At 44.1% G+C, this 288,358-nt stretch overlaps 1 protein-coding gene across 1 annotated transcript; it reads right to left on the bottom strand.

Moving 5' to 3' along the window:
* Positions 1–63,471: 63,471 nt before the first annotated feature.
* Positions 63,472–256,865, bottom strand: STXBP2 (syntaxin binding protein 2). The gene is made up of 19 exons (XM_069230358.1): positions 256,744–256,865; positions 195,812–195,861; positions 183,845–183,926; positions 182,219–182,295; positions 162,925–163,003; positions 154,157–154,260; positions 147,552–147,700; positions 142,048–142,132; positions 139,517–139,647; positions 119,995–120,102; positions 118,936–118,993; positions 116,406–116,471; positions 107,514–107,594; positions 106,392–106,530; positions 85,413–85,519; positions 83,695–83,796; positions 75,901–75,986; positions 70,631–70,788; positions 63,472–67,493 (listed from the first exon to the last, which is right to left on the bottom strand). The coding sequence occupies exons 1-19, from the start codon at positions 256,778–256,780 to the stop codon at positions 67,411–67,413; spliced, it is 1,782 nt and encodes a 593-aa protein (XP_069086459.1). The 5' UTR covers positions 256,781–256,865; the 3' UTR covers positions 63,472–67,410.
* Positions 256,866–288,358: the final 31,493 nt, after the last annotated feature.

Genomic DNA, 288,358 nt, shown 5'->3' with positions numbered 1-288,358 from the left:
CACCACCACACATGCTTGGCATAGTCTTATGACTTAACAGGCTCTCCCTCTTTTATAGTCACCTCACATAAAAGCAGAATGGTGAGCCTGGTGCCCCCTGAGTGGGGACAAGAGAGCGATATTGGCATCAGGGAAAATGGGGGTTGAGTCATTTGGGGATTTGTTTCAGGAAGGGGTGGTGCGACCCTGGGAATCCATTATGGAGCAAATGGAGGCACTTTTGCCATTTTTACGCTATCAGTACTATAGAGTGAAGCACGCACTCTAGACCTCTTGGGTGATGAGTTGCAAGAGCCACCAGACATGTAAGTGTTCACCATGCCCATAGAGGAGACCTCGCATAACAAGTTGGTATCCAGATTGTATGCTTGCGCTCAGGATGCACGCAGGCCAGGCCTAACGAAGGTCAGGTTGGATTGGCAAAGAAACATTGATGTAGCTCTCAGAGATGTGCAGTGGCAATATTACTGTTCTACAACTGGCTCTATTTCCCTTAAAGGGAGGCACAGATTAATCCACTTTAAATACATAAATTAGACAAACTATACACCTAGCAGACTACACAAATATGGGCTACGCCTTAAGGCTGTTTGTCTAGATGTGGTGAAGGGGAGGTGGACTTCCTACATATGGAATGGATTTGTCCTGGGATACAATGTTTTTCGGCACGTGTGTTTGGGGAGTTAAATGACATCACAGGGGTTAGTCTGTCTGCTACACCTCTACTGGCACTTCTTGGTTACGACAGAGATGTGGATGGGGAGGTTGGGAGATTGGTGGCAATGGGCCTTCTTGCTAAGCGCAGAGTAGCTATAAGATGGGGACATGGCCTGTTGCCCACCTTAAAAGAATGGCATGCTGATAGGATATACTGCAACACTCAAACAGATGCATATAATGACCTGACTCCACCACAGAATCGCACACGGAACTATTGGGGTCCATATCAAGCTTATTTCATCATCAAGGGAACGGGTGAGCCAGAAGGTATTGGCTATCATGGCTGTGTATGGCACTTGTGAGTAGACGGTGTTCCTTTGGTGGCTTGAGAGACAAGTTGTATTAATGTAACTAACAGTGTTGCATTTCATGGGTACATCTGGCAGGGTCTTGTACACACCAGCATGTAGGCGATGGCCGAGGAGTCTAAATGGTTGAGCACTAGCTCACGATTATGGAAATGTTGTGATGCCACATTGCAAGTATTCTGGATCATTGCATGTTGTAATATGCTAATTGACACATGTTTTTATTGTTGTATACTGCTGAAAATGTAAATATTTAAAAAAAATATGTTGGGGTTATGAATGGAGGCAGCACCGGGGGCCAACTAAGGACATTGGGAAAAAAAGAACTAAAGAGCCAAATAAAAAGGAAAGAAAACAAACAAAGCAAACACAGACAAACTAAAGAAAAAAGCAAGTAACTCCAGCAGGAATAGAGCAAAATGGAGAGAACCGTTTGTGCAGGACAGGGTGTAGTCTGGAAAAGTAGCACACAAGCTGAGAGGGGAAGGCATAAGCAACACACAGAGAGCATGAGTGAGGGTAGAAGAACAATGGTGAAGCAGCACACAAGGGAGAGAGCAAGAAAACACATAGGGGGTCATTACAACATTGGCGGTAAATGCCGCCTACCGCCGTGCAGAAGACCGCCAACACACCGCCGTGGCCGTGGAATTCCGCCACAGCTATTATGACCCATAGCTCGGAATCCGCCAAAATTTAGACACCCACACATGTCCGCCACACCAAAGGTCAGTGATAAACTGGCGATAACAAAACCTCCACCGTCACGCCAACAGGAATATGCCCACACTATCACGACCCACGAATCCACGCGGCGGTCTTTCAACCGCGGTATTCCATTGGTGGTACACACCGCCGCGCTCAAAATACACACACGTTTACAAAACACTACCACATTGGACAATTCCAAACACACACCTGATACACATACACACACCACTCCCACACATCCAATACAATATAAAACACACACCCACATCACCCAAAAACCCTTACGACCACAATTGCGACTGAAGGCCAGAGAGAGACACCACCACCTACAAACTAGCATCCACAGGCACTCAACACCATCACTCACACAACATCCACGCACAAAACACCGCACACCCCTAAACATCACCCCACACATCACAACACACACCACCCCACACATCACCCACACCACCCCATAGCACCGCAAAGACACCCCAGGTTCTCTGAGGAGGAGCTCAGGGTCATGGTGGAGGAAATCATCCGGGTAGAGCCACAGCTATTCGGATCACAGGTGCAGCACACCATCATAGCTAGGAAGATGGAGCTATGGCACAGAATCGTGGACAGGGTCAACCTTGTGGGACAGCACCCAAGAACACAGGATGACATCAGGAAGAGGTGGAACGACCTACGGGGGAAGGTGCTTTCCGTGGTCTCAAGACACCACATTGCGGTTTAGAGGACTGGCGGCGGACCCCCACCTCCTCCCCCACAACTAACAACATGGGAGGAGCAGGTCTTGGCTATACTGCATCCTGAGGGCCTCGCAGGAGTAGCTGGAGGAATCGACTCTGGTAAGTCAAATCTTAACTATTACATCCCCCACCCTACCTGCATGCTATCACATACCCCCACCCTCGCCCTCACCCCCATCACTCCAACTCCTCACATATGTCCCACTATCACAAACCACACATCCCAACACCAAGCCCTGCATGCAACACTAATGCATGGACACCCATCACCAATGCATGGCCACTGCACATACCCACACACACCCCTAAACAATTCTCACACAAGGTCCCACACAAGAATGCAAGCACTGGGGTACAGGGTCACCCACCCATTGCACACCATGCCACACACAGATGCAATAATCATGCCTTTACACCCCTGCAGGACCCCTACCCAACGTCACCGGACAGGAGGGTCCAGACATGTCCACTCCACCCACAGAAGAGGTCCACAGTGATGACAGCAGCTCTGTCCAACTGGATCTAGATGACCAGCCTGGCCCATCTGGGACCTCGGGACAGTCGGTTCCCCTCACACTGGCACAAGCCACAACAGAGCCTCCCCCCTCTGGAAGCACCAGCACAGCACCCACCCAGTGGGCCCATACCTCTGTCCCCAGGACACGTCAAGCAGCAGTGTGTCCACCACTACAGGGAACCCAGGCTAACCCACCACCCCAACAACACCAGGGACCTGGGGGCAGTGGGCACACGGTTCAGGGGACAGAGGCCCAGGAACACAGGGGAACTGGGAGGGCTGCTGTGCAACAGGTGGAGGACAGGCCCAGGGAACCCACTCTCCACGAGGCCCTCTCCAACATCATGGGAGCCTACCATTATTCCCAGGAGACGATGGCAACAGTACTGACCAAGTTTCAGGAGACCCAGTGGCTGCAGGAGGAACAGTATTTGGGGTTCAGGGAGGAACTCAAATACATCACACCACCCTGGGCACCATTGTAGGGGTGCTGAAGGAACTCGTCAACACCAGGAGGGACACTGTGGCACAACAAGGGGCCCCTGACATTAGCCTCAATGATGAACTGCCCACCACCTCCGCTGGCGCTAGTGGACAGGAGGCACCGCCACAGGACCACGACACCAGCATCCCACCCCCTGCAGATGGAGAACCACTCCGCAAGCGGCCCCTGAGATCCAGGACAAAGACAGAGAACAATGCCAAGACCCCCGCCAAGAAATTAGACCACCCTGATTGTCATCCTTCTGTCCCACTTTGTCACCCTGTCCATCCTTAAACTGCCCTAGCTCCACTTCCTATGCCCCTTTGGACAATGCACCTGTGAGACTAACAGACTGGACTCTGCCATGGACATTCCTCCACCATCACCCCTGACCATTTTACAACCCCCTCCAATATTGAGCACTTAAATAAACACCCTTAAAGCACAAAACAATCTGGAGTCAGTCTGTACTTTCGAAAATGTGTATTTGCAATAACTGTGTAAAAATGCTATATCCATTGTATTGTCAACATACCTATGTCACACAGCTCTAGTCCATAAGGAAACAAAGCAGATGTCACACAGTGAGACCCACATCTATGAAACTGAAAGGGAAAGTGACAACTCAGGGTCCATACACTTTGGTGAAAGAGATAGACAGATGAGAGGTACAACGATTATATCAGATGTAGCAGGCAGTGATGTCTTCTTACCTGTGTCTCACTGGAAATATTGATGAATCACAGTGTTTCTGTTGTCGATGTCCTCTTCTTCTGCTTCCTCTCTTTCACTGTCCACAGGCTACACAGCTGCCACAACACCTCCATCTGGACCATCCTCCTGCAGAAAAGGCACCTGTCGTCGCAAAGCCAAGTTGTGAAGCATACAGCAGGCCACGATGATCTGGCACACCTTCTTTGGTGAGTAGAATAGGGAACCACCTGTTAGATGGAGGTACCTGAACCTGGCCTTCAGGAGGCCGAAGGTCCTCTCTATAACCCTCCTAGTTCGCCCATGGGCCTCATTGTAGCGTTCCTCTGCCCTTGTCCTGGGATTCCTCACTGGGGTCAGTAGCCATGACAGGTTGGGGTAGCCAGAGTCGCCTGCAAATGTCGAGGGAAATCTGTTAGACACACACTAACTCTTAGGGACATCCCCAGACCCAGACACCTAGTCACACTGTATAGGCTCCATGTCCTCACCTAATAGCCACACACAGTGCCTCTGGAGTTGCCACATCACATAAGGGATGCTGCTATTCCTCAAAATGTAAGCGTCATGCAGTGAGCCAGTAAACTTGGCATTCACATGGGAGATGTACTGGTCGGCCAAACACACCATCTGCACATTCATTGAATGGTAACTCTTCCGGTTTCTGTACACCTGTTCACTCCTGCGGGGGGGACCAAGGCCACATGTGTCCCATCAATGGCACCTATGATGTTGGGGATATGTCCCAGGGCATAGAAGTCACCTTTCACCGTAGGCAAATCCACCACCTGAGGGAAAACGATGTAGCTGTGCATGTGTTTCAGCAGGGCAGACAACACTCTGGACAACACGTTGGAAAACATAGGCTGGGACATCCCTGATGCTATGGCCACTGTTGTTTGAAAAGACCCACTTGCCAGGAAATGGAGTACTGACAGCACCTGCACTAGAGGGGGGATTCCTGTGGGATGGCGGATTGCTGACATCAGGTCTGGCTCCAATTGGGCACACAGTTCCAGGATTGTGGCACGATCAAGTCTGTAGGTGACAATTACATGACGCTCCTCCATTGTCGACAGGTCCACCAGCGGTCTGTACACCGGAGGATGCCGCCACCTCCTCGCCTGCCCCAGCGGAGGAGAACAGCGAGCAGAGAGTCAACCAACACTGAGGTACGTTAACACAACTTTATTCCTCAATTTTTTTAAAGCGCTATGTGCCTGTATTAGTGTGTATGCAAGGCCTAGATATGTGTGACGCATTTAAAATTAATGCCATGTGGCCCCCTGAAATGGCGTCTGCCTGACCTGTAATGTGGGACAAGGGGATATGAGGTAACTGCGCTGGCGTTGTACACCGTCGCAGTAGGCGGTCGAAGACCGCGGCGCAATCCTGCATTGGTTCACATTGGACCCTATGGGTCCGAGGAGCCAATGACGATGTACGCCAGCGGTGACGGTACGCACCGCCGCGGACGTAACCGCCATTTTCTCTCTGTTCAATCACTTGATACCTGATCTTCGACAGGAGAGGACCTACACTGCAAGTGCTGCTGTGACCTCAGTCTGGAAGAGACAATGGCTCATGTGTCTGGGGAAAGGGCCCCTGCCTTCAGCACGCAGGAGTTGGAGAAACTAGTGGATGGGGTCCTCCCCCCGTACATCGCTAGTCTACGGTCCTCCAGACAAACAGGTAAGTACACTGTGAGCATGCCGAATGGACAATGCCTGTGTGGAGTGGTGTGGATGAAAGAAACGGGGGGGGAGAATGAGGCATGCATGAAACGACGGTGAGTGCATGTGCGTCATGGCAAGGGTAGGGATGCGGGCCAATGACTGTGACGGTGCGGATGGTTATATCTTCTCCTTTTCCCCTGTACTATTCCTGTAGGTCAGCGCCCACCAGAAGAAGGATATTTGGCGTGCCATCGCCAAGGAAGTCCGGGCCCTGGGGGTCCATCTCAGATGGAGCACCCACTGCCGTAAAAGATGGGAGGACATTCGCCGCTGGAGCAAGAAGACGGCGGAGGCCCAGCTGGGGATGGCCCCCCAATGTGGGAGAGGTGCCCGTCGCACCATGACCCCACTGATGTTCCGGATCCTGGCAGTGGCGTATCCGGAGTTGGATGGGCGCTTGAGGGCATCACAGCAGCCACAAGGGGGTGAGTACACTCTCATTCAGCTGATTCTGCGTGCAGTGGAAGTGTCTGGGTGGGGGAGGTGGGCTGTGAGTTCCCCTAGGCCAGGGCGAGTTTAGTAGGCAAGTTCCCGTCGTAAGGCAGGCCATGTGGCACCCCACCCCACCTGTGTTCAGAGCCAACTACACCTAGTCAGGCTCCTGTGACTTCCATGTGTGCAGCAATCGGGCATAGGCCTTGTAACCCATGTCCCTGTGATTAATTAGGGAACTGCACGGCGTAGTGCAGGGGGCTTCTGTGTCTGTAGTGTCTGCCAACTGTAGCGGTATTGCATGCACTCAACATGTCTTTCTTCTGTCTCCCCCCCCCCTTTTCTGTGGTCTCCCTGTTTTTGTGTGCATTAGCATCATCAGGCGGAGGAGCAGTGACACTGGAGCAGGAGGGAGCTGCATCCCACATGGCCCTGGAGGGCGAGACAACGGAGTCTGAAGCCACCAGTGGGACGGAGGGCGAGGGGAGCTCCATGGCGGGGACAGGAGCTGAGACCAGCGACACGGACTCCTCCTCTGATGGGAGCTCCCTTGCGGTGGAGGGCCCCTCTGTGCCCACCGCATCTACAGGTACAGCCGCCACCCCCCCTACCAGCACCGCCCTCCCAGCAGCCCCTCTGCGTGTGCCCCGTGACCGCTCACCCAGGAGGGTGGGCATCTCCTTCGCCCCAGTCAGCCCTGCTGCCCACAGTGAGGAGGCCATTGACCTCCTCAGGTCCCTCACTGTTGGGCAGTCTACCATTTTGAATGCCATCCAGGGTGTAGAGAGGCAGTTGCAACAGACCAATGCATAACTGGAGGGCATTCATTCTGGTCAGGAAGCCGAACAGCGAGCTTTTCAGACGCTGGCCTCAGCACTGATGGCAGCCATTGTCCCTGTGTCCAGCCTCCCCCCTCCAACTTCCTCTACCCAGCCCCAAACCCCTGTACCTCAGCCTATCCCAAGCACACCATCAGACCAGCATGCACACACCTCAACACAAAAGGGAAGCTCTGGCAAACATAAGCATCACACATCCCACAGGCACTCACACAAGCATCATACCCATGCACACATACCAGCATCCACTGCCTCCACTGTGTCCCCCTCCTCCACGTCGCCCTCCTCCCTCCCTGTCTCGTCTCCACTCACACCTGCATGCACTACATCTTCATTCACTACGTCCATCACCAGCACACCCATCACCACACCCGCTCACTTGCACTCACCACCCACACTACCATTCACACATCCCGTGTGTCCTCTCCCAGTGTGTCTGTGAGCCCACCTCCCAAGGTACACAAACGCAGCCACACACCCACCCAACAGCCATCCACCTCACGACAGCCTCCAGCCCATGCACCTTCACCCAAAAGTCAGCAAACGTACACCTCCTACAACCACTACCTCTTCCTCCACTTCCAAACCCCCTGCATCTACCTGTCTCAGTGAGTTCAAAAAACTTTTCCTGTCCAACCTTGACCTCTTCCCCTCACCTCCCCCACCCCTTCAGTCCCCTAGGGCCCGCCTTTCCAGGACCCAACCCAGCACCTCAGCCACCACATCACCGGGCACAGTGGTGCCAGCAGTAACCGGCTTCTGGAGTGCGCCAAGCAGCTGGGCAGCCAGTGTGCCAAGGAGCCAGACCACGGACAGAACCCCACCTCAAAAGCATAAAAAGTTGGCCAGTGCCCGGCGGGAGAAAGACAAAACATCTACCACCAAAGTCTCTCCCAGGAGTACAGTTGGGAGTGGGAAGACAGCTGCGCCACCATCCAAGGTGGGGAAGGGGCACAGAAAGACAGGCAAGTCGCCGAAACGGCGGACAAGACCGCCACCAGCACCGCTGCCAAGGACACCGCCGCCACAAGCACCGCTGCCAAGGACACCGCCGCCACCAGCACCACTTCACAGGACACCGCCGCCACCAGCACCGCAGGCCAATGAGCGCCAAAAGCTCTGACGCTACTGGGGTCGCCACGAGCAGGGTGAAGCACTCTGGGCACCAAGCCCCCTCCAAAACCAGTGGAGAAAGGCATCCACTACCTCAGTCCTTGGCAGGATGAAGCAACTCTGGGCACAAAGCCCCCTCCAGAACCAGTGGAGAAAGGCATCCACTACCTCAGTCCTTGGCAGGATGAAGCACTCTGGGCAGCAAGCCCCCTCCAGAACCAGTGGAGAAAGGCAACCTCTACCTCAGTCCTTGGCAGGATGAGGCACTCTGGGCACAAAGCCCCCTCCAGAACCAGTGGAGACTGTTATCCACTTGAGAGACTGTGGCTATGCACTCCCCAGGATAAAGCAGTGGGCAAACCACCCACTTGAGAGACTGTGGCTTTGCACTCCCCAGGATAAAGCAGTGGGCAAACCACCCACTGGAGAGACTTGTGAGACTGTGGCTTTGCACTCCCCAGGATAAAGCAGTGGGCAAACCACTCACTTGAGAGACTTGAGAGACTGTGGCTTTGTACTCCCCAGGATAAAGCAGTGGGCAAACCACCCACTTGAGAGACTTGAGAGACTGTGGCTTTGCACTCCCCAGGATAAAGCAGTGGGCAAACCACCCACTTGAGAGACTTGTGAGACTGTGGCTTTGCACTCCCCAGGATACATCAATGGGCATGGAGCCCCCTCGTGGATCTGGTGTTGTGCACTCATCCGGCTGAGGTGCCCACCCTTCCGTTCCCCCTGAGGTGCCTGTTGTATTTCGAACTGATGCCCCAGCAGTGTTCTCTCCGTTTTGATCGGGTATCTTGTGTGGGCCTCACCCATGCATTTTGGGCCCAGTGGTCCACGGACTTTAATGGTGGAATACCTTGGACTTGTATTCTTGGTGTATATATTTGTTAATAGTGTATATATATTTTTTTTGAGTACTGAATTTTAATAGATTACAATCGTTCACTTCATTTCCTTTTGTCTTTGCATTCTTCCGGGGGGTTAGGGGGTGTAACTGTAATGTATCATGGTGTATTAGTGTGTGTGTTGGCGTGGGTGAGGGTGGGGGTGGGGGTGTTGCGTGTGTGTGTGTCACTCTCTTTTCCCTCCCCCCCCGTGTCGTAGATGCAGTACTCACCGTGGTCTTAGCCGCCGGCTTCCGTGCTCCTGGTAGAGGAGCAGGAAGACAAAGGCAGGGAGTATCTGGAGTTCCGGTTCCATGGTGTCCTGGTTCCTCGTGGGGTGTGTAGAGGTGAACGTTTTCCCTTCCAGGTCCTGTTTGTGCCGTGGTTTTGTTCGCGGTGAATCCGCCCCGGAAAAGGTGGCGGATTGGACTGTTGTAATACTGTGGGTGGTACATTGTGTTCCGCCTGTCTGTTGGCGGTTACCACTGCGGTATTTGTTTGTACCGCTGTGGTGGTCGGAGTGTTAAAGTGGCTGTCTATGTTGGCGTTTTCCGCCACGGTCGTGATTTCATTTTTTCTACCGCCGGTCTGTTGGCGGTTTTACCGCCGCTTTAACACCGACCGCCAGGGTTGTAATGACCACCATAGTCACACAGAGCACTCAGTGCTGAAAGAAAACTAACAAGCATTGACAAAGTCAATGTGTCTCACCTATGCAAGATCTATAGGCTTTGTCAATGTTTTTAGACATTACACAGCAGCACAAGCTGCTTTGCAACATTGCAATATGACTCGAAGTCAAGAAAAAAAAGCACTATGAGGCAGGCAGTATTGACTGCCCTATATTGCTTTCTTTTCAAAGCCATGTTCCACGGCTGCCGGCGTTGCTGTGCAGCATGTTAAAAAAAATATGGGGCGAGGGGGAGGAAAGCAACATGAGGGAGGCGTGGAAGTCCCAAAAGTAGAACACAGGAAAAGCAACACAGAGAAGGGATTGGTGGGATGAGAAAGAAGAAACAGTACCTCAATCGCAGTGTGAGCAGCAGATGGGCACTAATTAAGCTGAATCAATATGTGCTTGGTCCAAGCTCCACAGAAAGAAAAGAATGGGACGCTTGACAGGCACTGGCCAATTAGGAGGCAGCAAAGAAAAGAGACAGGAAATCCAACAAATGGTAAAGAATGGGCAGGCTCCAAGCCCTTATTATAAGTAATACATCTCGCAAGCGAGAAGTCATGCTCCTCAGGAATGATAAACAGAAGAAAAGGATGGAAGGACGTTGAATAAGAAGAAAGCAAATGAAAGTGACAAGAAGGCCAACCAGTGGTAAGCAACGGGATGGCTCTAAGCCTACTGTAAGTTTTTAGTCTTGTCCACAAGAGGTTTTTTGACAACAGACAGATAGTTACTGTTTGTAGGCAAGACATAAAATGCACCTCTAGGTCTAGGGCAAAGAAGATGGGCAATGTGAAAGTGAGACTAACATAAATTAAACTGTCTATGTAAGTGAGCATGTAAGTTAGGAAGCCATCACTATATGAGAAGCTGATAAGTCAACGATGTAGATGCAGAGTAAGTACCAGAGCAGAAGGTGGCTGGTTGGGTGCTAGTGGTTGAGCCATACTCTTGTAGGGGATTTAGCAACAGAGAAGTATCAAGGAGAAGACAGCACAAAAGGATCAGAAGACTAGCGTGAATTCGGAGTGAGTCCAAAGCATTGAAGAGCAGTATTGTCAATGCCAGTAGGTATCACATTTTGGACCTGTTGTCTTTGTCAATCCCATTTGCTTATACTGTGCAGTATCAGCCAAAAGAAAGAAAAAAAGTGCAATGATGTGCCACTGATGAAGTACGTGCATGCATGTGTCATCACAGGAACGCACACATGCATCACCACACATGCCTACGAAATGACACTATTGCCATTTAATTACTTAGCAATACAAGATGATAAATAAAAAAAACTACATTTTGCTAGCACAAAAGCACTTTAAAGTGGAGGGGCCAGCAGCAGTTTGGAGCCTGGCCCTCCAAAAAATATAAAATATAAAAAAAAGAGAAAAGGACCTGGGGAATGAAGGGCAATGGAGGAGTGATTTGGGTAAAGGCAATGGGGAAAGGACGACAGGATAAAATAAAAATAAAGCTGGATGGTGGGGAAGGAGTGAAAAGGTAGCACGAGGAAGAGAGAAACACCGGAGGTGGCAAGAGAAGAAACCAAGGGAGTGAGCAACACAGAGAGCAGGGGAGTTGGTCAGGGAAGAAGCACACAGGAGAAGGCAAGCAGCACACAAGGAAAGAGTAGCATGGAGGGCAGGTACCTGCAGACACGTGCACTCCTCTCATGGAGTGCTAAACCAAAAAGAAAAAAAATAGTTCCCTAAAAGAGGAAGCATAAACGTCAGTCAGTAAAAAAGATGTTAAAGAGCATATGCTGTAGGTGAGGGACAAGCAGAACAGGAGGAAAGTAAGCAATGGACAGCCTGTAAGCTAACTTTAAGTTTTGGGTAAAGCCACAAAAAGTCTTCACACCCAGGCAGTTTATGCTGTCTGGTATGCAAGATCTAAAAAGCTTGCACCAAAAGCATCTGATGAAATATGTTGTTCATCATAGCAAAATGGGTCCTCGAAAGCATTATGCACTATATGTTATGATGCACATTATCATCCATTAGATAGAGAGGGCTCTTCGAGAAAGGTTCAGATCAGTGGGCAGCTTGGTCACTTACAACAATACTGGGAAGCCTACTGCCAGGAGAGGCAAAAGTGCACTGACAACTTTCCAGCTGTAGCATATACATGCAGAGTGGGGCAACATGCGTAATACTAGTGCAGAAAGACAATAACACTTAAACAGTTTACTACGCCTGAGAAGCTACTTTAAATAGCTACTAACTATTGCACTGCACAAAAAGCTGAGAAGATTTTGGCTGCTAAATTCCTTAGTCCACTCTCTACAATACGGACACTGTGGCAGCAGTAATTAAGCATTTGCAAAACCAATAGGTTTTGCCATAGGACCTATGGGCTTTGCCAATGCCTTTTGGCCATGCTCTACAGCTTTCCGCTTTTTCTCAACAGTGTGCGTTATCAAAAAATAAATGAAAAAAAAGTGCAGTTATGCAACCGCTATAGGCAGTCCAGCCCAGTGCCTAATTTGTCAAATAAGGAGTGCCAGTGCCCAAAGCACTGCTCACAAGCCTCCAGCCAGTGCTTTTAAATGTGGGTGTCGAAATAACAAGGCTGCGTAGTCCTGAATCCACTCCAGACCTCTTTAATCCACAACCAGACACTCCCTGCACTTTTATGTCACTCTTGCAGGTTCATGCTTTCGCATTTGCTGACTTTTTTTTTCCATCCTCCTCTTTCATTCCTGGCTCTGTGTTTTGCAACCAGGAAATGTATGATGAGGACAAATCAGTGCCAGTCCCCAAAAATGAATGCCTGTGGGCCCCATCGACAACCACTGGCTCAAATTAAGCACTAGTCCACTCATTCCACTTGTGTATGTGTTAGAAATAGGGATGGGTGGAGCTTGCAGAGTTCCACTACTTGGAATTCCACAAAGTGGTTAAAAAAGAACATGAGCTCTGCAGAATTCCGTGAGTGGGTGGAATTGCTTGGCCCGCCCGTTTGCACTATGTTTTTCACATTCAGGAGCATGATGCACGTTGAAAATATTGTGTAAACTGCACCACGTGGTTCGCATGGGCGCAGACATTTTGTTTTCTCTGTCTCTCTGTGCATGGTGCTGGGCCTAACGTTTAATCCTCTCTAAATCTAAGCAATCCTACCCTTTTCTGAATTATCCACCCCTCATTTTCCTTTGTTTCATCAGTGTGTGTCTGTGTATTTTATGTTTCTCTCATTGGTTGGTGTGTTTTTTGTGACTTTTGAATACTTTTTTTTTGTTTTTCCTTTTACTACTTTATTTTTTTTTTCTTTCTTCCTTCCTTCTATTTCTTCCCCTTTCTTTTCTCCTCCCACCGCCATGGCAGGGCAGGGAGACAGAGGGAGTGGCAGTGCTGGTGCAGCTGCTAGCCACTTACCTTGCAGGTGTTGGTGCCGCCAAGAGGTATAGACCACCCTATTTATGCTGAAGCAGTGGTAGCAGCACTTACGTTTTTGTGCTGGGCCACCTCCACTCCATGCTGGCAGCAGGCCTGGGAGCGTTTATGCACTTCTAGGACATCGACTGCTGTGTGGGACGGTTGTGCCACTTGGTGCGTCGGCACACAGGGGTCCAGCGCACCCAGCAGCAGTTGACACACTGTTGGGAGGACATATTGGACCATGAACAAAACCTGCTCAACCTGCTGGGCATCAAGGTGTCAGGGCTCAGTGAGTAAACAGTTATTTCTTTGTTGTGTATATTCCACAATGCTATTTTTTCTAATAGCAGTGTTGAGTTTCAGAGGTAAGTTAAGTGTTGCAACGGATATTATATGATCTAGTTTGAGCTATCCAGGTGGTCAGTCAGTGCTTCCTAATTTTACTCGTCAGCGCATGTTTGGGCTGATTATTTAGGAAGCCATGCAGACTGAGACTCCTCTGTCACCAAAAACAAGATAGTGGTAGTAGTAATAAGTAATATCAGTGAGTTAGCATTCCCTTCTTTGTGCCTTTCTTTATGTACCTTTTGCAGTCCCTCCCAATCGCAATCTCTCAGTAATGTGTAAAATCATAGTATACATCTATGTTTTGAAAAAAGATGGAGGTGGAGTTGCTCCATCAAAGGTGGTTGCGAAGCAAAGATCATTTGTTGCAATATGAATGCAGTGGTACATAGTTGTAAATGTAGTTTAGGTTTAGGAAATTTGGAGTAGGGTTTGGTGTGGGAATTAGGAAATGATGGTCAACTCGAGTCAAGTTGATGACGATCTGATTTAGAAAAGGACAATTTTACTGTGTTTTCTGCCTGTCAAAATATTTTTTGGGAGATTAAATTTACCACTATTTTTTTCCCTTTATTTCTTACCTCAGCACCCAAGGGGAAGAAAAGGGAAACATTCCAGATGTGTTCAGGAGACAAGGGTGTCAGTGCCAACACCAGTGCAGACGTTGGCAGATCTGCTGGCCCCAGTAAGTCTGCCTGTTATATTACTATTATTATTTCCCTAGCTTTCACCTCTCTTCATTTGAAATCATTTTTCTTGTTTTTTTACTGTGCCTGTCTACCTTTGTTGTACTTATTTTCGTTCTATCTAAACTTTGTTAAATTCTTGTTATTCCTATACTTATCTATTTTTCATGTTTCTGTACCTGACTTCCTCCTGTCTGTACTAGTATACAGCTTTCTTCTGCTTTGTTACTAAGCTTAGCTTCCTCTTCTCCCCTTATATATTGTGCGGACTGGTACTTTAATACTAAGAGGACAGATTTTTAGAACAGTTTCTCTACCAACAAGATTGCATGCTCAAGTCAGCTTTTCTACGCATGTTTGTGAAGGTTTTCTTTGCCTTGCTCATGCCCATTGCATTTGCCAACCAAGACCTCATCAAAGGTCCCCCTGGATTGACCAAAATATTCCATCCCTTTATTGCACTTCAGTTACTTAGCTCTACCCCTCCATTACGAAATGTTTGTGTTTGATTTGACTAGCTGGGTTTTCTAACATTATTAACCAACAAAATTCTTAAAGTGAATGAATGGAGAAGAACGAACTGAGGTGATCTATTGTGGTTGTATTTCACTGAAATCTAAAATGTGTAACGTTTTTTCCAGCTGTACTGACCACCAGCGCAGGGGCTGGCTGCAGCACCAGTACGCCAGATGCAGCAGCGGTCGGAGGGGCAGAACCGGTGGCAGCAGAGACAGCGTTGGTAAGTCATATTGCTCTTGCTTATTGACAATTACTAATATACACACTGCAAGGGCATTGCTTGTGAACCCCCCTCGTTTAGCAGCTACAGCGGTGGTTGAGTTCTTAATGGCCTCTTCACTTTGCAAATCAGAAGACAATAGCTCATATGAACAGACGCTACAAATGATGATTTGATGGAAAAGCAAACGAAGGATGGACGACTAAAAGAAGGAATGGTGAAATGGTCTAGCAGTGGAAGGATGTGTGGATGAGTGAAAGGAAAGGATGCATAGGTGAGTGATAGGAGATCTATGGCTGGGTGAAAGGATGGATGAAAGGGGTGAAACGATGCCTCAGTGGGTGAAGGGTAAATGGTAAAAGTTTTTGTTTAAAGTGGATGTATTTCCTGTCTACTCCTTTAACTCACTGTAATCCGGGCAGATATGTATCCTCCCACCCATCAACATACCTCCCTCCCCATTAGTCACCCATGCTACTATGATGTAACTGCAGAGTGATTCAACTCGGCATTACAATGGTGTAACCTGTGCAATGTGCATCTGCTTCAGTTAATGCAGCATTTACAAAGTTGTCAATGCATTGCAAACATAAAACAAGGTGTGTTTCCCTTCCCTCTCAATGTCCACTCTGTCTCCTCCCAGTACTTCAGTCCATTATTCTTTCCAAAGTTCTGTCCCAGCCACCCAAAAAAGATTTTTTAATTCATTTTAGCATGCACCACATTTATGTACAAGTAATTAATATTTCATGGCTTCCAAAGCAGACTCATGCCAGTTCAAATTTTAGCCTTTTGACATTCATCCACTACAGTGATGCATGTGTGCGTAACAAATGGCTATGTGACTCGTAATCACCCACATCAAATTCCAATGGCCCTAGGGGACCAGCAGTTTACTGCTACTGTACCATTCTACGTTAAAAAAAATGTTTGCACAGAACACTGTTTATAATTTGTAATTTTCAATTTTCTTTCTTGCTATAGCTACTCCTGTTGGACATCCTCCTACTCACCAGGAGATAGCAGCCTGGCTACAGTGGGAGAGGCTGGAAGCCATCCCCACTGAATATCAGCGTCCGCCAGCTCTTCAGGAGGAGGACGAGGCCTAGGCAACTGCCAACATGCCCGCAGGTCAGAGCTCCTCCAACTGTCCGCCAGCACCTCCAGCCTCCCAGCAGCACCATCAGTGCTGTTGCCAGCTGATATCCCCCCGTCTACATGCCACCACTGCTGCCCCCCACCCCATCCTCGGACCACAAGTTCCAGCACCGTGGTCTGCAACACTTTGCATGCCTAGACTGCCGGGTGGCACACATTGAGCCGACCCTTGATGATCTCCAGATTCGTATTGACAGTGCTTTGTTTTTAACCCTTTTTTCTAAATTTTTATTTTGGTGGGCGTGTCAGTTGTGGGTGGAAAGGGTGTGAAAGGAGGGAGTTGGGACTGGGTTTTTTTTTGCACTTTGGATGTTTTCTTTGGGCTTTAGGTGTGGATACTCGTTGTAGACTTTTGTTGGACTTTGGCTGGAGACAGGCCAATTTGTTTGGGGAGAAGGCTGGGCCTGTTGTGGCTGGAAAGGGTGGGACTTCTATTTGTAAATTATAAAAGGAAATCATTTATTTTACTTAATGTATGCCTCAAATCTATACTTGGTGTTTTAGCTTGCACTGCTGTCTTTTAGTATAGCCTGTTATTTTTAAATCTGCTAAAGGAAGTGTATGTCAGTTACTTATACCCCTGCTGAAATGCCCTTTGTAACTGTATTGACCACTAGGGGGTGGTCATTGCCTATTTTGCCTGCAAAAACCTAGAAACACACAAACAACATCTTCTTTAGTGGAAGTTAATTACTAACTAAACAAGTTCACATCAATCCATAGTTCTTCTCTTACCTGAATAGATGAAGCGAGGGCTGTTACCTCAGTCTTCTTACTGAAGGGTTTTCCCAATGTGGCATCTTATCTTAAGGTGGTCGCAGCAGTAGTACCAGGCTAACACGCTAACAGGTAAGACACACGGTGCCATTCCTACCTATACAAACTCCAACTGCAGGATTAATAAAAGGGTTATCCATTGCTGTCAACTAGATTTAAAGAAAACATAGAGTTAGTGGTGTATTTATAATATCATAACTTTAGAAAGAATGATACTAGACTACCAGGATCACAGTATGTGACCCACAATGAAAAAGACCTGATATGACAATAAAACCTAGCAATATCAACTTCTTCTGAGCAATAGAGAGCTAGTATTCAATGAAAACCAAACTTAGGAAATGGAATCCTCGAGTCAGGGGAAATGGGCTCAGAGGCAGGAGTGGTTGGACAAAGTTAAGCTTTTACGCAACACACAACACAAGGCCTGAATGATGATGTTGATGAGTGATGCATGGGTGGGTAAAAGGGGCTGATGTGTTAGATTGCTCAGATAATGGAAGGTCAAGGTCATGCAGTGAGTTGTTGTCACTTTCACCACATCAGCCATAGCAAGTGTGTGATATATATATGATGTAAAATTAAGTCACACCTCAGTAAAAAAAATGCACAGCCTGGGGGAAGAGGGTTAGGAGCACGACAAACGGATGGGAAAGGGGATTTGGGGAAAGGTGTGACAGAGACAAACACTATACAAAAGAAACAACAATATTCATTGGGGCACTGAGCAGCACACCAGCATCAAATTGTTGTGGAAGGAAATGAAGGGATGAGTATGGCATAGTTCAGTTAAATGCATTGCAAACAGTCCTTCAGCCCCTGAGAGACCTAAGATAGTATGGGGCATATTTATACTCTGTTTGCGCCGAAACTTTTTGGCGCACAATCGGCGCAAACCCTGCCCCATATTTATACTTTGACGTCCGACCCCGCGGGCGTCAAAATTCCACCATGTGCGTCATTTTTTGGAAGGGGGAACCAGCCTTGCGTTAATTATATGCAAGGTAGGCGTTCCCTTCCAAAAAATGACTTTAAGGCCTGTGCCTCTTATTTATACTCTGACGTCATTTTGACACACAGGAGGGGGTGGGCCTTAAAAAACGGCGCACAGCCTGATGTGCGCCGTTTTTTAATGCCTGGGTCAGGGCAGGCGTTAAGGGACCTGTGGGCTTGGAAGGAGCCCAGAGGTGCCCTCCCCTGCCCCCAGGGACACCCCCTGCCACCCTTGCCCACCCCAGGAGGACACCCAAGGATGGAGGGACCCATCCCAGAGAAGTAAAGGTAAGTTCAGGTAAGTATTTTTTCCGATTTTTTTTGTGGCATAGGGGGGCCTGATTTGGGCCCCCACATGCCACTATGCCCAATGACCATGCCCAGGGGACATAAGTCCCCTGGGCATGGCCACTGGGCAAGGGGGCATGACTCCTGTCTTTGCTAAGACAGGAGTCATGTCAATGGAGTTTGGGCGTAAAAATAAATGGCGCAAATCCGGTTTGAGGCCTGAATTTTGCCTCAGACGTGACGTGCACCATTTTTTGACGCACAACCCCCATTTTCCCATACGCCGGCGCTGCCTGGTGTGAGTCATTTTTTTTGACGCACACCAGTCCGCAGCGCCGGCTAACGTCATTCCATTAATAAGGCGCCCGCATGGCGCGTTGGAATGGCGTTAGCTGGCGGTAAACTTTTTAACGCACAACTGCGTTGGCGCAGTTGTGCGTCAAAAAGTATAAATATGGGCCTATATCTCTAAATGTTCTGTCTTCTAGGTTTGAGAAATACACATTAGGGAGGATTGAAGCTAACCCACCCAGTTCTAAAAATTATGATTGTTAAAAGGAAAATTATACTGTATTGCCAAATTGGGCAGTGCTTCTCCATTCTTCTCAGAATGTCTATCAGTCTTGGGTGCCTGGCTGAACCTGTCCGGTAGGTAAGCTGGAGTGTTAAGCAATCACCAAGTTGTGTTTGTACAGGAGAGATCTGGGAGAAGGCCTGCATATTGAAAAACAGTAACTGTATTATACAAGGAAGCAAGGTAAGCTTCATGGGGAATCAGGGGTATACCAAGAAGACTCAGAGGCAGAGTAAGAACATAAAAAGGAGTTTCATGTTTGAGCCAGCAATGCAGAAACACTTCCCAAATCAACGTCTCTCTCTCCAGTCCACAGAGCTGTGTGAGTACTAGGCCTCAGTGTCTTCATCATTACCCTGGGTTTTCTTTGATAACTTTCTCCTTCTAGCTGTTGAGGTATTCCCACCCTGAGTCCTTCCATCCTCCTTCTCCTGATTCTAAATAACTCCATCCCAGTCCCCCAAACTGAGTGAGGTAGGCCTGGGCAGTGCACTGCTGTTGAAGAAGAAATAAGGAACAGAATTGGAGTATTTTGTATAGATAGGGGTTTGGTAACTAAAGTTACTGCTCTGGTCTATGAAGAACCAGAAAAAAGGAGAGGATCCTGCAGGTAAATTTAGCTGAGTTTGAAAGGCCAATCACTTTCAGGAAAAAAAAGGTCACCCATCAGCCTCCAAACATTGCAAAAAATCGAAATCAAGTTAACCCCTTTACCGCCAGGGACGTAATGGTTACGTCCGTGGCTGCGCCTCCCAGGCTCCACGGACGTAACCATTAAGTCTGTGTACCGGCCCACGGGGGAAGCACTAGGGCTCCCCCCGAGGGCCGCCTACCCACCCCCCTGGGTCAGGGCTGGAAGGGGAATCGCTTCCCCTTCCACCCCGGCACCCTCCTGGCCTCCCCAGTGACATCTGATGACGTCAGCTCGCAAAATCATGCTGACCTCATCAGAGGTCCAGCGCGATTGCAGAAGAGAAATGCTCAGCATTTCTCTTCCGCTCGGGAGGAGGGGGCCAGCAGAGACATGAAAGGAAAGGAAAGGCCTTTCCTTTCCTTTCATGTCTCTGCAAGCATTTCTGCTGCCCGATCACGATGCGAAAATGAACGATGGGAAATTAACATAATGGGAGCGGCCCCTTGGGCAAGGGCCGCTCCCCAGGGGGGCAAATAATAATTAGGCCGATCTGCCCCCGGGGGGACAGAAAACCCCCTAGACACCAGGGATTTTTTTTTTAGATTTAGATTTTTTTTATTTTATGTTTAGGGAGCCACCCGTTCAGCAAGGGTCGCTCCCTGGGGGTCCAAATTGTTTCTAGGCCATTTCTGCCACCCCCTGGGGGCAGAAACCACTAGACACCATTGGGCAAGGGCCGCTCCCAAGGGGGGCAAATAATTTTAAGGCCATTTCTACCCCCCCCCCGGGGGCAGATCGGCCTAATATAATTAGGAAGATCTGCCCCCCGGGGGGGGACAGAAAACCCCCTAGACACCAGGGATTTTTTGTTGTTTTTCTTTTTCTTTTATGTTTATGGAGCGACCCCTTCACCAAGGGTCGCTCCCTGGGGGGCCAAATTGTTTCTAGGCCATTTCTGCCCCCCCGGGCCTAATATAAATAGGCCAATCTGCCCCCGGGGGCAGAAACCACTAGACACCAGGGATTTTGTTTTTTATCAGATACTTACGTAAACGGGGAGCAGCCCCTTGGGTAAGGGCCGCTCCCCAGGGGGCAAATAATTTGTAGGCCATTTCTGCCCCACCTGGGGGCAGATCGGCCTAATATAATTAGGACGATCTGCCCCCCGGGGGGGACAGAAAACCCCCTAGACACCAGGGATTTTTTTTTGTTTTTGTTTTTCTTTTATGTTTAGGGAGCGACCCCTTCACCAAGGGTCGCTCCCTGGGGGGCCAAATTGTTTCTAGGCCATTTCTGCCCCCCCTGGGCCTAATATAAATAGGCCAATCTGCCCCCGGGGGGCAGATACCACTAGACACCAGGGATTTTGTTTTTTATCAGATACTTACGTATACGGGGAGCAGCCCCTTGGGTAAGGGCCGCTCCCCAGGGGGCAAATAATTTGTAGGCCATTTCTGCCCCACCTGGGGGCAGATTGGCCTAATATAATTAGGCCGAACTGCCTCCGGGGGTGGGGCTGAAACCTCTAGACACCAGGGATATATATATATATTTATTGACTTATGTTTTTATGTATGGGGAGCGAACCCCTAGGCAAGGGTCGCTCCCCTGGGGGGGCAAATTGTATTTAGGCCATTTCTGCCCCCATTGGGTGCATGCTTACAGCGGGATTGCGGAATAGAAATGCTAAGCATTTCTCTTCCGCTCGGGAGGAGGGGGACAGCAGAGACATGAAAGGAAAGGAAAGGCCTTTCCTTTCATGTCTCTGCAAGCATTTCTGCTGCCCGATCGCGATGCGATTGGGCAGCAGAAATGCCCAATAGACACCAGGGATTTTTTTTTTGGGGGGGAAATGAACATAAGGGGAGCGGCCCCTTGGGCAAGGGCAGCTCCCCAGGGGGGCAAATAATAATTAGGCCGATCTGCCCCCGTGGGGACAGAAAACCCCCTAGACACCAGGGATTTTTTTTTTAATTATTTTTTCTTTTATGTTTAGGGAGCGACCCCTTCAGCAAGGGTTGCTCCCTGGGGGGCCAAATTGTTTCTAGGCCATTTCTGCCCCCCAGTGCCTAATATAATTAGGCCGATCTGCCCTCAGGGGCAGAAACCCCTAGACACCAGGGATTTTTTTTTTATCATATACTTACGTATATGGGGAGCGGCGCCTTGGATAAGGGCCGCTCCCCAGGGTGGCAAATAATTTTTAGGCCATTTCTGCCCCCCCGGGGGCAGATTGGCCTAATATAATTAGACCGATCTGCCTCTAGGGGGGCAGAAACCTTTAGACACCAGGTATATAGATATATTTTTATTTACTTTATGTTTTTATGTATGGGGAGCGAACCCCTAGGCAAGGGTCGCTCCCCTGGGGGGCCAAATTGTTTCTAGGCCATTTATGCCACCCCCAGGGGGGCAGAAACCACTAGACACCATTGGGCAAGGGCCGCTCCCAAGGGGGGCAAATAATTTTAAGGCCATTTCTGCCCCCCCCCCGGGGGCAGATCGGCCTAATATAATTAGGACGATCTGCCCCGGGGGGGACAGAAAACCCCCTAGACACCAGGGATTTTTTGTTGTTTTTGTTTTTCTTTTATGTTTAGGGAGCGACCCCTTCAGCAAGGGTCGCTCCCTGGTGGGTCAAATTGTTTCTAGGCCATTTCTGCCCCCCCTGGGCCTAATATAAGTAGGCCGATCTGCCCCCGGGGGGCAGAAACCACTAGACACCAGGGATTTTGTTTTTTATCAGATACTTACGTATACGGGGAGCAGCCCCTTGGGTAAGGGCCGATCCCCAGAGGGCAAATATTTTGTAGGCCATTTCTTCCCCCCCTGGGGGCAGATTGGCCTAATATAATTAGGCCGAACTGCCTCCGGGGGGGAGCTGAAACCTCTAGACACCAGGGATATATATATATTTTTATTTACTTATGTTTTTATGTATGGGGAGCGAACCCCTAGGAAAGGGTCGCTCCCCTGGGGGGGCAAATTGTATTTAGGCCATTTCTGCCCCCATTGGGTGCATGCTTACAGCGGGATTGCGGAAGAGAAATGCTAAGGATTTCTCTTCTGCTCAGGAGGAGGGGGCCAGCAGAGACATGAAAGGAAAGGAAAGGCCTTTCCTTTCATGTCTCTGCAAGCATTTCTGCTGCCCGATCGCAATGCGATTGGGCAGCAGAAATGCCCAATAGACACCAGGGAATTTGTTTTGGGGGGGGAAATGAACATAAGGGGAGCGGCCCCTTGGGCAAGGGCAGCTCCCCAGGGGGGCAAATAATAATTAGGCCGATCTGCCCCCGTGGGGACAGAAAACCCCCTAGACACCAGGGATTTTTTATTTTTTTTTATTTTTTTTTCTTTTATGTTTAGGGAGAGACCCCTTCAGCAAGGGTCGCTCCCTGGGGGGCCAAATTGTTTCTAGGCCATTTCTGCCCCCCCCCGGGCCTAATATAATTAGGCCGATCTGCCCTCAGGGGCAGAAACCCCTAGACACCAGGGATTTTTTTTTTATCATATACTTACGTATATGGGGAGCGGCGCCTTGGGTAAGGGCCGCTCCCCAGGGGGGCAAATAATTTTTAGGCCATTTCTGCCCCCCCAGGGGCAGATTGGCCTAATATAATTAGGCCGATCTGCCTCTAGGGGGGCAGAAACCTTTAGACACCAGGGATATATTTTTATGTATGGGGAGCGAACCCCTAGGCAAGGGTCGCTCCCCTGGGGGTCAAATTGCATTTAGGCCATTTCTGCCCCCCTTGGGTGCAGATCTGCCTATTTTTGTTAGGCCAATCTGCCCCCAAGGGGTGCAGAAATCACTAGACACCAGGGATTGGTGTGTGTGTATGTGTGTGTTTTGTTTGGGGGGGGCTGCCCCTTGGTCAAGGGTCGCTCCCCATGGGGGCACATTACTGTTGGCCATATCTGCATCAGCCTATTTTTGGAAGGCCCATCTGCCCCCAAGGGGGGGCAGAAAGCCCACCAGAGACCATGGAAGAATTTGTTTCAAAATAAGAGGTTGGGGGTATGGCCATACCCCCACCCCAAATAAATGGTGCCAAAGTTGTTCTGCCCACCAGTGGGCAGATGGGGCAATTACCCCTGATCCACACCCCGGGGGGGCAGAAAGTCTACTAGATGGCATGGAATAAAAAAATATATATATAGTGGGGTGGTGGCTACCAACCAGTATTGACCTGGTTATGCCCCCACCTCAACTGAAGGGGGTAGCAGTCTTTCAGCTCTCCCCTCGCACACTAAAACATTTTATCCCACGGCAAGAAAGAAGACATTTGATTATTTTGGGTTTTGGTTTTACATTTAGGCCATGAGAGCTTGGTAACTCTCAAAATCGTCCCACTTGGAATGGTGAGGGCTGCACTTTTTTAACTTTGGGACGCTGCCATGTAGAAAAATCCACAATCCCCAGACACATCTGAAAACTAAACATCTGGTTGATTCCAGGGTGGTGTGCTTCACAGGCACCCCTTACCATTTTCTGCCCTGCAAACCTCAAACTTTGCTGAAAATCACACATTTTTCCCACACTTTTGTGATGGAACCTTCCGGAATCTGCAGGAATCCACAAAATTCCTACCACCCAACATTGTCCCATCTATACCGATAAAAATTCTGCTGCACTTGTCAGCCTAAAAATGTTTTTTTTCATACTGCCCTTTTGGACCCGCTTTGGTTCCCCCTCAATTTCGACATGTTTTTGGCTCTTCCCTGTCACAGGCTCTTGGCCCACATACACAAGTGAGATATAATTTTTACTGGGAGACTGAGGGGAACGTTGGGTGGTAGGAAATTTGTCCCGGTGCAGTGATCCCACACAGAAATGTGGAAAAAAAGTGATTTTTTTTAGCTACATTTGAGGTTTGCTGAGAATTCTGGGTAAGAAATCATTGGGGGATCCACGCAAGTCACACCTCCCTGGACTCCCTCGGGTGTCTAGTTTTCAGAAATGTCTCGGTTTGGTAGGTTTCCCTAGATGGCTGCTGAGCCCAGGACCAAAAACGCAAGTTGCCCCCCCCCCCCCCAAAAAAAAACAGGTAGTTTTGTATTTGATAATTTTGATGTGTCCAGATAGTGTTTTGGGGCATTTCCTGTCGTGGGCACTGGGCCTACCGACAACAAGTAAGGTATCATTTTTCTCGGGAGACATGGGGGAACGCTGGGTGGAAGGAAATTTGTGGGTCCTCTCAGATTCCAGAACTTTCTGTCACCAAAATGTGAGGAGAAAGTGTTTTTTTTTAGCCAAATTTTGACGTTTGCAAAGGATTCTGGGTAACAGAACCTAGTGAGAGCCCCACAAGTCACCCCGTCTTGGATTCCCCTAAGTGTCTAGTTTTAAAAAATGCCCAGGTTTGGTAGGTTTCCCTATGTGCCGGCTGAGTTGGAGGCCAAAATCCACAGGTAGGCACTTCGCAAAAAAACACGTCTGTTTTCTTTGGGAAAATGTCATGTGTCCACGTTGTGTTTTGGGGCATTTCCTGTCGCGGGCACTAGGCCTACCCACACAAGTGAGGTATCATTTTTATCGGAAGACTTGGGGGAACGCTGGGTGGAAGGAAATTTGTGGCTCCTCTCAGATTCCAGAACTTTCTGTTACTGAAATGTGAGGAGAAAGTGTTTTTTTAGCCAAATTTTGAGGTTTGCAAAGGATTCTGGGTAACACAACCTGGTGAGAGCCCCACAAGTCACCCCATCTTGGATTCCCCTAGGTGTCTAGTTTTCAAAAATGTGCAGGTTTGCTAGGTTTCCCTAGGAGCCGGCTGAGCTAGAGGCCAAAATCTACAGCTAGGCAGTTTGCAAAAAACAATCAGATTATAATGTAAAAATGTGATGTCTCCATGTTGCGTTTCCTGTTGCGAGCATCAGGCCTACCCACGCAAGTGAGGTACCATTTTTATCAGGAGACTTGGGGGAACACAGAATAGCAAAACAAGTGTTATTGCCCCTTGTCTTTCTCTTCATTTTTTCCTTCCAAATGTAAGAGAGTGTGTAAAAAAGACGTGCAATTGAGAAATGCCCTGTAATTCACATGCTAGAATGGGCACCCCGGAATTGAAAGATGTGCAAAGAACCACTGCTTCTCAGCACCTTATCTTGTGCCCATTTTGGAAATACAGAGGTTTTCTTTATATCTATTTTTCACTCTTTATATTTCAGCAAATGAATTTCTGTATACCCGGTATAGAATGAAAACCCATTGCAAGGTACAGCTCATTTATTGGCTCTGGGTACCTAGGGTTCTTGATGAACCTACAAGCCCTATATATCCCCACAACCAGAAGAGTCCAGCAGACGTAACGGTAGCATGCTGAACATTCCGCAACTGCTTCCGGGCTTTAAAAGAGGGGCTGAAATGAGTTCAGATTTATCTGCAGGTGGTCAATATGTTGCTGACTATGCCTTCTTTTTTGAGAAACTCTTGAACAACCAGGTTGATGAAGTGCGCCAAACACAGGAATAGCCACTGTATGCTATGGCCTTGACTATGCTATTGCCATTGTCCGTCGTAGGAAAGTACCCTCTTTCTGGCAAGGTTATCCCCACTTTTTGCCTGTTGTCAGTGTGTTTGACTGTGTTCACTGGGATCCCACTAACCAGGACCCCAGTGACGTTGCTCTCTTCCTTTAAATTTGGTTGCTTGGACCACACACACTCCACATTTGGCATACTGCTGCCCCCTTGTAAGTCCCTAGTATATGGTACCCAGGGCTTCGGGGCACCAGGGGTTCTCGGGGAACCAATGCAAAGTGTACCTGCAGGCCTGCCATTGCAGCCTGCGTGAAAGGGTGCATGCACCCTTTTTCACTATAGGCCACTGTAAGTCACCCCTATGGTAGGCCCTCCTAGCCCAGAGCAGCATTCCCGCATCAACAGCACCACCCCAACATAAAGCCAGGACAATGTCTGTGAGTGAGGCAGCCACTGCAATCATGGCAACGCCGACGAGCAGTGAAGTTGAATTGGATTTGTCCCTTTCACAAAGAAGCACCCAATCGTTTCAGGATACAGAGCAAAGTGGACAGCAGCAGCAGCCAGCAATAGTAGATCTTCATGAAGTTTAAAGCAGAACAGGAGGTTGAGCTTCCTTCAGAGCAAGAACTTCCTCTTTTAGAATCAATGGCTCCCAGATCTCCAGCAAGAAAAAGGAAGGTCATTACTCCACCATCTTCTACAAGCTCCACTTCTGATGATGATAGGGACATGGAGTGGACCCTGGCAGAGTCGGGGAGACGCCAGGAGAGGCTAGGGAAAATAAAAGCTCCTGAAAGCCTTAGAATCATGGAGGGGGATGGTAAGGAGGATGACAACAACTATAAGGAGCAAGGATTCATGGGGAACAAAGAACACATGGAAGCCTATGGCAAAGGCACACTGGCTGGATGCACAAAATGGCCACCAGCCACATGGTTAAACAACAACAACAGTGAGCAAGTAGGCATGAGGAACAAAGAACACATGCAAGCCTATGGCGAAGGCACACAGGTTGGATGCACAAAATGGTTGCCAGCCACATGGTCAAATAACAACAATCATGAACAAGGAGACATGGAGAACAATGAACACATGCAAACCTATGGACATAGACTACACAAAATGGCCCCTGGCCCCACCACATGGAGAACAAAGACAAATGGTGGATGATGACAAACACACACACACACTTGCCAGAAAAAGAAGGCCTGGTGGTAACGCTGAAGAAAACACTAACATTCATTCAGCAATGCAAAACACAAAAATTACCTGAGCTATAAACATTTCACAACCACACAGACATCCCTATGCCATCAAATAGTATCCCACAACTTATATAATTTTTGCACAAAAACATGAAATGCAAACAATAGCCCACATTTTTAATTTAGTCCAGTGCCATCCCGGCCCTAATTGATGTTTTAAAAACATATACCACTAAAACATTTGTTTCATGCACTGATGACTACTAGTACTGGGACTACTGGCTAGATGGCCCTTTGGAAGTCTAGGCTACATAGTAAAATAAATTAATTTTGTAAATGTAACAAACATGGAGAAAAGGTACTGAGCTGGGCAACACTTTTCCTTTACAAAAGATGAAAAAATTATGAAATGCAAAATAAATACCTCCGACCCTACTTCAACTCCAGGCCACCCACCACAACAAATGTTTAAAATAAAATTAAAGTAAAAAGAAATACTGGTACATGCCCAAGCAAACAAACAACACCCTTATACAACAGTTCTTTTTTACTTACTTATGTGATATCACAAAAACAGAGTCCTCAAATCAAAAGGTATATCCAGCATACAAAGAGAGTGTTCCTTTCACCTCGAAACCCAAGTGAAAAGTGACCAGGATATGGACAAAGCACTTGGAGGAGCCTGCTGGACTGCAACAGGAAGTCAAAGTCTCAGGTGCACTTCCTTCTCGTTTAAAAGAAAAGGTGTCTCACACTAAAAAACAACTTGAAGGGTCTATAGGAGAAGAAAATCCGCTCAGAAGCCCCCTTTTTTACTAGATTTAGATGCATCTGGAGTAGAAAATCTACTTGAGGTGCGTTTGTGAGTGGCACTGTTTTGGCTGCTGTTGCAGCCGGAAGCCACGTGAGGGGGTGAAATCTTGTGCACGCTTGGTTGCAGCCAGAGTATTGTGGCACCCCGAGCGAGCGGCCAAAACAAATCTTACATGAGCGACCATAAAAAAAGCTCCACTTCAGATAGCACTTAATTTGGGATCTCCACACTACTCCATATAATGGGAAGTGCCAAAGTCCAAAAACTCCATGAGCGGAGGTTTCCGCCCAATACTAGTTAGAAAGCATGCACGTGCCAGGGGAATGACACAAGTGCCATTTATTTGATTTTTTTATTTACCAATCCAAGGTAAGGGCTGTCACTTGGATCAGTAAATAAAAAAATATTTGAATGTGAAACAGCATTTTTTTTAAGAAAAAGAGGCCTGCAGGTGGTGGAGGGTGACGGAGGATGGTACTGGTGTAGCTGGTTGAGGTGCAAGGGACAGCATCGTACGACAAAGAGAACATTGTCAACAAGGACACTGTCCTTTTACTGCGGTGCCAGCACTTCCTAGAAAGACTGCAATCCTTGTGATGGTACAGTACCAGAATTAACAGTTTACATATGATCTGTAAAAACATACACAAACGAAAATTAAGCAATTCTGAAATTCACCTTCCACCACACGGCTTGATTTAAAACATCAGTAGTTCCACAGTATTATACATTACAGTTAATTAGTTGTATTGTCACAGCAGGGCTTGTGTGTTAATATACTTTTAACAGGACGACTGCTATTTGCACATTTAGGCAAGGCTGCCGCACTTGTATGTGCTATGTATCGTAGCGCACAGTAAGTAGAGCTCGGCTGACGCCTCTATCCAGTGCTTAATTTGTAAATAAAAAGGTGCTGGTGCACAAAGCCCTCCTTTTAAACATGCGGCTGCTGCAATTAAATGTGTGAACACGGAATACTGAGGCAGAGTAATCCCGAAGCCATCTCAGACTTCTTCAATCCATTTAAAGCCACTCCCTGCCCCTTCAGCTCACTCTTGCAGCTTTCTGCTTTCTCCCTTTGTGACGCTTTTTCGTTGTTCTCTCCCTCCGTCTTTCCCAAACGTATCTGTTTCTAGCAGCAAATGCTTCAGGCAGAAGCCTAAGACCCGGCCCTCAAAAATAAGTGCCGGTGCTCAGCACCGGAAACAACAAGCACAAATTAAGCACTGCCTCTATCACAGCAACCCGCACAGGGCAGGGGCAGCATTCAATGGCAAGGAGAGTACCGAGAAGACACGGGACAATCCCAGAATGCTCGCCATCGGGCAGGAAGCTGAGGATAGTGCGAAGGGGAAAGGGCAGCGTGAACAATCGCTGTGCATGCAAACCCTAAACAGGTTAAGGAGAAACAGACTGTGTCATCACCATGTGGGACAATAAAGCAACTAAATAGTGAGCAAACAAAGTCAAGAAAGTATACGCTATACATGTACCAGAATAGCAACAACAACAAAAAAGTTCCTTTAATGGTAAAAAAAAGTCCCATTGAAAGCTAATAGAAACAAGAGCCTCATTAACTCCTACTTTACTAGCTTGAGCTGGTGGCGGATGTCACTGGACAGTTCTGAGCAATTTGAAACATTTAAGTTTTTGTTTATGACTCTGTTGACGTTGATCTGAGCCTCTTGTCTGCAAGCTCATAAATACGAGTTCTTGCAGTGGAAGGAAGAAAGGGAGGGACGGATGGTGGAAGGGGAGATGGTGAGAAGGATGGCGAGAGGAATGGATGCATGAATGCAAAGATGGATGAGAGGAAGATGAAAAGAAGGATGGATGCAGAGAGGGGTGAGAGGATGGTTGGGTGCAGAGATTCAGTAGAACAGAGAATGAAGGTATAGATGGTGAGAAGGATGGATGATAGATGGAGAGGTGTTAATGGAGAAAATGATAAATGAATGGAGAAAAGAGAGTAATGGGTGGAAGGAGAGACAGAACGCTGGGTGTATGGTGGATGGAATGAAGGATGGAGAGATTGAAAGAGGGACGTAATGAGTGATGGATGAAAAGGAAAGGAATGAAAAATACAAACAAATGATGAAAAGAAGGAGGGATGGATGGATGGAAAAAGCAGAAAGAAGGATGAATGGATGGACAGAAAAGATATAGAAAGACTAGAGGTAAGGGAAGACAAAGACTGGAAGAAGGATGGAGAAAATGAAGAAAAAACATTTAAGAATTCAGCATTCATGGCCCGTTTGATTCAGCCGTCCTCTCGCGGAGGCTCCAAATTGTTTCTAGTATTTGGGCATTTGTGTGACTCCCCACAGGGAGATGTGCTTGTCCAGGAATCTGGGATGGGTACTATTGACTTTCCAAGAAGAGGGGAAAAGCTGGCGAGGGCTGCCCCTGATGTTGCTTGGGAGGGCGGTCATCTTTAAAATGATCATGCTCGCCAAAGTTTTATATGTTCTGCAGAACACATATAATACCAGAGGCCACATTTGCTAAATTGGAGGTGAACCTGTGGACCTTCCTATGGAATGGGAGACACCCCTGGATTGCGCTCGCGAAGCTGTAGCACAATCCATATAATTGTAGGACCTCCCCCCCACGTTAGGGTCTACTACTGGGAATCATATACGGTGGGCATAAATGATTGGGTGTTTGCAACACAGGGAAACTCCACATAAAGTTGGAGTGGGCACAGTTTGACACACGGCCATGTTTACATTATATGTTCGGCGGTAAGGGCATTGGAAGGCTGCTGCAAGCAACGCAGGTGGCACTGGAGGCTTGGAAGAAGGCTACACTTTTAGAGGATGGGCGTGTAAAGTAACCCAGGTAACGCCCATATGGGAAGGAGCATTGATGTGGAATCCGGGAAAACTCAAGGGCTTCAGGGCATGGGATGTGCCTGAGATCTTCAGGATCAGGGATCTCTCAGAAGACGGATGTCTTGTACCATTTTCGTCCCTCCAGATGGATTACCAAATGAAGCAGAACCAATCTTTAAAATATGCTCAACTGAGACACACTTGGTGAGTAGAGGAGCTGGGAGAACTTGATATATCTGACTATGCTCCCTTGGAGGGTAGGTTACTGATGGATGAGTTTAAATCAAAGGTGATTTCCCTCACCTATAAAATCCTCAATAATAACATGACAGACAGACTGGATAAGCTGTAGGACAGGTGGATGAGAGATGTAGGAGAGATGGAGGGCGTGGGCGGGGAGGCAGCATTGATGCACCCAAGGGAGGTGGCCATTAAGTCCAGATTGCACCTGATTCAGCTCAAGATATTGCATCGACTCTAACATGATTGTAAACGGCTACATGAAATGCAGAGAACAACGCCTTCAGACCATGTGAGATATAATACTGTAAGGGGCTCGTTTTTACACACATTATGGAGTTGCCCTGCCATTCAGGTGTATTGGTCAAAGGTAGTAAGGGAACTTAGAAACATACTGGGAGAAGATATTCCTCTGAAACCTAAGTACATACTAATAGGCATCACAACTCACATTGATGTCCCATAGACCAAATTCCTATTTTATAATCTGGGACTGGTGGTAGCTAAACGAGACGTGGCACGTCACTGGGGGGTGCAGAGGGTCCCAAATCTGAGGGACAGGGAGGCAGGGTGGATCTCTACATGGTGGCTGAAAAAGTCACCTATAAAAGGGGATGCTCACGTAAATTCCACAAGGTTTGGGGGAGATGAATACATTGTTACGACCTAGACCTTGTCGATGTGGCAGTGGACCCTCCACTGTGACACCAATTCTAACAGGTACCGTGTTGTCTTTTGGGTTATCCATAAACGTTATCTCTCCAGGATGCTGTTACCTGATGCCATGCACTGCGCTTGTATATGCAGATGCTTGTGTTGTTCTGCTTCCCTAAGCAGTTGTAAAACTGTTCAGGGTGCAGGTTTGCGCGTAATACCATGAGCTTAAGAAGCATCAGTGTAGCTCAGTGATACACAAAGTACAGCCCGGGAGCTGCATACAGTCATCCTCACCTTTACATGGGTCTCCCCCCTGATCCCCCCCCCCCCCACACTCCTCACCCAAAGTCAACAGCAGCACTGAAGTGCGTGTTAACTCGATTCAGTACTAAAGTTAAAAGGTTGTTAACTAAACAGGCAAGCATTTATTTTAAGGTTAATTACAGTTCAAGAAAGGAAGTAACGGGTGTTCTGAACCCTCAACTTCAGGAACTCGTCCATTTTTAAAGACATATTGAAGAAAACATTAAAAAAGATGATGCCTTTCAAAATTCAAAAATTCATGCAGAACCGTTTCGCCCCAGTAAATTAGATGTGTCTGTGTATTGAGAAGATTATTTTTTTTAAGTGAGAGTTTTCAAACGTTAGTTTAGAAAGATTCATTATTTCCTGCACCCTGATATTACCGATTGTGAACTAAGAGGCAAGTCAGTTGTTATGTGAACTCTTTAGGAGGCAGGAGTTGCTATTATATACAAACAACACTGTAGTTTAATAAATCAAACACTGGAGGACATTTTGTACAGCGCACAACCTGAGCTCATGTATTTCACAGACCTCTTGTATGGGATAAAGACTGGGGGGAAAGTGAAACAAAACAAACGCCTACTATTACACAATCTGGTGTGTGTAAGCCAGGATTGATCCCAGGTTTCCCCATCTCTGGGTCCACGTTGTGCTGTTCAATTCAGACACTAGATGTACATGATTTGCTTACTCTACACCTACCTCACACCCTCCCTCCCCCCAATACTCCGCCTGCCCCCTTTTTACCACCACTCTACTGGCATCAATGCGGCCCTCGGTCACACCACAGACAATATTTTTTGGCCCTTGGGAAACTGTTTACGAGTCTACATGCGTAGGTGCTTACCCAACTCGCACTCCGTATACTTTCAACATTTTCGATATATTGTTTAATATATATTCCTTATAATGGCTCTAGGACACCCAGCTAAAGCTGTTTGTGGCGAGACTTAAAATTAGAAGCTTCTCCGGCTGGCCTCCAGCAATCACACAAATGGGTTTTAATTTGATGGCAAGGACGCTGAACTGAGATAATACGGAAGCACCCAGTGCCCGGCAGCTTGAACTCCCTCTGCTAGAGCGGTGAAGGCGCGGGTTTCTGATTGGAGGGGAAGGTGGGGTCGGCGCTGGGAGCAGGCGGGAATAAAACTGCATTCACTGCGTCACTATGTCATGCCACACCAGTTCTTAATGTTGGCTTGATTACATGCCTACACATTTCAATAAACAATGTCCCTGCAGTGCTAGTTCCAGAAAAACGTAAAACCATTCGAGGTAACCACGCTAACCCCTGGCATTTTTCCCCAGTTCACCCGAGACTCAATATTAGATTCTGACTAATTGAATTGTTATTTTAATTGGAAATGTATTGACAATTAACGTATTTAATGCGTTTTAAAAGTAGAAAGTGAATAAAATACGTTTAAGCGGATCTTAACTGAAAAAGTGCATCAAAAGACCTTTCCTTTTGTATCCTGGCTAATTTAATGATATTTTCACTATTATTCCCTTCTCCCTCTTGTAGGAGGCTGGCCTGGTTTGCAGTGGGTACCTTGGGTACTTACACCTCATACCAGGTCCAATTATCCCTGATTAGTGAAGTAGTAGTGTTCTAGCAGCTTAGGCTGGTAGAGGTAGCTATAGCAGGGCAGTTTAGGCTGAACTAGGAGACATGCAAAGCTCATGCAATACCACTTAAGGTTAGTTACACAGTACTTATACACAAGTACAGACAATACACTGAGTGTTACCAAAAATAAAGGTATTTATTTGGGTGACAGTGCCAAAAATATCTTAGAGACATTACTCCTTCTGGAGGTAAGTATTATACACAATATATACACTAGACACCAAAATGAGACAAGTAAATAGTCATAGAACAATGCAAACAGTAGGAAATCCTATAGAATGCAATGGGAAAAAATAGGTCTGGGGCAACACAAATTATACACTAAGAAAGTGGAATGCGAATCACAAATTCCCCCCTAGACAAGTGTAGTGTGTGCAGAATCACTGGGAGAGTAAGAATACAGTAAAGATAAGTAAATTACCCCACCCCAGAGCCCAGAAAAGCAAGAGTAAAATACTGCAAGTTTCCTTAGGACACACTACACCTCGTTTGTGGGATTTTGCAGCAGCCAACCAAGTCTGCAAAGAACAACTGCTGGATTATTGGACCTGAAAACCTGCAAAGGAAGGGGACCAAGTCCAGTAGTCAAAAGAAGCTCCAGGAAGGACAGGAGCCCCTGCCAACCCAGAAGAGGGTGCAAAAGAAGAGTCCCCGGTTAGTCGAAGACTGCAAGAATGCACCCTAGGAAGATGCCAGAGGTTTCCTGCATGATGCAAATGATGTCCCACGGCGTGAAGATCGTTGCAGACGAGATTTCGTGTTGGAAGGCACCACAAGCCTTGGCTACGACAAAAATGTGTTTTGCGTCAAAATGGCGCTGGATGTACCCAGGAGGCACCTGGGGGCCTCAACTCTGTGTGAAGAGGAAGAGGGGGCTCTCAGCACTTTAGAGAGTCCTCAGGATACCAGCCAGCACCCCAAGAAGCCGCAGGATCTGGGTTCAAAGGAGGTGCAAAACGTGGTTGATGCACCACAAAAGAATGTCCCATGCCACCGGAGAACAACTCAGCGAGTTGAGCGTCGCAGGATGGAGTGCTGGGTACCTGGGCCAGGCTGTGCAAGAAGGAATTTTGCAAAGAGTGCACAGAGGCCTTAGCAGGCGAAGAAAATGCAGTACACAGGGGTACCGTCTCTCTCAGGGAAGGCAAGGTCTTACCTCCTTCAAATTGTGTCAGCAGGACCTCAGGACAGTCTATGTCAATGATATCTACCCTCTGTGTCCGTAGGAGCACGCTCGTCGCTGTGAGTGGAGTCCCAGGGTACCGGTCGTCGTCTTGGAAGGTGCCTGCTTGGAACAGGGGAGTGACTCCTTCACTCCACTGGAGATTTCTTCAGTCCTTCTGGTGCAGGATGAAGACAGGGAGTTCCCAGAGCGTGCACACCATGGAAACTGTTGCAGTTGCTGACTTGGAGATGAGGTTGCTGAAGAACAGTGTCTCTTGTAGACACTTTGTTGCAGTTACAGAGCAGGCTGCGGTTGATCCGAGATCCGAGGTCAGAAAGAGTCTGAAGTTGTTGCAGAGGATTCCTGAAGGAAACTTGCAAGCAGAATCTGAAGAGAACCCACAGGAGAGACCCTAAATAGCCCTGAGAGGGGGATTGGCTACTTTATCAGGTATGGACCTATCAGGAGGGGTCTCTGATGTCACCTGCTGGCACTGGCCACTCAGAGTCCTCCAGAGTGCCCCCACACCTTGCAAAGCAAGATGGCTGAAGCCTGGGTCACTCTGGAGGAGCTCTGGGCACTATGCCTGGGATGGTGATGGACAGGGAAGTAGTCACTCCCCTTTCCTTTGTCCAGTTTCCCGCCAGAGCAGGGGAGGAGGGGTCCCTGAACCGGTGCAGACTGGTTTATGCGAGGGCACCATCTGTGCCCTTCAAAGCATTTCCAGAGGCTGGGGGAGGCTACCCCTCCCCAGCCTGTAACACCTATTTCCAAAGAGAGAGGGTGTAACACCCTGCTCTCAGAGGAAATGCTTTGTTCTGCCATCCTTGAACTTGGCTGCCCAGACCCCAGGAGGGCAGAACCCTGTCTGTGGGGTGGCAGCAGCTATAGCTGCAGTGCAAGCCTCAGAGAGCTGGTTTTCAGTACTGGGGGTCCATGGTGGAGCCCCCAGGATGCATGGAATTGGCCAGATTTGGAATGGGAGGACAATTCCAGGATCCTAGACATGTTACATGGCCATGTTCGGAGTTACCATTGTGAAGCTACATATAGGTATTGACCTATATGTAGTGCATGTGTGTAATGGTGTCCCCGCACTCACAAAGTCCGGGGAAATGGCCCTGAACTATGTGGGGGCACCTTTGCTAGTGCAAGGATGCCTTCACCTCACACTTAGTAACTTTGCACCTAACCTTCAGCAAGTGAAGGTTAGACATAAAGGTGACTTATAAGTTACTTAAGTGCAGTGAAAATGGCTGTGAAATAGTGTGTGCACTATTTCACGCAGGCTGAAATGGCAGACCTGTGTAAGGGTTTGTCTGAGCTCCCTATGGGTGGCAAAAGAAATACTGCAGCCCATATGGATCTCCTGGAACCCCAAAGCCCTGGCTACCTAGGTACCATATACTAGGGACTTATAAAGGGGGTCCAGTATGCCAATAGAAATTGGTAAATGGAGTCACTGGCCTACAGTGACAAATGTAAAAGCAGAGAGAGCATAAACACTGGGATTCTGGTTAGCAGAGCCTCACTGACACAGTTAGGCACTACACAGGCATACACATTAGGCCATACATTATGAGCACTGAGGTCCTGACCAGCAGGATCCCAGTGAGAAAGGCAAAAACATACTGACATACATGTGAAAAATGGGGGTAACATGCCAAGGAAGATGGTACTTTCCTACACCTCCAACTCGCGACTAGTGGGTTGATACACAGGACTTTCAGGTTGTGGTAGCCGGGCTTTGGAACTGTGGTGCTTGACGGTGGACATTGGGTATTTTTCTAACATAGGTCTAGTGATCAGAGTTAGCATCAGACCTTAAAGTTGAGCGGATCCTGGCAGGTCTCAGACCCAGCAGTAATTAAAAACCATATTTGAAACGGGTCTCTGTGGGCCTCTATTTCGTGCCCTTCATTTTCCTGGCAAAAACGCAGATCGATTTCTCAAAAATGACTGCAAAAACTCTTAAGATACCCCATGTCAGCGATGCTATCCCACTTCATGTTTTACACTTCATCTTGCATTCCCTAAGAGTATTTGCTTCTTGCAAGAGGTTGTGTTTCTGTAGTTTGTTTATTGCCACATATGACTCTTGTATAGTTCATATGGTGAATCAAGTCGCTTCCAGGTATGGGTGAGTTCAGGTTGAGGGTGGGCGTTTAGCATGGGAACCCTAGAGCTGAGGTTGAAGGCAGTGCAAACTTCTCAGAGCTGTTAGTAGGTCATAAAGCGCTGCTGACTTTATGCACATTCAATCCTTGACCTCTCTGCAAAGCGCACAGCGCAGTGGTTGCAAATCTACCATTTGTAATGGTGTGAAAGTAAGAGATATACATATGGAGGATTTCGGAAAGAGGTGGGGAGAAAAAGGGTGCAAGGATTTAACAGAGTGAGAGACTGCAGAGAAAACTTGGGTGAGTAGGCGTGATGAGTCACTCCGAAGACAAGTAGTATCCTTTCCACACCCAAGTTATGTTTAATTCACAGAATCTTATTCCCAGTCTAAAACATTTCCATCTCTAATTATTCATACTTGTTACCCATTTATCGGATACTAATAACAAGCATTGGCACAGTCAAATGGCCTGGCTTGCTTTAGGTATAGGTCCCTTGGTGTGTAATGTTTGGATGCTAGAAGAGAAGAATCACACAAGCACCTAACTACTGGTCAACTAGAAAGCTGAGTGAAGCACAGGATTTTGGTTTTCATGTCTTATGCCATACTCTTCATTATACAGACTATGCCTTTTGAAGAGGATTCCTCCTTACACTTCTTAGGCCATGTCCTGTTTAGTACCCACCCCCGAAATCCACCCAATTTTTATTATCCTATGAAAAGTACTGGTTTTGATACATACCAGTGCTTATATCATAAAAAAAAAGAGCAGAGTCAGTATATTTCTAGGGAGCTTGACGTGCCACAATGCTGCTGAAAGCAGTGGCAATCTTGTAATGATATGTCCTCATGCTTTCATCTTCAACTGCCCTACACTTGCTGTTCCCTTCTTTCTAACTCTGCAGGTTATTTTTCTTCTATGCCTTCTCCATTTGTCACTGCTTTTCTGTCTCTTTCTTTGTCTTTCTCTCTTGTATGGCTTTTTGTCTCTTTCTGAGTGAAAGTCTGATAATTAACGAATAGTTCTGGTTCGTTAAAATGAGTGCCAATAAGCGGAGCATAGCGGCCGTGGCAAATTGCGGACAACTGTGTGAGGGGGCCATCCACGTCGGCAGGGGCATCTTGGCCTCCTGGCCCCCGGCCCCTTTGGTCTTCTCTTCTGGTTCCTGGCCCCGGCCCTCGTTGGAGCAGACGCATCAGGGGCGGACGCTGCAGCTGTGCAACTGTGCAGCTGAGCTGAGTTTCTGTGGTGCTCCGGTGCTACTTGGCTGGGCGGGGGGAGCGAATCTCCTGCCTGCTCCCCCGCCTGTCCACTGGACCTCCGGCCCCTCGGCCCCTCAGCCATCCAGTGCCTGGCTTGCCTCTGGTTCTCCCTGGTCCCCAGGGCCCAGCTCTTATTTGGCCACCAAAGCCCCCTGGACGGTCACTGCTGTTGTTGGCCCCGGCACCAGGTGGCTCTCGGTAGGCCCTGGTGGGGCCACATTAGGATTGTTCCTGTTCTACTGTTATTACAGCTGCCCCTTCCCCACTGGCTGCCGATCCGCCCAATTCAACAACTTTGAAGTCTCAACTCTCCGTTGTTCATATGCCCTTATCCATGCTCCTTGAAACTCTGTGAGTCTTCTCTTCTGGCTTACTTTAAGAAAAAACCTAAGCTGGAACTTTTGGCGAACAGTGGGGAGATTGTTCCAACTCCAGGCTGGGGTCCACCCCTGGAGTCTTCAGTCACTGATGCTCTACCCATTGTTTGTAGTTATTCAACAACAGATGCACTAGTTCATCATCCAGCTTTATCTGCCCTTTCCCTGCTGGTATCTCAGGGTGAAGTGAGCCATTCTCCATCCTGCGAGGGCCAGCCGGCCGCACCCTTGTCAAAACACAAAGTTTCCCCAATTATCATTTCCAGTGACCATTCCTTCAATGTCAGAGAGTGGGTGACTTTTCTAGCTGCCTCTCCAGTTGCTCTCCACCGGAAGGATGGGCTTGCTGCAAGCTGCCACGATTCCCCACAGGGTCAGAGCATTCCCCTGCAATCCAGTCCCCCGGCAGCACAATGGACCCGTAGTCCAACCGGCAATATTCATCCAATGTTACCAACAAGGTTTTCCAGCGGGGCTGGTGACTCCAGCTCTCAAATTGAGTTTATCAAGGGCGAACTCAATGACCAATCACTCCTTGACCTTTCCTGTCATCAATCCGATTCCTTGGGAGGTGCTGACAGGGAATCCAACCCTGTGCCCTCCTCTTTGATCATAGTAACCAGCTCTATCTGGCCACAGCTTTTGCAAACTCTCTAATCCACTGTGCTGGCTCTGAACTATCACTCTGATAAGATGGATGTCCAAGTTGATTTGCTGAATAGACTGGCCTCTTATGTAGCTGGTATTGACCATAAAACAGAAAACCTTAACCAGCTAATCACTAGAGCTCAGACAAGTTCTAACTTTGTGCAACCAATATGCTGCTGCTCTCCAATTATTGAAAGCCTTTCATACCTTCCCACTTTTTTCAGTTTGGTATGTGAAATCAAAAGGCTATCTTCAGCTCCTGCGCCCCGGTGCTCTTGCTGAATTCAAGCTCCCACTCTGATTTTGCTCAGAAACTTATTAAATCAAAAAGATTGGATGAATACTTCTTTCCAGTCAAGAGTGCAACCTCTACCAACTCCTCTCGGCTAGTTGCCACTGGAGTCTCGAAGCATGTCATTTTGGCCAATTGTGTTCCCAAGACCTCCCCTCTACTTGAACTTGAGTCCATGGTGCCTGCCTCCTCCCAATTCCCCCTGCATCCCTGCACAATCTGTTTTAACACATCCAACCTATTTAGGAGCTGATTCCGTGGCTCAACATCCGCTGAGTAAGAGGGATTAAAAAAAAAGACTCTGCAAACAACGGAACAAAAGGCGGAGCCAACCCCCTCAAGGATCCCCAGCTAATGCTCAACTGTCAGTTCGTCCTGAGGCGCAGCAGCTCTTGCAGTTGCAGGTGGTCCCCAGGGCGACTTCACCACCCAATCCCTTGTTGACTTCATTGTCTGGCGTTCCCCCCCCCCCCCGACTGAGCTTGTTAAGGACCCTTCGGCTGGTATTACTGTGCAGGAAACTGAACCCCTCTCCAAGGACCCTCTGATCTCAGCTGCGGAAGGTAATTCAGGCAGTGTGTCGGACCCAGTTGCTTCACACTGGGGGGGTGGAGTGTCTGTCCGCACCCCCGCCACACTTTTCGAATCTAAAAATGCTCATGGAAAGACCGATGGTGATGTTCTGGTTCCTTGTTCTCCCAATTCCCTCAAGCTGCCTTCTGACAACAAAAGCAGCCTTCCTGTAATTCTGCCTTCACGTCTCCAGGACATTCCTGATGATATTCCGGCACTGGGGGGGGGCATTGTGAGCTCATTCAATGCAGCGGAACAGTTAAAGCCTTCATTCCCCCTGCGTCCCTCAATGGCCCCACCGGAGTGTATAACCTTCAAACTTGTGTTCATCCCAGAATATCGCTCCGGGCACCCTCACTATATACTGAATAGGGGGAACATTTTAAGACTTTTTAATGCCATCTCGGATCTTAATTACATCACTTCTAAGAACATTGTGCGAGGGAATCCACTCTGGATTTGCTATTTTCTGCCTCAATAGCTCAGTCTATTGTTTCTAGGAGAGAGACCTTTTTACTCGTGGGGTATTACAATTATTCCCTATAAGGAGTCTGGCTATCCCATACTACTATCAGAATCCCAATGTTCAATGGCTCCCACAGTACTGAAGCCCTTTTCAATTTTGAAAAGTGCTGTAGGTGACACTTCTACTTTCATTGGCACCCCTTGTACTGGTTCTAGATCCCAGGGGGCATCCAATTGAGATTGCTGCCCGCTACCCTTTTGCTTGGGCGTCCCTATTAACCCCTATGGGTGGAAGGTCCTGTGTCAACACCTGGCTGTCTGTCCCTATGCACATGTCAACGTGGTTGTGCACAAGTTCGCTTCGGCTGATCTCTTGTCATTTTTGAACAGTTACAATGTAATCACCCTTCAGGAAACTTGGGATGAGAACAGCTGTCTGCTGCCAGGGTATTCAGAAATATGGAAACCTGCCCATAGAATGAACAAGTATGTCCGTGCCAAGGGATGATTGGCCACCTATGTAACTGTCAAACTAAATGGGAGCATTCTGCCACTGGTCTGGGATGATAACTGGATCCAGGGGATTGTCATCAGAAACGGGACTGCGCAGTAAACTCTCATAGTAATTAACGTTTACATTGCTCCTGGAATAAAGGAAAAAAGGGGCAGGTTGACTCGATTGATGCAGATTGTGGGACCGATTTAGTCAGGGAATATCCATGTGCCAATTAACTCATAACTGGTGACTTTAATACAAACCTGTTTCAGGACACAATGGAGGTTCTTGACGGTCCCGATCTCTGTAATCGCTAGTTCATTCCTGAAAAATTGAGGCCCCAGGGTTGTCTGCATTGCCCACTGGGAAAGTACACAGTAATGCACCTCAACAGCATGGGCGTTAAAGTTCTGAACGGCCGTTTACGCGACGATAACCCCCCTCTGGTGGACAAGATCAGATGGTCGATACCACTCCTGTCTAGACTACCATTTGCAATATTGCACTGTTTCCTTTGATTGAAAAGTTTTTGATTTCTTCCCTAAGCAAGAGTGACCATTGTCCACAAATTGTATCCATCAAATCTAGATTTCCTTTGCATGATGTTATGCAGGCGGTGGGTTGTTGTGTCTGCTCCGAGTCACTAAAGCGCATAAAATGGAATTCTTCTATTGGCGGCATAGTATTGGCTGAATGTATTAACTTTTTTGACTCTGAGGGATCGGGTTGTGTCCCCCCAATTAAGTTATGGGTTAAACTTTCTTGCCTTCTATGGTCAAGGTTTCATCAACCTGTGCATAACTGCGCCCCATCCCGGTCTTTTGTCATCTCTAGGGAAACCAGAAACCTAAAGAAAGCGTGCAGCAGACTAGCAAGGGCAATTAGGAAAAGCCCGATTCTGGGCGTCAATTTATAAAATACAAAGAACTGAGGAAAGATTACAGGAAGGCTGTTTACGATGACCATCAGATCTATCTTTATCAGTTTTGGGCTAAACTTTTAAGTACAAGTAAAGATCCAAAGTCTAAGAAAGTTTGGTCCCTTATCAACAAACTAAATAGCAATCAAAGGGGCACTGGCGCTGTCAGTATTTCAGAAGGAGTTTGGACGTCTTACTTGACTACCCACTTTTCTGCAAGCGAGCAGGATGGGAAACTGTTGGATGAGGGGTCTTATAGCCCTTCTCCTGCTTTGTCTAAGTTGTGTCCCTTGCTTTTTGGGTCTTCAATTTCCTCACAGGGAGTGAAGAAGTCCTTTCAACTATGTCTCGCTTATATCATCTCTTTTATGCTAGTCTTTTGTTGCAAGATCATCGTGCCTGGGCTGATTCAAAGGCCTTAATTCCTATTGTCCAAACAGAGTTTTCTGCTGGCTCAGGCACTTCGACAAATTTATTAGCACTTTCTATTCTGATCGACAGGGCGATTCTGTCTGGCTTGACGCTGAATTGTTGTTTTGTTGACTTCAATATGGCATTCGACCGGATCGCCTGGAGTGCCCTATGGACTAAACTACAAAACTGGGACATCCCTCCAGTGCTCCTGGGTGCTATTATAGAACTTCATACAAATACATGGGTCTGTATTAAGCTTGGTGACGGGTGCTCTCTTTCTAGAAAAATTCCTACCACTCGTGGTGTGAAACAGGGCTGTGTGCTTGCTCCCCTTTTTAATCTGTTCATCACAGACATGTCAGCGCCTCTTGACTCTGTTAATTCTCATCCCCCTAAGATTGGTAGCCTTAGGCTCAGCCATCTGCTTTACGCCGATGATCTTGCATTATTCAGCTACACTAAGATTGGCCTTCAATGGCTGCTTAACCAACTTGCATCTTATACTTCCGTGAATCAACTGGAAGTTAATCTGCTTAAAACCAAAGTGGTCTCCTTGGGAAGGAAAAAAACGTTCAGGCTCTTGTTGGTATTATAAAAGCTGTAAACTTGATTCCGACCAGTCTTATAAATATTGAGGGGTGCACTTCGATTCCAGGGGCAGCTTTGTTAAACATAAGAGGGAGATTGAACTCAAAGCTGTGGCATTACAGGTGGCCTTCTATAAATTATCCAAACTTTTAAAGGGGCCGACCCTTCTTCCCCTAATGGAAGTTATGAGAGCAAAGATTATCCCCTCACTGGCCTACGGTCAAGAAATTTTGTTGGGCAAAGGCTCTTGCCTATCAAATAGGCTGGTCAATAAGATGTACAAGAGAGTCTTCCATGTCCCGCGCCTTGCTTCACCCACGCAGGTACGGTTGGAATTTTAGCTTCAGGATCTGGTGGCAGTTGGTGCGGGTGCTTTTTTGAAGCTCTGGCCCAAGCTGCGCCAGGCCACGGATGGTTGTTTGAAGGCAATTTTGAGGCAAGAAATCAGTGAGTCAAATTTGAAGGGATCTTACTCCCATTTTTTGGTTGAATGCAAATGGCGACTGGGTGCTGACGATCTTTTGGCAAGTAATCCCCCCATTCCCTGTTTAAACTAGATGTAAAAAGGTTCATTCAACTGTATTCGTATCACTCAGATTGCTCCCTCCTTGCTCAACAGAAGCATGCCTGGTCAGTAATTAAATCCTTTAAGCCAGGTATGCTTTCTAGCTATCTTTACTGTTCTTATGGGTGTCGGTTGAAAAAGGCCTTAATTGCCTTAAGGATGGGTCATTGGGGTTCTTTGAAACATCTACTCCAATGGCAGTTATCTCCCGGGGAAGGCGTGACATGCAGAGGCTGTAGCAATGCGGACAAAACTATTGATCATGTGGTTTGTCTGTTTCCAGCTTTACTAAAGGAGCGTAGATTTCTGCTTCGGAGCAAATGGAGCGAACTGGGAATTCGCTCCTGTTGACAGGCTATCATCCACTCTCTGGACCCAGCTAATTCAATGCTGAATGTGTTATTGACTACATTTATAAAAATTGCCCAATCTAAATTCAGTGGCACTGCGACCAATGGATAAGCATAACTGGAATTTTTTCCCACTTTTACCATACTGCCGGTTATTGGTTAGGTTGTGGATTTCCAACGGCATATGTTGGTATTTATTGTAACCAATATTTAATGCACTACACACTTTAGGGCCCGTGCCTTATGTATTTTGTTCTTTTTATGTATTATGTGGGGTTCTGGGCGTGGTGGTTTGTTCTATTTTTATATTTCAGGATTGTTTTATACTTTTATGCAGAAATGTCTCTTTTTTAATATGTTATGTGTGTCCAAATCATGGTGTGTTTTTAGCATGAATTCAGCTTTTGATTGTACTTGCATTTTTTGATTGTCTCTTCTCGTTTAGCTGTATTTGATTTTATTATCTGTACAATAAATTATTCATTTATGGAGTGCCAGTAAGCACTGATATAAATTAAGTAATGCATGCATATATATTCACCTCCCCCTTTACTAATTAACATAGTAAATGAAGTTGTTTTCGTGCCTGCCTAATACATACAGATGTGGCTACCTTCACGTGCACACATACAATTCTCAAGTCTTAGATTGTGACATTTGACTCTGAACTATTTCAAGACATGTTACTGGTAATTGATTAGCTCCTGGTCTGGCAATGAAGTGTCTTCACAGCACTTTTAATAGTCAAGGGGGACTTTCCAGAGGGTGCCATCACAGACCACAGCCTGGTCCTGCTTGTGAAGGAGTACTATCAATAGAGTATTTAGGTATGAACTGGGGGAGATGGGGGGTAAACAGCTTCTTCTTCCACCTCGATCCCCATCTAACTACATCAGTGCGCAATGGCGCACTGACATCCTCAGAGGTTGCCAGTCGCGCTGGAAGCCATTTGCTTCCAGTGCGTCAAGGGAGAAGGAGTTGAGTTTCTCCTCCGGCTGGGGGGGGCAGGGGGGGATTGCAAAGAAAAAGGCATCGGGGGAAAGAAAAGGGTTTTACTTTCCCTCAATGTCTCTTTCAGCATTCCTGCTGCCCGACTGCGATGCGATCAGGCAGCAGGAATGCCCACTAGACACCAGGGATTTATTTTTTTTGTAATTTTTAGTATGGGGGAGCGGCCCCTTAGGCAAGGGTCACTCCCCTTTGGGGGGGGGGGTCATATTGATTATCGTCGTTTCTGCCCCCCTTGGGGGCAGATTGGCCTATTATTTTTAGGCCGATCTGCCCCCAAGGGGAGCAGAAACCACGATGACACCAGGGATTTTTTACTTTTGTTTAGTTTTTTTTTGTATGGGGGCAGCGGCCCTTTGGGCTAGGGTCACCCCCCCTCACAAAGAAGTCACAGCACTTTAGGCCCTATTCTGCCCCCCTTGGGTGCAGATTGGCCTATTTGTTTTAGTCCCATATGCCCCAAAGGGGGGCAGAAGCCACTAAGGCACCAGGGGAAATTTCGAAATGTTTGGTGGCAGGTTGTTTGTCGACTAGCAAAGTATTTGCATCTGTGATTATAATGTTTTATTTCTCCTTTTTGTTCTAGTTCAAAGCTTTTTCTTCCTTTGCTGTGACTCCTTGCAGTTTTGGCAGTGGTTGACCAGCAGTTTGCATAGTTGTATGTTTTAGGTAAAAAAAAAAACAAATTTACTCCAAATGACTATTGTTGCATGCATGAATGACATTTTGTAAGTGGTGTACTAAATGGAGGATTGGGTGTGAAACTGTCCTTAGATTAGTGCACGATGATATTTGTGTTGTCTTATGTGTAATTTTCTCTTCTTTTTTCTTTTTAGTGGGATATCATTGGTGAGTGCTGTGGCTGTGCAGAGTAGTTGCTGGTGAGTCTAGCTTTTTCAGGCAAGTGAGTGGTATAGTTCTTGAGTTTATAACTCTTTGTGATAAAGCCACACTTTGTTTATTACTCATCTTACACAGTGCTGGTTGTGGTGGTGCATTTGTCCAGTTACTTTTCATAGGAGGGATCATGGCTAGCCGCAGGATGACCGCTCAGCAGGTGGTTGGTATGCTTTTTGAGTCGTCTTCTGACCATGATTATGAGACTGACTCTACATCTGAGGCAGAGGAGGAAGTGCAAGATTCTGGAAGTGAATTTTCTGTCAGAGAGCAATTGTCTGATGATTGAGCTACTCTCAGTGCTGATGAAGTGCCTGTTTTAGAGGAGGACACTGATGTGCCAATAGTGCAGCAGACAGCGGCTGAAAGGCTCCCCATTGGAAGACCTGACCTCTTCTGGGTTGCCCCAAACATGGAGCAGCCGGAGTTGCCTGCCTTTACTGGTCTCCCGTGGTGTAGAGTGAATACAGAAAACTTTTTGCCTGTGAATTTCTTTCAGTAGTTTATGGATGATGTATTTTTGAAAGAGATTGTTTAGCAGACTAATTTGTATGTAGAGCAGTAATTAAGTGACAACACTGCCAGACTTAGGCCACACTCTAGAGCTAGCCAGTGGATTCCTACAAAGATAGAAGAGCTGGAAAAGTTCTTGGGTTTAACTGTTTTGATGGGGCTGATAAGAAAGCCATCACTGTCTTCATATTGGTCTACTAGTCCCTTGATGGCACCTTCTATATTTCCTGCAACCATGAGTTGTAACCGGTAGGAGCTTTTTCTTCCGATGGTGCATTTTGTTGATAATGCTTTAGCCTTGTCACGAGATCACCCTGATTCCGACCGTCTTTTTAAGATTAGACCGGTTCTTGATCATTTTGTAGATCGGTTTTCAGAGGTCTATGTTCCAGGCAAAGAAATAGCTGTGGACCAGTCTTTGGTCCTGTTCAAGGGTCGTTTGGTTTTTAGGCAGTACATTCCTAGCAAGAGGGCACAGTATGGAATTAAATTGTATATGCTGTCTGAGAGTATTACAGGATATGTTTATAATTTTTAGGTCTACACTGGTAGGGATTCCAGTATTGACCCCCCTGGTTGTCAGCCTACTTTTGGAGTTAGCAAGACAATTGTGTGGGAACTTGGTAGACAACTCTTTAACAAAGGTCACCATTTGTACGTAGATAACTTCTACACTGGAGTGCAGTTCAAGAAATTGTTCAGAGTGGACACTGTTGCTTGTGGCACAATCCGTTCTAACTGGAAAGGCTATCCAAGGGAGCTTGTCTGTAAAACAGCTTGAGAGGGTACAGTGCACTGCCTTGCGGAGTGATGAGCTGCTTGCTCTGAAATTTGCAGACAGAAGGGATGTCTACATGCTAACTGCCATCCATGATGAGAGTATTTCCCCTGTGACTGTTTGGGGTCAGGTTGCCAAAGTGCGCAAACCTGTGTGCATTTTGGACTACAATAAGCACATGGGTGGTGTTGATAGAGTAGTTCAGAGGTTGCAACTTTACACTGCTGCTCGTAAGGCTTACATTTGGTATAAGAAATTCGCGGTTCACCTGTTCCATTTGGCAACTTTTAATGCTTTTGTTGTGTTAAAGAATAGTTTTCCACAGTCAAGGATAAAATTTGTGAAATTTCAGGAGTCTGTCATAGCGAGCCTTGTTGTGCTGGAACAGGCAAGAGTTCCTAGAGAAGCAGTGGTGGAGGATGTGGCTAGATTGAAAGATAGCCACTTTGCTCAGCATTCCTCCCACGGTCAAAAAATACTTTCCTACTAAGAGATGTAGAGTCTGTGCTTGAAGAGGGATCTGGAAGGAGACTCTGATGTACTGCCCCGATCGTCCTTCAAAGCCTGGGCTGTTTCAGGAGTCACCACTCAAAATAATTATTGGGAACTACCGTGAGCGTAAACTGCCTGTTTTATATTTTAATATGTTCAGTTTCATTACTGTCATGTATTTAGTTAGAGCTTTTGTGTTTGTAGTTTTGTAATTATTTCTAATTAGTTAGTGGTTTCTTTGTTGTCTTAAAAAATAGTGATGGTGGTGTGCACGGAGTGGCGCTTGGCTGGCGGTGTGCATGGAGGGGGCGCTTGGCTGGCGGTGTGTGTGGAGTGACACTTAGCTGGCAGTGTGCTTGAAGTGGAGCTTAGCTGGCAGTGTGCGTGGAGTGATGCTTAGCTGGCCGTGTAAATAGTGACTTGCTGTTGGCTACTGCAACACACTGCTAGCCAAACGCCAGTCCACACACTCCCATCAGCTGGCGTGATTGCTATGTCAGGCATGTGGGCATATGAAAGGCATGGGCCCTTAAATGGCGCTGTCCGCTGATACAAGTGTTGTAATGTGCTGGGCCCGAGGCTGGTGGCATGAATGGTCTTGTGCATGTCATGTATGAAAGGTGTGTGAATAGACTGTAAAGCAGTTGGTGTCTTGTTGCGGCTTTACAGCTCAAGAGCTGTGAGTCACTGGTTCAGTTTTTTGGCCTTTCAGTTATTAACAGTGCATTTCATTTTTGGGAAATCTCTTGTTAATAAAATTTGATCTATTGAACCATCACTTACCCTTGTGCCAAATCCAACCAGTATGTGTGGTAAAAGTGAAAAAAACCTGTTTCGCTGTAATCAGGCATCGAAGCACATCTGTGACATACTAGGTGTCTCGGGTGGGACCCCGATGATGAAGCATGCCACCAACTTGGTTGGTGGGTGAGGGGTCTTTTTAACATAACCTAAGTGTGTTTCTTTTCACAATTTTAGTGTTTGGAACATCACAGAAGGACCTGGACAAATCAAAATGATCTATTACAAACCTACCTGTTTTTGCAGAGGGGGTTGGGGGGGGGGGAGTGCTTGTGTTTTTGGTCCCGGGTGCAGTGGTCATCTAGGGAAACCTACCAAACCCAGACATTTTTGAAAACTAGACACCTGGTGGAGTCCAGGGAGGTGTGGCTTGCGTGGATCCCCAAAACATTTTCTTACCCATACTCCCTGCAAATCTCAAATATAGCTAAAACAAACACGTCAGAGTTCAATGTAAAAATGCAATGTGACCATGTTGCATTTCCTGTCGCGGGCATTAGGCCTACCCACACAAGTAAGGTACAATTTTTATCAGGAGACTTGGGGGAACACAGACTAGAAGAATTGCGCCTTGTCTTTCTCTACATTTTTTCCTTCCAAATATAAGACAGTGTGTAAAAAAAAATACATCTGTTGGAGAAATGCCCTGTAATATACATGCTAGTATGGGGACCCCGGAATTCAGAGATGTGCAAATAACGACCTTATCTTGTGCCCATTTTGGAAATACAAAGGTTTCCTTGATACCTATTTTTGACTCTATATTTTACCAAATAAATTGCTGTATACCCAGCATACAATGAAAACCCATTGCAAGGTGCACCTCTTTTATTGGCTCTGGGTACCTAGAGTTCTTGATGAACCTACAAGCCCTATATATCCCCCACACAACGAGAAGAGTCCAGCAGACGTAATGGTATATTGCTTCTGAAAATCTGACATCGCAGAAAAAAGTTACAGAGTAAAACATGGAGAGAAATGGCTGTTTTTCACCTCAATTTCAATATTTTTTATTTCAGCTGTTATTTTCTGTAGGAAAACCTTGTAGGATCTACACAAATGACCCCATGCTCAATTCAGAGTTTTGTCTACGTTTCAGAAATGTTTAGCTGTCCAGGATCCAGCATTGGTTTCACACCGATTTCTGTCACTAACTGGAAGGAGGCTAAAAGCACACAAATATTACAAATGGGTTATGTCCCAGTAAAATGCCAAAATTGTGTTGAAAAATGGGGTTTGCCTGTTTGTGAAAGCTGGGAAGATGGTGGTTGTAGCACAGCAAACCCTTTGTCGATGCCATTTTCAGGAGAAAAAAAAACCCCACATACTTTCTTCTGCAGCTTTTTTCCTGTTTTTTTAGCAAAAACAAAAACAAAAACAAAAAAACTTTTCGCTGTATTTTGGCTAATATCTTGGCCTCCTCCAGGGGAAAGCACAAACTCTGGGTTCCCCTAGAATCCCTAGGATGTTGGAAAAAAAAGGACACACATTTGGTGTGGGTAGCTTATGTGGACAAAACGTTATGAGGGCCTAAGCGCGAACTGCCCCAAATAGCCATAACAGGCCTGGCACCTGAGGGGGAAAAGGCCTGGTAGCTAAGGGGTTAAAGTATTTTGTTGTGTAACAGCTTTGTGATAGGGAGTGCTGGTGTGAGCATGGTGATGCCCAGTTATATCTGTGTTGTGCTTGATGTGCGTTCATGGCTTCATCAATCTTGTATTGTTGGATATTGTGTATATGGCATGTGATCACAGATGTGAGCCATGGTCAGCACGGTGATACTCAACTATATGCTATAGCGGACTATGCTGGATGTGTGTGTCAGGTTCTATATGACAGAATTGAAGGTTAAACTATGACAATTGTAATCCCACACTTATCAGTGCCAGTCTGTCCTGCCTCAATAAAAACGGCTCGACCACTCCATTCCACTGAGGACACCAAGGCACTGTCTAATCGATCACCAAAAATAGTAAGGAGACCAAAGAGCGGCCTAGGCCACCAGCATGTGTAGGGTGGTCAATGAAACAGGCTTGAGATGGAATTAAGGTTAGGCAGGATTGATCTTCAGCAATTGTGACATTCCATAGTACTGGAAGCATGCTCCCAAGCAAAAACAATTCTCCATAATAGGCAGCCAGGCTGCACTGTAATCACTATTTGTTCTCAGCATTCACCAGAAAGTCCCAGAGAAGGGAGTGGCTCTCGCCAACATTAAACAAATGGACCTAATTTGCAGTTGTTCAATGTCCTTGGTATTGTGCACTCCACAAACTGTGGTATAAATTACAGTTTTGTGTGTTTATATTGAAGATAACCTGTGTTGCTTAACCCACCATGATGTCATTTTTGCTAGTTTGCTGAAGTCTCCCACCTTTATTTGTAAGTTTTTGCCTCTGAGCTCTTTTGGTGCTTTGTCTTCTCGTTTGCAATATGTCACTATGCTACCATGAATAAAGAAAAGTTTTTTAAAAGGACTGTTGTATCAGCAAACGCCACACTATTCCTCAAGTGTATCCTGAGCACCAAGGTCAGTTACTACTCTGGAGCCATGTAAAATGAAGTCTTCAGGGTTTAGAAAGAAATAATTATTGCTTGCTTGAGGGAAAATAGCCTTGCACTTATCTTCCGCAACCATGTCCCTATTTGTTTTGCCATCCTGAATAATTAACTGCGCCAAATATCCCATTTGGTTTTTAGGTCTTAAATGTGGCAGTGCATGCACTCTCACTTGTGACGGATATTGTATACAACAAGAGGCTTGTCACTCCTATTTGTCGCCTTCTATTTGGAGAGTGTGTGCTGGCTTCACTTCCTCTTCTTTCGGCTGGAGAATGGACACAGTACGGATTGCTTCAATTTGATTGCTGTTCTTCCGCTAATCGCTTTGTGATTGAAGCACTACTTTTACCTGTCATTGTTGTTCAACCTCTTTCAATTTGTAGCTATGTTTTTCTATGCCACCCACTTTTCTCATTTGCAGTTGATATTTACTGTGACAACAGATGTTATCTGCTTCCATATATATATTTTCACTAAGAAATGGGCACAATTGCTTTCTTTATGTGATAGGAGTTTTTGTCATATTTCTTTTTTTCAAGCATGGGGAGATTAACTGATTTGCTCACAATCACAGATGAGTTGTGTTGTGTTGTGTTGAGACCCAACAAGCACTGACCGAGCCAATAGGTCTTGCCTTTGAACCTTTTGTCTCTGCCATTGCCTTTTGTTCATGCTGTACAGCATGGGCATTGCTGACTGGCAATAATTTGCAGCCATGCTGTATAGTAATGCAGCTGCTGTGCAGCATTGCTGAAATAATAAGAACAAAAGGAGCTTGAAAGCACAATAGCCTAGGCTTAGTCATAGTGCTTTTTTTAAATAGTTTTAGCGGCAAATCATCCACCTTACTGTATAGTACGACAACAAAACATTGCCTAAGCCAGTTGCTCTCATAGTCCTATTGGCTTTTTATTTATTGCGTTTTATTTTTATTTTTAAGCGTCACCATCACCCGAGGGCATCCTGATGGAAGAACAACCTCAAAACTAAGACAGAACAGGGAAAGAGAAGAAACCCTGTAGGTGACAAGAAACAAAACAGACACATTTTAGATTTTTTTTTCAAGAGCATCTAGTAAGACTGACGAAGATGAACAAGATCATCATTTCAAAGCATTCCAAATTTGCAGAACAAATTTGGATGGGGAAATCTTTAAAAAAGGAAGGACACCACGTATCTGATTAGACTGAACAGGCACCACCTGTCACCAGGGTGTTTGTATTTTTTCAATTAAGTTTCAGCAACCCTCTTGAACCGTGTCAAGGCAGACCCAGAGGTGCACAGAATTATCTGAGAACAAACAGTTGAATTTCCGAAGCAGTTGCAAGTCATGGGCAAATGATAGAGCTTGAAGTTGGATGCTAGAAACAGTATTCCTAGGGGCTATACATAACTGTTAAATTCCAGAATTGTGCCACCCAACACAACTCTTGCTAAAGGCTCAATCATGATGGAATGGTCCACCATATCCAAAGCCACAGAGAGCCCCACTAGAAGCAAGCAAGTCGTAATACTGAGGTCTCTGGTACTTCTCAGATTATCACCTGAGCTGCCTGTTTACAGTGATTGCCAAGACCCTATATTCTCAAGAGTGCAGGAAATACATTTAGCCAGATGTGGCTCTTTGATTTTAGGGAAGGCTGTCAGAAAGGTGATCGGCCCATAATTTTCAAGGACCCCTCGGGTCTAGACCACCTTTTCTTAAAACTAATCCTAAAACACTAAAAAAAAAAAATAATCAGACATCCAGCACCTTACCTACAGCAAGTGAGGTGCTGACCGACTTCACAGTTGTGGTATAATGGCTGAGGGAAGGATTGGAAAATGGTTACCTGACACAGGTCATAAATAATCCTTCATAAGCATAGAATACTTCAGAGGGGGTAATCGAAAATAGCTACTTTATATTGTGATGAATGTATATTTAGTTAATACTTTGGAGGGAAAAAAAAGGGAAAACGGTGGTTGATGCTATATAGTCCGCACATCAGTAGTTATGTTAAAAGGCTAGTTGGTCCAAAGTAACAATATTAGGGTGCTATGTACGGTATGACTTCCAACCACCCAGGTGTCCACTGCACTGATCATAACGGAGTTATGAGCTGTGCTGGAAAACTTGTTAAACAAAATACCAGAGCACTCCAAAAACAATAGTCCAAGCAATAAAGTAACAAAGTCAACACAGACATTTTTCTTCTTCTTTCAATGAATATTCTTTATTTCTGGTGAGTACAGCAATGGAAAAAACAGCCGTTGCTATCTCAAGCAGAAGTTTATCTCTTTTAATCTTAGCATCCCTGATCAGAATGTCCATCATGCCAAAAGATGATGTTATCAAACGTTTCTCCTATTCCTTGACCAAATCAAGGCTGAGATCTGTCTGTCATGTTGGTGCTTGTTAGGTTAGAAAAGGGGGTTCCTGGTTGGCTCAGGTATTCATCTCAGCCAAGCAGAAACTACCACTCTAGTCAGGGCAAGGGAGCTACACGCCCAAGATAACCCCTGCTCCCCCACCCCCATTGATAGCTTGGCACGAGCAGTCAGGCTTATCCCAAAGGCAATGTGTAAAGCGTTTGCACAACACACACAAGCCAGTAACACAAGTACACCACAAAAGAAACTCCACAAATTCTATAAAAATAAACTGTATTGCATAAAAATCATTAGACCAGAAATGACATACATCAGTAATGCTTTTGCCAACTGTCAAGCCATCAGCAGGTGTGCAAAGGGGAAGAAGTTCCCTATGGCATATGTCACATGAAACATTACCAACCCTCCCACTGTATACAAGGTAGATCCTGAAATATATATTTACACTTTATTATAATACATCAGGCCTGAAAATGCAGTAGAAGCACTGAGGAAAAGAACATAGTGGTGAACAACAGATCATATGGTAATCATCATCGCCCTCTAAAGGCCATTGCACATCTGTGCTTCTTGTATAAACGATACAGCATGTGAAATCTCCCAAAAGTGCAGACATTCCCCCCCAAATACATTCTATACGAAGGTCATGATGTGACTTTTATGGAGTGTGCATTAATCACACACCCAAGACCTGAAGGGCTGGAGCTCCTTTTGTAATTACCGAATTTACAGCAATAGCGTGCACGTTACAGGGAGGCAGCCCCGCTTCCTCCTCAGTGGCCGCTATGGCATAGAGTACCTCAGTGGATGGTGCCCCCGGATCCTTATCCCCAATACAAAAGAATGAGGCAACCACCCAGTAGGGGTTGGTGGGGAAACCCTCCTTGGGCTACCCCCAGGCAGGGATTAAAAAAGGGGCCGCCGCCCACAAGTGTGCAGCTCAGCGGCTCAGAGGAATACAGTCCCCTTCCTCCCCGCGCGACCAGACTCCAGCCCACGGATTCCTGCAGGGAGACCTCTCTCGGTCCCCCTCTCTTCCTCGACCAGCAGGATGGGAAAGATGAGTGGCTGCTCTAGATAGCGGGCAGCCTTTCCCCCAGGGACCGCAGTGTAGCTGCTAGGACGGCTCTCCTGATGCCTTCTTCCTCAGAAGAGTCAACCATGGCGCAGCACATCATCTACATGGAGAGGAACTCCTATGCTAGAGAGCGAGCATGGCCTTCTTCTGGGAAGCGCCTAACACGCCGGCAGCAGTCCAGAGAGAGGAAGGAGCGCTCAGTGTTCCCGTCACACGCAAGAGCAATCCCTGGGCTCAACACATACCAGCAGGTCAGGGGCAGTTCTTCATGCTATAAACTGGGGAAAGACCCTCCACCTCAACACTCCTCACAAGGGCGAGGGGGAGGCAAGTTCCTCGGAGAATACTGGGGCACCCAAGTAGGGTGCAGGCAGGCCAGCACATGCAGGTTACTATGGCGGTTCAACCTGGCAGTCCCACAGGATCTAGGGGCCCCACAGTCAGTAGAGCAGCTGACAGCAGGGCAACATACAGCAAAGCAATCCAGAGGAGTCCTTTGGTCCACCCACCAGACACCAGGAGCAGGGCAACAAAAAAAAGAGCAGTCCAGATCAGTCCTTTGTGAAGTCCAGCAATCCCTCTGGCAGAGGTTTGTTCCCAGTTCCAAAAGTGCTCTCTCCATCAGGGGGTTACAACCCTTCTACTTATACTCAGAAATGCCTTTGTTTAGGGGGTAATTTCAAAAGAGCCCTTTCAAATGAAGCACAACACCCTTTCAACCCAGTCCTGCCTACAGACATCAGTAAGGGGTAATCAATCCATTGTGAAGGCAGGACACAGCCTATTCACATGTAAGGTGTGAACAACTCTCCCTCTCCACAGCCCAGGAAGACTATCAATAGGCAGATGCCTCTTCTTTTACACCCTGTGTTAAGGCTGTCTGGAAAGTATACACCAAGTGGAGCTGTCACTCTTCCCCAGACGTGCAGTCAGGCTGCAAAGCACTAGAGTTATAAGCATAATTCTAAGAATTGCCTTTCTAAAATAGTAATAACAAATCCACACACACCGGTAAGCAGGATTTCTCACTACCATTCCAAACATGCTAAACATGCCCTCACTACTCCTTATAGATCAGAAGACACCACTTAGACATATGTATGGGCAGTTCCAAAGCAATACTATGACAGGAGCAGCACTTAGAGTGGTGAGAAACTAAATGGGCTGTTTGTTACTACTAGGACATGTAGTACATAAAGACATATGTCCTACCTTTTACATACACAGCACCCTGTCCAGAGGGCTATTTAGGGCCTACCTTAGGGGCGCCTTAGGTGTAACAAAATGGGAGTTTAGGCATTGGCAAGTAGTTTGACTTGCAAAGTCAGTTTGGCAGTAATGTGTGCATGTAAGCCCTGCAGTGGCAGGCCTGATACAGGTTTGAAAGGCTACTTCTGTGGGTGGCGCAACCTGCGCTGCAGGTCCATTAGTAGCATTTAATTTACAGGCCCTGGGTATATGGTATACCACTTTACAAGGGACTTGAAGATAAAATGAATATGCCAAACAGGTGTACGTCAATTAAATCAAGTTTCAGGGGAGAGAGCACATGCACTTTAACACTGATTAGCAGTGATAAAGTGCTCAGGGTCCTAAAGCCAACAAAAAAGGGCCAGAAAACTGGGAGAAAGTCAAAAGGTTTGGGGACACCCCTGCAGAATAGGGCCTTTTCCAACAGCCCATCAATCCCGATACAACATTTAAAGATGAAAGCTAAAACGAGGTATTTGGGTCAGAGGCCCTATGGATGAGTGAGATAGAGTGAAAACAGATATACAAAAGAGAAGACATTCGATGAGTCTGATCAAGAATAAATAGACATTTAAGTAGGTAATCCTGTTTATATAGTACTAACTATCTAAGGCATACTTCCATCAACTGGTTTCCCTTTCTAACTTTCCCTTTCATTCCTTATCTTTAGTGCTCCTGGTTTGATTGTATTTATTTTTTTAAACATTTCCATCTGTTTTTATCCATATTTATTTTTTGGTCATCTTATTTGTATTTATATATTTGGTTTTGTCTGAGAATTAAAAAGAGTTGTAAAATAGTATATTTCCACATTTATTTAGCTGACAAGCATGCACTCCTAATTTGATGCCTGTGGCATTTTAGCAAATTAAGCAGCCAAATTTAACAAAACACTACACCCACAGATAAATATGAGCATTATATACAAATATATGCTAGCAAATACATGCAATTAAGGAAATCTCACCCCTTTTTTTTAACTTCTCATGTTTGTATATGCTCAGCTGTGGGCCTGGAATTCTTGAACGATAGCATGGAGAGTCACTCATAAGAATCACAATCTTCTGCATTTTTCGCCTTTTAAAAACAAATACAGACAGAACACACATTGTTTTCTGTCTATATCTATCTGTTAAAAATGGAAAACTGGGAGCCTTACTTATCTTTCAGGGGATTTTTCTATGTCCAAGATGGACCACACTTTCACCCAACCATCAAATACTGTCAGGCAGTCTGATTTCCTCAACCAAAGCAGGGCCACTCTCACTTAACTGCTAAAAGGTGGATGATCAGTGTAAGGAAATAGCTTGTATTATGTGGTGTGGTTGTGCTACCTCACCGTGTAATACATTTACCAACCCTAGGTTCATTTGTCAAACCTTCAGCTCAACCCTGAGCAGCTGTGGCTCTGAATGGCATGGCTTACACAAAGGAACAAGTGTAAAGCATTTAAACAGTGCCAAAACAATTGAAGAAGAAATACACAAGACACCAAAGAAATCAGACACCAATTTATAAAATAATTAAACTGTATTTGTATGTATTTTTTGACACCACAATGAAAAAGATCCACTGAAGGGTTCCAGATTTAGAATTTACAAGGTATACTAAATCCAAGTGTTTCACTTAACCACAAAGCATTGGCAAATTCAACAATTGTGACATTTAGAAAGTTTTCACTAAAAAGTTTGGGCTTGGTGTAGTGCGGTCACTTGGAGTCACTTTATGCGATCAACTCCAGTGGGGAACCAGTCAGGGGGACCAACAAGGTCCTCAGAAACAGTTATGTCTGCAGGTGAAGCAGTCTTCACTCAGTTCCAGGAACCTTTTATCCTTTCCTGGGCTTTCCAATGGAAGTGGTCCTTCTGCAATGGATAAAGGGTGCTCAGAGGATGCTATGGATGCAATGCAGTCAATGGGGTGGAGGCCCACGAAGGGGGCGTGGGGGTCCTGGCTGCAGTGTCGACATCCCTTGCAGTCCTCTCTGTGCTGGCAGAATTCCAGTCACCACTGGACTACCAGTTGCCCATTATTGGGATGACGGGCCAATCCTTGCTGGGTCGACAACTCATCCTCTGGAGGTCCCAGCTGCACTCCAAAGACACTTCCGGTTCAGAGAACTCAGATGCAACTCTGTGCATCAGGTCCTGGTTCCTGGTGCCGCATGGCAGCTGAATGAAGGCACTGGGCTACCAACTTGCCCCAGCAGGCTTCTTTAACTGTTTTATCATTGTGCTGCAAACAAGAAGCCAGTCAGCTGGCCCGTGGAGTCTCTTCACATCAGCAGGGCTCTGGAGAGGACTACTCCTTGAGCAAGACAACAGGCACACTTCCTCTCTTAGCTTTCTAAAATGGTGCAGCCTCTCTTTGCCGGGTCCGTGGTGGAGCAGGGCAGTCCTTCTTCCAGTCCAGTCGAGATCTGAGATTGGGGTGCCACGGGTCCCCTACTTATGCTCAGAAAATGCCCTTAGGGCATGATGCAGCTGGTCCAATGGGATACCAGATTCCCTACCACCTGAGAACCACTTCCTGCAAACTGTGGCGTCTGGGCAATACAGGATCTACCATTCTACCTGCTTCCAATGTCAGGACCCTTCTCCCAGCATATGGAGCTTCCTAGTCCAACCCAGAGGTGTGGCTACCAAGGGGGTTACACACCCCTGGAAAACTACTTTGGCAAATGGTTTCCCCTCTCCTGTCCCAAGTGCCAGCAAGTCTGTCTAAAAGGCAGCTGGTCCTTTGAAGCTCATCTTTTGGGCTAACACCTGTGTGGCTTCCTGCAGGAGAGATGTGACATCACCTTCCAGAGTAGGCTCCTTTTGTAGCCTTTCCTGGAAGTCATTAGCACACCTTCTCAGGAGGTCAAAAAGCTACCTCGGCGACAGGACCCCTGGTGTAACAAGTATGGTTACAGAGGACTAAATGCAACACAGTGGCACCTTTGCTAAAGTTGCACACTCCTACTTGTTTCATTAATTTAGATTTGAGAATCATGTTGTGTTTAATGTAACAAGTTGTTTAATACCTTTCACAACCCACTTTGGTCGCACTGCTCCAGAGTTAGAACAGTTGAGGGTTAGCGTGTAACTCTGTACTCACCAACTGAGCAACCATGCTTTTCCAAAGTAAAAAAAAAACTATAGTTTTGCATTTGTTCTATGAGAACATGTAAAATGACATGTAATGCCTGTGGGATATGTTGCACCCTGCCTTAGGGCTTGATAGGCCTGACATATAAGTGACTTACACATATACGGGGGTGGTGGTGGTCAGGGGGAAGTCTGGCTTGCCATTACTTTAAGTGGCAAAGTCAGGCTAGCAGTTTTAACTGCTCTTACAGCCTGCAAATGGCGGGCTGGGAGTCTCGTTTTACTTGTGTCACATCCAGGGCTGCACAATTAGTGCTGAAATTCTTGGGGGAGGTGGGACTCTCTAATTTACATGCCATAGGTACTGTTTACTAGGGACCTACAGATACGTCAGCTTAGCCAACTGGGAAAGAGCCAATTTGGCATAGCAGTTTAAGGGTAAGGGCACAGGCCCTGAGGTCTGGTTAGCAGGCCTCAGTGCACTCACTCGAAAAACCAACAGCATAAGTTCACAAATGTGGAAGTGACCATACTAAAGAGGAATCTCCTTACAATCAGTTTGTTGTTTGATCCATATACCCTATATTTTCCAAAAGGTTGACACAATAGTTTCCATAGAGTCTGTTATTCCAATACCCTTGATACTTTAATCTGTGATAAAACAGCTTCACAATATGGGCCTATAGTCCTACAGTCCAACAGTAGGTGTGTTATTTTCCCTCCACATTTGTCGGATTCCTCCGGTGAGGGTGTTTGTAAATGAATCTGGGTTGTGTACCACCTAATGCTTATTTTATAAACCAGCACTTTAAGCTGGGTCTCAAATGAGTTATGTGGCCTCCCTGTAAGCAGGGAGCAGAGGAGGTCAGCCGCTCTTTGTTCCAGACCACTGTCATGTACCTGAACTCCTCCTTAGTCCTATTTAAAAGCCTGTAAGGGCTTAATACCAATGAGAAGGACCACTTAAGTGACTTTCAGTCCAGCTAGGGGCCACATTCCATTCTGGAGAGCTAATGCTATAGAAGTCCATATCAAAATATGTTTTAAGTAGTTCACAAATTTATTTGCATCTGTCAAAGGACATTGTACCCTGAATAGCATATAAGTTCCAATTTTGTGTCATCCTCTCTGCCACTACCTAGAAAATGTGACAGTCAAGTCCTAGTGAGAAGTGGCTTGTATGGGGTCGGGTATTAAGTTAATGAAGCAGGTGAGTAGTTTATGCATGTTTGATCCCATATTCATGTTGTGAAGCTGAGTATTTGCTCTCTCTACATTATAATGTGCCTTGATGCTTTGTTCACACATACAGCACCGCTCATGTTTTCCTAGACGAGTGATTGCCATACGGATACCCACTGCTCACTATGAACTAGAGTGTTCCAGCCGCATATGCCCCTCAACTGAATTCTGGATTCAGACAGCATCAGGTTATCGTTCTTAAACATACAACCCGCAATCAGTCCCTCCCGAGCATGGCATTCCTTCACACCCCCTGTTCCTTATGGTAGGGCTTGATAACTATTGCACATTTTAGAGGGGATATGGAGCAGCTCAGCTGCATTTCTTCGGCCACTGTTATGGAGTTTAGAGAATAGATGCTTCACACGTCCCGAACACTCAAAAGTACAATTCTCAGAGAATAAGTGCCGAGCACAAGCTTGATGAACCTTGACAATTTAAAGTCTATTTAAAGATAATTTAAATAAAAGGCCATTAAATGCAAACTACTAACTTTTGAGAACTTGTAGAGCATGTTAAGTTAGGAATATTCTTGGTGTCGGGTATATGAATTAGGTTAATGTCCTCGGTTTTGCTGGCCACCTCTTGTGTTTAATAAATCCACGCAGGTATGTGTGTAATACTTGCGGGAAACTGTCCTGGAATGTAGTATAAATTTTATGACGGACCATAAAGCTACGGGGTCTATATGATTTCAATAATGAGAAGTGTTTCTAGTACTTGGGACGCAAAGTCATTGATACATTTACCAATGTTTCTGTAGCTCTACCAAAGACTAAAAAAGAGCAATAGTTCGTAGTTTAAGTTTGAACATATTGATTGGGTTTGTTATTAGTACAAATTAGTTGTGAAAAAATCCAAACAGAAATCACCCAACACATCTTAAAAACATGCTTCCATGAGCCTGTACACTCACTGTTAAAAATGCAAACTACTATAATGACCCCATCAACCATTAAGATATTTTGAAACTTGCACATATGATCAAACCTCAAAACCCTGTACACGTTAAAACCTTTAATTCCACAATAACATTACACCTTGTAGTGCTTAATAAGTTCCATTTAAGTGACCCCTTGAAAATAGACGTTCAATTCAAGGGAACACCAAGGGAGAATAGAAAAAAACGATATCCCCAGTTCCTCGCTGTCGTACCTTCCGTACGCCAATAAGGTTTACATTGTGTAGCACTGAACTAGAGGTCCTACACTGCTTTGATATATGTTGTCCTATTGCATTTTAATGAAATTTGTCTAGTACTGTGGTCATAGTCATATTAACATTGTCACACACAACTGCAACAGAATCTTCAAAGTTCAAGATGTTGAGCACCAATAAAAATGGTCCCCGACCTACAAATACATTATGTTTTCTGCACCACCCAGCCCTGGTCTTCCATTTACTCTACCATTTTCTAATTTCAAACCTCGTTAGGGGTGGACAACTCAGACCCATCAACAGTTTCCCTGAATGCCGCTGGAGTAAGGTCAAGGGTTTCCATACTGCTCTGCTTTTTTAACCCGCAATGTTGATAGTCTTGCTCCCAGGACTGCCATGTGGTGCCTTCAGATGTCTTTGCTCTCATGGCTTCTAGGCTGAAAATGTGCACAGCGATTCTGGAGTAAATCTAGAATTAACAATATTTCAAAATGTATTAGAATATGTGGCCCCATTTGTACTATATTTGGTTCTTACACAAAATAAGTTTAGAGTCTTCAAACTGTGGCCTGTGACAAATCCTAGAAGAGTGACATTTCCAAGCCCTTCCACATATAGCTCTGCAGGTACTGTACATGCTTCAGATTTCCTCCTTTATCTGCAAAAAAACAGACACTATTGAGAATGGCGAGGTGTAGGATGTTTGAAGTCTGGAGCATAGACTGTAGTCTGGTCAAGAATGGACGCTTTTCCTCTGCTCCTGGATTTAGAGCTCAACTCTTAATTTTCTCAGCTGCCTCTGCTTGGTCACTGGGTAAGTCAACCAAGATCACCTCGACGTTGGGCACCAGCGATCCTAGAGCCACAGAACACTAGGATAAAACTGATAGACTGCACAATGTCAGCAGTGATAGTGCCACCATAAGCAATCATTCCCTTTAAGACATTTGTGAGGTCGTCTTTAGTGGGTAGTGTGTCAGCCCTTTAATTCATTGACGCTTGCTCATGTAGTTGCCAACTTTAGATGTGGTCTGTCAAGCTGTCTTGGAGTCTGCATGCTGGTTCTCTTTTGCATTGATTGTCCCTCGTGTTGCAGACATCTGTGGTCGATATCACCCATCCTTGGTGATATACGCCACATAAAGGCTGTAAAATGAGTAATGCATGGGACTGTTCTATATGCTTTAGTCCATCCATTTGGTCACTGCCCTCTCCCTAGTGAAGATGTCCACCATTTAATTTCCTGATGTTAGCTGGTCTCAAATCCTAAGTGTCACACTACCTTCAAAGCATATAGGTGGGACTCAGTCCTACAGAATAACTAATTGTTCCACTCCCATTCCAGGACCCATGTATACATCTCTTGTCAACGCAAGAGCACCGTAGTTGTGCCACAAACCACACTAGCTTTCAAAAGCTACAGAAATACTAAATATTGCAGTACTGCAAGTGTTCAAAATGTTGGCTAGTCCATTCTTGTTTCCAACAAGAATGTGGGAGTAGAGTTACTTTAGGATCGGTGATAAAAATTGACTCTCTAAAAAAGTATCGAAAAGCTTAGTTGTCCTTTGTTCTCACGGTTACTACTATTGACTTGTAAAGAATCTACAAGTAGCAGGGAGTTCATACCGACTGCGGCAGATATGTGTTGTTTACAGGACTGTCAGGCTGTAGTAGGTGTACAAGTGTTTCACTCCTGTGACAAACGTTTGGCAGGTTCGCTCTTGCAGATTCAAATGCTATGCATGACCCCCAGAATGTTCTGCAATATATCTTTGATCTCAGCCCAAGACCCTCCATGCTGTAGCACCACAGGTCCCATCTTCAGACTGTTTTAGCCTACTATAGTATTTGGAAGCCCCCTTGGTTTCAAGAATAACAGTGCACAGAAAACGTGAAGTGTTCGGGACTGTAGCATCTTTAGGCAGTTTCAACAGTACATGCCATTTAAGAATGATTCCAAAATAAGTTTCATTTGTGGCTTCTTCCTCCTGCCTTTCCAATGTCCAATAAAAACAAAACACCATTTATATTATAATCCAAAGTGTCAACAAAGGTTGCGTTCGCTGCAAGGTCACCTCTATATTGACGTTATAGTCTAATAATAGTTCTATGTTTCAAAGGGTTTTTACAGGCTACGGTTCTTGGCATTAACCAACAGTTGACTGAGATTCCTATGTTGCAAACACTCATGTCCAGCAATTACAGTGGCTCATTTTTAGCTCTTTTTGCAACTTCCCACACAGACCTCTGCCAAATAAAAATAAATGACTGACGGAGCTAGTGAAAGCTATTGCTTTGTCACTACCAGTGATACTGCAGTCCATAACCCACCGATAACGCGCCATACGTGACAGGAATTTAACACAAGTAATGAATCAAACGGAGAAACAGGCTTTATTTTCAACATGATTATATAATAATTATTTTCTGCTTTGTAATATTTATAACATTTAAATGGAGAGTGCAAATACATGCCATGAAGCCAAAAAAAATAAAAAATAACCACAACTCACTTCAGACCTTTCAATGTTCCTGGAACAATGTCTGTATCACTTTACTGGCTAAGGCACAAAGACAAAATTCTGGTTTGCACATATTACACAGATGAAAATGCATTCAACCTAGCACCACTTTCCCAGCAGGGCTATTTGGTAGACTTATGACCACGATAGTCTGGTGTGAAAAGTCTCTTACTGGACAAGAACAGCATGTGTTGGGAGAGGTTAAAAAAAAAAAACATGTATGTAATGGCGTGACTGATCTCCCAAGAAAGGCGTTTGAGAAGGAGGAAAGGTTTTCTCCCTCTTCCTGTCCTGCACCCACCACCTTATTACATCACCACCAGCCCCAAGGGCTTTTCACTCTTCGGTGCCATTCCAGAGCAGAAAGCTCTACTGAATGACCATTCAGAACTCAATGGTGCAAAGGGAGATCTCTCTACGTGCTCAGCCTGTAAATGTTATCGGTTTTGTGTTTGAAAACGATTTACATTTTTAAATCGTTTGATTCTTTGGCATTGCTATAATCTTCCAGAGAGGGTCTTGGCTGTGACAGCAACGTTTGTCATGTTACTCTGTGTCCAATGGACAGAAACAGAATCCACTCGTATACCTCACGGAATAACAGGCTGACTACTGGCCTAGACTGCGAACTAGAGAGGTGAAAAACTGACAAACTGGAAACCACTTAGGTGCTAGGCATGAGAGAAACAACCAAATTATTGGCCCATCGCATTTCTCGTACTCAGAAACTGATTGCATTTCTACCCAAATGACAATTACAGACCATTTGTTAACCAGTATGAGTAGTCTAAAATGAATAAATAATGCCTTGTAAGGGAGTCAGAAAATTCCAGTGAAAAGAGGAGTGTGTGGTGTGAATGAGGGATATGGCACTCGCTCAGTAACCTTGGCACCAAATGACCGATGTAAAGTGCTCAGTTTCAACAATCTTATACTACAGAGAAGAGGTACTGTTTCCTGTACAAGGGCACAGTCCTTAAAGGAAACTTTAACCCAGACCCAGAAGTGTGGAGTGTGTGTCTTTGCTATGGCCCGCCTGCCTAACTTCCTAGCATGCAATGATTACCGTTTTATTGCTCTAGAATGCCTGGAGCCAGAGGGATGGTATATTTGATTTGTTTTCAGTATGTGAATTGTTATATCAACTGCGGTTTACAGGAGCAGATGTGCTGGAAGAGTCATACCAAGCGGAAATAAAACATCAAAAATGCAATAAAAATGAAATAGGTGGAACAGAGAAAACGGAGGTAAATAATCAATGGTATGGTAAAAAAGTAACTTTTCTGGTGTCTGATTGGGATCCTTTGGGGCATCATAACCCTTCACAAACTTTAGCCTGGGATAGAAGTGCAATGGGCCTATACATGCAGGTCCACACATTTATGTGCACTAAAAAATGAAGAGCTGGGCAAAGGACAAACTTCACAGTGTGTAACTACTGTCATCCAACGACTGTTCATTGAAGCCCTCTTGCACAGAACAAAAGACCAGGCCTCGTCATACAAAGTCATTTTGAACATGTATTACAAATGTCTCCCCACTTAGCCATTTTGGGACACCCTCCAAGAATAAAAACTTAAAATTAGAAAACTGAGCCACTCATAGGCAAACACATACATGTAGTGATGTCAAATCACATACTGAGGTTTTCAAACAATCGTGTGTGTGCTGCAAGAGTGCCCCGCTACACAAATTTCACTTTTAAACAAGCACTAGGCACAGGAAGTGCCAGCAACCTGTTACAAGAAAAGCAAAGCGTTAAACAGATGTTCAAGATAAGAAAAGATTGGGTGCCGAGATGTATCTGGGAAAAGCCAGAGTGTAGAAAAAAAACAATTCTTAGAACACAAGATACCTTCTCTAACAAACAAAAATTCAAACCTGTAATCATTCCTTAAGCCTCGTGGGTTTGGGTGCCTCAAGGTAAGCACAGAAAAAATTGAGGTCTGCTGAATACTGAGCGACAACAGGAAGATGATGCCAGTGTAGCTACCAGTGGTGCCTCCTTTATAGCTTTACCCATTGCACAGTAGGACCTAACATTCCCACAGCAACAGGTTCCAACTCCTCCCTCAGGAACCACTAGTGATAGGCAGTAATGGTCTAATTGTGAACAAGTCCAGTACCCTTGGAACATGAAGTTTGAAAGGCTGAAAGGTCATTGTTATGTGGCCTTATGAAAATCACCTGGCCCCAGGTGACTTTAGGAAACTGTGCGAAAGCCTCTGCTTAGATCCACTCCTTCACTAGTAGTATTCGGCCCACTTCAGAAAAGAGGGCCAGAGACTTCATAACCCACTGTTTGTTTTCATGTTGCAGGGGCAAATGAAAATGCACAGGGGCAATGCAGATCTTGAGCTCTGTCATGAAAGACCCCTGGTCTTCCTTTTCACACCTTCTGTGCTGCAACTGGATTGACACATTGAGATGACAGGAAAAGCTTAATTTGAACAGAACGAGATCTGAAAATCAAGGAGAAGCGAGACACTAAATTAAAGCATACCCATTAGTCAAAATATGCATTTCAAATGTTTTCAAGGTGGAAACCCCATCTCATTATCGGGCACGGCTAGATTTGACCTCTCATGAACACTAGGATGTACTGCATTGATGCACTGCAACCAGCTGCATAGCTTTGGCGGAAAGCCCTCAAAAAGTAAATAATTTTAAGGAATCAACTCTACTGGGCGCACACTGTGGTTTCACACTTGTGTAGGATGATGGAAGTCCCAAGACAGGTCATTTCTCAACAGTAACTTGTTAGCATGGGTACCATGCAGAGCAGCAGCCAGAGCAGTATCTACTCACTACTCTATAAAGACTTCAGCTGCTGCAAAAACTGAAAAACTGAACAGATGGTATGTGGTGATACAGATAGTGGGAAAGCCTACACTGCCCAGTATCTAGCAATAGCTGCAATAACACCAGGTCTTTCATCTTTGCTACTCTAGTCTTGCAGTTGCCAATTCACCACTGCCTGAGACAGACTGCTCATCACATACAACTCAGCTACTGGTGGGAGCCATTTACACATGCAATTCTTTCCCTCCTCTCTTGATAGGAGGGACATTTTCTGTGTCCAGTGTTGTGACGAGATATCAGGACCCTCCCCAGCCTCTCTCCCTTTGAATGGCTGACAAAGGTAATACAAAAAGACATCCAAAAAGCTCTTTGTTGAGCAGTGGCTGGCTTGCCATGGCTATGTCTATGTCTATGTCTACATCCTCCTTTAAACAATCCTGTTCTCTGCCCTGCTGGCCTTCACTTTGCATGTTCCAGAGCTGGTCAAATCCCTCAACCCAGGGTTTCCTGCAGCAGCAAGGATCTAAATGCATTTTTACTGAAAAATAAAACAGCTGAAAGAAGATCTAACAATACATCGGTGCTCTTCATGCTTGATGCAACTCAATAGTCCAACCACGGATGGCAGCACCCTAAAGAGACCATCCTCATGGAATCTGAGACTGAATGGTAAGTACAGTAAGCACATGATGGCATTTGTGCTTCTGTCTAGGGCCTCCTTATCACCCCGTTCAACCCAGCAACTGCATGAAGTCCATCGTTGTTCACCAGGATGACTCAAATGCTGCTCCACAGAAGTACAACAGCATTCCATGTTCGAACAGTCTTTTACTGGACATTTACACAATGTGGGACCCAGATTGCTTGACATTCCCCTCTCACTTCAGGGGAGGAAAACAAAAGCCAAAGTAAGCCCGCAGGCAGGTAGCAGGGCAGCTGCAGCTCATTTGAGGTCTTCCTATGAAGCTTGAAAAGGTCTGAAATTGAGCTTCACTGGGAAGTGGGAACAGGTGGCTTGTCCAAGGTCTTAAGATCATCCAGGAATCTGGTGGGGGTCAAAATGTGACTTGAACCTGGAACAAGGAGAGAAAACAAAATATGATGAGAAGGCAGCCACTGCCTCTTTAGTTTCAATTTTCAATTTAAAATCTAAGCCATTGAAAATACATGGCTCCCATCTCTTCAAAATAAGAAAAGCTACAGGCCACAGGTAATAAATCAAAATAAAGTGGCAGAAAAACAACGTGATTGACCCATTTAGTACAAAACACACTTTTGGATAAATAAACAAAAGTCTAGAAGAACAAAAAAAATTTAAAACCCATGCTTCAAACCCGGCAAGAGATTGGAAAAATAGAAACCTCGGAAATTTTCAAAAAACATATCTAAAAAATATATTTTAAAAGTGATTTAGTGGGTTTAACAGCTGCAAAAAATACTTGCTTGGTACAACTATATTTTGACTATAATCCTTTTAGAGCAAATATTAAAGACTGTTAATTAACAAACAAATAAGTGAGACGTTACACTAAGAAGGCATACTTCCCCTAAAATCTGTTTGAGTGATTCATCAATAGTGCCTTCCCAGTCTAACACTGTTTCTGTAATCGTGTCCACCCAGACTGCCTGCTCGGAATGAAAGCAGACACACAAATTTTACAAGGAATTCATGGTGCATTGTTTTACACCCAAAAGAAGAGAAGCAAGGATGCGAACAAAGCGGGAGAGTTTTGCATGTGAGGTAGTGGAACAGGGGTACCCAGGGATGCACTAAGGAGCTTTCTCCCAGTTTTATGTGTGGATATAAGGCTGAGGGAAAGAAGTAGACCCATGATGACATATAACACGTGAAAGGTGGAGATGGTGCGGGAGTGTAAGGTTCTCTCGTCCAATCTCCATTTAAAACTATGGTTTATTACTTCAGAGGCAACCACCTCAAATAAAATTGAATTTTGATCCCATCTTGCTACATCAGTGATAGTGAAGGTCACGATCTACAAAGGAACTGAAAGGAATCGGGGCATAGGCCCTAAGATTTCTTGAATTATTGCTAATACAGTGCAGGTTTATTTAATCATCAGAAAATAGGAATACACAGTCAAATCTATGGCAGGAGACTGCAGTGCTGATAACTCAGCCAGAAAACATTAAACCCTCCCATCTGCGCTTAAAGGGATCAGTGCTTACACCTAAGCTGCTTCCAAAAGAGGATCGCCAGCCCTAAGTGTGTGCTTAAGCTAATGCGTCAAGAATATGGCAGGGTCTCAAAAAAGCAGAGAGCACATCACAATGTCAGCCCCTGGCAACTACCTATTCTGCTGTATGATAATGCACTTATTGTAAATGTGCTACTCAGCAGCACTGAGCATGTTATCGACTACTGAACCAGAAACAGGAGGGCATCTCGAACAAATGGACAGATGCCACAGCTGTTATGAGTGGCAGCACTTGAAAGGGATGTCCATCTCATCCCTTTATGTACACTTATGGGAGAACAAGGAACAAAGTAATCATTTGACTGATTTGCATTTATTTGGTTTCAACCTCCAATGGGGGATGGAAAAAAAAGTTGGAAACGAATAATTGAATGGAATGGAATACAGTGCAGAGTACATACAAATACGTGATATTAATTCACAATTTATGTAGAAAAATCAAGCTTCCCGATATGTACTGATAACTTAATAGCAACTGGTCTGGCAACATTGAAAGCATGCCCATGTCACCTCATTTCTTCTGAAGGATCTATATGGAAAAATATGTTTTGAGGGGCCATTCATCTACCACCATTTTGTTGCAGTGAACCACACTTGTAGAAACATATTACCTAAAGAGTGAGTCTACAACCAGCAACTACATGCACTCAAGAGAAACTAAGCACAGACTGAAATTCTGGTACTGGCAGCACAACATACAACAACGAACATTCAAACAAGCTATTTGTTTTAAGACAGGGCAGACATTTATTGTAAGCGGCCACAGCTCTGCTCTAATGCTATTGTAGGAAATTAAAAACTAAGTGGAAGAAACAATACTGATGGGACTCACAAAACACAAATCTAAATAATACTGAAATGCAACAGACAGACAAGCATTTGATACATTACATAAACATGGCTTAGGGTTTTTGCAAGAGAACAATCAGGACATAAAAACATTTATACATATTTTGCTACAGATGTTATGTGCTCTTTAGAACTGTCTCTGGGCAATGTTGATCCCTCCCACTTCCCGGTCGTCACCGTCCCAGCAGCGCTTAACATGATCTGTGCTTACAGCTAAGCTGCTTGTGAATTAGAATCTACAAACCTTTAAGTGTGAGTTTTGGCTTAAATACAACGACTAATGCTGCTTCTCAACAGGAAAAGCGGTCAGGGACACTGCATCACACAGGCCATTTGTGACGCTGCTGCTTTTTCTAGTTGTGCATTCACTATTTAAGAAGCTGGTGCATGGAACCTTGGGCCTGGTATAACAAGGCAGAGGACACTGCTTGAAATACTCTGCTAGCAATGTTTTCACAGGTTACACAGTACTATCCGAAAGCTGGACTACTACCTACAATATGGCTTTGAATATACAGGAGCGCTCCAGCTCTAGTTCTCAGTGTGCAGCTGGTCGGCCCTAGACTTATATATACTTAAAAGACAGAGATCTATGTCTCTGGCGAGGGCACAGGACTCTGCTCTTCTATGCTAGTGTCTCAACCAGCTTTCTGAGTGGCATTTTTGCCCAGTACTGCTCTCCAGCAGTTCACTTATCCTCCCCTCTTACGTCCATCTAACCTTGCCCACATGGCACCTAACCCTCTCCTACAGCGCCTCACCCGGTTTCCAACTCACTTAGCCTTTCAGTGAAATTTTACCTTTTCTTACCAGCCCTCCCCCACAGCGTCTTACTCAGCATCTCAGTCTGCCTTGTATTACCAAGGTGGTCCCCACAGGCTGTCACCCAGTTCTCCACAGCCCTCCCCTTAGCCATCTTAATCTGCCCTCTCCTGCGATGTCTCACCCAGGCCCTCACATTTTAAATCACCCTTCCCACTCCACCATTGGGGATAGAGCAAGCTTGATCTTGAATCCACATTTATCATCACATAAACAAACCAGCACACTGTCACTTTTATTGTTGCACACAGAATTTTAGGATGATTTATAGAAACCGTGAATTTCAGAAGAGTGACATAAAACCTGCAGGTTACATCACACACCTATTAGCATCTCCCACTTTCCATCCGTTGCCTTGGTCAGCTCGTAAGCACATCTCATCTCTGACAAGGTCATTCCACCCAGAACGTAGATGATCAAACGTGGCCCCATGCGGTACTCAGTCGCTGACTTGTTCTTGTGCCAGTGGCCAAAGCGAGCACTAGAAGAAAGTGTGGTGAGGAACATTAATTGGTTCAGTTCCAGCATGGACAAACGGCCAACATCTAATGAGCAGGTTAAACAGCAAAATGAATTTCCCCTTGCCCCCTCCCAGCCTAAAGGCATCTCACGGGTATAGCAGCAGTTATCGTAGATTAGTGTCATCAAAATACCTTTCATGAAGCAGGTTGATTAGAACATTAGTGATTCATGTGTTCATTTGAGAATCACAAAAGCATGACAAATACCACTATACATTTAAAAAGTATGGTGTTGGGGCCACCATAAGTGATAAGGAATAGGGTTTATTTTTATCACGTCTCTAATGGTGCCCTAGATTTATATATGCAGGAACTGTGCTTCTTTTTACAGGTTTTCACACTGGCACAGTTTCTGGGATGAAAATGATCTTCTGCAGAAAATGTTGTACTGTGCTCTAGTTATGCAGAGACTAGATAGTTTTTGGAATTTATTTTTATTTGAGTTTCAAACAGTGAAATAGAGTACTATTTTGTTAGCAGGCTATCAGCCAATTGGGAACATTGACATTAATAGCACCACGCACCAGTAGTCACATGGTTCAGTCTCCCATAGTTTCCCCATGCCTCCTCCCATCTATCTGCTCAACAAACTATCAATGCATTCAATCTCTTTCAAGGTGGCAGAGCCTCAAACTTAATGTAAATATGGATTAATAAATATGAAGCACTATCATGTTTTATTTAATCCATTTTTAGGTTGAGCCTAGACATCGCACACGCACTGTCTGCAAGACCTGTTGGATGGAGTATAGGACTTTGCTCCTGCTTGCCATTTACAATAGGTTGAAGACATGGTCACTCTTGTTTTGCCGCCTCCTAACTGGTTTGGCAGCCGATATGTCACTTACTGTACTTGGCTGAGGAGCAACCGCCAAGTACAGTTTAATTACACCTGGAATGTTTTTCTGCTGTTTTTCTTTGTTTCCTGCCTCTCATGTTTGTTAGTAAGCACTCTTTCACATGCGTGGTTCGTTTTCCGCATTTGCCCTTCACTTGGTCCTTACTTTACATAATCAGTAATTACAAGTAGTTGTGTCAGACATGTATTTTGTACGTTTTTTGTATGGCTTTATATAGCATGAAATAGACCTAGGAGTGAATCCTCAATGGCGGCTCTCCCTGCACAGTGGGAGACCTGATACTACAATATTCACTGTACTGGGGGAAGCTCAACCCATAATGCTTTGCAGGAATTCCTTTTACAGCACATGTTTGCCCAAAACTCAGCCTGTGGTGGTCCTAGGGCAATGGGACCACCACCAAAACATTCGGAACTATGTGTATCTTGTGGGTCACACTAGGTGTGGGGGGGGGGGCAAAAATCTTAACTTCTTCCACCATTTAATGCATATTTAAACTCTATTGTAGCTGGAATGTTTGTTTTTACAGCTGAGAGGAGTTTTTGTTATAAGGGCCTTGCTTGCTTGGCCTGCAAATGTGTAATGCACTTTGCTCTCCAAGGGCTGAAGGATGATAATTTCCCCCAAGGCACTCCTAACTCAGTAGGCTCTCCAGGGACATCTAGCTACAACCAGTGGTATTGCACCTTCTGCTAAAACACAAACACAGTTTATTTCTGATAAAGGTTTAATGTATGCAAGGAAACTCACCCCATAATGCTTTGCAGGCATTCCTTTTACAACACGTTTGCCCATAACTCAGCCTGTGGTGGTCCTAGGGCAATGGGACAACTACTAAAACATTCAAAACGATGTGCTCTTTTTGTCCAGGCCATCTTGTGGGTCACACTAGGTTAGAGGGGGCCCAAAAATCATAATTTCTTCCACCAATCAATGCATATTTAAACTCTCTTATAGTTGGAACTTTTGTTTTTACAGTTTGTGTTTTAAGGGCCTTCTTTGTAATAATATTCTGACAGCCTTGGCCTGCAAATGTGAAATGCACCATGCTCTCCATGGGCTGAAGGATGATAATTGTTCCAAGGCACTACTAACTCGGATGGTTCCACAGGAACATCAAAGCCATGACCAGTCGCAATACACAAACACAGTTTATTTCTGATAAAGGTTTAATATACAGCATGGTTAAATATTTCAGCCATTTTCAGGGCTTGGGGGACATTCTGAGCTTCTGACCTCAGAAGGCATTCTGGTAGAATTCTGTGACACTGTATTCTGAGTGCTTTGGCTCCACAGGGACATCTAGCGATGGACAGTGGTACTGCACCTTCTGCTGTTGACTCCACAGGGACATCTATTAACATCCTGCAGCACTGCACTCTTGTGCCCTGACTCCACAGTAAAATGATATTTGAAAGGCTTGCTAGACCTTAAAATGTGTAATACACTATGCCCTCAAGGGGCTGATTATATGGTTACACTGAAATTCTCTTTATCATGATCTTTTCTTTGATTATACCCTCTAAGGGCTGAATATATGGTTACATGACCATGTTTCTTCCAAAAGCTGTTTTTACTGTGGTGCTCAGTAGGGGCTGTTCAGACCATTACAGTCAAATGCCAAGTATATGAAGGAATGCACAAACACTGTTTAGTTCTGATAAAGGATTCATGTGCTGTATGGCTAAATATTTATAAGGTCCCAAATGCGCGGTTGTCATTATAATTTACAACGCCAACAGCTCTAACTCTCACTAATGCGAGACCTATTGCATTGCAAATGCTTTTTTTATTTATGTGTTTTTACACAGCAGCTATCAGGCTACTGCTAACAATACACAGAGTCGGCTTTGGCCTTGCCCATTTCACCCACTGGCTTTGTTTGACATGTCTCTTTCAGCCGCTGGGTAGAGACTTTGTCATCCACACATTCCTACAGCCCAGTGGAGTATTTATCTCTCCCCTAAGCTATTGGATGTTTAAGTCTACTCTTCCACCTCAACTCAGAACTGATTTCCATGAAGGGCTGCTTTACAGTGTTGGACGCTCTCTGTTCACTCCTGCTGGTTCCCCACCCATGTTTCTCATTCTAATGTGCTAACGTGGCATGTGTTAGCATATTAAACATAGACATACTGGTTTTGCCAATGTTTTCTTATCAGCTTTAAATCCTTTTTTATTTTTTTCGCACATGGTTTCACAGCCCTAACCAGTTCATTTTGTGAGAATCTTAAGTTTGCACCCAGTCCTCAGTACACAGGATTTCGTCTCATGGGGTTTAATTTTAAATGTGTCTGTGTCCCAGTTTGTCTCCTTCGGATGCTAGTGGTGATAGGTTACCCTTTGATGTACTAAGTCAAAAAACAGTTTTAAAAAGGCAAAAAACTGTAACAGATTATGAATTCACAAGTTCACATTGACATCCTTTTAATACTGTTCCCTCCACACATAGCCAGTTCGAGAAGTCCAACAAGCAGGTCCTTGCTTTACCTAAATCATGCTGTGTTATCGGGTAACTAACAGCCATAAATTGGCCAACACATATATGCTCTGAGTGCTCCAGTCAGCACATGCTTCTTTCAAGTCCAAGTCATACATGCCCATTCATGGGTTCGGAACACCACTGGCCTGCTCTGAATCTCACTTGTCTGGGGTCAGCGATGGGACATTTTAGCCATGTGCCAGGTCCCATAATTGTACTCTAATCACAATTTGGACAACTCTGTGTTAAAGCCACCAAGTACCAGCATTGGGCCTTATGCGCCATGTGCTAACATCATGTTCCTGGGTGCATTGGGCCAGCTGTTGGAATTGGGCCACTTTGGCATGGCTCCAGTATTGTTGGAGGCCAGATGCCTAGTTTCAGAGCAGCATGGGCTGCCATGAGGCAACCGTGCCCTTGTTGCCTCACTGCAGTTGCAGCGTCCTGTAGAATGAAGCTGGTTTGAATATTTTTGCGAAGGTTGCTTTTGGTTTCTAGGCAGGTCCAGTTCAGCTCTCACAAACATATTAGGCAACCCTGCATTCCAAGAGGAAACTTGAGTATATGAACAATGTTCCCTCATGATTCATTTAAACTGAAGAGAATTTCAACATTCCAGATTTGGGAAGTAACGTAATACCTTAATTGTCCCTTGGCCTTGAATAATTAAAAAAACATAAGATTTGAATATACTAGTGAATATACCATATAAGAATAGTAATATTAGTGTGTGTGCACAAACATTAAAAACAATGTGTTGAAAAATAATCAATTTTGAAGAAGCTTTTACAGCATGATAACTGCTATTTGGTACAATTCTTTAAAGATCTGTAAGAAGGTAAAGAGCCAAACCTGTCCCACATGCTGATTACTAAAGAACTTTACCAAACACATTGTGTTGAATGGTTTATCCCATTACTGTTCACTTGGATCACTGCTTCATCTTGCTGAGTAACACCACCTTTCTGCTGTAAATACATTTTTGATAGTCATACAACAGGGTATTTTGCCATTTTGTATTACGGAGGATCTATTCTTGAACTAATTTAAGTTTCATGCTACTTCACAAATCTTAAAGTGGGCTAAACCACTGTTCCATATTATTATCTTCAGGTCTCATACACTATGAGCGAGTTTTGTAAGCCAATCCACTAGCGGCTTTGGTTAGTTAATTTCATGTCTGCCACTTGACAAGTGAGTGACCCTTGCGGTTCTGGAGAGACTTGTTTGCTAAATGCCACAGATAATCACAGTTACCAACCTTTTGCTACTACGTTACAAACTTTGATGTCAACTCGTTAATACTCTGGTACAACTCTGGCGTCAGTCTTTTGCCACTCTGCTGAAAGCTCTGTCATCAACCTTTTTCCACTGCTCAGAAGCTCTGACATCAACCTTTTGCTACTTCGCTAAAAGCCTTAACACCAACCTTTTGCCACTCAGCCACAAGCTCTGGCATAAATCTTTTGCTTGCCAGTTAGAAACTCAGACATCCAAGCACAATCAATGGCTGAGAAACACAATGCTAAATGAGTGCAATTTAACATATATGGAGGTTGTCGCTAGCACCAGATACCATGATTGTAAAAGAATACGTAAAATAAAATTGAGCTATCATTGCTGAACCACGGGTTCTTGATCCTCTGCCCTGTGGGATATGTATGACTACAAACCATAATATTTAAATGAAAACCATTGTTTACCCTGCCTAGTACAGCAAAGACTCTCACCTCACCACTGTCTGGGAGTTACTCATGGGTGCTGGTTCAGACACATAGGGCCACAGCTTCTTGTCCAGCTTGTCTTCAATAATATCCTGAGTGAAATGATACAACTTGTGATTAAAAAACAGTTATAATAAACATTTGAGTAGAAGTAAAATGCAGATTGATTTCAGGATGGATTCAGACGGAGAAGATCCTCCACACCCACCACCTTCCATTTGTCTTAAAATACTAGTTTAATACGTGGGTGTTCCTTCACAAACAGATAACAGGCCGGGGAGTATACTCTCAGCGCTGCCTGTATAGAAGAGAGGAAGAGGAATGAAGGCTATAGATAACAAACGAGACAGAAAGATTTTTTTGTGGGCACAGGAATGGTGGTGTGGGTGCTCAGAGGATGATTCAAGGGAACAGGGACAGTATTGTACATAGGGCGTACTATGCCAGTTTGCACCACAGCGCACCATTCGGAAAGTGCCCCTGGAGCACACCTGGGTAATGTACCCTATTATCATGAATATGCTGCCCCCTAGGGTAGCTGTAATCTCATGTTTGCTCTGGGGCAGCACATTTACTGAAAGACAGAGCAGCTGCTTACAAACTTCTCTGTGTTTATTGTGTAGGTGGCAGCCTGTAAAGATGGGACAGGAATCACTGTCAGGCTGGTGCAGTGAGTGACTGCAGCCATCTGCAGTGGAAAGACCGGGGGGGAGGGGGCGAAGGGGGGTTTGGGACCCTCTTCACCTCCTCCAGAGGGCTGCATTAACAGTGTGCCACCCCTGTGGTTCACTTTCAATGCAGCTCCGAAGGGCCTGTCTCTCTACACCCATGTACGTAATAGGAGCTGGGCATAGAGTGATTCCTTCATTTGCACAGGGCTACACTCCCATGAAAATTAAGGAAGGCCCTCAGAAGATGGCACTGGCACTACATGTTTGCCAGCGCAATATTACACAAGGGGCCATGCAATCATCTTCGACCCCTTCTGTAATGCCACAGTGCTCCTGGGGCGCACAAAGCGAGTGTGTAAGCTTGTTGTTCTCCAAGGGTACAACGCTATTACAGCCCCAGGTACTGTGACCCTCCCCGCAAGTATGGAGAAACCAGTTTGATAAAGAGTATATGGGGTGCTTACTAGGTATTTGTTCAATGGAGATGTAGAAAGTTTGGTTGGGGGATAAAATATTTAGGTATAAGTGACACGCCAAGACCTTTTAGATTTGATTCTCTCTCTTTATTCGATCATATAAATAGATCATAAAAGAATCACACTATAATACAATCTATAAAAACATATTATATTTATAAAAACCAACCTAAAAATACCACTAAAAAACAGAGCATTTCATCTTGTTATCATAAAAAAACTAAAACAACAGCTTCTTATGCCAGGCCACTCCCCCTTTCAGGAAGTGACCCACTGAACTCCATACATCAAAATAATTCAACTTTTGAAGCAAAAGCAAAGCAGCCCTACATTAGTAAAGTTTTTTTGTCGAAGCAGCGGTACTAAGTGCAGTTTTTAAAAAGGCTCACAGAACTTACAAAAAAACCACAAAATGCAACAGCGTTTGTGGCGATTGTCCAACACAGGTGCAGATACAGATTTCGCCAAAGGAAAACTGCCCTTGGGAGAAGGACAGCATCCAGCGGAGAGACCTCAGCTTCAAACGGTTTAAGAGCTCATAAGCATTATGGGCATACAACAGATAGTGGGCCGGGCCCAGTGACATTTGCGCTATACACTACTCCCTGACTATCACCTTAGCTACTTCATTTGTCTCTCTGGCCGCCTATCTATGCTTGAGAAAGTGATCATGAACCCATGATTTATCCTTTTTGGATATTAAATGTGGATTCTCGAACAGATGCAGGCAACCCACATTGGCCATAGAGACTTTAATATATTTCAGCCACGGGATTGAACAGGCAAGATCGCTAGCGAGGCGCGCGTAAAGCGTTAGGCTCTATTTTTCAAACAGGGGAGCCAGCTACATGTCTCATCAAATTCTAACCCAAGTATGGAAAGGAGCTTACTTTTGCCAAGGCAGGTCCTCCTATGTGCACTGGGCGGGTTAGAGTATTTTTAGAGCCACAGACCATTACAAAAGTTTTAGCACAATTAGTTTTGAAATCCAAGCTTTTCATGAACACAGCAAAACTATCAACCAGGTGCTTAGGCCCATTAGCTGTCCTAACGAGTAGAACTTCATCATCTGTGTATAATAGGGCTAGGATGGCGTTATTGCAGATGTGAGGGAAATCAGCTCCTATGGAGACCAAAGTTTTCCTCAAGTCATTGATGTACAGAAGGAATAAAATAGGGGCAAGAACACTCCCTTGACGTACAGCCCGACTGACTAAATGTGGAGGTAGTCTCGCTATTTGGCTCATACCTCACTTTTGTCCTCTGTTCCTGGTCTAAAAGTCTCAGGAGATTCACCAGTCCACCACCAAGACCCATGGACAATAACATTCCCCAAAGTTTCTCCCTGTTGACACAGTTGAACACACTTGACAAGTCCATAAAGGCTAAGTGAATGGACCCACCCTTTACATACTTATACTTGGCCATGAAGAGGTGGAGGATAAGACACTGTTCAATGGTGCCCAAGCCTTTCCAGAATCCATATTAAACCTGAGATAGATTTTTTTTCTCCTGCACCCAAGAGTTCAGGCGTTCCAGCACCACCCGCCATATTAATTTAGAAGAGGAGTCTAGCAGCAAGATTGATCGATAGCACCTGGAGTCCAGGATATTGCCCTTTTTTTTTTTAAAAGGAACCAATACAGATGTTTGGCAAGACATAAGGGGTCCAGATCTACACACCATGTTAAAGATATTAGTTAGAAGGTTGGGGGAGGGAGGGCAAAATTCGGGATACTTTACAAATAAATCCATCCATTGAAATCCCATCCAGTCCAGGAGCCGTGTTGGGAAGGCTATCACGAATAGTCTTTGATACTTCTGTCTCTAAAAAGAGGGGACTGAGATTCAAAGGTAAAATCACCTGCACAAAATTGAACCTTACCTCATCAGACCCATAGGTACCAGAAAAGTGGCCAAGCCAAGCTTCAGGGGACATATGCGGTGTAACAACTTCTGAGAGTTTACCATTTGCAAGACCAGCCTGAACCACCCACCAGAAGGCCTGGGAATCTTTTTTCTGGCAGGCTACCACTATGTTTTCCTACTGCTATTCCTTGACTTCAGCCCTCCGCTACTTCAAGGAACAAGCTAATGCCTTTCTATAGGTAGAAACAGTAGCCTGGTCTCTAGGAGTTTGCCTAAGCGCATGGTGCAGAGAGCCATTTGCTATCCTACGATATTTATCAAACCATGAGCAGCCTGCTGTGGGACCATTTTTAATGGGTCTACTAATGAGGTCCCTAATACGGATCAAAAGCTCAACAAAGCCTAAAAAAGAGTTTGCAGGATCACCACTGTCTACTTGACATAATGTTAACAAAAATGGGCAGGCGTTTTGCACCTGGTTCATAATAAGCACCAGGGTTGCAGAACGCCAAACCACCCTCCTGTCGTTATCCTTAGTCCCTAATTTTTGACTGGGGCAAGACTCCCTCAATCCAGCCTGAGAAGGTGCTTTAAAAAGTAGGGCAAAGGGGTTACGATCACTAAGGACTGATGGTATCACCTCTATCCCATAAGTCAGAGCTAAGAGGTTCTGAGAAACAAATACATAGTCAATGGTCGAGCTACACCCCTACCCAATAAAAGTCGGGTCCACCATGACATCTGAGCTAAAAGTAGGTCTAACCACATCATGTGCCAGAAGGAAGGCATATAGGTGCCACCCCTTCCAATTCAAACCCGCTTGATCCACTTCGTAGCTGACAGGGTCAAAAGGAGAGTCAACATGGAAGGATATATCTCCCAGTTTGGCATTAAAATCCCCATGCCAGGAGTTAATTAAAAGGCCCACTTTTCGCCCGAACTATATCAGCCAAAAAGCTAAAAGGTAAAGAAAGATCTTGAAAGGTAGAGTTATTGTTAGATATAAATACTAAAAAATCATGATTATAGTAATTCACCATAAAGATTCTTAACCTGCCGCACTAGCTAAACTCAAACGCCTGAATCCCACCTGAATCTGTTACTACTGATAGGACTTTGTAACCAATTTTAACCTTAAACCATGGCACGGAGCCCCCTTTGGCACGACCTGAGGGTGAGGGGGTGGCAAAGTTGCTGATGCTTGTGTACGCATCAAGAACAAGTTCAGAGACAGCCCAGGTTTCCTGCATAAAAATAATATCAAAATTTGATATGAACAACTGCCAAACCTCGACCTCTAACTCTGAGGCCAAGCCAGCTACATTCCAGCTGAGGAGTTTCAGTAACAGTGTCTTACTAGTGGAAGGTTGGAAGTTAGTCGACAGAGTTGTCACCTCCCAGGGGGCATTTGCAGAGGGGCTAGTCTCAGACCCAGAGACACAGCAATGATATGACACCGCCTGCTCCCCCCCCCCCCCAAGCAACTCCACTAGGCACATTATTAGACGTTACAAGTGGTTGTTAATCAACATCTTTTAATTCATTCAAAGCAGAGTAACGATTACTAAGTGGGAAAGGAGTAAGGGGAAGACAGCTCCCTAAGCCTGGCGCAGGAACATGGTGAGGAGTTTGAGTGTTGTCAGCGACTCTTGCATGGGCTAAATGTTTATTAAAAAAAAAAAACAGTAGTAATATTCTAATCTGCTAAAGCCTCACCATGCAGTCTCCTGCAAGAGCTAGCACTTCCCTAGCAACATTAGGGTCACAAAAGTTGATAATCACAGTCGCCAAGAGACTGCGTCCTTAGTGGGCCTATGCCACCCACCTGACGAACAAACAAAATCTCTTTGAAAAGGTCCCACTTACAGCATGTATTTCTATTTAACCTACAAATGACGATTTTTGAGAGCTGAGGTAGATTTGATTGGGGGCCCTTGAGGCCTACGTGCAGAATGTACTGAAAAAAACAAATATTAAACGACTTCATTAAAATCATTTAAAAGGGTAACACATTGGGTGTTTCTACCTGAAGCAAGTTTGCGCTTTCTGCATGGCCACTCAAGATTTTTTTACCTTTTTCTGGTAACTATTTGTGCTAGCTTTATGATTCTGGGCACTTTACCACTGCAGTAGGAATGTGCCTGTGCTTCCCCTCTAAAACATAGGCAGCACACAAGCACTCCCTATAGGCATATTAACTTCCTTATAAGTTCATTGTAAATGATGCCTAAAGTACAACTATTGCATGGAAAGATCAAGGCCTTTGTGGACTGTAGTATATATTTACACCACTTGCATGTGACAAGAACATTTCTGCCAGAGGCACAATTGTGCTCTGACTAGGCTGCAGTTTAAATGTATTGCTGTGCCATATGGCAGGGCAAACTGCCTTTGTCATGCACAAAAGCCTATTTTTATATACTCATAAGTGACCTCCTAAAGTTTACTTAAAAACCCCATAAGGCAGGGTGCTAGCATACAAAAATAGGGTGCACTAAATATTGCGGTAGTATGCCCTCAAAGTGAAATAAAAGGCACAAGCTTTTTCATTCTGTAGGCCAAGCTAGAAATCTCTTCAATAGGCCCAGGTGGGATTAGAATCTGTTTCCCACCTCTGCTTGAGAAAGGGCTATAAAATGCTTCAAAACTATTTCCCTCTTTTGCCAGACTGGGAGCTCTTACTTATGGGCACAATTCATGTCAATGTATAGTTCATTGATGAAGTAGTCCAATTATCTCTGGATGAAATGTTTTGTTAGGTAATTTTAGCTTATTTTTTCATTCAACTGGATCCCCACTTTATCCAGAAAGAAATAATGTCAGCACTCCCCAAAAGTTCCTTTAACAACGAGGTTCAGTCCACCCAGGTGGTACTGTCCTACCTGGGTGGGGATAGGTGGTCAAATGATGAAGCATGACACTAATGTGTGTGAGACCACCTATTCCGTAAGGAGGAATCCTCCTCCCACGGTATACAGCTACCACTACCATACCTCAGACCTACATTAGACCACTACAGCAGTGATCTGATCATCAGTTGAATAGGCCAGTCCAGCCTGTCCACCAAGTGCCCCATATTTTTGTGTTGTTGATGCGTGTAGCAGGGAGGTAGTATGGTGAACTGACCCTCCCCTATCTCTCTATATGGGTTTGAGGCTCCCTTTCAAGCACCTTCAGACCAGTACTCTTTCCCAGGATCCCCAACGTGAATTAAACAAAACAGCATTCGGCCATACATTTCAATACCCCCATAAATTGACCGATATTAACTTGCAAAGATGGTGCAAGTAGACTTTAAAGTACAAATCATGAATTAACTATAAAAATCAGTGAATGTTTGAAAGCATTTTAGCAAAGTTGAAGCACATGTGCACTGAGTCCCCAGTGGTGTTAATCGACATGGTACAGTTCTGGAAATCAGCACCGTTTTTGAGAGGGCACGACTGATTTGAATCACCACTTCTGCATATGTTAGTAACCCTCGACTGATGTAAGCATTGACTAAACCGTGAGGAACTGGAAAGTGCAACTATTAGAGTGAAAGGATCAGACATAATCTACAGGAAGCAGAAATAAAACAACTTAAAGGCAATGTAAACCTCTTCTGTGCAAGGTCGTAAACGAGCAATTTATAGTGACCTTCCTGAAACAACCAATCCCTTTCCTCCATTTTACTAAAGGACAAGTGTCTTGTACATGTTATCACTATGAATACATGAAGGATAACTTGATACGATTTTGTGCTACATGTGTGCAAAGCAATTAAAACAAATACAAAGGCTCTGGCAAAGAGCCATATACTTTAAAATTGTATAAGGAATTGTAAAATATAGCAAAATTGTAAGAAAGTAGGAAAGGAATAGCCAAAAAATAAGCTTTCTAATATATGTCTGGGTTAGCAGGGTTACAGGCTATGTTAGACCATCAGTTGTTAAACTTTGGTTGTGGATCCTCGAGGGCCTGTGGTGCCTACTGAAGGGGTCCACAACTGTTTAGAAAAGTAAATAATACTAGTAGATAATAAAATATATATAAATAATGAATCAAAATGTAAAATTGAAAATTTTACAACGTTCTCTACTTGTTTCTATATTTTGGGTGTATTGTTTTGAGGGACAAGCGGTGACGCTCCCCTTAGACTGGATACCGGCCTTCCAGTAATGACTTAGTGGGATGTCGCCAGGCTCAGTAAAGATTCAGTAGGCATTCACAGAAATCAGAAGCTTACCAAACAGTTTTAATGCACAGTATGATGCACTCTAAGACACCCCCTCAGCTTCACATTGCTGTGGAGATGCATACCGTAGTGTCCACTTCCCTGACCAACCACTTTGTGGTTGTACAAAGTGGTGCTCGGTATGCCACGGTTACTGCTTTCTGCTCAGTTGCAGGACTGTGGTGATTTATACAGCTGTGTGCTCTTCTTTCTGGTTAGTTACACCTCTGTGGCATGCAAACCGCGGTGAGGTCCTTGCCACCAATTCTTCTTACTGTCACAACACGATCCTGCGTGGAGTGAATCAGTTGCGCTCTACGCCCTACTGCGACTTACTCTTTTGTTTTACAGCTTTGGAGAAGAATACATTGGTGTACTGTTACACATCCCTGTTTCCTGCTCCACCCTAGTGCTGTGGAGATGCATACTGTGGTACACTCTAGGCTGCAACCCTGGCTTACTGATGCATCCTGCTGTTGTGGGTGATACACAGGTATGCACTCTACGTTACTATCTCTGCATACCACTCTAGCAAAGTGCTGTGGGGATACAAACAGGGGTCTCATACCTCAATCACATCGCGTAGGATGGGTGTCCAGCGGGAAAGCTGGTATGTGGTAGCTTCTAGGCGAGGCCTCCGCTCAGGTTTGCTTTGGATGCTCGTGCTTGACTGAGGAGGAAACAAAAAGGCATGTGAGACTGGACAGACTAACTAGAGAAACAAGAACAGAAAGGTAAAGAGAAATGTGAGCCCCAGAGAGAGGCAAACCTACCTGGAGCTAACAAGTCTGAAAAGCAAGGAAAGGAAGAAAGGAAAGATAGAGTGAATATATTAAGATGTGGGAAGAAACACCGCTTGCCATGCTACACGCAGCTACTCGTGTGCAGTGGACTACATCAAAACATAAGGGCGTAAGCTAATGTAAACAGAAATAAGAAACGTCCACACCAACATCTGCTGAAATGTGTCACACATCTAACCCCTACAATTACCTCTACTCAGAAAATGAATAAGCTAATTTTGGTTTTGAGATGCTGATAGTGTGCGGAAGCACATTATGTATAATGACCCTGTGCATGAAGCATGAGTGCAAAAGGTGTGCACTGCATAGAAATTAAAAATTAAGTACACTGTGCCATAAAGACGCCAAGTGTGACTTTAATGAACTGTGTTACATAGTCTTATTGAGAGACAATGGTGCCCCCAAGGGAGCTGGCATTGGCAGGTTATGTTGAAATTTGTAATGCATCCCTTGTCAGAGAAATGTGAAATGGGACGGTGGATATTCTATAAATTCTCTAATAATATTTTATAAATGGTACCTGTATAGATCCATCCTTCCCTGTGTTCACAAACAACTCTAAATTGACACACAGGACAATATAAAAGGATCAAAAGCCCAAGAGCTTAATAGGCATGTGAGTAGACAAAGTCTGTCAAAGTGAAGCACATGGACAAAATATGCCTGTACAATTGATAGGGATTCGGTAATTCCCAGTGATTATTGTCTGGATCATCTAAGCAGCATTAACTTTTTACAACAACCCACAACCCTTAAATGTGTAAAAGTGCTTGATTTTCGCTTTTCAGTAATGCTCTTTTTCATGATGATCAGCTATGCAAGAACAACTCCTGAAGGCCTAATAATGACTGATTATATACGAACCCTTTTTATAGGCATGATATATGCTGGAGGGATAAATGTGACTTACTCTATAATCAGTCACAAGACGCCTGTCCTTTCCAGAGCTCCAAGTTGGGTAAAGGCTTAGGTCAGAGAATAATACTGTATGCCAAAGGTCACTTGGCTAAGCACATAACACACGCTCTCTGCAATCGCCTGATATGAATTTGCCTCAAACGTCAATTATTACATCAGAGAGGATATACAAATGTATCCTTCATTCAAAATCCAGGGATAAGACACTGAGTTACTGTAATCGTAATTCTTGCAGAAATCTTTCACCTAACATTCAATTACACCCTATTGTAAGTGCAGCTGCCACTATTCTTAAGTTGCCACTGCTGGAGGTTGGGAATATCCTTCTCCCAGTGACCATGTTGAAAATCATAGCCTAAACTGTACTGGGCCTTAATATCCTCGAGTGACAGCACATTTCGAAATACTGATAAGTCAGTGTGGAACAGACTAGCTACTAATGGGTATGCTGTGCATCAAAGGTCACACTTGGAACGCAAATAATGCTGAAGGGTGACAATGTGTGTGCTTAACAAGCTGGTTGTGACAAGTGTGAGTTAGATGAGGTTGTAAGAACACCTCATACCCCAGCGACAACAGGAACCCCTAGTAGTTGCATGTTGCGGATGATGTTGCTGTCTTGTTGAACATTGGCGTGCTGGATGAGCTTGGTAAGGTTTTCCTCGCTGATTCCTGCGAATGGAACACAAAGGGTATCAGGCTTAGATAGAAACAATATCAGTCGCCTAATGTATGTTGCCTTTTTAGGCAGACCCGCTGTGGACACGGGAAAAAGAAACATCAGATATTGGGTTTTCCTATATAAACAACAAACAGCATCACACTTGAGGTTGAACCAGTGAAGGGAGGACTCCAGGTCCCAGGACTGAATGGATCCCTCACCAATCCCACTTCCTGCCTGTCCCGCTTCCTTCTTAGCTGTGCCTTCCTCCCCAATCTTTATATTTCAAATGAATCTCTCCTCTTGTTCACCCCTAGCCCACTACTGCACACACTTGTACCGTTTCATCTCCCCACAACACTGTTCTTTATTCCTTACTCCCTCTTAGTGCATGCCCTTCCCTACTGGTTACCCTTAGCCTCACAAATTCCTCTCCTCAATCTTCAAAGACGAAACTGTAAGTAGCCCCTTTAAGGCCTCTGGGCTGCCCGGTCAACCCATCCCTTCATGAGCTCTATTGCAGGCCCACTACAGGATCAGCCATGAGATGCCTCTTCCTGTCTCTTACTCAGTCCAGCCAGGTTCATAGGCTGTGAATGGACCAGTTAACAATTGGAACTCGTTATGCAATTAATATTTCAGCTAGTCTTTCTATTGCCATAGTAGCCTATAAAGTGTATCTGTTTAACTGATTTTACATTTATGCTTCACAATATGTCTTTGTTCATTTACCTTCTTTTTTTTCTTTGAATATTAGTGCCATTTATGGACCACGTATACGTACAAACCTAGAACTGCTCTTTTTCCAATTCATTCTTGTTTTAATACATTGATTGGATTGCCATTTGAAATAAAAATACAGACGCATTCCAGTGCATTTCAAATAATATCCCATGACTCACATTTTAGTTTTAATAACATTCAATTCTGTTTTCAACAAAACCAGAAAGTTAAATAAATCAGACTATCTACCCAAATCTTACGAAGGGTCACAAAATGCAAGCCCATAAGCCTTATTTTATGAATACAAAAGCTCTAAATAAGCATTCAATTGCAGTGTTCACCATCTTTGACGCTTCAAATAATTCATTTTGGAGTGAGATTCATAGCAGAAATCTGGGTCTATCCAGCCACCTATCATTATCATGTATTTTTGCATCAATTATTTTTGTAGTGTCCACATTTTGCCACCACGGTTTCGAAGTATCCTTGCTAATTTACTGCAAACACACGATCTTGCTTTTCTTGTCCACCATCAAGCACCTCTCACCACAAGACACTACGTTTAACCTACATTTCCTTCCCAATACCACACAGCTACATTTAAATTGCATGTTAGTTCACAATTCATTGCTCCTTTGTCTGCCGCAGACTAGCTTTAACGGTAGACACCACCTGCTTCTACTTTGTTTGTGAAACATTCACCCATGGCTGTCTCTGGACTACAGGCAATCATGGTTTTATTATACCTCCTCTGTACTTTCTATTGGTCCAATGTAAGCCACACCAATTGAGTTATAGATGGTGCAATTTTGCAACCCACTGGTTATGCATAAACCACTTCTACCAAAGAAAGATGGCCACTACTCATTTCCTGTTTGCCATTTATCATAATAATTGTTCATCTCTTATCACCTTCTGCAGGAACAATCACGATCTCTATGAACATGACTGGTGGTTTCCTTTGGTTCAAGGTTTTCCTCTGAACTCTAGTCAGGATGTTGCTTTTTGTATCCTAACAATATACTTTGCCCCAATACATTCATTACTAATGAGCTCTTGTATGTTGCAAACGCATTCTTGATACCTGTCCTGATAGCCATAACTTATTTGAAATATTTCCCTGTTAGTTGTAGCATGCACTTTTGGTTTTTCCAGTGATGCCTAATAATGATAACGATGTATCAAAAATTCTTAGTTACTGTTTCAACTACTTTTGGAAATTTGTCCTTTCAGTAGGGTCGCCTCTAATTTTATTTTGCCTTTTCCTGAACCCTATTTTTGCGGTCTATTGAATTCTCTTCAATTTACCCCTGTGGTAAGGTGCTTGTGCCCCACCTTTCAATACAGCAAAATTAATACACTCCTGATTAGCACACTTAACATACCTGTCAAGTCCCTCGTATAAGGAACCAAAGTGTACCCAGGGTCTGTAAGTTAACTGTCACATGTGGACTGCAGCACACCCATTGCGCCATCCACTAGAGTGACAATGTAAACATCACTACAAGCATGTCACAGTAGCCTGTTTGTGCACGTTTTAACTACAAGTTCAACCTGTCAAAATAACCCCTTTTTGGGAGGCCTAAACCTTTATTCTAATTATTTATAAGTCACTTCTAAGAAGGCCTTCTTGGCTGAAAAGCATGATGCATGGTATTTAAAAGTAGGATAAGTAAATTATTATTGATAAACATGTCCTTACAGTGAATCTGCTCTATTTTCGCTGTAGGAGGTTTGGCTGTTCCATTGGAAAACATGTGGGTAATAAACTACATATTAATCCTGTATGTTGGGAATGGAACGAATGAAGTACAATAATTAAACAGCTATTTATAATAGTTGGTGAAATCCAATTCAATTGTGAAGTAGGATTTGTTCTAAATATTATGAAAAATAAAATTGGTTACTTACCTGTAACTGTAGTTTTCCAATATTTGTATCTTTCGTAGATTCCCATGCTTGAATATTGCCCGTCGTCGACGTTGGAGTCCCACGGTAACCTTATAAAGCAGTACGTTAGTATCATAGGCTATAAAGGCAATGCACATTCTGTTTAGTAGCCTATCTACTTCCTTTTTTTTTTTAAAGGACTAAGCTTGACCTCTGACCAATCAGATGCCAGAAAAGCAACCTTAGAACACTCCCAACAGAGGCCGTTTCCCTCAGATTTTAGAGTATTAGTATACCCTTAACTTGTAGCATGAGTGAGGGGAGCCTCTAAGGGGTGGAGGGTGGGTCGCATGTGAATCGATGAAAGATACCAATACTGGAGAACTACAGTTACAGGCAAGTAACTAATTTTCTTCTCCAGTATTGGATATTTCATAGATTCACATGTCTGAATCAGAATACAAGCAGTACAGTAAAAGTAAGATACAATAGTTCTTGGGAAACACAATTAGCGGATGGTGGGACAAAAAGAAAGAGGCTCACCTTAATGAAAGAGATGTCGAAGCACTGCCTGTCCAACAGCCGTATTTGTCTTATGGCTCTCATCCAGGCAATTATGTCTTGTAAATGTGTGCCTGCTGGACCAAGTCGCTGCTCTGCAGATGTGTTGAATTGGCACTCCTGCAAAGACAGCAGTAGATGTGGCCATGGCTCTAGTAGAATGGGCTGTTACGCTGCCTTGCAACCGTTTACCAGCCTGTCCATGACAATATTGAATAGTGGCAGCTATTCATCTCATGTTAGTTTGTATTGTTACTGAGAGACCTTTACTGATACTAACAGCTGGTCTGATCTCCTTATGTGATGAGTCCCTTGTAAATAGAATTTGAGACATCTTTTGACATCTAGTGAGTGGAGGGACGTCTCTGCTGGTGTCTGTGGAGTTAGGAAAAAAAATTCTGAGAACAACTGGTTCATTTATATGGAAATCCAATGGAACTTTTGGAATGAACTTAGTGTTATCCTCAGGACAAACCCTGTCTGCTGTGAACTGCAGGAAAGGTTGCTTGATGGTGAAAGCCTGTATATCGCTCCCCCTCTTGTAAGAGCCAAACGTATTGCAGTTTTCCAGGTAAGATACTTCAGTTCCTATCTGTGTATCGGTTCAAATGGTGGCTTCATTAGCTTAACTGGTTTCAAGGCCCTGAAGAGTCCCCTGATGAATTGTTTAATTATTCGAGAAGAACTCAAGGATGGTGCGTTATTTGTGCATCTAAAGCGCGCAGTTGCAGCCAGGTGTACTTTTATCAAAGAATGAGATAGTTTAGATTTTGCTAGATGGAGTAAGTATGGAAGACTCTGTTCTGGTGGTGCTTTGAGTGGGTGGATGTTCGAGGACTTGTACCAAAGACAGAAGCGCTTCCACTTGAGCCTATAGGTTTTGTTTGTTGCCACGGCTCTTGCTTTTGCCAGTATTTCTCTGCAGTCTGCTGGAATGACTAGCGATGCGAACTCATTGTATTCAGGATCGAGGCTGATAAGTGTAGCGATGCTGGGTCCAGATGCTGTATCTGGCACTTGTTCATGTTCAACAGATCCGCTGTTACCTTGAGTTGCCAGTGAGGCTGCTCTAAGAGGAGAAGGAGTTAGGTGAACAAGTACAGAAGGAGTCTGCAAGGTTCTCTCTTCATTTGGTTTATTACCCTTGGGATCAATGGAATCAGTGGAAAGGCGTACACATATACTCCTGACCATTGCATCGAAAATGCATTCCCCCATGATCCCTCTTGGGGAAGCCAGCTTGCAAAGTACAGGCATTTCTTGTTCTCTCTCGCTGCAAACAGGTCGAGCTTCGACCTTCCCCAGCACTGGAACAGCTCTTTTATCCTGTACTGATTTAGTTCCGATTCGTGGTATGGAATGGTGGTCCTGCTTAACGAATCGGCTAGGAGATTGTGCACTCCTGGTACATGTTCTGCTCTTATCGATATGCGATTTTGAAGCGCCTAGTTCCAGATGTCCTGAGCTTGAGCGGAGAGCATCTGAGAACGTGTTCCTCCTTGTTTGTTCAGATAAAAAATACTGGTTGTATTGTCTGTTCGAATGAGGACCGACCAGCCTGTGATGTTGGGGAGAAAGGCCTTCAATGCTAGGGCAATAGTCCTGAGTTTCAGCAGTTTGATATGGAGTTTTCTCTTCTCCGCAGACCATTTTCCACTTATCCTCAAGTCCTGAATGTGTGCTTCCCAACCTTCTGTTGTTACTATGAAATCTGGTAGCATCTGTAGGTATCAGAGCCCTGTCGCTAGGTTGAGAAATTGTGCCCACCATAATATCTCTGATTTCATTGCTGGGGTAATGCAAATAGGATCGACCGAGCCTTGTGTCTGGATCCACTGCCCGACTAGGAGTTGTTGAAGGGGCCTCATGCGTAAGCGACAGTTTGGGACTAAGGGAATGCATGAGGAAATCATCCCCATGAACAACTTATATATCTGGACAGAATCTGACATCCTTTTAGAATGTTTGATTGCAAGTCGGTGGATCTTTGCCTGTCTGTTCTCAGAAGGAAAGGCCTAATACTTCACTGTGTCCAGAATGGCTCCCAAGAAAGTCAACCTTGTTGTTGGTTTCAGCTGTGACTTTTGATATTTGTTGTGAGGCCTAGTCTGCTGATTAATGAAAGGCAGGTAGCTATTGCTTCCGCTGTTTGTCATGAAATAGGAGCTTTTATCAGCCAATCGTCCAAGTACAGGAATTCTTGGATCCCCTGTTGCTTGAGATAAGTAGCCACCGGGCCAACCTCTTTGTGAAAATTCTGGGGGCAGATTTTCGCCTGAATGGCAACACTCTGTACTGAAAATGTATTCTTGCTATCTGGAAACGTAGAAATCAGCAATGAGAAGGGTGTATTGGTACATGGAAATACGCGTCCTGAAGATCTAATGACGCCATGAATCTTTGTGGTTGAGCAGTTGTAATATGTCCTGCAGAGTAACCATAAGAAAAGTTTGCTTCTTTAGAAAACTGTTTAAGTTCCGAAGGTCGAATATTGGGCACCATTCTCCCGAGGGCTTCCTGACAAGAAAGAGGTGCGAGTAGAATCCTATTCATCTCTGATATTTTGGAACAGCCTCTACTGCTCCTTTCTTTATCAAGCTGGATAATTCTTTTAAAAGTTGCTTCAATCGCGGTAGTGGTGGGCTTAAAGGTGGGGTGTTTGGGGGTTTCTGGAGAAATTCTAGTGAGTGTTCTCTCAAAATGACATCGAGAACACACTGGTCGGAAGTTATACTGGACCATTTTCAGTAATGATGTATACTATGCGTTCTCCGATCCGAAATTGTGAGAAGGCAGTTGGTATATATTGGAGATCATAATTTTCTACTGTCTCTGCCCCTTGCAGGCAACTTTCCTCTGGGAGGCTGTTTATATGCCGCATCTGGAGGTTGTCTATACTGCTGCTGTCTGTATTGTTGACAGTACTGTAGAAACTGGACCTGCCTGCATTGTTGGTAGCCTGCTCGGAATGAGTAATTTCCCCTTCCTCTAGCTCCTCGAAAGGGCTGCTTATGAAACTGAAGGATGCCTAAGGGTCTGGCCATGTCATTGTCTGTTTTTATTGGTTGTAGGGCGTTCATCTGTATGTTTGCCAAACAATGACTCTCCATCACATGGCATATCCAGGATTCTTGTTTGTACTTCCGGGCGGAAGGATGTGGATTTTAACCATCCCTGCGCACGCAACACTGCAGGTCCTGCTAATTGTCTGAAACCTGTAGTGGAGATGTCTATGGCGCAGTCGATCATCTCTGCTAAGACTCGCCCTCCTGTAAGATCTTATGTGCTTCCGCCTTAACATCTTCAGGCAGTAAGTCGATGTCCGGTGCTATATCCGACCACATTTAAAGGTCATAGAAGCCTAGAATGGCCAGCGAATTTGCTGCCTTAACTGTAGTGGCTGCCATCGTGGAAAATCTCTTTCCGATGCTATCCAGTCTACGCCTATCTTTGTCCGGAGGAGATTAAATCGGCAGGGAAGGGTTTTTTGAGCGTTGCTGTGCAGCTTGCAACACTACTGAATCTGGTTTTGGGTGACCTACGAGGCAAGATGGTGAGTGTCTGAGGCCTTATATTTTTACACCACACGTGGAATGAGTGGAGACGCAGAGGCTGGGTTGTTCATGGCTTGTAGACCCTCCTGCAAGATAAAGTCCACTATAGGTATGGCCCTTACAGATTTCGTTGCCTGCTCTTTAAAGTAATAAAGAAAACTGTTTCTTTAGTTAACAATGGCAGTTCAAATCTTTTAGCTGCACCTTCCATTAAATTGTGGAATCCCCAATATCTCCGGGTGGAGACTCCACTGGTGCTGCCTGTGGTGGAGAGGGAGTGGGAACAAGATAGTCATCCCACTCGTCTTGATCAGATATTTTGCCTCTGATTTCACAGTCTTCTCTGTCATCATCTGATGAGGGCGCATCTTCTACTATGGGCTGCGTCAAGTTAGAAACAACATCTTGCGCCGAGGTAATCAGTGTAGAAACCAACAGAGTGGACCTTGGCAAAGGAACAAGTGTTTGAAAAAGTTGTGCCATTGGTGGAACTTGCATTATAGGTCTTGCAGAAAGTGAAGATGGAAACCTACGGTGATAGTCTTAAAGCATACTCTAAAGATTTGTTATTAGAAATGCTGGCATCTGAAGAGACTGTTCCTGGTGAAATTCTGTACGCTCCCATCTCATCTGTTGTCTTTGATCCGCTGAAACGTAATACTCATGGTACTGTTCATTGTCGTCGTCAAAGTCTTGGCATTTTACTCTTAGTTGCGATGGGCTACAAGCTGCGCCAAAAGGTCCGTCATTATCGGAGTCGCCATCATCGAGGAAGTGAATAAGCGGGTAAAGCAGGACTTTACTTGGTGACGTATGGATAGGCAGAATTACAGGATCTTATTATCTGCTTTTTAGCGGTTTGAGGAATAGCGGTGGAAATGATCTCTCATATTGTGAAATGGTAGAATGATGCAGTGTCCTCAACGATTTCGCTAACGAGAGCTCTTCCACCGATGATAAAGCTATTGTCGAGGATGGCGTCGCCGTAACTCTTGGATCTGGAATGGTCGTTGACGAGACCATCAACTGAGTCGTCGTCAAACAAGACAGCCACCGTTGACGGTGTGGTCATCGACAGAAGTTTAGATGAATAGGTCTTCTTTGTCAATGTTGCCCTCGTCGTCGAGCTCTTAGTCGATTACGTTGTCGATGAGGTTAAAGCATATTGTTCTCGTGCCGTTGATAGTGTGTGTGGCGATGAGGAACTGTAGTAGGTCGTCGTTGAAGGGACATCGACGAACCGCGTTTGATAGCCTTCACTGTTACAATTGTCGCCAAGGACAGTGGAGACGATGCCATAATCATGGGAGAACTTGGCGAAGTAAAGGTAGGAGTTACAGTCGTCGTCGTTACCGTCAGCAATGCCGTTGAAAGTGGCTTATTCATCACCGTTTTCGTCAACGCTGAATCTAGATTTCTTTTACTCAAAGTTGACTTGTAAATGCCCAAAGTTGGTAGAGTTGCCCCGGGAACCTTACCCCATTGGTTAGGTCATTGCCAGTGTCATTCCCACCAACAAGCTTGTGCCAGACATAAATGTGGCATCTTTAGGTACCCACTTCGGAACACTCCTGGACCTGTTGAAATTCATAAGAGGACTGAACATGCTCTCTGAGATCCGAGAAGAGTGCTAAAGGTCTGGGTCTGCTTTGCATCAAGGACAAAGAAGTAGACTTCATGGGTCATAAAGCTAACCTCCTGTTCAGGTTAAAGGGATACAACAAGCTACAAGAGACCTTACCTGCAACTGTGAAGCTGAATCAATGGCAACTGGACCTGTAATGGACTCTGCCGGCCACCCTGTGGGTCAGTGAGTGCCTCCCATGATGCCTTGGAGGGCTTCAGAAGTGTAATCATGTGGCAGATTGGGACTTGAGGGACTAAATTCAGAGAGTAAAAATCTCTGACCAGGTCAAACCTGGCTGGTGTATACAAGCCACACTCTATTGCAGTCCGCATCAAATTGCAACAAGGTCCTGGACTACCACGACCACTGACTACCATTGACACTTTATGCTTCTTGGCACTAGTTCTATCTAAAACTTTAAACATTTATAGCCCTAGTTTCACTTATTGGGTTGTTATTGTTTTGCTTACAAAATTTTACTCTATTTTTTAATTTGTTTTGGTATTTTTGTTCTGCATTTCAACTTCGGTACTGTTTTAGTAATGCATAAATACTTTACACATTGCCTCTAAATTATGCCTCTCTGCTCTGTGCCATAGCAACCTAGAAGCTGAGCTCAGATTTATTTAGTGACTTTAATGGTTCACCCGGACAAGGATTATCATTACTTGAGTAGGGTCCCCACCACTCAACTAATATTCTCATTTCTTACAACTACAATTCCTTTCACTCCTTTATGGCTGCACTCTGCCACTTTCTGGCTACTCATTCTTCAGCATCTATGAAAAGTATGATAGTATTTAGATGAGCAGTTTATTAGCTGGCACATCCTCTTTTCCAGATTGCAACTTTCCATTCTTTGCTGCCACAGCCAATCAATCTACAAAGATAAATCAACACTCCTGTTGACATAGAAAGGGAAGGGTGCATTGACAAAACGAGGACGTGTTATAAGCACAACCGGGAGAAACAGCTTTTTAAGGCTTGCAGCTCACTTACCCTTCCGGGAAGTGATTACAATGAGTAATGCCACTTTCTATGAAAACAACTGAAGTAGACAAGAGTTTAATGGTTCAAACGGAGGACCCATAAGTTATGTATCTTCAACTGACTGAAGTTTTTAAAGGCTATGTATGTACATTGCTACATTAGTAGGCAGATATTTCCATTTAGGTGTGTAACATGGCTGTGTAGCTGCTTTTAGCTCCTTTAAAAATGTACATGCACTCTTCACAAAGGTGTAGATGGCAAATTCTAAGAGCTCAGACTCCAAATTGTATGATTTAGTGCCCTTAGACTGGGGTGAAGCAGCTAACCTTGCTGCTCTGTGAGATGGTTTGGACATAGGAGTAGCTTTTAGAGGGAATGTATCAACCTCTTTAGATGTACCAAGCACCATGCTGGTCGATTAGAAGCTGTGAGGATTGACTCAATTGGTGCATGCCTCCTTTTCTTAATTAAATTTGGATTAAGCAATAGTCAGGGAAAAGAATAAACAGACATCCCTGACAACATGAACCATAGAGCATTGCCCATGGACTGTTGGTGTGGATACCCCTGGATGTGAAGCTTTGGCATTTCACATTCTTGCATTTGGTAAAGTTGTCTACTGCTTGTGCACCCCTGCGGTGGAAGTACTTTAGAACCTGGGTGTGAATTTCCCATTAGTTTGTCTGTTGAGGTGTTCTGCTGAGTAGGTCTGCAAATTTGGTGTTAACTCCTGGGACGTGTTTCAATATGAGGAAGACATGTAGATGGACAGCATAGTGCCAGTGCATGGACAACTGTGGTGACCGTATACCTGGTTGCATTTATAAGTATCATACAGTGGTATTGTCTTCTGTACGAAATATCACTATTTTGGATGAATAAGGCTAAGAAATGTAGTCAGTGACAGCTTGTGTAACATTAGTTAATGCATACGTATGTGCAGGCACTGTTGCTGTGGAGAACCCTGACCCTGATCTTTGATTTGGTCCATGTGTGCTCCCCGCCCTATGACAGACATCTACGTTGTTGGTCACTTATGGCCTTTGGGTGAATGGGTGGGGATGGGAGAGAAAAACAACCTGCCCAGTAACATGCTCTTGTTCCACCAGTGTATCTATTGTGCTGAACAAAAGGCTCCACCAACACTAGATCTTCCCACCACGCAGCTGCCTCGCAAGGCACTCTTGGAGAGCGATTGCGCCATTGTGCTTTTAGAACCTCTGCAATGCAAGACATCATTCACAACAGTTTCATTATCATTCTCAGTGTCTGAGAACGTGACATCTGGAAAGTCGAAAGCAGCCTCCTGTTGCTGGGATAGGCTTTGTATATCACTGTTTTGTATATACTTTTCAAGAAGTGTAGTGTTTTTTGGGTGTAAAAGTGAGATTTTTGGCATTTATAGTGCACCCCTATGCGTGAAGGTGTGAGATGGCTTACGGAGTATGAGTGAGGCACTGCATTGAGTGGCTGCTCTTTACCAGCCGGTTATCCAGGTATGGAAAGACTTGAATGCCATTGTGTTGAAGATGCATAGCTATAATTGGCAAATATGTGGCAAACACCTGAAAGGCTATTGTGACCCTAAAATGTAGGACAGATAGTGAACTCCACTGAGATAGTGGTGGCTGGTTGGGTGGAGGAGGATGTGGAAGTAGGTATCCTCGAGAACAAGTATCACCATGTAGACACAGAGCAGCAGAATGAAGTCTTGAAGAGAAGTTGTCTTGAAATGATCATATGAGTAATGTATCGATTGGACGTTTGCAGGTAGAGTATAAACTACAATGCTGCATCTTTCCTGGGGATGAGAAGATACAGGGCGTAGATGTCCTGTTTTACTGTGGTGTTGAAGAACAGGTTTGATAGTTCCCTTTTTAAGCAATGCCTGCAACTTCACTTCATGTTGAGGAATACTAAAAAGTGAAGGGGGAAAAAAACAGAATTCCCTTCGGGCTGCATCCAGTCCACCGGTTTGAGGTTGCTTGTGTTTATGTTCAGAGGGGACTTGGCCTGCAGTTTGGGCTGGACCAAGAGATTTGTGCATGGCTGACTTCTATCTTTGGTGCCACGGTGGGAAAAAGAATGATGGCCTGGACTACAGTCCAGAGTAGGTAGTAGTGGCTGAGATTGATTCAAGCAATTCAACCATCACATTTTTAGTTTACTCAGTGTGGCGCGTATGATCAAATCTGGTCCTCTAGCTCACTCTTACATGGGACTCAGGATGCACTCTACTGATGAGGGCCAAACAGGCTAAACCGGATCTGGGGTTGCTTGTATTCCCATTCTGGGGGAACCTAGCCTTCAGTTTGTGCTGGACTGTTCCTATGGGAGCAGGACAAATACTAATTTGCATATGACTGGACCTTATATGAGGCGGATAGTGGCCAAAACAATGATTGAACAGATTGAGGGCCAGAGTAATTAATAGTGGCTGAGATGATTGATGCAGTCCACTCATCACTTTTTTGTTTTCCTCTACACTGCCATCTTGCAGCACAGTAGCTGTTGATGGTCCCAGCAGATGTGCTGGCATGGTGGAATATTTGGTGGTATGAAATTCTAGGAAGCAGCCTTGGGCAATGATGGAAACCACCCACTGGTCCGAAGTTACAACCTTCCTCTGTAGAAGGTACTACTTGATATGTTGAGTGAGAAGTGTTATGTGATCGAAGTGGGTGGAATTATGGAAGGTCATTGGTTGGAGGACAGAGAAGCCCTTGTTTAGGGCACTTCTGGCTTTTCCAAGGCTGTTGCTCTAGTATGTGCGTCTAGAGTATGGTTAGGATGACCTTGAAAAAGCTGCTGCAACTGGTAAGGGGGGCATATAGTTGTGGTAGCTGATTTTGCTGCTCCCCACGTCTGCTGAATACAAATTCTCAACCTTGATTTTGAAGGGCATCCATGGCATTTGCTGTATCCGTTTCCTTTTTTTTTTATTTTATCCAACATGGAATCAACCCATATCCTGAAAAAGTGTTGCTATCAAAAGGCAAACAAATAGGGTGCTGATGTGCCTCTGCCAAAAAACCCAGTTGTAGCAGAATGCTGCGATCGTTTGCTCTTTATGTTGCATCAGCAACATCTAGGGGGCACCAAATGTTTGCATTAGCAATTATTTTTCCTTCCTGAAGACTTTCCTTTCCTTGCTTTATATGTTGTCAGGAAGGTGCTTTACTACTTTCACCATTTCTTTCCACTTCAATCTGTCATACCTTGAGAGCAGAACACAGTTCACAATAGGACACTGCATAGCAGCTTCCAGTCATCCTCTTCCCTACGGCATTAATTATCTTGCTTTCTTTGTTGGGTGGAAGCTGCAGCGGACCATTCAGGAAATCCTTCTTGCCTGCTGCATATGCAACCAGTGAATCTAGTGGCACATGATCTTTAGTATCAATTGGGTCGAGGTGCAGGCTAGCACTTTTTTCTTCTATAGGTGTGATCACCCCAGCTTTGACAGGCTTCTTAAAGTTTTCCCTTGGGTATCTGGGTATGGCCCTTAGTATTGGTAAAAACTGAACTGACCTCTCAGTGTCTCAATGAGAAAGCCCTCGTCCTCTTCCATTACATGAAGAAGCTGGACCTGGTGGTGGTCTGCAACACACTGGATAAGTGCATAGCATGGTCATCAGGTGGTAATGGCTTGACCACAAATGGTGTCAAAGATGGGCCTTCTAAGGGATCCCCATTCTCATCATGCCAAGGGTAGTCTCCCTCATTTGCTGGAATTGGGTACCTATATCGGTCTGGCTGGTCTACAGCAGGGTGCAGGCCTGACATTGTATGCATAGACTAAGCTAGGTTTGGATACGATGAAGGGGATGTTGCATATGGTGATGTGGGCTCTGCAGGTGGCTTCTAGTTCGGACTAGAAAAAGCCCTGAGCTCTTTAAAACGGTCTCCTAAGATGTTAAGTAGCACTTTCTTGCCTTCGGATAAACAGTTTCAAGTGGCTGTGCCAGAATGTGGTCGGAGAAAAAATCATTATAGAGGATTCTCTGCCGTACATCAGGATGCTTGCTACGACTCTTTTCTAGAGGTGGTTTGCTCTGGGTCAAAGCCAAGACTGGCTTCAAGGTCACCCTTGAAGTCAATTTCAGTTCTGAAGTGGGCTGTGTATGCCATCAGGTCGAGACTGGATGCATTGGCATAGAGTTTCAACCTCAGGGGTGCATAGATTTTCCAGTACCAAGGATACCTCATGATGCTGGGGCTTAGGTGCTTCAGAACCAGTGGGTGGCACAGACTGATGAGGCCTCTATGGAGGCATTCCTAGGCTGAAAGCTTGGCAATCAGGGTAGTTCACTGTCCTGGGTCTGAGGCTCATTTGGAAGTTGAACCGTAGAAGGAAGATCCTGAGTGTGTGGTGCATGTGAAAGTCTAGATGTGGTCTTTGTCCTCAGAGTGAGTTTTGTTGAAAACCCTGGAGAAAAAAGATCTCTGGACACAGAGATGTTAGAAGACATGTATTCTACACCCCACTATGGGTTCCCAGACTACAATTAGTAAGTTTCCTCAACTTCGTTGATGCCATGTATGGACAGTGGCTTGGGAGAGTCTGGACACTATCTTATGTGTCCCATGTCTACTCCTTCAGTGCTGTATGGTGTCTAGCACCTAAATGTTTTACAAGCCAAAAAAGCGGACTCGTTGTCATTCAGGAGACAGAGGTTATGGATCTGATGCTGGCCCAACAACAGGAACGTACCACTGCAGTTGGGGAGAAATTTAAATGGTGTTTTCTCCATACCCTTGATCCACACAAGTCATTCTCATACCATGGGCCCCCATTCTTCTTGATCAGACTCCCCTCCAGAGTGATTCACAATCATACGAGGCTCCTCAAGCAGCCAACAGTTGCACCAAGATCTCATATGTGGCAAATGTTTCCTGGTACCTTGGCACAGAATTCCTTTATTTCTAGGTGTGTGTAGTGCGGCAGACCAAAACCAATGGCGGAAAAAACAATCTAAGGTAAAGACTGTGTCCTGGTGTTCTTTGGGATTTTCAGGGACAATATCATGAGTCACCTAGCAATGGAAACCTCTTCTTCAACAAACCAAAAAAAATAACTTAAAATACCAGCACCCAACACTAGATGCATAGGTGTCCACATTGTGTGATCTACAGTAGCACATACTCCAAATCTGGATGTTTCTACATTAGCATTTGTTCCCAACAAGGTTACATAAAACGTGCATTGGTTAGTTTCTAAACTCCTTATTGTCAATGCTCCCAGCGTTTAAGTCCTTAAAAAATGATTAAAGAAGGAAACAATAGCAGGGGAACAGGGTCATATGGCTTGGTCCAAAATGGGGTGGCATGGTGAGCAAAAGAACAATAGATTAAACCCAGTCCTGTGACTGAGGGTGAGTGGACAGGGTATGCCCAGTGCTGGACCTTGCTTGCTGTGCCGCTGGATTCAAGCTAGTCTGGCTGATGAGGGGTTAAACAGGAGATAAAAACTGATTTTATGCAAATCAGCAGCCATTGAAACTATTGCCAACATCAAGACAACAACCTCATGCCACATGATTACTTTGATCACCGCTACCTCATCCCTCCCCTTACTTCATGCCAATTCATCTACTGTCATATTGCAAATTCTTAGGGTTTTACAGTGAATGGGTACAGTTATACACTGAAAACGTGTATGGTGGATGTCGCAAAAAACACATTACACCAGCGGAACACACCTGTATGCTTCTTGACCTGACACGCTTGGTACTTGAGAACAACGTCTTTCTACACAATGGTAACTGGTACCGCCAGTGCCAGGGTGTAGCTATGGGTGCAACATTTTCTCCATCATATGCCAATTTGTATATGGGACAGTTTGAATCAACACATCTGTGGTACAAATGCCCAAAACACATCACCCAGCACATTCTCTACTGGGGCAGATACATTGACGACATTTTAGTTATCTGGACGGGTAACGCCTCGGACCTCGACACACTAATCCAACATCTTAACACTAATGATTTCAACTTAAAATTCACACACAAGGTGGACCGCACCCAAATCGATTTCTTAGACCTTCTCCTCTATATCACTAATCATAGGATCACCTCTAGACTATACAGGAAACCAACTGCGTGTAACTCTATCCTACATGCGCAGAGCGCTCACCCACTGACACAAATCAGAGCCATTCCCTATGGGGAAATGATCAGAGTTCGACGCAACTGTACCGACCCCGACATCTTCAAACAAGAACTTAACATACTGACACATCGCTTCCAAGCCCGGGGGTATACCAAGGAATTAATTTCCACTGGAATTAAACGCATTTCTTCCAAAGATCAACACTCGCTTCTCATCAGGGGCTCCAAGAGACCACCCAGAATACCCAACAAACGTCCTATCTCCTTCATTACTCAATATAGTCCCGCCAGCAAAACCATACTCCGTGTCCTTAGGAAACATTGGCATCTACTACTACTGGACTCCTGTCTCAAGAGCTATATCAACAACTCTCCAACCATGACTCACAGCAGGGGACGCACACTCAGAAACATACTGTGCCCCAGCTTTCTTATGCCCCTCACACAGATACACTCCTCCACTTGGATGCCTAGCAAACCAAAGGGTTTCTTTAAATGTGGAAACTGCATTTCGTGCCAACTGGCTCTCAACAAGATCACTTTGTTCACATACAATACGAGCGTTACTCATAAAATCATGAGCTTCATTAACTGTAACACGAGATTTTCTGTCTACTGTTTGATTTGTGTGTGTGGACTGATTTACGTTAGCAGCACGATACGCCCTTTGAAGGAACGGATACAAGAACACGTGAGAGCTATTAGGAACTTCAACAGCACATACCCAAAGGCCGTCCATTTTAATACTATGCATGGCGAGAGGGATTTGATTAACATTAGGTTTCACGGTATCGCCCAGGTCACTGGTTCACCCAGACTGGGGGACAGAACCAGGGACTTACGTAGATGTGAGGCAGGTTGGATTCTTAAACTTCGTGCAGTAGAGCATGGGCTAAACACTGACCACGAACTGCATTTCTTCCTCACCTAGCTTCTTGACGCTTGCCTTTTAGCTCCACGCCTATTCAATGTATTTGAGCGTAACTACTCATTTTATATGTAACATGCATTTCAATGTGTATCAAACTACTGCTGTATGTACCTTGTACATGTAACCACATTTCTACATTCCTTATATGATTATGTGTGTTCAAGGTGGTTTTCAATTACGCCTACATTGTATTATGCATAATGTTATGACGTATATTTCTGCTAAAAAAATTCTTTCAGGTTAGCTGTCAACCCTCACTCCGGTGACGCTCTTGCCACATTATTTGAAGCATGATACTTTAGGTTACATAGACTGGTGTATCATAACTCACTTATATTCGGTGAGTTATCCTTTCTTCACTTTCTGGGTTTCTTTTCTCTGTTTACATAGGGATTTAGGGCTATCAAATCCCGTGAATTCTTGAGCTCTCCTGTGACACGGCCAAACTTTTTGCATTTCTTTGACTGCTCTCGACCCCACCATTACTTATGGCCGCCATCATTTTTCATACACCCGGCGCTTACTGAGGACGCTATGTCCGCTGAGTCCTCCCTGCACATTTTTTAACACGCTCTTCACATTCACTACGTGCGGAGCACGTACACCACAGACATATGCTTTTCGTACAGAATACGAATTTAGCATTCCGCTGAGTATACCGCTTGGGTTACTAGCGTTACATACCTTTGTTTTCAGTTTATTTACATCACTAATAGATGGCCGCTTCCGTTTTACCCAACATCGGCTCCACTTGCAGCGTAGTCCTCCCTCTATGTTAATGACACGCTCCCACATAAATATGCGGGGCGTTTAAGACGGCAGACGATTCACTCCGTACAACAGACGAACCGAGCCCTATTTGTGAGGTATGTTCGCCCTTTTCACTAGCTTCTCAGACTCGTATGGCTTTCTACTTGCCCCCCTCTATCCGCTTTCACCATTCCAGCGCGCTTACGAACTCGGTTGCCTAATATTTACTCGTTACTGGCACTACTTTGGATCTCCTATACGCACCTTAGATCTTCTTATCTCCGTCTCTTTCCTCTACATTTACCACCCGGCACCCTATACTTGAGAGTACACAGCTCAGTGCAGTTACTTGTAACATGTGGTGTGTTCATGCCTTCCCAATTTTTAAACTGAATACGGGTTTGAACTCACTATAGTTCGCACTATTGGTTCTCCGTTACTTTTTTCATTATCTCCGGACTTCCTGATTATCAACTAACGCATGCCTCATTTCTCCGCACCTCGTTTCCGTATTTACTCGTTACTGGCACTTCCTTGGATCTCCTATACGCACCTTAGATCTTCTTGTCTCCGTCTTTTTCCTCTACTTTTACCACTCGGCACCCTACACTTTAAAGTACACAGCTCAGTGCAGTTACTTGTAACGCACCTCCTATCCGTAATCACACACTTGGTTCTTACCACTGACCTACCCCTTCTTGGAGCTCTTTGGTCTATACCGCCCTGCGTCTTTCCTCATTTAACTTGTGTCACCTCTGACCTATGGTTAAATGCTTATCACTAACAACATCCCTCTACCAGGCCCCGTTTCCTTTCCCCAAACCCCCCCTTAGTGCTTTAGCGTTACTGACCTTGGCTCTCTGCAAAATTGTTACTGTTTATACCTTCTGTATATACCCCACCTCAGACTGCTTCTACTTTTTAGGGATTCGTTTGGAAGCTTATCAGGGCTTCCTTGCCCCCCTTCTTCGACGACTGGAGACATTACACTCAACTTACCTGATCCAGTTCTCTCTCACCTACTTATCTACATACCAACCATGTTCGTACTTTCCCTGGCCGTCCTGGCCCAGGTATGTTACCGAGTGCAGGAACTCACAGTGGTTTTCACCAACCACCGCCCTACACGGTATTTTCTCCTCCTACCAGCTCTAGTCACTTAGATGTCACGTCTCTTGCCGTCTTAACACCCGCGGTGTGGTGTTTTTTTCACTATACATCGCCGGGGTTATTTTACACTACAACTTAACACGCAACTGTCTGTACTTTTTATGCTTTCTATTTTTCACTGGGTAAGCTTGGATGTCCCATTCACTTCCTCTTCTTTCCCCTCTCACCTCGATTTTGTTAGAATACACACTTTGAACATTTAGTCTGCCATGCCAATCACTGTTTGTTCACTAGCGTGTGCAGTTTCACACATTTTTTTATTAGCGGAGCACGAGCACAACTTATCTCTCGTACTTGGTTATACGCTTAGCAGTATACGACACTTAGTATGTTTTATTGTTTTACAGCCTTGATAAAGTCACTTGTGTGACGAAACACGTGTTGGCTGTCTCTCTACACAAATGAAAAACTCATCTATGACAAACGCTAAGGATTAAAGACTTTGACCAACACCAACTTTGAATCAGTGTTTTCTTCTCCGCTTCTGGATCCATCCACATAGGGATACAATTTCCCACTGATCTAACCGGATTATACTCTTCTGAGTGCCTGGTCACTCTGCAGCAAACACCAGCGGTTATAATAAATGCGTATCTGAATCCTCCGACCCTCTGCTCACAATGTGATGCAAGATTTGATTTACAGCTTCTCTGTCCCCATGACTAAACAGAAATGTTTCATTGACTACCTTCCACTACAGGGAATGATCTGTTGCCCCCATCCGCACCTCAGTGGTTGTTTATGAGTTTCGATGTGCACTATAGATAATCTATTGCTGTGTACCCTTGTGAGGTAGGTGACACATTCCCCTGCAGGCCTTGAAAAAATATTTAAAATGTTACTAGACCTGCAGGTCAAATAACTTATATCATCTCCTCGACCTAACTGTAATACTTGACCCATAAACGGGTCTCAAATTGTGTGCTCCTAGGCATATAGTTCACAGAGTCACCTTTTTCTTTATTCTCACATGCGATTGCACCTTCAAATATGTGAGCTCAGCATTTCTGCAGTACAAAAAACCTCTTTTGTTTGATTAAGTAGACTAAAGCTTGCTGCATGTATCACAAGAATCTAGTCTACATATAGGGGACACATGACCCATGACTTGCTTTTAGTTTACTAAGAGCACTACCTTCAGGGCAGGGGCATTTCTCAGTTTGTTTAAACACTCCTTTTTAATAAATATATTTCTAAACCATGATGTGGTCGCATATTGTCATCTACATACAGTAAATTTCCAAGAAATGTCCAAACACCTTTCTACTAACTTGCAGTTTTACTGATAAAACTATAGTGTATTAATAATCTGTGAAAATTGGGTTTCAGAAAACATGTCCTTTGCACATCAACACGTAAATTACTCTGATTTGTTTTCATCCTAATAAAATGTTTTTCATCACACAGAAATACAAAAAACGGGCTTTCACAACTACTGAAATATATTTTGAAATGTTTGTACAGTTGACTTAGTCATTTAAATGGTGTGTGTTAGGAAAAACCTGACACCCTATAGCCTTTTATTTTACACTCTAAACAGCAGGCCACACAGTTCACCTTACAAAGTCCTGAAACACTGCAGTCACAAGGAAAATTAATTGTAACACAAACTGACTTTTGACCCCCGTCTGTGAACACAGAGCAAATGTGACATAAGTTTTAAAGGTATCTGTTATTGCCCTTCCACTTTCTGAATGAACAGAACATCTAGTCTTTGTCAACTCGCCAGAAGGGGAGAGTAAGTCATAAAAATAGCTTGACCTGATCAAACATGACTCGCCACAGCGAGTGGTCGAGTAGATTTTTCAAGCCCTGCCTACATTTCATCAATTGCCCCTCCCCCATCAACCCCCTGCCCCAACCCCCAAAAGCTCCAAGTAACTTTTTTTATGGTTTGCTGTTGCCCTTCATCTGGTTGACTCCTGCTGGGCAGGGATGTGTGGTAGACAGACTAGGAACCACCTCCACTAAGGTGGGCTACTCGGCAATGGAGCTGGTGCTCGACCCTGAAATTAAAACCGGATTAGCTCTGTGGCTTGTCAGAAATCTTTTTCCCATCTTTCCTACCAGAGTTCTGTTTTCAGGTTCCATGTAATCCCTCTCACTCAGTATCCTACAGGGAGTGCCCTCCTTCTCATAATGGGAACTCCTTTGTGTTCATGCTTCCTTCTTCTCTCTGGGGTACCCTTTTTATAAGAAAAAAACAAAAAAAAAAACATTCCACATATGGAGCTAACACACAGTATATGTTCTCAGATGTATGGTACTGATCAGGATTTAACTGGTTGAGAGGTTTGGAAGCATATAAGCCATATACCCTCGATAAGGTGCCTCATCTGTTTCACCATCTTCTCCACTGTAGGTGAGACATTCCACTGCTTGTTCTGCCTCTACACCTTTGCCCAATATAATCTTGTATTCCCTCAGGAACTGATTGGCTTTCCACTGCACCTCATTGCTCATTCTGCCACACTAGTCCCTCAGCCCCACTGCGCATTGAGGCATTCCACTGCCCACTCAATCCCCTAACACTTGCATTGTCTATGACTTTGCGACGGTGAAATGGCTCCGTACCATTCTTTAAGAAGATGTAGAGTAGAATGATGCGGATCTTGTCGTACGGCTTCACTTTCACATCCAAAAGGATGGGGACAATGATCTTCATGGGGTCCTTGATCTTCTCACCTTCAGAGTCCATCCCCATAGCCAGGTCCTGTAGGGAAATGATTTACTGTTTAATGTCATCCATCCAGCTTCAAACAGAAACCAATAGACTCTTTCAAACTACAATTAGTGGTGCTGGTGTCAGGAGGGCCACTGGGAATAATAAGGGAGAGTCAGAGTGGCAAGTGGTTAGATCAGAGTGGAGACCAACAGTGTGCATTTGTTCCTCATGCTGGTCATGACTGGGAGAAACAGAGTTAATAAATGTGTCTCAGACTGTCAGCCACACCTCTGCCCCACATGAGGAACTAGCATCGCCCAGGGGATGATTTTGAGTAAGAGATGACATTTGTGTTTCATCTCATCAAGGAAATAGAGAAAATGGGAGGATGTGGGCAGGAAGCTGGAAAACGTGTACAAGAGAATACATTAGGTAAATGCTGAAACATCCTAACATCAGGATAACAAATGCCCTGGGTAACCAAAAAAATATTCAAAGTCAGGAGCAAGTGACTACAGGTCTTTATAAGACGTACAGAAATTAACTGAGAAGTCTCTTGAGGAGCATGGCATTCTGGGACTGTGCTCAGGCAAGTACTAACATTTTAAATGGTACTCATTTTGACAGAGGGAGGTATTAAAGTTAAAATTCCATTTTCAAACAAGTTCAGGAATCTCTTTCATAGGGAGAATTTTTTCCCAACAGGTATAAATTCACACAAAAACAGTACAAGAGAAGCAGTAAGACTCAAGAAGAGGAGCAACCACAAAGGAGACCAAATGAATATGTGAATTTACAGATTCAGAACTGAATGGGAACCTTAACGGGTCATGGAAGATTGAGCAGTGAGTGGGTGAGAACAATTTATTAGCAGCATATCTCCAAGTATTTGCAAGGAATGCATACTAACAAATGACAATCTGCTTTAGGCTAAAACAACATTGGAGACATGTCCGCCATACTGCATTCTGTCATAGCTATAGTATTATTTCTAGTGTCACCAGTTACATTGGTTTAAAGTGTGAACATACCTGTTCCACCCCACACAGCTTCTCCACTGTCCCCTTAAAGTGCTTCATGCAATCTTCTGCAAGGTGCAAGTGTGTGGAGTACTGCAGGGAGAGAACAAAGGCAATTTGTCGCCGTTAAAGATACACTGTGGTGCTTCAGAAGAACAAAAAACATCAACAGGATTGGTAAAGTCAAGTTACTACTGTCACCAGACTTTCAGTAGCTGAGATAAGCTTCCCACGATTCCATCTGCTGAGATTCCATCCTTTATCTGTAATATCCATGTTACTTGAGCTTTGTAACTACACCACAGTTGTTGCTAACGGTCTGCTAAGTACTATCTTGGGATTTTTTAGGTGTTAAAAAAAAAATCCACTGAACAGAACGAGGAGGTGGTAGGGCAGTGAAGAATCTGCGAGTATCCACCTGAAAGAGGGTTACAAAAGGTCAGTAACTTCTTCCGACGGATGCTTCTAACCACAGATCCTTCACCTTAGAACAGATACCAAAGCAGTACCTCTGAAAGGAGGAAGGTCTGTAGATTGGATTCAAAAAGTGTTGTAGAACCGAGCAGGCAAAGTGTCTACCCTGCCAGACCTTGGTTTCAAGGCAATACTACTTTGTGAATGTAGGTGTTGATGCCCATGTCGCAGCCTGGCAGATATAAAGAACGTGCATCCCTCTTGTCAACACAGTGGAGGCAGCCTTGGCCGATGGGGCTGTCAGACCTTCCGGGGCTTGTTCTTGGCCAATGCATGGCAGACCTTAATGCAGAAGACTATCCACTTTGATAAGCCCTGCTCAGCACAGCTTTCCCTTTTTTCGCCTCCAATAACCCCATAAAAAGTTTATTGCCCACTCAATGAACTTTGGCATAATCTATGAAAAAGCTTTCAGGGGCGAGGGGTAGTAAAAATGCTCGCTGAGTGAAGGATTACCCACCATAGAATGAAGTAATGATTAGATGAAATGGAAGCCTGGGTGCTCAGCAACAACTGGTCTGTGAGAAACGTGTTGTAGGGTGGTTGCACTGAGTGTCTGTAGTCACTCACACGAACAGCTGATGTAATTTCAGGGAGGAAGACAGTCTGCAAGGTCAAAAGAGTAAATGGGAAGCTATCTACTGGCTCAAATGGCAAACATAAGGAATGTCAAGACCAAGTTAAGGTCCCACAGTGGCATCACCAATGGACTGAAAGATAATGTGTGGAAAACCTGTGATAAATCTCATCACAACAGGTGGTTTGAACAGGGATGGTTGGCCTGGAAAACACAGAAAGGTGAAAAGGGCAAACAAATAACCTTTTACAGTGCCTAATGCAAGGTCTGGGCTAACAACAAAACAAATAAAAGGACAATTGACAGCTTTGCCTGTAAATGGTCTCTGTTCCAGGTAACGCACCAGTTCTCAAATGTGTCCTAGCGCTGGGCAAAAAATGGATTTCGTGAAATCCCGAGAATAACATACACCACCTTAGTTGGCAAATCAGATGCAGTCAATTGCTGCCACTCAATCTCCAAGCACGGATGTCTAGGTTGCGTAGATTCACGTGACAGCCAATGTTGCTGAGACAGTAGGTCCTGCCAAAAATCTGATCAGAATACAGACGTTCACGTTGAGGAACTGCACTGACCTCCTGGTCAGCGTATGCTGCCCCCCTGCCTCCTCTGACTGCTGCTGCCTCTGCCTTTTGCAAGGGATGAACGGAGAGCCTCCTGACTCTCAGTTCAAGGCCCTCCTCCACCCACAGGCTCGTCCCTGCGTCTCATCCCTAGCTGTCTAGTGGCCACCACAAGTAAGTATTTTCTCTCTGTCGCTCTTTCTGCCTTTTTTCACTCGTTTTTTTCCCCCGCTCTTCCTTTCCTCTGCCCTCCTCCCGCGCCGCTCTGGCCTCACCCCCCTCCCCGGTGAAGCACCTTCCCCGCCCCCCTTCTTAATGGCAGACGCAGCGCTGTGAGAGGGCAACTGCACTGACCTCTTGGTCAGCACCTGCTGCCCTCCCCAGCTCCTCTGGCTGCTGCTGCCTCTGCCTTTTGCCTGGGACAAACTGAAAGCCTCCCTATTCTCAGTTCGAGGCCTTCTAACACCCGCAGGCTCATCCGCATGCATCATCCCTGGTGGTCTAGTGGCCATCACAAGTCAGTATTTTCTCTCTGTCGCTCCTTCCAACTTGCTTTTTCTGCCTTTTTCCACTTGTTTCCTTTTCTTTTCCATCTCTCTTCCTTTCCTCTGCCCCCCTCCAGCGATACTGCAGCCCCGCCACCCTCTTCCCGGCGAAGCTCCTTTCCCGCCCTCCCGCCTCCCAGCTGACCGCCAATCACTGGATCACCAAATGTGTCGCCACTCTAGCCCCCCTCCGGCTGACATCGGCCAAACACGTAACTAAAAAAAGCCAGCTGGTTCACCACCGAACTCCAAGAATCAAAGCATACCCGCAGATGTTTAGAGAAAAAATGGAGAAACAGCTAAGCCAGAGAAGACCTCGCCTCCTTCAGAGCCGCAACTGCCGCCCAACACTAAAACATCAAGAACGCAAGGAAGGACGCACTCTAGGATCGCATCAACTCCTCCACACACAACTCTAAAGAACTCTTCTCAGTCATCAATAAGTTCACAAATCCCCCCCTCCAAAGCCACCAGCATCCCTCCTTCACAGGACCTCTGTGAAAAACTCACCACCTTTTTCAACCACAAGATCCAGGACATCCACGACAGCTTCCTCCTGGAAAATCCTGGCACCAGAACCTGTGACCGACCCACCCACCCAGACCATCCACAGTTGCCCACGCTCACCACAGAGGAAACAGTCAGCATCATGGACAGCACCCACTCTGGAGCCCCCACGGACCCCTGCCCACACCACATATACATCAGAGCCAGCACATCCATCGCCCGAGCTCCGAAACACAATGAACTGCTCCATCAACACTGCACCTTCTCAGAGGGCTGAAATATGCCCGCTCCTGAAGAAACCTTCGGCCGACCAGTTAGAACTAAAGAATTTCCAGCCCATCTTGCTGCTACCCTACCCCGCTAAAATATTGGAGAATGCAATCATTGCACAACTATGGAATTTCATCGAGGCCAACAACTCCCTGGACAGATCCCAGCAGTCTGGCTTCCGCAGCAACCACAGCACGGAGACAGCCCTCCTGGGAGCCACCAACGACATTCGATTACTCCTAGAATGCGGCCACACCGCAGCGCTCATACTCCTCAGCCTCTCAGTAGCCTTTGAGACTGTCTCCTACAGCACCCAACACACCAGACTCCACATCATAGGAAATGGGAATCTTCCCTGGAATGGATCCACTCCTTCCTCTCCGGGAGGACTCAGAGGGTCAGACTCCTGCCCTACACATACAGACCAACAGGAGTCAACTGCGGAGTCCCCCAAGGATCCTGACTGAGTCCCACACTGTCCAACGTATACATGGCCCCTCTCGCAGCCATCGTCAGAAGCCATGGTATGGACATCAGGTCACATGCCGATGAGACAACTCATCATTTCCCTCACCGAAGACCCGGACATGGCCAAAAGGAACTTACATTCAGGAATGGAAGCCGTAGCCACCTGGATGAGAGAGATTGCTTCAAACTCCAGCAAGACTCAGCTCATCATCTTCGGAAACGCCACCTCAGCTTGGTATGACTCCTGGGGGCCCACATCCCTAAGCGCCCCACCTGCACTGACCCAGCACGCCCTCAACCTAGGCATCATCCTTGACTCCTCCCTATCCATGACCCGCCAGGTAAAGTCAGTCGCCTCCTCCTGCTGGCACACACTCTGCAAACTTCGGAAGATCTTGAGATGGATCCCAGCAGGCTGTCAGAGGACAGACACCCACGCCTTCGTCACAAGCAAACTCGACTATGGCAACACCCTCTACGCTGGCATCTCGACTAGAAACATAAAAAAACTACAACTCATCCAGATGGCCACTGCCAGACTCACCCTGGACCTCCCACGCCGAACACATCTCCCAGCACCTTCGGACCCTCCACTGGCTCCCAGTTGAGAAATGAATCGCCTTCAAGCTACTCACCCACACGTACAAGGCCATACTTAACACAGGACCAGCCTACCTGAACCACTGAGTCTCTTTCCACACCCCCGCCAGATACCTCCGCTCTGCCCAGATGGCCCTGGCCACCATCCCTTGCATTCGTAAAACCACTGGCGGAGGACGATCCTTCACCTACATCGCAGCAAAAAGCTGGACCAACCTCCCCCTGCACTTCAGACAAAGCCCATCGCTCACCATCTTCAGGAAGAACCTCAAGACGTGGCTCTTCAGATGAGGCCCCTCCCATCCCCCCCAGCGCCTTGAGACTCTCACAGGTGAGTAGCTGCACTTTACAAAAACTGATTGATTGATGAGTGCCGGGTACTGCATTCTCCTGGCCCAATTCAGGACTCCAGGATGACTTAGTTTTGGTCGCTTTTGATCTCCATCAGAACTCGGGGCAAGAGTGGAAGTGGCAGGAAGGCGTACAGTAGTCTCCTCTTGTGGAAACTCCCACTAGCAAAATTGTTGATATGCGTGTTCTCAACAGTGGCAAAAAGACCTAGCTAGGGTTGCTCAGACTGGTTGCAAGACCTGCATGACTTTGGGATCTAATTTCCATTTGTGATCTGGCTGACGACTCGTGTTCAGTTGATCTAGAAATAGTGGCTAGCTGTTGGAAAAGTTGCAGTCAGTGAACCATCACTGCAGATCTCGAGCTGCTTCTCCTGCGATCAGAATGGTGTGGAAAAGGCAGCCTTTTCATTCGGACTGCGAAGCTTCACTGAGCAGGGCTCGAAAAATCTACTCAACCACTCGCTATGGCGAGTCATTCTTTTTTCTTAGGTCGAGCTATTTTTAGGACCTTCTGGCGAGTTGACAAAGAACAGATGTTTTGTTCAGTCAGAAAGTGAAAAACAGGCCTTTAAATCATGTTCTTGTTGCATTAGCTCTGTGTTCAGAAACAGAAGTCAAAAGTCACTTTGTCTTTTTCCATTCTGACTGCAGAGTTTCAGGACAGTAAAGGGTGACCTGCTGTAAAAACTGTGAAATGAAAGGCTAGGTAGGTTTTTTCCTAACACACAACATTAAAATAACTAAGTCAACTGTGCATTCATTTTCAAAATACATGTCAGTAGCTATGAAAGACCATTTTTTGTTCTTCAGTGTGATGAAAAAAATATTTTAATAGGATGAAAACAAATAAGAACACTTTACTTGGTGTTGTGCAAATGAAAACCCAGTTTTCACAGATTATTAATACACTACATAGTTTTATCAGTAAAGTTGCAAGTTAGTGGGAAGGGTTGTGGACATTTCTTGGAAATTTACTGTCTGTAAATGAGTGTGCTACCACATCATGCTTTAGTAAAATGTTTACTGAAAGTGATGTTTAAACATAAACCGGGAAATCCTTCTGCCCTGAAGGTAATGCTATTAGTAAACTAAGGCAAGTCACAGATCATGTGTACCCTATATGTGGGCTAGATTCTTATTATACATGGGTCAAAGATTTAGGGCCAGATATACAATGTTTTGGAGCTGGGCAGCGCCGCAAGCTTTCTTGCTGCGCAACCCTGTGTCAAAACAAATGGGGAGGAATGTGCAGAATCTACGAGATGCAAAATGCAGCACACATAAAAAGATTAAAAACGGGGAGAAATAAAGATTTCTCCCCATTGTGTCACTTCTATGCCACCCCTGGCGTGGCGTAGGGTTTTGAGGCATTCCCAGTTTTACAAAACCCTGTAAATCTGGGAATACGACAAAATCCGTGGGTGTTGCGTGGAAATACCCACACAACATCCATGGAAATGCCTCATCAACACAAAGTAAAGTAATGTAGTGACTTGCGCTTCGTTGCCTTACTCCTTATCTACACAAGGCCATGTAAAGCCAGGCAAAGTGGCTTTGCGTGGCCTTGTAGAGATGGGACAGCAGCCTGCGGCCACTGCGTCAAAAAAAGTGACGCATAGGTGGGGCTCGCCACTTGTAAATCTGGGCCTTAGTCTATTTAACCAAACAAAAGAGGGTTTTTTGTACAGCAGAAATGCTGAACTCACATATTTTAGGGTGTACTCTTATGTGAGTCTGAAGGAAAAGGTGACTCTGCATAATAAAATATTTGCATAGGATCACACAATCTGAGATCCATTTATGGGTCAAGTACATTATAGTTAGGTCAAGGAGATTATTCAAGTTACTCGACCTGCAGGTCTAGTAACAATTTTATGATTTTTCAAGGCCTGTTGGGGGGCAAGCATGTGCCATCTGGCGTGCTTGACAAGGATGGAAAGAAGCCTCAGTGACACCCTCCCAGGATTCGTGAGAGAGTCTGAAATATCAAGATTATAGCTCAGATGCTCTGGACTCATTGTCGAAAGGGGGGAAACCTTGAACTGTACTGTATCCAGGACTGCCCCAGAGAATGAAAGTTTGAGAGGGAATCTGATCACTTCGGCTCATTTATGGTAAAACCCAACAATATCAAATATCCAGCATCGCCTAGAGGTGGTCCACACCTGACTGCAGCGAGCCTGCCTTCGGCAGTCAGTCATCAAGCTAAGGAAATACAGCAACTCTAGGGGGTACCTCTGTAGCAGAATGGACAGATAGTCTTCTAAAATCCATTCTACTGAGGGAGGGATATTGGGCAGGAATGAAAGAAAAGATAGGGCGCAACCTTTTTTGAATAATTTGTAAGACCCATTTGTCAGATGTGATAGATTGCCAACCCTTAAGGATGTGCCGGATCCTGCCTCTCATTGGGTGAGCATGCACCAATGAAGGAAAATGACAGTTTTGTTGACTGGTGTAGTAGGGGAGGAGGAGATGGAAGACCGGTACTCTTATTGTCCTGCACCTTGCCTGCCAGACCCACATCCACGGCCTGAAAGGACTGGGCTTTCTGTTGCATCACTGTCTAGGATGACTGCCTCAGTCTATATGCCAGCCCTCTGGCGTAGCTTCTAAATTTCCGCAACTAGTTCAGGAATTGTTTGGCAGGGGTCAAAAGCCCAAACAATGTGCTGTCACTCTATGTCTTTAAAGCATTCCAAAGCGGAGACCAACTTCTCACTGAAAAGGTGAGGTCCATCAAAGGGCATGTCTATCAGGCTTAGCCTACATATCGGGGAGCTCTAAGTGGACCTCACCCAGGACAAGTCGCTGAAGGCCCAGACTGGTACCAACCACCCTGCCAAGGCAATCTGTGATACCGAAACCTTATCAGATAACCTTTTTGGTTACATCTTGCCCTTCATGTATCATCTGGGCCAATGAGGCCCCATGAAAGGGAATGGGGTTAATGGCCCCACAGACAGACTATTTACAGACCACAATGACAGACTTGCTGCGGAAAACAAATGTTTGTCAAAGACTCCATTCTTTTAGAAACTCTATCCAGAGAGTTGGATTTCACTTTACTGCACATTAAGGCTCTCTGGAGCGGGTTGTTTGGTTGACAGAATGGAGGTCAACAGGCGCCTGTCTATGATGTCTGGCCACCAGCCTATTCACAGGTGGGCAAGAACATTGTTTTGACGAGGTAGCCATCAGGTTATCTGACAGGGCATCATTAAATGGAAGTAAGGGCTCAGATGTCACTGGCCGTGCCTTGGAGCAGGATCTACATGTAGGATGCAACTTCTTTTTGTGCTTAGCGACATACAGCTTTGCCTCCCAGTTTCAAATTGTTTTTAGGTGCATGAGGGCCCACTTTATCATAGTACTTAAGAATCACGTCCTGTGCCCCACACACACACACCGAGGATCCAGAACTGACATCTGCTTTCTGCAGTTGTGGGATGGTCAGAGTCCTGTCATTTTTGGTGATGATATAGTCCCCTAACACAATTTGAAATGCAAGGGAATTCCAAGAAAAGCTGACAAATTATGGGTGGTGTTCCAGACCTGCACCAGAAGGCGAGGAACGAAAGAAAGTTGGTGCATAAAGTTGGTGCTTTTATGCAGCTTCACACCATCACTTTTGGGGCTGTATGTGGAGCCAATATGGAGCACCACAATGCCAACCAGTGGCAGGGGAGCACTTCTACAAAAAAATCTCCAGATCCAGTCTAGCGCTTGGAGGTGATTCTAAAGTGAGGAATCTGTGGTTGGAATCCAGTAGAAAGATGTTCAGCCGTAAGACCAATAAGCTGAAGGACTCACATTCCAGTTCTGAGACAATTAGAGATTTCACTTGTAAGTTGCTGGGCCAGTCTCCCAGCAGGCATGTCTACAGTTGCAGGGTCCTGTTTCAGTACTGAGACAATCACAACTCCCTAACACAAATCTACAAATGATGATCAGCTTTAATCTCCAAGACCCCAGACTGATCTGTTAAAGAACTCTAGACCTGGATTCAAAGAACCTCCTACTACTCTAACCTGTGGGCGCAGCACAGCTCTGTAAACAAACCTGAACCCTGACAAGCGACAACACAAGTATGCACTGTTACACAGTTTATGAAAACAATAAATACATATTTAGGTGAACTGGAGCTATATTTCTAACCAACACAAATCCAGTATCATCTGTATCAGCATGCACTACTTGATCTCGCTATCCCAGTTTGTGCATGTCCCTTGGCATGCAATATGCTAAATAACTCTCACAAACAAGCTAACCTGGCTGCATAACAGTGGATGCAAGTAGCTTATTTCTATTAAATTATTTTGGATGATCATGAACACAGATATGTTGTGGTGGAGACACTATTGCTCTGAATTCTGTATATATTTTGGGGTGTTTTTCACTGAGCAGCTAGCATGAATTACTAGAGGTTAGGAACTTGTAACAAAGCCAATGCCATGAGATGCCTGTGCAACTGGGTTTAATTTAACTTTCCCACCATTTATTAAAAGCTCTGAATGCACAATACTAGCCACAGCACTATATTTCACCTTGTTCAGTTCCTTCTGGTACTGGGGCATCTTCTTTAGGATCTGAGACAGGTCTTTAATGTTGGCCTAGGAGCAAGAGAAGAGATGTTGAAGTAACAACAGCCAGATGTTATCCAAATTCTAAATTCAGACACCAAATAAGTCAAGAAGGCTACAATTATACAATATGGGCAGCATGCAAAACTATGAAAGGACACACAAAACGTGTAGCTGAGGGCAAGTCACACTAAGGATCAACTGTAAAGCTTACAAAAATGGAAATGTCCTTTCTAAAGGGATTATATTTTTGATGTGTGAACCACTCAGCAATCTCACAGATGGGAAATGAGATCACCTATGACATTATGAATGACATTAGTTATATGACATTAAACTCTCAACACGAAGAATAGCATTAGGCCATACATACAGCCTGCTACCCTGAATGGAATTCTCTCACTTTGTGCCACTTAAAGTAAGAACTATATAGATTTTCATATTTTCAGATTTCTCTACTCAAAAAACTATGCAAACATACTTTATGAAAAAGTCCAGGTTATTAAGTGTTGACTGAAGATCTGTTGCCAGTCTCTCTGTACATATCCTACAGGTCACAAACATCAATGTGAGTGAAACCTCTCTGTATATCTCACCAGGGTTACTCCAAAATTATTAAAAGTCCCTCACCAGCTATAATGAGTAGGAATTTGTCTGGGTATACAGGTAATTTTAAACTCACCTCCACCTTTACTGCATTTTTTTCATAGATCCCTACATGTCTCCATGACCAATGGTGACTGTCCCTCCAGGTTGGAGGTAAAATAAGACCCAATGATGATGCTATCAGCTATTAGTACATCAGAGGCAACAAAATACCACTAGTAGAAAATAACTTTAATTTATTTATTTGTGCAATTCATTGTAATATGGGAATTGAAAGAAAGCTGAAAAGCTTTATTTTTCCTTTTGGTCGAACCTGAGATTCAGTATCAGGTAGGTAGATGTTTTTAGCCAAATATTTATACTTTTTTTCTCAAAAAGAGTCAATCGCCATAATAGTTCCTGGATGACAAGTTTTGAGTCTTTTGGATCTGTCAGGAACAGATTCTTTAATTTTATTCTTTGTCTGTATGAAAAACTCTCTATTCAGATATCTCCATTTTAGGCAGCAGTATAAAAAACATAAATGAGAATGTACATAACAAACAGGAGACTAGAAACAAGCCAGAAAACTTTGACTGCTTGACTCGGAAGGGAGTCCTTCTTTCATGCCGTGGCAACAGTCTGGTGAGTATTATTTTACATGCCATGTTCACAGGGTGTTAGATGATGATTTATCATACAAAACGTTGATAGTCATGAGTGATGTTTTAGAGTATTCCTTTAATAATTGTGATATGTTGTAGAATATCACACTCTCTTAATTGTGTTGCTTAATGTAATAGGAGGAAGGTATCTAATATCATACATATCGTGGTCAAGGTGTGTTAGGTGATGATGTATCATATAGAATGTTGACAGAGTCATGAGTGATGTTTTAGAATATTAACTGGAGATGGGAGACAGAGGTTGAAGACACCTGGTAGGTGAGGAGTTATATTATCTGTAGCTTGAATAAAGGATCTACAGATGATTACTAAAACTCCCGTGGTCACTATTTAATTTCACGCTACTATAGACGAGGACGGAAGCAATTCAATCTTTTCCAGATTTTAGGTCATGAAAACACACAAGCACTAGGGTAATTGTTCACCCTCTGGTTTATCCGAGAGCTAAGTAAATTAGAAAATGCAAGCTGTACACACGACAAATATGAAATGAGAAAAAGAGGTCCCATGAAAAAAAAAAAACGCAAAATGCTTATATAAATGCTGCAAATGGACTGCCAACACACTGAAGGGCGCACACACAGTATAGTTTACATACACAGAAAATACATACAAAATTCAGAGAGCGCACTGAAAAAGCAAACCATGCATAAAAACAAAAAACAAAAAAATCACAGAACAGAATGCAAACACAGACTGGCACATAAGGCACACTGAATATAAACAAGCAGGACATGAAAATTGCAAACACAAAGGGCTTGCATGGGTGAAAAGCATTGAGAGAACACAATGCAAACACAAATGGATATATAATGGATGCAAACTGAGGGAACACAAAAGCAGATACAAAGAAACACATATAATGCAAACACAAACAGCATACATGAAATGCAAACACAAAAACAGAAAGAATGCAAATACAGACTATGCCATAGAATATTAAAAAGAGGGTGAATATGGAATGCATACTAAGCAGCCACACAATAAAATACAATAGGGAGAGCACTGCATTGAATTACAGCCAAAAGACGTCCACAAAAGGCAAATACAGGACTAGCATTCAATGCAACAAAGGGTGCACAAGGAATTCAGACTTGGAGGCCAAAGATAAAGACAAATGCACTGCAATCACAGAAGGCCACACAAAATGTAGATTTGGCTAGTGCTTGTGGAATACACAAGCTGCGAGTATCCGCAACAGTGCGAATAACCATGCTTCTCACCTTGTCTGTGGTCATTCTTTTGCTATCACAGAAACTCTTCAGAAGCTCTGTCACCTTCCTGCAACAACAAAACCACTCCAGTGAAAAAAAAGTGCCATATCATTATGAAAACGAAAATGTTTTGCTTGGTGATGGTTTGTGTGTTATTGATGGAATCTTCAACAGGTAAATCACACCTGAAACATTCCTCATAATCACACAAGATATAGAATCAATGTCTTGGTACTCATAGGGTGTTGCAACTATGCACTTGAACCACATTGTGCAGGTAAGCAAGCACTCATCAGAGCCACAATCAAAGAAAGTCTCAAGCCTAAATAAGGTACTGCCAAAGTAAACAAACACCAGCCAGCCATGTCACCTAGCATCCTACTGTAGCACTCAAAAGGAAAAAGATTTAGGTGGCTTACAGGGATCAATAATATTCCCGCAACCAGATCTTTTTTTTTTTTTTTAATGACACCAAGCGTAATCAGAAACTATGGTACAGGCAGAGATGCTAAAGAAACTAGCCATGAACCCCCTTCTAGAGACTCTGCATTGCTTCAACTTGTAAGAGGTTATGGCACCTCTACTGAACAGGTAAGGTCTTCTATCCAATAAACAGACGGTAGCTCCACTCCTATGGGACAGACAAGGACATCTATTTATGGAAGAGGCAGGTGTTCTTTAAAGAAAATGCATAGGAAGAGGAAACCCCTCCACTGCTACGAAAGACATGGAATCATAAATACTTCTCCTTTGAAAGAGGCATGGGCTCCCTCTGACGTAGTATCTTTCATCTATTTACAAGGTGCTCGCATAGGTGAGACGAGGACATAGCTGTACCTTGTAAATAGATGAAAGATATGATGTCAGAGGGAGCCTATGCCTCTTTCACTGGATTTGGTGCATGAGGAGGGAAAAGGGATCTGGTAGAAGCAATTTTTGTCCCTGTGAGTGATGCAGGAGTTTAACGTATGTAAGAGGGGTACAACAGATTGTGTTACAAGATGAGGTATGTTGAGGTTGTACCTGAAGCTGCAATAAATGCATGAGTTGCCCTCATGCAGTACTCACTTGGAGACATCTGCAATGTGCATATGACGCAGCTGAACCCACAAGTCATCATCTTCATCCAGAAGAACCTGCTTCTCCCGGTTGTCACTAATGCCAGTCGTCTCATAACTGTGAAACCAAAAGAAGATCATGTACAAAAGCAAGCATAACCAATTAGCAGTGGAGCTGTCTGTGACTAGGCCAGTTTTGAATGTTCGACCAAGATACTGATTCGCTGTTCAGGTAAGGACTAAAATCCATGAGACACATTCTTGGGTGGCAATTTTATTGCTTAGCCCCTCCACATCTGTGGTGCTTATTACCCATCCAACCCAATCTGTGTTGCATATTCCCCATACCCTCTGCTGTTAATGTTGCTTATTACCTTCCTCCTCCAAGTGCTATATGGAAAAAAAATGCTACGACACGGCCTGTGCTAGCCACTTAGTAGAACTTTGTTTATCATTCTATTCTGTTCAACCCGCCCTACAGCTGTCCACCCCCAAATCGGCAACACCAACAGCTCTTCCATAGGTGGGACCTATTAGCTTTGCAAATGCTTGTTCAAAAGTGGAATTGAAAACAACAGGTAAAGTCTTTAACTGTACAAAAAGATATAACTTTTGGACGTGTAATATTGCTAGACCTAGTAACCACTAACTATTTTAAAATGTTGCATTCATCTTGAATTTATGAAGCTTATCAAGCTTTAAAACAGTAAAATAAATTACTGAAAGCAGGATTGTACAAGGAACCCCCCCACCAAAAATTTATTTGAACACATATAAGTCTTTTGCACAAATTTCTTTCTCGCTCTTTCGTTTTTTTTTTTTTTTTTAATGAAATTTGGCCTGTCTGCAAAATCGTTCACAAACTTTTCAATTTCATGAAGTGAAAAATCTGTGAACTCTGCATAGCTCTGCAGGCAGGATATAAACTCTGCATCCTTTGATATAAGCAAATTATTACCCAAGAGGACCTGAATTAAGGAAAGAACAATGATAGCATGAACTTTAGTACAAGACAAGCCAATTCTGTGAACCAAAAATAAGCAATTAAGGCAAGGAAGAGAAACCCTTCAATAAGGGTTGGGCCAAATAGAACTCCGTATTTTTAGGTCAAAGCATACCAGACCGTGCAACTGCCTGATTTTCACATGACTTCTTGTGGGCTTTCTGAAAGTTTCCATGAGAATGCATTCTGTCCATTGCTGACCATTGGCTTTGTGGTTTGTAATTCATATTTTCTGGCTTTCTATTTGCTGGCATTATATGTTTTAGGCTGTCCAGACTGAGTTTGTCCCTCCTGTTGCCTAAACCTTGTGTACTGTATTTTTCCGCAAACTTGCTTTCTGTAAACAGGTCTTTAAAACTTATTCTTATCTTGTTACATCTGCTGTGCAGTAAAAGACAAGAGGTCAAAAGTGAGGCTCCGTTTTCCGAGGGAGCTTGGTTTTAACTTTTTCTTTTCCTCTGACTTCAAAGTGAGAGAATTAAGGTGACAATCCTGCTGAGTATTCATGTGAGAGGATGAAGGTGTAGGATGTATTTTTTTAGTAGCACACAACAACAAAAATGAACTGTGTTGATACTTCAGAATATATCAGAATTAGTACAAATGAATCACTTTTTTGTAATGTAGAAAAAATAAATATTTGAATACGATCAAAACACATCAATACACTAGGTAATGACATTTCCACACACTATCATTTGTGCGCAGTAAAACTGTAGTTCTGTGCAAATGTAATGGTCATTTCAATTGAAAATGTGTTGTCTGTGATGGCAGTGCGCTACCACACCGTGCGCACTCAATACTACGTCACTCGACTATGCCTTTCCATGGTATGACACGCCACTCCATTCTATGACACTCCACAACATATCACTTCACGCCCTTCCACTCTGACACTCTACGACATGCCACTCACTCCATGACACATGGCACTCCACTCTTACACTCCACACCACGTACCCCATTACAATCTATCCTGCTCCACTCCTAAAGCACTCCACCCCACTCCAATCCAGCACTATGATCCAATCTACTCCAATGCACCACAGCCTACCCCACTCCAATGCAATCTAACCACTCCACTACAATCTACCCCACTTCACAACAATCTATCCCACTCCAATAAAAAACACTCCAATCCAATCTACTCCACTCCACTACATACTGGCCCACTCCAGTCTACCCCAATCTACCCCACTCCTATGTACCACTTTTCACTCCACTATACTACTTTTATCCACCTCAGCTACCCCACTCCAAACTACCCCATGCCAATCTACTCCACTGCACTCCAATCTATCCTCCTACAATCCACTCTATCATACCCCACTCCACTCCACTCTTCCCTGATCTATACCACTCCACCCGATCTACCCTACTCCACCCCAATCTACTCCACTCTAATGTACTTTACACCAATCTACCACACACCCCAATCTACCCCACTTGATGCCACCGCAATCTATCCTACTCCACCCCATTTGCATCTAGCCCAATACATTCCAATCTACCCTATAATACACCCCCTCCACTCATATCTACCCCAATCCACGCCAATCTACCATACTCCACCCCAATCTATCCCACTCCACCCCACTTTACTCTACTCCACCCCAATGTACCACACTCCAATCTACCTAACTCCCCCACTCCAACCTACCCCACTTCAATCCAATCCACCCTACTCCAATCTACCCTATGCTATGCCACTTTTAGCCATGCTGAACAGAACCGACACTGGTGTACAACATTGCTAACACACACTGCCAAAGCCAATAGTTTTTGCATAGGCGTGACCCATTGGCTTCACCAATGCTTGTTTAAATTGGGTTACGGGGACTCTCGCGAGAGTCCCTGGAACCCAACTGCCCAGATATACAAATATTTTGCCCTTTAGCATCTCCAAAACTACTGAACAGATTTACATCAAACCATAACATAGATCTATCTTCTAGCCAAATTTGGTGTAATTCCTTTCAGCATTATTTGCGGTAGCACTGTTAAAAAAAAAAAAAAAAAAAAAAAAAAAGTCTATGGAAAATGCATAGAGATTTTGCGTTCTGGCCCTCTCTTGATAGATCATCCTGAAACTTTCCATGAAGAAACTAGTCAAAAGAGAATCTTCCTAGAAAGTTTTGTGAATATATGTCAAACAGTGCCAATGTTATTAACAAAAACAAAAAAAGGAATTTCTTTTGGAAACGCTGCCCTAACTATAACTACTCAGTAGCGACGAATGGAATGGAGAGATGTATATATCCCCTATGATAAATAAAATAAAAAAATAAAAAATATGGTCCCGGGAATGGGGTCCGAGACCTTCATAGATCAGGAGGGAAGCGCATGTCCCCCCCTCCCCCCACCTCCCTTTATAAAAATAAAATAGGGGTGTCTCGGGTGCCCACCTGGACACCCACATAACCTTTTTTTTTTTTAAGTGAATAAATGAGCGGCAGGAGCTGCTCATATATTATTTAGTGCACCTTTGAAGAGTGTCCCATTATGCCCTGCAAGGGCTTTATTTTTTTATATTATTTTGAGCTTGTTGGTGCCACAGAATAGAGAGGAGCACTACTAAGCTTTTTCTTAATGTCGTTGGGGGCTGCAGGGAGTCATTAAAAGAAAAGACAGTAAGTCTCTTGGGACATTAATTCTATTTCTCCACAACTTATCATATTTTTAAAACTCTTCAGCTGGAGTGCAAGTTGTTTTTGTGAAAGCATTTTCTGGGAGGTAAAAATTGAAAAGGGGCAGAAGCATGTTGGTTTTATTTTTAATAAAAACAAACAATCTGTCTCCAACTATTCATTTTAACATTTTTCAACCACAAAATGTAATAACTATAAAAAAAAACTTTAAAAAAGTCACAGACTTTTTATTAAAAAACTTTATTAAACATTTTTTTCTAAACAACGTTAATAAACACTGCATGAGCATGGCAGGAGCCGCTTATTTATTATTCACTGCTCCTTTTAGAGGGGTGCCCCATAATGCCCTGCAAGGACTTTACTAGGTTTTGCCTGTACAGCATTTGTGCTGGTCTTACAAAATATATTGTAATTAAAACAAAGCAAAAATTAAAAGGGGCTTACAGAACGCCCATTTCTTACCATTCGTGGCCACGCTCATTTTTAAACTTCTCATTGGGTAGCAGTATCAAGGTCATGTCACTAGGTTGTACTTCCTCTTTCCTCAACTGTTCCCTGGAGCTTCGACCAAGTACAGTTTTTTTGCTGCTGGCCAGTACCAGGCGGCTCAGATCATAACTCAGCCTGTGGTGGTCCTAGGACAATGAACACCCTCAACACATTCACCACAACGTAATCCTTCTGTGTACATCATCTCTGAGTCCTCACACTATGTTAGTGGGGACTACAAAATAATAACTCCTACCACCATTCATTATCTTTCTAAGCTCTCGCATGGCTGAAACTTTTGTTTTACAGCTGGGGGAAGTTATTTTTAATGGGCCTTGCTTGTAATAAAATTGTAAGAGTCCTGCTAGCCATGAAAATGTGTAATGCACTACTATTACTTTCTCCCATTCTTTTTTTATGTGGTTATGCTCTCCAAGGGCTGACTGTATTGTTACATAACCATGTTTCTTCCAAATGCTATTTTTATTGTGGTATCCTCAAGGGGCTGTTCCGAGCATTGCAGTCAACATACTATAATATTTGCGCCACAAACACTTGCCCCATAATGCTTTGCAGGGCATTACTTTTACAAAATATTTTTGCTCAAAACTCAGCATGTGGTAGTCCTAGGACAATGGGACCACCTTCAAAATGCTCTGTCTACATCATCTTTGGGTCCCCACACTAGGTTACAAGGGACCCAAAATAATGCCCACTTCCACCATTCAGTGTCTTTTATGCTTTCTCATGGCTAGAACGTGTTTTACGGCTGGAAGAAGTGTTGTTTTAAAGGCCTTGTTTGTACCATCATTGCAGTATGCCTGCTAGCCCTAAAATGCCCTCTAGGGGTTAAGTATATGGTTACACTGCATTACTTTCTCCTGTTATTTTCATAGAGTTATGCACTCTAGGGGCTAACAATATGGTTACACGACCATGTTTCTTACAAATTATGATTTTGTTATGGTGCCCTCTAGGGGTTGTTTTGAGCATTAGTCTATTGCCAAAAGTTTATTTCTGATAAGTTCTGATAAAGGTTTATATGATAATTGTTTATGTTTTAATAATCTCTCCTTATTACAATTATGACAATAATCTAGGCCAATTTAACATCCTTATTACACTATGACTATCCGAACACTCTATGTTTGGGTGACCATTCTAGTTTATTTCTACTCTGTGCCTGTCTGTTGTCTTTTTTTGGCTGGGAGCTCAGCCCTCCCTCCACCCCAGCCCCAGCCCTCCAGTTAGCAAAGGCTGAATCTATTGGTGTCCACAGCACTCTGAGCTCAATGGAGCAATATTATGAATATTGAGGGAGGCACAGTCTGCTTTGTTAATGTCAATAGATTGTCCTTGCGACGCTTCAATCTGCACCCTCTCAGTTCTAAGCGCTGTAATTAACAGCTGTAGTTTTAGGTTACAGAGTTTATTTTACATTGCAGTGCCAACCAACGAAACAAAATAAATTAGTGCACGCTGCAAAATCATTGGTGTGTTCCTTAAAAAAAACACGCCTGGGACGATGTGTAGCCTGCATGTGCGTTAATACACAGTCATGCATAGACCCTGTGCATTCTGGGCAGAACTCCTTAATATAATATTCCCAGCAGCGAAATATTGCAATATGGGCTTGCAGAGCCATTAAAGTGGTGGAGAGCCTGGAAGAAGAGGTGTGAAGGGAACGCTGCGTGATTTTAATCCAGCCAGTGCCCTGGCACACTGCGCTGCTGCTTTGGAGTTGTGCACCGGCTAGGCCCCTTGGCATTATTAACGCCAGCATGCATTGGTTCAGTTCATATGTTATCAAGCATTGGCAAAGCCAAAAGGTTTCACCTATGCGAATTCTTTTGGCTTTGTCAATTTTATTTTTCACATATCGCAGAGCAGATGGGCTGCTTTGCAATATGGCTTAGAATGAAAAATTAAAAGCGCTCTAGCATGGACAATGCTGGCCGCGTCATAGTGCAACGGCTGTGCGACATGTAGAGAAACATGGACAAAGCCAATAAATTTTGCATTGGTGAAACCTACTTGCTTTGCCAATGCATGTTTTTTGTAACATTTTGAGCATGGTGGTGTCCCTAGAAGGGGGAGGGGCACTACTAAGCCTTTTCTTAATGCTACTGGGTGCTGTAGGGAGTCATTAAAAAAAATAAAACAAACAGTAAGTCTCTTGAGTCATTACATCCAGGACTCTAGGAGAAAGTACAATATTTTTTTAAAGCTCTTCAGCTGGAGTGCAAGGTCATCTTGTACTGATGAATGCATTTTCTTCAATAAAATAATTTAAAAGGACGACTTAGAGGCATGTTTTTTTTTTTTTTTTTTTTTTTAACAGTATGTCGGATTATTTCAACATTTTCCATCCACAAAATGAAATATAAAAACTATATTAAAAAAAGTCACAGACATGTTTATTAAAATATTATTAATAATTTTTATCATGATCAAAATGACTAAACATTGCATTGTGTGTGTTACTGAAATATATACTTGATCAAACATATTGGTAAATTTTGGAGAAACATGATCGATCTGCTTTACATGTAACAATATGCGCACCTATTGATGAAGCCGCTAGGCTCACCTTTTACATTTTGGTATTGTAACTCTTTGACAAAGTCAGTAGGTCTGCCCAAGTACAGCGAGATCCTGCGAGACCAACCATGCGCTGCATGACTTAGGGATCCCTGCTTGCAGGTCAGACCCTGTGCCCAACCCCACGCCGTGCACCGGGGGTAGGCTGCTTGAAACATGCATGAAACCTGTAACATTCTTGAAACTTTGGGCTGTAAAGCAGTCAGCCACAGTCATGTTTTCCATAGTAGGTATGATCATAAGCATAGGCAATAAATCACGGCCCAAATAAAAAAAGAGCTAAATATAAATAAAAACAGTGTCAACTGAGTCATCACAGGTCAATATTGTGACATTGTTCCTATGGTAGCAATATTGGAAAAACAGGGTGGGGATACAAGTGGTGTGTGTTGAGCGACATGTTACCCATTGTTTCAGAACCACAAGCAATGGCAAAGTGTGCAGGTTTGAGTTGTCTTGCCATCATAAGTGTGCCATTGGGGTTGGTGAGATAGTGGACTAACGCGTGATGTGGAGCACACCTGTGGTTCATAAGACCCAGTCAGAGTGGCACCCACTTCAACAGTTCGGTCAGCCAGCCCTTAAACTCTGGGGCTGCAGGCGCCTTTAAATTCATTACAATGCTATGTGTGAACAGTATGAAGGCCAGATCAATGACCTTGTGTAGGTACTACTAACGTCTGCTCGGTGATTTCTGCTGTAACTCCTGTGACCTCATCCCAGGCCCTTCGTATCACTGTACATTCCCATACCATGTGGTAGATTTTGGCATTGGGTATGCAGCACCTAGGGCAGTCATGCCACACCATAGAGAACATGCAGTGGAGTCGGTGTGGTGTCAGTTATGTTTGGTGGAGGTACTTAAACTGGGTAAAATGAAATCGAGGGTTTTGGGACACCTCCTTAACCTGTCGCTTTGCCCAGACCCAATGTTTATCTTTCAATGGTTGTGGAAGGTCCATCGCCCATCATGTTATAGCTTTGTCAGGTTCTCCCATCTGAATGGAATTTAGGGCAGCACAAAATACTGTTATGGCATGAAGCATCCCTACACGTACCAGGAGTGTGCGGCAGTGCAGGTCTTGGTCAGGGTCCCAAAGGAAGAGGTCCTCCTGGGATGCGATGCAGAAGTTCTATAGAGAACAGTTTGGGGACTTTTTGTGCCAGCTCGGTGTTCATCAGCAAGTTTTCAATAAAGAGTTCCATGCTTGGTCCTTCTGAGCATTCAGGAAAACCCAGAAGCGGATGTTGTTGTGTTGCAAGTGGCCCTCCACATCTTCTTCTAGTCTATGGAGGGGGGCAACTTCCGACTGCATGTCCTTCACTTGTGTCTGGGTTTGGAGCAGCGTTGGACGCATGGAGGTCAGTGAAGATTCCGTGGTGTCCACCCGATCCGTCAGCTTCCCATGGTCTACTCGAAGCCAATTCATGTCTAATGCCACAGCAACTATCTTGGACTCCAGCGTCATCTTAGTGACTAGTATAGTGTGCAGCACTTTCTCAAACTGAGTTGAATGTTTTCACAGAGTGGATTTCAGGTGGGCAAGTGAGCCGAGGTCTGCTGCAACCACACAATGTGATCCACCATTGTCTCAGGGCAGAAGGAACAAAGTATCAGAGGAGCTCTGGCTGGGATAAAGGGGTCAGTGCATGGGCATTATATTCAGCTAGGGAGCGGGTATAATGGCATACAGCTTCGATGGGCAGAGGAGCCCTCTGCAGGTATTGTGGCAGACGTATCACCCACCAGGTCTGGCATTCTAGACCTCCCCTTTGCTGGGTCTCAGGTCACGAGAAGCAGGACAGCGGTGCGCCAAGTTCCCATGCTGCTATCCTTCTCCAATTTGGTTCTCACACACCACCTCACTGTTAATTTAGGTGTCCTCACCCTAGTCTGAGTCCATCAGTATGAGTTGGGAGGGGGGGAGGGGGGTGGCTTTAGTTCACAATGGACACCACCAGTGATCAGATGGGAGAAAAATGTATTTTTATACTACGCCTTCGGGGCGACAGGGTGTCAGATGGCCCGTTTGTGCACAAGGTGGAGCACAGTCAGGATCCAGGTAGACCACCGGCACCGTTTAAGGAGGGGAAAAAAGTCCTCCTCAGATCACTTTATCACTTACCAGCTACCAGCAATAGGGTCTCCATATAGCCACCAGGCCGCAGTTTCTCCCCGCTTTAGTCGGCAGAGTTCGTCTGCACCATTGTCACAGCAGTCTCACTGGCCATTTGCTGTAGGCTGTGCAGCATTTAAGGATCTCTGGGTGAGCTGGCCTGCAGCATGCATTTGTGCCTCACCCTGTTCCCCGCCGCTTTACAGGCCCCACAGCAAGCCTTGCATCTCATTTTCCCTTCATACACCCGGAGAGTTGCTGCACTGCATAGGCGGGGCCCTCTCATACGCCTGTCGCAACTCAGGGACATATGCATGCATTGCAGTGATACATGTTTTTCTGGCCCAGCACAGCGTCTCTTACCGCCGAGAGTCAATGCAGCCACTGTGTGCATGCGCAGTCGTTGTCGTATCGCAGTTCGGCTGCACGCTACTTGAGCACTGCAGTCAGGGGTCCTGTTGTTGCCTCTATCATTGACCAACTATACAATGCCCAGCGGTGAGTCTCAGGGTCCGCTATTGCGCAGTTGCTGCCATAGATTTGTAAGATAGAATCTGGCATCCCTGGCCTGCATCATTCATGACATGAATATATACATATTTTACCATCTGGCAGTAGCCAGTAGAAAGTCATAGTTAGGACCAACTTTCTCCATACATGAAGCATTTTGTTTTGTTTTGTTTTGTTTGCTAAAAACTTTGGTGCCATTTAACGAATCTTCACAAAATTTTACCACATAAGTGCCATACCATGCCTACTTCTGCATGAAGAGTTTCGGGGTGATCTGTCAAGCAAGGGTTGAGAAACAGATTGACACCAAATTTGGCAGAAAAGTACATTTGTGTAAATGTATTCAGTGGTTACTAAAGAAAAAAAAATACAGATATCTGGGGACGCGGCTCCACTTGCAAGAGATCCACAGATCCCGGGGAAAAGGAGACAAACACATAAGGGGTAATGATACAGTTATCCTGACCCCACAGGACATGAGAGGTCCACGGACCACTCATGGGGTAGAGAAGAAATATGACAAAGATCTATCTTCTTTTTTGCATAATTTATGCATCACTCTAAGCCTGAAAGGGTTTCGTTTTGACTTATACTCTGTGCTCCCTTGTGTATGGACAAAGCTAAACCTCTCTGATGAGCTATGATGATAGTGAAACACGGGTCAGGGGTTGCTTTTCCTCATTCTAAGTTTGTTCATCAGGACTCTGTTCCCAACGGGAAAAATTTAATTTATAAGTGATAGAAGGGGTCAGCATGGTAGAGGTACCTCATGGGCAAGAAATTGTCCAATTTGTATTTTTTTAATGAGCGTGCGAGAATCCACAGGTCCACCCAGTTGCTCATGGATTTTCAGATCCTCATGAATGTGTGTGGATCTGCGGATTTAGGCCCCAATTTTTAGAAATAAATCATCTTGAAATGCCTGAACATGAGGCATGTCTCCAAATAAGGCATCTATCATTTTATTTAAAGACATTTGCGGCACACGCCAGTCCAAATGGAAACCGCAACTATTTGAATTCCCCAAATGGGCTGACAAATGTAGTTAATGCCTGAGAATCTTCACTCAGGGGTATTTGACGATACGCTGAGTGAAGATCAATGGTGGGAAAAAAAAATTTATGCCCCACATTAGCAATTATTTCCTGAATGTGGTGAAGTGGATGACAATCCACCAAAATATTTTGATTCAAAGATTTCAGGTCGACACTACCTGTAGTCACCTGATTTTTTCTTTTGTAAATACTATCAGAGAAACCCACTCACAGGAATCTGTGGGAGCTAGAAGTCCCTGTGATGTCAGGTTCTTCAATAGATTTTAAAAGTTTTGTCTAATGCTCAATATTACCTGTCTAACGTTGTGCACCACAGTTATAGCATTCTTCCTTGGTTTTATGCTATGGTAAAATCCACTTACCATGCCCACCTGGTTTTTATACTCCTCAGAGAACAGCCCAATCGTGTGATCTAAGATACTGCCTGATAAATCAACTTTCAAAACAGGTTTTCTGACGTTCAAATCAGGTAGATCTCCCAACGCCACAGGAACATCATGACCAGGACCTAAAATAGTTCCTAGATTGGCCACCTCTTTCCATCCCACAATGTCCCTGCCTTTGAAAGCCACATACATTTGTGTCATAGTAGATCTACACAAACACTGTAAAGAGGACCAAAAGAACCTCCAAAAAATCAATATCTTGATCTCCAAAAGCTTTCAGGCTAATCTTAGGACAAGATAATGTAAAAGGTTTGGGACACAATCTGTAGTAAGTTTGATTAGCAAATATGATCACTGGTGCCGCGGAATCAGCAATCACAGTGACAAATTTGCCATCAATGATTGCTACACACATAGGTTCCTTAATGCGTTTACCCTACCTACCGAGAAGAGAATTAATCTACACAGTCAACAACATATTCGAAAATTGGTCAACACACTTCAAAGTCTCTTCCTGCAATTCATTGATATTCACATTACTAATCTTCATATTGCTGGGAGGACCATTCCCCAGCAAAACACCTCTACAGATTCCTTGAAAATACCCAATTTTGCGACAACGATTACATTTCTTACTAATGGTTGGACAAGGAGAGCTATTACCAATATGGTTCTTTAAACCACATCAATAGAACATTTTTTGATCATGGGCATCATGTCCTCCTTGTCCTTAAAAATCTCTCTTTGTTCTTGCATATTTATTGTTCGCTGTACCTACAACATCCTCTTCAAGCACACAATTTAAGGAAGATTGCACCCCATGATCAGTAAGGATGGATCTCTCTATACTTTTTGCTATATCAATAGTTCCCTCAAGGGTAGGATTGCGACACATCAAAAGACGTTACTGAATTTTTGTAGAGTAACAATAAAACACAAACTGGTTACGTATGTAAGTGTCTACTTTGTTCCCAAAGTCACATTTTGATGCCAATACCCTCAAACTGGCCACAGTCTCATCACGTTTGCTTGCACATGGCAAAATTGAATCTTTCCAAAAGCACACTTGAATCAGCAATCGCTGTTTCTTCATTCTTTACTTTGCTTCTATATAGATGTTCCATGGTATATCATCACCCTGCGGTGCTGGAATTAAGAGGTAAGTTGTCAAACACACATTGACAAGACACTCCCAAATGCTAAATCAACAGTGCCATCTTCCTGGCAGATTGATATTCGCAAGCGTCTATTGCTGCAAAATAGTTTTCAAAAATGAGCAACAACTCGCTCCATTTTACCTCGGGTTTCCCTACTTTTTAAGAAAATGTTAGGAGGTTGCGCAACCTCCTCCATTTTTACAAACAGCAGGGAAACCGGAGATAAAATGGAGCGACTAGTAGCCATGTCTAGGAAGTAAACGGTCACAAGTTTTTTTTAAATAAATGACAGGCAAAGCTAGCTGTTTATGTGGCTAATGACAATTAGAAAATTAAGTAAATAGCCTTAAAAACAACTTAAAGAAATTGCCACTGTTAAGTAAACTCCTAAATTACTAAAGCAGTACCTTAAGTTCAACAGGTAATTTGGTAGCTGAGAATCTGCAGATAAAAATTCTATAGGTTGAAACACTCAGGCAAAAATGAAGCTTAGTGACACAAGTTACTCGCAAATAGTGAGAAACACAGCCGTAATAAACCTGTCTGAGAATCCAATATGGCCTCTACGCACCGGGACATGGCATGACGACGCTCTATGATGCATGCCACCAAGACATATTCCGATCTTCAGAAATCATACAGAATGCCACAACGCACAGCACAGCAGAACATGCAAGAGCAGCAGCTTTGAGATCCAAGGTGATCCTCGAGGAAAGAATGGATTGTGGACCACAAGTTGAAAATAAATTAGCTACCAGGTGAGAAGAAAAATGTTACTTATCCAGTAGACATCTGTTTGTGGCATGTAGTGCTGTAGATTCACATGCTTTGCATAAGTCCACCAGCTAGTGTTGGGTTCGGAGTGTTGCAAGTTGTTTTTGTACTAAGAATATTTTCGAGTCAAGAGACCAAGTGACTCCTCCTCTCGGTAATACTGCATATGGGCATCGAGTCCTTTGTTAGATTGTTTTCCTGCAGGCGGGTGAGGTAAGGAGTATATATATAAATAGAGATAGATAGTATAGAAAAAAGGATGTCCATGCAATGCATATACATATGCACAATATTTTTAAGACCATTCTACTACAACAACGACCGGCTTCCGGGGAGGAGGGAGGGCACATGTGAATCTACAGCACTACATGCCACGAACAGATGTCCAATGGGTAAGTAACATTTTCTGTTTGATGGCATGTGTGGCTGTAGATCTACATGCTTTGTATAGAATATAAAACAGTCTTCTCCAGGTAAGCGATGGCTAGCCTGTAGGAGTTGAAGTAGCTTGAAAAAGTGTCCTGAGCACTGCTTGGTCAACATTTGCTTGTTGTCGTTCTAAAACATCTACACAATAGTGCTTCGTGAATGTGTGTGTTGTAGACCATGTAGCAGCTTTACAAATATCTGATATTGGAATATTTCCTAAAAAAGCTATGGAAGCACCATTTTCCCCTAGAAGAATGTGCTCTGGGACTTATAGGTAATTGTCTTTTGGCTTTAAGATAGCAAGTTTGAATACACTCGACTATCCATCTGGCTATACTAGTTTTTGAAATTGGATTGCCTTTGTGAGGCATTGAAAATGCCACAAAACAAGTAACTCAATTGATTGGTTAATGTGAAATGGTGAAACTACTTTTGAGGGAATTTAGGGTTTGTCCTAAGAACTACCCTATCTTTGTGTACCTGGAAAAAAGGTCCTTCTAAAGTTTGAGATTGTATTTCACTTACACATCTTACAGAAGTGATAGCTGCAAAAAGGCTACTTTCCATGAAAGAAATTGTAAAGAGCAGGAATGCACAGGTTCAAAAGGTGGATTCATGAGTCTAGCAATGACAACATTAAGGTTCCATATTGGGGCTGGAGGAACCCTTGGTGGAATTACTCTTTTAAGGCCTTCCATAAAGGCTCTGATTACTGGAATTCTGAATAAAGAAATATGTTTTCTATTTTGGAGGTAAGCGACTATAGCCACTAGATGAAGTCTAATAGATGAGTATGCTAAGTTTGCTCTTCGTAAATGTAGCAGGTAACAAACAATGTCTTGAACTGAGGCTTTGAGTGGATCAATGTGTTTAGGATGACAGTAGCGGACACAATGTTTTCATTTTGCAGCACAACACTGTCTAGTTGTAGGTTTATGTGCCTGCCTAAGAATGTCCATGCATTCAGAGGGGAGTTGTAAATAACCAAACTCTAGGACTTCAGAAGCCATATCATAAGACTGAGTGCTTTTGGGGATGGATGCCTGATTTTACCTCGCTTTTGAGTCAGAAGGTCTGGTCTGTTGGGGAGTTTCTAGTGGGGAACCACTGATAGATCCAACAGTGTTGTGAACCAAGGCTGAAGCACCCATGTGGGAGCTACAAGGATCATGGTGAGCGATGTTTATCTCAAATTGCGAAGCAGAAATGGAATGAGTGGGAGAGGCGAAAAAGAGTAAACAAATATCCCTGACCAATTCATCCATGGAGATTTGCCCTTGGACTGAGGGTGTGGGTATCTGGATGCAAAGTTTTGGCATTTGGAATTTTCTGCGGTGGCGAAGAGGTCTATTTCTGGTGTTGCCCATAGGTGAAGGCATTGGTGAAGTATTTGTGGGTGAAGTTACCATTCATGGACTTGTTGCTACATCCTGCTGAGAAGTTCTGCAAACTGATGGTAAATTACCCAATTCCAAATTCAGCAAGAATGGACAACTGAGACTAGTGCGACCCCCCCCCCGTTTCTGCAGATAATGCATGGCTGTCATGTTGTCTGTACGAACTAGAACCACTTTGTGAGAGAGTTGTGGCAAAAAGGCTTTGAGCTCTAGAAAGACTGCTTGTAAATCCAAGTAGTTGATGTGAGAAGTTTGTTGAATGGGATTCCATCTGCCTTGTATTGTGAGGTTGCTGAGCTGAGCTCCCCAACCTATCTGTAATGCATTGGTAGTGAAAGTGATCTGAGGCACAGGGTCTTGAAAGGGTTGGTGGGATTCCACTATTGCAGAAAGAGATGAGTGGCAGGCCAACAACACTAGATCCTGGAGATAACACTGTGACTAAGACCACTGACGAGATAGACATTGCTGTATGGGACGCATGTGTAGTCTGGCATGAGGAACAATGGCAGTACAAGAAGCCATCATCCTAAATAGCTGCATCACTATTCTTACTGTGTAAGAATGGTTTTCTTCTAAATGAGATAGAAGAGTTTGGAAAGCTTGAATCCGAGCTGGGCTTGGTTATGCCAGCCAGCCCTGAGTGAGGACTGAGAACTACTCCCAAATAAGGCTGTATCTGTGAGGGTTGCAGATAGGTTTTGAGAAAGTTGATTGTGAATCCCAGAGTGTGTAGGTCTACTGTGTACTGAGTATGGTTCTAACATTGTTTAATGGTATTGGCTTTGATTAGACAATCGTCCAAGTAGGGGAAGACATGAATGTGTTGTATTCTGGGTAATGCAGCAACCACAGGTAGACATTTTGTGAATACCGTGGGAGCAGTTATTACCCTGAATGGTTAAACCTTGAAGTGATAGTGTTTTCCCGCAATGACAAACCAGAGCTATTTGAAATGTGATGGATGTATGGGAATGTGAACCTAAGTGTCTTTGAGATCTAAAGCTGTCAAGAAGTTGCCTTGCTGTAATGGGGGAACAACCTTGAAGAGTGACCATATGGAAATGCCCCAAGAGAATGTATAGGTTGAGAGGTCGGAGATCCAGAACTGGTCTTAGTGACCCATCTTTCTTTGGTATAAGGAAGTATAGGGAATATACTCCTGATTCCTGCTGAGATAGGGGAACTCACTTCATAGCCCCTTTGAGAAGAAGATTGTACCTCTTCTTTTAAAAGAATGAGATGGTCGTATGCAAGTTTGAGTGCGAGGGGCAATATTTGGTAGAGTGGAGATGAGTTCTAGACAGTAAACACGTTGGATAATTGATATAACCCATTGATCTGTGGTGATGTTGGACCATTGGGGATAGAAATTTCCTAGTCTTCCCCCCTAATGGAGATGTGTGGGCTGGTGGTAGGTGTAAACAGTCACTGGCCTGTGTTTGAGGCAGAACCTCTAGAGGTGGACACCTTACCTGTGCCTTTATTATTTGTGCTCATGTAGGAGCCTCTGAAGGAACCTCTATTGTAGAAGTATGTTGCCTGTTTGGTCTGGGACGTGGAGGAATCAGTGGATGATGTTTTGAAACCTCCCCTAAATTGTGGCTGATGAAAATTACCCCTATTTGGTGTGGTTTAGTAGGGCCCCCATAGCTTTAGCTGTTTCTGAATCTTTTTTAAGCTTGTCTATGGTGGTGTCAACTTCTGGACCAAACAAGTGTTCTCTATTGAAAGGCATGTTGAGAACTACCTGATGTATTTCTGGCTTGAAGCCTGAGCATCCGAGTCAAGCATATCTTCTTATAATAACACTGGTATTTACTCCATGTGCTGCGGTATCCGCTACATTAATGGCACATCTAATGGAGTTGTTTTAGATGGCTTACCTTTCTGAAACTATCTCCTGTCCCCTTTTCCGACGTTTCTCAGGGAGGTATTGGTGCAGATCCTCCAACTCGTCCCAGTGGTCCCAGTCATGTCTTGTCAGAGGTGCCTACGAATTGGCAATCTGCCAATGATTAGCGGCCTGTGCTGCGACTCTTTTGCCTGATGCATCAAGTTGTTTTGCTCTCCTTATCAGGAGGAGGAGCATCTCCTGTGGATTGACTATTAGCACGTTCCTGTGCTGTGCTGGAAACTATAGAATCAGGAGGTATCTGTGAGCTGATCAGTATAGGGTCTGAAAGTGCTGCCTAATATTTTATATTGACCCTTGGGGTAATAACCCTTGCCCTGACAGGTTCTTTAAAGAGGTCTGTGGCATTTCTAAGCATACTTGGCAACATGTGAAGGAACTGACTTTCTTTGTGAGTGGTAGTCAGTGTATCAAAGAGGAAATCCTCTTCAATAGTGTCAGTGTGCATGTGTACATTATGGTATGCAGCTGCCCGTGCAATAACCTGTTGGTATGATGTTGCATCTTCAGGAGGTGAAGGGAGTGCTAGGTACAAATCAGTGTCATTAGGGAGGATGGGATCCGGATCATATAAACCCAATGGGTCTAAATCCGATGGAATTTCACCCAAATCATCTCCATGAGGTGGTGGTACCCTTCTGGAGAAAACTCTGGCTCTATAATAGATGTAGGAGATTGTGGAGGTGGTGGGGGAATAAGAGGAAGTATAGGAGAGTGAGGTGGAGAAGGCTGAGGTTGAACTGGAGCCTTGTCTTTGTCCTTGGAGACCTTTTTAGGAGGAGGAGCAGTGTCCAATGTCTCTTGAAAATTAAGTCTCCTCTTGATTGGGACAGAGAGCGAAGCAATTATTTTCCTTGTTCCCTTTTGTATGTGGAGCTGGCGCAGAAGAGTGTCCATTACTTCCAGAATTGGCTCTTCTGGTAAAGCTGCCTCAGGGGAAAGAGTGGAGACTTTAGAAGACAGGTTTCCTCGGTTCTGTAGATTTCGGAATGGAAGTCCTGTGTTGAGGGACGTGTCGGCTCCGAAGCTGATGTGGAAAGCTTTTGTCTCTGAGCTTAAATGCTCGGACCTAAAAGTCGACTCGATCTCTTGACTACGTGTGATGTTTTAGAGTCTGACGTCAATGTCGAAAGATGCCCCTGCAATTTTCAGTGTCGAGTCTGGGGAGGGAAGGGGGCAACCAAAATTTAACTTTCAAATCCGACCATGGCCCTAAGGCAGTAGTGGACTGATGACCAGTTTGGATGTTTTTTTTCAAAGTCTTTGTTTAGGAAGTTGGGGCTGGTGTAATCACATGTTGTGCTAAGATGAGCGGCTGACTTTTGATGTATGATTTGACGTCCGACTCAGAATCTCGAATAGAAAGGGCTGCCTGAAATCCGATTTCCTCCTGTGCATGCTCCTCTCCAAAAATATTGGGAGTGTCATCCGGTGTCTTCGACGCCATCTCAAACCGACGCCCTCTTTGGTCCTGGAAAGTCTTCTTAGATTGAAAAGACCGACAGGCATTGCAGTTCTCGTCTTTATGTTCCGGGGAGAAGCACAAGTTACACACCAGGTGTTGATCAGTGTGTGGAAATTTGGAATGGCATCGAGGACAGAACCTAAATGGAGTACGTTCAATCAGCTGTGCATATTCCGACAGGACGTGACGGAGTAGGCCCAAGAAGGGCATCGACATCCCGAAGGGTGGTATACAGACTCCTGATGCAGGATTTCAGTTCGAGTACGCTAGGTTTTGAAAACGTGATCGAAATACTATACTGTTGTGAAAAGAAAGATGAAGGGAAGAGTTTGGGAAAGATAGAGCACAGGAATACTGGAGGGAGAGAAACACGTTCAAAACAGACAGCAGAGAGAAAAACGAAGTACTCGAAAATATTCTTCAAACAAAAACAACTTGCAACACTCTGAGCCCAGCACTCGATGGTGGACTTGTGCAAAGAATGTGTATCTACAGCCACACATGCCATTGAACAGTTATTTCTTTCTTAAGTCGATGAGCTCCAAATTACAAAATACCAACTGGACCGGACAAAAGTAAAAGTGATATTCCCACAAATAACAGACACAAAAAATTATACCATTACCAAGTGACTTGGATCTCGGTCAGTAGGTCAGAACAGGCACTGCGTAACGAACAACCCCACTTCAGGTACCAAATATGTAATAACTAGATCTCCACCTAATGTGTTGATGATCCAAAGACGACCACAGGAAACACTAGGCTTTTAGAGTAAAATACACAGGTTTATTCATAAGAAAGACCCACAACAGCATCAGCCACTAGCCGGCTTCAAGTCCTCCAGGCACATGAAAACCCAGAGTTCCACAACCATGCTATGACAAATACGACTGCACTTCCAACTAAAACACTCACATACAAACAAGCACTGTAAAATCCAAGTGAAACATACATATACCTTGTAAAAAGTGGAATTAAACTAACACTACAGAAGGCACTCAAAATGGGGGAAAAAGCAAGGACAAGACAGGCACAAGAGCAATGCAGCAGCAAGGCTGCCACAGATTCGCGAACTCACTGAAAGTTGCAGTAATCATTATTTTTATTTATTTTTTTCAACATTTTTGGCACCCGGCGGGGTCCCATTGGAACCCCATCACCAGGCCTAGGGGTTCAGGGTATTCGTACTCTGTTCCGTTCTGTTTTTCTTTTGACTTTTTTCAGCTTGAGATCAGCCGGCTCTGCAGAGGATCTACGTCCCTAGAGTTACAAATGTATTTGTCCTTTAATAACTCCAAAAATACTGAACGGATTTACACCAAATCACAAAAATGACTCTGTCTGAACCAAGATCTAACTTTCTGCAAATATGGTGTAATTCCATCCAGTGGTTCAGGCTGTAGTTGCGCCTAAAATCCCTATGGGGAAAACATGTTTTGGGCCCCACCCCCAATACCTCACGTCCCTTTTTTTTTCCTCGGCTCTTGACGGACAAATCACCTCCAAACTTTCAAGACAACAGCTGAAGTGAATGGTGTAAAAGTTTTTATACCCCTCCTCCCCCACCCCCAATAAGCACTTCTTACCTGTAAATGTCCTGCTGGATATCCAAGAGGTCATAGGCCATAGCTTGAAGAGTCAGTTCATGGAGAAGTGGAGACACTGGATCAAAGCCACGATCGATGATCAGGAGCTGAGACCGCGCTTTGTCTGGGCCCTGAATAAAGAAAACCAAGGAGACTGAGCAAAGCAGAGCACAAACCACTGGGAAGCATGTAGCGTGGTGAGATGAATGCAATGGAAAGTGTCTACAAATAATTTTAAATATGTGAACCACCAGGGTGCCTACATAGACATTGCTCTGCCACAAATGTCAGTGGTATGTTATGGTTTGTTCCCAAACTTGTGTATCAGTGTTCGGTCCAAAGAAATCAAAGAGCTGACTTTAGGAAAGGCAGGAGGCAAGGAGTTGCCTGTAAAGGCACCCCCTCAAGTGATCATGTTGCTGGATTCTGACAACATATACATCAGGGACAGTTTGACACACAATGAAAACTACTTTTCCCAGAAAATCCCTCTTTGTTATCCTGTTAATCCTTCTGGAAACATCACCTCTACCAGCAGGATTATCAGCCCTCAAGCTACATCTGAGCCACTTGTACCCTTCTGAATGTAAGTCACTACTTGGTCCGTACTGCATTGGAGTCAATGATGGCTAATTATCATGAGTCATCTGCACCAATTACCTATTTTAATTACACATGACCTTTTGCTTATCTTGTATCAGTCTGAGTGACCTGTACTCATTTAGTTTTAGAGGGGACTATACCACTTTTGAATTTGTGTGACCACTATCCCTGTTTAGAATTTGAGTGACCTGTACCAGTTTAACAATTGAGTGGGCGTACACATTTGGCATATGAGTGACCTGTACACTTATATCATTTGAGTACCTTCAAATGTTCTACATTTGATTCATTGCCAAATGTTTTGGATTTTAGTCATTGGTCCCTCTTTTGCATTTGGGTCGCCTCTAATTTCTTGCATTTGAGTCACCTCGATCTGTTTTGCCTGTGAGCCAACCTCACCCAGTTTGCGTTCCAACCAGCGGCACCCCATTTGCGCTCCAACCAGCGGCACCCCATTTGCGTTCAAAGCAACTGCACCCCATTTGCGTTCAAAGCAACTGCACCCCGTTTGCGTTCAAAGCAACTGCACCCCGTTTGCGTTCAAAGCAACTGCACCCCGTTTGCGTTCAAAGCAACTGCACCCCGTTTGCGTTCAAAGCAACTGCACCCAACCTGCGTTCAAGTCAACCACCCTTCATTTGACTTGTTTGCAGGCTGCATCAGTTGTGCATGAAAGTCAACGAAACCGGCTTTCGTTTGAGCCAACTGCATGTTTTGCATTTGAGTCACCTGCACCCATTCTGCATTTGAATCAACCGCACCAATTGTGCATTCGCGTCAACCGCACCAGTTGTACATTTGTGTCAACCTCACCAGTTGACACGCACCAGTTGTGCATTCGTGTTAACCGCACCCATTTAGCATTTTGCATTCGCGTCAACCGCACCCGTTTTGCATTCGCGTCAACCGCACCCGTTGTGCATTCGCGTCAACCGCACCCGTTGTGCATTCGCGTCAACCGCACCCGTTGTGCATTCGCGTCAACCGCACCCGTTGTGCATTCGAGTCAACGCACCCGTTTTGCATTCGAGTCAACCGCACCCGTTTTGCATTCGAGTCAACCGCACCCGTTTTGCATTCGAGTCAACCGCACCCGTTTTGCATTCGAGTCAACCGCACCCGTTTTGCATTCGAGTCAACCTCATCCGTTTTGCACTCGAGTCAACCTCATCCGTTTTGCACTCGAGTCAACCTCATCCGTTTTACATTCCAGCCAACCACACCCGTTTTACATTCCAGCCAACCACACCCGTTTTACATTCCAGTCAACGCACCCGTTTTACATTCCAGTCAACGCACCCGTTTTACATTCAAGTCAACCGCACCCGTTTTACATTCAAGACAACCGCACCCGTTTTACATTCAAGTCAACCGCACCCGTTTTACATTCAAGTCAACCGCACCCGTTTTACATTCAAGTCAACCGCACTCGTTTTGTATTCGAGCCAGCCATACTCGTTTTGCATCCCAGCCAACCGTACTCATTTTGCATTTCAGTCAACTGCATCCATTTTGGATTCAAGACAAATGCACCTGTTTTTTTCTTATTCCTGCCGACCACACCCGTTTTGCTTTTGAGCAAACCATACCTGTTTTACATCTGAATCAGCCAAGCTACTTTTCCATTTGAGTCAACTGCATCAGCTCTGGATTCGAGTGAACGGCACCAGTTTGGCATTCACATCAGCTACACCCATATTCATATTTTTTTAATTGAGTCAACAGCAACATTTTTTTTTTTTTTTTGAGTGAACTTGACCCCTTTTTTTTTATTCAAGTCAGCTGAACATGTTTTCCTTTCAAGTCAACTGCAATCAGTTTTGCATCCGAGTCATGTAAACCAGTTTAGCTTTTGATTCACTTGTTCTGTGTGGTTGGGGGTAGGGGGAGGGATGTTAACGAATGGGTCTGACATTGATCCTACTCACCTCTCCCATTGTGGGGTTATCTGCTTTGAAGGCATTCAGGCGTTCCAGGACCATATGAGCCAGCACAGAGTTATCTTCATGTCCCCTGTAGCGCATTAACTGAAGCATTAGATACAATTACATGTAAACATTAGAACAAGTAATACAAAGGTGACCCGGTTGCACCCACGCAAATGTGTACATATTACACATACACAGTATTTGTACACAAAGCATAAAATACTCAAGATACAAAATCGTTCTTCACATGTGAAAACATACAGATTTGAACAACTAATATGCATACACAGTGTACATTAAACACTGAATAAACAGTGCATTTAGTATGCCTGTAAATGCACGTATACATAAATTAGTCATATATCGTAACAGACTCAGATTATGTCAAGTAGGCCTAATCACTGGCAATCAATCTGGGTAGCATTACAATTCATCCTTTTTTTTGTCAACTAAGGCATCGCAGATTAGATCCAGCCATATGCAAATCGGCTTTGGTCCTGCTGCAATAGAAGCAGTCCAGCCCGAACTGCCAAGCCAAGTCCTATCTCAACCGTAACACAAGCAACGTAAGATCAGTTTCAGCCTTGCTGGGGCCGCTTCAGTTGGGTACAGCTTGGTTTCAGTGGTACAGTGGGCACAGGACACACATCAGGGCCTACACTTGGCCACTTAGGGTGCTTCAACAAACAAGTAAAGGGTTATTGAAAGAATGCTTGTAAATAGTTTAACCACTGGCAATTTTTTTTTTTTTTTTTTTGCCCACTATGCTACATCAGATTAGACCAAGGAATATGCAAGTCTACCTTGGTCCTGCTCCAGTAGGAACAGTTCAGCCCAAACTGTCAAGTCTTCCGTGAACTGCAGTGGAAACACCCCAAGAACTTGCTTAGCAGTTCGGCTGTGCTGTTCAGATTGGTGCAAGGTCTAGACTAATTTGCTTATTGGTTGGTCCAAACTGAGGTGTCAGGGTGGGCAAAAGTATCCTTTTTCCCCATCACCTTTTTGTGCGTTACATTAACTTCATTCAGCAACTTGGCCGAATGCGCATGGAGTTACAGGATGGTGAACCACTTTTTGCCAGAACACTCTCAAACTATCTTTGTAGCATGTAGTTGCAGGTTGTGCAACTGAATTAAGATTATCAGGTAACTGTGCACCAACTGGGGTGGTTACAGCTGTTTGCCCTTGTTGTCTTAGGGGCCATCATACTATGGCTCTGCAAACTGGGCCAAGTACATACTTGACTGTCAGGCTAAGTCAAAGGCTTTTCACAGAGGAAGCATTGGAGGCAGAGGCACAGACCTTAAACATTCAAATAACAGACACAATACATGTCTGCTCAACCCAGTGCTTGCCTTAACAAAACTGCAGAAGTACTTTAATGTCACAAAAAAAATATTTCACACAGTAGTGGGGATTCAGCTACATTCCTCACATCTACAAAGGTCTAACTGCTCCTATGGTGCCCACAATGACTGCAGTGTCTTACCAGAGATAAAAGGTCATAGGGAAGAATCAGTCACAGGCTTGTCTTAACTTATGAGGCTGTGCACTGAACTACCATGTTTGGTCATCTGTAGGTCAGTGCGTTCAGATCTTGTGCAAGAGTTCACACTGGCAATCATTATTTTGCCTAATGATCAGTCTTAACTTTTTGAATGAAAGAAAGAGTCTCTCAGTCTTCAGTATCAGGCATTGAGTTAGCTGTTCATGGGGACGCTGCTTGACATGGAGGATGGTAATGAGCTCTTCACAACTACACTATCCGTGCCTTTATCATCGGGTATGGGATTGAGGGCAGTGGCTCTGCCTCTTGCAGTTCTGAACGAACAGTACGCCTTGGCAACCGTTGCTTGTCTTTGTCATCTGAAGCATCTGGGTTATTGTGTAATTCCTTCGCTTCAGTACTCATAGTGTCTGGCAGGTCACACAGCACGTCATGATAATGGTAGAACAAGTTCCTCTGATCAAGGGGCAGTGATTCATGCGGTCATTGAGAGATATCGATGTTTCACGCAGTTTGCCACATGACCCAACCATGAAGCCCATGTGTACCCTTAAAGCTCAGGTTGGTACTGGAAATGCTTCAGGAAAAGTTGGCTCTTCTGGGTACCCCACATGCTGGAACACGGCTGGGATTCTCCTCCAGGACAGTCTCTCCTTCTGCAGGGTCAGGCATTTTCCTACATGCTTTAAGCACAAAAGCAGGATACTAGGCATTAGGCTGACACACAACTTCTCTGGCAGGTTTTGCAGACTTCAGATAATGGCCCTCATCACTGGTAGACTGGCTTTCATGCAGACACCAGCCTTGGATAACAGCAGCTCTTCAAGTACTCTGAAGAACAACCCCTTCCTTGGTCAAGAAGGACCTATAACTGGAACAAAGTGGGATTATTTTGGGTCCAACATGCATACTCGTTTCCCAGACAGAGATGTAGATCCACTGTTTGAAGTCCACAAACTGGTCCTGAGTGGTTAATTTTAAATTTATTTTTCTGGGTTTAGTGTATACATATCATTTATGCCAGGTCGATGGCTCTCACAGCAGGAGTTTCAAACTATGGGAATAAAGATTGTGAAGATTCTGCATATATCATAACCCTTCCTAACAGAAACCAAGAAAAGAAAGGGCAAGCTCTGTATATAAATGTCTTCACCCTTAACAACAAAATCTGGTGACTCACACCCACTACTTCTGCCATTTGGTTGATGCTAGAACTCAGGAAGGACTAGGCAGCAATCCATCAAACCAAGCAGCAAAAGGACACCACAAAACGTCTAAGGGAAGCCCCGTCTACATTCTCCTACACTTTGATGGCTGTGGAATCTCTCTTCAGCTCCGTGAAAGCAGGCAATACACACCCAGTGTCTGAAGAAGTTGTTTTCCCATCCTCCATTGTGTGCCATTTCAAACCAGGAGCTATCCAAAATGGATCTCACTGATCCCAGCAATAACTTCTTACCACAACATGGAGTCTTGCTACCATCATTACTTCATTCACAGGAACACAGGATATCCGTGCAGGGGCCTGAAGATTACATTTAAGAGGAACTTTCCATGAGTGGTGACAGTAGGTGCCACACTCTCCCTGAATGAGGAAAAGGGTCTCTTCAGTATTATGAATCCACACAAATTGGAATACTGCCACCACCACTTCAAGTCAAACACCCAGCACGGAGGACATGCTGGATGTATTTTTCCAAGTCACAGAACAGGTTCATACTCTTGGAATGCACATGATAGATTAGTGTGCCAACTGGGCCAACAAAAAGTCAGGATAACAGTTTCTTATGCAGTCGGGTCACTCAAAGCAGGAGTACATGCCCATTTTTCAAGCTGGGCACATTTCCATGCCAACAACTATTGTAAGATGTGAATTTCAGTGTTAAGTCTAGGGCAGTCATACTGAACAGTATGGCCCTCTTGACATTTACATGCGGCCCCCGGGTGGACCGCTGCATTGGGCTGAAGCTTACTTGCCTTATTTCATTCTTAAAGATGTTAAATAAACCGCAGGCATTTATTTACAGGCCAACTGAAGTTAAAAAAAAGCACACAAAAAAACCAGAAGGTGTCCAACACAACTCAACTTCAACACTTTCATGTTTAAGGCGTCTTGCAACAAATGTGTTAAAATATAAAGTTCCATAAAAATTTAAAAAGGTGTATTTAAACATGCAGACGTGTTTCACCTTAGTACATCAGATTGCATAAGTGCATTGAGAAGTTTTTATGAAAGTGACAATTTTCAAACGTGAATTTAGAAATACCTGCCTCCCATCACCATGACAACAATGTCAATAGTGGACTAAAAGACAAGCCAGTTGTTGTGTGCACCCGCTCCCAAGCCTTGCTATTATACATGAAAAAAACTATTGTTTAGTAAATCAAACACAAGAGGTTTTGTACAGCACACATCCTGAAGTCATATTTTTCAAGGTACTCTTATATGTGATAATGACTAAAAAGGAAGCAAGGTGAAATCTAACAATAACATAGCCTCGCACAATTTGGTCAAGTGGGGAAGCCGGGCCCGATCCCAGGTTTTCTGCTTTCACACTGTGGAATTCAGCCACATGTGCCTCTTACCCTATGCTCAAATCAAACCAAGCTGCCCCACCTCTGCCACCGCCACCCTGCTGGCATCAATGCAGCCCTCAGTCAGACCACATGCCCAAACCATTTAGCCCCGGGGACAATGTTTGTGAGTACCCATGGTCTACAGGTTAGAAGGAAGGGCTAGAAAAATGGAGGAAGGGCAAGGTAGAGTGTTGTGTAGTTACATATTGCAAACACTGCTTTCTTTTACTTCATTTATGCAGGTTAACATATAGCAATATGCTGTATGCTTTTATGTATTATAATGTTGTGTTTTTAGGTCATATATTTATATAACATGGAGAGTTCTAGAAAAGGCCTACTGGTTTCCTAGAGGGATAATTATAGGTACAAATTTCAATTAGCTCGGAGACAATACACATTTAGGGCTCTTCAGCAGAAGGGCACATGTCTGATTCCAGGGAGCATATTACTCCACCACCAAGGGCACTTTCTGATAAGCTGGGTTCTTACAGATCAAGCTTAGCCTTGGAGACAAGTCATCTTACCCTTACCAAAGAGGTACGCAGCTATGATGTACTGCACTCCTCTCAAATGATACACTTTTAGTGCTAATACATGTAAGCAAAGCCTAGGTAGGAAAGGAAATGATCTAAAATAACAGGTTGCCTATTTTCAAATTGACATTTTGTTAATTTTTAACTGCCAGAATTCACGTGATATGTGCACCTATACTTTTATAAATAATCTGCACTAGTTTGCTTCTAATAGGGCCTTATAAAAAATGGTTAAGTTTTGGTATGTTTTCTACCTAGGGGGAGGGTGAGTGGAACCCAAGAAATTACATGCATTTCTGGCAGGTAAAGTCTGATTCTAATGTCAACTTCTTCCATGCAAGTTCGAAAGAAATTCATGGGACAGCACCGGTCTGGTTTCTCCAGCTACAGATAGTAAGTTGCTATACCTATACTGCACTAGTGCCAAGAAAAGTCTAGCATGAATTACAACATGATGCATGTGTGGTACAGACTACAAATAAGGTGTTTCTAAACAGTGGGTTTTCCAAAGTCTGACATTTGTTCAATTGCCAAAACTGAGCAACTCCCTTACCCTTTAGCATTGAAACTTTTGGTGTGCTCTACAGGCTTATAATTTTGTTTGATTCTCTAGTTAACTCAGAAAAAGCAATGTACCGAAATGCTTGAATGTACCCAACTACTAAAATAGGTTTGCGCTACTGCATGCCCAGCTGCTCATTTGCCACCCTACAAAATTATTCAAGTGGCTGAACTATAAATCGTGCTATTCAACAGATCTTGGCAATATTTAAAGCATGGTACAGGCCTAGTATGATGTCTACATATAGGAAGGATGCCAAAGAGGTAAGGCCTTAGGAATTATACACAAGCTTGATAGCGGTCTAGAAAGGAAGAGCACTCACACTCTGTAACGGACTGCAGGGTATTCCTTCAGCGTGTCGCAGAGAGTAGCAATCTGCTCCGCCAGACTCTCCATCTGCTTGTTCTTGTCCACAGCACGATATGGACTGAAGAAATTGTGGAATGTTTCTGGTGCATCAAGTGAGTACACCTGGAAGTATACACCTGAATGTTAATAATAAAGAAGGATGCGGGCTAGAAAAAAAGAAAGGAACTGAGGTTGTTGCATAACAGGAGATTCAAATAATATTGCCTCTCTTATGATGTTTAAGATGATTCCTTGTGCGTTGGGGCCCAAAATGTATTTAGCAAAACACAGCAATGCACAGATATGGGAGCAATATATCCATTGCAAAACACAATTAATATCAACTTCAGTCATGTGGTCAACACCACTACAACACATCTACCATAAAGCGCAATTAAATACCATCTTTAACCATGTAGTTAGTGTATGGTGGTTGCAGGAGCTCGAGTTCAATTTCCAGTGGACCATTCCATGAAAGCACCTTGAGGAAAAAGTCACAACAGCTGCAGACCTTGGAAATATATTAGATACATGGGGCCTGTTTGACAAAGAGCATTTTGGAGTACGTAAAGTAGTACTCCAGCAGTACTCCTTCACGTATTACAATATGCAAATCACAAACCTATCGCCCGAGATCTGCACCTCAGGCTGAGATGTCAGCCCTGCTGGTGGAGCTCCTCCAGCAGAAATATCAGATTTAGTAGTAACTGTGGGAGGGAAAAGGGGGACTGGTGGAAAAACAGCATGTGCAAAGAAAAAAAGGAAGGACTTATCAGCTTTGTCCATGCTTGTTCCCCATTGTGATGACATTTCACTATTTACTGGTAAATCTACTTTACTTATTATTCTGATTACATCTTTAATCACACCATCCAGAAGCAGGCAGGTCACATGTGATTCTAAAGAAGCTTCAAGCTGCAAATCTCCCAACACGAATAAGTAACCTGTTGCTTTTGCAGCATAAGTCTCGTCTAGATGTATGTGCTATGCATGCCTTTCAGAGGGAGGAGGTGAAGGGTGGGGGGGGGGGGGGTGAAAGGGGCGTGTGGGTGGTGGAAAAAACATGTTTTAGAGCCTTCCGGGTTACCTGTGCTTCCCTGTTTGCACAAACAACCATGTAATGTAATGTGTGAACTGATGACCTTTTTGCTAACAAAGCATTTAACATTGATGGACACATCTGCTAGGAAAGCTAATGTCACTTTTTCCTTGATGGATATGCCCTTGTGTTTTTTTTTTTTTGTTTGTTTATCTAGGACAGTGCTTCTTAACCTCTTTAGAACTCTGACCCGATTTTTAGAACGTCAAACTTTGGCAAACCACCTACCTCTATTGGACATGAGGCTGGTGATTTTTTTTAATGCAACTAAAGCTTCGTGTAGTAGGGCAGTCATTAACAGACAGCACATTTTACATTGAAATGGCCCCTTAATTTGAGCAGACATACAGTTTTACTGATAACACTATGTTGCACACAAATGACAATGTGCGGAAATCGAGTTTCAATAATTATCATTTATGCATCACCAAATAAATAGTCTTGATTAGTTTTAATCCTATTAAAATCTTTATTTCCATCATACTTCAGAATTACATAAAACGTGCTTAATTTTTTATTTCATAACTGCTGAATGTGAACAGATCATTTACAGGTATTTACATGTTGCTGTCAGTCACAAAAAAAAAATACACCTTACAGCCATTTCTTCCACACTCCCTATACCAGAGCAAGACTGCCACATAATCCATTTTTCTTCCTCAGACGGAAAAGTGAAAGGAGTTTGTAAACAAAAATCCCCATCTTAAAAAACATAAGCAGAAATTGGTCAGATGCCATAGCTTGACATTTGATCTCGGTCTTTGAAGCGCAGCAAATGTGATAAGATGAATACAGAATTAAAAGGTATCTTTATTTATTGCTTGGAGGTTCACGACCCACCAAAACCAGCTTGCGACTGACCCATTCTGTGTGCAACGTGTCTGAATGGTTTTCACTATCCATCTTGTCATGACTTCCTTTGACACAGGTGGCCCCTTTTCTGTGCCTTGTGTGTCACAAAGAACTATTTTATTCTTTTTAGCATTTTAGTCTTCTCTATGCAGTCCATAGAATAGTATATGGAACCTCTCGTTACAAGTGCTTGAAGAATTCTTTCCAATTGTATTTTTAGTTGTTAGAAAAGGAGGGTAGCTGGATAGATGAAAAATAAAAACTGAAAAATAAAACACCACCTTAGGAATACCTTGAGGGTCAGTCCTCATAGCCACCCTAAACCTGTGTAGTTCTAGGCAGGGATTCTGAACTGTTAAGGCCTGTACCTCACGGACTCTTGATAAAAAGTAGGCTACTATTAAAAAGGCTGCATTTAGTGTTAGCTATTTTAACTTCTGTGGACTCGTGGACCGGTGCAAAATGCTGTCTCATGGGCTGTAATATTACTAAATTCAGATTCCACATAGATGCTGGGGTGACCCCGGTGAATAAATGATTTTTTCTCATATAGAAATCTTTTAGATACTGGTGCAGCAAGAGTTTTTCACACATTTTCTCTTGAATTTGCAACTATGGCTGACTGGTACACACAGATGCATAAGGAAGTTTGGAGTCAAGCAAGTCTATCAAGCACTTGATGATTGTGGGGTCTCCAGTTTGGTGGCCCAGTTTGTTTTCCCTTGTGAACCAGTGCATAAACCGTGTCTATTTAGATGAGTAGCATCTCACGGTAGCATGGTAGGTTACCTTGCCTCTCTGATCACCTCCATGAACCTCATTGGGAGGCCATTTTGCTGAGCCAAGGCTGTCTGGTTTTGGGTGTTAGTCCTTCCTCAGTAATATGTTAAGAGGATTGGAAAGAATGGGATCTTTACCACCCTGCTGCCTACCATCGCAATGAGGTAGGAATACCAAGTCTGTCTAGCGCAGTGCAGGATCACTTAGATCACCCACGTCTATCTGCATCTGTTGATCACTAATAGAATCAGTGAGACTGGTGGCAATTCGTAGGCAAATATTCTAAACCAACTGATCAACAGTGCAGTCCCTTGGGACTGGTGGTGTGGAAACCTGGATGCAAAAGCTGTGACATCTATGTGTTGCAAAGAAGTCTTCTCCAAATTGAAAAGATTGTGTCCATCGTTCCCTGATCCAGGTTCCATTTTTGTGCTATTCTTTCTCGTCTGCTAAGCTTGTCCACTACTACATTTTCCTCTCCTGATAAATGTATTGCTCCCATCCTTGTGCACTTCTAAAGGCCCACCCTCCACATGGTATTTTGTATGTTTCCCTTTATTAGGCAGTCCTCAACACCATGGCAAATGTGCCTCATCACCTAAGACGAACATTTCGTAAACACTCTTGAGACAGACTTCATTTCAAAGGGAAAACTCTGAGCTGATACTGAATCTCCTTCTATTACAAATGAGACATTTCCTGAGGCTCTTGTTAATAGAATGATGGAAGAAGGTATCTTTAAGACACACCCTCTCCAAGTAATCTCCCAAGTCTAGCCCTGGGATCACTTCATGTAATATTATCATCTTGAAATTCTGTGGCCCTGCAAATTTGTTTAGAAATATCAGGTCCATTTTCGGCCTAATTTCTGAATTAGAAAATAAAATCTCTTTGTTGTTTTCTTTCCTTTGGATTTCATCTACCGCATCTCGGTCTTTTGGTGGAATGTTGGGAGACCCCTTCTCTAACCTTATGCAATGTCCGTGCTGTATAATAATCATCAGCTGTTTGTAAGAATATATATATTTTCCCATTCTTGTAGGAAACACCCCAGTCTGCTCCGTTGAGTTGTTGGAGGCAGCCTGTGCGCGAGTCATTTATTTATTTGAATGGAGCCCCTTAAGCTTTAGTCTTCTACTCCCAATCTTGCGCAAAAGGTCTGTCTCAGTTGTCAGCATTGTGGGGTCGTGCCTTGTGGACCTGAAGTTGGGCTGTTTTGAAATTGTTGGAAGGGTGGACCATCCTGTGACCCTTCTGTTATTTTTTGCAACCCTTCTGAAAAACCCCGTCAATTGTCACACATGGTACTACAACAGATCATCTGTAGCAATAGTTTGGATGGTTAAGAATCAATCTTCTCCTGATGGGAGTCTGTCTCCACATTCAGCCAAATTTCTTCCTCCTGTGTGCTCTAATGTAGTGGGACCGGGGAATCTTCCTCTAAAAAGTACTCCTACAGTTCCTCCTGAGTTTCAGCTGCTGGTGTCATTTATACCTATTCCAACTTTGGGCCTTCCGGGCTTTCATCAGATTCCTTCTTCTTTTGTAATAGGCCTGCCATTTCATTGTTAATAGGCTCAAGGTTGGCGCTCTTCTTTTTTGGGTGGAAGTAGTATTTCCTTCCCCTTTTATATTCTGTTTCTTTATCCTTCCTACAATATCAAATCTCTTTTGGAGTCGAGTTGGAGTGTGTAGACTTGTCACTACTGATGTCCTTTCTCTTTGACCCAGAGGGCTCTTTATTTTTCAGTGCCATATAGAATGTGGAATGTTTCAACTTTGACAGCTATTCGTCTACCTTAGTTTATTTTAGCTCACATGCTCCAAGTCTGAGGCTTTGGGGCATACAGTTTCTTGGTGCTGACATAAATGTCCCCGAACATTTTTCTGGTATGTGTTTGATGCCTAAATCAACCAAAGCTCAGCCCTTGATATCAGAAATTTGCTGTCCCCCCTCCCCCTCGGCCTCTCTAGTCTCCTCAATTATTTCCTCATCACGCAAAAGTCACAAAGATCCTTCAAGGATACTTGATTTGCATGTGGTATGGCACAATGTAACCCGTGCTATTTGTTCTGGACAGGATGGTCCCCCATGCTTTACAGCCTTATGACGTATGGTCGTAAGGATGGCAGAATTTGCTGACTTTGTGCATGTCTTTCCATCTTATGATGGAACTCGGGGAAAATATGTAAAGTGTGTATGTTCCATACCTCCAGACTCTGGGATTGCTACAAACTCCTGATGAAGCACTCACCCACAAGTGGTTAAAGCCCTATCAGAAAAGGGAGTCTCCTTTGATATTTTAGATGCAGGCATATCAGATTCTCAATATCCCTCAATTACCGGTTCAAATCTCAGATTTGATGTTTGCTTATGCTCTCTTATCGCTTGCAATGAACATTCCCCCAGAGCTCTCAAGATTGCTTTCTAACACAAAGGCAAAACAACTGAATCTGAAGGCAGTAACCATGTACTGTGGCGTATGTTCAACTTCATAGGGAGTTGGCATAATTCTGCCTTTGACATTAGAAATGAAAAAAAAGGAAACAGTGAGGTTTCTAAACCTAACCAATAGATGGTGTTATGATGCACAACTTGTGGCTATAGATGAAATTTACACTGCTGAACATGGTAAGTGCAGTACATTTGGTGTTAATAAATAGGACTGCTAGCTCTAGACACACTAAAAATGTTGTGCCCTCACCTGACTACCAGTCTGAACCCTGGTGCCATGAATTACTCCAGATGTCGGAATCGATATGCATAGCATGTGTATCTGCAGCTACACATGCCATCGAACATACATATATATATATATATATATATATATATATATACATATATATATATATACACACACACACACACACACACACACACACACACTTGTTATTTTTGTAAATTGGTGTGGATCTCCTTATTGAGTCGTATCTCTCATTTATTGACAATGTGTATTTGCAGATGTCCAACACTCCTTCTGATTAACCTAAAGCTACTCAACCACACTACCCAGTAAAAAGAGCACCTTGGAATTGCTAGAGCAAGCCCCTGTCCACTAATAAGGGAACCCCTGGACTCTTTGCATAGTATACCTCATTTTGGTGTACTACATAAAGAGCCAGCTTCCTACAGTCTCACACACTGGATTCAATATTTAGTGACGACAAGCTAAGGTAGGGGTATTCAATCTCAAAGTAGATTCAGAGGCAAGGTATCCTCAATAAACGCTGGGCAGTAGAAGTTGCACAGCAGTTGAATATACCCCGCAACTTTTCCTCCTGTTGGGAGGGAGGAGGAAAAGTATGATCAAGAGTTATTTGAAAGAAGATATAAAACACAAATGTAAGGTAACTAATAAACTCTGAACTGAAGCAACACTCACAACAACTGCTCATAACAAAATATATTTACAAAGCACATGCTGACAAGTGGTTCCTTTGTGGTAACTGAGGTTTATTATTCATCATCTCAATGGTATTCATTTTATCAACCGCAGGAGAACGGAAGGCTAAATGGACCCACAACAATTCGGAGCTGTGACCATGCTGTCAAACAAAGAGCCCTTCAGTGGGCACATTAGACTAATATACGATCTGTCCCTATACAAAATAAAACAGTAACAAATATGAAAGGAAGTAAAGAATACATTATAAATTATGACTACTTTCCAGACAAAACATGCCTTTAGCTTTTTGGTGGCTTACCTCCAAATAGTTATCAAAGGGGGCACTGTGCCATTGGACATTTAAGGTCATCAGAACCCAAAGAGTCTGCTACTCTATAGACTTTTAATTGAGTTTTTTTCCCCACAGTGCACAGTTCAACCTCCAAATTCCTGCAGGCTCACCTGAGATTCGTACGGAAGGAAGGCCACACTGATCTCCTTCAAAGTCTTAATAGCTTTGGTGACACGGCTCTTGCCTAGGAGTTTGAATAAAGGCTCCGGACAGGCTGCAAAAATCAAACATGAAACAAGAGTCAGGAAACAAAATGAACTGGGCGGGTTTAAGTAGAGGAACCAATCTGCAATGAACGTATGATGAGAAGAGGGTGATAGTTTGGAGCTGCCAGGGAAGAGAATCAAAATATTAGAAAATTAACAATAGTGGAGGGGGAATTCTGGGGACAGTAGGGATAAGGGCCAGCTGAATGAACAATTCTGGGTCGGGTTGGTGCAAGTACACAGTTTTATTGTCTGGTTTATTACTGTGAGCCACATTCAGGAAGAAGTTCATTAGAATATTTAGGGTAATCCCATAAAGATCATTTAAGCTGTTCCATGGTGGCACAGAGGGATTTCTGTCAGCAGTGTCAGATGATGAAGTGGTGCACAGCAGGAATTGTGGGCAGAAGATAGCAAAAGGAGGAACGCAAAGATATCCACCCAGTGTTTCTCTTTTCCATTCTGTACCCACTGAGAACTGCAGAGAAGGACTGTTTTTTGTTACAGCTCCCATGCTAGCTTCAACCTATATCATGTGACAGAATGACTGCTGTTATATGTGGCAAGTGACTGGCTCATGGCCTTGGACTAGGAGTGCATTTCTGCTGGTGTATTGTTGGACTTGTTGCTGGTACCCAAGAAACTATAAGGTCCTGTGCAACCTCTACAATGACTAGTGAGTATCCATGAAGTGTCACTGCTGTTAGACTGAATACAACAGATGTCAAGTGTCACCTGTAGGCGAATGTCCCTTTTGGAGATGTCGAGAGGTTGCTGCAAGTAACAGTGTTTCATGCATGGACAACACAGCTGGAATAGATCATTCTGAGACCTGGTGTGCTAAGCCAAATGAAAGCGGAGCACACCACATTTTAAGTTTTATTCCCAGACAGGTCAGAGAAATCTTTGTGAACCCAGATAGCGCACATAAAAAAATTTAGTCTGCTAATTGCAGAGCATTTTTTCGGATATTTAACAAAGCCAAGAATGAAACATGTTTAAATTTAATCTGCTAGAAGTTCTTGGGTGAATAAGGCCAGTGTGAGTGGAAAATGAGAGCAACATTTATAAACAAGTGTTCTTCTATAAGCGTACAGTGACACCAGTGCCCAAGTGGCAGTTAATGCTATGTTGGGCTTTCCTTATGATGCTCGTTAGCTCACTATCCGGAATTAATTCACACTTTTGTGTCTGCATAAATAAACTCCAGCACTGCCCTGCATTTGGATTATCTGGAAGGCTCCAACTGACGCAGAACATAGCTGTTGTAACATGTCCAGTCTTTCAATTACAACATAAACCTGGCGCTGCGTGTGATCAGCATGGTTTACCTTCAAACCTCCTGGTCATATTCAAGCTGAGTGTAATAGACTTTGAAGCTTAGGAGGGTCTCGGGTCACGTTATCCACAACCTTGGCAGTTACATAAATGGATTGGAACTACAGCTTAGAACACTCGGAGGGAGGGTGTATGTTTAATCAGGCCTCCAGCACTGCAGCGGAGACCAAGGCCCCAGGAGTGTGACATTTATCCCAGTCACACCCTATGAGCACTGAATCAGTCCACCTGCAAAACCCACTTGATTATATTTGTGATACTGCAACAGGCCAACATATCACATTTATCTATTTATACAAATCAGAAAAATGAAAAAGGTGGTTTGTCAGCTGTTGAAACAGTGACATTCCTGTTCAGATGCAAATTCCAGGCATGAAATCACGTGGTATGGGGAGGAATGTTGCTAGCTGAATAGGTGATTTCTAGTGAGCCACAAATAAGGTAACTGAGTCTGTGAATTAGATATTATGCATGATGATGTATACATGAAGTGGACAAACGTGCCCGAAATAACGTTTACATAATTTGAGTCTGGTCTTGGGGAGCAAAAGAAGGGATTGTTTTAATGGGATTTCAAATGGGAAGACGTAAAACAAACAGAATAGAAAATATTAAAGTGGTACATGTAGGAAGAGAAGTCTGTGATGACCCCCTCCACCCCCCAAGTAAAAATGTAGACTGCAATAACTTTCAAACTAATGTTTACGGTACAAAAGGTGGGGGGGGGGGGGGGATACTTCCAGGCTTCAACAAAGTTAACAAATTATCAGGTGCAGCAACATGTAATGATGGAACGCAGTCAAGGGAATGCTTCCTCAACAGGCAGGTTACCCTTTACATAGCCAACTAAGAAAGGTAACTGGTGACTCCTGGTTATACAAGCATAGCTGCAATAGGGTGCTGCGTACAAATGCCTTTTCTGTTGAGTCTAATGCTCAGCCAACGAGGTTGAACTTCTTACTTTGTTGGATGTCTAAGATACTATGCCATGAAGAACCACTCGATTCAACAGAAAAAAATAATTTGTTTCTCCCAGCACCAAAATATGTTATATACAGTGCATCTATCCATTCAAACGTCCACTTTCCATCCCTCAAATAATCGCTGACCACTAGCTCTAGATTTAAGAAGGACCACTGGGATTATACAGCAATGGGGGCACAATCTATGTTGCAGGTTTGCCTATATAACATGGCAAGGAAAGGCAAGTTATGTGGCATGATGCATCACATTCTGTAGCAGTATTCTTTTGATATTTGGTCATTTAACACCGTACCAATGGATGGGCAAATGCTTCACCTCATTACTATCAGTTCAACACCTGAATATAATCATCAGCTAAACTTTGCAAACGGCCTGAAGAGAGCCAAAACTGGTGTTTTCTTTTTTAAGTACCTTTTGACCCATCTGAGCTAGAAACAAACGTTTTGTAGAGTTTGGAAATGTTGCAGCAAAGGGTGGATAATGTGGCAAGTGACTTACATCCTAAATTATGTGGAAAAGGGTGTGGCTGCAGTATCTCAGAATTTTATTGGCCCAGATCATAACAAGCTGGGATTAACAAAAAGGTTTTGGTTGTTGCCTCTTGTTCTAATTTTGAGATTGAAAATGGCGGGAGCAGCGGTCTAGACGCTGGAGTATTAATTTCAGCATGAGGTGAGAATGTGAGATGCTTTAAGAAATATTCAGTCAGTAAGAATGAACTGTCTGGACAGCACCTATTGAAATTACAATTTATCTAAATCCTATTTGCTTAGCTTGTCTTGCCCAGAGAATAGTAATAGTGGCGTCAAATTTCACTCGCCTTCAGAGTGCAAAGCAAACTACAACCATTCCTATGTGCAAAGAAATATTACTGTTATTGAGTATTAATGCAGACAGAACAAACTAATTACTCATGTAGGCAAAACTAAAACATTGATTTTCTGCACAAACTCGACTAAATTCCAGGGGTACTTAAATATTCAAGCATTGGAACAGTCAATACCTTGAAAAGGCTGGATGCCATCTATAGGAGCCATTCTCTTAAACCACCCCAAGCGTAGCCCATGGTAAACTATTGGCCCAAGCCCCACATACAGCAGCATTGTTTGCACTTGACTAAACATGAGTGTGTGTGTGGCTTCCTGTAAGGGTGTGGTATAAAAAGGCTGTTGGGTCTCCCCGCAAACACAATTATTGAAACTATTGGCTAAGAGTGTTATCTTAATCCATGGAACACGCTCGCCGGGCGAGAGCAGCCTGCTATTTCTACCAATTGAAGTATACTGCAAATAAGGGTAAACTGTTGTTTAGACACAAAGTGGTTAAGCTACCTGTAATTTTGCACAAGGATTACGAACCTCAGCATGGGTACTCCTTTGTCAAATTTGTATCGGATTTAAGCTTATATAAACTAAAAATGCTACTAAAAGAAAAAGAATCAAGTAGCAAGTTCTAACCTCGATTTCTATTACTTTGTGACTAAGAGAACTGTAAAGGTTTTTGCCTAGTGGATAGATTCAAAAGACATATCACTATGTTGCAGCTGGCCAGGACAGACAGACAAGAGATGTGGTCTTTAGACTACAGGTTGGCATGGATTTTTATTGCAGTTTTAAGCACTACTTACTCACAATTGCATAAAAGGGATGTTTTCCCTTGCAATTTAAACACCAAGCATTCCATGACCCATATTTCGCTTGATTGACTTTTTTTCGGAAGAGAAAATGTTTCTTCTTCTCTTCTTCCAGAAAAACAGATACCAGGAAAGGGCTAATGCATAAAACTTGATATTTTTCACTTCCTTCAGCCAAAATATCCTTTGTTCCTGACCTGTTTCTAGAGGCGTCTTTAGAAATGATCTGTGCTGTGCACTGTTGCACCATATGATGTTTAGTACCATTTAATTTAATTCTAGGGTACTGGTTGTGAACAATGTTGATGCTATACCTCCCCGCCCGATGTATGAAGAAACAAAGTTGGATGGCTAGGTAAAACGGGCAATGACTTACATTGGCACGAATCAGCTTTCAAATTAGTCACTCTTGCGATAGCTTAATACTGTTTTTTTACTTGTGGGATTACTGGGAGAAAGGGGATTCGTTAAAAATTTACTACCAATCAACTCTGTTGTATCCATATTTGCTTTTTTATTGTTTATGCATTTTTTCAGGAAGCTTTTCTAGGTGAAAACAAGATTGTTTAATTTGCTATTATGCAACAGGAAAACAAACAGGAATCTTAACTAGTTATTTTACTGTACTTTATCAGTACTACGGTCAAACCATAATTGTTGATGGATTCTATGGTTCAGGTCTTGATTTTCTAGAGATACAAATGCTGAATATTTCAATGATGTTAAGATATGGTGGGACTTCTATTTCATTTGCAATAGGAAATTAGGATTTGTTTGTTATTACATACTTTTAAATAATCAGTTATGAAATTTGATTGTTAAACACAGTTCTTTGAGATTTTTATATTGGAAATAATACTTATTCACACTGAAAATGCTAATGGCCCAGATTATAATCAGCTTTGAATACCAGAAATGTATTGGTTATTGTCTCTTTTTCTAATTTAGAGAGTGAGCATGCTGGACACCAGAGGTCTAGAAACTGGACTATATATCTAAAAATGCAGAGAGACTGTTTAAGAAATCCAATGAGTAAGAGAGAACTGTTTTGATAGTACCTACTGAAATAATGATTTACCTAAATCTTATCTGCTTCAGTCCGTCTTACCCAGATGATCGTAATGGTGGTGTCAATCTCAAATTCCCTTCAGAGACTGCAAAGTAAACCACAACAGTTCTGTGGGTGCAGAGATCTGTGTTGTGTCACAGTGCTATTCGTACTTTAATGTGGCAAGTGCTTCTATTTCACACATCTGCTAGGACTGTCATCCCATCAGCTAACATTAGTCAACATCAACAATGAGATTTCTTTAACTGAGATCCTTTTTATCTGTCACAAGAGAGAGAAATGCAGTGGGAGGTTCTCTACATGGTTGAATAAGATCAGACGGAATTTGTTTTACTTCTCAGGGTTTTGGCACCAAATTAAAGTGATACTGATAGCTGAGGGGGGGAGGTATAAGACATGGACAATATCATAGCCCGACTTGGAACTGCAATGACTAGCGTGGCAGGACTTGATGACTCGCTGGTGGTCGGGTTTCAACTTTCTGGCCGCTCACTTTTAGGAACTAGGTTTCTTAAACTTTGCTAAGGCTAAGAGCACGTGTTGCTCTCTAATGAAATCTCACATGGGATTTTCATCACATGCTCACAGATGTTGCTATCTTCATATGTGACGGATTATTGTGGATGAAAAAGAGCTCTGAAACTCAGAATGGCTTTAAAGACTTTGGGAACTACTAGTTATGTGGAGAATTCTGCACAGCATTACCGGTAGAGTGCATGACTGACTGGATGCCGTTCTGAGAGCTTCTTTCTTCAGAATTTATAGAACTTGTGGCCTTGTTACCAGAGGGTCAGACATTTCTTTTGATACCTCAGTTGATTGCATTACTTTTTTCTCCTCTCTAGCCAATGAGTCTAAGCTTTTGGTTGAGTGTATGCATAATATCTTTCTTGAAACATATTTGGACCATGAAACATCATGGCCACTCCAGAGGCATATTCTGACTGTTAAACGGACAACCGTTCCCATGAAATGATTTCAGCAAAATATATTGAGCTTTTAGACATCCTTTATCTTCTGTTTACCTGGTGTGACAGAAAAATAACATTCTTGAGAATACTAGAAACCACATGAAAAAATGTACCCAAGTTAAGACACATTCATAGTCTGAGTGTGCACTCTTCTGTACTTGACAAAAAGAAGTTGAACGACTGGAGGGCTGAAGAACGGTAGTTAGTGAGCAGGTGGTGGCAGGTTCATGATTTCAGCTAGGCCCCCATCTTTGAAGCCCTCCTGAATTCTCGAAGTTGGTTTGCTGTGTGGTAATGTGAGATTGTAAATTTTAAGGGAACAATGGTCTAGTGACCCAAAGGAAGAATGGAAGAACGAAACTCTGAAGACAAGAAGCTGATGAAAATTCACTCCAGCATAAATATGAAACATCTCACTAGGCTACACAAGTTTCCCTGACGTTTTTAGCTTAAGACTGGAGATTTGTCTCTTCCAAAATGTTTACAATCTTAGACATCTCCTAGAAGTGTGACAAATTCAGCAATAAATAACAAACTTTGGCCCGCTTTTCACGTGAAGAGTAGAATGGTACCCCAAATTATCTTAGTCAAGTTGTCCATAAAAAATTTAAAATACAAACTTCCACATCCTTCTTCAGAGGGTAAGTGACATATTAACACACAAAATATCAAGTGAACGTCTCAAGACCGAGCGAACCAATGGAGCTTTGTTTACAGAAGTTGATCATTGTTTTGCTCCACAATAAGCTACATTCATATGCCAAAATCAGGGACCTGTTTACTTGATTTCTTCTATGTTTGGTGGCCAGAAGGAACTGATGCAAGCCTGTATGGGTGCAAGGCTTGATCCTTTGTAAATACGGTAACTAAAGGTAGAGTCAGCTGCTCACTGTGAACATTTTTATCTTTGTCACAAAATTCCTCGACAGGAATTGTACTCTTATCTGATTAAAAGAGAGCACTGTCAAATATTACAAAATATAAAAACAATGTTAGTGTCAGTTACTTGGGAACAAAAGTTAAAGCTTCACTGCTGTGACTTCGACCAGTAATTCTATTATTATCTGGTTTAATTTCTCATATAAACATTCACTCTTTTATAGAGGTGCCTGGCCCTTACAGAAGGGAGGACAGGTTTCACTCTCATGTTGGCTGCTTGCCAGTTGCTTACAACAGTCACCGCCCAAACTCTTGAATCATTTAACTAAAAAGTGGAAAGTCAAACATTTATTCTATTTTTATTCAGGGTTGAAAAAAAGTACGAGAGGGCTGCCTCACCACAAACATTTTTTAAATACCTATTATCCATGGGCTATACATATTAAAATGGAATACCCTCATTGAGCACTTCCGAGAAATATACTCATATACATAGCAATCTGAAATTCTAAAGATACTGATTCTACAATGCATCCATTTGTGGGGCACCTAAACCCAAAAGGAAATAGCAGCCACCAACATGGGGCACGAGATACAACAAGAAACAGCTGCCACACTACAGATCATTGAAGCAAAAAATAATCCTAATACTAAAACCGTGGCACTCAACATCGGCAAGAAACATCCTCCAGTATGTATAGCATGCATTAATGCAGTACGCAACTGTAACAAGAAAAAGCATTAGGCATGCTGCCAATAGTGTACCCAACGCCAAGAAGAGACAGCAACCTCCACATCCTATGCCTTCATCAGGCACTCAGACCCACCAGCAAACAGTGAAGACCCTTCATTATCCATGGGCGATAGACCTCCTCCTCCGCCAAGAAAGTGGCTCCACAATGCAGGCATGAATGTGGTACATCATTGCAACAGTTAACAGCAGCCACCACACTTCATCTATTAATAGTGAACACCACCTCAAAAGACATGCTTAATATATCTACAGAAAATACACTCCCAATACGAAACAGTCTCCATTCAACAATGAGTTACAACGTTTACTGGTACCTTCAACAGACGCAGAGAATGCACCAGTAGGAGATAGAGCCTAGCAAGAAACAGCTCCCTGTTTCCTCCTTTGAAAAAATCTCTGTTAAAACAGCAGCCTGGGTGGGCCAGGGAGTCTTTCATCCAGCAGTGCCCTGCAGCCTCCCATGGTCACTTGCACTGAAAACCTAGAGACTTCTTAGGTTCCTTCAGTTAGATGAGATCTGCCCCAGACATGCTACCTTTGCACGTTTCTTGGTAATATACATGGACATAACTGGAGTTCAGTTCAGGGAGATGTGGTCTGTTGGCAACAGAGCAGGGCTCTTAATTTCATCATTTAATTTGAATTGAATTGTCAAAGGGGGTAGATTTTGCTTACTTCCTCTTAAAAAAACTATACCGGTGGGTTCCTGAAGAAAAATAACTTGTCGACTTGTCCAACACATGAAGCATCATGAGTATCCGTTTAGGAGCATCCTCTCTATAATGTAAGCTTCATTAGCATTATCTCCAAGGGCTAATAACATGCGCAGACATATTCAGCATCCACTCAGAACACAGACTGTTGCATTACTTTATTTCTGAAAGTTAAGCAGAAGGTAATTTTAGTTAGGTGAACAGAAGCGGGGTAGCACCTGAGAGAAAGGGCCTCTTGCTTCGATCATAAAGATTTATTTATTAAAAGTTGTAAACTCAAGATGTGGGCAAAGGAACATTAAAAAAGCAGGTTTACTCAAACCATACTTACTGTCCAAGAAGAAGACGTGCGCTGCTTTGTATGCAAATGTCGGCGTTCCTTTAAAATCGTTGATCAGCGCATGGACCGACTTGGGGTTGATAGAGAAGAGAAAAAAAGAAAAAAAAAGAGTAAAGGACGTGGTTAGCACACAAAAAAACAGAAGTCTTGATTAAGTCAGCACATTTTTTAAACTACAAAGAGTACCAAAGGTTTCTAACTCGTGGTATACAGTAAAACTTGTAAACATTACATCCTGGGAAATACAACACACTTCTTGTAAGGGAAAAAACAATTTTATGAGGCTGAAGCATGACTAAGACCTCTAGGAGGACATGGACAGCCTCTTCCACGAAGAGTCACCTCGATAATCTGTGTATAAATGAAGCCCAAGATTTACAGAGACGCTCAGGTACTAGTACAATTCACCAACTGGACAATGCATTTATACTCACTTTTTTACTTTAGTGATGGATGTCAAAAAGAAATGCAAGCCAACCAATACATGATAACCAGTCAAGAAACATTGTGAAATTCTGTTCATAAATGGTCACAGCTGTAACAAACCAAACAGACAAAGTGGTCTTGAAAGATAACACTTTAGCTTATTTGACTCTTAGCAGAGTGTTGAGCGAGAGAAAGGGTCTATCTGACCTAATATCTGAGGACAAGTTCATCTGCACTCATTTTATGCCTTCTTTCTGGCACCCGCCACTTCCTATCCTAAAAGCAAATCTCACTTCAGGCTTTCCTGATCGTATCATATTATACTCAACAGCTACGCTTCTTGCATACCTGTTTAGCCCTTTGTGAATAGGGCAAATAAAAAATAAAGAAATCCAAAATGATGACATAGAAATGATACAAAGTTAATTAAAATGCTAAAAAGCAGCATCTCAAAACAAGCATTGGCAATACAAATAGGTCTCCCTGTTTGTGATCAACTGGCTTTTTCAAAGCTGTGCAGCATCAACAAAATAGTTTTTACCGATATTGTGCAGCACAGGCAAAAAAATGAAAAAAAATAAACAAGTACTGGAAAAGCAAGTAGGTGTCGTTTTGAGACCGACTGACTTTGCCCTATGCCTTTTGGTGATACTACACAGCTTTGCGGAAAAAAAATATTTTTCCAGATGCTGAGCAGCACTGGTTTAAAAAATAAATAAATAAATAAATAAATAAATAAATAAATAAAAAAAATAAACTCAACATAATTGCAACCACTGCTGATGGTCATGTAATTTCAATCGTGCATGCATGCTTCACAACGTATGCTTCGGAAATGACATGGGTGCCATTTGTTTTGCTTTTTTATTTACCAATCTAAGAAGGTAAGCACCATTTAGATCTGCAAATAAATGAAGTATATTTTACCACAAATAAAAAAATAAATCAATAGGCCAATGATGTTGTGGTGATAGGGAGCAACAGACGAGCAGGTTGGGGGGTGTGGCAGCAGCGGATCAGTGGCAGAGAGGAAATGCAGTGCATGAGGGAGAGTGCAACTCAGGGGAAAAGCACATGTTCAAGACAAGAACACAGTGCAGGGATAGTAGCACATGGGAGTGAGCAGTACACTAGGGTGAGATCAACAGGCGAGAAGCACACAGAAGACAGACAGAAGTCAACAAACATGTAACAATGTGTGTGAGGGGGCGGGGAAGCACACTGGGGAGAGAACTGGCAAACACAAACACTTTCATGGAATGCTTAACCAAAAATCAAAGTTCCCTAAAAGTGGGCAGTTGAAGGATACATTCAGCCAGCTACGGATGCAAAACATCCAAGCTTCCAAGGGTGGGACATACGCAAGACGAACAACATGGACAAGAAAAGTCATCAAATTAGAAGCAAGCACATGAGAGTGACAATAAAGCCAACCAACAGTAAGCAATAGGGGGGGGCTGCATGTTCTTGCTAAATCCACAATAAGTCTTTAACAACCAAACAGCTTGGCAGGGCAATCCTATGCCAAGCAGCAAGTCATTTAGTTATACAAGCAATATTTGTAGATGCCCCTGCTGTTGACCAAGGAAAGCACCTTTTCTAATTGGTGTAAGCATGGATGAGGGAATGTGGCTTCTTCCCTCTAGCAAGTACCCTTAATGGGACCTTCAATTTACTAAGTCCTACAAAGACACAACAAGGGACGCAACTGAGATCCACAGCACCCCTGTTCCCACAGAACCTGCATCTTCCAGTGTAGACTAACTTGTCTGGACTGCACCTTAGGAGTCAATTGTGATGCACTTAATCAGTCCCTAACCTCTTTTGGGGTTTTGGTTTGTAATAGGAATCCTCAAATGCAGTTTGGGTGCCAGTGTTATCCAAACAATGGTACCATTAGAAAAAAATGTTGTGCTGTCCTTTCTATGATGTGTGTGCTGCCTTCGTAGCACGGCACGAGCTGTGTTATCAAAGATCCTGCAACTGATTTTCGACTGACTCATGCCAAAAGTGGCCAGCTTATCTCAGATCAGCAGTGTAAGGAAATGCCTCCTTGGCATGGTTGCCCCCTGACTTTTTGCCTTTGCTGATGCTATGTTTACAATTGAAAGTGTGCTGAGGCCTGCTAACCAGGCCCCAGCACCAGTGTTCTTTCCCTAACCTGTACTTTTGTATCCACAATTGGCAGACCCTGGCATCCAGATAAGTCCCTTGTAACTGGTACTTCTAGTACCAAGGGCCCTGATGCCAAGGAAGGTCTCTAAGGGCTGCAGCATGTCTTATGCCACCCTGGAGACCTCTCACTCAGCACAGACATACTGCTTGCCAGCTTGTGTGTGCTAGTGAGGACAAAACGAGTAAGTCGACATGGCACTCCCCTCAGGGTGCCATGCCAGCCTCTCACTGCCTATGCAGTATAGGTAAGACACCCCTCTAGCAGGCCTTACAGCCCTAAGGCAGGGTGCACTATACCATAGGTGAGGGTACCAGTGCATGAGCATGGTACCCCTACAGTGTCTAAACAAAACCTTAGACATTGTAAGTGCAGGGTAGCCGTAAGAGTATATGGTCTGGGAGTTTGTCAAACACGAACTCCACAGCACCATAATGGCTACACTGAAAACTGGGAAGTTTGGTATCAAACTTCTCAGCACAATAAATGCACACTGATGCCAGTGTACATTTTATTGTAAAATACACCACAGAGGGCACCTTAGAGGTGCCCCCTGAAACTTAACCGACTATCTGTGTAGGCTGACTAGTTTTAGCAGCCTGCCACAAACCGAGACATGTTGCTGGCCCCATGGGGAGAGTGCCTTTGTCACTCTGAGGCCAGTAACAAAGCCTGCACTGGGTGGAGATGCTAACACCTCCCCCAGGCAGGAGTTGTCACACCTGGCGGTGAGCCTCAAAGGCTCCCCTCCTTTGTGCCAACCCAGCAGGACACTCCAGCTAGTGGAGTTGCCCGCCCCCTCCGGCCAGGCCCCACTTTTGGCGGCAAGGCCGGAGAAAATAATGAGAAAAACAAGGAGGAGTCACTGGCCAGTCAGGACAGCCCCTAAGGTGTCCTGAGCTGAGGTGACTCTAACTTTTAGAAATCCTCCATCTTGGTGATGGAGGATTCCCCCAATAGGGTTAGGATTGTGACCCCCTCCCCTTGGGAGGAGGCACAAAGAGGGTGTACCCACCCTCAGGGCTAGTAGCCATTGGCTACTAACCCCCCAGACCTAAACACGCCCTTAAATTTAGTATTTAAGGGCTACCCTGAACCCTAGAAAATTAGATTCCTGCAACTACAAGAAGAAGGACTGCCTAGCTGAAAAACCCCTGCAGAGGAAGACCAGAAGACGACAACTGCCTTGGCTCCAGAAACTCACCGGCCTGTCTCCTGCCTTCCAAATATCCTGCTCCAGCGACGCCTTCCGAAGGGACCAGCGACCTCGACATCCTCTGAGGACTGCCACTGCTTCGAAAAGACAAGAAACTCCCGAGGACAGCGGACCTGCTCCAAGAAAAGCTGCAACTTTGTTTCCAGCAGCTTTAAAGATCCCTGCAAGCTCCCCGCAAGAAGCGTGAGACTTGCAACACTGCACCCGGCGACCCCGACTCGGCTGGTGGCGATCCAACACCTCAGGAGGGACCCCAGGACTACTCTGATACTGTGAGTACCAAAACCTGTCCCCCCTGAGCCCCCACAGCGCCGCCTGCAGAGGGAATCCCGAGGCTTCCCCTGACCGCGACTCTTTGAACCTAAAGTCCCGACACCTGGGAGAGACCCTGCACCCGCAGCCCCCAGGACCTGAAGGACCGGAATTTCACTGGAGAAGTGACCCCCAGGAGTCCCTCTCCCTTGCCCAAGTGGAGGTTTCCCCGAGGAATCCCCCCCCTTGCCTGCCTGCAGCGCTGAAGAGATCCCGAGATCTCTCATAGACTAACATTGCGAACCCGACGCTTGTTTCTACACTGCACCCGGCCGCCCCCGCGCCGCTGAGGGTGAAATTTCTGTGTGGACTTGTGTCCCCCCCGGTGCCCTACAAAACCCCCCTGGTCTGCCCTCCGAAGACGCGGGTACTTACCTGCAAGCAGACCGGAACCGGGGCACCCCCTTCTCTCCATTCTAGCCTATGTGTTTTGGGCACCACTTTGAACTCTGCACCGGACCGGCCCTGAGCTGCTGGTGTGGTGACTTTGGGGTTGCTCTGAACCCCCAACGGTGGGCTACCTTGGACCAAGAACTGAACCCTGTAAGTGTCTTACTTACCTGGTAAAACTAACAAAAACTTACCTCCCCCAGGAACTGTGAAAATTGCACTAAGTGTCCACTTTTAAAACAGCTATTTGTCAATAACTTGAAAAGTATACATGCAATTTTGATGATTTAAAGTTCCTAAAGTACTTACCTGCAATACCTTTCAAATGAGATATTACATGTAGAATTTGAACCTGTGGTTCTTAAAATAAACTAAGAAAAGATATTTTTCTATACAAAACCTATTGGCTGGATTTGTCTCTGAGTGTGTGTACCTCATTTATTGTCTATGTGTATGTACAACAAATGCTTAACACTACTCCTTGGATAAGCCTACTGCTCGACCACACTACCACAAAATAGAGCATTAGTATTATCTATTTGTACCACTATTTTACCTCTAAGGGGAACCCTTGGACTCTGTGCATGCTATTCCTTACTTTGAAATAGCACATACAGAGCCAACTTCCTACATTGGTGGATCAGCGGTGGGGTACAAGACTTTGCATTTGCTGGACTACTCAGCCAATACCTGATCACACGACAAATTCCAAAATTGTCATTAGAAATTGATTTTTGCAATTTGAAATTTTTCTAAATTCTTAAAAGTCCTGCTAGGGCCTTGTGTGTTAAGATCCTGTTTAGCATTTCTTTTTAGAGTTTAAAAGTTTGTAAAAGTTTGAATTAGATTCTAGAACCAGTTGTAGATTCTTAAAAAGTATTCCAACTTTTAGAAGCAAAATGTCTAGCACAGATGTGACTGTGGTGGAACTCGACACCACACCTTACCTCCATCTTAAGATGAGGGAGCTAAGGTCACTCTGTAAAATAAAGAAAATAACAATGGGCCCCAAACCTACCAAAATACAGCTCCAGGAGCTTTTGGCAGAGTTTGAAAAGGCCAACCCCTCTGAGGGTGGCAACTCAGAGGAAGAGGATAGTGACTTGGAGGACCATTCCCCCCTACCAGTCCTATCTAGGGAGAACAGGGTCCCTCAAACCCTGACTCCAAAAATAATAGTCAGAGATGCTGGTTCCCTCACAGGAGAGACCAACACCTCTGAAATCACTGAGGATAGCCCCAGTGAAGAGGACATCCAGTTAGCCAGGATGGCCAAAAGATTGGCTTTGGAAAGACAGATCCTAGCCATAGAGAGGGAAAGACAAGAGATGGGCCTAGGACCCATCAATGGTGGCAGCAACATAAATAGGGTCAGAGATTCTCCTGACATGTTGAAAATCCCTAAAGGGATTGTAACTAAATATGAAGATGGTGATGACATCACCAAATGGTTCACAGCTTTTGAGAGGGCTTGTGTGACCAGAAAAGTGAACAGATCTCACTGGGGTGCTCTCCTTTGGGAAATGTTCACAGGAAAGTGTAGGGATAGACTCCTCACACTCTCTGGACAAGATGCAGAATCTTATGACCTCATGAAGGGTACCCTGATTGAGGGCTTTGGATTCTCCACTGAGGAGTACAGGATTAGGTTCAGGGGGGCTCAAAAATCCTCGAGCCAGACCTGGGTTGACTTTGTTGACTACTCAGTGAAAACACTAGATGGTTGGATTCAAGGCAGTGGTGTAAGTAATTATGATGGGCTGTACAATTTATTTGTGAAAGAACACCTGTTGAGTAATTGTTTCAATGATAAACTGCATCAGCATCTGGTAGACCTAGGACCAATTTCTCCCCAAGAATGGGGAAAGAAGGCGGACCATTGGGTCAAGACAAGGGTGTCCAAGACTTCAACAGGGGGTGACCAAAAGAAAGGGGTCACAAAGACTCCCCAGCAGAAGGGTGATGAGACAACCAAAACTAAAAATAGTAAAGAGTCTTCTACAGGCCCCCAAAAACCTGCACAGGAGGGTGGGCCCAGAGCCTCTTCACAAAACAATGGGTACAAGGGTAAAAACTTTGATCCCAAAAAGGCCTGGTGTCATAGCTGTAAACAGCATGGACACCAAACTGGAGACAAGGCCTGTCCCAAGAAAGGTTCCACTCCAAACTCCCATCCAGGTAACACTGGTATGGCTAGTCTCCAAGTGGGATCAACAGTGTGCCCAGAGCAAATCAGGGTCCACACTGAAGCTACTCTAGTTTCTGAGGGTGGGGTGGATTTAGCCACACTAGCTGTCTGGCCGCCTAACATGCAAAAATACAGACAGCAACTCTTAATTAATGGGACTAGAATAGAGGGCCTGAGGGATACAGGTGCCAGTGTCACCATGGTGACAGAGAAACTGGTTTCCCCTGGCCAATACCTGACTGGAAAAACTTACACAGTCACCAACGCTGACAATCAGAGAAAAGTACATCCCATGGCAATGGTTACTTTAGAATGGGGAGGGGTCAATGGCCTGAAACAGGTGGTGGTCTCCTCAAATATCCCAGTGGACTGTCTGCTTGGAAATGACCTGGAGTCCTCAGCATGGGCTGAGGTAGAACTAAAAACCCATGCAGCAATGCTGGGTATCCCTGAACTGGTGTGTGTGAAAACCAGAGCACAGTGCAAGGCACAGGGTGAACAAGTAGAGCTGGAGTCTGGAAGAATGGCCCAGCCTACCAAGAGAAAAGGAAAGTCAGTTGGGAAACCAACTGCAACACAGCCAAAGAAAGGGAACCTCTCTTCTCAGGAAGAAGTTCTGCCCTCTGAGGGAACTGAGCCTTTGGAGCTTGAACCTTATCAGGTTGAGCTCTTGGGCCCAGGGGGACCCTCAAGGGAAGAGCTGTGTAAGGGACAAGAAACCTGTCCCTCTCTTGAAGGCCTTAGGCAGCAAGCTGCTGAAGAGTCCAAAGGCAAGAAAAATGGAACACATAGGGTCTATTGGGAAGATGGGCTCCTGTACACTGAGGCCAGAGACCCCAAACCTGGTGCCACTAGGAGAGTGGTAGTGCCTCAGCTGTTCAGAGAGTTCATCCTAACATTGGCCCATGACATTCCCCTTGCTGGACATTTGGGACAAACCAAGACGTGGGAGAGGTTAGTCAACCACTTCTACTGGCCCAATATGTCCAACATGGTTAAGGAGTTTTGCCTCTCCTGCCCCACCTGTCAAGCCAGTGGTAAGACAGGTGGGCATCCAAAGGCCCCCCTCATGCCACTTCCTGTGGTGGGGGTGCCCTTTGAAAGAGTGGGTGTGGACATAGTTGGTCCACTAGAACCTCCCACAGCCTCAGGAAATATGTATATCCTGGTAGTAGTGGATCATGCTACCAGGTATCCTGAAGCTATTCCCCTTAGGTCGACTACTGCCCCTGCAGTAGCCAAGGCCCTCATTGGTATCTTTACCAGAGTGGGTTTCCCTAAGGAGGTGGTGTCTGACAGAGGTACCAACTTCATGTCAGCATACCTAAAGCACATGTGGAATGAGTGTGGAGTGACTTATAAATTCACTACACCCTACCATCCACAAACTAATGGCTTAGTTGAGAGATTCAACAAGACATTAAAAGGCATGATCATGGGGCTCCCAGAAAAACTCAAAAGGAGATGGGATGTCCTCCTGCCATGTCTGCTTTTCGCTTACAGGGAGGTACCACAGAAGGGAGTAGGATTCTCACCCTTTGAACTTCTGTTTGGTCATCCTGTAAGGGGACCACTGGCCCTTGTTAAAGAAGGCTGGGAGAGACCTCTCCATGAGCCTAAACAGGACATAGTGGACTATGTACTTGGCCTTCGCTCTAGAATGGCAGAGTACATGGAAAAGGCAACCAAAAACCTTGAGGCCAGCCAACAACTCCAGAAGTTTTGGTATGACCAAAAGGCTGCACTGGTTGAGTTCCAACCAGGGCAGAAAGTCTGGGTTCTGGAGCCTGTGGCTCCCAGGGCACTCCAGGACAAATGGAGTGGCCCTTACCCAGTGCTAGAGAGGAAGAGTCAGGTCACCTACCTGGTGGACCTGGGCACAAGCAGGAGCCCCAAGAGGGTGATCCATGTGAACCGCCTTAAGCTCTTCCATGACAGGGCTGATGTGAATCTGTTGATGGTAACAGATGAGGATCAGGAGGCAGAGAGTGAACCTCTCCCTGATCTTCTGTCATCAGACCCAAACGATGGCACAGTAGATGGAGTGATCTACTCAGACACCCTCTCTGGCCAACAGCAGGCTGATTGTAGGAGAGTCCTACAACAGTTTCCTGAGCTTTTCTCCCTAACCCCTGGTCAGACACACCTGTGTACCCATGATGTGGACACAGGAGACAGCATGCCTGTCAAGAACAAAATCTTCAGACAGTCTGACCATGTTAAGGAAAGCATCAAGGTGGAAGTCCACAAGATGCTGGAATTGGGAGTGATTGAGCGCTCTGACAGCCCCTGGGCTAGCCCAGTGGTCTTAGTCCCCAAACCTCACACCAAAGATGGAAAGAAAGAGATGAGGTTTTGTGTGGACTACAGAGGGCTCAATTCTGTCACCAAGACAGATGCCCATCCAATTCCAAGAGCTGATGAGCTCATTGATAAATTAGGTGCTGCCAAATTTCTAAGTACCTTTGACTTGACAGCAGGGTACTGGCAAATAAAAATGGCACCTGGAGCAAAAGAAAAGACAGCATTCTCCACACCTGATGGGCATTATCAGTTTACTGTTATGCCCTTTGGTTTAAAGAATGCCCCTGCCACCTTCCAAAGGTTGGTGAATCAAGTCCTTGCTGGCTTGGAGTCCTTTAGCACAGCTTATCTAGATGATATTGCTGTCTTTAGCTCCACCTGGCAGGATCACCTGGTCCACCTGAGGAAGGTTTTGAAGGCTCTGCAATCTGCAGGCCTCTCTATCAAGGCATCCAAATGCCAGATAGGGCAGGGAACTGTGGTTTACTTGGGACACCTTGTAGGTGGAGGCCAAGTTCAGCCACTCCAACCCAAGATCCAGACTATTCTGGACTGGGTAGCTCCAAAAACCCAGACTCAAGTCAGGGCATTCCTTGGCTTGACTGGGTATTACAGGAGGTTTGTGAAGGGATATGGATCCATTGTGACAGCCCTCACTGAACTCACCTCCAAGAAAATGCCCAAGAAAGTAAACTGGACTGTGGAATGCCAACAGGCCGTTGACACCCTGAAACAGGCAATGTGCTCAGCACCAGTTCTCAAAGCTCCAGATTATTCTAAGCAGTTCATTGTGCAGACTGATGCCTCTGAACATGGGATAGGGGCAGTTTTGTCCCAAACAAATGATGATGGCCTTGACCAGCCTGTTGCTTTCATTAGCAGGAGGTTACTCCCCAGGGAGCAGCGTTGGAGTGCCATTGAGAGGGAGGCCTTTGCTGTGGTTTGGTCCCTGAAGAAGCTGAGACCATACCTCTTTGGGACTCACTTCCTAGTTCAAACTGACCACAGACCTCTCAAATGGCTGATGCAAATGAAAGGTGAAAATCCTAAACTGTTGAGGTGGTCCATCTCCCTACAGGGAATGGACTTTATAGTGGAACACAGACCTGGGACTGCCCATGCCAATGCAGATGGCCTTTCCAGGTTCTTCCACTTAGAAAATGAAGACTCTCTTGGGAAAGGTTAGTCTCATCCTCTTTCGTTTGGGGGGGGGTTGTGTAAGGAAATGCCTCCTTGGCATGGTTGCCCCCTGACTTTTTGCCTTTGCTGATGCTATGTTTACAATTGAAAGTGTGCTGAGGCCTGCTAACCAGGCCCCAGCACCAGTGTTCTTTCCCTAACCTGTACTTTTGTATCCACAATTGGCAGACCCTGGCATCCAGATAAGTCCCTTGTAACTGGTACTTCTAGTACCAAGGGCCCTGATGCCAAGGAAGGTCTCTAAGGGCTGCAGCATGTCTTATGCCACCCTGGAGACCTCTCACTCAGCACAGACATACTGCTTGCCAGCTTGTGTGTGCTAGTGAGGACAAAACGAGTAAGTCGACATGGCACTCCCCTCAGGGTGCCATGCCAGCCTCTCACTGCCTATGCAGTATAGGTAAGACACCCCTCTAGCAGGCCTTACAGCCCTAAGGCAGGGTGCACTATACCATAGGTGAGGGTACCAGTGCATGAGCATGGTACCCCTACAGTGTCTAAACAAAACCTTAGACATTGTAAGTGCAGGGTAGCCGTAAGAGTATATGGTCTGGGAGTTTGTCAAACACGAACTCCACAGCACCATAATGGCTACACTGAAAACTGGGAAGTTTGGTATCAAACTTCTCAGCACAATAAATGCACACTGATGCCAGTGTACATTTTATTGTAAAATACACCACAGAGGGCACCTTAGAGGTGCCCCCTGAAACTTAACCGACTATCTGTGTAGGCTGACTAGTTTTAGCAGCCTGCCACAAACCGAGACATGTTGCTGGCCCCATGGGGAGAGTGCCTTTGTCACTCTGAGGCCAGTAACAAAGCCTGCACTGGGTGGAGATGCTAACACCTCCCCCAGGCAGGAGTTGTCACACCTGGCGGTGAGCCTCAAAGGCTCCCCTCCTTTGTGCCAACCCAGCAGGACACTCCAGCTAGTGGAGTTGCCCGCCCCCTCCGGCCAGGCCCCACTTTTGGCGGCAAGGCCGGAGAAAATAATGAGAAAAACAAGGAGGAGTCACTGGCCAGTCAGGACAGCCCCTAAGGTGTCCTGAGCTGAGGTGACTCTAACTTTTAGAAATCCTCCATCTTGCAGATGGAGGATTCCCCCAATAGGGTTAGGATTGTGACCCCCTCCCCTTGGGAGGAGGCACAAAGAGGGTGTACCCACCCTCAGGGCTAGTAGCCATTGGCTACTAACCCCCCAGACCTAAACACGCCCTTAAATTTAGTATTTAAGGGCTACCCTGAACCCTAGAAAATTAGATTCCTGCAACTACAAGAAGAAGGACTGCCTAGCTGAAAAACCCCTGCAGAGGAAGACCAGAAGACGACAACTGCCTTGGCTCCAGAAACTCACCGGCCTGTCTCCTGCCTTCCAAAGATCCTGCTCCAGCGACGCCTTCCGAAGGGACCAGCGACCTCGACATCCTCTGAGGACTGCCCCTGCTTCGAAAAGACAAGAAACTCCCGAGGACAGCGGACCTGCTCCAAGAAAAGCTGCAACTTTGTTTCCAGCAGCTTTAAAGATCCCTGCAAGCTCCCCGCAAGAAGCGTGAGACTTGCAACACTGCACCCGGCGACCCCGACTCGGCTGGTGGCGATCCAACACCTCAGGAGGGACCCCAGGACTACTCTGATACTGTGAGTACCAAAACCTGTCCCCCCTGAGCCCCCACAGCGCCGCCTGCAGAGGGAATCCCGAGGCTTCCCCTGACCGCGACTCTTTGAACCTAAAGTCCCGACACCTGGGAGAGACCCTGCACCCGCAGCCCCCAGGACCTGAAGGACCGGACTTTCACTGGAGAAGTGACCCCCAGGAGTCCCTCTCCCTTGCCCAAGTGGAGGTTTCCCCGAGGAATCCCCCCCCTTGCCTGCCTGCAGCGCTGAAGAGATCCCGAGATCTCTCATAGACTAACATTGCGAACCCGACGCTTGTTTCTACACTGCACCCGGCCGCCCCCGCGCCGCTGAGGGTGAAATTTCTGTGTGGACTTGTGTCCCCCCCGGTGCCCTACAAAACCCCCCTGGTCTGCCCTCCGAAGACGCGGGTACTTACCTGCAAGCAGACCGGAACCGGGGCACCCCCTTCTCTCCATTCTAGCCTATGTGTTTTGGGCACCACTTTGAACTCTGCACCGGACCGGCCCTGAGCTGCTGGTGTGGTGACTTTGGGGTTGCTCTGAACCCCCAACGGTGGGCTACCTTGGACCAAGAACTGAACCCTGTAAGTGTCTTACTTACCTGGTAAAACTAACAAAAACTTACCTCCCCCAGGAACTGTGAAAATTGCACTAAGTGTCCACTTTTAAAACAGCTATTTGTCAATAACTTGAAAAGTATACATGCAATTTTGATGATTTAAAGTTCCTAAAGTACTTACCTGCAATACCTTTCAAATGAGATATTACATGTAGAATTTGAACCTGTGGTTCTTAAAATAAACTAAGAAAAGATATTTTTCTATACAAAACCTATTGGCTGGATTTGTCTCTGAGTGTGTGTACCTCATTTATTGTCTATGTGTATGTACAACAAATGCTTAACACTACTCCTTGGATAAGCCTACTGCTCGACCACACTACCACAAAATAGAGCATTAGTATTATCTATTTGTACCACTATTTTACCTCTAAGGGGAACCCTTGGACTCTGTGCATGCTATTCCTTACTTTGAAATAGCACATACAGAGCCAACTTCCTACAAGCAGGGTTGGACATTCTCAGCAGGGGTGGTGATGAGGAAAGTCTAACCGACAACAGTCACACAATGGCAGGAGTCAAAATCTATCTAAAATACATATTGTTAGACCTGAAATCCTTGGCATGGTTTACCCTGTCTTTTTGCCTCTGCTTCCTTACTTCTGACTGTGTGCTGGTTTCGTTTTCGGTTGTTTTTGGTACTATGGGCACTTTACCACTGCTGACCAGTGCTAAAGTGCAAGTGCTCCCTGTATAAATTGTGATTATGATTGATTTCCCTGATTGGCATATTTGATTTGCAAGTAGGTCCCTAGTACAGGGCACTAGAGGTGCCCAGGGCATGTAAGTCAAATGCTACTAGTGGACCTGCAGCACTGATTGCGCCACCCACATGAGTAACCCTGTAAACATGTCTCAGACCTGACACTGCAGTGTCTGTGTGTGCAGTTTTGCAATACCAATTCAACCTGGCAAGTGTACTCACTTGCCAGGCCCAAACCTTCCTTTTTACTACATTAAAGTCACCCCTATGGTAGGCCCTAGGTAGCCCCATGGGTAAGCTGCAGTGTATTTAAGAGGTAAGACAAGTAATGGTGTATTTTACATGTCCTGATACTGAAAAACGAATTTGGCAGCATTTAACCATTACAAGGCCTATCCCTCCAATAGGTTGAAATGGGTACTACTTTTAAATATCTTTTAAGTGCAGTTTCCCACTGGGAGCAGATAGAGATTTGGAGTTTGGGGTCTCTGAACTCACAATTTTAAAATACATCTTTTGTAGAGTTGGTTTTTAGACTGCAAGTTGAAAATGCCACTTTTAGAAAGTGGGCATTTTCATGCTCAACCATTCTGGGATTCTACCACCTGTGGAATCGACTTCTGGGTCAGACTGACAGTTGGGCTGTTTGTGAATTCCCTCTAAACAGTGATACAAAGGGAGCTTAGGTGTGTCCTAGATTTCCTGATTAGTCTTCCTGGGATAGAGTGGGGAGGGGCGTGCGGACACCCGCACCAGAAAGGGCTGTGATTGCCCTTACACAGTATAGTCTCCAACTCCCTGGAGTATGTCTGGGGCCAGGCCTCAGCAATGCAGGATCTTGTGAACAACAGAGACTTTCCTTTGAAGTTTACCTACTTCAAAGGCAGAAATGAGTATAAGTAGTGGACCCAAAACCCCAGATTTGTAGAACACCTCTGGACCAAGAGAAACCTCTGTCAAGGAGAAGAGCTGAAGAGCTGGGGGAGGAGTACTGCCCCTTTGTTGTGTGTGCTTTGCTGGGTTGGCCAGCAGGTGCTGCTTCTGCCTTAAAGAGGACAAGGACTGGACTTTGCTATGTATCTTGCTTGTGAAGTTTCTCCAAGGGCTTGGACTGAGCTTGCCTCCTGTTAAAAAGTCTCAGGGACAGTAAAGACTTCACCTATCAGCCTCTGGGTTCATTTGCTGTGGACCCTAACTAGCCAGGTGGTGCCTGTTCCAGTTTCTGGGCCATGGGAGTGAAAGCTGGACTAGAAACAAGAAGAACCTGGCACACAGACTCCGGACAAGTCCAGGACCGATGCCTGATTCTGTGACACCGTCTGCACCCAAAGCTGCAGTCCCTGCTGGAAGTGCGACAACCAAGACTGACTCCGCAGGCCTGGTGTCACTGTAGCCCCGCAACTTTGTGAGTCCCCTGTCCGGCATTCATGACACTCGAATTTACAGCGGTGCCTACAGCCCTGTGGCGTGACCGCAACCCCAAGAGGTTGCCCCACAGCGTCTTGACCCACCGGATTCATTGACTCTGCCGGAGCATAAGGAACCAATGCCGCACTCTCTCCCCTGCTCCGCAGTAAGGAACCAACACCACACCGGATCCAGTGACGCCTCACCTCCCAGACTCCGTGCACCTGCTTGTTTCCTTGTTACCAAAGGTAGTGTACACCTGGGGGTCCGTGCGATTGCATGACCGATTGTTGGGAATGACTGTCACGATGCCATGATAGCACCAAATTAAAGCTTTTGTGTTCCCAAGAGCTATATTGAAGTTGGTGTCGGATTGCTATGAATGACTGTCACAATGCCATGATAGCACTAAAGTGAAGCTTTTGTGTTCCCAAGTGCTATATTGAAGTTTAATCTTGGAAAATCAATATCTTTGCTTGTGCATTTGGATTTTTGACATTTTGGTCTTGTTTTATTCAGATAAATATTGGCTATTTTTTTTAAACTGGTGTTGAGTGCTTTTGTGGTGTTTTCACTGTGTCTGTTTATTCAAATACTTTGCACATTACCTCTGAGATAAGCCTGACTGCTTGTGCCAAGCTACCAAGAGGGTGAGAGCAGGGGTTATCTGAGCTGGGTATCTCCCTTACCGTGACTAGAGTGAGGGTCCCTACTTGGACAGGGTGTAAACTGACTGCCAACTAGACACCCCATTTTTAACACAAATATTGTCATTTAACTGAGTGAAGTTATAGTTGCAAGTTATATACCCTTGTATAATTTAATCACATTGGTAACATTTTGTAATATACTGGTGTATATTAAAAAGCATAAATTGGGTCACTTTCCAGCTATTTTAGAACATTTTCCTAGCTATAACACTTTGCCAGGGCAGAAGTAAGTGTTTATAAAATTGGTTAATATGATAGAAGGGTACAACGGATAAATATGTTTGGTGGTTAAATTCTCTGTGACAGTGACCTGGCAAATGGTATTCATAAAATGGGGATTGCCCAGGAAAAAGTTCTGAAAGTTGTGGGTCAAAGGCAAGCCGTCATGATCGGAGATTGGATTTTTGTTTCACTATCTTCAGCACTTGCACCCTTTTTATCATCCACAGCAGATGAAGAGGTTGGGAGCCACCAAGAAGTTAAGTGAATCCTTATGCCACGAAGAGTGGGGACTGGCATATTCAGGGTTAGCAGGAATGAGGGAGGAGCTAAGTGGCATGAAAGAATATGCCTTTGTTCTATGGTGCAAATGTTAGCAATGAGTATTTGGTAGGCATGTGAGATAATTCTACCCCATGTTCCTCAAACAATGTGATGCCAGTGCTCAGCCAAAGGCTTGCTTGAACTCTTCAATTTTAGAATCCTCTGGATCGTAGATTATTCAGTTTTGCTCTGAGATGGAATGAGAGCGTTTCACTTTAGGGTCTGTATTCCCAGGGATTTGCCTCCAGTTTAAGTTCTTTAAAAATGCTTGATTAAGTATGTATTGGTTGCTAAAAGTCTTGAAGGCTCACACTGAGTCACACTCCAGTAGGGTTTGTGCACTGTGAAGAGAACTTTTAATGTGATGCTGGCTTCCACGCAGAGCCAAAAGTATGCCTTTAATGCAACCTGTGTAACACTGTATCTTTAAAATATAGTGATGGTATTCTGAACTTGTTCTTGCCACTCAAAGGATTCCATTATAATGGCTCTCATCAGCTTGATAAAGTAGTTACTTAGCACAAACTGTACCAACAGAAAGTATGGAAAGCTTAGAAAATGCATAATTCATAATAAGGTTTCCCAGTTTGTACTGGGAGCCCAAGCTAGAAAGCCTTACAAAAGTAAAATGACTGCCACCTAACATGGAGAATGTTCTGATGCAACATGTAAATCATTTGTCCATGCATTTTGTGACGTTGGCTTGAGTTCATTAATCATTTTCCAGGAAGCAATGAATGTATTGTGGCCAACATGGACCTGAAATCATAGTTGGTGTTACTCTAGGAGGTTCACGAGGAACAGCTGAGTGAACTACAAGAGCCCAGGGGAGGGCAAATGCACCCTTTGACCCGGATGGTCAAAGTGATACATTTCTTATTAACTATTACAAACTGCAGCAGTGGAAAGAACAAATCCACACAAACCTGGCGGGCATATGGCGGCGATCAAACTGTACTAGTGGTGGATTCTATCACAGGCAACACTCCTCCTGCAACGAAGTGTGGGATATAGAAACTACACTAGTAATTGCAAAATACAGTACAGTCTTATCTGGAGCACTCCCCTCTAACAAACCAACCAAAGATTGTTTAATTACAAAACGTATGGCAAAAATGTATTCCAATAACTTAGGAAACAAAGATTTTTTTTTTTTTTTTTAAAGGTAGAGATAAAAAATGATGTTACATACACAGAACAGGTCAAAGACATCACTGTCATATCCTAATCAAAAATAAATGTCCATAGTACAATAATAATAAACCAGGTTTAAACAACTTATGGTAACGTATAAATAGTTCAGACAATGGAAGACACAATAAGCTACAGTTGATCGTTTCTTGTTATGATGTCCAACTAAAATACACAGCCCCCATGAGTTTCTTCTCAAACGACTTCCTCTGGGCTTGTTGTAGTAATTTATTATGGTAATCAGCAAAACACTGGCAAAAAGCAGCCATAGTGCATCAAAATTGCACACATTGATGTTGGTGTAGGTGAATATCTGTAGCACGTCTGGTTGTTGATCCAGACTTCTGGAACATTTGTCAGACTTTACCTGTGTCTGGCGGTGCAGTAACCTTTAAATAGAAAGGGTTTTTAAATAATTTTCTTGGACATCGGAATGTGTAATTAAGGACCTTCATCTACACTAACATCAATATGCGCAATTCTGTTGCACTATGGTTGCTGTTTTGTCAGCTTTTTGCTGACTACCATAATAAATTACTATGACAAGCACTGAGGAAGTCTTTTTAGATTAAACACGTTGGCTGTGTAATTTAGTTGGACATCATAACAAGAAACGATCAGCTGTAGCATATTGTGCCTTCCATTGTCTAAACTATTCATATGTTGCCCTAAGATGCGTAAACTTGGTTCATTATGGTTGTACTATGGGCATATATATTTGATTAGTATACGACAGTGAAATCTTTGTCCTGTTTTATGTATGTAACAATGTTTGATCCATAACTTTAAAAAAAAACTGTGTACTAAGTTACTGGAATACATTTTTGCTATAAATTTTGTAATTAAACAAACTTTGGTGGATTTGTTCGAGTGGAGTGCTACAGATAGGTATACATTTCATACTAGTTGGCTAGATGTATGGAGAAACAAGTGGAGTCCGTAACGCTGATTAAAGTTTAATCCTGTAAACCTTTTAATCAGAACACTGTATTTGCAAATTAAGGTATATCAGAAGAAAGACTAAAATACTGGAGTACATACACTACTGTCTTTTAGTCAGCCGTTTCTCTAATCTAGTTCTTTGTGCTCGAGAGCTTGATATAGGGTTTAATACTCTCACTTGCTCAACAGTATCTCAGTTGCTGTGAACTCAGGATGTCAGTGAGCCAAAAACATAGGATGAAGTTGACTGACCTATGTAAGTCAGAAAAGGTAGTAAACGCATGGAACTGTCTTCCACATAAAAGACTGACAGCAGGATCAGCAACAATAAAATATATAGCTGATAGACACCGAAACATAAAGGTGGTGTAATGGCAGTGACAGAGGTGGAGGCCAGAAGAGTTCTGCAGCACTACAACGGCACAATACCAGCAGCCTCAGACTTAAATTGATATAAAAATGTGTACCACAGCGGTCTTCATTTTTGGGAACTGTTTTATAAAACTATATAAAGCCATACAGATAGTCAATAATTGATTTATACACCTCTGTTTATTAACCAAGTGATTAGGATGATCCTGCAAGTTATTGATGAAATGCTCCAACACTCCTGTGAACTACATTGGTACTAAATCAGAAACCTGAAATTTAAATCAAATACAGTTGTCTGTAGCTGCCCACGGGGGTCTTCTTAATTAAACTGACAAAAACACTTTGGTTGTTACTTTGCTGAGCTTTAATTGTGTGTAGTGCCTTGTGTGGCGGACTCTCACCACAGCACCAAGCAAAGATTCAGACTTATGGGCCAAGTGGTTGAAGAGTAAATTTGTCAATCTCTGCTTGGGAGACCGGCACAGAGAAGCGAGCCAAGCCACACATGGAGGGGACACAGGCACTTATGAGACTTAAAAACAGGGTTCTTGTGTGCATTCTACCCACTGATTAGATGACTAACAACTATTCAAGAGAAGCAGTGCACTTTGGTGAATTTCAGTCTGTCAAATGGACAGGTTTTTGGCAGGGCAAATTCTAGGACCATACTTGAGGCAATAATGTGAAAGCATCATTCTTTCTTGCAATACATATCCTAAATAGAAACTGTTCCTTATTTAGGTTCTAAGCGATCTCAGCTAATACTGCCAGCTTTAGAGTACTGGAATGAAAGGAAAAGATGCTGAGCTGTTTTTAGGTATCAATAACCTATGGAATTAGTAAACTAAGGCACTGACCTTGCATTGCTTTTCTATCTTCAATGAGACATGTGAACATCAATTGCAAGAGTTTCAAAATTATTACATTACGGCATCGCCACAGGTCCTACCTTCTCAATGGGACTAATCAGGTAAATGGCTTCCAGGCTGGGGATTGGCTCTCTGCGCTTGTTGATGTCTTCCACAACTAAGAACAAACAATATATAGTTCAGTATAACAGAGTTGAGCGATCAAGGGCAGAAGCAGGAAGGAGTCGGCAAAGTCATGGGGAAGGAACTGGCAAAAACAAAGAAGAAGCAATCAAGAAAAGAAGAGACCTAGTCATAGGAAAAGGTAGTGGAGTTCTGAGAAAAAGAGGAGCAAACACCATCATTATAAGCTCAAGATCATTCTAATATGAAGAAACTGATAAATTATGTGCAAAAATTGTAATCCGTATAATATTTGCACGTGGATGTTTAAATATACTCCACCTGTATCCTGTTGAATACCTTGCCACTAAAAGCTCAACACCCTCTTATGTGCATTTTCTGGTTCTCCTTAAGGCTGAACACCCTACTATGTACACTTTCTCCTACCCATATTATATTGCTATTGATAGGAAAATGATTAAATATTCAACTGCTGTCGAACCCTGCTGTTATGATATTGTAACCTAACTCTCTGGAGGAGATAGATTGGCATGGATCAGACAGGAGGAAGAGAAATGTGTAGAACCTATATTGGCTTTTCCATGTTTCATGAAGCCTGATGGGTGAGCGAAGCAGTTCATCAGATGGTCTCAAGTGAACTGTGCCAGTCCTTTGCATTGCTGAGGATTGGGACACCGAATTTCAGGGCTGAATGTAGCACATTCTGGGGAGGAGTGGGCAGAGCAGAACCCCAGGGAGATAATGGAAAGGAATGTGGGACAGAAACTAAGGAGTAGGCCTGTTCCCCTCTCCAGGGTCCGTCATGACCAGTGTCAATTTGAACGTTGGTACTTGTCTTCAATGTCATTATGAACACTCAGTGAAAAATTCAAGGAAGAGACAGGGTGAAGTTTAGAGACATAAGGGTTCCCACAATGAATCTCTGCCATCCCTTTGGGTCTTGGTTACTACTGGTGAATGAAAAGGCATGGCAGACTAAGCTTGGGGGTCACCATAGGAGTTGAAAGCAGGTGTGCTAGTGTCTGCTTTTTAAACATTAATAGACTGGAGCACAGAGGTCCGAGTGCTAGATGCGCAGCACCCTATCCATTAACCACTAACTATTTTGGAAGATGTCAGTTATTAGGTAGGAATAGGAAACAAACATCAGGTGTACTACAACATTACTTCAAAACACCACTTGCTTCCTTTTTGCTAAGGACAACAGCTCAAACAGTGGACAATGCAATTTGCTTTAATGTACCAGCAAATATAACTAGCAGTCCTAACTATCCCAGCTTCTTTTTCCATGTTTCTCACAGACATTCAGAGTTTGGCTCTATCTGAGTGGGTGTTGTTTACTTCTGTCTTTTGACTGACACTGTACACAAACAGTCAGGCTAATCAAGTATCATACAAGGTAGGGACAGACACCTGGCAACCTCCCCCCTCCATCAAGCAAGTTAACAATGAACCATGTTTTTAATTAGGGAGCACACGTCATGTGATCTAGACCAAAGCTAAAAAAAAAAAAACTAAAAAAAAAAAAAAAAAATACACTTGCTGGCCCCAAATTTTCCTCCTTCCTATTCTGCTTCACTTACTTGTTATGCCTTCGGCAAGGATGTCTGACATCTTGCAGCATGATGACAGGATCCTCATGCTTGTGTGGTCCACGATGAGCACCTGGTAAAAACAGTGAACATCAGTCACAATGTTATATAGATGTGAAGCCATTTTTATGTTTCATAATATTCCCACTACTTTTCTGAAGTTTTATTACGTATGATGATATATGGGGGAGTGTTGTTACAATTGTTATAGTATTGGACCTATATAACAACAAAGGTGTTATGTTTGATTTTTTTAGCCCTGATGAAGTCATGAGTACGACGAAACACGTGTTGAAATTACGATGATTGGACTGTTCATTTCATAGACCTTGGATTTAATGGAGTGTGTGCTTGAGGATTTGGACATGACCATTTTTATGCCTATTTAACTGCTACTTTATTTCACGCTCTTTGGTGAATGCAAGTCAGGTAATAAACACTTTCTTTAGAACAGCAAACTAAGGGTCCAAGAATGTACACCATCTGGAGAATCTCCAACATACAGGCATTTATTTGTTATAGAGCTGCATACCCTGAAATAACTATCTACTACCATGGAAAGTACCCACAGTAGGCTTATTTCTGTTAAAATATCCACTTAAAATTGTCATAGGTTAGATATCCCCCAATCTCCTAATAACTCTGAGACCTTGTCTAATCCCTCAAGATTTGTAAAATGTATTGACATACTCAGGAGTATAATGTACCTTTAAAGTGAAGAATTAAATAAAAGGTAATTTGAAACTTGTCCAGATTTAAGCCCTATGTGGAATGCAGGTTTCAAGCTAAAGGGGCTCCATTACTAACTTAATAAACAAACAGATCTCAACACAGTAATATAAGAAGCTTTGCTCATCTCCATATATCTATGGCATAAGCAGCAGACACTTTCTCAGCGCGTTAAGCAGTATCAAAAAATTTTAAGTTCAGAAAATGACAATACAAATGACTAAACCATGTGAGACAAACAAATTTGATAAGCAAAAAAAACACACCACAATCAAAACTGGATAATGGGAACCAGAGATGTTTTTTTATGTTTTAAAGTAAAAGGATCAATGAAAAAAAAAATTTCATAGTTGGCCACATTGGAGAGTTTGTCAAGCAGGCCACACTGGTCAAATGTTCTTACCTTGGGACTCAGTCTACCTTTCTGTACTTCTAAGTATTCCAGTGGAGTAAGGTGCAAAGCTGAAGCCAGCAAGAGTCTCTTGAAATCAGATATGGTGTTGTGAGGCTCCCACTGAAGCCAACTAAAAGAGCTGATTACAATCAGTAGCCAAGTGGATAGACAGCAGGTGTCTGAAACTAAATGATACTAAAATGTAGATTCTGATGGTTGCAAATCAGTCTTGCCTTTAGAAGCCCCAATGGTGGGCAGCTGATGTAGGCATGCTACCTTTCCCTACATCTGTGGTTAAAAACATGGTCATCTGGAATGACAATTGGCTTAAGTTTGATCGTCAGACCAGTACAGTGGCAGCATGTTGCTTTGGCCTCCTGGGATGTTTAAGGAAGTTTCTCTGGTCACTTCCTATCACCACGTAGAATACCCAAATACAGGCTGTGATTATACCTCACTTGGACTACAGAAACATCCTTACTTGAGAATTAAAGCTCATGTTTAGTGATTACAGATCATTTAAAATTCTATGGCTTGCTTTCTGAGACATCTGCCCACGCACTCCCACAATTCGGCCCAATTCAGGGAACTTCAACTAAGCTGATTCTCACCCTAATTTCCCTGCAGTAATAAGTCGCCCCAGACAGGTGGGAGCTACACCCACAGTGCTAAATCGCTGTAAAAGTGTGGGAACTGCCAATCCTGAAGTAGGCCCTTGGGGGGAGGGAGGGGTAAGAGCAACATGAACTGGTGCTGAATCGTAGTCCTAGGTCACTCCTTTGACTAGAATAAATCTCAATGTGACCCTGAACTTGCAGTTGTTGCACCAGAAGGCTAAAACTGAAGAAGTTGAGAAAGCCAAAGGGTTCAGAGTGAGTTGAGTTCACCCTGAACGAGAGGAAAGTAGACAGGAGAGAAAGAAGGCACTTTACCACTGCTAACCAGCGCATATGCTCTGTCTAAATTGAATTGGTGATTGGAATATACGTGACTGGCATACTTGATTTACTAGTGAGTCCCTAGTATAGTGCACCATGGGCCTGCAATTCAAATACTACTAATGGCCTACAGCACTGATTGTGGCACCCACTTAAGTAGCCCTGTAAACATGTCTCAGGCCTATCATTGCAGTGTTTGCATGTGCAGTTTTAAGCTACCATGCTGACTTGGCAGGTGTGCACACCTGTCAGGCCCAAACCTACCCTTTTATTACCTGTAAGTCACCCCTAAGGTAGGCACCAAGGCAGCCCCCTCGGCAGGGTGCAGGGTATTTAAAAGGTAGGGCTTGTATTGGTGTACATTACAAAGCCTGATAATGAAATGCTGCTAATTTCGTTTTTTACCATTTAAAGACCTCTCTCTCCCATAGGGAGAAAGGGGATTACCTTGAAATATATTTCAAGTGTAAATTCCCGATGGGAGCAGATACAGATATGGAATCTGGAGTCTCTGAACTCACAATTTAAACATACATCTTTTGGTGAAGTTGGTTTTTGAATAAGTTTGAAAATGTCACTTTCAGAAAGTGGGCATTTTCTTGCTTAACCATTCCGTGCCTCTGCCTGTCTGCTGAATACACGTCTGGGTCAGGATGACAGTTGGACTGTTTGTGCATTCCCTCGAGACAGTCACACAAAGGGAGCTGAGGTGTGCCCTGCTTTTCCTGATGGCCTATCACCAGGCTGATGGGTCTTCCTGAGCTAGAGTGGTGGGAGGAGCTGACACTTGCACCTGAATATGGCTGTGCCTGTCCTCACACAAACCAGTCTCCAACCTCCTGGAGTGTGTCTGGGGCCAGGGCAGGGAAAGACCGGGTCTTGTGCACTACAAAGACTTCTCTTTGAAGTCTGCCTACTTCAAAGACAGAAATGGGTATAAGTACTGGACCTTTGGACCCACTGAGTTAGAATCCTTCTGGACGGAGGACATTATACCAGGAAGAACAGCTGGATGCTGTAGGAGGGACTGCCACTCTCGCTGTTGCTTTGCTGTGCTGGCCTGCTACTGTTGTCCTAGAAGTGAAAGGACTGGACTTTGCTTTCTACATCCTGCTTCCAAAGGTTCTCCTAGGGCTTGGATTGAGCTTGCCTTCTGTTAAAATGTCACATCAAAGACTTCACCTGCCAATGCCTGGGCTCTCTTGCTGAGAGGCTCGACTTGCAAAGGTGGTGCCAAATCCAGTTCCATGGCCCTTGGGAGTGAGTTCTGGTGTAACAAGGATGAAACTAGTGCATTGATGCCCAGAATGACTTAAGGATGGGTGCCGCTCTCTGACTCCACACCGCTGCCTGCTCCGGAGCTGTGCTTCTCGCTGAGTGCAACGACTGTGACCTCCACCGCTGGCCTGATGCCACCGCAGCACCTCCGAAGTTCTGCCACAGCGCAAGTCCAGAGCACTGTGTCACCGATGTCCGTGGCACCCACTTTCGCCGCAGCATCTGTGGGCCCGTGGTGCGATCGTGACACAACAAAGTCGACGCTTCATGACTTGACCTGCTGGATCCAAGGACCCCACCTTGTCGTAAGGAACAAACGCCTCACCGCCAACATAGCATCACCTCCACTGCAACCATAAGGAACCAACTCCTCACCTCCCCTGCCTAGCAGTAAGGAACCAACACCTCCCCTCCACGGTGGCAGTAAGGAACCAATGCAGCACTGGCTCCAGAGATACCTCCCCTCTGTTTAATGTCAGTTTCCTCATTTTCCAAGGTACTGTAACCGGGTCTGTGTGACTCCGTGACCAGCCTGCACTCTCGCAAGTGGTGTCGGACTTTTGGAGACAGCTCGATCAAGACGTTGTGATATTGTGTTTCTAAGCACTGTACTACATTTAATGTTTACACATTTGTATCTTTACTTGTGAATGTTGGATTTCTGTTGTTTTGTTCTTGTTTTACTTAGATAAATATTGGCTATTTTTCTGAACTGGTATGAAGTACTTTTGTGGTGTTTGTACTGTGTTACTGTGTGTGTGTACAAATACTTCACACACACTGGCTCTGAGATAAGCCTCAGTGCTTGAGCTAAGCTACCAAGAGGGTGAGCAGGGGTTATCTTAGCTGTGTGACTCCCTTACCCAGGCTAGAGTTAGGGTCTCTACTTGGACAGGGTGCAAACCATTGCCAACTAGAGACCCCATTTCTAACTCCTAGTATAAATACACAGTGGACCCTGGGTCAGTTAGTTGAATGTTAGTAACGGACAGTAGCATCCATAGTGCCACCCACTAGAAAATCAGTGCCTGTCTGACTATAGGCCTTCCATTTGTCTCTTGGCTGTTGTAGTTAATGAAAACTCGATCTGTCCAAAATAAATCCTTCTGACAGGTAACAAGCTTCCTTTTAAATATATACAAGCCACCATAATGTAGGCCTTGTTGCCTGTAAGACAGGGTGTATGGTATTTAAACATAGGACACATAGGAAATTAATCTAGTTGTGGTGATAGTATATGGTCAACTGTTGTGACAAAAACTCTATGGTGTTTACATCTGTGCAGACTACTGTCCGTATGAAAACCTCCGACAGCCAATTTACAGATCAATCCTTGTTTGTCCCTATTAAGGCTGTGCTGTGTTTAGCAGCTCGATCTCTGTCCTCCACAATATTCTACCACATCATGCCCATCTGCAGATACCTGCACTGGTCTCCCATCAGAGACAGCATTAAATACAAAATTTGGTGTATGACTTCTGAAGTCATCCACCTATACCACCCCCAATAGTTAGCCCGCCTTTTCAACAACTCTGAGGCGAAAGAGCCATTAGGAGCAATGTAGTGCAATGCAAAAGTGATATTTAGGTTTAAAATTGAGCTCCGCTGGCCAAGTGCGCAGACTTTTGCCCACTCCGCGTTCCGCCTGGAGCATGGGGTTCTAGCAAAACTCTGCCAACCGCTATGTGGTGGAGTTTTTTTCTCACATGCAGCTCGCCAGCGTTAAAGTAGTAAGTGAAAATGGAGTCCCCCAGCATGCTTTTTCAGTGCTAGAACGCCTCCCGGTGAGATATTTCAACATGGGTGGTTGAGGCAGGTTGCGACCATTCAGAATGAGAAAGCTGCCGCTTGAGTAGAAAATCTAATCAAGTGGCAGAAAGAAGCAGCGCCCTATGCCGCACAGTGCTGTTCAAATTGATTTTACAGCACAGAACAAGCTGAAAATAAGCGTGAGCAGTGTGACTTGTCCAAATTCTGCCAGCTCACGGAACTCTGTAGAATCTTACAGAGTTTTTGATTAGTTCCCTGGAGTGAAACTTTGTGAGTGCTACCCCCCCCCACCCAGCTAAACTGACACACAAAAGGTTTCCATGGGAAAAAACATCACGTCTCTCACAACAAATAACCAGTTACTTAGCAAGACAATTGACAAATGCAAGGAATCTTGTTTTGAGTCTATTAAAAAAAAACAATAGATCTCGCCTTTGGGTAGGGATACTGGCTTTGTCAATTTCTTTTATCTATTATGTATACAGCAGTGCGGCTTCTGTGCCCTACATCTGAAAGTTAGGGGGAAAAAAAGCACTGTGACGCATCCAGCGCCGACTGAGAGGCAGTGATCCGTTTTCTTAGATTGGCCTTATTCTCTGCTGTCACACAAAAAAAGTTTAACTTATGTGCCAGCTGAAGTTTGCCGTGTTGGCCTCACATGAAGATGGTCCTTAAAAACAGACCATGCAGAGCATTAAGCGCAGTGCCTTCTGCATCTCTATAGTATCTTGAAACCCACTGGCATGACTTTTGGATGCTTTTCTTTCTGGTGGGAGGAGAGGGGGCAAGCAACAAATGGGAAGATGTGGAGGGTGGACAGTACAAGGAACAACAGGGGACGGGCAGACCAGACAATGAACAATGCAGGAGGAGGGTGCGGGGTGAGGAAAGGGGATGCAAGTAAAATGAAGAAAAAAGTAGCCTTGAAAGCGGCGAGCAGTGGAAGGACACTGGGCAAGGTACGCAGTTCTTGGCCCATGCTTCAGGGTATGGACAAACACGCAAGGTGGAAGTTAAACAGGTGCTTACTGACCTAAGAGAAGCAAGGAAATGAGTGACAATGAAGCAAACTACTGGTAAGCAATTGGTGGGCTCTACGCCCTGTGTGTAAACAAAATGTCGCTCCCGTCTGTCCCCCTGGAGAGGCAGAAGACTGTTTCCCTTTGGGAGAGGGGAGGGACATGGCCATGACCATGCTGGGCAGCCCCCACCCCATACAAATAATAACAAAAAATAAAGAGTAATCCCTAATGTCTAGTGGTTTTCTGGGACCCCTCCCACCCCTTTTGAGCAGATCAGCCTAAAAATAAGGCCTACCAGCCCGGAGAGGCAGAAAACACTAAAATAATGCCCCAAAAGGGGGAATGACCTTTGCCCAAGGGCAACATTTACTTTTTATAATATCCCTGGTGTCTAGTGGTATTCTGTCCTCACTGGGGGTGTTTTGGAGGGGGGGGGGCGTAGACTGGCCAAAAAAATAAAGCCAACCTACCCCCCGGGGGGGCAGAAAATGGACAAAGTAATGCCCTCATTGTATGGAGCGGCCCTTGCCCAAGGGGCTGCTCTCTGACCAAAAAACAAAACCCTGGTGTCTAGTGGGGTGGACCCATGCTTGTGAGATCCCCAAGCAGGGCTCCACTAGGGAGGGGTACTATTGGAAAGGGGAGATCCCCCACTTTCCATCAACAACTCTTCCATCTACCCCAATGCTGGGGGGGCTGGGCACTGAGATAGCACCCTGAGCACGTAGGCAGTGAAAGTGAAATAAGCCAATAGTTACATTTCACTTTTATTTTCACTGAAATGACATCAGCGCACCATCTGCACTGATCGTCATTTGAGTGAAAACTAAAAACAGCCTTGGGAGCTGGGAAATCTCTTTTAGAAAAAACAAATCCCTGTGCTGTAAGCAGCACAGGGATTTGGTTGTCGTATGCAGAGGATGTCACGGTTTCATCCTCAGCACATGACCACCGGTGCCCATGAAGGAACAGTTGCATCATGAGCACTGAAGGGGTTAAGTAATAAAAATTTAAAAAAATAACAAAAGTGTTTTTTTAAACTCTTGGTGGTGGCAGAAACATGGACAATGCAGTTGGGGGTATGCAATGCAGCAGGGGAGGAAAGCAAAATGGAGGGCGGTGGTATGGAGAAAAGGAGGGTGGGAGGGGAGAAGCAACGGGTGGGAGCAACGTGGAGCAGGCAGTGGAGAAGCACATCAGCGAGACAGCAATGTACAAAGTACACATGGGTAAATGCAGCATGTAGAAAGTGAGGGGATAAGCACACGGGTGGCAAAGAGCAACACAGCGTGCCAGAGGCGAGAAGTACATGTAACTATATCTAAAGAAGTGCCCTTGTAACCCCACTGTACCTGGGCAAGATACAAATGAAATACTGGTCTAGAATATCATGGGAAAAAACATAAATCACTTTGTGCCACAATGAATACATTACTCACTCACTGGCATTAACAACTCATCATGGAGTGCAGTTATTTTTTTTTTACATCGTCAATGATTTATAATCCTCACCCTTAGCATCACCTGGAGTATGCTTTTCTTTCTTATAGCACCAAACGTAAAAATAAAAAAAAAAATTAAAAAAAAAAAAAAAAAATGCACATTTTGCCATTGATCTTCCAAATAATTCATACAATGTGGCTGTGCTCCTGTTTTGTTAATGCAGTCCCCATTGGAGGTTATAATATTTATAAAACGCGTAGCTGCGCCAGCAACGGAGCTTCCCAGGGCCGAGCCTAACAGAAAGTTGTACTGCATCTGCTGGAAGCTAGAGAGGAAAATACAAGGAAATGCTAAAAGGAAAAAATCTATGTCTTTAGAATTTTCCTGAAACAAAGGTGATTCTCATTGTTCCTGTTGAGGGGAGGTAACTAATTCCAAAGAGCAAGGGCCATAGCTCCGAAGGAGCGGCCTCCTGCTCTCCTAACTTGAGGTACTATGATCAGATTAAGGTCCGTTGAATGTAGGGAGCAGGAGGGTTGTAAGGAAGAACATGACTAGGCATGCTAGGGGTCCCCTGAGAATGCAGGACTTTATGAACCACCCACAAGGTCTTTAAGTAGATATGCTTTTCCACTGGGAGGCAATGTAGTTTATGAAGACCAGAAGCAAGGTAAAAGTTGGGAGAGAAAACAGCAGTCTGGCTGCAGCATTGTGGGCCAGCTGAAGTCTTCTAGTACCTGACTTAATGGTTCCCATACACAGAATGTTGCAATAATCCAACCGGGACAGAATTATCAACTGAATGATGGTCTGCTAGTTACGAAAGTTAAAAAAGAATAGGTTTGGGGGTCCTCAAGAGTCCAAAGCAAGTGGCCACGAATGATTTGGCTTGGGCTTCAAAGGTCACATTGCTGCCCATTATGAGACCTACATTTTTTTTGGTACATTTTGGTATAGGAGGGGACCCAGGGAGGAAGGACACCAGTGGTCACTCCAAGAGTGGGTATCTTTAACATTAAGACTACTTCCATTTTATTTGTATTCAGGCGAAGGCAATTTCCATTCAACCACCCCGCGACAGCTAGCAATCCTTTTTTCGAAGTTAGCCGGATCGAGCGATGGATTGTCTATAAAAGTGAGCACAAGCTAAGTATCAGCAGCATAGGATATCAACATCATGCCAGTAGATTTGATAACCTGTGCCAACGGCTGGATATACAAGTTGAACAGGGTAGGACTCAATGAGGTAGTCCCTATAACTGGTATCATACAGAGGACAATCCTGACACCTATTCCTTAAAAATGTGTCCCAATCTAATATTGAAATATGCTCACACTTGACTGACTCCTCCGGAAGTAAGTGTCAACTCATTTCGGGCCTTATAGTTCTGGGACTCCTCAATAAATATACAAGAATGAAGTTACTAATAAGGAACAATACATACATAAAAAGACCATAAATGGTGCTGTCAAATTCACGCAACTTAAGGTTAACACCAGGCATAAATGAACTTGAAAGAAATACATTAGAGCCCAAACATCGCTAGTGTTGTCACCAACTTCTCGGCCGAATGTGTCATTCAAGACTGAAATACCACGCAGGATGTGACGGCTCAACTCATGACCATCCAAAAACAAGTTTTGGTGCCATAGGATCTGCCAATGGAGTGAAAAGGGTGCAGTAATAGTAACCTTTACCACATGCACGACTAAACACCCCTGGGGTGAGTGATTGAACTGTGCTGAAAGCATTACGAATCACTAATATAACAACAGATTACCCTAAGTCTCTCGAGGGTTATAAGTGCTATCCCTGTTGACAAAATCCAGGAGAGCCAAATCCCTGACAAACCACAACCTGTGAGGCAAAAGTACAGTCACCACATGCCATCTCAAACACCCTGCTGTGCCTTTACATCACATGACTACCTGTGATAAATGTACATGTAAGGAACTCTGCCCAACAAGTCACACAAGACTGCTGCACAACCATTCATTTGCTCGGTAGGGTCTTAAAACAGGTGGCAAAGGGCTGAACACTGTTCACCAGCAACTGAAAACTGGGTGAAAAGTGATCAACAGTAGTCAGAAAAAGACTTGGGTCATGATTTAGATTTTGGCGGAGGAGTTACTCCATCACAACAGTGACGGATACCCCGTCTGCTGAAACCTACATCCGATAGGGAACAGTGGGATTACGATTTTGACGGACACGATATCAGTCACCGGTGTGACAGAGTAACCCCTCCGCCAAAATCTAAATAAGGCCATATAAGACAATCCGATTATCGTACAAGACTTACCACTGTGCCTGAGTGGCCATTTCCTATGTCCGCAGGTCTGGTATCAAAGTAACCGACCAGTCAAGTCTAAAACCATGCCACCATGCTTCATGTGGCCATCAATAGAAACTGTGCCATACCTTTCAACATTCTACACGCTCAACTGTGGCCTAAGAGGTTACAGTTACTGCACACCACACAAAGGAGGCATGTATGAAAAGCTATTAATTCATCTGGCAGGTCATGTGCTAACTACAGGTGCTTGTCGGCCATCTTTTAATGTCTCCAATGGAGAACCGTAAAATAAGAAACAGATCGCAGTTAAACTGTCAATAAGTAGATACATCATGGCAGAGAAGTGGTGGCAATTGTTTTTAAAACGAACACCGCTGAGTAAGGCAACCGCCGCGACTCAAAATAGCATGTTGGGTGACCTCAGACATCTATTTTAAGGCGGTCTGACCCTGGAGAAGGTAGAAAATACTAAAAAATACAGCGTTTCGGCAGTATATCACATCTATGTATATATATTTACAGAAATGCAAGCTATCAATGCTACACAAACAGTATATTGTAACAATAGATACCGGTTGCATCCACATATGTTAAACACATATCAACAGATATATTATATTCTTGAAGGTCTTGAACATTCTAGATGTAGATTAATTGTTTAAGACAGCAAAAAAATGTTCTACCCTCAGATGCTAAAAGGCCTCAATCATAGTGCATATCTGGATAATATAATTTGTTCAGGGGCCAGATAATAACAATTTAACAAATGCACATGTTATTTAGGTAAAAGAGACAATTAGATTAGGGCCCACATCTCATCAAAGTAATTGAGTACGTTTTTGGCTGTCCCAAATCTCTCTCATCCTGGCTTCAGTGGGATTCAAAATATATTCAATGGGGTCTTCTCTCTGATTTACTTCCACTATGAACGGTACTGACGACTGTACCTCATTTTCTGTGTACTTAGAATTTTAATAATGCTATATGGGGGGGGGCTAATACTTCACATTTGATCTATATTGTAATATTCATGCCTTCACGGATTGAGTCATCTGACCAATGTAAACTAAGCCATATGAGCACTGCATGCAATATATTACGTTTTTTTGTTTTGCAGTTGGAAAACCTCATTTTCCATTAAGAGTGATGGTTTGAATAACACTAGTGAACTGGCAGGCTGCAAAATTGTTGCATCTGTAATGTCCTGTGACGGGGGGAAATAGTAACAGACCACAGAGATCTTTGTTCTTTTTCCCCTGACGTGCAGCTTTGACCAATCGATCCCATAGACTGCAACCCCTCCTAAACGAAAACAAAGCTTCAGGGATTTGCAATGGTCTCAATATTTCCAGTTCCTCTCTATATGATGCTGTTAACTTTATTGGATTTGGGATTACATGTGATGACGCATGTGAGAGGAGTTTCTTCTTGGCGTATCTCTGGGTGTTACCAAAGCGTATTTCGATGCAGCTTTGACTAATTTCTTAGTATATCCGCTGTTCACTGAATGTTATATCAGGTAGTTAGCATTCGAAAAATAGTAATTCTTTTCAGAACACAGGAGAGAAGTACATCAGGGAGAGAGCTTGAAAACACATGTATTCTCATGCAATGCTAAACCCAAAAGGAAACAAAAGTGCTTTAAAAGCAGGGGAAGCAAAGCCAGTTGAAAGAGATGGGAAAGAGGCTTTGTTGCATTGAAGGCCCAAACACAAGACTTGACAAACTGGGATACGAATAAGAAGCAGGAAAATGACAGTCGCAGGAAAGCAAAAGAATGGTAAGCAACTGGCAGGCTTCAAGCCCCTATATGCTCTTGATAAGCCCAGAATATGTCTTTCCCAACCAGCTAGCTGTGCTGTCTTGTAGGATTGTCCCTAAAATTAAGACAACCTATGGCATAACTCTACAAACATACATACCGCATTTAAAGGTAATCACCATTGACTCAAGATGCTGACAAACCACTGGATCAATAGAGCGAACTGGACAGTAGTATCTGGCAACTATTTAGGGAGCGTTAAACAACATACTGTCAATAGAAGTCCTTGGCAAAATACTCCAATTTGTTGAAATGGATCACTCACCTTCCATTCTCCATCTTTCTTCACACTCCGAATCACACCGTTAATGATCTCTATGTATAAAAATGTTTAAAAAAAACAAGAAACAGATTAATTGGGCACTCATCTAAGATAATTTACTGGAATATTGACGTTCATTTACACATGGAGCTTTGCAGAGCCAAGTTAGCTATATGAGAAAGTGGTAACAATCTGGACACAGAACAGGTAAGGGGGTAAGGGTTATAGTTTAAGTCTTCCACAGATACTTAAACAGGTTTCTTAAAGTGAGCAGATTGACTTGATAGATGTTAACTGCCACTCACACCATATTAAATAGCAGAACTTAGATCATGTGAGCCTCCTTCCAGATCCTAATATTTTCCTTACACTCCAAAGTTATTTTAGGGCTTGTGTCCTATTGCGTGATTTATGGTTGAAATCTCTTTATTAGTTTCATAACAAAGAAAACATAGCGTTACCGTGAGCCCCTTTACTCACCTCCTATGGCGCAGACAGGAATACACTAAACAATGCCCCAAACGCTTCCCCCACCCCTCTTGGAACCGCAGTGTTGAGGAATAATATAATGAACCTGGTCTCACTTGTCTTGCTGTGTTATCCTAATTAATACTCTTTTGGTGGGGGTCAACAGTAGTGTCCATGAGGCGAAGGAGACATAGCTATCTGGGACATGCAAGTTATTAGTATTCTGAGGATAGTAAGGCGATAAAAGGGTGTCAGAGTTCTTATCCTGAAGTGCCTTGTGCTGAAAGGGTTGGAGTCAACCTCTCCATCCCCAGTATGTACCAGAGCAGGGGAAGCCAAAGTAGGGGTCTTCCCTGTACCCCAGTGTGACAGGATGTTCTGTATGGCTGCCCCAAGGGACAGTTCAATCTGTCTGCCCCTGCGTGACTTAAACAGGAAGGTGAGTACATTGGGCCTCTCTTCATCAAACAGGTCACTTATGGAGGGACACCCTGCTCATTGCCACTGTTGGAACGCTGTTGGATCTAGCCCCGGGGTGAAATCCAGAATGCCAGCTATCGGTGTCAACAGCGAAGCGGAATGAGATCACTTGCCTGATCCCAGAAGTCTAAAAGACGTTTTGGTAACAGGGGATGAATAGAGGCTTCCTGGCAGGCGTTCTTGTACAAGAAGGGGAGTTTCCAAAGGTGCTGTGCCACCACCACTCTGTCCTTAAAAAGGCAGAGCTTCTCAGATTCCTCCTGAGACCATTCGAGAAGAAATCACAGCTGTGCAGCTTGGTAACAATGTAAAGGATTAATGATGCCCAGGCCTTCCTCATTCGGTGCTCTGTAGCTGTGCTCCTTCCGCATGTGGGAGCGAGCATCAGCCCATACAAAGCAAGTCAAATCATGTTGCAAGGCTTGAATAGTGCCAAGGGGAGGTTTGACTGGCAGGGCTTGAAAGAGGAATAGGATCTTAGGCAGAATCGAAATTTTCGTATGATGGTATGACCTCCAGCCGATGAGGTCTCTTATTATGTTGGTGTATGTTCTTATAATTAAGGGATGCAGTAGTCTTAGTTGAAGGGGCCAGTTGAATACCCAAGTATGGGATGGTATTGGGTAGACACGGGCCCGGACCGGCTAAGGGGCCGGTGTGAGAGAAAGGTTAAGGACCTGAGAATTATGCACACTTAATCAGAGGCCTAACACCTGTCCAAAGGTCACCAATTCATTCAAAAAAAGCTGGTGGAGAAGTGGCCGGCTGCTCCTGGGCCACCAGAACATCGTCAGCATAAAGACTGATGGAGTGCGTGCCCCCCCCCCCCAAGAAATGCCCTTGATGTCAGGATTATTGTGTATCCGCTGTGTCAAGGTCTCCAAGTATAGCGCAAAGAGCAGAGGCGAGATGGGACACCCCTGTCGAGTGCCTCTACAGATAGGGAACGGGGCTGATGTCTGCCAATTTACCCAGACGGTTGTGACCGGATGGCCATAATTACTGAACCTCTCTCCAAAGCCAAAGTGTTTAAAGGTAGCCTCTAGGTAGGGCCAGTGGACCCGATCAAAAGCTTTCTCGGCATCCACAACCAAGAGCATTTACACTCGGTCGGAACATTGAGCCTTGTCAATTAAGGGCAAAATTATTTTTGTGTTGTTGCTACACTGGTGATGGGGAATAAAGCCCACCTGGTCTGGGCCTATGAGATTTGGTAAGAGAGGGTTTGAGCAGGCCACCAAGATGTCAGTGAATAGCTTGAGATCGACATTAAGTAATGATATCGACCAGTAAGAGGCACATTGATGTCTATCTTTGCCTGGTTTCAGTATAATGACAATGGACGCCTCCAACATGGATGACAGGTTTGAGTCTGGGGCCTTGATGGAATTAAAAAGTTGAGTTAGGAAAGGAGCAGGTGACCTTCTCCACCTGGATTGGGCAGTCCCTATCACTCGATTTAAACATGATTAGGGTCATATATTTGCCTCCTAGCTAAAACCTGACTGCACACCGAGTTTAAGAGAGACATTTTCTCCAAGTTTTTAACCTATTACCATATCCTGAAGTAAAGTTTGATTGCTTGTTTACCTACACTACCACTGAAGAGTCCAATACCTAAAATGATTAACTTAATTACCCACTGGAGAGATGCCCTGGGACCGCAGTGGTAAACAACTGTGCCTCTAGGGTTACTACTAAGATAATTACCGATTGCTCCAAGACTCATTGAGAAGGCCATGCAGTGTCCGGCATGCAGTAGCTTTAGTAGTTAGGTACAGAACTCAACTACACTTCACACTCGATAGCCTGCTGCCTCCCTTTAATTTGTTGGTGGTGCTCATAGTGATCTATGAAGTATAGTTCTTCCTCCGAGAAAAAGTTAATATTTATTCCTGGTGTGTTCTCCATTTTAAAGTGTTATAACCCAGATGGACGGTTAGATTACGGTTAATTTTTGCCTGGATTCACTGTTAACTGCAATCCCTTTGGCACTTCAAACCCACGTTAAGAACGATGTTTAACCTCAAGGAAAGCACACAGTGAGTTTAATAGAAGAGAGCGTGCACCCACAGTGCATGGAAAATATTTTGTAAATGTGACAAAACCTCAGCATCACGTCTTTGTTAAGGATACAGTGTTGACTCCCTGCCAAATCCACAACTAGTAGCCTAGGCTCAATGGCAGAAACGACCTGAGGATGCACCTGCTTGTGCAAATGCCTCAGCTGAAGACACTGTGACCGAATGACAAAGGGGCTAAGACCCACATCGTGAGTGCGACTGTACACTAGCACTCAGTGAGACATTAAAATCCTCATTTGCTAGAAACAAGAACATTCAGCTACAGATCTAACTCTATCAATAAAACGGTTTTAGTTATCTTCCTTCCCCATCATTACAGCCAGCCCAGTCCACAGCAATGGTCATTCAAGAAATCTATTCCCACTGAATTACAACTGACCAATTTTGAAAGGAAAAGGTGCCACTGGTCTAAAATAGTAGTTTAAAGCAAGTGCAAAGACTAATGGAATTCTGTGCAAATACAAAATTGAGACTCCTAATTTCCTCAATTCTGGTTTAATGCTTCATTCTACAAAACAGAACAACACGAATGAGCTCTGGTCCAAACCTTTGTAAGATGCCCCTTCGAACCGCTTGCCTACCCTTCTGCTGTACACACAAGTGAGTCGAGAACTGCAGGGTGGACTGCACTACGGGTCTTACACAATCTGAGTGTTACGAAAAATTAGCCCATCATTGGTGTATCACAAGAAAACAACAGAAAGTAACTCTCGTTCAGAACTTTGTAAGTGGGGCCTTCTGACATCCTGCCACCTCTAATCTTGGGTTAGCTGCATCGTTTGCGAAGCACATGAGCAGCGAATGTTTATCAGCGAATGTTTATCAGCACATGCTGGGCGTGAAGCTCGAGGACTGTTGAGTACCAGAGGAAGTCATGATGGTCACTTCCTCTGTTTGCCATTGTGCTGTGTGAAGCCGGAACAAGATAACAGAGCGCCATTTCACCAAGTACCCCTTTACGCATCTACTGAAACTCAAATTTGTTAACATATTCAGGCCTGAACGATTCTTCCCGCCCCAAGCCATTCACAATCTGCAACTGACCATTCCCCCGCAAAGGACTAGGAGGCCGCCATTTATTTCAAGCTCTAGGCTGACAGTGTCTTAACATGTGCATTCGGAAGCTGCTTGACACTTCATAGATTGTGTATTCTCACACCTCTGCACTGCACGTTCTGCTCCTCGCCAAAAATACATTTCAGTACATGAGCCTCAAGAGCATGGGTGGATCTGCCCAGGGGTATTGCAACACTGCCCGCAGAGAGTGCCCCTAAAAGTGTTTGGTGACAAGGATACATAAGTAAAAAACATTCACTAATACATTTTTACTGGTGTGTGAAGGGTCACGGGGAAGAACTCATTTGTACTACACATTCCAGTGGATGCTCTTTTCAAAAATATTTTCTTAACTCCCCATAAATTTCTTTAAAACACCTCATAAAAAGTGTCCTGTCACTAATAGAAAGAACGCCACTCTCCACTACATGTAGTCCAAGGTTATCCTTGACCTTTCTTAACCTTATGAATTCTGTGGACCTCCTGTCCCTCGCTGAATACTGCTGGAACTCGGGGATTAAGGTCTAAGTAGCAGCTGAAATTTGAACTTCAAAACAATACAAACAAGCATTTTCAATGCAATACGTCTCGCATTTGCGAGAGTTAGAGCTATTGGCGTTGTAAATGCATTACTGGACTGTTCTTGCCACATAAATTGGTCAAGCCAGCCGCATAATTTGTTCCTCTGTCACATAATTCCAGTGTTCCTGCATATACCTAAAGCACTTCCATTTATCTTATTCCTCTATCTGCAGCAAACACATGAAAATATTGACAATTCGCATCCTAACTTAAATTTAGCAAGAATAGAATAACACTTTCACCGCACCACCATCAGAGTTGCTGCTGGGCTAGCAGACACACTGTGGATACTAAAAAGGATGTGCGAAGAGGCATGCAATGTAGACAAGTCTAACATAACATAGCTTTGTGTTCCTTTGCCACTTCTGCATCAGCCCTGACCTGGCCAATGTGCTGGCTAAAAGCCCAGAAATTTAAAAACACGCATTATTTTGCATGTGATTCACTGCACTTTAACATTAAGCAATGTCCTTCTGCCAGGAAACCGTTCTGTGTTAAAAGGGATCCAAAAATTGATAAATAATTCCCTTAGTTTGTATTCATCTCTGGGAAACCCTTGTTCCCTGGCTTAGAAAACTGCAGAGCAGCTTCCTTTCAGAAATTTGATATATCCAGACTCCAGCACAAAATACAGTGTCGTACAGGGCTATGCATAACAAAGAAAATCAATTGAAGTTGAAGACGACTGGGGTGTTAATAGTGGATACAACACATAAAATATAAAAAGACATGAAATTCAAGAGTTACACGATCACCTTATTTTAGGCTCCCTACCATGCAGTGCTAATTTAACCCTAACCCTTCCCACACTATATACTGCTTATAAGTAATTGATCATATGAATACAATACATTTTTTAATTCATTTTATGGTTAACTTTAGCCGCCGACTTGGAGGTGAGCTATTCTCTTGTTTTGGGGCTGGGAAGGGTTTCTCATTCCGGTAATCTTTTGCCATAATTTCCATGGGGCACTAAAACACGCATTTGTCTATAAACGAGCAGCTCCCGTTTGGTGGGTGAACTCGGACGCCTCGTAGTGCAGTACCGGTGGAGGAGCCCTTTGCAACAGAGTGCAATGCTTGCCTGCTCCAACCTCGAGAAAAGAATAAATAAATCCTGCGCTTCTTTCCTGAAGAGAAGTAAAACAGAGCATGTACGGCGCCAGAGACACAGGATGTCTAACAAGAAGCAGACACTAGGCAGGAGGGAGGGAGGTGGGGCCATCACATGCTGAAACAGGAGGAAGCATGACGTAGTGTTATAGCCAACAAAAAAGTTCTCTTAGTGAGATCGCCTGGGAGGAACTAAGCACACCAAGGGAGGGACACTTAGAAAAATGCACCAGTAAAAAGGAAGCAGAAGAAAGAACAAATGGCAAGAGTAGACTTGGTTAAAAACCCATAGACTGACTACATGTCAGTCACTGGGGAAAATAAATTTCCCCGTTTTTTTTCACTATTTCCATCTTTCCTGTTTTGAAATGTAGACATGTATGTGCATCCTCGAAAAATTTACTCTCAAATTTCTATTGTATTTTCATTATATTGCAATATGGACGTGTCACTGTTCAAATAGGATGCACAGAAAAAAACACAAGCTACTTTAGAGAGGTGTACCTTTTAAATGCTGCAATCCAAAAGTTTTCTTTCTAAAGTGACAACTGCGCAGTGTAAAAGTCTTAATATAGGTGTTCACAGACGAACACTGCAAAAACACACTTTTTTTTCAAACCAACAGCAGCCAGAGGAGCTGATACCATCACAACCTACTGATGGCCTCCAGTGCTCATGCCACAAACTCCTTGAAAGGAGGAAGGAACGAGCAGTCAGGGACCAGTCCCTTGTCTGGATCAGCAACCATTCACTTTTTGTAGATTTTTCTCCTTTAACACAATTGCAGACACGATTCCTGCAGGATATGTGTGTGTGACTGCGCTCATTCTTCACGCCAGGTAACAATCAGTATACAGCACAAGACATTATTTTTATGCGTCAGCATAAGGTGCATATGGATGGGTCACGTCCTGCAAGGTGGCCATATTAGGTTCATGTGAATCGCTCACCCACCCCACCCCACCCAATATATAATCTCTAGAAAAACATAGCCATCATGTAGTGTCGCTCCCTCTCTGAAGGGTAAACGACTGAACAAGTTAAATAAGCAGCTTCTGTTTGGTGGGTGAACTCTCAGACTCCTTGAAGCGATGTACTGGCGGCGCAGCACTTTGCAACGGAGTGCAGTGCTTGCTGGCTCAGACCACAAGAAAGGAACAAATAAATCCTGCGCTTCTTTCCTGAAGAGAAGTAAAACAGAACCCGTACGGCGCCAGAGATAAAGGATGTGTTACAAGCAGCAGCAGCCACCAGAAGGGAGGAGGGAGGCGGGGCCATCACACCCTGTAATAGGAGGAAGCATGACAGTGCGACAGCCAACAAAACTTTTCTAAGTGAAATCGCCTAGGTGGGAACTAAGCACACAAAGGGAGGGTCATTTAGAAAAATGCACCAATAAAAAGGAAACATTTAAGAGAAGCACAATAAAGAACAAATGGCAATAACGGGTGTGGTTAAAAGCCGAAAGGTTGAATACAACATGTCTTGCAGACATTGCTGCGCGTTGCCTATGCTCGACCTAAAAACCATACTGAAACAAGTTTCATCAAGAGAATGCACACAATATGAAATAGTATGCTTAATCCACAAACAATACACAAAAAATCGACTTCATTATTATAACGGGAAGATTGAAGCTTTTAAAAATTGGGTTTTATTTCAAAAAGACGAAGTGATGTGCTAGGACTTACATACAGGTTCAGACAGGGACAGAAAATAGAATTGGGTACCAAAGTAAAAGTGCCCCCAATCAGTGAATTAGATAGCTAACAGAGGCCCATGTTTGCAAATTGCTGCGGATTTTAACTTGTAATGATAAGTTGTGTAAGTGTTTTGTGAGGTCTGTAAGAATGCATGGATCTGAACATCCTACAGGCAATATTTGTCTTAATTAACAGTAAAAAAAACAGCCATGACGACCATAGAACAGGCTCACAAACAGCCAAAAAATGACCTTACACACCAACCTATCAGACCAGCCATCTCACTACCTGACTGCCCTATAGGCCAGTCCGAGAGTACTAGTATTTCAATTTGTCTTTTTTGCTCCCAATGCGTGTTCTCATTTTATCAGCACACATCAGTGCTTCATTTGTAACCACCAAATGTCCACACAAGATTCACTTTACTGTGTTTTGGCTTCTCCCGTAAATCAAACTTCATTTTCAGTCTCCAAGTTCAAATCTCTTCACATTTAAGGAATGTATTCAAATTTAACATCATGATTTTTATGTATGTAGACTTTATTAATCTGCCAATATTATTTATCTTCCCCAGGTTAAGAACTGCTGTGTATCACGAATCCAAAGGCCACTGCCAGTGTACTGGGCACCTGTGTTGAGAGACATGCCCCTCCAGCTCGCAAACATTTCCCTTTAAAATGTCCTACAAACAAAACTGACAAAATAAGACAACAGCACAACATAGACATCACTCTACATCAACCACTCATTTCCCAGTCAGTCTGCCACAACTGGACTGAATTAAATGTTACAATTACACTGCAAAATATGTTCTTATTAGAGAAGAATATTGTTGCATGTATGTAGGAATATATTTATTCAGCATTCAACGAATTTCTAAGCACTCAATAAGTTGACCTCTTCTCTCAGCTCCTTGCCCACTCATCTCTGTTCTTCCAACAAAGCCCTTCTGTTCACTGAAATCCATGTATTCGATCCACTCATATAAAGACCTCTCTACAATCATAGCCAGTGGGGTCAATCAAGTTTTACTGCTGCATCACTTGACTGCTACTGAAAGAACATCCTTATTCCTGGTGTTACATTGAGTCTTGTCTCTTCGCCAGCTCATTCACACTCCACCAGTCTGTCTGTCTGTCCTTGGAGCATATAACCATTCACAACCTCTGACAGTCTTGGTCCATCTATTACTGCTGTGTGGCAGTCCCTCCATTGGTCAGTTTATCTCTGCATGTCAGTTGGTCAGTCCTTCCTGATACCCATCAGTCAGCCCTGGGATGCTTACGTTCATCTGTCCTTCTCTCCATTCTTCCTTTCATTTCCACTTCTCCCACCCTACCTAGCGCCTAGCAACCAATCATCCAGCCACTGTTCATCCTTCATCTATCCATTTACCACTGAACGTTGGTCCATTTATTCCTCCAACTCTCTCCCAGATGCATCTATTTCTACTCACCCACATCCATCTATACATCAACCCACCGCTGCTGATCCCCCAATACCTCCTCCATCCTACACTGGCCCAATCCTAACCACCCCCTTTTCCACTCTCCTCACAGTTTTGATGCAGCCCATCAGCACCCCTCCAACAGCTCACCCTTTTTATTGTTGACTCCGTTTGATCCCAGGCCTACATTTCACCCAATTAAGTAGAGCTCATACATTTCACCACCCCTTATACAGCCTTTTTGCTACATTCCATCCACTTACTACCCTTCCCTTCTTCATTTCTACAACACTCTTCTTCCTTCACTTCCCTCTTGTTTAATCATTTTCCATCAACAACCCCATCCATTCAAGTCAAGCACAGGCATCTGAAGTAATTCAATAGCCAGCAATCCCTCTACACGCAAAGTTGCAGACTAACTTGTAACTAAAATACTTGCCTTATGCGCTCAATTTAGCCCTGGGTGGAATGTTATCCAAGCAGATAAGGAATGTTGAAAAACCTGTTCAAGGACAAATTGAACCTTTCACCTGACAGACAACATGGATACCAGAGTACACCACAGAAACTGCCTGTGGGTTTGTGCCACTTTGGAGGACTTTGTAGTGCAGCCAAATATACAAGTGCACTTCAAATAGCCTGATTCTTGCAACATATCAACAGTAAACTGTATATAGTCACTTTGGGACAGTCACTGAACTTCACGTTTATGCATAAAAAGCTACTAGCTCATTCCTGTGGGACTTTGATCAAAAGAGTATAAATGGCACCATCCTTTTCATTCACTTTGCCATCTAAATTTGTTGACCACAATGAATGTCGATTTCACCTGGGGGATCTTTGCAAGCAGACGGAGATAGAGTATTCCAGTTCATGAAGAGGCTCTGCAACAAATAAAAGTACTAAATATCACCAATATCACCTGCACACCTTTGTAGCTGTCATTTTTTTTTTTGAAGAATAATGAAAATCCTTAGTAAGAAACATATGTTTGACCTTTAATTAAAGTGATTGATAAAATTCAGAATATTGAATTTTCCCCTGTAATCCATGAAAGTGAGGATCAGTAGAACATTTCAGATTTAGCAGTTTCAATGCAGTCGCCAAAAGCAACACTCCTGGATTGTGCTTACCTGATAATACCCCTTCTATGACTAACGCACCTGTTGTTCTGTTCAATTGGTTCTGCCCTCAACACCTACATGTACTCACAGCTAGGTCTTATGGGGTGCGAAAGACCCAGGTGAATAGCGTAAACGGTTTCGGTTTGTGGTCAATCTTCAGAACAACAACAGATATTTAGTAACTGTGACAGATGCTAATAAAACTCAGAGCAACTCAGACTTAAATATTCCAATTTCACCAGTCCCAGAACAGAAATCAAGTTTTACGCAAAGAAATACAGCGACGAAATCTCAGCTGAAATCAATAACGTCCACTTTGAGAACATTAAAAAAAAAAAACGGCACACAGATCTCACAAATATGTTAGCCTGGTAGGATTACCATATGGCAGAGGGAAGAATTGGTACAGCCACATTAAAGTATTGGTCTAGACCCTACTGAAAAAAAATGTGGTAAGAGTTTTTCAGAATGCTAATGTTCAAAAGTGGATGTCACTTACATGAGACTTCACAGTGGAAGCCTCAACGCCATGAACTAGAATTGGTAGTTTATAAAAGGTCATAAATGACGGCGCAATAACTACCAAGAGCTTTCGCAAATTCTTTGTAAAAAGTCCTCGAAGGAACAAAAGACATGGGTGAATTTCTAGTAAGCTCAAATATCTCGTCAGCAAACATGGCAAATATTCTAGAGTCTGTCCCGTGAACTGACTGGAAAGTCAGGCCACACAGGGTACGACGATGTTTTGCTCTCAACAAAGAGTCCAATTATAGTTTTATACAAAGTCCCATAAAATATCAGAAATATTACTACACAGAAACAATACATTTTTCAAGCCACCTAGTTGACAGGGAGTAAAACTAGAACAGTTGAATGAAATAATACAAAATAAAAAGGTTTTCAGACAGGAACATTTGTAGATTGACATATCACAGTTCCTTAAGAATGTTTTTTATCTTGGCTTCCTAGCTACTTCAGACATTTTAATTGCTTGCAGGTAAAAGTAATTAAGAATTTTGTATATCTCGGGATTGAAGGAGGCTGGCCTGGTTTGTAGTGGGTACCACAGGTACTTTACACCTTATACCAGGTCCAGTTATCCCTTATTAGTGAAATGTAGTCAGTGCCTAGAAGCCAGGCTGTCTAGAGGTAGCTTAGGCAGAGCAGCCAAGGCTGAACTAGGAGACATGCAAAGCTCTTGCAATACCACGGTAGTCACCCAGTACTCACACACATGAAAGACAATACTCTGTGTTACCAAAATAAAAGATACTTTATTTTAGTGACACAATGCCAAATATATCTTAGAGGCTATACTCCCTTAGGAGGTAAGTATTATACATAAAAATACACTAGTAACCAAAATCAGGTAAGTAAACAGACATAAAAAAGTGCAAATAGTGAAAGTCACCATAGGTTACAATGGGCATGGGGAACACAAACCATATACTAAAATAGTGGAAGGTGAATGTTGCTTTCCCACCTAGGCAAGAGTAGTGTGTAGAGGGGCACTGGAAGTGTAAGAAAACACCAAAGGTAAGTAAAGTACCCCACCTCAGAGCCCAGGAAGGCAGGCGTAAAGTAGAGCAAGTTTCCTCAGAACACACTAGAAGTCGTGACAAAGAATAATGCAAAAACCAAGCAAGACTGCAAGACACCAACGATGGATTCCTGGACCTGAAGACCTGCGGAGAGAGGAGACCAAGTTCAAGAACAGCTGAAGAGTCCAGGAAGAACAGGAGCTCCTGCTAACCCGTACGAAGGTGCAAAAGTGGAACCTCTGGTTGGAAGATAAAGTCAGAAATGCACCAGAGAAGACAGCTACAGGTTCCTGCTTGGTGCAAGAGGTGTCCCACGTCAAGTAGACGGATGCAAGCTGATTTTCGTCGTTGGATTACGACAACAAGCCTAGGTTCGCGCAGGAGACGCGTTTGGCAGGAAAAGCAGCTACCTGGTCCCAGGAGGGACCTTCGGGTCTCAACTCAGGACGAGTAGACAGAGGGGGCTCTCTGCACTTTAGAGAGCCCACAGAGGACCAGGCAGCACCCACAGGAGTCCCAGGACACAGGGACAAAGAAGTTCTAAATGGAGGTCGTCGAAGCACTACAAAGGGATCCCATACTGCCGAAGAACAACTCAGGGAGCTGAGCATCACAGGATAAAGTGCTGGGGACCTGGGCTAGGCTGTGCACCAAAGATTTCTTGGAGAAGCACACAGAAGCCCTAGGAGCTGCAAAACACGCGGTGCACAGGGGTACGGTCTGGCACGGGAAGGCAAGCTCTTACCTCCACCAAATTTGGACAGTAGGACCTTTGGACAGTCAAACTCGCTTTGGTCCATCACCTGTGTTCCAGGATCCACGCTTGTCGCCAGGAGAGGGGACACAGAGTACTGGTTGTCGCTGCAGAGAGGTGCCTGCTGAAGCAGGGAAGGGACTCCATCACTCCACGAGAGATTCCTTCGGTCCTTCTGGTGCAGGATGAAGACACGCATTCCTCGGAGCATGCATGACCTGGAAACTATTGCAGGAGCTGAAGTTACAGAGTTGCAGTAGTCGTTGTGGACACTTTGTTGAAGGTTGTAGAGTTCCTGGAGCAGTTCTGCGGTTGATCCAACAGTAAAATGCCTGTCTGTGATGTGACAGCAGCTGGGGCTGCAGTGGAAACCTCAGAAGGCTGGTAGGGCAGTACTGGAGGCATGGTGGAGCCCCCAGAGTGCATGGGATTGAGCACCCAATACTGGAATCAGTATTGGGGTACAATTCCCATTTATTAGACATCTCACATGACCATATTCAGGGTTACCATTGTGAAGCTACATATATGTATTGACCTATATGTAGTGCACACTTATTATGGCATCCCCACATTCACAAAGTCCAGGAAAATGGGCCTGGACTACGTGGAGGCACCTCTGCTAGTGCAGGGGTGCCCTCAGACACAGGTACTATGCACCTAGCCTTCAGGGTCTAAATGTTACGTATATAGGTGACTTATAAGTGACCTGATGCAATGACAGTCCTGACGAAGTGCTTGTATGAGCTCCTTATGGGTGGCAAAAGAAGTACTGCAGCCCATAAGGATCTCCTGGAACTCCAATGCCATAGGTATATACTAGGGACTTAAACAGGGGGTGGGGGGGGGTCCAGCATGCTAATTTGTAGTGAAATATAGGGTCACTAGACTATAGTGACAAATTTAGAAACAGAGAGCGCATGAGCACTGCAATTCTGATTAGCAGTACTCCAGTGATAATTCAGTGAAAACACACTGACAAGCAGGCCATAAACCATTAGCACTGGGGTCCTGACTAGCAGGATCCCAGTGAGGCAGTCAAAAACATACTGACATCAGGCAGAAATTTGGGTAACATGCCAAGAAAGATGGTACTTTACTACAGGGATATCAAAAAGGAACAAAATGTCAGTGTGTGCCTAAGTTACGTCTGTAATCTAACTGCAAGTAAGTGTACAAACATGGTTTAAGGCTCTGTGAATTTCATAGGTAAGCATGCTTATTTTAATTAAGCATGGCAGTCGCACAGTTGTTTAGTGCAGGCCGATTTTCTAAACACACATTAAAATCAAACCCACAATTTCTTTAATAGTATAGAAAGTGCAATAAAAACATATTTCTTAGTGATTCAAATTTTGCTGCTCACTATCTGGCCACTTCAAATGTAGACTTTATAGAGTCTAAGTCGGAACATTGACTGAACTTCATGTTTGTGCACAAAAACAGCAGCAGACAAAGTCCGTTTTCCTAGCAAAGTTTTTGAGCATATAATTGGGTCAATCGCTACTGATACTGAGCTAGTTTTTTGAAAAACCTTTAATTGTCATCTTTTAAACACACGACAACAAATAACAAAGCTGCACCTCAATAAAGCATAGCACTCTTGCCTCAGAGCCACTCGCAGCCTACAACAAATTAAACATTAATGCAGGAACATATATTAGAACTGATGCTGAGCTAGTTAAGCAACAAAGCTTTCTTCCATGTTCCAGCATATTCCTTAAGCATAGGATTAGCAGGCACTATTCACGCTGAAATGAAAACGACAAATGCATTTCACCATTTGAGGCACAGCATTACAGCTTTCGATTTACACATTACCATACAAGCCAACCTCGTATAAGGAAAAGCCGCTCTTGATATGCATGCATAAAACTCATAATAGACGGTGGAATGTGTCAATTTAATAGAACAGTAACATATATAGGACAGGGATCGATTCAGCCAGTGGACCTGTATATCCCAAGGGCCTCCTCGTCTTCCCTTATGCAAGCTTTTCGACTATTCAACTTCTGTTGGGTCTGTTCTGTATTTGCTAGACTATTTATGGCTGAAATACCAAGCAAAGTCCACTTTCGTATGTGATTTAGTTCCTTTTTTGCTAAAATGCTTTGGGTATGGTACATAGAATTTAAATTGTATGGTCTCCTGTTTGGAGTTGGTGGAGTGCTGGCCTGATGAACTCCAATTGCTTTCATTTGAGGGCAAATATTTCATTGTTTATAGTGATTTTTTTGGGGAAGGCGATATTTCGACTCCATCACGAGTACTGACTGGGCTTTTAAGCTCCTAATTTAAGGACCCGCAATGCCATGCTAATGGCAAACTGTGTGATATACACGCCAACTAACTAATATAACGTGTATTTCTAAACAGCATGTTCAACCCAAAGGGCATCTTAGAACATAACAAGAGGTAATTGTTACCCACCTCATCTGTACTCATTTTATTGACCTCAGAAGGATAAAAGGCTCAGTGGACGTGTAGGAGTTGAACCCGTCACTATATAGTCAACACAGAATCCTGTAGTAGATACACAGCTTCGCTGTGCATAATCCTGGCCAATAACTCCCTCCTCCTGCCTCCTGCCTGTTCTTTATTGACAACCGGAGGTTGCTTCATTTTACAGGAAATTTATTTGATTGGGGTGAACAAAGAAAGTTATTTGAGAGTAAAAGATTAATCTCATATATATATATTTTTTTTTTAAAGATCCCATTTCTCCCTGGACCCCCACCCGAGTGGAGATGCTACTGAATTCATCCCTTAGAGATGAAGAGAATACAGGAGAATCTTCCGGCCGTATTTTCTTGTCCAACAAACATTTAAAGCTGTGGGAAAGGAGGGTGAGCAGATAGTAAGAAGACAAACCACATCCATGGAAACAGCTCAATATCTGGTATGTGGACTGAATGCATCCTCATCTCTGGGTTTTTCATGGAGAAATCATTACTGTTGCACTGCATCAAGTCTAAGCATATCGTAAACAAACACACAATGAGAACGCAACAGAAAACAGAATAAAGTGATCTAGTGCTGTACTTTAAAAACGCAAAAGGTGTCAGAATGTCTGAATGAGTTGCAAAAGAAACACACTCAAGTACTACTAGGATCACACAAGTATCAGTTTGCCATGTGAAACAGGCCTCTGACTAAGACTACCAATGCCAGGAGGTCAATCTGATATTTAAAATGTGGAACAACTAACAATAACAGATATTGTATATGGTCCGCCTGAGATGGAGCCTGAATTTGTGTCACAATGCCCAAGATCTTGAACAATATTTTATATGGTTGACAGTCTGAACTCCGAAACCATATGTTCTATTGCTAATTATTTTACTAAATGCTAAGCAGGAAAGACTAAGGGTACAGCGAGTATGCATGTGTGATGCTCCTACACAAGAAACTGTGCTGCCTTTTTCCTTATTTACTCATAATTATAGCTATTAGAGGAGTGGGTGACTAACCTCAGGAGGTTAAGGTTTCTACATGGAAAATGATCTTGGACTTCTAGACTTGTGCAGTTACCTTCAGCGCAATATTTCTGGGCAGTTTAGAAGGCGAGGACAAGATTTGGGTAATAGTGCCTTAGGTGCCAACATGTGATAAGAGTAATACAAGAAAATGGGACCTCCTGTAGGTGTGGCTTAACAGTGCAGCAGTCTCAAGACATAATATATGCAACAGAAAAAGAGCTTTAAAAATTGTGACCGATAGAAGAGCTTTTGTTCTGCTTTCATACCAATTCGCTTGAATACACAACAACACTTCGTTTGGCAGAAGTTGTGAGACTCCATTGAAAAAGAGTTCCGGAATTCCAGTCTTTGCCTTGCGGGAATACATATGCTCGATACTGCAAGACAAAGTTGGTTACGGTGACAAGCCAGTAATTAAGGCGATGGCTTCATTTATTTATTAGGAAAAGGCAGTCACTGGCAGTAGGCCCTATGTATTTATTGAGAAAGGCATGTTTTAAAGTCAAAAGGCATTTAAGGTTGACTGTTATGCTATGCTAAGATCTGCAGAGAAGCATTTTGTTACATAGAATCTCACAGAATACTATAGTAGACAACTGTTTGGATGTTAGTTAACCCTGGGGGTAGAAGGTCTGCATTATGAAGATCCTTGTTAGAACTTCATAGGAGGGACTGTACACTGGTTTTTGATGCTACCTTGTGAGAAAGCTTATGCTTAACATATTGGACCTGAGATGGGAACTGAGAGAAGATAATAACAGACGTTGCAGGCCCTCTTGTTTCTTTGGGCAAAACTGTGATCAATGCCATAGGTTTGTTTTGTTTATTACAACGCCTTAAGACAAGAGAAGCAGGCCTGACATATGAAACAGGAGCTATTCCACGGTGTTAAAGGCTGTTAACAGTTTTTAACATGTAAACACACATATTACCGTAGTCAGCAAGTCTGACAAACCCATGAACTGCAGTAATCCTTGGCAGGCTTTCTAAGTAGGGTTGGCTACTTTTTGCCAATTTTAATTTTATATTTGTCTTTTTAATACAGTACGCCTGAGGGTTGCTGTGTGGGAAAGCCTACTCATGATACAGTAGGACTGAATATTAATAGTCATAAGCCAATGCAAAGGCAGTAAGCTTGATTGGCTCACTGAGAAAAGTTGTCATAGGTCCGATCTGTTCATTGTAAAATGTGACAAACAAAAGGCAGTATGCACGCATTTTTATTGTAGAAAGATAGACTTACAAGGCCCGTGTAGACTGATATTTTGTTACACTGAATCTTACAGATCACTCTAGTAGGCAAGGGCAGGGATGTGGAATTCCTATCGCCCGACGCCCGGGACATCTTGTTTGGGGTCAAGGGCAACAAGTTTTTATGTTTACTTTGTCCTTGGGACAAGTAGGCCCAACCCCCTGCAGCACAAACCCTTTGGCTGCCTGTTTACAGAGAGTGGAACTCTCTGCAGTTGAGGTAATGTGTTTCCAAAAGATAATGCTGTTCGAACTTGTATTTATGGTTCATTATTTGAAAGCCTTCATTATTAGGGTGAGTGCTGTAAATAAATGTTTTAAGGTCACACTTCACTACTGACGTTGGTTCCAGTACAAAAAAAAAAAACGTGTACACACATGTTTGAAAAGTTTAGGCTAAGAGGCTAAGTATAATGCTCCCAGAATGCTCTCTGATTATATGCAAATGAAGTGTCATTTAGTAAAATGTGGTGATGAATGCTAGTATTTCCCAAAAATATTTCTAATGGAAAATCAGTGTAACCATTTTCAACACGATTATGGGAAGCATGAAAATAAACAAACACTGACAAAGCCAACTGATCTGACATATTTTTATAAGTCTTTTAGTTTCATCAATGCGTGTCTTGTTTTGACATGGCTTTTGTAACACTTTATTGTTGTGGGAGCTACCAGGCCCTCAACATTGTAACAAACACTGGCAAACCCCCCCCAAAACGTTTTTGAACTCTAAAAGCACATGTTGCCACCAGCGGCATAACAAAGGCCCCGCAGCTGCCCTCCAGGGAGCCCCTTCAGCACAGCACCTGCCCTGAGTGAGTCTGGAGAGGGGGCTCCTCCATGTTCTTTGCAAAGGGGCACCCTCCAGTTTCGTTACGTCACTGATTGCCACTGTAGTTCCTGACACTGAACAAAACTACTTTGTGTGGCAATATGCTCCTTGTGGAAGAGCAGAATGCGATCACTCACAGTAAAGCCAGCCGAAAGAGAGAGAAATAGAAGTTTAATAAAAACAAAATGTCTTTGTTAACACCAGACCTAATTAGGGACCAAGACCCACATGTAGGTAGCTTTTTGCATGTCGCAAACAGCACATTGCGATGCACAAACCCAGTTTTGCGATTCAGTAACCTGGTTACCGAATCACAAAACGGGTTTGCGACTCGCTATTAGTGAGGGGTGTTCCCTTCCTAATTGCGACTCGCAGTGCAATGTAGGATTGTTTTGTGACCGCGAACGCAAACCAATCGCAGTTTGCACCCATTTCAAATGGGTGCTAACACTTTCACAAAAGGGAAGGGATCCCCATGGGACCCCTTCCCCATTGTGAATGTCACTGTAAACATTTTTTCAGAGCAGGCAGTGGTCCTGCTCTGTCTCCAGCAGGCCACCATTCGCGAGGGGGTCGCAAATTGCGACCCACCTCATGATTATTCATGAGGTGGGCATTTGCGAAGCCCTTGTGAATCACAGATGGTGTCAAGGACACCATCCTACATTCGGATTTGCGACTCGCAATTTGCAGGTCACAAATCTGAACCTACCTACATGTGGCCCAAATTTTTAAAGAAAGTCACAAAAGTGCACCCATGGTATATGTCGTACCTCTGTAAAATATTTGTGAACTGTATTTAAGCATGGGTAAATACGATGTGAAGATTTGCTCATGTGAAAATCTATTGAGCATTTGCAAGTTCATTTTCCCTCCAGCCACTTTCTTCCCAACTCTGGAAGAAGTTCTAATTCTGCCATTGTCCGGAGTAAATGTCCAACCTTTCTTATTATGGGAAAATATTAGAGAGAAGCTGGTAAAAATCTTAAAAACATGCAGGTTAGTAGGTTTGCAGACTCAAAGGCATTCCAGCCCTGGAACTATTGCTTACTGCTTCCTCCAGCCCCAGTATGCAGATCTGCAGAAAGGTGGCAAAATAAGGAAATTGCTACAGTAGGGATTGAAACTGCAAGTATTCAAGCCCTACTATGGTAGTAGCCCTGGCATAATCAGAGAGGCTATTAATTGCTGCCATAATTTGTCGCCACACTACATGGCACCAAAGGGACAAGTAGATCTTTTTACAGGACAAGTAGATTTGAGAAGCAACCTGTCCCCTGGACAAGTAGATATTTTAATAAATTCCACACCCCTGCAAGGGTGTTAGCGTTTTTTATCCCCTCTGACAAAGGCAGGGATTAATAGATGTGCACTGTCAGATTTCTTGTTATGCTCTCTTAGGAGGGGTTGTACATTATTATGCCAACTACAAAGTTGTATGCATTTGTCTTTTTATGACTAAATACCTTATGGCTGACTTATGGGAAAGCCTTTATGCAATACAGAAGGTCTGGGATGATTAAGGTGAAAAGCCAGTGATTAAAGTTGTAGGTAAGATTGGTTAATTGGGAACAATTAAGTCAGATGCCACAGGCGTGAACAGTTTACTATGAAAAGTTACAACAAAAACAGAATGCCTTTCTTATATATTTTTGTGACAGCTAATAGACCTTTAAGAGTGGATTGGTATTACAGCTGGTCAGAACCAGAGGCCAGGAATTCTGTTGTTTGGAATTTCAAAAACTGTCAGACGAAGTACACTAAAAACACTGCCTACTACAGCACATCAAGGTAGAAGATTCAACCTTTTATAATCCTTCTTAAACTCTCCATAACCCTCCCATCTCTCCCAGGGGAGCTGATATTGCTCTGATGTATATGTTTTTCATATCTGCAAATTTATGACTTCATATCAGATGGCTGTCTGTGGGAAACAGTATCCTTAATGCAGAAGGCCTGAGTTGGTTCATTATATTATTTTTAGTATTTATATAGGGGAGACCTAGCCAAAAGGCAAAGAAGGGTATTACCAGGAACATGTAAGCTTTGGAAGTTACAAAAGGAACATAGAGGAGATGGGAATTCAAATAAGTCAAGGAGCTATAGTATGAAGTGGTGTTTTAAGTCTTTCTTGAAAGAAAGAAGGTTAAGATTAGAGTTATGACGACAGGCCAAAGATAGGTCATATGCCGGAATGGTTTATTGGGAACTGTTGTGTCAGATTCCATTGATTTGATCCCTTTATGAAAAAAAAGGTATAACAAAGGCAGTAGGCTGGACCTATATACACTAAAAAACAAGTCCAGTATACTTGGTTTAAAAGAGTGGTGTAGGAAGTTGGCTATGTATGTACTATTTCAAAGTAAGAAATAGCATGCACAGAGTACAAGGGTCCCTCTTAGAGGTAAGATAGTGGCAAAAAGAGATAATTCTAATGCTCTATTTTGTGGTAGTGTGGTCGAGCAGTAGGCTTATCAGAGGGTAGTGTTAAGCATTTGTTGTACACACACAGGCAATAAATGGGGAACACACACTCAAAGACAATTCCAGGCCAATAGGTTTTTATATAGAAAAATATATTTTCTTAGTTTATTTTAAGAACCACAGGTTCAAGATTTACAAACAATACTTTAAATGAAAGGTATTTCACTTAGGAGCTTTAGGAACTTTGAATTAGCAAAATAGCATATACAGTTTTCACACAAATGGCAATAAGCTATTTTAAAACTGGACACAGTACAATTTTCAACAGTTCCTGGGGGAGGTAAGTGTTTGTTAGTTTTGCAGGTAAGTAAACCACCTACAGGGTTCAAAGTTGGGTCCAAGGTAGCCCACCGTTGGGGGTTCAGAGCAACCCCAAAGTTACAACACCAGCAGCTCAGTGCCGGTCAGGTGCAGAGGTCAAAGTGGTGCCCAAAACACATAGGCTTCAATGGAGAAGGGGGTGCCCCGGTTCCAGTCTGCCAGCAGGTAAGTTCCTGCATCTTCGGAGGGCAGACCAGGGGGGTTTTGTAGGGCACCGGGGGGGACACAAGTCAGCACAAAAAGTAGACCCTCAGCGGCACGGGGGCGGCCGGGTGCAGTGTGCAAACAGGCGTTGGGTTTGCAATGGAGTTCAATGGGAGACCAAGGGGTCTCTTCAGCGATGCAGGCAGGCAAGGGGGTGGGGCTACTCAGGGTAGCCACCACCTGGGCAAGGGAGAGGGCCACCTGGGGGTCGCTCCTGCACTGCAGGTCGGATCCTTCAGGTCCTGGGGGCTGCGGGTGCAGTGTCCTTACCAGGCGTCGGGTCTTTGAAGCAGGCAGTCGCGGTCAGGCGGAGCCTCTGGATTCCCTCTGCAGGCGTCGCTGTGGGGGCTCAGGGGGGTGGACTCTGGCTACACACGGGCTCGCAGTCGCCGGGGAGTCCTCCCTGTAGTGTTGGTTCTCCACAAGTCGAGCCAGGGGCGTCGGGTGCAGAGTGCAAAGTCTCACGCTTCCGGCGGGAAACGTGTGTTCTTTCAAAGTTGCTTCTTTGTTGCAAAGATGTTTCTTCTTTGGAGCAGAACCGCTGTCTGCTGTAGTTCTCGGTCCTTTTAGATGCAGGATAGTCCTCTGAGGCTTCAGAGGTCGCTGGACTCTGTGGAACGCGTCGCTGATGCAGTTCTCTTGAAGTGGGGAGACAGGCTGGTAGAGCTTGGGCCAAAGCAGTTGGTGTCTCCGTCTTCTCTGCAGGTATTTCAGCTCGGCAGTCCTTCTTCGTCTTAGGTTGCAGGAATCTAGTTTCCTAGGTTCTGGGGAGCCCCTATATACTGAATTTAGGGGTGTGTTTAGGTCTGGGAGGGCAGTAGCCAATGGCTACTATCCTTGAGGGTGGCTACACCCTCTTTGTGCCTCCTCCCTGAGGGGAGGGGGGCACATCCCTATTCCTATTGGGGGAATCCTCCAAAATCAAGATGGAGGATTTCTAAAGGCAGGGGTCACCTCAGCTCAGGATACCTTAGGGGCTGTCCTGACTGGTGGGTGACTCCTCCTTGTTTTTCTCATTATCTCCTCTGGACTTGCCGCCAAAAGTGGTGGCTGTGTTCAGGGGGCGGGCATCTCCACTAGCTGGAGTGCCCTGGGGCATTGTAACACGAAGCCTGAGCCTTTGGAGCTCACTGCTAGGTGTTACAGTTCCTGCAGGGGGGAGGTGTGAAGCACCTCCACCCAGAGCAGGCTTTTGTTTCTGTCCTCAGAGAGCACAAAGGCCCTCACCACGTGGGATCAGAAACTCGTCTCTCAGCAGCAGGCTGGCACAGACCGGGCAGTCCTGCACTGAACAATTGGGTAAAATACAGGGGGCATCTCTAAGATGCCCTCTGTGTGCATTTTTTAATAAATCCAACACTGGCATCAGTGTGGGTTTATTATTCTGAGAAGTTTGATACCAAACTTCCCAGTATTCAGTGTAGCCATTATGGAGCTGTGGAGTTCGTTTTTGACAGACTCCCAAACCATATACTCTTATGGCTACCCTGCACTTACAATGTCTAAGGTTTTGCTTAGACACTGTAGGGGCATAGTGCTCATGCACCTATGCCCTCACCGGTGGTATAGTGCACCCTGCCTTAGGGCTGCAAGGCCTGTTAGAGGGGTGACTTACCTATGCCACAGGCAGTGTGAGGTTGGCATGGCACCCTGAGGGGAGTGCCACGTCGACTTAGTCATTTTCTCCCCACCAGCACACACAAGCTGGCAAGCAGTGTGTCTGTGCTGAGTGAGAGGTCCCTAGGGTGGCATAAGACATGCTGCAGCCCTTAGAGACCTTCCCTGGCATCAGGGCCCTTGGTACCAGGGGTCCCAGTTACAAGGGACTTACCTGGGTGCCAGAGTTGTGCCAATTGTGGAGACAATGGTACATTTTAGGTGAAAGAACACTGGTGCTGGGGCCTGGTTAGCAGGGTCCCAGCACACTTCTCAGTCAAGTAAGCATCAGTATCAGGCAAAATGTGGGGGGTAACTGCAACAGGGAGCCATTTCCTTATAGGTGGGTTGGTAATACACTGGGTTATAGGCTGCAGACAGGTATTATGTTACATGGAATCACAAAACGTACTGCAGTAGGCAAGGGTTCTGGTGTTGGCTACCCTCTCTGACAAAGCCTTGAGGCATAAGATTCAAACTGTGATAACCCGTGTTTACGTTCTCTTAACAGGAATTGAACATTGTATTGTCAACTATAATTGTGTACATAGTTGTAATTTTCAGATTATGCCTGATGGTTGTCTTCTGGAAAAGCTTATGACCATTCAGTAGACCTGAATGGGTATGGCATCAAAACAACAATAAAGGTTGTAGGCTTGGTTGGTGCACTGGGAAGAATGTCATTTGTCATATGGGTGATCAGTTTATTATAAATGTTACCAGGCAGTAGGCCTCATTTATTTGTTGTGAAAAACGTTTACTAGAGTCAATAGACCTTTAATGGTAGATTGATGTTACACTGTGTTAAGCCTCTAGAAAGATAGGTCGCTACATGAAATTTCACATGCTACCATGGTAATGAAAGATTTTACTGTTGGTTACCCCCTCTGATAAACCCTTTGGGGAGTAGATTTACATAGACGAGGGGTAGGAGGAGTTGTACACTGTTATTCCAAATGTAATTGTGTACATATTTGTATTTTTAGGACTGTATATCTGATTTATGTCTTGTGGCAAAGTTTATGATCAATACAGTAGGCCTGGGTTGGTTATGGTAATATACCAATGATAAACGCTATAAGTCAGATTGGTTCACTAGGGAAGGTTGTGTCAAATACCATTGGCTTGATCAGTTTATTATAAAACGTTACAGCAAATTCAGTATGCCCCACATATTTATTCTGAGAAACATATGTTAAAGCTTACAGACAATCATGTTACCACGATCTCACAGAATACCGTACAAGGAAAAAAAAAAAAGTTTTGGTGTTGGTTGCCCTTTCTACAAAAAGAAACCTGTGGTAGATCTGTACTGGGTTAACCCTCACTAGACACTTTTCGTAGGTTCTAATAGATTTAGATATCTGCCAGGCTCTTTGAATAAAATGAATTCATAAAACTATACACATACACATGGCTACATCTATTTACATATTTACAGGCATGGGTTCAGACCTGTTTTGCTAATTATCTGGTTAGTGTCATTCATAACCTGCTACTGCCGATGACAGCATAACAGACCAGTGAGGCTGCTTTTCTGCTGATCATGTGTACATCTGCCCGAGTGTGTTTCATTGCCAAAGAAGGCGAGTTCTGTTCTTTAATTTTCTGTTTTCTCATTATCCCCTTTTTTAGGTCTCCTTTCATTTCTTTACATTGCATTTTTGATTTTTAAAGAGTTTGAAGTGTACCCTGCAGCTCCTCAGCCAGTGGTGAACAGCCACTAGCTTGTTGCTCATTTCAACTGCAGTGTGGTGCTTCCCGCAAGGCCAATGCTTATAAAACGAGCATCCTTCTTGGGATGATACTGTCCATAGTGTACCACTGCTTTTCGGGATAATCACCCTGTTTAAAAGCATTGCGTCGAACATCTTCGACTGGTACAGCAATGACACAATATGCACAATAACATTCAAGCAAAGCTGCCCAATGCAATGTTTTCTTAGTGGACATCTTGTAATCATTTTGTGCATAGTATAACACTGTTTAACTGACAGTGAAGCTTGGGACTTTAATGAAACTGGACACTATGTACTATATTACTATATGACTGCCGCTGGTTTTAGACAACAATATAATTCCTTTTACTGTTACTTATTTAGTTTATTCTGCACAAACGTGTTCCATTTGTGCGTGTCTTTTATTGTGTATGGTAAGCAGGTAAACAAAACATTGAGTCAGGGGAGAACGAATGGATAAATGAGTGACAGACTGCAGTCATGATGACTGATTGAAGTGCTTAAATTCACTAGTAACTGAAGATGTACTTTTCAAGTATAAGCCAGGCCTCTTGGTATTGCCAATGCTTGCCTATACATTTTATAAGAACTAGCACATTTAGGTAATTGTCTTACAGCAAAAACATTATTGACTAGGTAATATAATATTTTTGTATATGCTTCCAATTTTAAGTTGTTTGATTTCTGATTAATATTGATATGCTCTCGTATGTATGTTTTACTGAGTTCAATCGGATAAAAATTAATTAAAATTGGTTGGTGTGTATTTAGGAGACATCTTTCAAATATAGTTCTCTTAAGCGAGAACAGAAGAGGCCTGCTATTTGTGCAAAGGTATAGCTGGTATAAAGCCTGCAAATGTATAAAAGATTCTAGAACGTAATTGACTTTGATATTGGTGCCTTTGCAACTTGGATAGAAATGGGGGAAGTGGGGTGACAGGGGTAGACGCTGGAGAAATTTCCTGTGTGTGTGAGACAACATGGAAGAAGCAATAAGGAACAGTAGTGCTGAAATGATATTTCCAATACAGCGGCCTCTGCACAGATTCGAACATTTGGCATAGACAAAAAAGGTCGAGGCTACGCCATATTTTTGCTTTACAAAGAACTGTCACAGCACAGACCTCCTGCTGGAACCATCCAACCCACTACAGCCACAATGCTTGCAGCAAGTCAAACGTAGTGCTCCAGATTGCCAACAGCAGCAATCCTCAAACAAAGAGGCCTGGTTGGTATATGACACCACAGGCACTCAGTAGGCTTTTTCAACTAGCATATCAAAAGGGCTAAACATGAAGGAGTCATGCACACTCAGTGAATGTGCATTATGGAAACATTTAACATCCAAGGCATTCTTTCAAATTACCGAAAGAAGTTGTGACAGGAAAAAAGGGAAGCCTTTATACTAAATTTAATTCTACAGTACCCAAAATTTAGTTCTGATTTTAGTACTTTAGGGTGCACTCCGACAATCAGAACCTTGAAGGTGGGTGCAAATTCACAACAACAGCCGTGTAAGGCTATACACCACGTTGTTGCACTAATTGAAAAGTAATGATCAGGTTTGGAAAGTATTGGAGGTAAGAGCCATGCCACAGCATTTCCATTCAGATGCAATAAAGTCAGGTTGCCTCAAGTGCTTTCTTGTGGCTCACAAGAAATTATATTTTGGCCTACAAGGTTGTTAAAGACAAAAGCCACAATTTTTATATGACCACCAAAGGTCAATGGATGCACTGCTATTTTGTTAATTTAGACTTCTTGAGGTTTAGGGGGAAAAAAGAACAAAAACTAAACAGACTTGCAAAACACTGCAATACACATATGAAGATATATTACCCCTGAGCAGGCCATGAAGAAACAATATGTACAATGGTCATAATAGGGCTCAGACAATACTATACAGTACTTTAATTTCAAGATGATTGATTCTTCGTTAGACTAAAAGAATAACTTTCTGAAAGTCTGTGAAATGATTGAAAGCAGAAGAGAAAGAAGAACAAGAAAAGGGGTAAAGAGACAAGTGGGTTGGTTTTAATAGCACTCTCTGCCTAAAGATATTTGGGGCAGGTGTTAACAGGGGACCTCAAGGCTGCTGAATTACCAATATTTGACAATTTAAGATGGAGAATGTAGAAGGTGTGATTTATGAGGGCTAGACTTTGTATAAGTATTTGTCAGGCCTGTCCCACAGTGCCCTGTCATTACTAGTTCCCTAACCTGACTTATCCCAATTTCCTATATACAACACCTCTTCCCAACACATAGATCTGGATATTTCACAACCTATTTCCAATGAGAGAGGCGTTCTTCATTGTCACAACAAGCATTAACGTTAGAAGCAGATCACTTAGAATTAGAGTTATTTTAGTCTGGCAAGAATAATAGCTTAAGCATGCTATTGCCAAGTTAAGGTTCAAGGTTAAAGAAAAATATCAGCTATGCTATGCGTCACCCCAAAAATATTTTCTAATTGTGCCCCCATAGAGCCTATGCAGCTGATGACCTGGCTCCTCTTGGTAGTGCCTACACATGGTAAGAGTAGTCACCTGATATTCAGCATTTTGTGAGGGGCAATGAAAGCTCTGTGTATCTTCATAAATTTAGTTTTAACTACAGCATAGTTGATTTTAGTTATAGATTTCAATATAAAGGACAATTGAGCCTTGGGTGAGCTGCTTGTATTTGATAAATCTGTTTATCATTAGGTCGAGCACGCAAGCGCTTTGACCTGTTGTAGGCATTGGGGCTTTTAACCACGTCCACCTCACGCCCATCACTTTTACTCATTCGTGGGCTTGCCTTTCAAAAATCCCTGATATCATTGGTAATTGCTTAAAGTTTGTCCTGCCTTGGTGCGATTTTGCAGACAGACTCTGTTACATGGATAATTGTATTATTGCCGATATACTTCAGCGTGGGTGAACTTTTTTTGTCTTCTGTCCCTCCCCTTCGTGCTCCATGGTAGCCATGGCCCTCAAAGCGCAAACAGCTCCAACAGGAAAACTCCATCAGCGGCACTGCTTACACGTTACCTAATCAGAGTAATTTCTTTTGGCTCTCCCCTTCACGCTCCATAGCTTTCCCAAAAACACTTATAATTGGTAAATGCTTTACGTAAAAAAACCACAGAAATCCACAACACGGCTCTCCGGGCACAGCAGGCGAGCTGCTACTACAATATTCACTGCACTCTGGAAAAGTCATCCATAATGCTTTGCAAGCATTCTTTTTTAAAACATTTTTGCCCATAACTCAGCCTGTGGTGGTTCTTGGACAATGGGGCCACCACCAAATCGTTCAGCATGACACAATCCTTCTGTTTAGGTCATCCATGGGTCTCCATACTAGGTTAGCGGGACCAAAAATAACAACCCCTCCCACCATTCAGTGCCTTTTGAAGCTCTCTTATGGCTAGAAATGTTGTTTGACAGCTTGGAGTAGTTTGTGTTCTAACTGCCTTAGTATTGCAATAGACCTGCTGGGCCTGAAAATGTATAAGGCACTACACCCTGTAGGGGCTAAATATATGGTTGCACTATATTACATTGTGCCATTCTATTTTCATGTGGCTATGTCTTCAAGGGTTAATTTTATGGTTAAATGGCAATGTTTCTTACATATCATATTTGTATTGTGCTGTCCTTTAGGGACTGTTCTGAGCATTACAGTCAACAAACTACAATATTTGCTGCACTCGGTCGTCCCATAATGTTTTGCCTGGCAATCTTTTACAAAACATTTTTACTCATAACTCTGCCTGGTGGTGGTTCTAGGACTATGATACCAGCTTCAAAATCTTCACCACAACCTGCTTTGTCTAGATCATCGATGAGTCCCCACACTAGGTTAGAGGGGACACCAAAACAATAACCCCCTCCCTCCATTAAGTGTCTTTTTAATATCTCTCATGGCTGGAACTTTTGTTTTACAGCTGAGAGTAGTTTGTGTTTTAAGGGTCTTGTTTGTAACATCATGGTAGCAGGTCTGCTAGCCCTTAAAATAGCTAATGCACTATGCTCTCTAGGGGATAAATGTATGCTTGCACTGCAATACTTTTAGTCTTTTTTGTCCTACTATATGGTAACATGACCATGTTTCTTACAAATGTTATTTTCATTGTGGTGTCCTTCAGGGGCTGTTCTGATCATTACAGTCCAATGCCAAATTTCTGATATAGGTGTTTATTAGGTTTATATGATAATTGTATATGTGTTATTAATCCCTCCTTATTGCAGTTATGACCATGATTCAGGCCACCTTACCATCCTTATTACACAATGAATGTTTAAACACTCTTGATATGTTTGTGTGAGCCTTCTATTTTATTTCTCTTGTTACTCCGTGGCTGTGGCAACATTTTAATTTTTGGCTACAGATAAAGGAAGAAAGGTAAATGAAAGTACTTTAGTTATATGCTGGGCCACTGGAATTATGTGGCTGGAAAGGACCAAATTATAGGGCAGGGCTGGCCAATTTATGTGGCAAGAAAAGTCCAGTTATAAATTTACAATGCTAATAGCTGTAATTCAAGCACATGCTAGACCCATTGCATTGCAAATGCTGTTTTTTTTTGTACTTCATAACATTTGTGGGCTAAGGTGACAATCACTAGATTCTACATGCTGTGTTCTTCAGTCTCTGAAATCTAAACAAGTCAAGGGTATCAGGAGATTTGGTCAGATAATCTTTTAAATACACAGAGTTTTAAAAAGTTAATAGAATTTGTGATATAGTAATTTGTACATGATCAAAAAATATTAGGAATATGGTTGTCATAGCAATGTCATATGAAGCAGATACCAGCTGACCCCTTCCTCAAACTCCTGCCAGCCCCAAGAAGCTTATTTGATGGTAGACAGATCATGTTAATCTATGGTTTTCCTTATGGATCGGACACCTCATGTAAGAAATTCATTCGAGAGTTTGAATTCCTAAATATAATTTGATTTTCTAACAGAGAAAACAAGAGGCGTTCAAAGTAGAGGATAAATAGAATTGGAGAACACATTGCCTTTCACATGAAATTCCAGAAGTTGGTTTAGCAGTTATGAGGAAAGGCCATCAGAGAAATGCCTTATAAAAAGCAGATGCCAACCTGTCTGGTCCAGGAGTTTTGTTTCCCTGGTTAGAAATGCTTTGTTTACTTTGAATATAATGTCCTTTTACAGCTCCACTGACTTGCATGGTTCAATAGATGGAAGAGTTAGCTTTCCACAAATATGTGCTAGCCACTTCTGTGGCAGGAGATTACTCTTTGCAGTACAGGGGGGGAAGAAATGGGGGCCCCCAGAGGGGCCCTAGGGATATATATATTTTTTTCTTTTGTTTATGTTTTTGATTTAGGTGTGGGGAGTGACCCCTTAGGCAAGGGTCACTCCCCTAGGGGGCAAATTATATTTAGGCCATTTCTGCCCCCCTTGGGGGCAGATTGGCCTATTTTTATGAGGCCAATCTGCCCCCAAGGGGGACAGAAACCACTAGACACCAGGGAGTTTTTTTTTTGGGGGGGGGAATTATTTTGGGCCATTTCTGCCCCCCTGGGGGGTAGATCAGCCTATTTTGATTAGGGTGATCTGCCCCCAAGGGGGGAAGAAACCACTAGGCACCAGGGATTTTTTGTTTTACAGATGGGGAGCGACGCCTTGGACAAGGGTCGCTCCCCTGGAGGGGAAAATTGTATTTAGCCCTATGCCAATCTACCCCCAAGGGGGGCAGAAACCACTAGGCACCGGGGATTTTTTTTTTGCGCCAATGTCACACAGGGGGAGCGACCCCGTAGGCAAGGGTTGCTCCTGGGCGGGGGGGGGGTTGGAGGGCAAATTTATTTTAGGCCAGATCAGCCTATTGTTACCTCTAGGCGCCAGGGCAATTTTTATTTGGGTGTTTTTTTTTTTGATTGTTTGGTTTTTCAGAGATGGGGAGCGACCCATTAGGCAAGGGTCGCTCCCCTGGGGGGCAAATTGTATTTAGACCATTTCTGCCTCCCTTGGGGGCAGATTGGCTGATTTTAGGTAAATCTGCCCCCAAGGGGACAGAAACCACTAGGCACCGGGGATTTTTTTTTTGGCGCCAATGTCACGCAGGGGGAGTGACCCGGTAGGCAAGGGTCGCTCCCAGGGGGGTTGGGGGGATTTATTTTAGGCTATTTCCCTCTAGGCGCCATGGCAAAATTTTCTTTTTGTGTTTTTTTTTTGTTTGGTTGTTTTTTTGGAGATGGGGAGCGACCCATTAGGCAAGGGTCGCTCCCCTGGGGGGCAAATTGTATTTAGACCATTTCTGCCCCACTTGGCCGATTTTAGGTCAATCTGCCCCCAAGGGGCAGAAACCACTAGGCACCGGGGATTTTTTTTTGGCGCCAATGTCACGCAGGGGGAGCGACCCCGTAGGCAAGGGTTGCTCCCGGTGCGGGGTGGGGGGGGGGGGGGGGGGGGGGAGTGGGGTTGGAGGCCAAATTTATTTTAGGTCATTTCTGCCCCCCCTGGGGCCGGCTGAGCTAGAGGCCAAAATCCACAGGTAGGCACTGTTTTTTAATGAAAAAATGTGATGTGTCCACGTTGTGTTTTGGGCCATTTCCTGTGGCGGGCGCTAGGCCTACCCACACAAGTGAGGTATCATTTTTATCGGGAGACTTGGGGGAACGCTGGGTGGAAGGAAATTTGTGGCTCCTCTCTGATTCCAGAACTTTCTGTCACCGAAATGGAAGGAAAACTTGTTTTTTTTGCCACATTTTGAGGTTTGCAAAGGATTCTGGGTAACAGAACCTGGTCAGAGCCCCACAAGACACCCCATCTTGGATTCCCCTAGGTCTCTAGTTTTCAAAACAGGTTTGGTAGGTTTCCCTAGGTGCCGGCTGAGCTAGAGGGCAAAATCTACAGGTAGGCACTTTGCAAAAAACACCTCTGTTTTCTTTCAAAAAATGTGATGTTGCGTTTTGGGGCATTTCCTGTCCCGGGCGCTAGGCCTACCCACACAAGTGAGGTATAATTTTTATCGGGAGACTTGGGGAAACATAGATTAGCAAAACAAGTGTTCTTGCCCCTGGTCTTTCTCTACATTTTTTCCATCCAAATATAAGAGTGTGTAAAAAAAGACATCTATTTGAGAAATGCCCTGTAATTCACATGCTAGTACGGTCACCCCGGAATTCAGAGATGTGCAAATAACCACTGCTCCTCAACACCTTATCTTGTGCCCTTTTTGGAAATACAAAGGTTTTCTTGATAGCTATTTTTCACTCTTTATATTTCAGCAAATGAATTGCTGTATACCCGGTATAGAGTGAAAACGCACTGCAGGGTGCAGCTCATTTATTGGCTCTGGGTACCTAGGGTTCTTGATGAACCTACAAGCCCTATATATCCCCGCAACCAGAGGAGTCCAGCAGACGTAACGATATATTGCTTTTGAAAATCTGACATTGCAGGAAAAAGTTACAGAGTAAAACGTAGAGAAAAAGTGATGTTTTTTTCACTTCAATTTCAATATTATTCTTTTTCAGTTGTTATTTTCTGTAGGAAACCCTTATAGGATCTACACAAACGACCCCTTGCTGAATTCAGAATTTTGTCTACTTTTCAGAAATGTTTAGGTGTCTGGGATCCAGCATTGTTTTCACGCCCATTTCTGTCACTGACTGGAAGGAGGCTGAACGCACAAAATGTTTTAAAAATGGGGTATGTCCCAGTAAAATGCCAAATTTGTGTTGAAAAATTGGGTTTTCTGATTCAAGTCTGCCTGTTCCTGAAAGCTGGGAAGCTGGTGATTTTAGCACCGCAAACCCTTTGTTGATGCCATTTTCAGGGGAAAAAAACACAAGCCTTCTTCTGCAGCCACTTTTTCCCATTTTTTTATTTTAAAAAAACGAAATTTTCACTGTATTTTGGCTAATTTCTTGACCTCTTTCAATGGAACCCCCCAAAGTCTGGGTACCTCTAGAATCCCCAGGATGTTGGAAAAAAAGGACGCAAATTTGGCTTGGCTAGCTTATGTGGACACAAAGTTATGAGGGCCTAAGCGCGAACTGCCCCAAATAGCCAAAAAAAGGCTCGGCACGGGGGGGGGGAAAAGGCCTGGCAGCGAAGGGGTTAAGGCAATGGCTAGTGGAGGTACTCAACATTGTGATACTGATTTAGACTACGTTTATGTAGTTCACCAACATCTTACCCCAGCTTTGTTAATGCCATGTAGGTAATTAATATTTGCTTTTCTACTACGTTTAATATAACCATATTTTAAGTTCTTTGGCTTGCTGGTTATATCTGAAGTGTGATTTGTGATATTTGTACTCTAGAATGTTACATTTTTTCCAATCCATTCTGATTACTGTTTGATCTCTTTGGTTGTTCTGAGCCATTACGTTAAGTTACTTTCACTGGTGGTTTTCACTGGATCCTAAGGAATCATTTTCGGGCAATATGGTGGTTCATTATGTCAAAGAAGTTTAATATTTCAGCTCAAATTAGGTTTATATTAGCAAGAGAATCTAGGATTTCATCACTAATATGGAATACGTTTCATTTTTTTTTTGGGGGGGGGGGGGGGGGGCAAAGGTCTGGACACAAAGGCATGGTGAGGAAAAGCAAAATAAATGGGCTTATGGTAGACAATTTCCTATCAACCAGAGGATAGATAACACTCAAATAATTTAGATGTGGGTAAGAGGGAAAAATCCTAAAAGAACATCTGTGGGCCATGTACATTTAAGTACGTAAGTGAATGTATTATCTTTTCAAATGTCTGTTACTAATCATCTCTGTAAAAAATTGGGTTAATGGTTGAGAGATGCAAGTACCTCCCTTAGTGAACCACTAAAGTGATTAAATAAACCTGAGCTCAATCCCCTGGTAGCTATGGCACAGAGCAGACAGGGTTAACTTAGGGGCAATGCGTAAAGTATTTAGGTAATACTAAAACAGTAGAAGTCGAAATCAAAACATTAAAAATCCCCAACAAATTTAAAAAATAGAGTAACATTTAATAAAGAAAATGACACCAAAAATGACAACCATCCGACAAGGGAAGCCAAAGATATGATTTTTTTAAGTTGTAAGTAGAAATAGCGCCAAGAAGCACAAATTGCCAATGACAGTCAATGATCGCAGTAAAAAGCGACTGATGTGCAATTTGACGCTGACCACAATGGAGTGACAGTAGGATAAACCAACCAGATTTGTCCTGGGCTACAGATTTTACTTTCTGACTTAGTCCTTTAAGTCCCAGTCCACCACAGAAATACACTTCTAAAGCCCCACAGGACCTCAAGGGAGGTGCTTAAAGACTCACTAAATGCCAGGCAGAAGACTACAGCAGGGTCCAGGACAAGTCCAGTTGCTTCTGGCCGGTCTTATGATCATTGGAGTTTACTTCTTTTTACTAGGTACAAGAGGGAGAGCAGTCCTGCTCTTGAGGGCTCTTCCCAGGTTTGAGACAGCAGGTTCAGTCCTTTTCTGATCTTTCACAAGTCCCGGAGTGTTCTGAAACAGGTGCCTAGAGATGCCATAGTTAAGCCAGGCACAGGCTAGTGGATGGGAATGATCCCTGGGAATGCACAAACCAATGGGGTAAACAGCACCCAGAGCTAATTCTACTCACTTTGGGCATTTTCAAGATGGCGAAAGCCTTCTGCTACACTAAAATTGGGCTCTGATGGAGGTGGGGGGAGCAGTGTGTGTGGGTATGTTTAAAGAAACAGTAGATCCTTGCACCACTGTCTCAGACGAGACCTAACTACAAAAAAAAAAAAAGAAAAAAAAAAAGTCACCCTTCCTACTGAGAAAATCAACCAGTTCTTGGCAGCAAAAGGGAACACGCACTGGCAAAGCCAGCAGGTCTCACATCATGACCTATTGGCTCTGCCAATGGTTTTTAGCCATGCTGTTCTGAACGCCTGAAGAAAACAAACCAAAAAAAAATAGGTGCCATGAAATGGCCGTAGTGTTATTTTTAAGGCATGGGCACCACACATCTACAAACTGTCATGAGTTTTTTTTTTTATGAAGTTGGATCTTTAAGTAACAAAAACAAAAACATTTGGTAGAACAAAAAGTTGTTACAAACCATACAGTGGAAACTGCAGAGGTGAATCCCCAATGCTATTTATAAAGACAGTAGCCGGTCAAGCAGGCTTTGACAGTGTATTGTCAAAAAGAGGCCAACTGTGATTAGAGGCTGTTTGGCTGGGGGCACAAAGGAAGGATCCTGTTCAGGTGTCCGGTAAAATTTGCCTGTGACAGGGCAGACTTCTTTGAAGTGTGTCCTAAGTGTTATATGAAAAACTTCAGCAGACCTGTTACACTGGTCAGCCTCAGGATGGTCTTCCCCCAACATTTTGCCTTCCTCCTCCATTTTCTGGCCTCTTTTATGATGGCTTTTTGACCACTGCTAACCGGTGTGAAAGTAATGGTGTTCTTTCCTCTAAAGATAGTAATATCGTCTTATCCCAAATTAGCATATTTAATTTACTTATAAGTCCCCAATAAGGTGGTACTACAAGTGTTCAGGGCCTGTAAATTAAATGCTACTATTGGGCCTGTACCTCTGGTTAAGCCACCCACTTACGTAGCTCTTTCAGCAGGTCTCAGGCCAGCCATTGCAGAGCCTGTGTGTACCATTTTAAACTGCCATTTACACCTGGAAAAATAAACTTTTTGCCAAGTCTAAACCTTTCTTTTTAACACACGTCACACTTGGGGTAGGCCCAGGACAGCCCAGAGGGCAGAGACTTCAAAGGAAAACCTCTAGAACAGAGATTCCCAAACTGAGTGATGCATCACCCCAGTGCGCTGTTAGAAGTAACCATGGGTGCTGCGTGCATCTTGGGAACAGTAAAGAAAGGCCAGCGCGATTACCTTCATGAACTGTGAGCCTTCGCTTAGGTGGGGCCAGGCATGCGGCAATCAGCACACAGTGATGGCGGAATGTTATTACTGCTCATGTAATCTTTAGGCAGGGCAGGCTATCGTCATTACAAGTACGCATGCCTTGTCAAGGCGTACGTACGCACTTGTAATGATGATGGTCTGACCTGCCTAACGACAACACAGGCAGCAAGGCCCTTGTTTACTATTTTTGAGTAAGGCGTCAGTCGAGAGATGGAGAAGGTACACAGCGTGGCCAACAAAGAGCATGTCAGGCTCTCACCCTAGGGTGCATGCTACATAGCTGCCAAAGTTTCAGATTGCTGTGTGTGACATTTTCATAATCTTAGAGTATTTATGAGTGACATGTTAATGGCTATGAGTGACACTTTCTCTGGAGCAACATTGAGCAATGAAGACGGGATCCACAACCAGGGATATTCATTGAACTTAGGGCCTCAACTTGCAAGAACAACAAGGCGATGGATGGAATGCTTGAATTAATCTCAGTCGCTGGCAGTCGACCGGGCTGCAACTCAATCCATTGTTTCTCATCCACCAGTCTGAACCCAGCCATATGCAAATACCCTGCTCCAACGGGAACAGTCCAGCACGATCCGCCAAGTTAGGTCTCCCTGAATCTGAATACAAGCAAACTAGGACCAGTTTTGCCTCAAAAGGGCTCAACAGCAGTGAGCACAGTACTCTACGCATGTGTGCCACACTAAGGGTATCAACTGCAAAAACAACAAGGCGATGGACCCGAGCGATCGCCAGTGGCTGAAATAAATTCAAGAATTCTATCCATCATTTTAATTTTTGATGCCCTAAATGTATGCCCAGACCTGTGTCCTGCACTCACAGTGTCATTGGCATCAAGCTGTACCTTGCTGATGAACCTGTAACAAGAGCAAAAGCAGCCCTATGTTGCTTGTGGTTCAGGGAGTGCCCGGTCTGGCAGTTCGGGATGGACTGTTTCCACTGGAGCTGGGTCAAGGCTGATTTGCATATGGCTGAGGGGCATGGTGGGTGTTCGAAATAGGGTCTCTAATTGGCAATGGTATGCACCCTGTCCAAGTAGGGACTGTCACTCTAATCAGGGTAAGTGAGTCCCACAGCTAAGATAACCCCTGCTCACCTCCTAAGCAGCTTGGCACACGAAGACTGGCTTATCTCAGAGACAATGTGTAAAGTATCTGCACACGCACAGTGAAAACATCAAAAAAGTACTCCACACCAGTTTAGAAAAATAGTCAATATTTATCAGAGTAAAACAAGACCAAAACGACAAAACCAACATATACAAGCAAAGTTATGAAGTTTAGAAGATTAAATATTATAGTACTTAGAAACACAATGGCTCCAACTGGGGCTACCACGACACCTTGACGGAGTCATTCCCAACAGTCCAATGACTCTCGCAAGGGACTGCTGTCCCATCATGGAGTCGCACGGACCCCAGGTACAGGAAAACGAGGAAACAAAGATGTTGTGTGGAGTCGGGGAGGTGAGGCGTCGCTGGAGCCGGTGTGGCGTCGGTTCCTTCCTGCAACCAGGGAGGCACAGCATTTGTTCCTTACTCCTAGGCAGGGGAGGTGAGACGTTGGTTCCTTCAACAAGTCATAGTTGATGAATCCAGCAGGTCAAGACGCGCAAAATAGACTTTGAGGTGTCATGATCACACCTTGTGGCCATCGGTACTGCTGCGGAGTCGGGTGTCATGGACGTCAGTGAAATGGCACTCGGGAATCACGATGTGGCAGGACTTCGGAGACGCTGTGGTGGCATTGGACCTGAGGTGTTGGTGCAGTCGTTGCACTCAGCAGGGACCACAGCTCTGTTACAGGCAGCGATGCGGAGTCGGACAGTGGGGCCAGTTCCGAAGTTGCTCTGGAATTGAAGTGTTTGTTTCTTCTTGGTTACATCAAAACATACTCCCAAGGGCCCAGTCACTAGATTTGGCGCCACTTGGCAAGTCAGGACTCTCAGCAAGAGAACCCAGGTGTTGGCAGGTGAAGTCTTTGATGTCCCAGAGATTTCTTAACAGAAGGTAAGCTCAGTTCAAGCCCTTGGAGAACCTTTGGAAGCAGGAGGCAGAAAGCAAAGTCAAGTCCTTTCACTTCCAGGTCAGACAAAGCAAACAGCAGGCCAGCACAGCAAAGCAACAGGCAGAGTTGCAGTCCCTCCTACAGCATCCAGCTCTTCTTCCTGGCAGAATGTCTTCAGTCCAGAAGGATTCCAACTATGTGGGGTCAGAGTTCCAGTACTTATATCCATTTCTGCCGCTGAAGTAGGCACACTTCAAATGAGAAGTATTTGTAGCGCACAAGACACTCCCTTTCCTGCCCTGGCCCCAGACACACTCCAGTGGGAGGGAGACTGCTTTGTGTAAGGACAGATACAGCCTTATCCAGGTGCAAGTGTCAGCTCCTCCCACCACTCTAGCTCAGGAACACACATCAGGATATGCAGGGCACACCTCAGCTCCCTTTGAGTGACGGTCTAGCGTGAATACAGAAACAGCCCAACTGTCATCCTAACCCAGATGTGCATTTTACAGCCAGGTAGAGGCACAGAACGGTTAAGAAAGAAATGTCCACTTTCTTAACGTGCAATTTTTCCTTTTAACAAAACATTTTAGTAGTTTCCAATAGAAAACTGCAAAATAGTCAATGATAAAAGTGTTATTTTTAAACTTACAATTTAAAAACCAACTTCACAGAAAGATGTATTTTTAAACTGTGAGTTCAGATACCCCAAATTCCACATCTCTATCTGCTCCTAATGGGAAATTGCACTTAAAAGATATTTCAATGTAATCCCCATGTTACTCTATGTGAGAGCTAATCGTTGCAACAGTGAAAACCAAATTTAGTAGTATTTCACTATCAGGACATGTAAAACACACAGTACATGTCCTACCTTTTTAACACACTGCACCCTGCTCATGGGGCTGCCATGGGCCTACCTTAGTGGTTACTTACATGTCGTAAAAGGGAAAGTTTGGGCCTGGCAAGTGGGTGCACTTGCCAGGTTGAAATAGCAGTTTTAAACTGTCCACACAGATGCTGCAAGTGCAGGTCAGAGAAATGACTGCAGGGCTACTCATGTAGGTGGCATAATCGGTGTTGTAGGCCCACTGTAGCATTTGATTTACAGGCCCTGGGCACACCTGGTGCAATATGCTAGGGACTTACTGGTAAATCAAATATGCCAATCATGGATAAACCAATCACCATTACCATTTAGACAAAGAGCACTTGCACTTTAGCACTGGTCAGCAGTTTAACTGCTTTTATCATACTTTTAGTTTCCTGCAATAATGCAATGTCACCTTTCATCAAGGAAATGTCTAAAAAGATATTCTTTTCGATAGAATGATTTAAACCTTTAGCTTTGAGGTGAACATATGTAAATTACGGATTGCCTACATATTTTCTGGTCATAGACATTTCCTAATATGAAATGTGTGGCATAACTTGTGTGGTTATGTGTGTTAAAAGGCCCTTGAGACAGATAATTTTGAAATATGTGATCATTAAGTGGAAAAGAGGTTAACTATATAGACCAGTGATCAGGAGTACATGAAGGAAAAAAAAGGAAGAGCAGGAAATAAATATTACTCTCGCATCTTCTCTTTTGCTCTATCCCATTGCCGTAAACTAGTGCATCCAATAGATTGGACAACCCACAATGCCCACAAGGTGATCAAAATAATATGCTATACTGCTGTTTGAAGGAGACCATTTAGTATATTAGAGTTTTAGATTAACTTGTAAGCAATCTAACCGATAATGGGACTCAAAGCGACAATCACTATGGCTATTTAAGAACAACTGTAGTAACAACGTGAGAATATATATATAAAACATTCCAAGTAGCCAGTAATGCAAGAACAAATTATTCACATGTGCAGGACTCCACTATTTAACTCTATTCACAGGTACACCAATATTTAAAATTCATAATGTGCTTGTTTCAACAGAGAATTGTGGTTCACGAGTCCTATAGCACCCACACAACCTACCTTCATTAGCAGAGACCAATACAAGTGTGAAATACTGCCTGCTGCAGCAACTAAAAATATCAGGATCTTCAATGAGCCCTCTCACATATGCAGGCATGTTAGGACATAAATTCCCTAACTCAAGGTTCTCCAACTTCTTCTGTAATATGAGCTACTTATGTTCAATGGAAATGAGTCCAAGCTACTATTAATTGTAAACTGACCACAGATGACAAGATTGCATCATTGGTCACCATAAGCAAGATTACCAGCAGTGGTCACCTCAGTGCATCAGGAATGATTACCAGCAGTAACGTAAACAAACACTGGCAAAGTCAACAGGTGTCTCTTATGCGAGTGCTATTGGCTTTGCCAATGTCCTCTAGCCATGTTGTACAGCAGTGCAGTTGCATGACTAAAAATGAGAAAAAAGCAATATGACACATCCTTGGCTGGTCGCATCATAGCACTTTTTTGTCTTATAGGGGGCAGAGGTGGTCAACGCGGACACTGGGAGGGAGTGTGGGACAGAACCGGCAATACACACAACAGGCGGGAGGCTGGGAGGGAACAGGCAATGGGACAGAAAAAAATAAGTGATATGGTCCAGTGAGTAATGACCATGGCTTAGGGCTTAGCATTTTTTTAATTTATTTTTATGGTGGGGTGGTGGGAGGGGAGGCCCATAACACAGACACCAGTGTCTGGGGAGTGGGAGCTGAAGATATAACACTGCCACTGGGGGAAGGAGTGGAAGAAGCAACAAGGACAAGGGAGGATGGGAGGAGAAAGAAGCAACATGGACAACAGTTGGTAGTGATAGGAGGGGAAGAAGAAACACACAAAGCCGAGGGGAAGGGTGTTAGGGGAGAAAGGACATGGACAAGGAGGATGGGAGGGGGAAGCAACACTGACAACTACATGGGAGGGTGAAAAAGCAACATGGACAACAGACGGAAGCACTGACACAGGGACAAGCACCACAGGGAAGGAGAAAGAAGCAACATGGGGGAAGAACAAAGAAAACAGTACCTCAACCACAGTGCAAGCAGCAGACGATCACTAACCAAAATGAAGCAATCAGTACTTGGTCCATGCTGCACATGAAAGAAGAGGAAGTGAAACAGGCACGCATTGGTTAATTAAGAGGCAGCAAACAAGAGTGACAATGTGGCCAATGAATGGTAAGCAATGGGTGGCTCTACTCCCTTTGTTGAATACAATCTTATTCGCAAGCGATAGACAGCACACGTGCTAAGGTGAGACCTAAAAAGTCTCTGTCACTGTGAAATGCCCCATACGTTTAATACATAACAGCCATAGCTGCAATGTCGCTGGCACCTAGCTAATAATACGTTCTCCACAACAGCTCATGATAGATTACTTAAATGTCAACATTATATATATATATATATATATATATATATATATATATATATATATAACCGTGATCAAGACCGTGAAGGTTGAAACGTGTTGGTGATTTTTTGGTATCATTTTGCACATTAAATGAAGATTTGAGAATCCTGTGAGTGCAGCGTCGTTGACAGAAGTGTCAAGTTTGTGCGATGATAAATTAAGGGAAAGGTCCCATATATATATGTTGGAAACCCAACCATTTTTCTTCACACTTCAGCTTATCAGTTCTGAAAATACACCCATTTCTGTCTTGAATTAACACTTCTCCATTTTAGCATACATATATTAAATCAACTAGGCAAAAACTGGTAAGCTGAGCTGCATACAGAAGAGCTACTTAAAGGTAGCGGGAGAGCTACCAGTAGCTCGCAAGCTACTCATTGGAGAAGCCTTCCCTTGCTGTACCAGCTTTGTTGCTACTGATGGCGAGAGTTCGCTCATGTGAAACTGCTTATGTCACTTCATTTTTAAATCCAGCCCATGAAAAAAGAAAAACATTTAATTGTACTATTTTTTTTTTTCAAGAACCAGGTAGAAGTGGCCTGAATGCAAAACAGCAAAACTGTTTGCCAACACCAATAGCAATCCTGCAGAAAAACATGTTGATGTCCACAGAACAGTAACCCTTTCACAAAAATACGTATCATCTGTCCAGCTAGAGGGCGTTGCAACTGTCGTAATCCTCGTTAGTGGTAAACCACAGCTACTATTCATATATAGGTGTCTTTATCAGTCATTTGGAAAATTCCCGGTTAGTAACTTCCCTTTATATCTCTTAAAATGAAAAGTCACTTCTCTATTTCTGTTCTCAGGGCACGCCTGCGATGCCAACCCTCTGCTTTCCATTTCTAACGCACTATTTATAGGAATTTGTATGCTGCTAATATCTCGCACTGATGACCAGAGTTCCAGTTTCACTTCTGGAGTGGGGGTGAGAAAACTTCGTTTTTTTATTTTTGTTTTTTTTATTTACTTCAACCTGGTTCCCTTGGTTTAGTAGCTGCACCAAGGCACTGACGATATTCAAGTCATAACCATATTCACTACATGAGGTGAGGACCAACTTTTAACACGTGACGTGTGGCAGTTGTTGGGTAATTCCTAAAAATTACGAATGTTATCGTGCTTCATGTTAATGTAAAGACTGATGCAGACATAGCTAGAAGTCTGTCATTCACTTACTTTATTTTGTGGGCCACGGTATGAGTGAGTTGCTATTGAAAGAAAAACATTCATATTCGGGTGTTTACTGGAGGAAAGAATAATCGCCAAAACAACGAAAAGCAATTGGGCCGAAGATATCAGTCACAACAAATTGTATTCTTGTAAGCATATCACCTTGCAATAAAATACAACCCTCCACACAAAGGAAGAAACGAATGCGAGATGCATTCATCACAGTAACGCTCATTTCCAGGAATATATGTGCAGTGCGCTCCAAACAATGGTTTTCACTGTTCAGCTCGCTGCCTGTAGCCATATAACTTGACAGATTTTTATTTGCAGGTCAGCCATCACTAGTGAGAACATACTTAGGGCTGGGGCGTTCCATCGTACAGACAGCAGCTTGGGCCATATGTACCAACGCATTTTCCCCATAGACAAAGAATGGGTAAAACCCTTTGATACATCTTGCCCCTTGTTCTGTATGAAGAGGATGCAGCCTGCATTCAACGGGGAAGCCGGTCTGACGTCATGGGGAGGCTGCAGGTGGGTGTCCTGCCCTCCAGCAATTCACCACACAGATAGTTGGAAGCACCGTATTTCTCAGCAAGCTCCATATTTACAAAACAGGCACACCAGTCATTTTGAGCTCCACAAAACCTGAAATTTTATTTCCAACACTTCTCACGGTGATTATTGTCGAGATGAGCACTTCAAAGTCCTCTATAGTTTATCACACTAAAGTCCGAGAGATGGTGCGATGATGGTGTCACAACACGCAGGCTCGTTTTTCAGGGTCGAGCCTGGGATAGCATGGGCTTGCGAGACGCTGTAGTAGTTAGAAAAGGGCTCGGAGCCCCGCCCATGTCACGTAAGTGTCTTTGATTGGTTTGTGGGCTTGCCTTTTAAAATCTGCTTGTTTTTATTAGTGGAAGGCATGCATACGTCATGCCTTTTCCGGTGGTTAGCCCTCCTTGAACATGGCGACCAAGTACTGAAAACATACGAGGCTCGCTGTTTTCTGTCCGGTTTGTGGACTACTTTTTATCTTTTTTCGCAGCGTCATCTCGCTTGGCAGAAGTCGAGCGTTTGCATGACATTGACCCTGAAAACGTTTCTATTTCCATTTTTTAGGATCGCGCTCATTTTTTTTTCCATTTAATGAGGCAAGAAAAGTCCGATTGAGTGTTTACAACTGTTAATAGCTCTAACTCGGAGAAATGCGAGACTCGTTGCATTGCAAATGCTTGCTTAAGTCTAGCAGAATAACCAAGGAACAGGCCTATCGCTAACAACATACAGAGGGTGGACTTCAGGTGCGCCCAAATATTGTCTTTCAACTAACCTTTTGTTAAACAAGTCTTGGATCAGCCCAGTGCAGTGCTCATCTCTCACCTAATACTACCGGCTTTTTGGCTGTATCCTTTGGACTACACTCAAGTGTTTGCTTTGAACTGCATGGTGGGCATCTTTACAATTATACCCTCTAAAGCCCCGCCCCCAACGTACGTGTCTCGTTCTGAGGCGCTAATGTTGCATGCGTACCCAAATTAAACCCAGACCTGCTGACTTCACCAATGTCAGTTTAAAAAAATATATATAAGCAGTACAACATGGTGCAAGCTCTCACATATTACCGCCAATATATACAGAATGTTTGTTTACATTGATACAGGGATCAAGCCTGTTAAACAAATTACCAACATTGACCTATGCATCCCTAAAAAGTTTACACAGAGGTCCTTGTTAAAAACCACGAATATTCATATGAACTTATGGATTTAATAAATTAAATATTTTCTGTCTTATGTTCATTCTCAGAGCACACTTAAGATGATGAATAGAGCATATTTATTGCACACCAATACAGGTATGGCATGACACCAGAAATTAAAAGTTAGGCACGTTTAGAAAACATGGATGAAGCTAATTTGTGCACACACCGCGCACAGTAAAAAGCTTGTAGCATGAAACATGCGTGATGTGGGCTTGTCAGGACAGGGTTAAGGGTATGCTATGAGCATATAAGCCTTGCTCCCTTTCTGCCGGCGAAGGCACAAAACTCTACAACTCGTGCAAACTGGAGGAAAGAATAATCGCCAAAACAACGAAAAGCAATTGGGCCGAAGATATCAGTCACAACAAATTGTATTCTTGTAAGCATATCACCTTGCAATAAAATACAACCCTCCACACAAAGGAAGAAACGAATGCGAGATGCATTCATCACAGTAACGCTCATTTCCAGGAATATATGTGCAGTGCGCTCCAAACAATGGTTTTCACTGTTCAGCTCGCTGCCTGTAGCCATATAACTTGACAGATTTTTATTTGCAGGTCAGCCATCACTAGTGAGAACATACTTAGGGCTGGGGCGTTCCATCGTACAGACAGCAGCTTGGGCCATATGTACCAACGCATTTTCCCCATAGACAAAGAATGGGTAAAACCCTTTGATACATCTTGCCCCTTGTTCTGTATGAAGAGGATGCAGCCTGCATTCAACGGGGAAGCCGGTCTGACGTCATGGGGAGGCTGCAGGTGGGTGTCCTGCCCTCCAGCAATTCACCACACAGATAGTTGGAAGCACCGTATTTCTCAGCAAGCTCCATATTTACAAAACAGGCACACCAGTCATTTTGAGCTCCACAAAACCTGAAATTTTATTTCCAACACTTCTCACGGTGATTATTGTCGAGATGAGCACTTCAAAGTCCTCTATAGTTTATCACACTAAAGTCCGAGAGATGGTGCGATGATGGTGTCACAACACGCAGGCTCGTTTTTCAGGGTCGAGCCTGGGATAGCATGGGCTTGCGAGACGCTGTAGTAGTTAGAAAAGGGCTCGGAGCCCCGCCCATGTCACGTAAGTGTCTTTGATTGGTTTGTGGGCTTGCCTTTTAAAATCTGCTTGTTTTTATTAGTGGAAGGCATGCATACGTCATGCCTTTTCCGGTGGTTAGCCCTCCTTGAACATGGCGACCAAGTACTGAAAACATACGAGGCTCGCTGTTTTCTGTCCGGTTTGTGGACTACTTTTTATCTTTTTTCGCAGCGTCATCTCGCTTGGCAGAAGTCGAGCGTTTGCATGACATTGACCCTGAAAACGTTTCTATTTCCATTTTTTAGGATCGCGCTCATTTTTTTTTCCATTTAATGAGGCAAGAAAAGTCCGATTGAGTGTTTACAACTGTTAATAGCTCTAACTCGGAGAAATGCGAGACTCGTTGCATTGCAAATGCTTGCTTAAGTCTAGCAGAATAACCAAGGAACAGGCCTATCGCTAACAACATACAGAGGGTGGACTTCAGGTGCGCCCAAATATTGTCTTTCAACTAACCTTTTGTTAAACAAGTCTTGGATCAGCCCAGTGCAGTGCTCATCTCTCACCTAATACTACCGGCTTTTTGGCTGTATCCTTTGGACTACACTCAAGTGTTTGCTTTGAACTGCATGGTGGGCATCTTTACAATTATACCCTCTAAAGCCCCGCCCCCAACGTACGTGTCTCGTTCTGAGGCGCTAATGTTGCATGCGTACCCAAATTAAACCCAGACCTGCTGACTTCACCAATGTCAGTTTAAAAAAATATATATAAGCAGTACAACATGGTGCAAGCTCTCACATATTACCGCCAATATATACAGAATGTTTGTTTACATTGATACAGGGATCAAGCCTGTTAAACAAATTACCAACATTGACCTATGCATCCCTAAAAAGTTTACACAGAGGTCCTTGTTAAAAACCACGAATATTCATATGAACTTATGGATTTAATAAATTAAATATTTTCTGTCTTATGTTCATTCTCAGAGCACACTTAAGATGATGAATAGAGCATATTTATTGCACACCAATACAGGTATGGCATGACACCAGAAATTAAAAGTTAGGCACGTTTAGAAAACATGGATGAAGCTAATTTGTGCACACACCGCGCACAGTAAAAAGCTTGTAGCATGAAACATGCGTGATGTGGGCTTGTCAGGACAGGGTTAAGGGTATGCTATGAGCATATAAGCCTTGCTCCCTTTCTGCCGGCGAAGGCACAAAACTCTACAACTCGTGCAAACTTTCACCACTGCAGGAAGACAAATTAAGCAAGCCGCTCTTTCTGCCAGTGTACCAAGGACCAGAATCCACCTTCATCTGTTTTTTTATTTGAATACAGAAGCTGCTGTGCCAGCATCGTAAGCTCACATCAGTAACTAACTGCGTGTACAGATTTAGAGTTTTCACATCAACCCACTGATGAAGGGTCAAAGAAAAGGCAAAGGCATATCAAGGTCAACTTCACACACAAGAACAAATGGCTCAGCACGCAGAAAAATACATATCTTCTCTCACTTTCAACTAATACGAGCCCACAAAGGTTCATTTTGTCCCATTTGCTAAGGTTATTGTTAACCCACTGCTATCCAATCTAGCTCTTCGTGGGGGGCTGTATGGACCGAAGTACAAGAAACTGAAAACATACCTTCTTCAAGATACCTTACCACAGATGTTCATGCTGATATCTTCTGCGTTTTCAAATGAATCCCTGCCTGATCTCCCACTCTTTCCCTTTATGTCAATGTGTACTCTGAAGAAACAGAATTGCTTCATGTGGTGCACCAATGTAAATTTGCATACATAAAGCTAACAGGTCTTCAGATCTTAAAGCTACTTCCAATGCTTTCCATCAATGTTTGACAATTCGTGTAGTACAAATCCTGCAGAGGATAGCTTTATAAACTGCACTGTGTTATAGAACAAACCAACCAACCCAATCCACAGTCTCTATGCCCAGAGTCGATAATAATAACTTTTATCCCACCTCCACCAAGCTCCAGAAGCTGTTGCTCCACAGGAGAGGACATCTTTATCACAAAAACATTAAGCAAACTTGCCCACGTCCAAGCTGCATTATGTTATGCACTGGTCTTTATGCACTATGTAGTCTACAAACCAAGAAACAATGCTTAGGCATTACTTTAGTGGGATATTGATGTGTTCAAAAACTGCAAGGGCCATTCTTCATATCGATCTTATGCCACCTCCTTTCTCCATCAGGAGAGCAAACGATCAACCAACATAAGGCAGAAGCCTTGAGTAGATTGCTTCTCCTGGCACAACCTCATCTCTGCATAATGTGATCTCCTTTCATACCTCAAGCATTCCTGAAATTGGCTCTGGTTGCTTATGTCTGGAAACGAAGTGGTGGTTTCTACACCATGAATGTGATTTGCATAGCCTCATACCAGGATCCTTGATGGTGCTGGTCTCCAGGGTGGAGTGGCAAGCGTCTGGGTTGGAATAACTTTAGAGCGTATGCTCAAAGGGAAATATTAGTCCTTTGAAGCCGCACTAGCATTGGTGTGATCAGTGGTGAACTCCTCTCTGTCATGTGCACAGAACCTTATCAAAAACTGCTCCAAGTCACCAGATGAATAAATAGACAGGAAAGCACAAAGTTCCAGCCTTTTCCTTGTGGTTCTCCATCTGGCCGGGATAGTATCGATGTTTCAGCTATAGAGTCTCACCATGGAGTGCCAATTACACTGCTGTTGTACTGCTGTACCTGTAGTTCTACTACTCAAAAACACAGCTCTGATGCTTTCCTCATTACCTTATTTGCTGGTTCTTTGGACAGCATCTTGTTTTTTGGACTTGGAAATGGTTATAACCGCTCAATTAGCAAGGTCCTTACACAGGTTTCCTGACGCTGATACAGACCATAACAAGTACATCTCTGATTCCTTAAACACTATCCTTCTAGAAACTGGCAGCCAAATTCCTACCATCTAGTAACCGCATAGTAAACCTTATTTTGACATAACAGCTGCAAATCTGCAGTGCTTAAGAAACGCCAATTAAAAAAAAAAAAGTGAAAACATTAATGAAGACGTAATGCTGAAAATGAGTGCAATGATTTTAAGTACCAAAACTTCTTAAAATGTTGCATACCTTCCTATCATGTTCTTTTGAGCATTGGGGCTGTTTCAATTAGACTCAAGCCAAAAACTCGGACATGCAGAAGGCTGTTTTTGTTCCATAGTACTTTGTTCTTTCCTGTCTTGCTTGGAGCAGCTTTTTAGGGTCGAGTCTGCGTCGCATGCGTTCCGCTTGCGAGACGCTTTAGGAATTAGATAAGGGCTCGGAGCCCCATTCACATCACATCAGTTGTCTTTCATTGGTTCGTGGGCTTGCCTGTTAAAATCTGCTTGCTTTCATTAGTGGAAGGCACGCATACGTCATGCTTTTTCCGGTGGTTAGCCCTCCTCGAGCGCAGCGACCAAGTACTGAAAACATGCCAGGCTCACTGTTTTCCGTTCAGTTTGTGGACTACTTTTTTTTTTTTCAATTTGGCCTGTTGATTTGGAAATGGGGCAATGAATATAAAGGGGTATATTGTCAAAGCGCATTTGGTTAGGTACATGTGTGCTCATGGCAATGTAACCTTTTTAAACCAGCTGAGCAAAGCAGTGTACTAGCATCCTTCCTCATATTACAAAATGCATTAGAAACCAGGGCTTTGTTGTCCTGAGCATGCGCAGCAATCAGTTTATTGAAGCCTGTCAACCCTGTCTCGGGCTTTTAGGTCTATGATATTGCTCCTATGTAGTCAGTTGTGTGGTTTTTTTTTATGTCACCTCTAGAAGGAAGAATTCTCCAGTGGCCTTAACTGTACCCGCAGCTTCTGTCAGAGTTTAGACGCCACATACCACATAACAAATCAGACTGGAAATAATCAAATAGCTGGGGAACAAGGCTCAAATCGGGTCTCGGCTCAGCATTATTTGATTTTAGGCAAATTACTTAATCCCTCCGTGCCTAAGTAATGTCTGGTTCTTATGCAAAATAATGCCATCGGGCCAGGTTTGCGCTATGTAAAAGTGCAACATCAATAAATACATAAATGAATAAATAAAATAAAACTACAGCTCTCAAGCTCTGCAGCCATAAAGTATATCTCAATAGACCCTTGCTTTTGAGGGCTAGCTGCGCAATTTACTCTCCAATAAGCAGATATACAACTTTAATCCGACTTCTACGAGGAACCGGAGAAAGAAAGTTAGTATTTACTGTGAAAGAATAAATGGCAAGGTGTGCCTGGCGGATAATGAATGAATGAAAAATAACACAAGCATAATTTTACCATAGCATCTTCTGCCTCCCATTGCATTTTAAATTGTGGCACAGAAAAAATGCATTTAATCACCTGAAGTGATTAGCCTGTGGCTCAGGGTGAAAACTTGATTTAAGTGTCACAGTCCTTTCCAGTGAGCTAAAATATTTGATAGGTGGGTTCAACTGCGGGTCAGTATTCAACAAACTGCTTATTTATTTAAAATAACCATTGGGCAGTTAAAATTAAAATTAGCAGTTCTATGTGCTCTTTTTCCGATTAGCTTAATTATTCTACAGTGAGCTTGTCACTTATTGTTTCACATTATATGACAGTTTATAAAAATCTAATAAAGATGGAGACGAAAGGGGCGTGGCCGAGTCGCTGAACATGGCGGACACGAGCTGAAAGAGCTCTGCGCCGCGCCTGGCTAATCCGGCACCATCTCTGGGGGCGGAGGACCTGGGAGACCCTGCAGGTGCCCAGGACTGGATCCAGTCGGAGTAGTGGCACTCCTGGCCGGCGGTCTGACTTCCTGGGCTGAACTGCGGGCCCTGTACCAAGGCCGTGCGGGCCTGGGCCTGCTGGGCTGTGCCGAGCAGCTGGTGGCTGCGGCGCACGGAGCTGGAGGAGGCCGCGCGCCGGGGCGCCTCTGTGGTGGGGCCCGCCGTGACTGCTGCTGCTCGTGAGGCCGTGGAGGAGACACGCGAGGAGCGGTGGGGCCACAGGTGAGCAGTCCCCGGGGGCGGATCGGGGTTCCAGGCCGGCCTGTGCGGCTTCCTTTGAGGCCAGGTGGCGGTGCTGCGGGGCCTGGACGGGGCCTACCTGGGCAGACTGGTGCCAGGGGGAGATCCTGCGGAGCTAAGCGTCCCATTTGGGGTGGTGTTGTGCCGCCTTTGTGCGGGTTGTGCCCGGGGCCATGTTGGGCCTAGTGAAGACTGTTGGACTGGGCCTGCGCCAGTTCTGGGCCTGGTTGGCCTGCCGCGGGCCCGGAGATTGCAGTGGAGCTCGGGGGGGGGCAGGAGAAGACATTGTACCTTCTGAGCCGCGGAACTCGCGGGTCGGGCTTCTCGTGCTGCCGTGTGGCGGCACCTTGGCTGCCCCGGCAAGTGGGCCTGACCTAGCCTGGAGCCAATCAAGCTGAACAGCGGAGGGAGTGGAGACGCTGTGGGGTCCTGTGAAGCGCCTCACCTCTTAATCATGTGAGTGTCACATGGCAGCTCGGAGGCGGAGGGTTCGGCCCAGAATGGATAAGTGTTCGCTCTACATGCGATGCGCTTGCCCAGGGCGCTGTGTGTGCTTGTTGACGGAATCTGTCAAAGTGTGGGAGCTTGGCGTTGTGCAGTTGACAGGAAGGGACGATGGGCTACCCTCCCCCCCCCCGCTGGCACGCCAGACAGCGGTGGATTGGCGCCCAGCCCACCCAAGGAGTGCTCATATGATAATGTGTTGTAAATATGTGTAATACCCAGCGCTTGTTATTTCTTGTTCGTATTGCTTGTTTGCATCTGTTTACAACATTAGTTTGCCAACCAACCGCACTCACGCTACAGTGAGAATGGAGATAACACAGTACAACGATTTATCTCGTTCTGCAATGCCTTTAATCAATACTTTGTCGCTGATGCCCCCTATTTGGGGACAAGCGTGTAAGCACTCATTTGTGTTAATGTAGCTACCATGACAATAACTCTCCGATCGAACTTAGTCTGCACATGGACTAACGGAACAGATAGAGACTAAATAATGGTTTTGTCATGCAGCCTGAATTTTCTATCTTGCTTGCTGTGTTACGATCGGTAATTCAGGGGTAATGTAAATGCATAATCTCGCTTTCTTCTATGCAAGTAATCTGTGTTCAGTTGTAATGATAAAGTAAAATGCAATAAACAGATTTATGAAAAAAAGATGGAGACGAAAAATGTTTTCACAAGTTATGGAAGTTGAACGTCCTTAACAGCCCGAACTCAATGCATTTGCTTTAAATGATTACTTTCAAAGCTGACATTTTGTCAATTTTCCTGTGGCGATTACATTTTTGAAGTGCCTACATAAAAGATCATTTTTACGTCTGGGATGCCACATCATAGTTACCAGAGAGACCTCGATGACAACAGACAGCGAATGGGTTTTGGATGCATCCCTCATCCACTGGCTTTCTTCCACCACCTTCTTTCAGATATTTACTTGAGACTTTGTCACTCATGGCTAAGGTCTGCCCTTGGGAGTAATTATCTCTCACCTAAATGCTGTTAGGTTTTTGATTGTCTCCTTCTGCCTCATCTCAAGTGCTTGCATTGAGCACAGGTGGAAGTGCTTAACAACTATAGCTCTTTCCATCCTGCTGTTGCTGGCTCTCTCAACTGTCTCACTTAATGTGGCAACGCTTCTTAATTTGTTCATTAAACCCAGACCTATTGATTTGTTAATGCTCGTTTCCTCTTGGCCAATCTGTGAGCAAAGTGTATTGCGACCATTAGGTTTAACATGTGTACAACATTTTTACGCAGCTTTTTCACGGATGTTCCATGTCCTTCTCTGTTTCCATAAATTGGCATTTCACATTGAAGTAAATATTGGGCTAGTAAAACACAAATTTCGAAAACGAAAAACAAAACGGGTGAATGGGTTTGAAGCTGTCTTAAAAACAATTTATTCAGGATTGACTAATGGAAACTGAATTTCCCACTGCATCTAGACGTGAGTTAACAAAGATTTGGACAGGGACCCAAGTATTTCTTAGGAGCCCACCACTGTGCTGCTGAATGTTGAATAAAGCGGCCTAGTTTTTATTGAACTTCATACCTCTTTCTTCCATCACTCTGAAATTCCTGTCTCTTTATTTCACAAATGTTTGGTTCTTTATCATCAATGTTTCTCTACCTTGTCTCTATTTTCCTTCCTTTCTTTTCCTCCTTCTTTCTCCATTTTTGGGACAAAGCCTTCTTTGGGTACATTCGAAAGGCTTCCCTGGGGATGCATTCCATCCATTATTGACCATTGGCTTTGTTGTGTGTAACTCACATTTGATTGCTTTCTATTTTCTGGCTTTATTTGTTTTAGACTGTCCAACTTGAGTTCATCTCTTCCCTTGCCCCAACCCTATTATCTGTATTCTTCCACCAGTACTGACTTTCTGTAAACAAGCCTTTAAATATTGTTCTCATCTTCTCACATTTACTGTGCATTGAAAGACAAAGATCAAATGTCAGGCTCTGTCTCCAAGGGAGTTTAGTGTTTACTTTTCTTTCTCTGATTTCAAAGTGAAAGAATTTATGTGACAATCCTGCTGGGTACCCTTGTGATAAAGGCTGTAGGATGGTGTTTTTAGGGTCGAGCCTGCGATAGCATGCGTTAGTGCATGAGTATCGCTTGCGAGACGCTGTAGTAGTTAGAAAAGGGCTCGGAGCCCCGCCCATGTCAAGTCAGTGTCTTTCACTGGTTCGTGGGCTTGACTTTTAAAATCTGCTTGCTTTCATAAGTGGAAGGCATGCATACGTCATGCCTTTTCCAGTGGTTAGCCCTCCTTGAGCGCAGCAACCAAGTACTGAAAACATACGAGGCTCGCTTTTTTCCGTCCGGTTTGTGGACTAATTGTTCTCTTTTTTTCACAGCACGATCTCGCTTGGCAGAAGTCGAGCGCTTTGCATGACATCGACCCTGTTACATAGTTAATTGCACTTTTGCCGGTTACGTAGATAATTGCACTTTTGCTGATAGGTCTCACTACGGGTGAACTGTTATTTCCGTTTGTGTGTCTGCTTTGCACTGATGGTGGCCATCAGCTCGCTTATGTGAAACTTTTACTTTTCAGTTTATATGGCAAGAAAAGTCCAATTAGTTACGTGAAACTGTTTTATTTTCATTTTATGTGGCAAGAAAAGTCCGGTTAGGAGTTTACAATGCTAATTGCTCGAGCTCAAACAAACGCAAGACCGTTTCCATTTCCATTTTTTAGCAGTGAGATCGCGCTCGTTTTTTTTCCATTTAAAGAGGCAAGAAAAGTCCGGTTGGGAGTTTACAACTGCTAATAGCTCTAACACGGAGAAATGCGAGACCCGTTGAATTGCAAATGCTTGTTTCAGACTTTGAAGTCTGTCTTTCTTGAATTTGGCACTATAGTTAAAAGAAAAACAACACAACAACAATCAAGGGGAATTTGTAACTGTTTTCTTTCATTGCTTTATGGAGATGGAGGAAAATATGTTCTCCTAATTAGAGGTGTAATTTATTTTGTGAAGCTATATTTAAAGAAACTTGTGACACCTTTTTAGGAGTTCAAGCAAGATAAACTTTGCTTTACATTTCAAGTCAACAAAACGCCATCTGTTATGACAGTTAGCCACCAATGTCCACTATTCCCAAATGTTCTACTGCTTGTTACAGTTTTTACTGATGGAGTTAATTTTGTACTCCTTTTTGTGAAATTAGAAGTTATTTATATTATTTTGTTCTTAATTTCCTTTACTAATGTTATTATGATTGGTTATTCAAACATTTTTTTACCTTTTTTGGACAAGATTTATATTTCACGTAATTCCGCATTCACTAGTTATGATTAGTTTTCTTGGCTGGTTTGTGTCAATATTTAATAGTTTCATCCGATAGTGCTTGTATCATTTTTTATTTACGTTTCAATGTTTGTAGATTTAATGTATTTCGGTATTTTATTTTCAAGTCAACTTATACTAGTGTGCTTGAAGGCATTATATTTCTAAAATTATGTACAAAACAAACGTGTTCAGATACCTCATTATGGTGGAGTTCGAATCTCTGCTTTTGGTAGCTGCGATTCAAACATTTCAAGGTGCGCAGATCTGAGAATAGCGTAAATACAGGATTGTAATCATAGAAACAGTTTGCAACATCTTCCCATTCAAAAAAATAAGAGTTAAAATGTCAATGACAACAGCATGTAAATGAAACCAATCCTGCTAACAGTCTAGAATCATGTTAAAGCAGACTGGCTTAGAGCCTGATGGCAACACTATCATCCAGTCGTTGAACAAAAGGTCTAATTTAGTCTCATGCCGAGCAGTATCTCTGAAAAGACCACTCTACACAATTACAAGTTTTACTGGATGCAGAACTCGCATGGTAAATATGAAAAGTATTTCCATGCACGTTTTACCTGTTAAACAAGGTGGAAAATAATGGGTCCACAAAAGTAAGCAATAAGGGACCCAATAATTTCTATGCTGCATTCCAAGCTTGGACACTCCAGACTTGTGGTAATCGAGGTGCAGATACATGCTGGAATCCATAACTCTGTGTCTGATGTCCTTTCCTCCAATTACTTGCAATCTCTTAAAGGGGACCCCTACGTGGTGCAAATGTTGTACCCCAAAGTACTGCGTTTTAAAGGGTCAATTCAATCGTTTATTATCCCCAATAACGAACTGTAATCAAGTGAAAAGCCACTTTCAGAACAAACTTTGGTAAGGGGAAACAAGATCACCAATTTACACGCCAATAGCTAATCTAAAAGAAATATGAATTACGCCATTGAAAAATCCCTAGCACTCCCAAATATGGTGCTGTACCTTATGGAGGATTTCACTCTAGCTATGCTCTTGATTGCGCAACCGAAAAACCAATAATTAGCTCCCAATCCGTGCTGGGAACAGGATACAACAAACTGGATGTACACCAAATATACATCATATGAAACTCTGAAGTAATTACCTACATCATGGAGGGGATTCCACAATCAAATTGTGCAACAACAAAAAGGGGGGCACACAACCGCCTCCTCTTTGAAACAGATTAAATAAATGCACGAAAGACAACCTTGGGTTTAGAAGAAAAGATCCAAAACAGAACCACTAAAATCATAGGCCCAAAGAAATTAGGAATAAAATATTTCAGAGCTCTAAAAAGTGTCAACATCATGACATTAGCAGTAGTCCGAACAAAGTAATGGTGCCATAAGTAAGCATGGAGGCACTGGACAAGGGGCTATCAAACTGCACGTGTGTGTGTTTTTTTTTATTTTTTACATTCCATGTTTTTGTTAAATAACTGCAATACCTCAATTTGTGGGAAACACGAACTAAATATTCACCCCGCAGGCACAGTCGCCTGGCAGCCATCACACGGCCCAAAAGCAAACTGAACGAGTTCAGCTGCACTTTCTGCATCAAGAACCAGCAGGCCAGACAATAAGGAAAGCATCAGCGATGTGTTGGGATAGCTGAAATGCGGGTACCAGCAGGACAGGAATATCAACCCGGCCAGCTAGAGAACCACAAATAAAGACTAAGGCCCATATTTAAAAGAAAAAGACGGAGCGCGACGATGCGCCAAAATTGACAGTGCCGCTCTCTGTCATTTTCACAACGCAAGGATGTATTGTATTTAATTGAATACGGTGCACCCCTGTGTTGTCCCCTGCGCTGGCGCTAAATTGAGCTGCCAACGCAGGCATTCTTGCACCATCGTGCAAGGATGTCTGAGTTGAGGGGTTTGATTGTTTATGTGTAGCACACACAGAAGCGCCAAAGCATAATTTTTAAATGATTGTTTATGTGCAGGAAGAGACACCTTTCCGCACATAAACAAACAATCATGTCTGGTATTTTGTTCTTTCTATGTGTGCTGCAAAAAGCAAAAAACGAGGAGGAATAAAAGTATTCCTCCTCATTGTGCCTTGCTAACGTCACCCCTGGGGTGGCATTATATTTTGGCGCTGCCTCAGGTTTATGAAATCTCGTAAATCTGAAGCAGCGTCAAAATGCAATGGGTGTTGCTGTGGCACGTCCCTCCCACACAAAGGGCTGTACGTGAAGGGTCAGTATTTACAAGGCGCAAAAGTGATGCTTCGGTGGCGCCAGGGGCTCTTAAAAATGCCCCTAAGACTTTGGAGCATTTTTAAGAGCCCCTAGTGCCACATTTGCATTATTTATTTCAACTCAAATGTGGTGTTAGGGTGGCATTTCCCCAAGTACCATACTTACAAAGAGGAGTAGTGCTTGCATTGTGCCACTTGGTAACCCCATGCTCCACATTATGCCTGCGTCAGGCATGATGTATGCACTGGGGGTGTTCCGGTGCTGGGAGGGGGGGCGGGGGTATCGGGGGATTCCTTTGCGCCATTTTTATTGGCATTTTTTAACGCCTGCTAAGTGCAGGTGTTAAAAAGAGGCTCCCATTGATTACAATGGGTCTCTGGGTGCTTTACAGGATTAACACCATAATTTGTGATGCTACTCCTGGAAAGCGCCGGACTAGCATCACAAATTATGACGTTAGTCACCCTAACTACCACCATGGTGTGCCTTATTATAAATATGGCACTACCATTGTGGCGTGGGGGGGGGCACTAGTGATGACAAAGCACTCCAATTAAAAAAAAAAAAGAGCAGAAAGACAAATTTGTCTAAATATAAACAAATCTCAAGATCACTGCAGCGTATGGTACTGAGACGTGTCATAAATAATCCAAACAATATACCCAGTGTTCACTCTAAACACAAATTAGTGTAAGGCTCAGTCAGAGATCACAGGAAACTATCCATTTCCCCAGGAAGTAAAAGCACATGCCTGAGGGTGGAAAGTCAAAGAGCAGGTGCCGGTCTCCTTTTTGTGACAAGCCATACAACAGGATGAGGTGGCTGTGAAATATGCTACATTACTTTTAACTCTGTCAAATCCACAGAAAAAAATGCTTTTGGATTAGCACATCTCTCTACCAACAAGGAAGCTCAAGGTCAAAGACACAAACGCTGAACGACTTTAATGAAAATGAGTTAAATGTGCTGTTCATGTGGTCACTTATTAACCCAAGTCATCAAATACAGATGTTAAGAGAGCAAATATCAGTCCACTATGCATGGCTCTGTCGATTCTAACATTTAGCAACTCTTTTTACATGTCCACTTCCAACCGTGCCACGAGAACTCGCAGGGATCAGTCCCTATCGTTGTTATAAATGAAAAAGCATAGCGAGAAGGGAGCTTGCATGAGGTCTCCTCAGTGACTTGTGAATCGGAAAGGTGTGGAGAGGAGAGGGACTTACGGCCTCTTACCAGAGATATCTGAATCAGTTAAGTGCAGAGAGTCGAGGGATTATTCTGCCTTTTACCTCGTTTGAATTGCAGAGGACAGAGACTATGCAGCCTCCTACGATAGATGAATGACACAGTAGTGGGATTATTCAACCTTTTACCAGAGATATTTGAATCAGTATAGTGCAGAAAGATGGGGGATTATGCAGCCTCCCTACCAGCGACGGAATCGATAAAACACAGCAGAGAGGGACTACGAGGCCTCCTACCACCATTCTGAATCATTAAACTGCAGCGAAGAGAGATTATGCATCTTCCTACCAGAGATATCTGAATCAGTAAAGTGCAGAGAGGTGAGAGACTGTGCTACCTCCTACCAGTATTTGAGCCACTAATGTACAGCGGAGAGGGATTATGCAGCCTCCTACGGGAGATGATTGACGTTGATGAGAGGGATTATGCAGCCTGTTACTAGAGATATTTGAATCTGTAAAATGCAGAGAGGCGAGGGATTGTGCTGCCTCCTAGTAGACATATTGGAATCTGTTTTTCTGTTCGGTGTAGGTATTAACGGCATGTGTGACCATCCCATAGCCCCTTTGCCCAGCACTGCTTTAACAAATCGGGAGCATACAGGAGAGGGGTTCCCTGGTCAGCGATGGTTTTATACCATGCACTTTATCTGCGAAGTTATAGGGGAGAGGCGACATGCAGCTACATCTATATGTGTCCCCCGATGGCCTCAACGTCTGCCTACTTCTGAAAAAATATTTATTGGGAGCAAGCATGACCTCCCGAGTCTATCGATGGTTCTCTTAAAGATCCACCCTTTATACCAACATACCGGTTCAGCGTGGAAAACACTTATCTCTAACACTAGAGCTATCAACTCTAAATCCATACTGTAAGAGGTAATGAAGTAAACTACACTTGCCAGCATTGTCGTTTCAAGACACAGGTGCATTTGTCTCAGATGTACAGTAGGCAACACGAGCACAAAAAAAAGACATCAATAGTGAGGAAAATAATGTACTAAAAGCTTTTATAAACACTGTTCCTTAAACACCATCCGGAGTTTATGCATCATATGTTAGTTATATTTTTATTAATACATGTTTGAATGACTGTTACAAAAAACTAGCTACACCCAAATATTCACTCTTTCAGACGATAGCAACTTTAGAAAAGGGAGAAATTAGTACTTGAAAGAAACAATGTTTGACAGCAGGCAATGAACAATTTTCTGGCCGATGGCACAAAGACTAGCTTCCATGGCCTCCACGTGCCATTCCACTTAAGTTTCAATCAAAGCATTTCTAAATGAAGTGACATCATCAAATTGGGATAGGAAAAAAAATGGCGAATAAGAAATAATGCCTATGGGAAAGTCAAGAGCAAAGGCAGATGTGCAGTGACCGTGCCACCAGTACAGAGGTTGGTGATACAGGGACACATAAGCACATATTTTTTTAGTAGAAGTGATTCAGTTGGGCACACAATCCCAACATACCTATCATGAAATCGGGAGGCAGCTAACAAAAAAGTACAACAGATGTGTAGATACCTCTGAGCACAAAAGACTTACAAGCACAAACATGGAGCTCATTGTATGGATTATTGTTGTCCACTATATAAATGCAAATCTACTTTGTTAAAGAGAATTGGAACCGAAGTTTAGAACTAGAGAACTATGATATGGCAAGGGGTGAAGGGTTGTAATGGACATATATAAAAGGCAAAGAACATGAAGGCTGAAGCGTCCAATGATTGGAGGCCTTTGGAAGAGGAAAGGATGGTAGAGCACACAGCAGAAGCACAAAAAATGTGAAGTTGATGGCTGATAACTACTATGCACAGAGAAGTCAGGCAAGCCTAGAGAAGTCAGATAAGCATATTTTGTGGTGCCTGTGAGTGGTATATAAAGTAAAGGTGGGAGGGGCAGCTGAGCAAATTTGACACCTTGGACATATGCAAAAGGTGACTGTAATGTGGACATTGGTACATTATGGGGAGGTGCCCACACACAGGAGGTGATTTTTGTACATATGTGACACATATTAGCCTGTGGTGCATGCAGGAACGGGGGCCCATAAATGGTGATCAACTGAGCACAGATAGGGGTGGACTCAAAGTGCACGGAGAGAGAAAACAGTGATAGCAAGAGCAGACTGGAAACGCACAAGTATGGGATGCAGTAAGATTATTGATAGTTACTGGGGAACAGAGTATGGAGTCGGTGGTACAGAAAGAGGTAGGATAAGCGTAGGTAAAGGTATAGTGCATTAGGTATCCAGCACATTCAGTGGATACACACTGGGGGTGCGTGAGCAGACGGCTGTAGTGCCTGGAGTAGATTCGACATGCAATAAGAGTCTATGCAGACACTGGATTACAGGTCATGGAGACAGCGATTGCATGCAGCAGAGCACACTGGCGACGCAGCAGATAGGTGGGCAAAGAAAGGGTCCCGTGGTAGAGAGCAGGGGGTCCAGCAAAAGTGTGAGCACAGGCTGGGGGTACTATAGGCCAGCCAGTGAGGAACAGAGGCAGGGATCACATGAACGAGACTCATCAGGGGCACAGTGATTACAAAGCACAGGAGTAGGGCTACAGTGACAGGATTCGCCGACCAATGAAATATAGCGGGAAGTTAGAATGATAGGCTGAGTACAAAAATGAAGAGATCTCTGGGTGCAGGCTACGGTGACTAGGCGTCTCGTGACAGTCACGGTTTTTCACCAGCTGTCCCGCAGATACTGGGAAATTTAGCTCATGTCCCGGTTTTTAAAAAGGGTAGACTGAAAACGGTGGGAGGTGCCTTTTTTGTTTTCCAAAGCATGAATAGTTAGCAGCTGTTCTAAGAAAACGATTTAATTAACAGACATGATACTGTTTTTTTTGTTAAATGCACTTTATTTATGTTGTAAGTGCCACTGCTGTAATTCTATGCTGATAAACACTCACTCTGCGCGCTCAGCTGAGGTAAAATTGTAGCCCATTTCTATTTTTATGAAATGTCTCGTTTTTTACTTTAAAATTCTGGTCAACCTAGGCAGCCACACACTGGGGATACAGTGGACAACTAAACTAACAGTAGTCATAGTGCAGGTATGCAAGTGGAGCAGAGACAAGGTGAGCAAGTACTGGGACACTGTGTAGAAATAGAGGTCTACAGTGGAACCCGTTCAGGCACGGAGCCCATGCAGTGGACACACTGGGAACGAAGAGGACTGGGGCGCACAGCCAGGCACACTTCAAAAAATCATCGATAAGCACTGGCGAGGGAGCAAAAACGGCTGATGGTGAGCCGATAATGTACACAGGACGTGGAGTTTGGTGAGAAGAGACTGGGTGGGGGTACGCATACAGCCTTCACATACATAGGGTATGTACTGGAGGTGCAGATGAAGAGTGCTCACACACTGGAGGCATGGCCACCGAGCCTGGAGACAACAGAAGCATTAAGAGTCTGAACATGTTTTGACGAACGTATCTTGGAAGCAGTTAACCCACTCAATAGGCAGGCATTCTGTGCACAGTAGACAACTAGGCAAAGACAGATTAAGATGACATGGTGACAGGGGCACGGCGACAAATGGAGCAGTGGCAGGGGAGTACAATGACACGGCACATGAGCACGGAGCACTGGCCGGATGGAACATGGAAAAGGGATACAGTGACAAGATGCGTAGCAACTGGTGAAGCATATCCTGGGGATGTAGTAGGAAGACGAGCAGGTACTGGAGCTGATATAGGAGGCACTAGAATAGTGACAAGACGGGGAGATGGCAGATGGGTGTACGATGCAAGCAGCGACCAGAGGCAGAAGTTACACATCGGAGCACAACGAAAAAGTGATCACAGAAAGTACTTGGACAGAGGATGCAACAAGTGTTTTAGCAGCTAACTGTGCAGAGGGGACTGAGACAGGGATTACAGACAGCTGGCGCACACTAGAGTTGTAACGAGCAGCTGAACAAAGACACAGAGGTGGGCTAAAGCTATTTAGGGAAAGTCGGGGCGCGGGACACCCCCAATAACTGAACTCACTTTCTCCCACCACCGCCTTCAACCCCGACGGCGCCATCTTCCTCAGCTGAACTTCTCGCTTCCGGGTTTGGGGGCGTGGCCTAAGCCACCCTTTCGCGTCATAATGAGCTCATTAGAGGGCGTGTTGACGTGACGGCCAAGCTCGGCCTCTGAAAAATTAAAGTGGGTGTGCCGTACACAGGAGAGAACCCCGAAATAAGAATAACACGAGAAACGGGATAATATTAGGACATTTGGAAACATAAGAATAGGTTTTTTACACGTAAGATAAAAAATTAAATCATATTTATAGGTTTTTCCAGAACACATTTGTCAATAGACTGTTAAGCATGTAGAGTAAAGAATTACTTTATATATATGCAAAATAAGAGGTAGTCCTGAGGTTGCCTAGTTTCAAATTGGTTGGTAACTACTTTTTGCAAATCAAATATGGTGGTAATTTTATAGTATTGTAGCTGTGCTCGCTTGAGATGCAAGCCTCGTCCTTTTTCCGTGTCTATTGGATAGAGAAGCCTGTTTTTCTGTCTCCATCGGAGCAGGTTACTGAATGTAGTAATCTCTTTTTGACTCCTTGTCTACTAACTGACAACAGACGGTAGTGAGCTTGTTCACAGGTCTGCTTCCTAAAGTGTAATCAGTAGTGTAGTGTGACATTTAAATAGCAGTTTTATTCCGTTGTTGACTGACACATCTATCCTTAATACCTTGGTGTCACTATTGTAGTGAAGATGTGTGAATACTAGTTGTTCCAAGACATTTGTGCCAAATAAAGCGGTACAATAATGTACACGGCATCTGTCATCAACAGCACCGCATGTCTCTGACTACGTTCACGTTCTATGTATATATATATATATATATATATATATGCTTGCACACCTGGTCTTTAGTAAGTAAATTTACAAGGCGACGCGTATAGGCTGATGAACCTTTTGGATCGCATGGAGTATCCTAGCTATGTAGTAATTGAGAGGCGCGACCAGGGTTACCCTCGGTAGAGGCAGCACAAGTCATCGGGGAAGTTTGAGGAGCACACGAAGAGAGACGCTGCATCTTAGGAGAGGGAAGGAATCCCTTTCCTTCCTACAAGCACAGAGGGAGCAGGATCCTGATCAAAGTGACTCCCAAAGTAACACGGACACCACCTCTCAGGAACTTACATGTGGACCTACCAGGGTCCCTCTTCTTAGATGAAAAACCTCGCACGTTTTTTTGGATTCTCCACTGTATGCTGATGATGATTATTTAGAGACTACCAAGTTATTATTTGGACTTTCAAAGGTTCTGAGATGCATTGGACCTATTTTCTTGCAAACCTTTTCGTTAATCTTCGGCCTTGAAAAAGTCACTGGTGTGACGAAACACGTGTTGGCTGTCTTGGAAAGATGCTTTCTGTCTTACTGAACGCTACTTCGCTTTGAATAAATGAACTTTTCCCTGAAGACAAGACTTGAATACCGATATGTTTGATTGTTTCATTCAACCTACTACATAACGACAAAAATGTTTCAAACCCGTTTATGTTTGACCATTGTATATTGTGTGCTGTGATCTCTTTTGTATGCTATGTAGTAATTGATGACCATCAATTATCATGTAATTAATCAATAACCACTAAAAGAATCATTAAGCATGATACAATATATCAACATTTCGTGAATAACCACAACTCAATTATACGTTTTATCAATTTTATGTCCCTATTAGTTACAGTACTAAGTCATGAGGTTAATTCAAACTTTATTCAATCAGCTCAGAATTAGTTCATTAATGACCACCAATAACATAACCTAATCAGAACTTGAGAAAACATATGCTCTAATGCTTCAGCATAAGCAATCAAAGATGAATATATTGACATTAATAGCAGAGTTCAGCAATCAGTTCGTCAATCATTTCTCCATGTCTGCGTCACCCAAAGAATACCTTACCTAACCCAGATTAGCATTAGCATGTGGGACTTCATGCGAAAAACAATTTAGAAACACAAATTTAGAAAACATCTAGCTAAAGGAAAAAATTATTCAAACTGCGCAGTTGGTACCTAGAAAGAAAAGGCACAAAAAGTTAACAGTCACATTGTCATAGCTACCTATCCACAGAATGGATCAGCAACAAAGTCAGCCTTCGTCTTCAGGTCATCAATCGATCAGCAAAGCATCAGGTTCTCAAGCGCATAAGCCAAATGACAGAATCTCGAATATTGTCTCTTGATGTCATCAATTCTCCCCTCATATCTGAAGTTTTAGCCCCCTGTCATGACTTTTTATTAAGGTTTTCCAGTCCATCCCCCTGAATCCTAATTGGTCAGTCAATCACCAGTTATTACCCTAACCAATAATATTATTTTTACAAATCTATGAATCCTAATATTTCACCGATCTCAGTTCATTGATTGGTTCTCTGTACGATATCCTCATTATCCGGGTCATCAGGTATCGAAAATGTTGCATCTTCTTCTCCAGTCAGTGCTTCTATTGTTCAAGTCCTGGGAAAGTACATCAAGTCTGTCTTACACCAAAGTTGTTACATATCCTAGTCCCTCATCTCCTGTTCGTCGGTACATTGTAGAAAATTCTAGTTAAGTAGATTTTATTAACGTATGCAGTTTAGGCACAGTTCAACGCACCAGCTTCTCTGCAGTACACTAGAAATTCTGCTTCTGCGTGAGGCCTGGCAACTAGGCCACAACTTCGGCTAAGTTAACTCTACAATATAATGCAAAACATAGGTTAGACATTATTGTTGTTCATTTTCAATATTTTATGCATTTTTAATCATTTTAGTACAAGTTCGTTTAAACTGTCTGCCACTCTCCGTGGGCACATTTTCAAACATACACATACATTTTTCTACAATTGATTTCTCTATTAACTTTTTGTTATTCAAAACACGTAAACATTCATTAATAATTTCTAATTAGCATATCTGCTTCAACAGTCCCTCCTCTGATGACTAAATATGTCATCACACCATTCGTTATCCCATTTCACAGTTCGGTTTCTGCTGTATTTTGTCTCCTTCTCAAATCTTCTCTATAGATTCTTTCCCTGTTTCGTTCTTCCCTCCTCTGATTATTTTTAAACTTTTTCAAATTAATCTTTTGACACAATTTACATGAACCCCATAATCTTAATATGCAAGCAATCGCAATTAATATTCCCTGTATAATTTTTAATAATACTCCATTCCAAATTTGACTAAGCCAATTTCCCACTGAAGCAAATCCTTTTCCCCAAACATGTGGTTCTTTCAATTCCTTTAAGTCCTTACTTGAGTTAGTCAGGTTAGTGAGTAAGTCTCTTATCTCCCTATCATCATCCGGAATATAGGAGCAACAATGCCTAGAATTAATCATCTTACAAACTCCACCATCTTTCGCTAAAAGAATGCCTAAAGCAAGCCTATTTTAAAGCGTCATGGCTCTATCCGCGGCTAATTCAGTATCTATCAGGACTATTGCTCCTGTAAAGTTTGTCAGCATGTTATTCACAATAGTAGACAACTTTCATATCTTGATCGAATTCAGGATGACTCCCACTGAAGGAATCACTGCACCACAGATATCTCCCACAACTGCAGAAGAGGTTTGCCTCCTCTGTCGCTTATGATGTAGTGCAGTCAATTTTGGAAACTTCTTTAAGTCATCTATCTGATAAATCTTTGGGAAATCTATTCCCAAATAGCATGTCCCATAACATCCTCTTGGAAGACGGTAATAAGCATTGAGTCAACAAATATAATAAATTCTGGGAATCGCAGGGTCCTAACCATTCAACATAAAAGTCCATTTAGTCCGATACAAAAACACATGCCTACATTCACACGTTCCCAAAAATAAAGTGTCAGTGGGTGATTTTGGCCTATATATACATAAGCTTTCCTACATGTAATGCATCTAATGCTAATTTCCCTTGCGTTTTATTTGCGGTGTAAGCACAATCGTTCTTGTAAGCTCTTTTCTCTAAACCTTTTTCCAATTTTTCTTTTAATGCCTTCCTTCTATCATCAGTGTGCACTATAAAACTGTTTTATAAAGGTGTAAGCAAGCATGTTAGATTGTTTCGATGTGCATAGGCTGTTCCAAATGTTAGTGTAGGCTCAAAGAATCCTCTAACTTGTACTATGTCATGCTCTCTAGCTACTTTACTCAGATATCAAATAATAGGAATAAATGAAAACACAACATCATGATTGGAATAAAAATACTGTATGTACTCTTGGTTATACAACCTTGTTAGTAGCAAGCTACAGCTTATTCCGTAGGTTAATGGTAAGCTGTGGTACGCAACTCCTTCCTCTACTGACAAAGGAATTTGCGTTCACACAAGACAATCCTTTGCACCCATCGTCTCAACATACTCACTCAACAAGCAAAAGTAGACGTTAGAAGAAAGCTCTCCTTGAGCATTAGTATAATCATGCAAATATTTATCATCTAACTTAAACTTCTCCAAAGCCGTTAGTGTAGTAGTTTCAGGAGAGCAGTATGAGTGGCTCCCTTCACATCAAGAACAGACATTTTCACAATCACCACTATAAACAAGATTCCACACATAATTGCCAATCCAACACTTATATACCTACAACGTTCTACCTTGATTATTTAGCTCAGCCATGATCTGTAAAAAATCAGAAAGCAGAAGTAACTCTTTTATAAGGTGCAGTAAAAATAAAAAAAAAGGACAAAATTATTTTCTCACAGTTCAGGTTCACATCCAGGAGCCTTTTTCCTTTGTCAAAATCAATTAGCAGCTTATCACATCCGGCTTTATGTCAAATCAGGTTATCAATGTCTCTTCCAGTTTATTTTCAGCAGTCTCTTTTAGGCTTTTCAGATTAGCTCAACAAATCAGCTCTCTGTACCTCTTCAGGTTACATCAAAGTACTGACCCGGAAGTTCTCTATCAAAACAAAAGGACATAAACTTGTGTTGCCATTCGTTAGTAGTGCATACGCCCATTCAGGACCTGCGTAATGTCGACTTGCTATTCTCTTTCTTTTCAACCTTTGATCACCACTTAGTTCACCTTCACTCAATTCTTCTTTTCTTGTAGGATCCACTTCTTCCTCTATTGTTTCATTTATGACCAATTCTTTTCTTTTCCTTACTTGCGATTCAGCCCAAATATCTCCTTTTTTCAATCCTTCTGTTAGTATTATTCTCAAGATCGGACTCTCCTCCTTCTCTTTCTCTATGGTGTTTTCTCTTGATGGACCAACAACGGGCTCAGGAGGAGTCGGATAACCTTGACTTTGATCCATCTCAACTCTTTCCCCCTCTTGGTCTGGCACTTGTTCTGTCTGTTTTTCAGCACCGTCTGCTTCTGGGAGAACCTCTGCTGAGCTTGGCTCTCCTGCTGTATCTGTTAAGATAGATTCTTCCACACCCTCCTGTAATTCTTCACATTCGTCTCTTACAGGGGTAATAGAACCATCTTTAACCAGTTCTGGTTCAACTTCAGACTCTCTTGGCTCCTTTTCTGGTGCAGGTGCGGCAACGTGTTTCGCTGTTGTTGGTGCTCTCAACAACACTTCTTCATGTGGACATACCACTTTCTTGGTATGGCTCGCGTGTATCCAGTTTGGAAGTCCTGCACACTTCACAGCTGTCGTAGTTGTTAGCACCACCTGATAAGGACCCTTCCAACGCGGTTCCAAACAGGTCTTGCGAACATGCTTTCTGACAACGGCCCAATCACTGGCTCTCAGGTTGTGCCCTGGATTGTGGATGGGTGGCAGGGTGGTGGCCTGCACCTACTGAGAGAAAGAGCAAACCACATCAGCCAGACCCTTGCAGTAGTCCAACACAATATTGTCTGTAATATTAAAAAGTGCATTTGCTGGAACTGATGGCAATCTCATTGCTCTGCCCATGAGGATCCCATCGGGACACAGCCCTGTCCTCCTGTCAGGTGTATTTCTCATTGAACATCAGCACCAAAGGCAATGCATCCGACCATTTCAGATTCGTAGCTGCACACATCTTTGCAATTCTTGATTTCACAGTACCATTCATCTGCTCCACCAGTCCTGATGCTTCAGGACGGTAACTACAATGCAACTTTTGCTCAATGTTTAGTGCTGGACATAAGTGAGTTCCCCTATCTGATTCTAAAGAGATCGGAAACCCGAAACCTGGTATCAACTCCCTAAGTAACAACTTTGCTAATGTGAGACTGTCATTTCTTCTTGTAGGGTATGCTTTAATCCAGTGACTAAAAACACACACAATCACAAACACATACTTCAAACCTCCACACACAGGCATCTCAATGAAATCCAATTGCATTCTGCTGAATGGACCTCCTGCTCTTCCAGTGTGGCTCAAGTTCACCACTGTCCCTTTTCCCACATTTAGCTGCTGACAAACTATACAGCGATGACATACTGCCTCTGCTGCCTGCCTAAACTTGGGATTAAACTGGTCAATCTTGAACAGTCGAACTATGGCATCCCTCCCAATGTGTGCCTGACCATGGTAATACCTGGCCATTTGTGACAATAAACTATTGGGCAGGACCATCTGACCCTCCTAAGAAACCCAAATTTCATCAGGACGTTGGACATATTTTAATTTGGACCAGAGTCGTTTCTCTTCCTTGTCAACATTATCTTGCAATGTGTTTAACTCTTCCAAAGTATCGATCACTTTCAATGCAAAACTTGTACATGGGTTATCTTCTTCTGACATCAGTTCCCACTTGTTTTTGAACGATATACAGTTCAATGCGCAAAACCTTGCGACTTGATCCGGGTATCCATTTCCCAGTGAGATGCAGTCTTGCGTCTTTTGATGTGCACCGCATTTTACCACAACAATTTCTCCAGGTAACTGTATTGCGTATTGCAATTCTTTTATTCTGTCGCCATTTCTTACTGGTGAACCAGTAGAGGTCAGAAAACCTCTTTGCGCCTACAATTGACCAAAATCATGAACAATTCTAAATCCATATTGGCTGTCAGTATAGATTGTGACCCTTAGTCTTGCAGAAACATGGCACGGTCTAGTAAGAGCCACCAACTCTGCCACTTGTGCAGAATATACACCTCGAAGCTAGGAAGCTTCTAATGTACCTGTGATTGTGCATACAGCATATCCTGCTCTCAGTGCCCCTGTACCATCTCTGAGACATGAGCCATCAACAAAGACAATTTGGTAATTTTCTTCCAATTGTGTATCTCTGATATCAGGTCTTGGTTTCGTGCACAATTCTGTCACCTCGAGACAATCATGCTCGATGTCTTCCTCTTTTTCAATCTCAACAGTGTCACTCGGAAGTAATGGTGCCGGGTTCAGCACTGTACATCTTTTCATTGTTACATTTGGAGCACCTAGAATGCTCGCTTCTGTCAACACCAGAACAGTACGCGCTCTATTGGCGTCAAAAAATGCAAAAAAACATCACTTTAAAAATAACATGATTCATGCATTGTGCTGATATGTTGTATTTTACCCTTTTGCATTGCAGAGTTCAATCCTAAACACGTATTCTTAATATGTTTACAAATACTGTTTCTTTGCAAGGTATTGCTACAGGTTTTCAGAGTGGGTTAGGGTGTGGCCTCTTTCCAGGGCCTTCCAGAGACTTTCCCTGCAACATGCCTGGGCGTGGTTCTGGGCTGGGCCAAGACTCTATATAAGGAGAGTCAGCCCAACTCCCAGTGCTCACTATTCAGAGGTTCCAGGGCAGAAGAGCAGCTATTTCCAGAACTTCAGTTCCAGTGGCCTTTTTGATCTCCCAGTTCTGCTTTGAAATCTTCATTGGTGCATCTTGTTCCTGGGTGGTAAGACGGTAGTTGGGTTTATTCCCAATACCGTTTATTTTATCTAGAATTATCTCATTCTAAGATCTCATTGTTTATTTATGTTAACAATTTGTTTTAAGGTCATAGTCATAAAAAGTGCACTCGAGTATTTTTGTTAAAGTGTGTACATGGATGTTTATGAATCGGCAAGAAGCGCGATTCGTTTATAGTTTTGAAACTCATGATACACTGCGCGCCAGTGTTTATTGACATACACGTGGATATTTATGAATCAGCAGGAGGCGCGATTCGTTTGAAAAGCTTTGAAATCTTGAGTTGCATTGCGCGCTGGCATTTATTGACACATACATGATTGATCACGAATCGGCAAGAGGCGCAGTTCGTTTATGAAGCTTTAAAAGCTTGTGGAACATTGTGTGTTACTATTTATTGACATTTAAAAGAAGGTTTTGAAGTGGCACGATGTATAATTCAATTTAAGATAATTTCAAAACCTGTCGCTATTTATTGTGCAACCATTTCTTGACTTTGCATGGTGGCATTCGAGTCAGCAGGACATGCAATTTTTTACTAGAGTTTATTTATGTTATGAACTGCATATTACCATTGCAGGATAATTGCTTGGTACAATTCGAGTTGACAAGTATGGGAAATATTTCTTGAACTATTGAACCCATTGAAAAATATTTCTTCTCTAGTGTTTTAAGAGTGTAATCTGTGTTGAAAACATTTCAAGGAAAATATATATAGGATCAGAAGTTCTAGATGCAATATTATATGCTCCTATTATGCATATTCTTGTTATTCTAATTCATGCTTGAATAAGAAAAGTTTTATTTCAATTAATCTTGATTCCATTACAGGTATCTGATCATCACAAAATCTGTTCATTTTTAAAACTGCAATTCAAGATTGCTCATATTTTCAGAAAGACTATGTTTATTAATATTTACTTCAGGTTATATTGTGTGTTCTAACCTTTTTTCCCATTAAAGGTCTCCTTCCCAGCAGTACCGTTCCTAATCCCCTCTTCCCCTCTTGAACTCTCACCGTCTCTGTGAATTGTCTATCAGAGTCTTGGAGTTGTTCATTAGAGGACGTGTTGGGAACGTGCGCAAACCCCGAGGATCTGGTGACTCTGACAGCTTCATACCTTGTCAATCTGGCACCAGTCAAATACTGTGTTTTCATCCTTGTCAGTGAGATCTCAACAGAATGAGGTACCATCACTGTCAGAGGGTATCCATCACTACTCTCTCACACTGAGAGAAACTTTGACCAACTACACGCAGACAACCTGGAAAAGCTGCTGCGACTGGGTCCAAGGTAGCTGAAAAATAGGCTACTGGGCGATAAGCACCTCCATGGACCTGTGTCAAGACAGACAAAGAACAATCATCACGTTCATGACAAAACAATGTGAATGCTTTGTGTAATCAGGCTGGAGCTCTGCACAAACTCTCTGCCAACTCAGTAAATGCTTTCATCTGCTCCTGGTGTAACGCAATGGGAACTGTATCCTCCTTATGTGTCAGCTGCTACAATGGTTTGGCAATCTCAGCAAAATTTGGAATCCACTGACGACAATAACCTACCATTCCCAGAAACATCCTGACATCTCTCGGTGAAGTCGGTGGACTTCTCTGCAATATCATTGTAATTCTTTCTCTGGAAATCCTCCTTTACCCCTTCTCAATTTGGTGTCCCAGGTATTTCACTGACTTCTCACAATATTGCAATTTCAAAGGTGAAACCTTATGTCCAAATTTTCCCAAATGATTCAACAGGGCAATCGAGTCGTACTTACACTCGTCTTTTGTCTTGGATGCGATCAGCAAATCATCAATATACTGCACTAGAGTTGATTGGTACGGTAATTCCAGTGACTCCAAATTATTTTTCAGAATCTTACTGAACAGAGACAGTGACTTCGTATACCCTTGAGGAAGCCTGCAACAGCTGTGGACTCTGTCTAGGAATTTAAAACTAAAAAGAAACTGACTATCCTCATGGAGAGGCACAGAAAAGAAAGCTTGTGACAAATCAACCGCTGTGAACCTCCCAGCATCGCAAGGAATCTGAAACAGTATCACTGCTGGGTTCGGCACTACAGGGCAATACTTGACCACCATTTCATTCACTTTTCACAAGTCTTGCACAATTCGTACTTTCCCACAAGGCTTCTTCAGGCCCATTATCGGTGAATTACATGGACTGCTCAACACTTCTTTCAAAACTCCTTGTTTCAGAAAATCTCCAATTATTTGCGCCACTTTCATCAAAACATCTTGAGCCATGTTATACTGTGGAAGCTGTGGAAACACTAAATTTGGCTTCAAAGTGATCTTAATCGGTTCCACTCCCTTGATCTAACCCACTTCTTTACCTGTCAGGTCCCACACATTCTCCTGTACTGTTCTTTGCAAATCTGCATGCAACTTTTTCACAGTAAACATCGGGAAAAACTCAATTAACGGGTATTCTTCGTTAACATTTTCAGCCTCAGTTTCAGGAGTTTGTTCTTCCTCAACATCACTATTCGTCTGAACCTCTATTCCAGCTGTCGAACAACTAATTGAACATCTGGTTTTGCACAAGTCCCTTCCCAGTAGAGGTACTGGACTAGAGTCACAGACTACAAACTTATGTAGTCCCTGAAAGTTGTAAATCTCAACCTGTACTGGATTGGTGATCGGATTTATCCGCTGTCTGTTTGCTACCCCCACAACCTGAACTGTTCTGCCTGATAGAGGTAAGTTCAGAACTTCTGCACTTCTCACTTTAGAGCGCGTAGCTCCTGTGTCTACTAGAAATGAGACCCTATGACCCATCACCTTTCCTTTTACAAAGGGTCCTCTCTGATCTACCTCTAAGGACGCTGCAAGCATGCATGGCTCTTCATCCGAACTCTCACACATCCATTGTTCGTTTATTTCATTCTCACTATGTAATGGGAATTGGTGCACTGTGTCACTACTTCTGTCTTGTGTCTGACCCGTGATCTGCTGAGTAAGCATCACCTGTTGCTGTTCCATCGGGGCTTGAGGTATCTGCATTTTCTGTCTAGGTACCATAGAAACCTGCTGCTGCATTGGTTGCATCTGTGTCACTTGTGCACGCGACACTTGCACCTGCTGCATGGGTTGAAAATTCTGCACTTGATTCTGAAAATTCGGATTAAGTCCTCTCATTCTAGGGACTTTGACAGTTTGAAATGCATTGACATCACCACTTTGCTGAACAACACCATCCTGCACCATCATCGGGCACTCCCGCTTCCAGTGTCCCACGTTTCTGCACAAATGACACAGTAACATCTTTTTCATCCCTTGCACATCATCCTCAACCAGTACAGTATTCAAATCTGGACCACGATTCATATTAGCTCCACGACCCCTACCTCTCACTTGGGGTTGGAACATGACAGTTCCCTGCTGTTGCAGCATCTGTTGCACTAAAGCTCCTTGCACTCCATTTTGAGCTGCCCTAATTTACATCACCATTTCCTTCTCCTTCAACTTTTTCTGCCTCAACTCAATCTCATCACTACAGTTTTTCTCATACTGCAACACCTCATCAATCTACTTCGCTTGCCAGCAAATCAAATGACTCTTATTCATCTGTCCTACTTCAGGTCTCAATCCTTCTACGAACCTGAACCCAAAGTGTAGCATGTCTTTCGGCTCAATTGCTTCCTTGCCACTGTACTTGAACGCTCCCAGCAACCTCTCAGAGTAGGGATGTGTTGACTCCTTTACTTCCTGCTTGTCCTGTCAATCCTCTGCCAATCAATATTTTTAGGCAAAATTCTCGTCTTCAGAAACTCGATCACCTTATAATAATGTTTCATCACTTCAGGTGATGGTGCACTTGTAACTCTATCCCTTTCTGGTTCACTCGTTGGCCAATCCACTGCTCCCTTGCACTCAACCCACATAATTCAGCTGGAACCACTATCTCCAACAAAGTATTCAGGCCTTCCTACAGGCATTTCAAAAGTTTCAAAAATCTATCTGTCTGCTGGTACCACTCAACGTTTTCTCATTCAGTTTCGGATAATCATTTGTGAATGACAGAATATCACTTCTGTGTCAAAGGAACATGAACAAACTGCCCTCCTGGAATTTCTTTCATTGGTAAAATCTTTACTGGATCCTTTTCTCTCTGAACACTTTCAGACCCTTCTTGTGAATCCCGTTTCCCTTTATCCTTCTTCTTTGCCCATCTGCCTTCCCACTTCTCGAATGCTCCCCAAATCTAAGCACTCTGCAATAATTTTCTGAGATGTGCTTTCATCCCTGCTGACCTCATGTGTTCAAAATCTTTTGCCTCGAAATCTAACCTGTAGCTTTGTTTCAAATGCATAAGTTTCTAAATTTTTATGTCATTTTATCTGCGAGATCTGTCAAATTCTGGTGTATCTTACCAACTTCTCTCGTAATTCTTAGTTCTTCTTCTGTATAGGATTCTAACCTATTCACTCCCATCATTCCTTCAACTAGCTCCGTTATCTCTGTAGCCAATCTTACACGATTCATCTGTTCTTCACCCTTGGATGTGTTTCAAGGAGTATTCAAACTATCCAACAACTCATTCAATTGCTGTGCTGTCAATCCCTGTAACAAAATGTTACTTGCATTTGGCAATGGCATCTGTTGTACCACTGCACCTGGAGTTTGCAGTGTCAAAAGCTTCAGGCTCTGACTTGCACTCGGTCCATTTACTGCATCTGGAAGCGCAACAGGTGGACTAAGATCCATTAATGGTCTAGATCCATCAAAGGTCTGACACATAGATGATAGTACCTGCTCATGATCTCTCACCCCCTCCTCACGAGGCTTTGTGACATTTCACCCTGTACTCCTGCAATCAACTTATCCTGCACAAACAATGGTACCGCTGGACCAACAGTAATTGGCAACAATATTGCATCTGGTGCCGCTGTGACACCCGCATTTTGTGGAAGGGCTACTCCCATGATTCATCATTGGTGTCTCATCTGTCTGTGTCTCTTTCATTGGGGTGAACCTTGGCAAACCCTGTGGCTGTGCCTGAGGCAACAACATTGGAGTCTGCTCAGTCTGAACTAACACTGACCTCGGAACCATTTGCTCAGTTGGCACCACTAAGCTTGAAGTTGTCTCAAGAATTGGTATCTCTGGATAAATTCTCTGTATCAGTGGAGGGTGCATCTGCGCTTGAACCACCGAAGTAGTTACTGCATTGAGAGTACTTTGCACTACCCCTTGTACCTGTCCATTTTCTATCTGTACTGGTCCGCTGTCCCCGACACTTGGGCTGGGGCAGTTGGAGCAGAACTAGTACTTAGACCCCCCTCCTGCACCGCATATAGTGGAGGTTGGTCCCTCAGCACCTGAATAATAAGATCCTCAATATCTGAATCTTCTTCCACATGTCTTTTTCTTTTTCTTACCCCCTGATGAACTCTTCTCACCCTTGCTAGTATCCTCTTTCTCCTCTGTCTCATCTTCTTCTGTAATTGCAGGAAATAACTTAACCCCCTGCAACTTTGTCATTCTCCACTTTTTCTGTTCCAATCCCATCTTGCCTCTGCTAGAGACTTCTCTACCTTCTTTATTCTCCTCTGGAATTTCATTTCTTGCTGTTGTCTTGCTATGAGCTCCCAAACCGCTAAAGCCTCAAACTGTGCTGGTCTCGGAAGTGGCTTTGTCTCATATAATGTCATTCGCAACTGATCCCAAATTCTCAAATTAAACGTTCCGTGCTCTGGAAACGCTAAAGCTCCCTGTTTCTCTGTCAATTTGCACCAGTGCTTTAACCAAAGACATGGCGCGACACCTCGCTCCTTCATCACAGTATAAGGTGGAGAATTTTACGGTGGGGTCGGCTCCCCAACTGTCACCTTAATGTAAATATTGCCCTTCATGGCACTCCTAAACGCTTTGAAAAATGTCATATTTTCTTTTTGTATTTATTCGATTCAATAAGGAAATGACTTTTACTCCCAAGATTCCTTTCACCTGCCTACTCAACCAATTGCCTCTTACGGACGGCTGCCAATCCGCTCGCGACTCTTCTCACTAACCAACCTATCCCAGCGTGGCTCACTCTGACGTCACACTGACACACTGCGGCTGACAAAGTCTTGCGGCTTGTCCTCCTGATCTTCAGCTCACACAGAAGTAATGCAAAAATATTGCAAGCACTAACCAAAAACCAATAACCAAAAACAAATCAGCTGGTTTACTACAGGGAGGTACACAATCGCTTCAGAGACCTTACGAATTTTCACTGATGGCCCTTTTGCTCATGCAGCTATTCCTCTTTCTCAGTCTCCCACATTCGCAAGCAAAATTCGACCCGTGAATTTCACTCTCAACTGACCAATCGGTCTGTCCTGGTGCACATAGGACTCACCAAATCTCAGTCAAAAATTTCCCTTACTCACTTAACTTACACACCGACTTGTTGACCACGCCCGATCAACCTACTAAACCAGACAGATTACAACATATAACCAAGTGTCTCCTACACTTGTCAATATACTCCGGAGTCTTAGACCACTCAGGGTCCGTACATCACCAACAACCACATGGACAATTTTTGAGCATAAAGCACCACACACATATGAAGTTCGACGACTTCCCTACTCTCCTACTGCAGAGTACGCACACTCCTACTAAACCTCAACTGGAGTATGTAAACTCCCTACTTCCCTCACATACATCTCAATTCACTTGAGGTCTGCATAAGCCTTTGAATGCGCAACCTACTACTTTCACACTATCACTAGTTCGCAAGAGAGCATACCCATCTTTACTCGCGGCATCCAGGATCTGGGAAAGTCATTTCTGGGCTTAAGGGGACAGCATCTTTGCTACAATTGCCATTATGCAAAATAAAATCCAAATCACAATAATAATGAACAACTAACCCTGACTCAAACTACCACCATAACCACATAACTAGTTCTCCAAGGAAATTAACCATCAAGCTGCTACCAAAAACTGCTTGCGCGCCTTGTCCTTAGTAAGTAAACTCACAAGGGGATGCGTATAAGCCGATAAACCTTTTGGATAGCATGGAGTATCCTAGCTATGTAGTAATCGATGAACATCAATTATCATGTAATCAATCAATAACCACTAAGAGAATCATTAAGCATGAGACAATATATCGACATTTCGTGAATAACCACAACTCAATTATACGTTTTATCAATTTTATTTCCCTATTAGTTACAATACTAGGTCATGAGGTTAATTCAAACTTTATTCAGTCAGCTCAGAATTAGTTCATTAATGACCACCAATAACATAACCTAATCAGAACTTGAAAAAACATATGCTCTAATGCTTCAGGATAAGCAATCAAAGATGAATATATTGACATTAATAGCAGAGTTCAGCAATCAGTTTGTCAATCATTTGTCACTGTCTCCGTCACCCAAAGAATACCTTATTTAACCCAGATTAGCATTAGCATGTGGGACTTCATGTGAAAAACAATTTAGAAACACGAATTTAGAAAACATCTAGCTAAAGGAAAAATTTATTCAAACAGCGCAGTTGGTACCTAGAAAGAAACGGCACAAAAAGTTAACAGTCAGATTGTCATAGCTACCTATCCACAGAATGGATCACCAACAAAGTCAGCCTTCGTCTTCAGGTTATCAATCGATCAGCAACGCATCAGGCTCTCAAGCGCATAAGCCCAATGACAGAATCTCGAATCGCGTCTCTTGATGTCATTAATTCTCCCCTCACATCTGAAGGTTTAGCCCCCTGTCTTGGCTTTTTATTATGGTTTTCCAGTCCATCCCCCTAAACCCTAATTGGTCAGTCAATCACCAGTTATTACCCTAACCAATGATATTATTTTTACAAATCTATGAATTCTAATATTTCACTGTTCTCAGTTCATTGATTGGTTCAGTGTACGATGTCCTCATCATCCCGGTCATCAGGTATCGAAAATGTTGCCTCTTCTTCTCCAGTCAGTGCTTCTATTGTTCAAGTCCTGGCAAAGTACATCGAGCCTCTCTTACACCAAAGTTGTTACATATCCTAGTCCCTCATCTCCTGTTCGTCGGTACATTGCAGAAAATTCTAGCTAAGCAGATTTTATTAACGTATGCAGTTCAGGGACAGTTCAATGCACCAGCTTCTCTGCAGTGCGCTAGAAATTCAGCTTCTGCATGAGGCCTGGCAACTAGGCCACAACTTTGGCTAAGTTAACTCTACAATATAATGCAATACATAGGTTATACATCTTAATATGACATGCTACTACATTATTTTTGTTCATTTTCAATATTTTATGCATTTTTAATCATTTTAGTAGAAGTTCGTATAAACTGGCTGCCACTCTCCGTGGGCACATTTTCAAACGTACACATGCATTGTTCTACAATTAATTTCTCTATTAACTTTTTGTTATTCAAAACATGTAAACATTCATTAATAATTTCTAATTAGCATATCTGCTTCAATATATATATATATATATATATATATATATATATATATATATATACACAATGTCCAGTTGAAGGCGTTTGCCGAAACGCGTTGACATTTGGCCGGGACTGCGTGTGCTTGTTGTTTTTTGGCATTATTTCTATTATTAATACGTTTTTTTATTGATTTTTTGAGTTTCATATACTGAGATTTGCCTTTATGAATTTTTTCTTTAATGAAAAGAGTCGACGATTCTCCAGGATATTGTGCAGCCATCTGGTGTTGAAAAACGTCGCACCGTTTTTTTAATTATATATATGTATATATATATATGTTTCTCCAAATGCCACTGAGATTGCCGAACACTTAACGATGGGTGCCTCCTCCATGCAAGTGGCATACACGTAAAACATACCAACAACAGCGGCTTCACTTCAAAGCATAAAGGAGCACTCTCCAGGTTTGCAGCTAAGTTTATTTCCCCAGCATGATGCATTTCGGCTAAATGCCTTTCTCAAATGCCAGCAAAATACAATCACTTGGCTAACAGCGCTGCCATTGCCGGAGGAGGCAACCATCGTTAAGAACTGACACTTTTTATTTTGCTGGCATTTGAGAAAGGCATTTAGCCGAAACGCGTCATGCTGGGGAAATGAACTTAGCTGCAGACCTGGAGAGTGCTCCTTTATGGCTTTGAAGTGAAGCCGTTTTTGTTGGTATATATATATATATGTACACACATATTTGAACTCCTAAACATTCTATGTATTTTAACTTGCTACAGATGCAAGTTAAAGGCAACTCACCCTAACTACTACCCAAGTGCTACACATCCCTTTTCCTTAAAAAAAAAAGCTAGAACAAAACATATGCCCTATAAAATTGAATCTTAATCACAAACAACATTTTCTAACATTATGGGTTTTCTTAAAATTCTACCAAAAGTGCTCATTGTTCCTTCACGTTCACAACCACTCTGATTCTGATCCCCAAGGGATCCACACCCCTCTGACGGCACCAATCCACACATTGTCTCCAAGCAGAGGCGTTTCTCTTATGCATACTAGGCGCCTGGGACTGAAAGAGAAAGAATTTAGCATTGCCTGAAAATTCTAAGACTTGTTCAAATCCTCGTGATCCTCCATGCCATGAGAGACAACTGCTCCTCCTGGATCAGCGGATGAGGATAACCCATTGAATCCAGCAAAAGATCCCACAATGACAGGATTCAAACTGGCAGGGCACAACACAGCTCCATTGTCACTGGAAACCATGATTGCGCTCTCCAAAATGGGTTATAAGAATCAACTCCGCAAACTGGTGACAAGCTTGAGAGAGCACTCTTTGAATCATGGAAATCATTACCCCTTTGCTGCTCAGAAGTAGCGCCTGACCCAGAAGAGGTGGAGTCATCTATTGCCTGAGAGCCTTACTGGCTTTGAGAGGAGCCATATCGCCCTTCAGCATATCCCCCATTCTGATCATCCTCTGGGAATTGTTGGGACATTTTTTCTGGATATTATGAATTCTTTTTTGGCCAATATGGTAATTCCCGAATTTAATGTAGAAGGTCTGCACAACAAAAAGTTGGGGGGAAGACCCAGGTGGTACAGGGCACTAATACAGGCCCTTGCCGGTAGAATAAACATTTAATAAGAGGAGGGAGCACCAAATTCCCCAAAGCAGCTCTCCTTGGTACTTTTGCAGCCCCCTTGGGCGTAACGAGGGATATATGCGGAGGCAAAGCTTCTCCCGATCTGCCGGAGACTTGCGCGCACACACCGCACTGAAAATAGAACAGTGCACTAGAGCGAGGTCCGTGACAGAAAGAGGACTGTTCTCTCCGCTCGCGTGACCTTCCGAGTACCGCTGCTCACCGGCAATAACAATTGTAAAGAGTGCACCCTGCCTCATAAAAAAAAGGGGGACAAAGAAAGAGGACGAATTCTGTATGTTAGGGAATATATAGTGCATGGTGAGCTCTAATTGGTGGGTTAAATGGAGGGTATGCATACCTCTTGGGATCTGTAGTATTGTATTGTTGCTTTTTTATTGGCTGTTGAGTTTGTAGTAAAGAGAGGAAAAGGTTAATCCGAAGCCTCTAGTCCTGATTTAGAATACAGGTTTCCAAAGACAGATTCAGCAGAGTTCTGCGCAATACGTGCTTCTGTTTCGGTAAGTGGCACGCACTGCCTCAACCGTGCCTTTTCAAATGATAACGCCCCAATACTTAAAGGAGATAACATTGTACCACTCCACCAGATTGTTAATATAAATTGCATCGTAGCGATAAACTGTATTCCAGGTGCCAATTAAGTTGCGCTTCACCCGATGGGGTCATAAAAGGTCAAAATGGATAATCTTACCGCAAGAGGTTTTTTCTTAAGTCATGTAAAGCGGCAAGTTGCTGATAATAGCTCCCGCTTGTCACCAAATTATTGTAGTGAAGATGTATGCATACCAGTTGCTCCAAGTCCTTTATTCCATATAAATTGGTTCCAGGATGTACACTGCATCTGTCATCAACAGCATCCACAGTCTCTGTCTGGCTGCCTTCATGTTCTAGGTCCTCATATATATATTGGAATTTATAACCATTTTATACATTCTACCTTACTACAGATTCTATTTAAAGGTAACCCACTCTCACTACTATCCAATTACTACGGGCACGTGTATCTCACAATTTACCTGCATTTGGAGGTTGTCAGAGATGTTTTAAGGCATGGGCAAAGTAAGCTCTGGCCCGGAGCCCCAGCTTTTCTGGGGGAGGGCCCTGATAATGCCAGCTCCGTTCTGCAGAGAGACTTGCCCTGACGAGCTTGAATAATACTTAAACAGATTGTTTTAAATACTGCTTCCCTTTCTTTTTAATGTGAGTAATGTGTGAGAGTTTGCTACAGACATTTTGGAGAGAAAAGTTGCAAACAACTACTTAGACACTCTTGGGGTGACAAACACCTGCAGGGAGCTAGTCACCAAACTCCGTGGGGAGCTAGTCACAGGGATCAACGAGGCCCAGTTGAATAGTGGTCTCACAGTCAAAGCAGTTTCCAATCTAGTTCCAGGCTATGTGTGCAACTGCGATTGCCTTTAGTGCAGTGGTCCTGATGCAAGGAATGCAGGATGCTGAAGATGTTCAAGGATGCCAAGGATGCTGAGCTGGGGGAGGGAGGGAGGTGGGAGTGAGGAAGGGGATGTCATCCTGGGGCCACCACCTGGCCAAGAACACAGTGGAGTGACTTTGGCAGGGGCCAGTGTCCCTCAATGTCTATGTGAAGTCCAGTCAAAAAACAGTTGCCACTCGACTTCGGTTACATTGAAACCAGCAGTTCCCTTTAATCAATGGTAACTTCCTTGCTGGATGACAGAACATCACTCTTACTCTCCCAGGTCCAGCTGAATTGGGTGCAACTTTTGAAGGTTGGGGTCTCTGTCTCCCAGGCTGCACTTCGACGGTCAGTGGTGATCAGGCATTCTTGGCTACTATCTCACCAAGGCAGGCTTCTTTAGCTTTTGTGGTCCTGTAGCTGTAACAGGAAGTCAGCCAACTGACACACTGAGTCACTTCTGTCTGGTGCTCAGGGACATCTTTTCCTTGAGCAGGGAACCACAGACACAGGCCCTCATTACAACCCTGGCGGTCGGTGTTAAAGCGGTGGTAATACCGCCAACAGGCTGGTGGGAAAAAAATGGGATTACGACCACAGCGGAAACCGCCAACATAGAGAGCCACTTTAACACTCCGACTGCCACGGCGGTACAGACAAACAGCATGGCGGTCACCGCCAACAGTCAGGCGGAAGACAATGTACCGCCCACACTATTATGACAGGCCAGTCCACCACCTTTTCTGGGGCGGATTCAACGTGAACAAAAACAAGGCGGAAACAGGACTTGGAAGGGGAAACACTCACCTCTACACAACCCACGAGGAACCAGGACGCCATGGAGCCTGAACTCCAAATACTCCCTGCGATTGTCTTCCTGCTCTTCTACCAGGAACACGACCGACGGCGGCGACAACCACGTGAGTACTGCACCTACAACACAGGGGAGGAAAAAGAGAGTGACACACACACGCAACAGGCAACACCCCCACCCTCACCCACAACAACACACACTGATACATGCTGAAACATTACATGTACACCCCCAACCTCCCCCGGAAGAACGCAAGGACAAAAGGAAGTGAGTTGAACAATTGTAATCATGTAAAATCCATTAGTCAAAATTTTACATACACTATAAACAAATATGTACACCAAGAACTCAAGTCCAGGTACTGCACCAATATAGTCCGTGGACCACTGGGCCCAAAATGCATGGGTGAGGCCCACACAAGATACCCGATCGAAACGAAGAGAACACTGCAGGGACATCAGATGGAAAAAACAGGCACCTCAGGGGGACTGGAAGGGGGGGCACCTCAGCCGGATGAGTGCACAACACCAGCTCCACGAGGGGGCTCCTTGCCCATTGATATATCCTGGGGAGTGCAAAGCCACAGTCTCTCAAGTATCTCCAGTGGGTGGGTTGCCCACTGCTTTATCCTGGGGAGTGCAAAGCCACAGTCTCTCAAGTCTCTCCAGTGGGTGGTTTGCCCACTGCTTTATCCTGGGGAGTGCAAAGCCACAGTCTCTCAAGTCTCTCCAGTGGGTGGGTTGCCCACTGCTTTATCCTCGGGAGTGCAAAGCCACAGTCTCTCAAGTCTCTCCAGTGGGTGGGTTGCCCACTGCTTTATCCTGGGGAGTGCAAAGCCACAGTCTCTCAAGTGTCTCCAGTAGGTGGGTTGCCCACTGCTTTATCCTGGGGAGTGCAAAGCCACAGTCTCTCAAGTGGATAACAGTCTCCACTGGTTCTGGAGGGGGCTTGGTGCCCAGAGTGCTTCATCCTGCCAGGGACTGAGGTAGTGGATGCCTTTCTCCACTGGTTCTGGAGGGGGCTTCGTGCCCAGAGTGCTTCATCCTGCCAAGGACAGAGGTAGTGGATGCCTATCTCCACTGGTTCTGGAGGGGGCTTTGTGCCCAGAGTGCTTCATCCTGCCAAGAACAGAGGTAGTGGATGCCTATCTCCACTGGTTCTGGAGGGGTCTTTGTGCCCAGAGTGCTTTATCCTGCCAAGGACTGAGGTAGTGGATGTGACAGTCCACTGACGGTGGGGCAACATGGAAGCTGCCCAGGCCCCTGGAACTGACCACCAGCCTCGTACGAATGACCACTGGGGATGGCAGCCATGTTTGCGGTGGTGCCACTGGCTCAGGATGTGGCGTGGCCACTGGCGGCGGCCCCTGTAGCGGCGGTGCTTGCTGCAGTCAGCGGTGCTGGTGGCGGGCTCACTGACCTCGGTGCTGGCAGCGGTGTCATGAGTGGCGGTGCTGGGGCTCACTGACCTCGGTGGTGGCGGCGGTTTCATGAGCGGCGGTGCTGGTGGCGGGCTCACTGACCTCGGTGCTGCTGAAGGGCACAGTCTCTGTGGTGCTGGTGAAGTTCTCAGTATCTTAGGTGCTGGCGGCGGTGTCCGTGGCGGCGGTGCATGTGGCGGTGCCGGTTGCGGTCTTGTTCGCCGTGCAGGTTGGTGGTGACGTTGACTTGCCTTTCTTTTTCAGGCCCTTCCCAACCTTGGATGGTGGCGCAGCTGTCTTGCCACTCCCAACTGTTGTCTTGGCTGAGCCCTTGGTGGCAGGTGTTTTGGCCTTCTCCCTCCAGGATGTGGGCAACCTCTTCTGTTTGGAGGTGTGGGAATGTCCTTGGACTCACTCCTTGGGACACTGGCAGCCCTGTTGCTTGGTGCACTCCAGAATCCAGGTATTTCTTGCACAACTGTGCCTGGTGATGTGGTGGCTGAGGTGCTGGGTTGGGACTTGGAAAGGTGGGCCCTAGGGGATGGACGGGGGGGGGAGGTGTAGGGAAGAGGTCAACGTTTGAGAGGAAAAGCTTTTTTGACACACTGGGACGGGTAGATGGAGGGGGTTTGGGAGTGGAGGAAGAGGTAGTGGTTGTAGGAGGTGTTCGTATGCTGACTTTGGGCGAAGGTGCATGGGCTGGAGGCTGTCGTGAGGTGGATGGCTGTTGGGTGGGTGTGTGGCTGCGTTTGTGTAGTTTGGGAGGAGGGCTCACAGACACACTGGGAGAGGACACAGGGGATGTGTGAATGGTAGTGGGGGTGGTGACTGCACGTGAGCGGTGTGTGGTGATGGGTGTGCTGGTGATGGAGGTAGTGGCTGAAGATGTAGTGCATGCAGGTGTGAGTGGAGATGTGACAGGGAGGGAGGAGGGAGACGTGGAGGAGGGGGACACAGTGGAGGCAGTGGATGTTGGCATTTCTGCATGGCTATGATGCTTGTGTGAGTGCCTGTGGGATGTGTGGTGCTTATGTTTGCCAGAGCCACCCTTGTGTGTTGAGGTGTGTGCATGCTGGTCTGATGGTGTGCTTGGGATAGGCTGAGGTACTGGGGATTGGGTCTGTGTGGAGGAAGTTGGAGGGGGGAGGCTGGACACGGGGACAATGGCTGCCATCAGTGCAGAGGCCAGAGCCTGAAATGCTCTCTGTTGGGCTGCCTGGCCAGAATGAATGCCCTCCAGGTATGCATTGGTCTGTTGCAACTGCCTCTCTACACCCTGGATGGCATTCAGAATGGTAGACTGCCCAACAGTGAGGGCTCTTAGGAGGTCAATAACCTCCTCACTGAGGGCAGCAGGGCAGACTGGGGTAGGGCCTGAGGTGCCTTGGACGAAGGAGATGCCCACCCTCCTGGGTGAGCGGCCACTGGACACACGCTGAGGGGCTGCTGGGAGGGCGGTGCTGGAAAGGGGAGTGATGGCTGTACCTGTTGATGCGGGGGGCACAGAGAGACCCGCCACCGCAAGGGAGCTCCCATCAGAGGAGGAGTCAGTGTTGCTGGTCTCTGCTCCTGTACCTGCCGTGGAGCTCCCCTCGCCCTCCGTCCCACTGGTGACTTCTGACTCTGTTGTCTCGGCCTCCAGGGCTATGTGGGATGCAGCTCCCTCCTGCTCCGGTGGCACAGCTCCTCCACCTGATGATGCTAATACACACAAGAACAGGGAGACCACAAAAAGTGGGGGGGAGAAAGAAGAAAGGCATGTTCAGTGCATGCAGTACCGCTACCGTTGGTGGACACTACAGACACAGCAGCCCTCTGCACTATGCCATGCACTTAGAGTTCCCTAATTAATCACAGGGACATGGGGTACATGGCCTATGCCCGATTGCTGCACACCTTGAAGTCACAGGAGCCTGACTAGGTGTTGATGGCTCTTACCACTGGTGGGGTTGGGGTGCCACTTAGCCTGCCTCACAAAGGGTCCTTGCCTACAAAGCTCGCCCTAGTCTGGGGGGAACCCACTGGCCAGCTCCCCCACCCAGACACCTCCAATGCGCGCAGAGTCAGATGGATGTGACAGTACTCACCCCCTTGTGACTGTTGTGATGCCCTCAAGCGCCCATCCAACTCCGGATACGCCACCGCCAGGATCCGGAACATCAGGGGGGTCATGGTGCGACGGGCACCCCTCCCACATTGGGAGACCATCCCCAGCTGGGCCTCCGCCATCTTCTTGCTCCAGCGGCGAATGTCCTCCCATCTTTTCCGGCAGTGGGTCCTCCGTCTGTGGTGGACCCCCAGGGTCCGGACATCCTTGGCGATGGCACGCCAAAGATCCTTCTTCTGGTGGGCGCTGACCTAGAGGAATAGTACAGTGCAAAAGGAAAAACTGTAACCGTCCGGACCGTCACAGTCATTGGCCCACGTTCCCACCCTTGCCCAGACGCACATACACTCACCGTCCGATCATGCAGGCCTCATCCCCTCCGTATCTTCCATCCACACAACTCCAAACAGGCATTGCCCATGCAGCATGCTCACAGTGTACTCACCTGTTTGTCTAGAGGACTGTAGAGTAGCGTGTACTGGGTTTGTCCAACTTCTCCGATGTGAAGGCAGGGGCCCTTTCCCCAGACACATGAGCCATCGTCGCTTCCACGCTGAGGTCACAGCAGCACTGCAGTGTAGGTCCTCTCCTGTCGAAGATCAGGTATCAAGTGATTGAACAGACAGAAAATGGCGGTCACATCTGCGGCGGTGCGTACCGTCACCGCCGGCGTACATCGTCATTGGCTCCTGGGACCCATAGGGTCCAATGTTAACCAATGCAGGATTGCACCCGGTCTTCGACCGCCTACCGCGACGGTGTGCAACGCCAGCACAGTTACCCCACAATCCCATTGTCCCAGTTTAGAGGTCAGGCAGCCGCCATTTCAGGGGCCCACATGGATTCATTTACTACTGCGTCACACATAGCTAGGCCTACACTCAACACACATACAGGAAGGGTTTTGTGTCTGGTGTAGTCTTGTGTGTAACTGTGGGTACATACCTGGAGGAATAGTGACTGGTTCTTCGCTGTTGTCCTTCGGGTTACTCCGTCAAAATGGTGACTGATATTCCGTACACCAAAATATAAATCCCATAGGGTATAATGGGATATGTTTTTTGGTAGATGGGATATCTGTCACTGTTGTGATGGAGTAACTCCTCTGCCAAACTCTAAATCAGGCCCCAAGTCTTTTGTATTGAAACAGAACAGCATGTGTAAAAAAAGGTTGTAATGTACCTGCAATTTTCTTTGAGTTCCAACTGATAACATTTATTTAATTTAAGGCGAGAAAAGACCTTTGCATCACTTAATTACATCAGCAGTGTGTGGACCTGGATGTCATTCTTGTTCAATTTCCTTGTTTGCCAGACGCATGTCAACACATATGTGTATAGCTCCTTCACTGTCCTTTTTGGGCACTCTGGGAGAAAGACATGGCATTGGACCAAATATATGCTCAATAATGTTATGTTTGATCCATGATTCCAGTCCTTTTTCAACAGCTACCTGTAAATTAAAAGCAATTTGTCTATGTCTCTGAGCAACAGGATGGACATCCACATTAATATGTAGCCTTACTTTCATAGTCTTAAGCTTTCCTAAACCATGGAACAATGAAGGGAATTGATGTATTATTTCATGATGGGCATTCATGTAATTCCCAGAAATCAGTCCCATATCAGCAGCTGTGCTGAAACTGAGTAGACAGGCACTTGATGCTCTACCTTGAAGCACATGGATGGGTGCTTGCACCTTTATTTTCTTGTGTTTCATTGTTGCTATAAATGAACCTTGACTCTTCATGGGGATCGATGCAGCCCATGTATATACTTTGGTTCCAATGACGAAAGCTGCAGTAATGGAGATAGTTCATTGTATTTCTCTTCAGGCATCATGGGGGTCATTCTAACATTGGCGGGTGGCGGAGGCCGCCCGACAATGTTCCCCCGTCAAAATACCGCTCCGCGGTCACAAGACCGCTGAGGGTATTTTGAGATTTGCCCTGGGCTGGCGGGCGGCTGCCAAAAGGCCGCCCGCCAGCCCAGGGCAAATCTACCTTCCCACGAGGACGCCGGCTCCGAATGGAGCCGGCGTAGTGGGAAGGTGCGACGGGTGCAGTTGCACCCGTCGCGTATTTCAGTGTCTGCTTTGCAGACACTGAAATACACAGTGGGGCCCTCTTACAGGGGCCCCTGCAGTGCCCATGCCATGGGCACTGCAGGGGCCCCCAGGGGCCCCGCGGCACCCCCTACCGCCATCCTGTTCCTGGCGGGAGACCCGCCAGGAACAGGATGGCGGTAGGGGGTGTCAGAATCCCCATGGCTGCGGAGCGCGCTCCGCAGCCATGGAGGATTCACCCGAGCAGCGGAAAGTCGGCGGGAGACCGCCGACTTTCCGTTTCTGACCGCGGCTGAACCTCCGCGGTCAGAATGCTCGAGGGAGCACCGCCAGCCTGTTGGCGGTGCTCCCGTGGTCGGTGACCCTGGCGGTCACCGGCCGCCAGGGTCAGAATGATCCCCTATGTTTATCAATGCACCACAGTAGATAATGAAAGGTATCAAGCAACCATTTATTTTTAATGTAATCTTTACAGAGTGTTTGTCTGATTTCGGTGCTTTCGCATGTCGACTTTTCGGTGACATTTTATTTCACATCAGCCGATCCATTATGTGCACATTTTTCTGAGGTAAACTTCGACATGACACAATCGTCTTCCTTACTTTCACTTGATATTGAGGTGGAAGAACTGTTTGACGGTTATTAAGATGATGATTAACTTTGTTCACTCTTGATTTGCTGCAACAGATGTCGTCCCTTGGCCTTATGGGCATGCTTCAAGCATTGCTTCTGGAACATTCAGGCAGCAATTCTTTTTTCTTCGCGTGGATTGCCACACTTTTTTCTTCGCTTTACAAACTGTCACAATATGGTTCTCTTTCCCATACCGTTAACATGTCTATCCAATGGCAGGACATTTACCTTTGTTTGGAAACGAAAATCCACATCTAAAACATTACTTCTTTTTATGTGTAGACATCACTTTGTGTCCTTAAGTCTTTTGCTTTAGCTTACTTTTCACACTCATGGCTGATTCACTCTGGGCACCTCCGGCTTTAATGTCAACAGCTTGTTTTTCAGCATGCTCTTCAGTTCTGCCAGCTATTAACACTCGTTCCAGACGAAGAGGTTCTCTCAGCATAAGCCATAGTGGTTGATGAAAATATTGAGTCTATCTACTAATTCATTGATGGTTTCCCCAACTCCTTTGTGACATTCTTGGTGTTCTTCAACATTCTTGACATAAAATGTATCTTTCCTGATCTACATTTGGTACTGGATTGAATTTGAGATTCAACGCATCTTTAATCTGATGGTATGTGACTTCTTTATCAGTTCTCAGCATTTTCCTAATGACTTCTTTCACAACAGCAAGATTTTTTATATACTTGATAATATTTCTGTTATCAGTCTTTACAAGTGCACCAATGAAGTCATCAAATGTTTCTATCCAGGCAGTCCATCTGTCGCCAGTATTTTGCTTTTTGGCAGTATCGAAAGGTGGTGGTGGTTTCAGAAAGGCGGCAGCATTGTAGATCAGCTTGGAACTTACTGACATTGAGGGCAGCCTGCTCTCTGATGCCATTTGGTGATTATATTTATGCAAACCTTCTCTAAGGTTCTTTGACGTGTGGGTCTCAGGATCATCTTTAGCCTTACTTGAGCTGTGCCTTCTTTCTTTGCTGCCATCTGTAAAATGTCATGATCCTGACTGTTGCTTTCGGCTCTATATTCTTTGAAGACCTATGAAGTTGTTTTGAGCCCACTACATAACTTTGTGAGACACCCTCTTTTGGTATGGGCGGCTTTGTAAGCCCAACCCTGGGCACTTCTTGATCCACTTCACCCAATGCTGGGGTACGATCACTCCCTTTAGTGGATTTGGTAAGTCATTTATTTAATCTTTTTTAAAAGTCCCGACTCCTGGTTAAACTCTGCCTTGCAGTGCTTCTGTTTTCAGTGTTATTTGGCAAGTTATGATTATCTTTGGCTGTGGTTTGTAAACTTAGTTGTGTCCACCTTCAGCATTAATGCTCTAAATAGTGTACAATGCTATGTTGCGTGGCAGCGCAGTATGTTTATGTATGGCCTTGTTTGTAGCTTCTTGACCAGTGGTGTAAAGACTTCTCATTAATGCTTTCCTTATCTTCAAAAGCTTTACATCAGCTAAAGTTTCCCTTTGACTCCACATGCATGAATCGCCAATTCTGTACTTCAACAACGAAACACATGGCACGCACAAGCAGTTTGCTTGCACCACGGCAAACTCTCAGGGAGAGCACAATCGATGTTTGGGTTGCTTCTACCCTATCTTGTCGCCAGTTGTAGCGTCCGCCCCAGCTTGGGTATCGCCCAATGACTACGCCACACATGGAGCTAAATATTACATGTCTTTATTCTTCTGCCTGTATCTGTGAACTTGACATTCTAAACCAAGCTTCCATTGCATTCCGCTCTAATTACAATGTCACTCTGCTTCGGAGTCCTTTTGGAGCCAAAAAGCCTCTGTCATAAAACTCTCAAGACACCATGGCCCTCATTACAACCTTAGCGGTCGGTGATAAAGCGACAGTAATACCGCCAACAGGCCGGCGGTAAAAAAAAAAGAAGGAATTATGACTACGGCGAAAACTGCTCAGACAGACAGCCACTTTAACACACTGACCACCAGGGTAATAACAGCCGCTGGGCTGGAGACTTTGGTCTCCAGCCAGGCGGCCATCACAATCCCACCCTCGGGATTATGACCCCGCCTACCGCCATGGTTTTTGTGGCAAACGTACTGCCACGAAACCCATGGCGGTAGGCACTATCAGTGCCAGGGAATTCCTTCCCTGGCACTGATCGGGGTCTCCCCCACCCCCCCTCCATCTCCCCAAAGTCCTCCCCATCCTCCCGCTCCCTCTCCTGTCCCCCCGGACATTTACACACTCACACGCGCACACATACACACTCATACACACACGCATACCCACATCCACCCACACATGCACACATACATACCCACACACCGCAACACACACCAACATACATTGTCGCACACAAGCATTCACAACACACAACATACATGTACACTCACATTCAGTCATTCACGCACTCATGCAACGCGACTCACACCCGCATGTATGCATACAAAAACAGACACACCCCCCCACACACACAACACCCCCACACATGCACACACCACTCCCCCACCCCCTCTCCTGTCGGAGAACCTGACTTACCTGCTTGCGGGGGTACTCTGGAAGGAGATGGGACGCGGCGCTGCTGCCAGCAGTGGCGTCCGCCAGCAAAACACCGCCAGGCCGTATCATTGCTCATGATATGGTTGGCGGTGTTTTGCTGCCGTGTCGCTGCTGCTGACAGCAGCGCCACCTTATTGCCATCCGCCGCCATGACTGTCGACCGTATTCCGCCATCCTTCTGGCGGAATTCGGTCTACGGTCATAATGCGGGTGGGCGGTTGGTAGCCACGGCAATGGTATGTTGGCTGCCATTGCCGTGGCGGTAGGTGGTCAATACCGCCAATGTTGTAACGAGGGCCTCTATCCTCTACTTCCCTCATTGAGTTTGCAGTTCCTGAGGTATGGATAGGAGCAGTGTGTGACACTATATGAGTCTCCATCAAAGGAAGTTCAAAAGCGTCCTGCAAGCTGTGGGTGGTGGCAGCGGCTGTGGAGGGAGGAGGGACGCTGGTGACTGATTATTTTCCTGTGTCTCCTTTTACTAGTCGTAATAAATTATTTTTTTCCTCACGCGAGGTAACCACAGCGCACTAAGCTGGTCATTTATTTGCAACTGGAACAGCTAATGGGAGCCATTAATCTGATTAATTTAGGACATCAGTTGTCCACCTCTACACTGTACCACAGGTAGTGGTGCTTGTCAAAAGGTGACAAGATCTACCTCTAAGTGGGGCGCCCCTGACAGACATTTTAGGCACAATGGGGTGCCAGTTACTACATTAACAGCAATAACATCAACATCTAGCGCTATTCTTTGGTGTGGGGGGATCAAGTCTCTCGGTCAGCCGTTGCTTACAGCCTGTAACAATAGCGTGCTTATATATAAATCATAGGCCGAAATTTGAGGCAATTAAATAAGTGGGTGGGAAATAGCTCAGAACAAGATGAAGACCAGAATATAAACGATACCGCTAAACTCTGACACAGATAAACTAGCGTCAGAGCTGTCAAATGGATGAGATGGGTGAGATGCTTAAAGACAATGGGGGTCATTCTGACCCTGGCGGTCCAAGACCGTCAGGGCCACGAATGACGGAAGCACCGCCAACAGGCTGGCGGTGCTTCCAAGCTTATTCTGACCGCAGCGGTAAAGCCGCGGTCAGAAAACCGGGGCCGGCGGTTTCCTGCCGTTTTTGCCCCGGCTGGGCGAATCCGCCAGGGCAGCGCTGCAAGCAGCGCTGCCCTGGGGATTCTGACCCCCTTACCGGCAGCCTGTTTCTGGCGGTTTTCACCGCCAGGAAGAGGCTGGCGGTAAGGGGTGTCCTGTGGCCCCTGGGGGCCCCTGCACTGCCCATACCACTGACATGGGCTGTGCAGGGGCCCCCTAACAGGGCCCCATGAAGCTTTTCACTGCCTGCGTAGCAGACAGTGAAAAGCGCGACGGGTGCAACTGCACCCGTCGCACCGCCGCAACACCGCCGGCTCCATTCGGAGCCAGCTCCTGTGTTGCGGCCCCCATTCCCGCTGGGCCGGCCGGCGCTAACTTGGTTAGCGCCCGCCGGCCCAGCGGGAATGTCGGAATGAGGGAAGCGGTATTTTGGCCGCATGGCGGCCAAATGCCGGTTCCCGCCTGGCGGGCGGCGGTTGGAATGAGGGCCAATATTTTTTAAGCAAGGAACATCCAAAAGCAAATAAAATAAAGTCAATTACATCATGTTTTTTATCTGTGTGATCCCAGCCACCCAGCTCTTTATGACCAAGATAGGGCACTTCACCTTGGAATGCTACAATTGAGGGAAAGGCCTTAACAATGCGGGCAGAGCCACCCGTGCGTTTCTTCACAAGCGCACCAACGCTTGCCTCAACAATGACAGTGCCTTAATCACGCATGTGCCTGAACCACACATATGCATGATTAAGGCAGAGAGAGCGGTCTAGCTGTCTGGGCGGAACAGGAAAGAGCTGAGAGCAGAGGAGAGAGAGGTAAGTGGGGCTGAGGCTGGGTTTGGGGGACGGGAGTTGGGGTACTTTTTAAGATAAGGGAAGGCCAGAATAGGTTTTAGGACAGGGCAGGGGAGGTTTTAGGGTTCATGGTGGGGGGGTCGGGGTAGTTTTCAGGACTTGGTGGTGGGGTCGGTTTTAGGGTTCAGGGTGGGGGTTTGGGGTAGTATTTGGGGCAGGGCAGGGTCAGTTTTAAGGTTCAGGGCGGGGGTGTTGGGGTAGTTTTTAGGACAGTTGACTGACTTTTAGCCCTCAGGGCTGGCGGGGGGGCAGGGTAGTTTTTAGGACAGGGTGGGGTCAGTTTTAGGGTTCAGGGCGGGGACGGGGAGGTCAGGGTAGCTTTAAGAACAGGGCACAGCAGGTTTTAGGGTTCAGGGCTGGGGTGGGAGGTCAGGGTAGTTTTTAGGACAGGGTGGGGTCAATTTTAGGGTTCGGGCGGGGTCAGGGTAGTTTTAGGACAGGGCGGGGTAGATTTTAGGGTTCAGGGCGGGGACGGGAGTCGGGTAGTTTTTATGACAGGGCGGGACGGTTTCATGGTTTGGGCGGTGTCAGGGTAGTTTTAGGACAGGGCGGGGTAGGTTTTAGGGTTCAGGGCGTGGACGGGGTCAGGTAGTTTTTAGGACAGGGCAGGGTCAGTTTTAGGGTTTAGGGAGGGGGAGTTGGGGAGTTTTTAGGACAACTGACCGGGTTTTAGGCCTTAGGGCAGGCGGGATGGGTGGGTCGGGGTAGTTTTTAGATCGAGGATAGATTTTAGGGCCCGGGC

This window comes from Pleurodeles waltl, chromosome 4_2, assembly GCF_031143425.1.
Source record: "Pleurodeles waltl isolate 20211129_DDA chromosome 4_2, aPleWal1.hap1.20221129, whole genome shotgun sequence".
Taxonomy (NCBI): Eukaryota; Metazoa; Chordata; class Amphibia; order Caudata; family Salamandridae; genus Pleurodeles; species Pleurodeles waltl.
This window is presented reverse-complemented; position numbering and strand designations above follow the sequence as displayed.

Excerpts from the sequence above, each read along its gene's own strand:
- STXBP2 (XM_069230358.1), bottom strand. The coding sequence starts at position 256,780 with ATGGCGCCGTCGGGGTTGAAGGCGGTGGTGGGAGAAA. Across the intron at positions 116,472-118,935 it reads AAAGAATGACCACAGACAAG|GCCAACATTAAAGACCTGTC; the intron begins GTGAGAAGCATG and ends TCTTGCTCCTAG. Across the intron at positions 83,797-85,412 it reads GGGTTCCTGTTGTCGCTGGG|TCAAGCACGAGCATCCAAAG; the intron begins GTATGAGGTGTT and ends TTTCCTCCTCAG.